At 34.5% G+C, this 288,358-nt stretch overlaps 3 long non-coding RNA genes and 1 pseudogene across 4 annotated transcripts in view; 1 reads left to right on the top strand and 3 right to left on the bottom strand.

The window, feature by feature from the left end:
• The window catches only part of LOC116152084 (uncharacterized), a 213,892-nt gene extending 187,269 nt beyond the window's left edge, over nucleotides 1-26,623 (bottom strand). The window contains exon 1 of the long non-coding RNA XR_004135658.2: nucleotides 26,027-26,623. This is a non-coding gene — a long non-coding RNA (uncharacterized LOC116152084). The remainder of the gene's footprint in view (nucleotides 1-26,026) is intronic.
• A 51,527-nt stretch (nucleotides 26,624-78,150) lies between these two features.
• On the bottom strand, nucleotides 78,151-141,591 carry LOC116152082 (uncharacterized). 2 transcript variants are annotated; one of them, XR_010380484.1, is made up of 8 exons: nucleotides 141,437-141,591; nucleotides 140,248-140,289; nucleotides 139,755-139,780; nucleotides 133,140-133,297; nucleotides 116,424-116,499; nucleotides 100,302-100,368; nucleotides 79,290-79,349; nucleotides 78,151-78,294 (listed from the first exon to the last, which is right to left on the bottom strand). It is a non-coding gene; the product is annotated as an uncharacterized LOC116152082 (long non-coding RNA). The 2 variants fall into 2 exon arrangements; XR_010380485.1 differs by lacking the exons at nucleotides 78,151-78,294; nucleotides 79,290-79,349; nucleotides 100,302-100,368; nucleotides 139,755-139,780 and adding an exon at nucleotides 106,052-106,518.
• Nucleotides 141,592-143,430: 1,839 nt separating this feature from the next.
• Nucleotides 143,431-245,238, bottom strand: LOC116152081 (uncharacterized). Its single transcript, XR_004135655.2, has 6 exons — nucleotides 245,081-245,238; nucleotides 208,485-208,687; nucleotides 201,712-201,954; nucleotides 200,096-200,151; nucleotides 193,678-193,734; nucleotides 143,431-143,611 (listed from the first exon to the last, which is right to left on the bottom strand). It is a non-coding gene; the product is annotated as an uncharacterized LOC116152081 (long non-coding RNA).
• Nucleotides 245,239-279,157: 33,919 nt separating this feature from the next.
• On the top strand, nucleotides 279,158-279,308 carry LOC116152399 (U1 spliceosomal RNA; annotated as a pseudogene).
• Nucleotides 279,309-288,358: the final 9,050 nt, after the last annotated feature.

Here is a 288,358-nt window from a genome sequence, read left to right as displayed (position 1 = left end):
GGTCAAAAATCAGTTAAGACAAGGGTAAGGGAAATGCAAAAACACTCAGGGCAAAATGATCTACTCCATGTAATTGTTGTTTATCAAAATCCACATAATAAGAGATGGAGCTGGCAACCCTTTTATACAGTAACTCAACCTGCATTGTGATTATAGAAACAGGTAATTCATGAGATTAAGGTGTCCTTTATATATCATCAGGAAGCAGTCAACCTAGAATGTAATCAATGTAAAATAAGCCATAAATTTAGAAAAGTTATGAAAGTATATTGAAAGAAGAACGAACGAGGCTGTAAAGGTGAGTACAAATGGACAATGGTCAGCAAGGAGCCTGTCCGGAGGTGTGCTGGGGGGGAAAGATGTGTCAGAGTGTCTCCCTCACTGTGCAGACGCGTTGCCAACCTGTCCCCAGAGCAGGATGTCAATTCAGCTGGTTCATCTTTCACAAACTTTCTGATTATAGTAAAAAGAGATGAAATGAACTATTGGTCCACAATCCAGGCTTCACTGAACCCCTTTTGTCCAGCACAAAGGCTCCTGAAAAATGGAAATTTTGTGTTTTATCTAAAAATACCTACTTGCATATTGCATTATTCTGCATACTCTATCACATGCCTGTTTGTTTTGAAACAAATATTTTTAAATGGCTTAACTGTTTCTGGTTTAAAAAAATGAAATCTTATAGTAAAATCAGTACTCTAAGGCAATGCAACATGTACCCACACATACTCTCAAAGTACTGTCACTTGGAAATCATAATTTCAGCTGCCAGCTGGAATAAAAATATATATTCTCCTGAAGATACGTTCACCATGTAGATTTTTCAGTATTAATTAAGTTTTTCAATTGCCTTGATTTTTGGAACAGGATCCCCTGACCACTGGACACCAATGTTTTGCGATGATAGCAGACTGACTCCCAATACAAATTAGTAAATTGGCATTTCCATTTACAAACCCATCTGAGAATGTTGGTTATATGACTTGCACATTTGTCTCCACTAATTATCATAATGTCAGGCTTTCACAGGGCTATAGTACCAGATGCTCTACCCCATGGTTCTGACTTAAGAGCATGATCTCATGCAATTCATCTTTAAACAGGCTACCAGTTTGTGTCTATGTCTTGATTGGCTTCTTTGTGTGGAAGAAGAAACTTTGAGATGAGCGTCACAGAGGGAACTAATGTATCCTTCTCTCCCTGCCAACCCTTACTTTAAAACTTTAATTCCTAGACTACTTTTTCACTCCCTCATCCAAATAAAATTGTACCCATCTAACCAATACCTTACTGTTAATGTTGAAACAGAGGGAGAGTATAGTGTTACAAAGAGATCTTAACAAAAGATCGATCCTACATGTGAAGACCCTCAAAATACACAAAATACATGCAACTGTCGATCTGCATCATGATTTGCAAGCTGTACAGTTCCGTTCAGTGAAGGTCTAGGAACAGTGTCTCAGTTGAACCCCGTGGGATCTCAGTTGTTGATTCATGCCTGTCCCATGAGAGCCTTTGCCCGGCTCCTTCACTCCTCTGCTCTCCTTTCCTCTCTTACTTCTCTCCGGACCAGTCAGTCTCCTTATCTCCTTTAGCTCTCTAATGTCTTCTCCTCTCACCCTGAAAGGTGGTTTTGTTTCATTTTGCACTTGGTCTTTAGAAAAGGTAAATGTCATTCAAAGGCTTCTGTTTGTCATTAGAGGGGAGAACTGGAGCTGTGGATTCTGTGGGTAGAGAAAGGCTGACGAGAACCAAGGCCTCTTTCTATCATTCTTAGTCTTAACATGTGATAGGAAAATGTGGGAGTAGAGTGAGAATGAATGGCAATAAACATACAAATATATATCTACATAAGGCAGGCTTCTAAAAATATATTCATTTGACTTATAAACTTAAAAAAAAAATCCTGAGGTACCAGGAGCACTAGAATGAGCCTATATGAATGCAGAAAAAAAAATATTAACAGGAAAGGTCCATCAGAGTCCTGTTGATATGTTTTCTTACATTCTCACTCCATCACTCTATGACACATTTTAACACACATAACCAGCAGCCATTTCAAGATGCAATTCTTCTACTGCTGAAGTAAAGAAACCTGGAACCAGAACTGATGGTTCTCTATCAAGTTACCTAGTAGAAAGGTAATTGATTAATAGCCTGTTTGCCAGCTACAAGAGGGGGCATGGCAATTTAGATGTGTATGATTTCCTGACATGTCTTCTGGAACCTCACTGTGATACCCAAGTGTGTTACCTCACTACCACTTGACTCCTTATACTTACATTTTATTGTAGGATTAAAAGCTAGAATGATGGTTTGGAAAGGGAGAGTGCCATGGAGACTTCTCTAACAGAATACAGTATTGCTACAGAGAGAAGACATGTTAAATATGTTTGACTTTGTTGGAGCAGCCAAGATTTAAGTACGATGTTCCATGTAAGTTCACCATGACCCAACTATGAATAGACATTTTTCAGTACACTGCCAAGATTTCTACATATTTTGCCAATTTGACTTAAGATTTATAATTACATGGTGACTTAAAATGTTGGATAAATATCAAAAACATTTGGTAATTTTTTGTAACTGAAACTACAACACATAAAAAGGAAAGACTTGGACCTATTATGTATGTCATATCAGATGGCCAAATTACTACTGACGGTAAAGATAATTTGAGGAAATCATCTGACTATATAGCTGAAGAGTATTAGAGTCTTATGTCCAGAAAGTAGACCATTTCTTTTTGATTCATGAATGGGTGACCAGATGGCACTGTATCGCAGAAAGAAGGCCCATGCTTTCACTCTGCTGATCATTTGTGGATACTTTTCTTAATTACTTGAATCTAGGAGATATTGGACTATTAATAGCATGGACTTCAATTAATTGCTTTGTTTTCTCTTCAACTATTTTTCATTTCTTTGGCACAAAATCTGCAAGCACTTTTGACATGAAAATACTTAATCAACTTTCAAGGGGAAATGTCTGAGAAAGTAGAGACTACCCTGTATTCCCACCACTGAGCAGACAGCAAGAGACGGTTGATTAGGGGAATGAAATTCAAAGCCTCAAGTTTCTTCAGAACTGCTGAGGCAGGCCTTTAAAACAAAGCCTTCTAGAACTATGGAATGTAAGAACTAGTTATTCTTTAATTTAAAATGAATCCAAGGACATGTGTGGCACAAATAAATTTTCTATTAATATTAATGGATAGATTACATTTAAAGATAAAGCACAAAGCAAATTTTGGTAGTAAGGGTGTTAATGTTTTTATTACTCTACCCTTGCTTGTCTCCATCACTGCATGATAACACTTATTTCCCTTTTAAAAAGTCTCTTGCTCCCTACCTCATGCCTTCCTTCTGTGTGTATGTGTGTGGGTCTGTGTGTCTGTATTTTCACCTGTATTTCTTCCTAGGATCACATTTTTCTTAAGAGCTTTTGAAAACATTTCAAGTCATTTAGTAACATGATGCCTCTTTATGTACTAAAATGTTAATTAAAACATAGTAAGTATGCTGCATAATGGAAAATTATTCTTCTAACTGTATCAAAGCTTCAGAAAATGAGATGATACCTAAGAATTAAAACACTATTCTTCAGAGTTCTCCATAGTCACTTTTAAAGTAAGTATATAATTTACTATGTTACCTATAGGTATTATCAAAGAAAGGAAGTTTTATCATAACAAAGATGTATTGGTTAAATACAACAACTTCAGATTTCTGAAAAAAAATTGAGGTAGAATTTTAAACAATTAAGATAGAAATTTAAAATAGAATTATCTATTGGCATTTTCTTAAATTCGATATTCTGAGAAACTGAGCATTATCACATATATTCTTCAGGGAGCCCCAAATTTCAAAAATTAGAAAAGAAAACAAATCACTAACACTCCAATGAATACTCTTTCTTTAGTTATTACTGAGGTACTTTAGGATGAGTGCTAATAATAAACATAAGAAAAATGCTAATTGATATGCTAATGTTTGCTGATTCTTCTTTAATTTTGGTTGTCTTTACTTTTTTAATATTAACCACACTTAAAAAAAAGAGAGGCTTCATTAACAAAGCTACAGGAGAACAAGAAAGGAATGGAAAAATGATTTTTCTTATTTAACAAATGAGAGAAATGTCATACTGGTTCAAACTGTCATTTTTAAAAAAGACATTGCACTTCTGTATATCATTTTTGGAAAATTCTAAAATGTCTTTCTTTTCTAAGATATTCTGGCTGGCGTTCAGCATTTTTTATTTTTATGTTATCTCACGTGACTTTTTGTTAAGAGATACTTCAGGATATTTTTCATAAAATGTGCTCAGTTTAGAGCCTCGGGTTTATTTTATTTTTTACACTCATGCGGCATTATCTGCACTCTCCTTACATGAACAAAAATATCTCGAAAGAGTAAAGCTTCCCAAGGTCATTGGCCCGTGTCTTTCCGACTCCTCAACCAGGTATTCATTCTTCTTAGCTTCTTGTCAGTGCGCCGTGATATCCTTCACATCTGTCTGTGCCTTCGCTTTTATTAGCAGAAAATACAGCTATAGCTTTAGTATCATGTGTACTATAAAGACAGGATTTTCAAGAGATTTGACAACTCTCATATTTCCTGAAGTATTCTCAATGTAACACAGAAACAGTTTATTACTGTTAAGTACTGACTGTCTCTCCAGCTTGAATAATGAAGTTCTCCAGGTCAGTATTTTATACAATGATACATTTAAGGAAGCATTCCACTTCAACTCGGCACTAAAACAATGGCTGTCATAACACAGGTCTAGGTATTATCCATCTCACGTGCCACCGTAATCAATCTAATTCGCAGGGCAGGGGAAGTCTAATACGTTACTGAGTTAAGCCAGGAATTTGCTTCTACCAAAATGTTTGTAAAGGGGCATAATAAAATTATTTACAGAGATGAACTCCTAGTCTATAGCGTGGAATAAATTTAACCTTCGGTGAAGAGTGCCCACAGCTGCAGGTGATTTACCTGTGTTGCTGGCAAAGGCCTTTCAGGTATGAAAGCCTCAAGCCTGAGCTGCAAAAATCCACTCAGGGTAGTGAGATGGGAGAGGGGCAGATATGCATTTAAAAAGCCTAATTCTTGAGTCACACTCACACTCACACTCACACTCACACACACACACACACACACACACACACACACACGGTGCGCTTTATGGAATTATTAAAAATCAAAACCTTGCCCGTCTTTTGTTTCCATATTTCATGACAAGAGACGATTTCTAAGGGAGAAATACTTCCTTGCTGGTCAGATAACAACAGTGAGTTTTAGCATGGAATAAATTCACAAACTTTTCATTCCAGCCTAAAGAAGCCAAAAGCGTACATCTGCATCGTTCCTCTTGGCAGCAAAAAGCAAGTCCCTTTGAAGCTTTAAGTTTGTACCAACACCTGTTAAGTCTCTGCCTGCCCTCAATTCCATTTTATGTCTGGCAGCAGTGCAAGTGTACTCCAATTGAAGATGATTCCATAGCATAAAGAAAATGTACCTTGGCCAGCGATGTGCATCTATTTTTTTTCTTCTTTCTCCTGTTTTCCTTCTCCTCATATACCCTGCTCCTGCTGCTTTGAGCGAGGAAAAACTCACTGGGGTAGGTCTTCTCTTCTCCATGGGTTGGTGAGTAGTTCATTTCAATGGGAAAACCATTTTGATGTAGGCTTTGACCTGCATGTTCCACCGAAGCTGGCTCCTATAAATAGCTGACTCCTGTATATATTTTTCAATTGGCTCAGAACCAATAGGAGAAGAGGTATGATTGGCATCGCAGAACAAAGCACGATAGTGCGCTCATCACTTTCCATCACTTTTGACTTCTATCCTGTGGCAGACTGCATCGTGCCGAGATGGATGCACCTATACATATTCTAGCCCACGTGTTTTTTCTTAATGTGACAGTAATCCATCTCCATCAAGAGATGTAATCCCTATTTTTCTTCTCGAACTTGGGTGCATCCTTGTAACCATCTTAAGTAGAACTTTGTGGGAGGAAGTCTAATTTTTGTGGCTATATTATAAAAGGTGAAATGACTTCTACCTGTTTCTCTTTCTCTGTCTGAGCTTGTCCAACATGTTGTGAGGAAGACCACGCTTATGGAGACATTAAAGTGTTCCGGCAACAGTTCCAGCTATGTCGCCAGCTGATAGCCAGCATCAACCACCAGACATGTGACTGACATGCCATCAGGTTATTCTAACACTCAGCTCTCAACTTTTCCAGTTCAAACCCAAAAAATCATGATAGAGATAAGCCATCTCCACTCTGCCCTACTCACATTTCTGACACACAGAAACCATGGGAGGTAATAAATTTTGTTTGAAACCACTAAATTTTGAGGTGGTTTGTTATGCGGCAATAAATAATACAGTCCCCCGTATCTTTTAATCTCTTATCTTTCCTTCAAAATTATATTTGCAAACTGTTACAGCAGGCTCTATATGCTGTCTTTCTCTTAATCATGGAACTACCCTGCCAAAACCCATCGTAAGAGTGACCATCTCAGTGTCAAAGGAAATTGCCTCTTATTCCTGCATGTTCCCACTACAATGTCTGTAGGAACCTTAATGAAGTAGTTATGTGCTTCAAGATATACTGGTTTGGGACCTGAGAAAATAAATGTGTGCCTCAGATTCCCTCCAGAATGATGTTGTCTGTAAAAACACCTCAGGCCAAGTGACCTTGCCCAAAGCATGATGTGTAACTCACCAGAGCAGAGGCCTGGAGGATTCAGTGAGTCCGTGAGGACCTCTTTCTGCCTCACTTGCTCTGAGCACTGGAAGCCTGAATACAATTGTCACTGCCTACCATCAAGCCCACATTCTATTCAAATCAATATCCAAAGGGGTTCTTTGACTCAAGATGTTGTGTAGAGAACTTAGTAACTGCACTGATGCTAGGAAATGAGAAGTAAATTGCTATACAGTGTAATTCTTGAATACAATTCTATTAGAATGAAAATACCATAAAGGTATAATTTCCAGTTCTTTTCATCAAAATTTTCTTCAAGTAGAATCTTAAAGTGGCAAGCCCCACACACCAAAGAGATGAGTGGCCCGTGGTGGAGGTGGCCATTGGAAATCCAAATCCCCGGCAATACTCTGCCCGCTCTAGTCCCCACTTCCGAAGTCCCAAGGGATTGTTGCAGAAACCCTACTGTAATCCCGGGAGCCAGGTTTATAAACCTATGTGGACATTTTAAAACTCCTCTTGAATATGAAACAAGTTTTGAAACTAGTGAAAAAAAAAAAAAAAACTAATCCTCAGTTTGTTATTGTCCACAAGGTCTAGGTGGGATTTCTCTTAGGTTCTTCAGATTCTACCATTTCTGTATTTTTCACAGAGGTATAAACTGAAGAACTCACATGCTTACACAAAGGACCTTGTCGTTTATTTTATATAACTCTGTTTCTATATTTGCTCAAAGTATAAAATTTAAAATCAGACTTACCTGTGTATCTAAGAATATTTTGCTTTTTTTCCTTCAGCAAAAAAAATAAGAAATGCCTGCCGATCATTAATTATTACTGGGGAAGGTATTCCATCCCCTGTCTATTTGACTGCTTCTACTTCTTTGTCTCCATTTTCCATTACTTTTCCAAATTCTGTCAATTCAACCTCCTCCAGCTTACCACATCTGCCTTACTCCTCCACAGACTGCTGCAGTCTCGTCAATCATTCCCTCAGATCTAGTCTTCTACCTCCTAACTGACCTCCATGCTCTCAATTCCCTGCTCTTTCTATTTCTTACATATTGATGACAGAATAATTTCCAAAAATCATATGACCCTCTCTTGTTCAGGTATTTTCACTCACCCCTTCCTTGTGTGAAGATCTTTGCTTGATTGGCAAATTTTTTCAGTCTCTGATATCCAAGTGCAGTTTTTGTTATGACTCCTTACAAACCCTATACACCAACCAACACCATCATCTTATTCACCTAAAAGGATTTGATGATGCTCAAAGAAACTCATTGTCTAAAAGAAGCTAAAAGTAATTAAAGGCGGCAGGGTGAAAAACATGTAAGAATTATAAAATAAGATTAGGAATTTTATTAAATACAGACACATCATAGCAAGTCCAGTGTTGATATTCACAGCATCCCTAGCATCCATGTATTAAAATTAGATCTGAGTTCAGGGGATTATATATACCCGTTTTTGTTTCGCTGCCTTCAAGAAAAATGGCCATTATTTCACGGTAGTAATAAAAATAGTTTTTTTGCAGCTGCAGCAAATGTTATTTATTATATACACAACAGTGTGTTCATGTTACAGCTTAGGTTGCTGTGATTAGTAAGTAAGTCCAACTTCTACAATCTTTATTTAATAGACAGGGAAACTAAGGTCAAGGTAATTTAATTAACCTGCTCCAAGGACCCACTGCTGCTTAGTGGTGTCAAGGTACCAAGCTAAGCAGTCTGGCTTCAGAGCCCAAATTCGTAACCAGTATTCCAGACTGCATTCAGAAGCTCTCATGGCTATCTGCTGAAATAGTGGACGAGTGAACCACGTGTTCATGTCCTTCCAGCTCTCCTGCAGACAATGTGGTGGGAAATAATAAAGGATGCTATAGGGAGTGGTGCATGTCTCAGGTTAAGTGTCCACTTGACATTCTCATTTGCCGCTAAATCCTTTCGTTCCCTGTTCTTGGCCTGTTACTGCAACTCCTGTGTCCATCTCTCAATGTGTCTGCAAAACCTGGAGAACTATGTTAACTGTTAATGGGATGGTTTGTGCTAACCTGCTGATCTCATCCTACCTCCATGATCTACTCTGCTAACTATCTTGGTGCCCTGAGCTCTGATAAGAGGTCCTACCATGGGCATCCTCAGCCATACTCAACAATCCTGTCCTGGCCCTACACTCTGCCTCTTGTTCCATCTTTTCCCCAAGCCTGGAGAGCATTTATACCCTGCCACTACAAGCCACCTAATTAGAGACCTCATATGTCCAAACACCAGGACATCTGAGGAGACAGGAGGTGGGTTGTTTCCCCAACTCTCAATACCCACCCCACACTCTCTTGCAGAAAAAGAAAAGTGCTCTAATAAACCTAAACACTTTCCTGTCTTGAGTTTGGTAAACATGCTAAGAAGAAAGCCAAATTTTGATCAACTTTCTACTCAGAAGAAAAAGAATAAATTTTATGATTTATTTATTGATTTTATGTCAAACTTCCAAATGTGTGAAATTTTACCAATGTTCTATCTTCCATTTCGATGCTGTTATGTTCAAAGTCCCCGAGGACACAAAAAATACTGAGATATTTCTTCTCCATTCTACTTTTCAAATTCACACAAGTTTCGATTTGCTCAGGTTCTGACTTCCTACAAGAATTCTACAAGTCCAAAACATCTGTGATTGAGCCCTGACACTACAGGTGAACAGGCTGCATGTCTTAACATAATTTTGTAGTTTCTTTCTATGTAGACTTAATATTATTAAGAGGCATGCAAGATGTGGGTACTTAAGCCATCCAGAAAGAAATCACTATAAAGTGTGTGTTTATATTAAATAATAGTGTGTAACTTCATACCTAAGGATGACCTTGGTGAGAATTTACTATGATGCTCAATGTCTGGGTTTAGTGTCAAAAACTCAACAGTGAGGCTCTGGGGAAGGTTTCATCACTGAAATGTAATGAGGGTAAGGTAATACAAATATACTGGGAGGAAAATAAATACTAAATATTACAAAATGTGAGTGAAAATAATCTCTAAACATTATTTGAATATAAATTAATTTCATATAAAGTATGTAAAATATATAAAATAATTATACTTTAATTCAGGGACCTCATTAAGAACATAGTATTATTGTATTAACAGACATGGTTAAATGTCTATCAGAAAGTTTCAGGCATATCAGTAGGAATAGTCTAGTGTATGCTGTAGTCAAACAATCCCCCAATCTCAGTGGCAACTCATAGTGACTATTTCTCATTCACATAAATTCCACTGCAGGTCCAGGTAGCTCTTCAGGGATGCATCTAGTATTCTGGGCTGCTCTAAATTTACGGCATCTCCTATACCAATGGATACTTTTGCAATTACCTTAAGCCAAGAAAGAAAAAAACGTGAGGAATGACACAAATTATATATCACTCCAAATTAAATTTTATTGGTCAAAACAAGCCCCGTGACCACACATGACTCCAGTGATGCATAGAAGAACAATTTGTTTTCTGTGTCTAAAAAGATATTTGGGTGAGGAGGCATAACACTGACCACAAAAATCAACTGGATTTTCATAATTGCTGACAAATGCACTTTGTCTATCAGTAAAAACAAATTGTAATCAGGTTACTTTGTGAATATAAGATGAGAACAAGGATGGTTAGATAACTTTCTTCTCTTATGCCATCAAGTAATGATGTTTATACTAGTATACGTGCAATGTAGACCAAATATTAATATAAATAATATCTGAGTTTATAAAGAGCCTCTAAGAATGTTAAATAAATTGGATCAGTCAGTCAAAAGAAATTACCTGAGACTCCATAAGGAAGTTAGCAGTGTTTAACATGCTTGGAACCTGGACAAGACCAGAAAATAGGCTCTTATCAGACAACTAAAAAGCCAGGCATATATTATACAGTAAGTTAGAAATGCGTTGACCACAAAAATGTAGAGATCTGTCCAACTCCATCATTTGAAAAAAATGTTATGTAATTAATATAATTAAAGGGAAACTCCATGATGAGTTAAAAGAAGTACAAAAAGTTCAATTGAATACGTAATACATGGAGTTGCTTTATTGCAAATTTACTGAGATGAGTTGGCACAAGGAATAGCCAGCAGTCTATAGGGTAAACCTGAGTCTTCCATATCTGTCCTGGTCCAGATACACCTTTCTGCTACCTGGCAGCTTTTTAAATTCAAGAATATCTAGGGATGAATCAAGTCCTGTGGTTCTGTGATTTCTAGCACAGAAGTGCTTAGTGAGTAGATATGCATTTTCTAAAGTCATGGAGTTTGGCTCAGGAGAATGCTAGGGTCAAGGGAACTATCATTCTCTTTATCCTTCCCCCAAAGTGGCCTCCTGCTGCTTCTCCATCTGGCCTCACTTTCCATGAACTCCCTTCCCATGTCCAACAGCGTAAGTATTTACCCTGCTCTAATTTGAAAACGGGGCTGCACAGGTAATGGAAGCCTGTAGAAATTCACATCATATGTATCTAAATTTCCAGTGTTGCTGTATTTATTTTTTTAATTCAAGCAATTCTGAAAGTTATCAAGTAAAAGAGTAAAAGCCTCTCTCTTAACTCCACCCTTATCCCATTCTTCAGACAAAAATCCTTTTTTCTAGAAATCCAAAAATGGTGGCATACAGGGTCTGAGTGTGTCATTCAAAGATTTAACAGTATTTAATAGAAGTATTAAGAGAACAATATAGGATCTGTCACTTTTGTATAATACAGTGCTAAAGAGGGTGAGTATTTTGCTTTCATTTTGCAACTATGATATAAAAACTAGGATATGAACATAAAAGTTTAGAAAATTTGGTATTAACAAAATTAGTAATCATCACCATTAATTTAGAATAAAAGTATCTTAAAAATACATTTGGAGACCTGGATTTCCACTTTATGTTCTTAAAAAAATTGTCAATTTGTCATTATACTTTGATCTTTAATATTTTTTAAGCTGATGAAGCATTTTCTACTACAGATCTCACATTCTAGAATGCTATTAACTTACCAACTCAATGGGGCTTAATGGTTAATAATTTTTAATATTATTAAAGCTGTACACCACCCACAGGAGTTTCCAGTGAATTAGTCCCAGTAGCTCAACCAGTGATTTTATAAGTATAACTAGCTTTAGGCAATTATTGCAATTTTAGAAACCCCAGGCATTTTGATTTTTCTCCCGATGAATTAATTTAGTTCTAGTAATTGGTCGTGGCCTTTGTTCAAAAGGTCCAATTCAGTAGCCTAGAATTAAAACTTGATTCCTCTTCTCTTGTCTACTCAGCATTATTGATTCTGTATTAGATAAAGATTAATCCTCCACCCCAAACACAGTCGTGTCATTCTACCACTAAAATCATTCCACAGGCTACCCTCCATGTATGTTTAAATCCATTTTCCTCATTATTGTCTATAAGGTGCTGTTAGCCTCTTCATCAGCTTCATTTAGTCCATTCTCTCCCCTGTTAAGGTCTAGCCACACTGGTTAAGTTTGAGAAGAAAAAATATATGGGAAACATCAATATACTGTACTGCACTGAACAGATCTTTTCTAAATAGCACTCCAGTGACTAAACATAGCTCTTGGTGCTTCAAAAGCTACACATCTCATTCTTCACTGTTTACTACTTGGAGAATCAGCAGCAACCTAAAATTCAGCATTACAGCATCATATATTTCAGTCATTTTTATGGTATTTCTAGAGGCATCTGACATAATGTTTAAGTGGAAATGGATTCAGTTTCTGCCCTACAGGTTACACTATAAGTGTATGTAGGCATCCATTTAATGTCAAGAAGGAATTTAAAATTCCCATTTCTGAGATTATATGCTCTTAAAATGTAGGGTCCACAGATGTGAGGCTCTACAGACAGAATTAGAGCTAGACGAAACCAGAAGTCTCTACCATAATTTTGTAATTAATTATTCATACATGTTCACCTTAATTACTTAAACCGACTCATCTGTTAGCTCTACACCCTTTTAACTATGCTCTTTATACCAGAGAGAGCTGTAACCCAGGAAGATTCTTCGTTCTTACCCTAGCTTCTCCTCGGGGCCTCAAGAGATTTAACGTGTCAGTCTAGCTCTTGTAAACGCCCTCGCTACACTCCTTTTATTATGCTCCCATATAGTCTTCTCATGTCAAGGGTCTTCACTCCCTTGGAGCATGCTTTTGGGCTTAGACAGAGCCTCCCTCCACAGACTCAGCATATTTCTGTATTGCGTCTTTGAGACCTATTACTGGGAGAGACTTGAATAACTGACACAAAACAGCCATTAGATGACACACAAAGGATTTGATGAACTGGCTTGATATCCTCCCAAGCAAATTTTAAAAATCAGAAGTCAAACTCTACATGTAAGTAACTAGATTAGAAAAACACGTTTTCTTCTTGTTCTCCTTTTTAATACTTGTGCTATTGTGTATCTTTAATTTCATGAGGTCCTGCTAAAACCTGATTTGTCATATTTTCTAACATGATTCAAATCTATTTGTTCATGGCATAATTGTATAAATGGAAAATCCACAAGAATTATTAAAAAGCAAAATAAAACCAAAACACTACTGGATCTAATAAGTGAATTCAGCCAAGTCTCAGTATAAAGGGTCAATGTAAAAAAAAAATGTACGTGTCTATGTAACATACAGTAGCAACATACAAGTAGAAGATAAAACTTCCACATTAATACTGGAGTTTACCAAAACTAAAGCCAATCATGAAGGGAAACTTTTAAAACAAAAAGCAAGCCACTGACTGGGAGAAAATATTCCACATTACATACATCAGACAAAAAGATGTGTATCTAGACTTTTACTGTCTCTTCTGCCACTTGTTAGATATAGCTATTTAAATTGAAATTAAAAATTCAGTTCCTTAGTTATACTACCCTAATCTTATGTGCTCAGTGGTCATATGTGGCTACTGGCTGTCATGTTAGACAACATATAAAGTTCTATTGGACAGAGTTAATCTATATAATATAAAGAACTTTTAAAAAGCAGTTAATGAAAATACCACATCCACAAACTGAGAATTCAAATTTATAATCAGAGGGAGAATTAATTTAAAAATGTTAATTTTATATAATAAAATACTACTCACCAATGAAAGGCACCACATTTCTCATAAAACATGGAAGAATTGCAAAGGCTCTATGTTGAGCCAAAGAAGCTAGACTTATGTATTGTGTGATTCTATTCAGATGAAAGTTAAGAACTTACAAAATTAACCTCTGGAGACTGAAATCATTGTAGTTGTTACCTCTAAGAGGGGTGGAGAGGGTATAAGTCACCATCACCACAAATATACACACGCACACAGCCAGTAACTTTAAGAAGGTGACCTTCACTGTGTACCAAAGAACTGCAAATTAATCACACAAAGCAATACTAGTGTACACCAACTCAAACATCTACAATAAAAATTGCAGTTAGCAATGCAGCTACTAACGTAGAAGAGTTAAGGACAACTGGAACCTGCATACACTGCTGGTGGGATTGTAAATTGGTGCAACTACTTTGGAAAACAGTTTAGCGATATCTAATAAAGTGAAATATGTGCATACGTTATGAACTGGCAGTTCCACACCTAGATATTTATCCCAGAAAATTCACACCTCTGTTTGCTAAGAGATACACAGAATGTTCATATCAGGACTATCTGTAACTACTGTAGACTAGAAACAACCTAAATGTTTTATTTAAACATTATTTGGGGGCCAATAATACTGGCATGATGGATTTCTATGCAGCAATAACAAAGAACAAATTACAACTATATGCATCAACATGTTTGAATTACACAAATACAATGTCAAGTAAAAGGACCCAGGAACAAAAAAATAGGACATACTCTATCATACCATTTACGTAAAGTTTAAGAATAGATGAAACTGTGGTATGGAGTCGGCATACTGATTATCTTTTGAGGGCAGGAAGGACAGGAAGTGGGATGAGGGAGCCTCTGAGGTTTTCACAATATCCTGGTTTTAGATCTAAATGCTGCTTACATGGTGGGTTCATTTTAACAAAACTCACCACTTCCGTACAGTTCTGATATGTGCTATCTTCTCTATTTTATACTTCAAATGTTTATTAAAGACCTTTTGTTTATCAAAAAAGACAATGAAGAAAGTGAAAAGAAACAACGGGAGAATATATTTGCAGTGCATATAACAGATTACTTGTATCTGGGAAAATGTATTGATAGTTCCTATGAGTTACTAAATGGTTGCCTTAACATTTATCATCTCGGATAATTTTCACAGCAACCGCATGATTAACCCCATTTTACTGAGGAAACTGAGACTTAGAGGGTTTCAGTGATTTCCCTCAGCTCACAAACATGGGCTGACTTCAAGCCCATGCTCTCACGCTCGTCAGTCATACGGTAAACTGCTGTAGGGACTTGCCAAGTCATTCCTCAAGCCATAATTATATTTTTCCTTTAAATTATGTAACAGAGAATTAAAATAGATCTTTAAATGTACATTTGTACATTCAGGTAATATCCTCCTGAACTACAAGGAAAGGCAATATGGTACACCAGAGCACAAGATCCAGAGTCAGAAGGAATCCGGGGTCCACCATACACTGTCTGGTTTTGGAAAGTAAATTCTCTGAATCTTGGTCTCCTCCTTGGTAAAATGGTCACACTTTCATATGTATCTAGGATGGTGCTTGGCACTGTGGAATGAATGAGTACTCTTAACATGACAAAGTGGTAAATACTTATTACGAATATATTTTCTTTTAAATATGTTTGAAAGTCTGAAATATCACATGCACTCTAGTCTTGGTGCAGAAGCTGATTTGAAGCTAATAGTTTTTGTGTTTCAATATATTCTATAATGCACAGAAAAGGTCTATTGTGTAATAATAAAAGAATGCATCATGTATGAGTAAAAATAATGAGTAGAAATATAATAAAATCTATTTTTATAAAAGGATTATATAATGCATAGCATAAGAAATTGTCTTAGACATATTTTAATTTCAAAATAAATATGAAACATGAATAAATAAAAACTTAAGAGCAATTTGTTACTCATTTCATTTAGTACCAGAAGGTAAATTGAGAACTGTCTGTCCATTTTCATAACATTTGAAATTTTAAAATCCATATATATGTACTCACTCTTCGAAACTCCAATTTTTGGAAAGTAATTCAGGCCATCACTTATTTCATTTCTGGAATCTGATTTCAGTGTAGAAAATTTGGACCTGTTATTCCTTTCCAAATGAATTAAAGCACATTTTTGTACAACTACTTTTGAACTCATTTGCAGAGAATTATTCAAAGTGTTTATTCTGATGAATTACATGCCAATTTTTAGAAAAGCCAAGTCTTTGATCCAATCTTTTCTACTGAGCTGACACAGGCATTTTCTCTCACATGCTATTAACAAGTTGGTATCTTTCATCTGTAAAAAGCATCTCTCAGAATATTATGCCAACACTGTCATCTGAACTCCCTGAGTACACCACACCACTACATTCACCAAGCAGCATTGAACTTACTGTGACTTAAAAACCAAGAAGATTACTTAAGTCATGATGATCATGACCATGTCTGTGACTTGTTCCACTGTTAATATTTTACCCATCCTCCCCACTTTCCCCCAAAAAAGAATGACTTCTGGAGAATAATATAATGACGAGAACTATATTCAAAACAATGTCACTTTGAATTTAACTTTTATAACTCGACCAGCCTCAATAGCAACCAATGAAAAGAAATAATTTTTGTAGTCATGCTTAATATTTTTGGCTTATTTACATTAACTTCAAGACATTTCTTAACATTTTAAAATAAGTAACTCCATATTCACTTAATGTATAAAGACTAGTTCCTCAGAGTGTGGCCTTATTTGGGAAAAGGGTCATTGAAGATGTAAATAGTTCAGACAAGGTCATACTAGAGCAGGGTGGGCCCCTCTTCCAACATAGCTGGGATCCAAATAAAAACTTTGGACACAGAGGCACATACACAGGGAGAATACCATGTAATGATTCAAGATACACTGCCACAAGTCAAGGAAACACCAAAGGCTAAGAGAAAGAACTAAAACAGATTCTTCTCCAGCAACTTCAAAAGGGAGCATGGCCACACTGACATCTAGATCTCAGATTTTTTGGCCTCCAGAACTTTATGATACATTAACTCTCTGTTGTTTATGCCACTTAGGTTGAGATACTTCACGACAACAGCCCTGGCAAATGAATATACACATTTATTAAATTAGTGCTTATTAGTAATTACTAAAATTAGGTGATAAGAATTAACTGAAACAGAAGGCATCACCAATTATTTCTCTTTTCCACTCCTCTTCTAAGTTCAGCTAGATATGCAAGACTAAATGAACCAATACTACTAGCTGGGCTGTCTTTAGAAATGCTTCTCTCTGTCGGGGACACGTAATTCTTACATTTCTAAATAGACAGTATTTTTTAAACTTTTTCCAACTGAAAATTATGGTGTCAAGTTTGTATTTTTAGTTATGAAATGATTTCATAATATTGTCATTATTTCCTTTGCATTCCCAAATTAATACTGTTGAAATCCTGACTATTGGTCCAGTTTCACTGACGTTTTTGTTGTATAGCTTTTCTGAGTATAGAGTCATCGCTATAGATTTTTTTCACAATGACCTTTTCAATAAAGTTACACACCACACATTAAACAGATAGCAATAATCTGTACTTTCATCAAGAAAATGTTTACTCCAGTTTTCCTTGAATCATATAGCCCACTTGGACTATCTATTATATGCCAACTTAGAAAAAAAACTCCATGTTTTAAGTTTTTCTTAGAAAGAACTCAACATAACAAGTGACATCCAGTCCCAGTGTTGGGAGACAGCAGTTATAATGGAGTTTTCTGAGATCACATCCGGTACGCAGGGTGTGTCAGCGATTCAACTCCAATGACTTCCTCCTACCACGTCGCCAGATCTGCCAACTTTAAATGATTGTAAATTCTGAACGACAGCACATCATGGAGATTAAAAAAGGAATCACATCTTTGGTTCATTTATGGCTTCTGGGATTCCTGGATAGACACTTTGGTCTGTTAGTGCCACTATGTATTCCCAGAAGCTTAGACTCAAAATAGCCAAGTTTGTTTGTTTTTTGAGCCTATGGCCTCTATTCATGGCCTCCATCGGACAGAGACAAGACCCCTGCTCAAAGCAGAAAAACTAGAGGCCTGAAGTCCAGGTACATTCCCCAATTCCCCCATGCCAGATGCTCTCTTATGACCCACATGTGTAGAAAGTGATGGCCCATAATGGTCCTCTGGGAAAGGCCAAAAGGTGCAAAACCCCAGCCCTGGAGGAAGGCAGCAGAAGGAAGGAAGCTCAAGTCCAGCAGGATACAGACCTAGGCTCCCAGAAGACTGAGGAGGAGGGAGAGCCTACCGTCACCACCGCGGGGCCTAGAGAAACTCCGTGCAGTCCTGGGCTAGAGGGAACTGAGAAAGGAAAGCTTCAGCCCGGAGTTCTCAGAGGGTGGGACTAGGAGGGATGGGTCATTCCTGCACCCCTGTGAAGGAGGGCATGAGGGAGGCCGCTCTAGTACTTAAAATTCTTGCAGACCTAGAAGTCCAAGTGAACGGCCATCTCAGAGAACCCTTCTCCTTGGCCTTGACTGAGCACCAGAGACAGCTAAAGGCACTGATCTAGTCTACCACACCCCAGCCTCCCTCAGACCCAACTGCCTTTGCTACACCTTAGCCAGTCCACCCCTGATATGTCATCCTGCCTTAGGTCCTCCTTCCCCACCAGGATGATAAGCACACTGGGGTATAATTATCCTTTAAACTAGTCATTTTTTGTATTTTTTTCCCTTATTATTATTTCACCTAAGACATCCAAGAGCAGAAATCGTACCATCATAAACTCACACATCCAGACGGTAAGTACTTTTATTTTTACTTTTTCAAAACTTTAAACCTACCCTTCTTCTTGAAATTTCCCTACTTTTTACACATTACCATCATCAACATTATTTTGTGCCATTTTTTAAGCCCTAGTAATACATTTCCTCTCTAACAGCAGAGTTCCCTATCTGCAACAAAAACTACACACACACACACACACACACACACAGATAACTTTAATTAGAAATATTTAAACTCCAAAACGAAAAAGCATAATACAGAAAAATTAAACCAGCCAATAAAAGGATTATAATTGCTTACTTCTCTAATTTGGTATCAAAATTCTGACACTTTTTCATCTGCACTGAATTTGCAATTGCATTTGCATTGCATTCTCAGTGTCAGGGCATATATTTTTCAAGATCTACGGCTTTCCAGACCCCTTTCAAAATGGTGACTGGGATAAATTGGTGAGCAAAACTGTTAAGATTCCACCTTTTAAAAGCTTCTATTTTATTACAGTAAAATTTAGTAATATGAATAAAAATATATGTATATAATAGTAAAATAAATGGCCAGGTATATAAAAATCCAAATTCCTAAGACTTCTTGATCTTACATGGTTTGGTACCTACTGCTCCTTTCCAAATTATTTCATCTCACCCCAGAATTCTACTATGAGCTCCTTGAGGGCTGAGTTTGCATCATTCTCTTTTGTACCCTCATTTTCCTGCAAAAGCCTGTGACATAATCAGTAATTATACATGGTTTTTGATCAGTAATGATTATTCTTTATTATTTTCTTGACTTGTTTATTTAACCTCTATCTATAAATTCCTAAGGGGGAGAACAGGTCTTGTTTAGTCTTATTTATGGATATTTACATATATATCTCATATATATAGTCTTCATTTCTCTAGAATACTGCTGGATTTATAGAGGGATCTCAACAGTAGCTGCTGGATGCCTGATCACTTTCATCATGCTGGACCAGGTTCCCCTGGAAAGAAGTGAATAATGCTTTTCAAAGACACATGCATTCCTTCCATAGTGTTAGCATTCTGTACCCAACAGAGAAATGTCCTAAAGGCTTCTGAAACTCATCACCTTTACCTATATAATTTTAAAAGGTGGATAAAAATGATTTATGATTGTTTCAACAGTTGCATTAATTATACTAAATGATAATCTTTAAAATTATGTATAAAGTACAGATCAAGGGAAATAAAACATCCCCAAATAATCAGTTTTAATGTAGTCCTATACCAAGTAATTCACATGTTGAAAGAATTCTATTTAGTTTTTGACATAAATTATTTATTCTGTCATTCAAATGACCCTGTGTACTGAGTATCATAAGCATGTAGGATACTTTTTTTTTTGACATTTTTTTACTATAAATAATTAACATTCTTAATTTCCAAGTGAGAAATAAATTTATAAAAGTCTAACAGTCTCATTTTATTCTTGAGTAAAAAATTTGAGTGAGATTGAAGAATTATTAGGTCTGTCTCACATCCTTTCTTTCACTATAGTGGCTTATAAATTCCACAAGTATCTTAATTCCTGTAATAAATAAACTAAAATTCAGTATGGCACTTGACTGGATAGTGAGTAGATATACCACCATGCAATGGATTGTAACATAATGCTAAACTTCATCTTTACATTTCATTTAAAGACAGATATATAACATCGGTTTATATAGAGCAAAAGGCCTTTTAGAAATTATAAATTTAGGGTAAGCGTGTAGTCAAACAAAATAATGAGATAAATGACTTTCTATTACTGGTCTTTTTGGCTATAAAGTTTACATATTTTTGTAATTCTAGGCAGTATTTTTGTATTTAAGTTTTCTGTTGATAATGACACTCAATAAATGATCACCAAGTTTTAAGCAATTTTCTATTATTTTCTATGCTATTTCATGTCAGTGTTTAATGAGAAACAGAATTACATGAATTTGATCCCACTTAAAAAGACATTTTTAAAAAGAGATGTAGAATCAATATCAACACATGAAATTACGTGAACTCTGTGGTAAAGACATCATTGTAAGTCACAGGAAGAAAATAGTGTGAGAAAAACAAAGCAACCAGACACATCATTAAAAGTGAGCCATTTTTCAGAAACTACTCTAGAAGTACCACACATCAACAAATTCTAGGAGTTCTAGCGATGCAACCATTCCAACTTATAAATAATGCAAATAATACCATTTCCTAAAAGTTATACATGAAAATCAACATACTGGATCAATGAAAAACCTTGACCATGACCTGACTGAAGTTCCTAATGTGGAAGAAGAGAGCAACAATTACAAGAGGCATTTGATATAAATGGAAAGAAAGACGTACTCTGTTAGCAACCTCATAAACACTTCCAGAAAGAGGATACTCTGAGAACATAAATGAACCTACCACTAAAAAAGTGGGTTCCTCATGATGCCACAGCCTGATGCCATTAAACATCCAAGCTAACTCTCGTTTTGCTGAATACAGCCTATCAAGTAATACCCTGATGGCAATTTGGTCTACGAGGAGAGACTGCAATAGCCAGAAATCGTTTGTAGGCATCTTCACACTGCATGTAAAAAGTTAGAATTTTTAAGGTTTAATAGTCAGTGCCAGAAAGTCTTCCCGAGGCCAATCAACACTGAATGATCAAGAGGACTAATGACTGAATCATAAGATGATTATGATGATGAAGCTAAAACTGACTGAGGGCTTTACCACATACCAGACAACCAAGGAAGAATTTTAAGACTTTAAATTGACTATCTCATTTAATCTACTCACACACCATCCCTGTAAGCTAAGTCCTTACATATTATTGTATTATTATTCTATCTGTTTTTTTCCAGTGGACAAAATAAGTTTCAAAGCTGCTCAGGTCACTTGCTCAGGAGCCCCACCCAGTAAGTAGTAGTTGAGCACAAATGTAATTACAGGTCTGCCTGATTTGGAGCCTGCCCCCTAAGCCTTCACTCCACTCCTCCCAGAGCAACGCTACTATGAGAATGACCTCTTGACCGCACTGACCAAAATTTTTTTTAAGATTTCCATAATTAGTGTATCTGGGGTAAAGAAGATATGGTAGAAATTGTATCTGAGATCTGGTGGGCCAATAAATTTTCAGTTTAAGCAACTATCACGGTATCATGAACATGTTTTAGGGAAGAGACAGGAGCAGCAAAGGCGACAAGGACACTGGCAATCTTTTGCTATGTCTGAGTGTTGAAGGATAGTTAACTCTCAGGAGGACAGCCTCTCCTGAGTTGCAGTTACTTTCTGAAACTGAAGCACTTTAGTCCTCATGGATGTCAAGCTTCACAAGCATTAATGTGGCTTTTATTAAAACAAAAAGCACAGCAGCTCCATCCATCTCATGAGACATTGCATCATGACTTGCTACAGAATTACTTTGCACTTAAAATGTTGAAAATGTTCAGAAACATTATGCCTTGAATGTAAGAGTTAAAAGCTTTCTGAGGCTATCTTAACCAAATAAGGTAATGATCATAGAAATATAGTAGCATTACCATATGTAATGTTGATGGATGGTCTAGTGACTCAAAGTATTTTGTTAATAAATGTATTACATAAAATCCTATTTTGAGAATCTACTAATAAAAACCCAGCAAAGGATAGGAAATAGATAAATGCATGTGATTATGCACCTATGTTTTCAACCTCATAACTCATCTGATGCCATCATTTGTGCCAGCTATAACCCCACCATATCTTTTAACAATATTTTGTCATTTCATTGTTCTCCTACTATCTGAAAAGCATCACTGAAAGAAATACTTTCACATAAAACTGCATCTTCTCATCTAATCACTTATAAGAAATAACATATTTGGAGAGAAGAGACAAAATTCTGAATGAAAAAAATAGTGTTAAATCTACTTTATTCCAGAGTCAAGGCTAGAGGGATATAAGTCAAGAGCCACTTACCTAGGTTCATGACAGAACTTGTTTCCCAATTTCTTGAATGATGTACTTTGAGCTGAGTGAGGAAAACGCCACTATGTAGCAAGCAATATTAATGGCTTGCTATTAATGACGTGTCAGGTTGACACTACATTTAGAATTTCAAGAGCTGCAGTGTTTAATATGATTTAATATAAATGATATTTTTCCCACTAGAAGATTCAAATAGGATGTGTCCATTCACAAAAAATCATTAGTAGCATCAGATATACATACAACAAATGAAGAAACAGGAATGTGCTAGGTCTGGACTTCAAGGAATTCAGAATGCACTTGGAAATAAGCCATATGCATATAACAAAAAATAAATACAATAACCAAGTAATTGAATATTCAAATAGAAGACAGTAAAAGGCTGAGAAGATAATTTGATATAAATGTAAAAATTGGTATTAACTTCACAACCAAAGAAACTGGTCAATTCAGGAAGAGGGTGATGATATAAACAAAACTATAAAGAAGCACACATCTAACATTTTTGAAATGCCAATATGCATCAGGTTCTAAGCTACCACATTATGTTTATATCCTTTCACTGAGACGAAAAACCATCAAGTACACATTGTTATGCTCATGTTATACTTGACTAAACTTAGATTCAAAGTTGCTTAAGTAATGATACAAGTAGCATGTAATAGCTAATAGGCAACAAGTTATATCCATAAAAGTAAAATGATAATTAGGATATGTGCATATTGTATATGCCAAGGGAATAAAGAATTTCAGAAAAAGGAAGTGTAGCAGAGAGGATCAAGTCATGGATCTGTGCTCAGAAACACTTGGTCTCAAACTCTGGCTCCATTAGACACCAGCTGTGTGACTTTGAGATCAGTAGATATATATACTTATAAATAGGTAAAATTACATATAAGTTTATGTAATATGTAATATTAATTTTAATGTAAAGTTTTATAGAGATGAAGAAAATCTGACCATATTTTATTAACATATCTAGACTGAAGATGTTTACTTAATTAAATGTCTCAGAAGAAGCAGATTATCATTGTATAAGGACAACAATAAAAAGACTGGCATTGTACAATTTTTCCTCTGACACTGATGCACAAAAAGATACAGAAATATTCTAAAGCACATAAATACAATTATACTCCAGTAAGAAAATATGCTGAACTATCTCAACTTTTTCAGGATCATGGGTAACAAGATCATCACCTAAACATAAAGGCATATTAGTCAGGTCACCTTTGGCTATTCTGTGGAACAAACATTCCCAACATCTCAGTGCCTTAAAATTATAGTATTTCCTTCCCTGTTCATGAAAATATGATCTGCTGACTCCAAATCAACTGGCCTCCACGATTCCATGATAATTTGAGCTGACAGAAATTCCACTAATTTATCATTTCCTTATTTGGATAAAGTCTCCATGTCAAAAAAAAAAAAAAAAAAAAGGCAGGGGAGGAGACTGCTGGGTGTCCTCTACTAAGAGTAACTCAAAACCCATTTCTACTCAGAGTCCACTGGTCCTACCTAACAGAAAGGAAGTGGAGGAGGAAAAATCATCCTTGTAGGATAGTCTTTCTTATACATTCCCAAAATCAAAATCACTGAGCAAGAAGAGGTGGTGTTTGAAACTTGGGAAGTGTAGATTCCTTCAGAGGAACATTTATCTCCCAATTTTTTTTTTTTGCTCCTTTTTTTCTTTTACAGTCTCTGAAGTTGCTTAAGGAAACTCCTTGAGAACTGTTCACACTGTAATGCCTCTTCAAGAAAAAAAGTATCACTAAGATTCCTCCTATATACATACACAAAAACACACTAATTATAGATCCTGCCGCAGACACACTGGGGATTTGTTTTTAGCATATTATTTCTGACTTATTTGTCTTCTCTTATTTGCATTTATAAGACATCAGAAAATTATAAATAAGAACTAAGTTTAGATTCTATGGACAAAGAGCAAGATCATTTGGGGACTCAATATTTGCACGTTGCTAGATACTGATATTTATTGTGAACACAGCATAATTTATCTTGGCTAAAACCAGAGAATATGTAGTAGTTTTACATGTTAACACATACAATATGCAGACCATTAAGAGTTAACAGCTCTAGGCCAGGTCTAAGTCAGTATTATATTCACACATCTTAGCTTTTCTTTTTCCAAAATCAATATCTGCAAATAATAAATGAGATCCCAGAGGGTTGAGTTAAGCTCCAACCACCACAGAGCAACTCTGCAATTGGTCATTGACTCAATAATGCAGGTGAGTGCCACCCGACAGAACATCTTTAGCACACTATAATAGAAAATTAATAGCTTTCAAATCAGCACTAGGGTTACCCTAAGGATTACATAGTAGCTTGAGTTGGAACAATCACCCAACCCCAAGAAGTATAAAATGCCATAAAACCTGAGAAAGATACAAAAGCCTGAACATTACGCTTAATTTGTTCCACGCGCTGTTTTCTACTCAGACGACAAAAGGCTAATGATACAAAAATGTCGTGCTGAAAATAATGTTCTAACAAGCCGCATTGCAGTGGCATCCATGGTGTCCATATGAAGTTCATGTATCACAGCACAGGGATTTGCATATCAGAATCAGTAACATGTGCACTACGAATGTTATTTCTTATAATTAGTAATAGGTTAAACATTCTACACATCATCCTCATACCATCTTCACACTTAAGTTTCCCCATGACAAGCAAAGGCTTTGTTTATTTCCTCTGTCCTGTGACCCTTTTATCATCCGTGGAGATCAGAATGACAACCTGACTGTAGCCTCAAAAACTAAATTCTAAAAGGAGAATATAAAGAAAAAAATATTAAGGGATAACTTTCTTCTTTATATATAATTTAGTTTACAGAGCTGACTACCAATAATAGCACTAAAGGGCACTCACTCAAGAAACTGGACCCTAACGTCCTCAAGTCATGTCAGAAAACTTGTGAGCTGCACCAAATACCCTTCTGTAAAGAGACAATAGCATGTGATAGAATATCAATTATTCATTTATCCACTTTTCAATGCTAGAGAAATCTACGGACAGAGACGGCCCAAAAAATAAAACTTAGAGGGTTTCATTTCTACCAGGTGCATGTTAAAGACAGGCAGAGAGTAAACAAAGTGTTTCTAAGCTTTGTAAAGTTATTCTTGTTTCCTTCCCTCGCTTGACATTTTCAAAACAGATCAGTTCACATCTTTACAAAAACGCTTCTTATCACTTCAAAGAAAAACCACAAATAAGGCAGATTGTTTTAAAGGAGCACATATATCTCCTAATGTCTCTTGTCAAGTAATTATGTGGCTTAAATGTATATTTCAAATTTTAATAACTATATCTCAAACTCTAAGATTGGCAATTAGCCTTAAGTTAAATGACCAAAACCAAGCAAGACAAAAACCATAATAACAAATATTCTAAACAAAGAATAGATGCCAAAGGATAGTAGATACTCACCCACAGGCTGCCAACATCCCGTCATTTGCTAAAGCTAAGAGCGTATGCCATTTTCCCACAGGCCACTTTGTCTCTTACTTTTCAAAGGAGTTTCATCGCCTAATTTAGCACTAACTGCAAAGATTTGGGAGAACAAAAACATCTTCCTTCCTGGTTTGTGTTTTTCCTCCTAGTTCTCTCTCTTAGTGGCTTGTGCCCTGCACACAAAATGGCACCTTTCTTTCGATGCAGAAGCAGGCTTTATATACCAGGCATGTGTCTGTGAGTATGCCACAAAACCCGTTCCTTATCATGCGCTTGTTAGCGTGTCCAATCTATGGCAATCACTTCAGTCCCAGGGGTTGAAAGACACAAGACGCAGGGAGAAAGGGAAGCAAAAGCTGAAGAAAGATCAATACCACACAGGGAAACAAGAAGTAGAGGCTATTTACTTTTCATTGATCTGATGATGCAGGAGAAACACCTCAAACTGGCATTAAATTGAAGGAATACATCTTCCGTGTTTTTTTTACCTCAAGGTCAGGAACGAGTGGATAAGAAATTAGAATCAACAGAAACTAATCACAAGAGTACAATAAAACTATTAATCCACATTACAAACCCACATAGTAACATAATTAAATTTCAGGTTGAATGAGACTTAAGATAAAACAGATACTGTCGGTTTTTTGTTTCGTTTAAGTTGTCTTAACTTGTACCTAGAATAACTACAAAACGTATACAATTGTATCCAAGGACTGAATGGGATCCAGATTTAATGCCGGGCTACAAACCCAGCATTTCTTTGCAATAATCCCAGAAAATAATTAGGAACGAGCTTTATTCCAGCCACAGAGAAAACTATCGGACATTCATTCTTAGGTTTCAAAGTAAAGATCCCACTAAATAAAGATCACAAATGGCTTTCAAAAGAGTTTATCTTAGAATTCTGTGCCATTTTCCCCTCAGGTTAGAAAACTCTAATGTATTTTGATAAAAGCTACTTCAATATATTCAAACAAGCAAAAGACTAAAACATTTTCAACTCCTATAGTGATATGATGTGACTACACATAAGACAGATTGGTTATACCTCTTTGATATCAATGTTACGTGAAGAAAATCTGAACTTTTATCCATTTATCTGTTCATTCATTCATTCACTTAAGTTTCTGTGGGGTCACCATATGCACACATATATACACAGATACATATTTCTACTATGATTTTTAAGAATATCCTGGTTGTATCTGAGTCAGCATTTCAGAATTAGAGAAACTGAGGCAGTTCAATTAAATTTTAAAATTTATCTTTTGTGTATCTACTACAGATTTTTTGCTTTGTAGTCACCTTGAGGCTTGCATAAAATGTAATTATAATGGTCTAAGCTGATAAATTTACTTTGATCACATACAAAAACACTATTTATATGTTTTTATATTGTGTATCCATTAACAAACTATTAGTTAATTTTAATGATTTTGTCTTTTAACTTTATATTAAAGTGATTTACACACTACTATCACTGTATCAGTACCCTGGGCTTGACTATATGCCTACCATTATCAGTGTAGTTACCTTTTTATGTTTTCATGTTACTAATAAACATCCTTTCATTTCCTTTCAATTTGAAGAACTCTCTTACATTTCTTGTGAGTCAGGTCTGATGATGAACTCCATCAGCTTTTATTTGTCTGGGAAAGTCTATTTCTCTTCCATTGTTGAAGGATAGGTTTGCCAGGTGAAGTATTCTTGGTTGGCAGTTTTTTTTTTTTTTTTTTTTTTGCTCTCAGAACTTTGAATATATTATCCCATTTTCTCCTGGCTTGCAAAGTCTCTGTTTGTGGGAGATAACTTATATGAAATGAAGTATTTTTTCTCTCTTGATGCTTTCAAAATTTTCCCTTTGTCTTTTATTTTTGACAGTTTTAGCATGATGTCGCTCACTGAAATTTTCTTTCAATTACATCTACATAGAGACCTAGGAGTTTCATGTACCTAGATGCCCATCTCTCCCCTCCAGATAGCAGAAGTTCTCCGTGTAGTAAATCCATCTAAATATATAAAGTCTGCAGGTTGTAAACTTAAATATATACAATTTCATTTGTCAATTATGTCTCAACACTGAGGAAAAATAAAACTGAAAAATAAGTTAGGTGATAGAAAAAAATAAAGTTAATCAAGTTCATCCTCAATCATCCAAGACAGGTATTTGGTTCTCTGTATTCTGGGTTCACGTGTTTCAAAATTTAATCACAATTATGATTCATGAAATTTGTATAAAGAGCATCCTGCTTTGAGTTTGGTAAGGCTAACCACGACTGGCAGAAAGAACACAGTGACAGTACAGCATTACAGTGATTGCTTAGCTGGAACATGATGGTGAAGTTGCCGTTCACCATAAATTCTGTATCTTATTATAATCCATTTGGTGGGGTAATAACTGACAAGGTTTGTTACATAATCAAAAATTGTTCAATGTTTGAGTCTCAACAGAGGTAAGAGAGAAATTGTCATTCCATCTATGCAATCTAGATTCCCATCTTTATTCCTGAAACCTTATCCCTACAGATTTGAAGAGTTTTAAAGAATCTGCATCACTTTTGTAAACTCCATTTTCCTATAAAACATTTTAAAGGTTGAAGGTCTTTATTTTGAATTTAAATATATATATATATATTAAATTTCTTTTATTTAAAAAGGATTTAAAATTCACTTATATTGAATGAATCTAAGGATACAAAAATATTTTACAGTATGTTTATTCTCAATTCCCACATGCTTTTAAGGTTTCTTGATTAATGATGACCTGTTTTAAGCATACTAAAATATTAAAATATCTTTAAGAATATAATTATTTCTTTTAACAAAATTACCAGGAAATATGAATTGAAATTAATTATAGATTAACATTTTGGGCTAAGATGAGGATCATTTTTATGTTACATTTCCTAACATGACATAGATCATGATACCAATTCTTGGTCATATTCAATTACCTAAATTCAGTGCTGTGTCTGTCAATTAATTTCATATCCATCATAGGATCTTTATAGACAGTAGGAGTTGTTAGAGATCACTCTGCTGATCTGGTCAGAACCTTTAGGCAGTAAGGAATAAGGAGACTTTAGAGACAAGAGCACTAGGAAATAACATTACTAAATTTAACACTGCACATGGTAGCATATATTCCCTAGGTATCATTCTTGCCCTCATTTTGGACACTAACAAACAATAATATTCTTCAATGGAAAATTTCTGTCTACGTTTCTACTTCTTATTCTTAACCTATGCTTTTTAACTCCCTAAATCTGGTCTATATCTGCCCATAATCGTCATAAACTGCCATCAAAACCAAATGTTCATTAAGTACATACAAGCAAATAGTGTAATTCTAGTTTTTATTTAAAGAAGCAAAAGAGATTCTATGGTCTTAGAGTATGTAATGGTATCAGGAAACAAATAAGCCATGTTTTCATGTTTTTTAAAAAAGGTTTAAGACAAAAATCTCAGATAGCTACAAAACTTCTTTTAATGTTATATAATTACTCATTATTTACTACCTAGTTTTCAAAGTTTTTATAATCTAAAACTGTCCGTATCAGCTCATCCCAATCTGGCAGGCAGGTTGTTGAACCAGGAGAAACAGTCCTAACAATTCAGCACTAGACTGCTCTTCAAAATTTCAGGAAATTGCTCATTATCTTTCCTTGCCTAAAATCTCTATAAAGGAAAGAATAAAGATGCACTTTTTGTAATTTAGCATTTCCATATTTTGTATTTGAACAGTGACATGTATCTCTTTGAAGGATTCATCTTGACATGCCTGTCAAGCTTGCCTTCTCCATTTTTAATAGGGTGAATAATAGGTGATAAAGGTTGATTAGAAATGAACCTGAAGATGTATTTCATTAAAATTTCGCTTCCTTTTATACATAAGCATGCAATCTAATTTTTTGCCATTTGGTCTGATGAAAGGACTATATTACTTCTTTAGAATTCTGAATTGAGTATATTTTAAGATGTGTCACACTGGATCAGACAAGATGATCTTGAAAGTAAGATGGTCTTTTTCAAAATGAAATTGTTATCTGTTAAACATTTCTTCCTTTGTAATTAGGAAATAAGATTGAACCTCTTAATTTGAACAGTTTTGTAATAATAAACTGGGCATTTATAAGCTCCGAAAACTCCATTACATGAATTGAGAATTTATTTATAGTCCTGGGTATTTATAAATAAGTTCCCAAATATTAATAAATATATCTAAATTTTTATAACCAAATTTTTAAGTATCAGTGAAATCTGATTTCTTCTCCTCCTCCAAGTTTTTATCTGGTCTTTCAGCTGAAGGAACACTGTTGCTTCTGGACGCCAGGTCTATATGGTATCTTTCTTAGTATCTAACTGGAAGGCAGTCATCAAGCTGCTGAGTGCTGACTGTCAACCCCAGAAGAAATCTGTCTATCCTGGTATAAATGGAGTGATGGAACTCTCTTGTCACTCCCAGAGAATGGGTATTAATATGGTCCTAAAGTTTGAGTTAGATGCTACACAGGCTATTGAATTGGACAGAAGATAAAATAAGAATGTTCTTCTTCCTGATAGAGAAAGGCAGCAATGAGAAAGGAGGTGATAAATGATGGTACAAGGATAGAGAGCAGGAAAAGGGGCAGATCAAAGAACCGTTCAAAGAGAGCATTTTTAAAAACAGAGATGCCTAATATTACAAACTGAGGTTTGTTCTGTTGCAATATAAGCCCACTTCGTTCCTTAACTTTCAATAAACTCTGCCATTTGTATAGCTGCCGAGACAGAGAAAGAGACAGAGAAAGAAAGAGGTGAGGGGCTGTGTGTATAAGTTATGGAAAGAAGATAGTTTCACATAATTTTCGACAGAGTGCAGAAGGAGGATGACAAAATGAAACCAGAAAATTCATAAAGAAATTCTCCTGCACCAAACGTGGAGCCATTAGGCACAAGATTTCAAGTCTATTTTACATAGAACTTAATAGGCTGCTAATCTAACATCCAAAATAAATAAATGATCTAAATATCTGCAGTCACCTGTTAATAGTATTAGATTTTAATTTCACTCATATGAGGAGATCATGCTCACATGACATCTCTGCCCCTACTAAGAATGATACTGATTTCCTCTTCATAGGGTAAGAGACAGAAATCTGGAAAATAGTGTGGGAGAGCCCATTCACATCCCAGTCTTCTCTCCTTCTGGGTGCAAAAGAGGATTATACTTGCCTTCTCTTTTACAGGTAACCAGAGCCATGTGACAAGTGATCAGCTCTGGCTACTGGGCTGTGAGGCAATAAGTCTACATCATCTATGGGTGGAACCTCTCCAGCGCTGTGTGAGATCTGGTGCTCTTTCCTTCTCATGACAACCATTGAGGCTACATGGTCCATAAGGTGAAACTATATATATAACCTGGGAGGGACTCTGATCATCCTAGATTACTTTAGTTGTTGCATGTAAGACAGTTTCCTTAGAAACTCACCTAGAACTGCAGTGGGTTCTGCAGAAACAAGAAATAAATTTTTATTGTCTTAAGCCACAGAGATGTTAAGGTAGCTTGTTATCGTTACATATTTCAGCTTAGCCTAATACAGAAATTAATCCCAGCAGTTGGAAGCTTCTAAAACAAATAACCAAAAAAAGTGTGGCTTTGCTTTCCTGACAGAGTAGGGAAGACACTGATTCTTGTCAACTGGAAAGATGGTGATCTTTCCACTGCTTGCAGTGACAAAACATGATTTGGAAGCTAGATAATAAACCTAATGAATTTGTTGTCCTAAGAAAAGAGTTTAGGAAACTGAATGTTACTCATCTGAGTTAATTGCTGTTATCTGCTTTTGACAGGGTATTATTTAAACATTAGTAAGCTCAGATAAGAACGGGCTAATTTGCAGGTTAAAATGAAAGAAAATGGAGACACTGAAGAAATTTTGGAATTTGTAATATGTGACAAATCAAGTGCTCTGAGTTAACACTATCAGACAAAATTGAAAGTATTTTCACTGATAATCAAAATTTAGCTTTGCAATAGAGTTAACTAAAGATACTGCTTTCATACCTTCTGTTAAGATTTTTCAAAAATTAAGGAGACTCAAGGCAAAGGTCATATTATAAATGTGGTAAATAGTAATTCTTTTTATATAATACAACAACACAGAGGAAATGTCCTTTTAAGGGCTGATATTTATTTAACAAGAAGCCTACTAAGATTTTGAGAGCTGAATTGCCAAAGAAATCACAGAGTGGACTAAAACTATCTAGGCTTAAAACACATCTTGGTAGGGGGTAAGGTATAGCTCAGTGGTACAGTGCGTGCCTAGCATGCATGAGGTCCTGGGTTCAATCCCTAGTACCGCCACTAAAAAAAAAAAATAAATAAACCTAATCACCTCTCCCCACCCCCGAGAAAAAAAAAAACAAAAAATTAAATAATAAATAAACAAGTAAAACTAGTAAAGTGAAATTAAAATTTAAAACAAAAACCAACCAACAAACAAAAAAACCACATCCTGGTTGCCCAAACTTCTAAGGAAAGGAGCAGTAAGAGAAAGCTGCCCAACCCCAGAAAGGACATGGTTTTGATTTCCCACTTGAAAATGTGACTAAGAAGAAAAATGGAAAAGAAAAGTCTGAGAAGGAAAAGCCAATGGCTATAGAGAAAAATGAAGAGAGTTCCTCCCAGAGGACAAAAAAGGATGTGTATAAGGCTTCAAATCAAGCAAGAAATGTCCACATTTTCAGATGGACAGAGTAAAACAAGGAGGTGTCATACCAGCGTTATTTCAGCTCTCTTTGAATGACACCAATTAGTGCCAAGTGTATAAAATGTCCGTATTATGGAACATACAGAGTTAAAAGTATAGTTAAATATTTGTATGGGGAAATGCTTATTTAATGTAAATAGTCTATCACAAGAAAGTTTTACTAATGACAATTTGTTGAAAACTTCTCAAAGGCCGAGTCAAAATTGGAGAGAAAAGTAGGTAAATAAAGTTACTAGATTTGTGACTTGACAGGTGTTCCTCTCCAGTCTTCTTTGGTTAAAAAAAATCCCAATGATGATTGAATTATCCAATAGAGGGGTTATTTGGCTATAACAAGGGAGACCAAGAGAGGAGAGGCGAGAGAGGAGTGCCCCACAACTCCTTCTTGCTTGTGTGAAGGATGTGACTGTCCAGAGTACGTTCTACCTGTGGGATCTGACTTTTTTCACTTCCTATTCCCCACCCCAACCCCTGAATCTCTGCAGAGTGGAGGCAAAGTTATCTGGATAACTGGTAATGTATATTAAAATTTTGGAGAAAATGTGGGCATCTTGGCAGGTAACCAAAGAGGATATGGGAGATTGAGGAGAAGGAGAGAAAAAGGAGAAAAGTAGTGACTAGTGAAGTCTAAGTGACTTTAGATTCAAAGAAAAAAGGAAGAAAGAAAGGAGCCAAGCAGAGATAAAGTTTGGTTGAGATGAGTGGAATTAATGAAAATGCTCTGGAACCCTAATTCCCCAAGTACTCTATGGGATGGAACATATGACTTGAATAAGTAATAACTGGCCTTTAGCATCTTCTTCTAGGTTTCTTATGGGACCTCAATTGGATGTAATAAGGGTTTTTAATGTTTAAGTAAATTATACAGTTCATTTCCAATTTAAGGCAAAATACCTGATTCCCAAATTTAACGAGGAGGAGACGAGAAGAAAGGCATTCTATGGTATGATTTGGAAACTGAAGGAGGCAGATTAAATAAAAATGGAAGGTTCTGATGTGGAAATAATTAATCTCACTTTTAAGAGCAATTTCAGCATTAAAGTTATAAAGCTTATGGAATGGTGAGGGGGTGCTTTTTAACTTGTTTTCTCTTCTCATACTCTTGGACAAATATACAGCCCCACCCTTTTTCCAGACTCACATAAACTACACATTTCCCCATTTGTTATTCTAGCTTCCCACTCTGCTCTTCAATCTCACCATCTGTTTTGACTGAACTCTTATAAAGATTCTATTTCCTGCACTACGTCCTACCAAGATTCACATTTACTAGCTTTGAGAGGCAAAAATCCTCTAAAAAAGGAATAAAAGTGTATTTAATATAATGTCATTGACTTTACGTACAAAGATTTGGCTGTTGTTTATCTCGTAACTATCAATTTTCAATTTGCTCTGACGTGTTCAAATGGCAAAACCCACAGGGTTTCCGTAACAAAACAGTGCTTATCTAAATAGTGCTTATTAGATGCACCATAATTCTCTGTATTTTTCTCTATGCTTCCCATTAAGTTTAAGACAGGAATTAATTTCTCTCTCTCTCAAAGGTCTAGCTCAGCACCTGGTAAACTATTGTCACTTCATAAGCTTTTATTATTTTTTCAGTAATAACCCATTAAATTCATAGATAGGATCTCTGCAAAATAACTTTGGTTTGCCTCCAGACCACACCTTTGCTCAACTACCCTGTTCACCCACAAGAAAGAAAACTAAATCAATTTAAAATGTTTAAAAACAATTGGCAGTGTATATTCTACTGATAATAGGTTCCTTTGGTATGAAAATCTTGGTAGGCTCAACAGTATCTTACTAACATGGGTTTTGGTCTATTCATTGTAATACTTTCTTCATTCAGTGTTAGACTGGGGATTTTAAATCTAAAATACCACTTCTGGATATGTATTTTCTTCTAGGGAAATTGAGAGCAAAATTTGATTTTAAAATCAAAGCACAAAATGAAGGTTTGACAGAACTAATTGGTAAGAAGTAGTTATGAATGCCCATCAGATCACTTTCCCATTCAATGAGTGATTCTTAGTGTTTTGAGTTAGCGTTAAGTGCTAATTTAGCATATATTTGTAGGAGAAAGTGTTCATGTTTATTTTTTAACAAATAAGTTATTGAGAAGTGAATTAGACTGGATACATATGAAAACTTTCTATTTTCAAAATGACTTATTCAAACATATGACTATCACTAATCAATTAATAAAACCAATAGTTTGCTGGATTATAAGATGCAATTAAAGGATATCAGAATTTCCCTTTTTTGTCTCCAATTTGGTGATTGGGCAGCCATAAAACGAAGAGGGCTGTGATTGTAACTTTGAATTTAAATTTATCATGAAGATGGGATGAATGCGGACAGAATGATAAACAACTCATTTCAAATATGGTTCAGAATAGAATATAATTATCTCGAGCCCTAGAAAGCAGGAATTGACTTAGAAGCTTTGTAGCAGGTAAAATTTATAGAAAAAGCAAAGTTCAAAGCTTAAGAGAATTTTAAGGCAGGCTTAGAGAATACCAAGGGTGACAGAAGTGGATAGTTGGCCACATACATAATACACATCCTAATATGCCTTAAGAATAAAACCACAGTTTTACTTGTGGCAGATCTGCCCAGTTAAGTAATATTTGTTTTTCTAGAATTTATCTAGAATCTCCATGTGATATGTCACTGGATTCCATAACAAGAACTTCTCCTCCCGGTCTCCCCTTTCCATTTAATAACTACTTGGTTTATGGATAAAATGCCTAAATATTAAGCAGTCATTTCGTACCTATATTAATAGAGGCCTCAGCCGACAGACAGTATCAACCACCAGATGTCTGAGTAAAAAAACCCTTAGATGATTTGATCACTCAGTCTAGAAGTCCTCCAGCTAAGGCCCCAGACATTGCTAAGCAAAAGTAGGCTATACCCTCAATACCCTGATTTCCTGACTCGTAGAAGTCATTATCATAATACATTATTAGATTTGGGATAATTTCTTACACAGCCACAGTAACTGGAACAATAAGTTGCTGAGTATGCAAATTACATTGAATATACAAATTAGGTAAGTAGAAATAATAAATGTTCCAAAGAAATGAAATATTTAATGTGTCTTGAAAAAGCTTGCTCATGAGAAAAATTCTTATCCAGGTTAAACAACATTTGAAACTTTGTTATAATGCATTAGAAACATTGCTGTAGGTATACTTAAATTTTCTCAAAGCTACATGGTGTTATCTGGAGTTAAAACCTACAATTTCAAAGGAGAGGGCAGTCTCATGAAATGAAAAGGTGCTTCCAGTTAGTGATCACTCATCTGAACACATCATTTTTGGTACTAAATAGAAAATCTGAAGAACTATGTAGAGAAATTAAACAAATTCATAAAGTATTTTCTCAGTATTTTGGGGAAAAAAGTTGTAGCATAGTAAGTTTTGGAATAAATCTTCATATTAGATTTCACCAATTACGGTTGTAAAGAAAGATGGATCAAGAAGTAGCATTTCAACAAGCTTCACAGAATGCATCGTTTCTATATTGAACGCCACCAGGTACTGAGAATCACACAGACAAGAAGCCTGAGATGGAATGTCATTCTTGTTTGTGTGCCTCTTTTCCCCATGGAGATCACTTCTATCCTTCTGTCCTATCCTTTCCTACGAGAACTTTTTCCTCCTACGTAGCAGACAGGTGCAGCTACCAAAGATGCTTTTGTATCACTTCTACTATCATCACTCAAAAGCTCAGACAAATTAAGCTTGAAAAATCTTCCCATAGCAAGGGGAAAACACATTTCCTAAATAAGGAAAAATGTGAAAGCTTTGTATAATCTTTGCAAATACTCACTTTCAATCAGATTATTTCATTTACTTTTTCATCAGTTACAGACATCTAAACAACAAAGATAACACATTTTAGAAAAAGATGAAGTGTAATAAAGTCATGCTACTTTTAAACAAATTTTCGAATGATATGGATGTATAACAAAAGTAAAATAAGAAAAGTTCAAAACTGTGCGCCTAATTTAATGACCCAGTAGGTTTGGGACTATTTATCAGCAGGGACTGTGTTTTATAATAACAAGAGAGCAAACAAAAAATACAATTTTTACATTGTACTTATGTATAAAACTAATGACATTATGTTAATTTAATTTTACAAAATATTTTAACTTGAAGAAATGTTTTGTGCTTAATCATGCTTTCATTTCCTGAGCAATGAGTATAATAAAGTTTACAAGTCTAAAGAGTTTATCCTTTACTGTGCCTTAACTATTAAAATTGAAATCTGAAAAAAGAAAAAGCAAAAAATAGTCTAACCTTCTGATGATAGGTAAGCACCTGTGTTCTATTTCTCTTATAAATGAACAGTAACAGGGTGTTTCAAAAATCTTATTACTGATGCCAAGAGCCATATTTAAATGGTGAGACACTGAACAACGAAGACAAGTGGGTTGCATTTGGTGAAGCAGCACTATAATTCTAACCTTCAAACACTAGTTAAAATTTCATGAGATTTGGAAATAAAGACAGTTATCCTGCAGTAACTTTCAGCTGCATGTGTAAAAAGGAGAGAAGAACTCACTAACTTTGACTCCTGTAACATTCAATTTCATTAATTTGATTGATTCAGATACAAGTCATAATAGCTGAGAATTTCTTGAAAAATCAATCACTATGTAGGAGAAATGTTTGTTGAAATGATAATCAATGTACAAAATATGATAGTGGTACAAAGCTTCTTTTTTTTTTTTTCTCAGAGAAAAACATGGAAAGTCAGAGCAATAGAAGAACACAGATAAAAATAACTACAGTAAGTTAGACTAAGTGTTACTATTACTTTCTGTACTCCAAATAGCATTCTAAATAAATAAATCTCTTTGAAAGTATAGAAAGAAATAAAGCCAAAAACCTTCACCAACAAGGATTCAGGATAGTTGAATGGCAAGATTAGTTCTAACAAACTATTGAAAATAAGAGAGGTAAAAGTTTCTTTTTTTCCCCACTCTGAAGTGATTCTCACAAATGAGCCAATACTACTTAATCTGCACATAGAACAATGAGGCAAAAATGATTTGCCTGCAGTGAAAATTAATGAGGTAAATATCAGCTGTTTCCATCTATACTTAAAAATTTTTTACTTCAAATCTAACATTCTCTTCCTGATCATTGTACTTGATATGGGTTGATCAACATGAGGGTATATGGAGTAGGAGCAATTTGAAAGTCTATGCCATATGATCTTATAAATCTGAGATTTATTTAGACAAATGAATGAGAAATAAAATTGGAAGTTGTGCATGGTGTGTAATTAGGTGTCTGAAGATACTCTAGTAAGTTTGGTCAAGAGTCCTTGGGGTTCCAATCAGAATGGCTAGCCCAAAAGGATATAGAAGTCTTGTTCAGGTGGAGAATGAAGGAAGAAAGGAACAGAAGAAATACTTGAAACAATGGTAGAGAATTAAACCATAGATCCAGGAATCTCAGAGAGTACCAAGCAGGACAAATCCCAAAAAATTATACTTAGTCATATCATTTTCAAACTTGAGAAAATCAAAGATAAAATTCTAAAAACATCACGTGGAGGGTAGGATGCTTTCCTACTGAGAAGCAAAGAACTGCATTCCACTTGTATTCTGAAACTATGCCAACTAAGAAGAGTAGACTGAAATATTTACAGTACTGAGGGAGAAAAAAAGAGGAACAGAGCACATGGACAACAAGTAGAAAATAGTAAAAAAAAAAAAAAATTTCCAATTATATTAAAAATCACTTTAAACATCAATAGTCTAAATATATCAATTAAAAATAGAGATTGTCATAGAGGATCAAAACATAAGAACCAAATATATGTAGTATATGTAGTCTATAAGAAACCTACTTTAAGACACATACATGTAAATACACAAATAGATTAAAAGTAAAAGAATGGAGAAAGACATATCATGCTAGCACTAATCAAAACAAAGGGTAGGGTAGCTATATCAATTTAAGACAGATCAGACTACACAGCAGGTAAGTTATCAGAGATCAAGATGGCCATTACATAACGATAAAGAGGTCAATGATTCCAGAAGACTTAACAATACTTAATGTGTATGCACCTAACAACAGAGCATCAAGGTACATGAAACAAGAACTGACAGAATGGCAAGGAGAAATAGATGAATCCACACTATCAGAGCTGGAGACTTGAATATCCTTCTATAAGAAATGCACAGATCCTGCAGGCAAAAAATCACTAAGTATATAGTTGAACTGAATAGCACCATCAGTCAACTGTATATAATTGACATCTATAGACTACTTCATCCAACCACAGCAGAATATACATTGTTCTCAAGCTTACATGAAATATTCACCAAGGTAGATCATAATCTGTGTCACAAAACATACCCTAACAAATTTTAAAGAATAGAAATCACATCTGCTTTCAGACCACAGTTGAATTAAACTAGTAAACAGTAACAAAGAGAGTTGGAAAATCCCAAAATACTGGGATATTAAACTCCACACGAAGGTCAAAAAATTCTTGAAAACCTTAAAAATATTTAAAAAAAAAATAAAAACTTACTAAGATGTGTGAAATAAAAGTACCAGCAAGATGGCTAACTAGGAGGCTCCCCATTCATATCCAAATGCAACAATTATTTAGTAGGCATCCACGGACAAAAAAAACGCCTTTGTGGGAGCTTTAAGATCCAGGTAGGAGCTTGTAAAATCCCAGTGGAGCCCAAGGTAGTGGAAGGATATTTTGAGAAGGGAGGCCTGTGCCTTGGTGGCAGAACTGCCAAGTATGATCTTGACTACAAACCTGGAAACAGCCCCAGTCCCTAAAAGATGCAGCTACACACTCATGTGGTCTTGGTCCTGCTATTAGTACCATCTGCCTAGGGATCTGGGAGGAGTCCTGTCTACCCAGGCCTTGGGTAACATCAGTCTTGATTCTGACTGTGTACCTTGTAGAAGCCTGTGAACCATCTCACTATCTCAGCTGCAGTTCAAGAGCAGTCCTGCCCACCCAGTGAACAAAGAAACTGTCTGCCTCCCCCAGAGGCAGCCTCGCAAACCTGAGTTGCAGCTGTGGGCCCTGAAGAAGCCCTGTGACTTCCATCCAGCCCCACTCAGAAACATCCCCAAGCCAGTCTTGGCTGCTTGCTTGCCATCCCACGGCATGACGGGAGCCCCCCAGCAACCAAGGAACTGGCAGGAGCCACACCCATCTATGCACCTGGGGAAAGGCTGGCCATCTAAGGACCCAACAGCAGATGCTTGTCCCAGCAGCAGCCCTATTGACCAAGTGCTGGAGGCAGTTTCACCTGTCTGGAGATCAGACAGAATCCATGCCCACCCAAGCCCCTGGTAACAGACCTAATGATGGTGAACCCTACTCAGGCAGCGCAGCAGCCATGTGACCAGGCTCCAACTCCACATAATTGGGATCCCAGAAATAATCTCATCAGCCTAGGGGCATGATAGGAGAATGTCTTTACCTACCAAAACCAGTCTGTGAAGACTATAAGAGGTGTTTGCCCTTTCAAATGCACGAGCACCAATGCAAGGCTGTAATGATCATGAAGGATCAGGCAAATATGACACCGCCAAAAGAAACTAAGAAAGCTTCAGTAACCACTCCAAAGAAATGGACATCCACAAATGGCCTAACAAAGAAATCAAAATAGTAAACTTTAAAAGAAGTTCGATGAGATACAAGAGAACATAGACAACTAAATGGAATTAGGAAAACAATCCATGAACAAAATGAGAACTTTAATAAAAACATAGAAACTATTAAAAATAACCAAATAGAAATTCTGAAACTGAAGAACACCATGATGGAACAGAGAAATTCAACAGACAGCATCAACAGCAGACTTAATCATGCAGTATCATGTGGGCTATATTCTTTGTCTTTTGCCTCTCCATATTTAATTCAGAATTTTTTAAAATGATATCCACAAAATAACTTACTTGGATTTAGATCGGGATTGGATTGAATCTGTAGATCAAATTGGGAAGAAGTGTTATCTTGACAGTCATAAGTCTTCCTATCCAGGAATATGGAATATTTCTCTACTTAGTTGATTTAGGTCATCAGATTCCTGTAGTTTTTCTCACATAGATCTTGCATATATTTCGCTAGCCTCACACTTAAGTATTTAATTTTGGGGTATGCTAATATAAATGGTAATGTGTTTTTAATTTCAATTTCCACTTGTTTTTTAGCTATTGTATAGGAAAGTGATTCACTTTTGTAATATTAACCTTGCATCTTGGAGCCTTGCTATAGCTGCTTCTTAACTCCAAGAATTGTGTTGTCAGTTCTTTCAAAGTTTTCTACATAGTCAATCATGTCATCTGCAAACAGTTTTATTTCTTCCTTCTCAATCTGTTTACTTTATTTCCTTTTTTGTGTGTAATTGCACTAGCAAGGACCTACAGTTTATAGGAGTGGTGAGTGGTAAACTGAGTTTCTCACCATCACATGTGACATTAGCTTTAGGTATTTTGTAGATGTTTCTTATCAAGTTGAGTAATCTCTCTTCTATTCCTCGGCACAGAGAATTTCTAGCACAGTGAAATGATTATGTGCGATACTACACTGATAGATTCATGTCACTACACAGTTTCCCAAACACACAGAAGGTACAACACTAAGGGTGAGCCCTAAGGTAAACTATGAAATTTATGTGATGTTTTGTCAATGGAGGTTCAGTGTAGGTCAATATAGTGGACTTCTCTGCACGTTCTAGCCGATTTTGCTATGAACCTAAAACTACTGCTAAAAAACACATTTTATTAAAAATGTATTTTTAAAAACTTTGCTGCAGTAACATATAGCTGCTTATTCTTTACAGTCTCTGATTGGCAAAGGTTTTCTCTTCCTTTCTTTAATAGTGTTGCTCTAATCTTCCTTAGCCTTTCGGATTTTCTAGCTTAGAATCCGTGTGTCATACTGGCTATCCATTCTTGTAATTTTTCCAGCTAATGCTAACATTGTCCTACGTGATTAATATGATTGGAGCTATAGATTCTGAAAGTAGTGAGAAGAACTAAGCTTAGGGGTATGAAAAAAAAACACATCAGACTACCTTTGAAAGGTAATCTTCTCAGGTTACGTCATGAGGCAGGGCTAGATTCTCCATCACTGCACCTCTGCTCATCCAGGAGGCTCATCAGAGTGTTGGGTGTTTGGGCTCAGACATTTCTAAGCCTATTTAATTGCCCTTATTCTAATCCTCAGGGGCCCACTCTCTCCCAATAAGTGTTCTGACATTTACACAAGAAATCTGGCAAAGCTGTGTATTGAACTTACATTGAAATTCAACAAACAGCAGATTCTAGCTACACATCTAATTTCCAGCTGAGTAAGGCTTTCAGTTACAAGGAATGAGAGATACTTTTAGGGCCTTCACAAAAACCCCTTGGTCTCTGACCTTAACAAGGCATGAAATTATTGTCTTTCTTTATTCTCTTTGTTGTATTGACAGAGTCAGCCTTGTACAACCCATTCTCCCTTCAGCAGTCTGTAACAGCAAACTCTTGGTCTGCCAAAGACTAGCCTTAATTAGATACTTCATTCCATGTAATTTTAGGTAATAATGTAGTCATTCATCTTACCTCAATATACCACAGAGTTCCCTATTTCTAGCAGTAATGGAAATCAGATTTCAAACCACCAAGCCATATTCCCATCCTTCAGTGGCTCTAAGTATTGTAAGTAGGAAATGATTTAATTCAGGAAATTAAGTGCTTATAAAAAAAATGCCAAAGAGTTGAGGATATGTGTTCTAGATGTAGAATGATTTCCAGAATATTCTGCTGACCCCATAGCTTGATAAGAGCTATTACCTCTGGAGGCATAATGGAATCAAGATGCTACCACAACTGCTGTCAGGAGAACTGCCTCTGGATACCCTGGGAGCTGGACAAAGAACCAACTGTGATCCTGACGTTAACCAGATCAGGAAGACTCTTCTGCTACTCATGCCTTTATAATAGTGTCTGGACGTTCTGTAAGCTGAGGAATGGATGATAGACTGAAGCAGAGAAAGTTCATGTTACCCAACAACTTAATACTACTTGTATTGTTTTATAATCCCTTGCAAGTTTGTACATGTACATATGTAATACATATAATTTTTCATTAACTCTTCAAGACTCCTATATGCATTTTTAATTTTTAGGCTGGTCTAGTTTTATTTTGTCTGTAGTAAGAAATTCTCAATTGCTGATCTTTTTAAGTAATTTTGTTAATTTACCACTGTTTTCAAATTGATTTAGAGACTTAAGCTAGGCAGGTTTTTTTAAGTTTTATTGTTCCTGTTCTCACATCTATGCTTAACTATTTCTGTGCAAAGAATTTCCATTTTCCTCCACAGGTGCTTTTGGTTTCCTCATCCAAAAGTAGGTCTTCTGTTGAATCCTGGTGGCTCCTACCCTCAGGGGATATTGGAAATATCACATGTCTGGTCTCTTTTCCCACAGAGCAGTGGAATACCTCCATGACACTTGTAGCTGTGCTGAGCTCAAGTAGAGTTGCAGCTTCAGCCCCAGTAATCACAGTGGACATTCTCTTTTGATCCACAGCAATTCTTATTTTTGGAAATGACTATCGCTTTTTAATTTTTTTTAACTATTTTACCATTGCTATGAGTTTTACATTGTGGAATGGCCTCAAATGTGAGCTTTATTAGTATCTTTTAGAATGAATGTGTGTGTGTGTATGTATGTGTGCGTGCATACACAGGGTGGCAGGGTAGCAGCATACCAAAGAAATGTGCTGCAGAATTCCAGAGGCGGCCTGAGTGAGACATGAGACAGTTGAACCAGGTCTTAAAGGCATGGCGAAGGTTCTGGAATGAAGGATTCTGGGCCAGTCATGGGGAGCTAACTGGAAGCTGCAGCAGAGATGATGGAATCCAAGGAAACATCCTCACTTTGGTGAAGGGAGATTTCTTCAGTGGACAGCTGGTACCAGCTCTGAGAGCCCTTACTTCCATTTTCTGCCGTGATGTGAGTCACGTATGTATTCTCTATCGTATCATAAGGGACAGTGCTAATGTGTCATTCTTGTAAGCATCCAAACATGTATCTGTATTCCAATTTAAAAAAAAATGACACACCCACACGTACATATATGTGAATTAGAAAAACTGTCATTTAGAAGCAAGGCTGGAACTGAGAAGTGGCTGCCCCTTTACATGATACTTAAAACATTTATGAGTGTAACTTAGAGATACAAATTTTTTCTTGTACCACGTCTGCCAGACAAAAAATCAGATACTGAAAGCAGGCAATTTCAAGTGTGGCAAAGTCACAATGAACAAACGCCTGCTAGAGTCTGACAGCCAGGCAAGGGGCTATGCACATCAACACAATCTTCAAGTGCAGATCTGACCAGCACCCTGCTAGATGGTGTTGGGAGTCAAGGAAAAGTCAGGCACAGTTTTTAAACACATTGTTTGTATTGAATTTTTTTTCATTTAAAAAGAGGAAGTACCAACAAAAGGAAAGAAAAAAACTTCGAAGAAGGTTCCTCTGAACATGATTTACCACTGGAAAAAGAAGAAAACTTTAGAAAATGCTTTGCGGCTTTAGGGTTAAAATGGTAGTACATATACGTGTAATACTGTTCCTGTCAATCACCAATTTAAGCACTCATGATTCAAAGTGAACCAAAGAAAACACTATGGGCCTAAATCTGGGAAAGATTTCTGCTTAATAATTCTTGACATATTTTTGTACTATAGATAGAACAATCCATACTCTGGACCAAAATAAATCCTCCAAATAAGATAAGTACAAAAATGCAAAATACAGTGAACAACCCTATCGCCAACAAGTATTGGCCTCCTTTCCTCTTATACCTAAGTAGAACTATGTTGATTCAATCGTTATATTCAGAAGTACAGAACCGAAAAAAAGCAAGGAGCAGTACCATGGAAGAAGTAAGGATTTAGCATTATTATGTTCAAAGAAAAATTCCAACAGCAAATGAATATTGGAACAGGAGAAGTTTAGCACTGAAGCAGCAGATGATGGAAGCTCAGTTTACAGAACTACTTTACGAATTGCAAATCAAGCTTAGGACGGTGCTTCAGGCTGAGATAGAAGAGGATAAACCACCTACCATCAAGTAAATAGTGACAGGGGCTGTGAGACTGTGGCATCTACCCTGAGGGCAAACACTCTGCCCACCTAAGGTGAATAAAAATACACCTAAATTACTACCTCAGTATAAAGAACAAGGAAATTATACTTAATAGTCAAGGGAAACAATAACTTTGAAAATAACCTTCACAAGAAAAATATATACATAAAAAATAAAAATCAAGCAGCAGCTTGTTGTCCTCAAAATAATGCAAGAGGAAGTGAGTTATAGGAAGCAGAAGTAAGAAGCCTTAAGGATAAAACTGACTGAGTTAAGATGGAAAGGGTGCTGGCAGCATAAAAGAGTGGCATAATAAAAATCCACATTGGAGGTGGTCCCAATTGGATTTGATCACAGAAAATCAAGTCAGTGGTATGAAGGATAAATTTGAGAAACTTATCCAGAATGCAGAGAGAAAGATTAAAAACTAAGATAACGTGTATAAGGAAGGCATAAAAATCCAATCTAGGAATTTAAATTATTAGTTTTCCAGAGGAAAAAAACAAAAGTGTCACAATGCACAGTGACCCAGACAATTACTTCTTGATCTCCGAAACAAACAACAAAAGAAAACCTGAATGTATACAGATAAGCTATGAAATAGGCTCACTGAGAGTATACCACAGCCTCCGTTGGATGGACCTTTAACTGATGCAGACTTTTGCTCTTATAAATAACCTATATGAGAAGCTTTGCATGCGTTTTGCTTTCTGTTTGTGGAGATCTGCCTTGAGGCTGCATTCCAATCAGTGGAATTTCCAGGTCAAAGAGAAAATATGTGTTTTTTTTTTTTTTCTGATAGTGCCCAATATCCTCTAATGGATTTGTATAATTTTTCATGCTTATCAGTCATACATGAGAATGACTGTTCCCCAAAGCTTTGCCAACTGAGTTTATGGTCAAACTTTTGGACTTCTGCCACTCTGCTGGTAAGAAGTGGTATTTCAGTGCAATTTTGATTTACATTTCTCTTTGTGTTAAGTGATGTTGAAGACATACTCATTTTTGTGGGTAATTTGCCTTTTCTTTGAATTGATCCTCATTTATTTCCACTTTACTAATTAAGATTTGGTGTGCTCAATTTTAAGAGCTATTTCTTTGGAGATTATTCCTTTAAGAGAAAAGCTGGTAATTTCTTCTAGTTCTTCATTTCGATTTTGCTTACAGAGCTTCTCTTACACAGACTTTAAAAGTATATTTTTAAATTTATCAATTAGATCTGTTACTGATACTGAATTTTGAATCATACTAGAAAGGTTTTTATATTCCAAGGTTATAAAGGAATTCATCCTCATTTTATACTAGTAAATCTATGGTTTTTATTTTACATACAGATTTCTGACCCATTTATATTTTACCAAATGGCTACCCAGATACCTCAAAATTTTTAAAGTCTTTGTTTCCCCCACCATACACACACTCATTTCTGAAGCTACATATACCACATTTATCTTATATTTTAGCATCTATTTCTGGATTTCCATTCTATTCCATTGGTCTATCTATTCATGTGCCAAATATGCCATTTAAATTTACACTGTTAATAAAGATTTTACACAGTATGTTATAATAATTGGGAGAGCTACCCTTTACTTTTTTCCTACATTCAGACTTTGCCTATTTGTTTTTGATTACTTTTCTATAGGAATGTTTATTGAGATTGCAACTGATTTATATACTAAGTTTAGACCTAAATCCTAATGATGTGGAATTATCTTACCTAAGAACACTAATGTCTATTTATTACTCTTGATTATTGTAATATTCAGATATATTTGAAGTTTCTAAATTTTGTACTTTCCTCATTTATGATCCTAGGTAATTCTCCTTTACCCACTTTGAAATCTCTTTTCACTGTGTCTTCTAATGGTTTACAGTATACTACATGATGGCTAATGGTTTTTATATATTGATTTTTATATACTGTTACCCCAATAAATAATCTTATTGTCATTCTCTTGGGTTGTGATCAGGTACACTATGATATCATACTTTTCCAGTGCTCATGCCTCTTAATTTCTGTTGCCTGATTGCATTTATTAACACCTACAATATCTCCAATAAAATCCTATTGATGATAGTGTGAATACTTTCAATTTTCCTTACTCTATCAGAAAAATGTTTTCTCGTTTTAAAAAGATGCTGACTTTTGAAATGAGGTACATATTCTTTACCTTATTAAGGAACTATTCATTGATTTCTCTTCCATTAACTTTTTTCCTTCATTTTTTAAAATCGAGTAGTTATCGGATTTTATTGAATGCCTTTCTAGCATTAATGGAGGTGATCATAAGATTTCTTTTATGAGTTAATATGTGAATTATATTGATTTCCTAATGTTAAACTATACTCAAATTCCTGCAATAAACTTGGCCATGATTTATTATTTCTTAATATGCTAGAATTCTGTGCGTTTATTTAGGTTTTTCATCAATCTCCAGTTTTCTCTACAATGTACAGACTGTACATATGCGTTAAGGTCTCCTTTTAAAACATATCTGGAGTTTTTTTTTCATACTCTGTAAGATTTTAGCAGCATTGCGATTATCTGGTTTTTGCTTAATTGGTAGAATTCCCTGTAATACCATTTTGCCTTTGTGGTTTTTTTTTTTTTTTTTTTTTTTTGAGGTGTGGGGCTGGGATGAGATGTGGTCATAGGTCTTCGATAACTTTTTCCATTCTAGCGAAGTTAGTCTGGTTTAACTTTCTTTGTCTTCTTTGGACAATTTGAGTATGTCATATTTTCTTAAATTATCTAATTCATTTAAGCTTTTGCTATTTGTAGATCTATATGTAAAGTAGTCTCATATTCTTTTTCTTAATTTCTTGGGTTTCAATATTTGGCCTTCTAAATTCTTATTTTGTATATTTGTGCTCTTTTAATTTTATTGATTAAATTATTTAGCAATTGGTCTACTTCTCTATTCTTTCCCAAGAACTAGCATTTTATTTATTATTTCACTAATTTTTCTCATATCTACTTATTTTCTATCTTTACCTTCATTTCTTTCAGAATACTTTATTATTTAATGACTATTTTCCATCTCTATATTGATTCAGCATTTAGTTATGAATATTGCTCTGGTTAATGTTTTAATTGTATTTTGTAGAGTCTGATCTATAGTATTTTTTTTTATCATTTTTAAAGTATTTCTTTAAAAAACTCACTTATTCTATTTAATAGGCTTTTAAACAAAGTTTTAAATTTCCAGGTGGAAGAGATTTGTGAGTTTTTAAATCTTTATTATTTTTAGCTTTAATTTCTTTACAGTGATGAGATAATATATTTTGTATTATTTTTACCTTATTAAACTTACTGAGTTTTCTTTGTAAACTCATATATGCTCATTTTAAAATTATGTGTACTATCAGTGATACAAAGTAAATATACATTTTTAAGGGTTCCTAAGTCTCTTAGGTTTTTCTACACTCTTACCTTTATTTTGGCCACTTGATCTTTCCATAGCTCAATCTCTGTCATAATCCTATTTTATTGTGCTTCTATTTTTTGCATCTTCTGAAGTTTCCACATCATGGAGATGCTATCATGTTCCTTGATGTATAAATGTTCATAATTGTTTTATCTTCATTTTAAACTGTGAAATATATATATATACACACACATATGTAATTAATCATTGTATTATTCAAAGCTTTATTTTTACTAAAACTTATCTTGACAAATGTCAATTATAAACCCTGCTTTTATTTTTTGTTTTTATTTTCTATATCCATTTGCTCCTGTACTTCTATCCTTCTAAAGTTTATATTCAGGTTACAGTTGGGTTTTACTCCATGATGCAATCAAAATGTATGTGAGCTGAACCCTACTTAATGATTTTAAATGTTTAATATAGTTTTAAGAGTGTTTAAAAAATAAAAGGTAACAATTAATACATTTAACAAAAATAACTTACTAGTTATGGTATATATCCAAAAGGAGTGTAAAAGGAAATTAAAAATCAAACTGAAGATTCTCACCTATTGCTTACTACCCAAGAGTCTGGTCATTTAAATTATATCCTAAAGTCTGTTTCTCTAAATAGAAATAACAATAGTATTTACATCATAGCATTGTTGAAAAGCTTATGAGTTGCTAGTGTAAATAGTACTTGGTACATAGTATGTAGTATTTTTTATTTTCAGTAAATCATGATAAAATTATAAAACAGAAATCCAAATTCAATTATAATTAAAATTAATAAATTAGTCAAACTGGAAAAGTCATATATAATTATATGCTGTTTACAAGAAATTCACATGATGTGACAAAGAAAGCATAATAAAGATTGCCAATAAATATATTAAGCAAAATTTTTTAAACTATAAGGAAATAATCACAATGAACCCCATCAATATGGGAGATTAATAGTCTTTTCTCAGGTTTTGGTGACCAGAGAGACACATGAATATAGAAATAAAGAGTTTGAGACATAAACTTAACAAATGGCAAAATAATAGACTCTTCACTTCACAAGTACTATCTTATGATATGTACTCATCTAAAAAAGTGGGGCATTTACTAAATTGTAAAAGAAATCCCTCGAGAAATTCCCCAAATCAAAAGTTAGGCGAGTAATATTTTTGGATACAATATCTTACTTTAATAATGAAAGTTCAAATAAACAAACACAACAATCTATCAATCACTATAAAATTAATCTGCTATTAATTCTTATGTTCACGGTTAAGTCATTAGAACATACTTCTAAATATAAAAAAAAATGGGAAGGTAGTTAGCCAAACCTGAAGTGTGGAAAAATTCTGAACATTTGTTAATAAATATGGAAAAGTAAAGGTAAATGAATGCCTAATTCTATTCTAGAAGTGAAGGAAAGGGTAGGGGTGCTAAAAAAGAAGAGAAAGTTCATAAAAAAAACAGAATTATTAGAGCAAAGAAAATGATATATTTGATCATCAAATCTTTGATCTTTAAAGAAGCCAATAAAAACAATATAAACCAATGAGTTTTTTTCATCAGAAGCAATTCAAATAAAAAACGACAGAGGGAGAACACAAAAAAGTTGAGACATGACCACACAGTAGGGGTTTATTTATTGTGTTACAATAATGTATTAGCTGTAAATCTATTCTAATAAGCCAGACTATTTCAAAGGAAATGGAAAAATAATTATCAAAATTAAAACAAAAAAATTTAAAGAATAACCATGAAATAAACTTCAAAAATTAACACAGACTTACCTAAAATGGTGTAGGAGAACAGACAAAAACCTGAGGTGTAGTAGCTGAAAACACTTTAGAGAGACTGAAATAAATGGCTGATTTTAGGATGAACTGGTAAAGGACCATTCTGGTTCTTCTGCATTGATCATTTAGGAGGAAAATACATTACCCAAGAGAATTAAAATTCTAACACAGAATGCTTTACCTATGGCAATTAATTGCTAAAAGACCAAAAAGAAAACAAAAACAAAAACAAAAACACTTATCTTATATTACCCATTAAAGTAAACTTCCTTTGATACCTGCCATACACATAGTTCTCACCTAGAAATACATGGCCTTGTAACATTCTCTGTAAGTCCATTTTATTAGCATGCACTCTTTCAGCAAACCTAACTGTTTAATTCTAATAGCTCTTAGGGGGAGCCTGAAACTTTCTTTTGGATTCAGAACAGCCAAAATTAAGCTGTCTTTTCCAGTCATATGAATTGAGAAGCATTAGTCTCAGATGTGTTTGCTATAAATTCCCATGTTGAGAAGTAAGTTTCTTGATAGCAGAAGATGCAGAATGGAGGCCAATTATTTTTAAGCTGGATTAGAGATAGTTTGATAAATTTCTTGTCCAATGAGTAAAAGATACACATCTAGTGGGAATAATGTATAGATTATATTCATATTAAGATCAGTATGTTAATAAGTAGTTTGTAATAGTTATCTTCCTGGACGTGCGTGCTTAAAAAAATATTTTGTCAGCAAGTGCTTACTAAATTTATCTTTAATTTTCAGTTCATAGTTTCATAATACGCCTTTCTTTTAGATTTTATTAACCATTCCATTTACTCAATGTTATCTTAAAAATTAATCAATGCACTTTCACTATTGAGTAAATTTGCAATGTTTTCTATGATTCTAGGGGAAAAGGTGGTTTCTATAAAACTGCTAAAAAATCAGTAAATACAAGTTAAAATACTTTATTAATTTTTCTTTATCAAATTTGGATGTTTAGATTTAACAGAAGGTATTGATAAATTGATGTAGCAAAATGTCTTTGAAAATTGACTCTACCAATATTAGTTATTAATGGTTTACTCTCCCAGGCATTTCTATGCTCACATGTTCTATGTGCTACTAGGTTGGGGTGTTCCTTAAAATTCACCAGATCATATCATCAAGCTTATAACTTTCAAAGTAATTTTGTGAACAGAGCTGGTGTTCAATACAGTCTTAGCCAATTGATTTTTTAAATATTAATTATAGTATAATTAAGGGTCAAAAGAGTCTCAAAGTACAGTGAAACAATCTTCAGATGTAAAATAGAATGTAGGATTTGGATGAAACTCAGACTAAATAGATTTTAAGGGTCTACAATTCTAATATTTAAAGTCACTTAGATATTTGAAGTTTTACATTGACTTGTTAGTACAACAGATGTATCAAAATTAAAAGTAACTCCTATCTTAGTTATACATAGTGTCTCAATGAATGTTACTGTTACTTAGAGTAGCAAAAACTTATTTTGATGTGTACTGAGTGGCATATTGGGATTAACATTGAATATGGCCCCAAATGATTTTTTTTAATAATACCTGTAAATGCATGCATAATTATAGATAGAGGACTGATTAGTATTTATTAGGTTCTGATTATTCACAAGCCATTAGGCTTGGATGATTTATGCATTACATATAGCTACATATTCAAATCAAGATGCTTATTTAGAAAATTCACTAATACTATTAGCAAAACCAAAGGCATATTGCCACTTAATACTCCTATCATGTAATACCATGTTCTTTTTTTCCCATGTTCTTAATATGAGTGCAACAAAGCACTATAAGCAGTGTGTCAGTTTCCATTTTGCATTTATTTACGTGATTAGCATCTCTGTCTCCTGATAGACTGTAAACTCCATGAGGGCAGGTACCATGTATGGTTTTACTTATCATTATAGCCCTAGTGCTCTATTTAGTGATTTAGCAGATAACAGATGCCCAAAAATATTGATTTAATAAATCAGCAAATGAGTAATATAAATAGCTACAGTGCACTCTGAGAATCAAAGCACTGAATTAATTTTAAGTGTAATTTCTCATGTATGTGTTCTTTAAAATTCATCCTATACTTTTATTTAAAACGCAAAAGACAAAAGCAGAAAACCAAATTAAGAATGTATTTGAAAGGAAATTTGATTATTTAAGAACAGCTAAAATTTATTGTGTTAACTGCTGTTCAAAAGATCACTCATTTAAGCTGCACAACCTCCTTGTGAAATAGATATCCTTGTTATTCCAATTTTGCTAATGACTACACTGAGTCTTAGAAAAGTTACTACTTCCCAAAAATTCTCCAGCTACCATGCAAAAAAACTGGGATCCAAACTCATGATCTCTTAAATCTAGTCCTGGATTAACCTCTGTAATATATTTTCTTTCATTTTCTCATGCAGAACTACAAAACATGTAATCATGTTTCATATGCTTACTATTTATTTGATTAAATATTTAAGAAGTTTTATAGTTTCTCTTAATGACAATAAAGTCTCAATGTTTAACAACTGGTATATTTTCTTTATTAAAAAAATTATTATCTATGCTGTGATTGAAGACCTTTTGTGAATTCAATGTAAAATTCCAAACACTCAGTAGGTTCACTGTTAAACTGAGGTTATTAGTGTGTATGTCATTTTTGGATGTGTGTTAAAGAGGTGACTCAATGATAGAAGATACTTCAAAACAAAAGGTTTAGCAGTTCTGGTTTGTTACAAGGAAATCTTCTATAGTATTTTCTGTAGGAAGGTAGTTCATCCCTCTTTGAGGCTCACATACTCCAATCTTTGATAACAGAGTTAGTCAAGTGCCAAAATCTCCCCAGAATATACAAAACAATGCATACCATCTGAGCTCTCATAAAGAAATTAAGGTGTGAGGTCAATTTGTTATTAGCCTTACTTGACAACACAGCATCGCTTTACTTTGACTCTACTGCTGGCATCACACTAACAGGCACATCACAACAAATGAACTTAGCAGCTGCCTGTGAACTTGTATTATTCATATTTCTGGATTTGGAGAATCTAGGTTAAGTGGTGGGTGCATTTTAGTTTGTCTAGTTCCAAGGACCTTTTATGTATGCTTGAATCTTCTAATCAGAGTTGCCACCATTTGACTCCTAGATACTCATCCCAGGCTAAGGTCCCTGGAATCCTGTCACTTTCTTCCACACTTTTTATAGCCATTTTATGAAGTTGGCAAAAGTTACTGGAATTCCTACAAAAACAAAGGGATGAAAATAAAGGTATGGAAGGAATACAGAATGTAACTACTGCTTAACCATTTCTAGGAATTGAGGGTACAACATACCAATTACCTATCATGTGATACCTTACTGTGAATAGAGTCTTGTCTCTAATAGAAAATGTTTTATTTTACCAGTGTCCTTTTAAAAATATTTAGCTCCTTTCCTTGGATACCCAAGCCCTAAGCCATGATAACTGTATTAACTAACCACCTCATCAAATAAAAGCAATTTTACTTCCTTTTTCAAAACCTCAACTGTTTTCTCTGAACATGTTACTGTCATTATGCTCATCCTAGACATATTTTGATCCTATTTTACTGCCTCATATCTAACTAGTACCATAGCTTTTATCTACCTTCCTACCAGCTATTGCATTTTATTCTTTCTATTCCCACTACTGCTAAAACCTTGTTCAAACTGCCGTCTCTCCTTTGTAAGCACAATCATCATCTCACCAGTTCTTGTACCTCAAAGTCTATTCTCTACACTGTTGCAGAATGGTCTTTCTAAAAAGAAAGGTGATCAGGGTTAAAATTATTAATTCCTCCCCTAATTTGAAGGATAAAGTTCAAACCCCAAGTTTAACATATATGGTCCTTGGATGCTGCCTACCTATGTAAGTTTAAATTTCCACCCTTCATATTAGACTGTATTCTAGATGTGATCATCAACCTGGAGTTCACTTGCAAATCTTCTTACAGATTCCTCTACCAGGAATGCTCTTTTCTGCTGCTCCCACATATGCCACTGGCTACTGGTCCTTCTAAACTTTGTTGGATCATCTTTCCTGTTGGAAAGTCTACATAATGCACTCAGTCTATGTTTCCTTCCTTTGCACCCTGTGCACACTTTTATCATGACTCAACATCCTACTCTGACAGTTGGCTATCTGTCTTTCGTTAGACCGTTAGCTTTGCGATAGGCAGCATCTAACTGGGCTCACAATGATCCCCAGCTCCTGGTGTGCATAACCTTGTTAGTCCTCTTTCTGGAGTTTGACTTAATGCCTTCTTTTATTAGAATCCATCAGAAATAATGGGATGACCCTTCGAATACTAGGATATAAAAAGACTGTGGCTTCCATCTTAGGGTAATCACTCTCTCACTTTCTTGGCCTGAGGGAAACTAGCTGCCACACTGTGAGCTGCCTATACAGAGAGGTTCATGTGGCAAGGAACCATGGCTTCCTGTGGTCAAGAGCCACAAGAATGAGGTTAGGAAAGGACAAGCTTCAGGTGAGAGACTCCAGCCCCTCTTGGCAGCTTGACTGAAGCTTCACGAGCCTCCTTGATCCAGAGAAACCCAGCTAAGTTGTCCCCAGATTCCTGACCCACAGAAGGTGAGACAATACAAGTCTGGTATTTTAAACTGCCAAGTTCTAATGTAATTTGTTATGCAGTAATGGATAACTAACAGAAGTATTAGTATTTAAGTTTAGAGAACACGACAATTGACTTTGAATCACATATACATATTATTTGTGTTAAGTGAATTCTCTTCACTTGAACTTTTACTTCTAACCCCTCGATCTAGTTAAGGCATTCACACTTCAAGCATTCCGAAAAAGTTGACAACTTTGTTCATCAGGAGTGAATAATTTTTCTTCAGAACAGCAAATACAGCCTTCCAATCATACAAATACATTATAAATCAACATGTGAATATGCATATCCAGGGGCATATATACAATGTTATAAAGATAAAATGGGAAGAAAAGATTCCAATGTTTTCCTCTAGGATCATACTTTCGATTCAGCCATATAATGTCATAATTTAAGGCATGAGTTTTATTTTAGGTTTTCAAAATCAAATGACTCTCACGTAGGTGGCACCATGTCTACATATAAGAAGGATGCCCTATTTCCCTAGGCATTAATTTGACTTTTTAAGCTAAGAAAACCCATCTTTTTCCTAGAAAGAGAACTCCACCAATTATCCTTTTATTATGTTTTCATAATAACAAATATTGCCTCGTGCAAGATTTCCCCATTAGTGTTTTATATTTAAGTGCACAGTCTGTTTAATCCTTCGACTTTATCATACTTCACTGATTAATCTAGTTTAAATACCATAAAAGTCCATAACCATTCCTATAAAAACTTACGTTTGCTTATTAAACTCGCTACTTTGCCACTGTCAAACGCAGGCAATAAAACTGTGCATAAATATAACGGAAGCAAACATTTTTGCAATTGCTAAATAGATTATATCTGGTTCATATGAATGCTTTCAATTTTATACAAACTTTATGATAAGCTACTAAAATATATTTTATATAAATATATTTAAATATTTAAAGTGTGCCTCTGGCTGTCTCGTATGGTGCCTCTTCGTTGAATAGTCCGGGACATGATATATTTATTTTTACAACACACAGAAGGCTGTTCTTAAAATGTTCAAGACTTTCATAGCGAAAAAGCAACTTCAAGTTCAGAGAAGTTGAGACAAGTAAAATATACCTGATATTTATTGCATATACTTTAATTATCTGTTATCTAACTCTTAAATCATCATGGCTGGTACACTCAAAGCTTTGTGTGGGAAGGCTGAATATGAAGATGGCAAAGAAAAATACTTGAAACTCGGCACGAAGTAATACCACAAGTAAACTAATTTCTAAGTGTTTCCTAGGATGGCTGCCAAAATCTGATAAAAGACAAGTTTTAACAATTTTTTTCCAAAAATTATGCCACGTTGTCAAAAGAGCTTTGAACATCGAGCACTTTAGGAGAAAAAAAGTCACATAACTGAAGGACTGGGTAAATCTCCTCAAAGTCCAGTCAAGTACATGCTCTTATAAATAACAGCAATGGGTTGTATCAGCTCAGACTGGAGCTTGCTCACCACCACAATGACAGATGGCTTTAAAAATTGCTCAGCATTGGATTGAGATGAATAGGCTGTTTGGTTTCTTACTCAGCAGTACTATATATACACATATATGTATTTTTTCCTTTCTTGGTTTATCACTGCATACTTTTCACATCCATAAGGGAGATTAGTGTTCTCTGGGAAATGGAAATTGTTAATACACATCCATCAGCAGAGAACAGAATGAACAGAGATAAACACGGAGAAGAACACATTCCATTTTTCATCAGATTCAGAGAGAAAATGATCTATTTTTCATTCAATCAATGATGGCTAAAAATACCCTGGACTTACTATTCCTACTTGTGTCTAAACACAATTCATAAGTCTTAATTCATTAGACTAATGTGTTTATAAGGCAGTTGAAATGTCAAAGCTCTGCTGGATTTAGTATAAACTTAAATCCCATTACCTGGCAGGCATTAATTGCTTATGGAGCATAGGGATCCTTCCCAAGGGTCTTATATGTTTCCTTTTGTCATTCTGCTAACTATTCTGTCTAGACGAACTTAAAGCCCTTAATCCACCATAGGGATCAATAAACTGCACAATAATTCAGTCCTAATAATTAGCTTTCACTTAAACACAAATGGTCATTTCATTGTGAACTGCAGTACAAAATGATAATGAAATAATTAAAAAGACAGATGAAAGAGTGACTTAATAGGGAAGAGGCCTTACTGTTCAATTAGAGGCATTACCATTCAACCTTTTTATTACTGCCACAACCTTTCAATTTTTTAAAAAAATAACACTTCAAGCTCTGCTCATTTAACCCATGGCAGTATCACTATTATATGCAGTCTTATGATGTGATCCTTATGCTGTGAAGCAGCTGTCTCCCTGAAATTATTAAAATGGTGAAGATTTGATTCAAAGGTCTATAAATTGTATATAAATCATAGTACTGTATTGTCCTGGTTTCTCACATAAGGGATTTTCCTGAGCCTTCCCAATTTCTTTTTCAACAGTATTAGCTCTACAGACTTCTTCTGAAACAGCCTCAAAATTGTGTCGAACAGTTTTAAGATACTGGCTGCTCTGGAATAAATCGTAAAGGCATCTCATTTCCACCCCCTAGAGAATTTCCTAGGATATTCTATAGTACAAAAATTTTTCATATTTGCTGACCAGGCAATTTAGTTCTAAGTCCAAAAAGGTACAAAACTTCATTAACCTTTTAATACGTTCTCACAGATGTAGGGTGATAGATATGTTTGAATCTTTATGATCAAAGCACTAGCCTAATAGCAAAATCTTTCACTTTACCTTGGCCAGGTCCTGCTTTCATTTTAATTTCTACTATATCCTCACATCCTACTCCAGCTTTGCCAGTAGTTGGAGATATTCATGATCAATTTCAGCAAAATCTGCCACTGTTCTTCCTACTGGCTCAGGTGACAGGGCCCTTGGGCTTCCCAAGCCTCTTCGAAACTAAGGTACAAGTCTCCAGGAAAAGTCTCAGCTCATTACTCCTGATCAGACTTGGAAAGATATTCCACCAAATGGACATCCCACATGAGACATATCTGTATGTTCCAAATACTAAGGGGATATGTCTTCAAGTTAAAAAAAAAAAAGTAATTAACAAGATGTCAATATTAAAAAGAAAACTATGACCATAGTCTTCACAACATAGCTTCACAGTACCTGGCACAAAACAGGGATAGGGACTCAAATATCTGACGAAGGAATGAATGAAAGAAGCTTTAAACACATAAAGGCATTTACTCATTTCACTTCTCTTCTGTCTCTCATTCATTACTATTATATAGGTTTACAATCTCTTAACTGTTATTCCAAAGTAAAACAAACACACAAGATTTTTCTCAAGTTTGACACAGAAGACTCACTTGGTAAGAACTTGACCTGAACCAACAATAGGAGGATGCATGCAGGTGCGCACACACGGTTTTCTCCATAGAGCACAGCTTCAACCACACTTGATACATGATGTAATATATATAGCATAGGTTCCATTTTCCTTTTTTAATACATGAATCATTCTGAATTTTGAAATCTATTCAGTGGCAAGGGTTTTGGACAAGCTATTGCAGATTTGCAGTTTACTATTTGTAAACTATAATGAAATAGCCAAAAAAGTAAGATTAATTGTTTGCAAAATTCTCCAGTATATGGTGTAGAAATTTGGTACTACAGAGACTAAGTCTCTATACTATACATCAAGAGTTACGCTTATTTCTCAGGTAAGTCATAGCAACTAAGAAGTGTTCTCAGGAATAAGCTATTAATCCACATAAATTTTAACATTAACCACCTGGAAACAGAAGTCAGAAATCTGCATGGACCATATTTGAAAAGGAGAATTAAAGAGCAAGTGCTGATTCAACATGCCCATGTTTCCAAAACTTGCCTCACGGTAAGAATCACCTGAAACAGTTACAAGATTCCTGGTCCCTTTCCTGGAACTCCTGAGTCACTGTATCTGGAATGGACCTTAGGAATTCAGTCAACATGGGTATATAGATAAAACTGTCTTTATACTACAGAATGGTATCTTGTCCAGTTCTAGTCAGATAGCAGTTTCAAGTCATTTTACTTATTTTACTTTCATGCAAAACACAGAGTGTTCTCTTATGTAAATTTTCTTTCATGGAATTTGAACAAAGATATATATGTAAATAGCTATCTTGTGAATGAATAAATGAACATCATGGTTTATAATTTAGTATTTTATGAATTTGTTGCTCAAAACTAAACCTGAGTCAGACTTTGAGGAATTAATAATTGACTAATTTTTCAAACTGAATTTCTGGAAATGTTAAGCTGAGAATCTCACTTGATTATTTTAAACCCACTAGGACTTTTCTGACCTGCTCCTTTACACCCAAACTAGCCAGCTGGTCTCCTTTTAAAATCTATTATAGCAATATTTTCCTTTACAAAATTTTATTGTCTTGTGTTAACACTATATGAAAACAGTATGTGATATTTACGGTATTAATATTGACTCTGACTCTATCGACGAAATTGAACACAAAATGATCCACATAATCACGAAGACTAACTTAATACAGAGACCCAGCACTAACTACTGATGCCAAGTTCTACATGTGACTATTTCTACATTCCTAAAATAAAATGGGCACTTTTTACACAAAGCAAAACTAAGGTCAATATGTTCAAAAATCAGAAACAGAGGTCTTTTTTTAACAATCCTTTTACAATGTTGTGTCAAATTCTAGTGTAGAGCACAATTTTTCAGTTATACATGAATATATATATATATATATATATTCATTGTCACATTTTTTTTCTCTGTGAGCTACCATAAGATCTTGTATATATTTCCCTGTGCTATACAGTATAATCTTGTTTATCTATTCTACATTTTGAAATACCAATCTGTCCCTTCCCACCCCCTGCCCCCTTGGCAACCACAAGTTTGTATTCTATGTCTATGAGTCTGAGAAACAGAGGTCTTAAACTCATGTAATATTTCTCCTGTCATCTGTCATTTTCAGAACTCATTTTATAAAACTTGATTTCTAGTTGCTCATTCACCTTATGGAGTTCAACCAATTATTAAAGACTTTTTACACCCTGTTCTTTTGATTGCATTCATGTCATTCTGTTTACATACATTCTTAAACTAAGATGGAAAAAAAGAGAAAGAAAATGGACCAGAACACTAAGACAAGTCTATGCGACTATTTCATTATTTTCTTTTTTGATTATAACTACCATTTTTGTGGCCATAATGATCTTACAATTTCTGAACATAGCATGCAGTTTAATGCCATCTACGTTGCCATACACTGTCCCCTGTGCCATGGATCCCCTGCGCTACAGCCACTGGCTTTTCTGTAAAGTCAGCTCAGAAGTCCTATTCTCTGAAGCCTCCCTTCATCTTACATCCTGACCTTGACAGAATAACCCCACTCCTCTTTTCTGCTAACAATGACTGATTTTCCCATAATTCCCAGTTCAATCTCATCACTTAGCCATCCAAGCTGGAACCCTCATAATTGTTTTCTTTCCAAATCCTTCCTCTTCTCTCCCACACCTGTTCTGTCAGCCCTACCTTCTCCAGGCACTCTCCATTTCTCTTGTAAGCTCCTTCCTACAGCCACTATCTCTCAGCCCTTAACCAGCCTCCATGCTCCATTTTCTCCTTGTCCAGGCCTTCTTTGCCTCTTCAGCCAGGGTCATGTTTCTAAAAATGAATTTCTGATCATGGATGAAGTCAAGAAGTTTCAGCAGGATACAAGTTATTTCACACTGTGACAACATTCATCATTCTTGTTCTATCAGTCCCCATTCACTACAGGTAAGTCTGCACTCCAACCAGCTGAATTTCGCAGAATCCCCTAGATGCCTTTGATACAGTTCATTACTGTTCAGTTATTCACCCCTTTTCTTAACCAGGGAGACTGTAGTCCCTGCTCACCGTCACATAACCGCTTGTGCTCTTGAGCAGTATGTAGCGCACTGACCCTGACCTCACTGATTTGGGGCTCAGCCATGGGACTGCTTTTGGCTGTGGAGAACATGGAAGTGTGACAGAGGCCACATCCGAACACAAGTGATAAGTGTGATCTCAGGGTTGGGCTCACCCTCTTGCTCTTCCTTTTGGCCTGAGAGTGGCAGAGTCCCCCACCAGGCTGCTCCTCTCCCCTGCCCCTGAGTGAGAAAGGCTGAGTGCAAAGCTCAAGCAGCAGCCGTCTCACCCATCCTGACTGTTTGCACTAATGAAGATGTATTTTCCTCTGTCTTCACCAGAAATATTTCTATTAGTACTTCAAGCACTACTCAGACTCCTTTGTGAGGCTTTCCTTTAAGTTGAAATTGATAGCTTTTCCAACACTATTTCATAGTGGCAACCACATTGTATTTTAATTATTTATTTCAATGTGTGTTTCAATCTCTTCAACCAAAATGTGACTCTTTGAGGGCAGTAACTCCCTGCCTACAATTTACAGTGGCTAACATTAATCCTGGCCAATACCAAGGGTTCCACCGTGTGTTTGACTAACAATGCAATGTCTAATATCAAATGAAGGAGTAAGTTTACCTCCAGCAACTCCACTGATTGGCAGCCTTCCAAAGGAAGTTTGTTATATGTTTTGAGTGTATTAACATGATGAAACAATTTATTTTGCACTTACATAGCATTTACTGTGTACTATGATTATAATTTCTTTTAAAAGGTACCTTGTCTTCATCATCACAATAATCTTATGAGATAGTCATTATTGGTATCCTTATTTTCAGATGAACTAGCCAAGACACAGAGAGGTTAAATAGCTTGTCTAAATATTTAGTGATAGAGCAGGCATTTGTATCTCAACGTTGGTCAGAGGTCACTGGTTCAATCTAGCAATATTAATACATAATTTAAAACCTCAACTTCCTTAATCTTTTTTAAAGAGAAGGTGTAAAATCAGATACTGCCTATGTGAAAGTCTGTGGTACCTAAAGACCAATAGTGAAATGAATTCCAGAAGCTAAAATTTTAATTCTCTGTACTAAATATTAAATCTGTGATAAGTTTGACTCTGCCATGTTTCATGGGGCCAGGCACCTCTGAAGGGAGTTAGACGGTGACCTCCGCCATCCCACAGATCAGGCCAGCTTGTCTCTTTGGGTTCAAGGGTTTCCAAGAGCTAAGAAATGGCCTCATAGGAAATTGCTTCTTTTTTAGTTGATTGAAAAAACCATGCAACTAGTTAATGAGTGTGAACAATGTTATTCAGTTTTCTGATGGAATAGCAAAGGTTAAATGGAAAGTAATAAATCTAATATATGTGCTCTAAAAATTCACCTATTCACAGATGAATTATTCATTTGTGTGTATCTCTATAGGAATTCTTAAAATGAATATAAGATGTGTTCATTTTCAACATACCTTGAAATAAAGCCTAATTGTGTTTTATATGTACGCAGAAGCCAGAACATTTGAAAAATCCCATGCATTAAAAGAAATGTGAGGTCAAGGAACTGAGACTATTACTGTTGCCTCCTAGGAAATTAAAAATGTACTAGAGGAAAAAGAGGAAATATCAGAGAGCGCTAAAAATGAAACCGTAATCTGATTTACTTAAATGAGTGTAGATACTACTTTTGCACCATGTACAAATGTGGTTTCTAAGCACACAGTTGTGTATTTATTTGAAGGAATAAAGCACTAACTTATTTACTTATTTAGCTGACTAAAATAGTCCAAAATTCCTTAATGAGTCATTTGTTTGTATTCAGTCCATCTTTTCTCCTACCAGTGTGTGAGCCTTCTCTCTTCATTTCACTACCCAGAAATTGTGTAGGTAATTAGAGGAACATGTTGTCTATGGAAGCCAACTATTTGAGTAAGTCCAGTGATCCTTTATTCCCAAGACTCTAACTCATACTCAGAGGGAGTTATTAGGTAAAATTTTTCAATATATATTTTATACATCTTATCTATACTATAAATCTACCTCACAGAATTTGGAATACTCTTGTTATAAAGAGTAACCAATACTGAAAACATCTTTTATACTTTATCTTTTATCCAAAGGGAGACCCAGTAGCAGCAGTCACATCTTTGGCTTCATAACAATTACTGGAAATATGTTTATTTACCATCAAACTGTATATACAAATTCACAAAGCTATGAGTCTACTAGAATACATCTTTTCCTCAATCCTTAGAGAAGATATATCAAATGGAATTAGTTTTTATGTAAATCATCTCTTCTGTGTTACTCCCATAAATGTTCCATAATTAAATATGATGGAGGGAATAATAAATATAATTAAGAATAGGAAGAACGGGCTGTTCTAAAAAAAAAACTTTCCATGAAGGTCAATTGCTATCACTGGAATTTTCTGCCTTTTTTTGCCCAAGGACCATTGGAAGACAGATTTTGTATTTCCCTGTCAGCTCATGTTTGACTTTTGCCATTTATATAAATACAAAGTAAAAAGTCATAGAAGAGGTAATGGGTGCTTCCAGCTTTTCCACTAACATAAGAAAGATGCAAGGGCTCTAATATTCTTAGTCATTGACATTTACAACTATGGGTTTGTTTTTAATACAGGGCAGTGAGCAATGTACTTAAGGCCTCAGAAAATGCTTTATGGCATACACTAAAGGTGAATCACTTTTTTACTAGATTTATTAGCTAGAGGAATTGCAATCTCAAGAGGAAATTTAGCCAGTTTTAACCCAAGTAAGTGCTTTTCATAGTTATTTCCTCTTGAATTCTCAGCAGGACTCAGGCATTCTAAATGTCCTATTCAGGGATCCTGATTTCTTTCCCCCAGCTGGTTTCTGCCACCTTGGGTACTGACAGAGTACTCATTAACAAACTAATTGATTTTTATTAATTATCTGCGGTATAATCTTTCCACTGTTTTCCCCCCTAGTATCTAAGCTTATTAACTCTAAATACACACACACACAACATAATTAGTCCTTAAGAAACTTTGGAATAAGAATAAACTCAAACATACAAATCGCACAGATGAAAGTATTAAGAAAAAGCTAAATTCTCCATTTTTACAATGCCACTTTACAAAAGTTATATAGAATTATAAATACTGAGTGAAAAAGAAACAGAATTAGGGAGAAGTCTAAGGTAGCTTTTAAAAGCAGTTCACATATTAAGACAAAATGTACAGTTGTGTATTTAAATCATAATTAGAAGAAAACTATTCAGATGAAAACATAACCCAGTAAAGAACAAATTTTCAGCAATCCCAGAGAACAGCCACTTTCTTACTGTTTTTCTGAAGGGTTGGTTACAGCAGGCTTTAATAAAGATATAAGTCAACATAAAATGCATTATTAAAATGTTATCATAAAAAGAAATAAAATTGTGGAAATGTCAATCTAATAGCCTCAGAGGGAAGCAATTTAATGGTACTGATGAAAAACATGGAGTTTGGGATACAAGTTCCCATATCCAAGTCACAGCTCTGCATCTTTCTAACTATGTGATTTGGGGCAAGTTCCTTAACCTCCACAAGCCTCAGATTCCTTATGTAAAACTAAGTTAATAATAGTATGCATATTATCAGGTTGTTGTCATGAAATGAAAGGAGATGATGCTTGGTGCCACTGCTAGCATATAATAAAGCCTCAATAAGTGACACATGTGTGATGACTATATCATCCTTTTTATTATTTAGTCCTACACTTACTGATGTACACATATCAATACAAAATAAGGTACAAAATTGATTTTAAAAGAAAGTTACTCTAAATTTCCAATTGTTATTCAGTATTTTATGTTGATTCTTTCACGAGGTCTAATAAAGGTTTCATTATGCTAGTCCCTACCGCCCTCAATCACACACACTTTCTCCATTATTTGTAATATCACAGGTACCACACTGACTTCGGCATCAGTATCATGTTTCGTTTGTCTCTTGATTGGTTCTCACAACAAAACCCATCATTAAATAAATAAACAAGTAAACTTAATTACCTCCTTCCAAAAACAAACAAAAACAAAGTGAAGTGATCTTTATGTCCATATCTAGAGAATGAAAATTTCCTTCTTTCCACTTTGATAAATGTTCTATCTCCTCCGTGCTCTGATTTCTACTTGTCAAGGAAAAAAAAAAAAAACTAAGTGAATTTTTTTACTAACATATTACTGGTTGATAATAATTTAAACACCAGGGGGGTGTTTAGGAAGTGGTTCTTTAGTGATGAAGTTGCAGGTAGTACAGGATAATGAGAGTAGGACCAAAGAAGTTGCTACATTTCCCAAACAGATATTTCTTGTGTATTTATATAGAAAGTTGGACCTGAATGCAGTTACACTTCAATTTAAATCTTTAAATATATCAGGATATTCTTATTAGGTGATAAATACTTATAACTTAATGTGAAAAATACCAAAAAAAGTAACAAGTTGAGAATACCTGTGTAACATGGGTAATAAATTCACAATAGCAAAAATCCAAAAACAAGTCAAATGTCTGGCTATAGGTAAGAAGTTAAAAAATTACTTCATGTGATGAATACTGTGCCTCCATTAAAAAGTCAGGCTCTTTAGTTATTTTCACAAGACTGCCATTTATATGTACTGTAAGATCCTGTGAAATAATACATAGATGACTGAAAAAGAACGTACACTACATACATTCTGTCTTAAGTCACATTAAATGAAAAGTTATCATATCATATCATATCATATTCAGCAGTCTTCCTCAAAGAAGCTGAAGACTGACTATTGGTCAGTCATATTTTTATAAAGGTATAGGGTGAGAACAATGTCTGTTATGTCTCAGTTTTATTCCTTTCCTTAAAAATCTACTCATTCTTTGTAACCCTGTGCAATATACTGGAGAATCTTAGAAATCACACATACTTCTCAGATTTTCCACTAAATTTAAACAAAACGCTATTAACATTCTTTGGCTGTAGTTCTGATGTGGATGTGAATTTTTTCCTTTGCGAAAGGCAGATCACTGAGAGGGTCATGGAAATGGGGCTTTGCGTGCATTTCTCCGCTTCCTCTGGATACGATGAAAACACTGTGTACCACATGTAAGATTATGTCCAATCACAGAAGCCCAAGTAGCCAAGCTGAAATGACTCCAGCCAGGCAAAATCCAAAGCACAACCCATATACGGAACGATTCACACACTGCTCATGGATGACCTTTCATCTGATGCTGAACAACTGGTTTTGAGAGTAAATCCTCAAGATTATAAACTGTAGCAATTTTTTTTTTAAAATACCTGTGGTTTTTCCCTGTTGTTCAGTGAACAAAAGAGCTATAGTCTAAAAAGAATGAAAACTACTAGCATTTTATTTCACTCTTAAGTCATCTAAATTTTGACTCAACTTTGTTACTTCTAGAGGAAAAAGTAAACGCAAATGAAACACAATTTTAAAACCTGAAAAAGTATGAAGAATACAGAATAGTGTATGATGCAACTCTGTAAACCAATCAAAACTGTTAAAGCTAGTCACAGTATATAATTTTTCAATAAAAATCATGGTAGGAAATTAAAACACCACCACCATAGACGATATATAAATAAGAAGCACAGTTCTCAGTATTATGATGTTATGATGAGCTGCACTCAAATATAAATTCAAAAGCAATGATTTTAAAGCAAATACACAAACACTTCTCTATCTAGGCTGTATCAACTTAAAAAAAGTTTTCAATGGCAAGGAAGGAGACAAAAGAATTAGAGAAAAGTCCTATATCTAACACGAAAGTACTATGACCACTTTGTTGGACAGAAACAAGATTACTACAAAAACTGCAAATCATGATTTGTGCTATTTCTGAACCTCCATTTACTTCCTTCTCAGGCATGTTTCCTGTGATAAACTGTGAGATTTAATGAAGTCATGCTAATAGGAATAAGCTCAAATCTTGGTGAGAATCACACAATAACAAAGAGAAAAATCAATGATTCTACTAGTTAGCTCTTTAGAAAAATGTTCACTTAGGCAGGGAACAAGGGAATTAGGTATCTACCTTTGTGCTTTTATCCTTGTAGGTCAGTTAATAGTCCTATCACAGGCCCAGTAGGATCTAATTCTATTTTATGCATGAACGCTAGTCAGGTGATATATTGCTCTTTAAGTTCTAGCATCACATTCTTTTTCTTCACTGTGCTTACTTTGAAAGCAAATTTACTACTCATAAAAATAAGCTGTTGACAGTGATTCAATGTCCACAAAGACTGCTATTTACCTGTTTCTCTATGCACCAACACTCGAAGCACCAAACGAAAGGTTCCAGTATTTGGAAAAGAGAAGCAGAGAAGGAGGATGAGGGGGAGAGAGAGATCATTTGAAAATGAAATAATTATTTACAAACTACTTTCAGTGCAAACACTTCCAATGACACTATTATTCTTTATATATTTTCCCTCATTTCCATTTTATTTAACAAAACGCACAAAAGAGATCTAAAATATTCAGAATTTGGGGGGACTAAGCTAAGCTAATATGACTAAATTATTTCTATATAGGACTTACAAAGAATTAAAAACATTCCGACCCCAAAACTAGAAAGTCAACTTCAGAAAGCCAAAAAAAATTGCCTTAGATCTTGACATCTGCATGACCCCTCTCTGCATCCCAGCTATCCAGCAGTTTGGTGGCTGCAATCCAAACGGTGGAATCATTGTCCTGCACAGCTAATCTTCAGAGTAAAGATTCCCATAATTTTAGGTACCCAGGATGCCTCAGCCAATCCCAACTTTGTGATACATCATAGTTTCAGCAAAATTTTAGGCACACTGCAATTGCTCACTACTTGTTTTGTTTTTCATCTTCTCAAAAATGAAAATTACTTTCTTAGAAATAATTCTAGTGAAGAAAGATAGTTTTGAAATCAACAGCTATTAGATGTATATACATATACAAGACACGTAAGCTGTGTTATATAACATTTTGTACATAAACTTGTGACAAAGTACACTTTTACTCAGAAGAAAATAGTTGTTAAATACCCATTTTATCTTTCTTCTTTACTAGAAGATATTAGCCATGTCCTAAAAGCCATGCCTTAGATGTTCAACTTATGGCAACATATATAAGAATGAGATGGAACAGAATGATGTAAAACGAATAAGTCATGGGAAATGAGCACATGTATTAGAGCAAAATTGTATGTGTATGCAACTGATTCAAAAATTTTGCTCACCACCTATTTATTGATTTTCTAATATTAGCCTGAGTGCTTATATTTTGAAATGTAAAACAGAAGAAATTCAATTTCTGTAACCAAAGAAAATCTATTCTTCCTAGTTTTAGAGAGCAATAGAATTTTTTAAAATATCAGCACGCTCTAGAAAGGGGAACTACTAATAAAAATCCTTAAAATTTCTATATTTACCTAAACGTCAAGAGAATGATGAGTCTGAGTAGAAAGTATAGCTATAGAGGACTAGACAGAGGAATCTCTCCTTTCTCTCTACCTGGGGTAGGAGTGTATTATATACAATGCTGTAAGGGGAAAGGTTCTGGGAGTCAGAAGACTTATCTCTTTTTTTTTATTTTGTTCCAGCTGCACAATCTTGGATAAATCACTCAACTCATTAAAAATCTGAACTATGTGTTTTAGTTTGCTTTTAAGGATTTTGTTACAGATGCATAATCTCATACATGCTAAAACAACATTTTGGAGTAAAGAGCTTACCTCTTCAAGTACTAAATTTTAGGATTTAACTTATAAACCTGTATTCTATTTTACGAACAATAATTAGTTTCCTGATAACATGAAACTACTGTTAATGGCATATTCACCTCATTTAGGGAAAAATCCCACAAAAACAATTTGCCAAGAAGGACTTTTCAAAGATGTAATATTTGTAAAAAAATGTTGACTTCTGCTTATGACTGCTAGAAATGTGCAAAGTGACTTTTTTGTAAGCTCCCTTTCTAAGACTTGGTTTTTATGACTTACTGCTGATAAACCATTTGTATGGTAAAATGCATTTCTGCAGTTCTGTATTTATGATAAGCTAATTTCTAGAAGTGGCTTGGCATTCAGGGTATCCTCGTGGACCAGCTGAAATAAATGCTGACTGGATTCTTCTTTTTAATAGGCTTTATAATCCTGAACTGTTTTAGTCCATGGTACAAGAGAAAGAATAGTGGAACAGCGAGTCTGATGCACTGAATCCCAGGCAAGTGAATGTGACCTTGCTACACACGGCTGTGTAGAGGGGGTAGATGAGGAGATGGAGCTATCTGTGAATACGTTCAGCTAGAGGACAAAAAGCAAGGAATGCTGCTCCAGAGAAGAAAATGCTTTATATGGTAGATTTGTGAAATACCACCTTGATACATTAAACAGAAATATTCCTTTATTTACCAGATTCTAAGATAATGATCTTGATTTTTCACCTGGTAGCAACTCTGTTAAGAATCTGCCTCCAATATCAAAAGTCTGACTAGTTTTGTAAAGGGCTCTGTGTGGACCGGATTGATTCTAGAAGTTTGAGTCACTGTCTCTCTTAGTCTGAGACTCCTGGGACAACCCAGATTTTTTTTAAGTATACGTAAATTTCCAATTAATTTGTTCTTGTCACTTGGGAAATACGTTGACCTGAAACTGAAATCAATCCTCTGAGAACACTGTCAGTAGCCTTTTCAAGAATTATGTAGCTAAACCTCAGTTTAATAATGATTTGGCCCAAAACAAATTTGTTCCTTAACCATGAATCGAATAATCACATAGAGGATTACAACCATGTGATTCTTCGACTTCTAGTAATACCTAAATAATTTGTTTTTATTTCACTTTTTGTTTCTGTACAATTTTTTAATATGCTACAATGTCTACACTCTTCTATAATTGGAATATTTTCTTCCAAACCTAACAGCTCAACAAGTACCAAGATAATAAGATATGTATCTTAAAAATCATTCATCTTCTTAAACTTCGTAATTGAAAGTATTGCGGAACTAGCATCAATTACTTTTATTAAATATTCACATTCAACTTTTCAGAGTAACCTCTTTTCATACCATAGGCAGGTATATTAGCTTTAATTTTTTAAATAGATTTGAGGGATTTATACATTTGATTTCTTAGTCAATTAGAAAATTGCCTTAAGAACCAACTATTTATGTAATTGTCTGCAGTTTAGGAAATCAGTTACCCCAAGTGAAAAAAGTCAAAAAAGAGAAGAAATACAACACCAGTATTTGAAGAACATGGTTTAGACATTTTAAGATGATATTTAAATGTTTTGAAGAATTTCTGGTTTATCCTAGGGCTCATTTAGCCAATAAACTTAGAAATATTAAATATAGGAGCATTAATATTCCTAAAATGAAATAGAAATAGGTGACATAGGAAAGCTGAGAAAGTCCTATTGAATGAAAATGGGTGAGGATAATAATATCTACAGAGAGGGTGACAAGGAAAGAAAATTAAAAGTCTCTTAGGAAATATCCTGGTCAAGGCGATTATATCTATATCTTGTTTTATGGTACAAGCCGGGCTGAAATTTTATAATGAAATGACCCTGACCTGAAGCCTCCTTTGTAAATGACTAGTGCCTTAATTATTTGCATCTGTGAACTCAAATGAACATACTTAAGGATATATCAATATGCTCATAAATCATCTGCAGGCGATAAGTAGTCCAACATAGATAATTAGAGAATTTACGGAAGGCTTACTCCCTCTGTTTATCTGCTTATGACATTTGCGGTACAGCCCTAACAGCAGGATAATTACTAGATTTATTCATCAAACAAAATCACGCCTTCTGGGAATGCACAGTGACTCCGGTTTTAGGACTAATAAAGACATTTTTCACCAAAACTCAAGTACTAATTTGCTCAATAACTAGCTGCAATAAGCTTTTATGGAAGCACTCAAAGAAAAAGCTTGGCACCAGAGGGCAGATAATTAAAGGTGCAGTATCCCCATACAAAAGGATCTGAACAATTCCCTGACCATATTAAAATTTAATTGTTGAATGTTAATTGAAAAAAATATAAGTCGCTTCTGTTCTCTGCATTTCAGTAATTATTCTCCTCAGATCAAAAACACATCTTCATGTCAAAGTTAGCAACAAAAGAAAACCTAAAGTAAAGTGCTCTCAACACCTGTCATAGGACACCCCTATAAAAAAGAAATAAAAATTAAAATGTTTTCCACAGTAGTTATCTTAACTAAAGCTGGAATGCATCTGCTTTGAATCTTCCTCCCTCCCTCAACCACCCCTCCTCACACACACAAATGCAAGAGTTATGGTCGCTTGTTTTTCATTAAAAGTTTCAACAACTTTGTAATGGCTCGGAATATTTTAGTGATTTGAGAACCTAAGTATTGAACTGCATTTCCCCTTCATAATTCTTTGAAAGCCCCATTGTTTTATTCATTAGGAGTCCTTTATGTTCACAAAATGGAGCCACTTCAAATAGGGAAGTATTCTTAACCAAAATCTTTTGAGTATTAATTAGGTAAAGGGATAAGAATCTAGAGTTTACTTTTCCACATAGAAGGTTGTTTCTCAAAGAATTATTGAAGAATCTCAGTTAAATTCTAAATGTTTACACCATCATTCTGCTAACAGAAAAATTATGAAATCCTGCTAACAGAAGAATTATGAAATATCCTTTTCCAAATGTTTCTACGTGGGACCACGAGGGTGTTCCCCAGAAGCTAAGCTTTTACTACACCAAAATCAGAAATGCTCCAGCCCTTGGGTTCACTTTCTGCTGCAAAGGAATGATGAACTACACAAAATGCAGACTTTTAAACTCATATTTAATTGTTTAATGTCATGGCTCTTGGTAGAGCATTGTTGCTTGAAAAATAAATTGGGTAATTCAATTAAATGGCTACAGAAGATACATCATATCAGATGTAGAAAGGCACTAACCCCAGCTTGAACTTGACGTCCCACATCGCTTCACTTATTTGACAAATGGATTCTTGAAAATAATTGAAACACATGGCTGCCAGCATAGGTCAATAATACTTTTTTGCCATTCAGCCTCTTAACAGCTTCCATTTTTTCTTGCACTGTGCCATTCAGGGCAAAGATTGCATTTGCCTGGTAAATCATGCAAGCATTATTACTAAAATGGGACTAAATGCAATGAAAATGGACTACATAAAAGTAATGGCACTTAAGTAAAAGGAAGACCATCTACTAGGGCAAACACTAAATGTCAGAGTTAAATACTATATGACATTACTTCCATTACAAGCTCATATTATGCACATCAGAAAGCAAACTCACTAACTATAGCCGCATGCTACATTTTCATATTGTTAACTTAAACAATGTTTTCAAGACAACTACTGCTAATCCAGATTTAAAGCAGAGCTATGGATCTGCTATTGCAAGCTTTTTCTCCCATCTCTCTTTAACTACAATATTACATTTAAGCAAAAAGCGAATCACTGCCTAAATTTTCAATTGAACATCACTAACAGATTTAAAGACCAACAGTGGTCTATGTGAAAACACTGGGGGGAGAAAAAACTGAATTATAAACAAAGAAATTTAAAAGTTCTATTCAGATAAAAAGCCTCTAAATGGGAGGAAGAAAAAAAAAGGGAAAATATGTGTTTTAACCTAGAGTATACATACTGGGAGGTATATTTTAAAAATCATAATTAATTCTTAACTCTCAACTTTGTGTTGATAAACTTTGAATGATCAAGAGGGAACTAGTAGATAAAGCAGATGTGAAGATCTAAATAACAGACTTCATTTTCCATTCAAAACAAGAGACCACCCGCTTCTTAGTATTTGTGTTTTGGTGTGGTTTTTGATAAGAAAAGGTGTCCCAGTTTCTTAATGTTCAAGCCTTCAAAAATTATTTCACAATCAGACAATACTGCAATCAAAATACCTAGGATTGACTCATGCCCCCAACCCGTGGCCAGGAGCCAATTACTAAACACGTTTATGCCTCAGTTTTCACATCTGTAAAATGAATATATAATTTCACCCTCATGAGTCTCTTAAGAGGATTAAAGTATTCAATAAGTTCCTAGTAAAAAAAAAAAAAAGGCTCAGGAAATGTCTCCAGGCATTGTAGATAGACAAATATGAACCAATCATAAGGTATTCTCCTGACAAGAGATGTTCATAAATGAATGTGTGCATTTTAACATTGGAGTCTCACTGAAATATTCTTAGGTCATGTTCAATTTTTTGACCCTTCCTGAATCATAAAGATCTTAAAACTTTCATTTCATTGATCCTTATCTTTCCTTTTGACATTATAACTTCTTAAATTTATACTGCAACTATCAACATCCACTGATTTTAAACTTCAGATGAACCCAAACCCAGTTGGCTTCCTTTAGGAGCTAACTGGGCCATTGAAGTTCCTAAAGCACATTAGACAACTCCTCTCAAGTCAAGCCTCGTAAGCACTGGGAGAGCAAACTACATGGGCCCCTTAAAGAGTGTGATTATGGTTTAAAAATTTCTTCATGATTCAACAAGCCCCTTGTTTGTTACTCTTTTCCTTTTTAAAGCAGATCCCCTACCCCTGCTCCGACCCCTGCTGCCATTATTCAGCTCCAATGTAACCATTCCTTGAGACTTTCACTGCAGCTAAACATGTGTATATCTGACGGGGATGGTGGTTAGGACTTATGACAGAATCATTAATCAGCATTTCTGTTTTGCAGGTTTATGTTTCACAAGATTTTGGTTATTAAATAAAGTGAGTCTGTCAAAAAAAATTTAATTGATTTGTGGAATTACATTTCTTAACTTTAGGTTTGTCTTGGGCTTTCAGGGAGCTAAAGCTTTGTTAAAAAGTGACACTCAAAACCCCAAAACACTGAGTGGATAGAAAACAGAGGCATCTTTTTTGTCAGAACTATTCTTCAAGCAATACAAAGAAAAAAAAATGTAAAAACAGCTATAACTAAAGAGAAAGGATAAATCACAGATCACAGACACAATCCCATGTTTCAAGCTTCAGGATGATGTTCTTGATGTATTATGGAGACCAATAAAAAAAACTAAGATGCACAGATTCATATTTACCAATCAAGAGTGTGCAATGAAATTAACTTAGTTATGACAATTAATATAATTCTGCTATATTTATCTTCATACATAAAGTGTAGTAATTTAAGGGTTATTATTAGCTTTGGTTTGAAATACTACTATTTCTCTGCTATTCACTGCTTACTATGGGTAATTTTATTTTGTACAATCTTCTTGCAAAATAGTAATTCTTTAAATTTGAAAATCAAAGACCATACAGCAAGACATGTGTATGCACTCACAGGAATAAATGTTTCATTTCATTCTAAAATGGACTTCACACGCAAAAAATACATAATCTATTTTTAAAAGATTCTTTTAAAAAAAATCTAATGAGAAAATTTCTTGGCCCAGAAGCTTGATTTAGGCAGGGTATTTCAAAATTCTCAAGGCTTACTTTTCTCAATTAAGGATTATGGAAACAATCCTGGTAAGCCTAAAGGGTTTTGAATTGTGCTTGCAGAACATTAAGCAAACATGGGTATCTCCAGATTCACAAAGCTCCAATAAAACCATGTGTATATAATTAGATCAATCAACAGGAGCCATTATGAGATATATGTCAGAGTAAGTCTCACAACAAGCAGCCAGCCATGTACGAAGAATTAACTCCATCCACCAAAGCCCGAAAGCGCTCAATAGACAGACATCACTTAAATCTATAGTGGTATTAAATCTATTAATGGTGTGTGGGATAAATATTTTTTCAAAAAACAAGGAAACATTGTTTTTATTTTAATGTACTTTTTACTAATAAATGACAAAAGTAATGGAGTTTTTACAAGATAAACTAGGTGTTTTCCAAAGAAGTCTTACTTTCTTTTCTAAACCAATACCAAATGCTACCACTGCTCCTTGGAAAAACAAAAAGACCTTACACCAAAAGGATAAGGCGGTATGGAAATAAGGTTTTACCTTAAAGTCAGACAAAATAAAAGGAAAGAAATCAAAGGGTAACTCCCTTAACAAGAGCTACTACCTGAGGCCTCCTTCCAGTCCTATGGCTTATACGGCCCAAAATACAATGCAACAACTGCAAGAATGTTTTGTATCACTTCTTCCAAAACATTACAGCATTTTTTAGCTTTCATGAAGAACTGTAAAGTAAACAAAGTACTTTATAACGTAATAGGAAAGAACAAATCTGAATCCATATTAGATCTGTTCCTTTGGCTTTAACCCTGCGCCCTGTTTTCTAGGCTTAGTCTTGCTAGCTCTGCACTCATGTAAAGATAACAAGTTACAGAATAGAGAATGACATTTGTTTTGTTGGAGGTTTTGCAGGAGAACCCTTAGCTGGCCCACTTGGACAGCTGCAAGAATAAAGAATTCCTACACCAGGAAGTTTGCACCAACCAACCACACCCCCTCCCCTTTTTTTTTGTATAAAAGGAGCCTGTTTTCTGACTGGGGGAGGATGGTTCTCCAAGACATTAGTCGGCCATCCTCTCAGCCTGCTGGCTTTCTAAGTAAAGTCGCTATTCCTTGCCCCAACACCTTGTCCCCCGATTTATTGGCTTGTCGTGCAGTGAGCAGAATGAGTTTGGACTCGGTAACAATAATAGCAAAAAAAAAACCTTGAATAGTTTTGACTCTAAACCCAAAAGTTCAGTGATTTAAACACATACCTGTATTGATTTGCCAGGGCTGCCAAAACAAGTATCACGGACTAGGCGGCTTAAACAACAGAAATTCACTGACTTACGGTTTTAGAAGTGAGAAAGTCCAAGATTCAGAGGTCTACGGAGTTAGCGTCTTCTGAAGCCTCTCCTTGCCCGGCGGATGGCTGCCTTCCCTGCCTTCCCTGCAGCGTCCTCTCGTGGTCTTCTCTGTGCGCACGTGCTTCCTAATTGCCGTCCTTATAAGGGCACCAGTCACGTGGGCACAGGCTCACCATGTGATCTCATTTTACCTTAGTTATCCCTTTAGAGGCCTTATTTCCAAATATAGTCACCTTGTGAAAGGTTTATTCAACATATGAACTTTGGTGAGACACAATTCAGCCCATAAGAATGCCTTCAAAATTTCATTATTTACTTTTTTCTAACTTGACTCGTTAAAAATATTTGCACTGATTATTGTGGTCAGTGTTACAAACATCTCAATAGTGGTCACCAAACTGAAGTGATTGTCACAATCACCTGGGAGCTTGTTAAATCACAGATTACGGACCTCAGCCTGAGTTTCTGATTCAAGATATCTGGGAAGGAGCCTGAAAATTGGCAACCCTGATCGGTTCCCAGGTGCTGCTGATACTGTCAGGAGCTACATTTTGAGAACCAGGGATCTAGTACCAAGTTTTCAGAACCATTTTTGTAGCATTAGTATCCCACAAGATGTTAATGGGAACTTTTACAGACAAGTGACCAATAATCAAATCATTTTGGGCTATGCTACACATGCAAGTATCCTCTTAAAGATTTTAACATATTATTAGCTTATTAAACACACATATCTATTGCATTATAATTTCTAAGAATGTCCTCAATAAGAGAAAATAATTTAGCTCTGTTAATTTTCTAAATGAATTTGTCTATGTAACTCAGGTTTTCAAACAAAAACTTCTAACATATCATACATCTTTGGAAACATAGGTTTAACATCTTCAGTTGTCTCACTTCAAGCCGACATTTCCCAAGCTGTGTTCCATGGAAAGCCACCAGGTATTTTAAATTTTTTTTTAAGCTACATGCCTGAATTTTTTAGGGGGAGATAATTAGGGGTATTTTAATTTGTATTTTTTAAATTTTATTTTTATTTATTTTTTGTTTTGTTCTGTTTTTGGTGTGGGAGGTAATCAGGTTTGTTTTTAGAGGTGGTACTGGGATTGAACCCAGGACCCTGCGCACGCTAAGCATGCGCTCTGCCACCTGAGCTGTACCCTCCCTCCACCACTAGGTATTTTATGGAAGTGCTAACAGGTGTTTCAGAGATGAAAGAAAGGTCTTCCCAAGTTTGGAAAATTTCTTCAGTAAAAAAAGCCTTGCCATTTTACTTTATTTGATCTCGAATATTACAAACTCACTTGAACAAAGAATATATTTTATCATTCAAACCTATGTTTCATGAAACACGATCAATACCCTGCAACTGAGCTATATAATCACCTTATTGAACTATAACTAAACAAATTTCCCAACTCAGACATTTCCTTTATGTTCATTTCCATAATTAAATCTGCAAAGACTTTTTTTGGAAAGACTAGGAATATATATACATATATTCAATGGAATTCTATTCCATTATTAATATCTAACACAAACACACGCACGCACACACAACAGCTCCTCTACCATCATCCCCTAATTGTGCTTGTATCCCAGAAATTTGTAATCACTAAATTAAAAAGGTAGATAATCAGTGTGGGTTGGAACAGTTGCAGTGTTGCCACATGGAAAAGAACTAGAAAATGCATTCAGCAATCAACTGCATACCAAATGCAGGCCCTTTTTGTTTAGAAATTTTCACAAATAAAAAGTGTGTTCTTGTGCTCTTTTTTTTCTACACAGATCCTTTTCTTCAGTCCTAAAGTAGAGAGTGTTAAAGGAGGAAGAAATGAATAGAACTAGTTAAGCAACAATTATGTTTTGTAAGAAATATGTTGGTTATTTTACATACGTTATTGCAGTGGATCCTCTTAGTCTTGGATATGGATACTGTCATTTTCATTTTACAGAGGAGAAAACTAAAGCTCGTAAATGCAAATTAGGTGCACTAAAATTAAGGGATGATAAAGATATTGCCCCTGATATCAATGCATTCAAATCTTGTGAACCAAGACTATTCAAGAATTTAAATAATACTGTATTAAAAATTATGTTCTAGATTCAAGCCCATAGATGAGGCAACAAGGAAGGTGGGAAGAAATACTAAACAGTGCCATGCATCTCATTCTAGAAAAAAAATTTTTAAAAGCATTTAAGAGTAAAACCATAAAGCATTTGTAAAGGTAAAATGAGTTAGCACAGATAGCCTGACTGATATTAATTGCCAAATACGTTCTTTATTATAGTTTCTCAGGGATATAAGATGTGAGCAACAATATGATAGCATTATTTTAGATTTTTATATAAATTTATACTTAAAAGTATAAACCAAATGAATTCTGATAAAACCAGATAATTCCACTGAAGTGTGAAACTCATAAAGAGTAAACGGTGAGTCATGATCATAAGTGGATGCATTAGGAAGCATATCTGGGTATTTTTAAGTAATGCTGAGTAGCTATGATTTGAAATCTGTTTTCTCCATTTTTAGACACTTCTCTTGAAGAGTTTCTTTTTTTAAGCGATGTTACTCCAGAGAAGGACTAACGATCATCACCAATGAGGAGAAAAATCCAAAAAATTATTTGAAGATAGCTAATAATTTTTTTAAATACAGCAACCTACAAAGGGAGAAGAGTAGAACCTCATTGTTCACTTACCATTAAAAGCCCCACTATGAGCCATGTGGGTGCAACTGACCAGAAGATGAATCATTCCTTCCATCTCTTAGTTTTCACTCTGTAGTAGGGAAGGTGTGACCTATTCACAAAGAGTTACAATGTTAAGTTTCAAAAGGAATGGAGGTTCATATTTTTCCCTCAAAATCAAGCAAAACATCAGGAAAAGAAAGTGGAATTACAGTTGGGCTTTGACATAGATGAAGATGAAGGAAGAGAGACGTCAGACTGAAGGACCAGCATAGCCAATTGCACAGAGGAGAGTGTTACTTAGACTTCAAAATATAATTGCATAGGAGCGCCAGAGGAACCTGATTTGAACATACTTCAAGTCAACTTGGACAACTCCAAACAAAGCAGCTAAAGCAGAAAACCTGATTAACCTTGTCCCTTAACCTCTGTATTCTAATCTTTTTAAAATCAGTTTGACTTGTATTTAAATGAGGATGGAGTGAAAGTATGAGTTACTAACCTTTAGCATTAACAGTCTAAGGATTGAGGTATATATTGAGTTTGCATAGAATGATTTGTATATTATTATTAATGACAAATATTATTTCATTTGATCTAAGGTATTTATAAATTATAATTATGGTTTGTTGTCTATAATAATGAGAAAAATTTGAATTAATCAGCAGGGAGAACACTAAGAATTCTGTTCCATTATTAATATCTAATCATCTTTTATTGACTACTTTGATTGCAAACACTTGAACTTTTCTTTAAACTAGGCCATTTCTTTTCAGGTAGTGTGTCATTTTGACAGACACTGAGAAGTTTTACATGTTACTGCTCTGATGCTTACACTGTGGAATTAGGGATGATTATGAAGACCAATAGAAAGTTAAAATCAAAGGATTTTCACTTCATTTTGAAAATCTGAAGAGTGTCATGGGTCCTCATTATATTGTAGGAACTTGTTTTGCACTAGTTTTTAAAAAACAAAAATGGAACACATTATTATTATGAATAACACTCTGAACAGAGATTTATTTAAAACGTATAAAATAGCATGAGAATGGAATTTGCATACATAAAATAAAATGACTGCAGACTACATAAAAATGTGACAAGTACCCAAATATCAGAGTACCCAAAAGTGCAGCTGTCTTCTCTGCTTCTTCAGCCTTTGCAAACCTGTGTGCGAGAAACTGAGTGAAATTATCTTAATAGAGTGATTATCATTTATATAATCACATATAAGTAAACCCTTTCAATAAATAAGTTCCAAACCTAGAATCTTACCATATTACAGAATTTTCATAAGGGTAGTTCTCAAGAATCCTTGATGATGATTTTATACACACACACACTCACACACACACATTTACATATACCCTGTGTTCTCATCTATCTTTGTATTTCTCCTCTTCCACAGCCAAGGGTAATACATTAGTTTTCTGTTACTCTTATAATAAAGTACCACAAACTGATGGCTAAACACAGCAAACAAGATAAATTTATTACATTAACATTCTGGAGGTCACAAGTCCAAAGTGGGCTTCAATTTATCTAAAATCCAGGTGTTAGCCCCACATTTCCTTGCTTTTTACAGCTTCCAGAGCCTTCCTGCATTCCTTAACTCTCAGTCCCTTTCCATCATGAAAGCCAACAACTGCATCACTCTGACTTCTGCTCCCATCACTACATCGCCCTCTCTGACTATCCCACCTTCCTCCCTTATAAAGACCCTGGGAGTAGTGTGGACTTATCCAGAGAATTCAGGATAATCGCCCCATCTCAAAATTCTTAATGGAATCACATCTGCAGTGCATAGTAACATACTCCCAGGTGCTGGAGAAGAGGATCATTATTATACCTGCTACAGGTAATGCAGAGAGCTTGACCTTCCCTCCCTCTATTTTCTTAACTCCTAATGTATTCCTTAAATGTCTTCAAATTGGGCTATTACCCCAACCACTGGTCTGATATTGTTCTTCTTCACATCACAAAGAAATCCTGCTGCCGAATGTTCTCAGCAGGTTCTTACCTTCTCTGACTACTCTCTTCCACTTCTATTTGTTGACTCCTCCCCCTTTCCTCAAACTCTTTCCTTGGGACTTTCATGCTACTCTTTTCTTTTCCCCCCAAACTTTCCATTGTTCTTCCACATGTTTTCTTCATGAACTCCTCTTCCTTCTTTCTCTCAATACTGCCTGTTGTCCTTGACCTTGTCCTAAATCTATCCATTTTCATCAGTTCCCAATGATCTTTTCTATGTCTAAGTCTTCTACAGGGATTAGTCCCAAATCTCTGTCCTTCATTTAGACCACTGTCCTGAACCGTAGAAACAAGCTGCTTGTCCTTTTGGATGGCTGAAGAGAGGATAATCATTTACTAGAGTCAAGCCAGACCTCCCTCTCTCTCTCCCCTAAAAGCAATATTCCTTTCCTAGTCACCAATCGAGAAAATGTGGGATCATTCTCAACATATCTCCCTTCTTTTAAACCTCAGGTGTAACCCTACCACATAAGCACCAAGTCCTCTTGTTTTAATTTCTTAATATTTCTTGAATCTAGTCCATCTTCTCAGTCACTGCCTAACTGCTGGTCATAATCAGTTACTGCATTTGTTGATTCCACATCCTCATAACTAGTCCTTTGTCTCCAGCCTTAGCTCCCAGTGACCCCAGCCTCCACACAGCTACCAAAACCATCTAATATGCAACTATGACAAAGTCACAAAACTACTTAAAACCTTCAGTAACTGCAGCATAAAAGCATTAATTCTCTTTCCATCTAATTTTTATGATCTAGTTTCTTGGGCACATGGAGTGTTTGTTCTTCCATGCCTCCTTGCTGCACTGCCTTCAATGCTTTTCCCTAACTACTTTTAACTCCACTTTCTGAAATGTTTTAAAATTTAAATGAGGCAATGTAAGAAAAATGCACAGCATAGTTTCTAGAATATAATAAACATTTAATGAACATTCATCCCATTTTCTTCTTCTCTTATGAGAACTTCCCATATAACTTTCTCGATCACTGAATGTTATTGGTCCAACCAGTTAAATTTTGATCTAGTGGCCATCTATTAGGGCCAATTCAGGACATTTCTCCTTCTTTGGATTTTATGAACAACATATTTCATTCCTAGGGATAGAGTGCCAATGAAACATTTTACCAACTACTTAAGAATAAAGTTCCAAACTGTCAACCTATCACACTCCTTGACTAATCATTTAGCTTCCTCAACTTAAACATTTTTTTCTCTTTTTCTTTTAATTTCACCTAGATGATCTACAGTAGCACCACTGACGTATCATATAGCAATATCATACAAACATGCTTATCATAAATCTATGTGAAAAGGAAATCTCTACTCACAAAAGTTTTCCACCATTTAAAAAAAAAAACGGTATTTTACTCCTTCCTGGCTAACGTGTACTTTGGAATCTCAACAACCCACAGATTAAACTTCTCCTTCATCCCACTTCCCACCATTTCTCATCACCTCCACCATCTCCAGCCTGGTTCATTTGCAGCCTGCCATCTCTTCTCAGCTCAGCAACCAGAATGATCTTCTTATAATATAATTCAAATTCCACTATTCTTCTGCTTCCTAACTCCCTCTGCATGAAAGTGTGGTTTTTATACAAGCCTGCTGGGACTGACAAGATCTAAGCTCTGGTGACTTCTCCTCCTTCTACTGCTGTTCTCACGCTCTTTGCTCCAGCCCCTCACTCTTCCTCAAACACGCCAGGCACCTGGGATGTCTCTTCGTCTGCCACCAGGATCGTTTCCCCTCTTCCTGTAGGTGTTTGTTTGAGTGTCGCTTTTTCAATCATCCCTCCCTGACCACCCTATTAAAAGCTGACACTCCATATTTTTCTTTCCTGCTTCACCTTTCTCCCTAACATTGACATTTTAATTTTATTTTTAAATATGTCTCTGCCTTCTCCTTATTAGACTGAAGGACTATGAGAATAGGGGATTTTCTCATTTTTGTTCACTGTATCACTAGTAAGCACCCCAAAAGTGCCTGATACATAGGTGGTGTTTAGTAAGTATTTGGGAAATAAAATTTCTGTGATAATTCTGTAGAGGCTTAGTTTTCACTTTCACTTGACATCAAGTTTTTCAATTTATTTTGGTATCCTGGTAGGCATGGGAAATTTATCAGGACAGCACTGATAAATCTAATGGGAAAGAAATAAGTTTCGTACTTCATATCTTTGCCCAGAGCTGTTCTTCAGTGACATCGTACTGATAATATAATCTGGGGATTCAGTACTTGAGTTTAAAAATAAAGTTAAAAGGCATCAGATCAGTTTCACGGGTGCATTAACATTTATGGGACAAATGCCCCTAACAGGAAGGGTATTTCATGCTCCTCGTCACACAAGAATGAACAAGGATTTTTCAGAGATCTTGGTAGTATATGAATTACAATATTTTGAGCCATTGTGGTAGTAAAAAATTGCTACAGGGACTTCCCATAAAGGAAGGTAATCATGTTGCAGGTTTTAAGACATTTAACAACTAATGTTACATCTGCACATAAAGGAAAAAAAAAAAGATCTTTTTGGATATTAAATCTCTCTGTGAATATTCATAAGGCAAAATATTTAACAATTTTTGCTTGCATTCTTCTCTCTATAAAACTATTTTTGGGTTATAAGACAGGATTTTTTGTGTATGTACTATGTCAAATACTTGCATACTATCTCTAATATAGCTTCCATATAAGTTTCCCTGCAGTACTCATTCTATATATTTGAAGGTCTCACTGAAATACATTATGTAGGTTAATTGCTGGCCAATCATAATTATTCATGCGTAACTTTTCTTCACAACTTAATGGTATATAATTTCATTTTCTAAAACCAAAGGATTCCAGGTAAACTAAGGTCCAAACAAAAAACAAAATGTAACCTCTACCATTGAAAGTACTGTTAATTGGTAAAATGTAATTCTAGTTAATATCTCAATATTTTTAGTTAGTAAAGAACCATATTCAAATGAATTTGAGACCAAAAAAAAGTAATAATAATGATTAAAGTGGCTTTTATAGGTCACTTAAAAGGATATGAGGAATTTTTAGTTCTCTCATAAGACAAACAGAACATTAATTCTCTCCAGGCTGTCAAGAATCTATACAATTTCCCAAGTACAGCGGGTAAAACAACTCACATTTACTGGCCCTGCCTTGGAAAGCTTTCTTTTCCCCCTAAATCTGTAGTTTAAACTAATTGCATGTAAATAACATTCTTCAGTAAAAGTACAGTAACTATAAGACTATTTCTCTTGGGGACACACCTAAACGACTATAATCAAACATTTACAGAGGATTCTTTTGTCACATTACCTTTATAAAATTAGCCAAATATCACCTAAAAGCCTTATTGAATTCAAGCCCCGAATGCTGAAAAACTTAGGGTTAAATATCTTCATGGAAAAATTACAATAAATATTGTCCTGGTCCTATTTTCTTGACCCCAGAAATATAATTAGAATCAAGGAATAAAGTGTGTTCAGTCAAGTTGGGTACGTTTAGATAAAACGATATATTTTATGTGTTTATAATCCCATCTCCAGCTTTTTTTCCACAGCTGTACCATTAGGGATTAAACAGGTTGAAGGATCATGAAGGGATATTCCTGTTACTTCAGGTCTTCACTCATCCAAATATGCAGTTCTCTGGATGTTGATAAGGGAGACACAGATGTGCCAGAGATTATGTGGAGACACCACCTTGCAATAAGCAATCATTTCAAAATATTTACATTTTTGAAAAAATATAAATTTCATGAAAATCTAAGCAAAAAAATTAGCAAATGATGTTGAATATAATTGCAAATTTGGAAAACACATTCTATTGATTACATAGATTTGTTTTGTTTTGTTTAACTCTTGTTCTAATTGAAGTGAGATATTTTAAAAGCCATTTTACCTATGAAAATGACCATCAAGTTTATATATATATATATATGTATTTTAGAGAAAGAAAGAATATTTTACTAGGTTATAGATAGTAACCTCAATTTCTTTTCATATCCAAAGAACAGACAGTTCTGAAATACCTTAGTAAATCACCAACATTCACCTTTTACTTATATTTTGATGCCATGGTATCCAAGGGGAATCTGAGGGAAGAGGATTAAGCTGAACTCAACAGCAGAGTTATTCATTACCTGACATGCCATGAAACAAGAAAATAAGAAAGTGTTAAAGAGCTCTGCCATCACTCTCTATCCACATTCCTTCTCCAGCTATCACAGTACAGCGGGGAGACAGCGGAAGCCAATGGAATCACATCTCATCAATGAGACCCTGGAAATACCCACAGTTTCTCTCCATATCCTGCTTGTGTGAGCCATGTTTCTCACTTACAACGTGGTATGAGTGAAATGTGCAGAAATTCCTCAGTCATTGCCTGGCACATATTCTTACACCTTACCCAACTCAAACCCTCAATTGTGGCACTCTTATTTAACCTATTTATTACTTCTTCCCTGACAAATGTACAACTTCATGACTATAAAAAGAGGGAAGTTAAAAAGTAATAAATAATCTTTGTTGTGAAAGTAATTATAATTTAAACAGTCACATGAAGATACATTAAAATACAAGTGAGTATTATACGGGATCTAGGTCCTACAGTAAGAAATAAAAGGCAAACTCCAACTGAGTATTTGGAGGGAAATCTAATAGGATCCCGCAGTGTAAAATGTGCAATAAAAATCTAAATGAGATGATGTTTGTCATTGATTTAAAACATTCATAGAGGTGGCATTAGATAAATGTTCAGGGAATCATCTTTGCATTAAATTATACAGAGGATTAGTCTAAATTTTAAATAGTTGTGCCAATTGCTTTTTAAGGATAAAAAGCTGCAGTTCATTAAAATCCTGAAGTAGCTTCATAATAGTAATAGATAGAAGTCATGAATGTTAGTTGACATGACTGAAATCAAGACATCTTCACAGATATCCAGGAAAAGTATAGGAAACCCTTCAGTAAAAGGTCACAAAATTGATGTCCATATGCATGTTTACTAAATGATTAGCCTCAGCTTTGTAAACTACAAATATCACAATTCTCAGATCTCGATATCAGAAGAACAAGAATTTTTCTGAATGCTTGTAATCTGTATTGTGATTAAAGTCTTAAAGTGAATTTTGAAAGGCTTTATTTAGACTATGTGTCACCTTAATATATGTTAATAAAACTGGACAGTTTTTATGTGTTTAAAAAAATAGTAGTGTAGGGAAGTCAGCGGGTTAGTGCAGTAACCAGGGACTACAAAAATATCAAAACACATTTACCACTCCCACCTCAAGGCCAGAAAGAGTGGGGAAGGGCAATTACCAGAACCAGGTGAGACAGAAAGAGGTCTGTGGGGCACAGTGCCCTGGGTGGAGTTGTAATCTGTGATGGAGAGATGTGGACAGCCTCAGAACAACCCTGTGGGGAGGTATTCTGGTGGAATAAACACCTAGCCTCAATTTCTCCCATCCCTCCCATCCCCGCTGAACCCCACATGCCAAATCCAATAGGAAGCCAGAGGGCAAAGAACCCTGTTAATATAATCCACTCAAAACCATCACCCAGGGAACATATCAAAGAGGAAAAAGACAGAGAGGATGAGCAGGAGCAAATGGAAGGTATCCAGCACATGCCTTTAAAAACATATACCACTGCCTTTAATTCTACACATACAAACGTCCAAGAAGTGGGGCTCTTTGGACAAGCTGCATTCTCATTTAATTCCAAAGTTTAAAAAATTCAAAAGAAGTGCTTCAAAAATAATTAGCCATAATAATGTGTCATATGATGATGAACAGTGGTATTTTCTTTGTGTGCTTATTAGTGTTTTGTCTTTCTCAGCTCTGTTATGAGCTACACAAATTCCTGAAAATGTAAAGCATATAGAAAAATTTATTCTGTGGCAAAGAGACTAAGCAATTTAGATTCTCTGAGCAAAATGCAATCAGGAAAACAGTGGTCTGAGAGAACAGACAATCTCCCAAACTAGGAAGGATTTAATCAACGAACACGTTTTTTGGGGGAAAAAAACGCGTTGAATACATTCAATATATTTAGAACATAAGTAAAAATAAACAAGAAGCGAGAAACTCTTTGAATAACAGATAATAAATATGAACTATTGCACAGGCCTAAATCAGACAATAATAATAGCTAATATTTACTGAGGACTTTTCAGGAGCCAGTCATATTCTGTGAGACACATTTAATGTGTGCTCTCACTTAACACAATATTCCTAAGAAGCAGAGGATTATTTGTCCCATTTTACACATAAGGGAACCAGTTTAAAGACTTTAAGTAGTTGTCCAGCCCACACAGCTAGCAAATCGTGCAGGTAGGAATCGAACTTGGCTTTGTCTGAGACTCAAACCCTAACTCACTTCATAACAATATTATTGCATTATTATCCTTTAATTTTAAAAAAGTTATGTCTATCATACTCAGGAAGGACAATATTCTTATGTGAAATGTATCTAAACTATAAATATTTGGCATTTTAGAAACTGTAAGTTTGTCAGATCACATTTTAATTCTGGCAACTTACGGTTTTCCTACCTTATTTAAATCTACAGTTAGCATCATATTAGTTATGCCATTATTCAGATTAAAAGTGCAGACAATTTTTCTGTAAAACTTCTCTTCTTTTTCCACAGGACAGCAAGGATTATTTTGTTGTTTCCTTGGTAGCAACTTCATGCTGACAGTGAAAGCTGAGTAGGATTGCAGGCAAAATATATTGATTCTTTCCAAAAACAAGGGTCATATTTGTAAGAGCAGGGTTGACACAGAAATCAGAGAAAAAACATATAATGTGAAGATTTAGAAAATGTCTTAATTCTTATATCCTTCAAAAGGTGTCATGAGCTATTCAAGCCATATGTTACTAAGTCCTATCTTACTAAGTTTCCTTGCACATATTATATACTTACAGAGCTAACACATTGACACTCAGCTATGCCGAAATACAGAACCCTCTAAAATTTCTTTGGAGAGTGGAAAAAAAGATTTTTTTTAATTTAAAAAGTACCTGAACTAGTTTTGTGCTTTGCTTCTCTAATTACCTTAAAAATTTTACATATCAAAACATGACATGCTATAATCCATCAGCTGCTATAACACAGCATAGTAAATCATGATGTAATAGATCATTTGCCATGGCTCAGTGCTTTCAATAATGATGTGATATAAATTTATATGAAAGCATGTTTAATACACATATTTTCAAAATTTAGTTCTCTTCTTCAGGAATCAGCACACTAAATATTGAGCACTGCTCTTTAAATTTTTTTTGAACAGAAAACACAAGTATAATATTCTAAAGAAGAAAATTCTTAGTATATAATGGTATTTTTATCATTAGATTTTGTACAGATTTCAATCTAATGTCCTTCATACATCTTAATCTTCCATATATAATAATAAAAATCTTTATGATCTATGGATAATTGGACTGGATATGTATAATCAACCCTCAATTATCATTTCAGAGGCAAGAAAGGAATCACACAGACAAATGAAATTCTCAGATAAAACAAGAATCAGACAATCATGGAATTTAGAGCTGAAGGGACCTTAGAGATCAGAGACTCCAACCCCCTTATTTTACAGGTGAATACATTGAGCTCATGAAATGAAGGGGTTTTTAAAAGGTCTCACAAAAGGTTATTTGCCCATCGAGGACGTGGATCTTCTGTCTTAGGATCTTTACACAGTCCGACAGTCTTTGAAGAAGTCCTTCCAGGTGAAGTTCAACCAGTGCCTTAAATATATCCAGCAACACTGAATTACAGTTTTCCAACTCTGTCCTCTATGTTACTTCAAACTCCTACCTAACTGCTTGAAAATACTGCTCAAAAGTAATCACTGTTTGCAAATATTAACTACCATATATAAAATAGATAAACAACAAGTTTCTTCTATATAGCACAGGGAACTATATTCAATGTCTTGTAGTAAGCTATAGTGAAAAAGAATATGAAAACAAATACATGTATATATATGTATGACTGAAACATCATGCTGTATACCAGAAATTGACACACCATAAACTATTATGCTTCAATAAAAAAAAGAAAAGAAAAAGAAAAAAGTAATCTTTTTTTAAGACTTACAGGGATGCTTAGAGTATCATTTGTCAGTTGGCTAATAAAAGCCATTAATTTTCCTGAGTTCAATATCCTTCTGCTCAATGTATTTTGATGAGGATATCAGGGACAGAAAAAGCAAGAAAGCCAAAGAAAAACGTACTTGAGTCAATGTCCTTAAATAAGAAAGTCCAAAAAAATAAAAAGGGACTCATTCACTCATTTATTTGACTCTCTTTCATTAAGTACTTAAATGTTAATGACTTCCAAACTTTCCTTCTAATAAAACTCCACTCTTCAGGATTCTGAGGCAGTAGCCAGGGTGAACCCAGTTATCTGCATCTTTACTCGTGATTCCTATGATTAGACAAATTTGAGAAAATGGTACTATGTGAAAATAATCAGTGGCCCTTTAGGAAAAGAAGGATTAATAAGAAAGAGATACTAGTTTTGTGGAGTTTACAGTCTAGAAGTAGAGATAAAAATACGAATAAATGATAGGTGTGTGCTGAGCCCTCATCTGAGTAGAAAAGGGAAACTTCCTGGGATGAATAATGAGTGAAATTTTTATAGACAGAGATGGAGAACATCACAGGTAGGAGAGATGGTATGTGCGCAGTTAGACAAGAGACATATAGACAGATGGGAGGAAAAGGAGGAAGGAAAGTATAGCGCCCATGTGTGAGTAAGTGAAGAGCTAGGTTTGGCTACATTGGTGACACATGAAGAAGTGCAGGTGGATGCACGCAGGAATGGTGTCTTGGAACCCCATCCTCAAGGGTGAAGGTCCAGACTCAGCAATCTCAGATCTTCCTTCAGCATGGGGGCAACCTGACTGCAAAGGTTGGGATGTTCTGAGAAGTAGTTTATATGATGAATTGGAGTAAGGATAAACCAAAAACTGGGCAAACCATTTGGGAACTGGTTGGCAAGACTAAATTAAACCTTCAGAGTATTTCCAAGAATATGAATCTGTATTTGGTGTTTTGGATATTTGGACGTAGGACATTTACAAAGGCGCCTCAGGACTGCCTAACCAATTGTTACACAATCTCATCTGTTAGGACCTTCCAGAATTAGTAGATACCTATCCAATTTTTAGACACCTCCAGAGCAATTCATTTCAACGTTTAATAATTCTGTCACAAAATATGTACCAATATCTAATAAAAATCCCTCCCCTAATGTTTTGGTTCAAACCTCTCTGTTCATTAGTCATTGGGTAGAAGCAACCTGTTAATTGCTGTTGATCCTATTGCTTTTAAAACGGCCACTAAGACATAGCTTTCTCTCCTCGAAAATTAGCCGTTCAATTCCATTAACTTCTCCCTATATTCCTCATTTTCAGCTATCTTCTTGGCTTGTACTTATAATTTTGGCTTTCCTGTTAGCCCTACGCATGTTTAGCTATAAGGCCTAACTGGGTCTGTGTACTGAATACATGTTAGCTTTTTTTTCCCTTTTTTTAAGCAAGTCAGACACATTTTTCATAAAGGAAGTATATGTGTTAAGTATTTGAAAAAATAGTTCATGTAACACAAAACAGAAATATTTTTGTATATTCTGTTAAATTTTAAAATCCCACTGTTTACATTCCATTAAAATGAATAAAATGTTTCTATGATTTTAGTTAAATCTTACCAAGAAGGAAAGAGAAGGTAGTTGGAATTAGAAAGAACTTTCAATGCGTCACATGAAAACTTAAGACGATTTGCCTATAGACATTTTGTGAGGTAAAATGCTACAGACTAGTTTTAAATTTTAAAACAAATGGAAATACAAATGCAACATATGAATGTAACATACACCACCACATATAACTTCACTACTCCTAACTCTAACAGTTATAGTACACCTAAATGAGACAGAGCCAAGTTTAAGAAAGGAGAGAGTGCAAAGTACAAAAACAAACATTTAAAGAATACAAGATTTTTTTAACACAGAAATTTTTGTTGATATTGCTGAATTGTCTTTAAAGATTTTTCTATTTTACATGATAATTAACTAAATGTATATCTTTCATTTACTGCATCCTCATTAATTCTAAACATTATCACAGTGTGAATGTGTCTGTGTGTGTGTGTCTATTCCAACAAGTAAAAATCCCTAAAGTTATTTTCAATTTTTTGTGTTATTCTAGTGAGAGATGACTGACTAACTAAGCCTATTTAATTTCCAACTTTTTGGATTAAGGATAATAATAATAATTTTATCATTATTATTCCTATATAGCACTGTATATTTTTATTGAAGCATCTCACATACATTGTATCATATGTATCTCACTGTGCTCCTTAATGTATGGCTTGTCACCTAGTTATTATAATTTAATGGTGAAGAGACAGAGATTCAGCGGCATGACGTTCACCGAATCACGCAGTGGTCACATGGCACTCTAACATCTGCTGAGTCCAAGCAGGTTATTACGGGTAGCATAGGCTCACTTTTTTTCAGAATTAAAGGTCTACATGATTATAGGCACATTTTAAGGAAGAAGGTGATAAGACTGATTAAAGTAATACTGATTTAGAAGTGAGTACAGGACTTCCAAGAGTTGGCAGTTGGAGTATTTGGGTTTGTATTCAGCAGGGAGACCAGTGTGGAGGCTGTATTTGTGGGTATAACAAAGACTAGGTGTAGGTAAGATCACTCGGCTTTGCGAAGCCAGAATTGTATTTGAAGAAGGAACAGGGTGAAGAAAAGAGGTCAGAGTGCAGAAGTGAAGGGAAGAGAATATTGATTTCTAGAAGAGAGCTGTGAGCCATAAACTGAGACGTGAACAGATTAGGAGCTATGCCAGTGAGAAAAGGCATATTGTCCAGTAAGTGTACCAGAGGAAGGTGAGAGAAGTTGGTCTCCAGAGGATAACATGGAAAAACTGGAAGAGACTTGAGCATGTTTTTAATGCTGATATGAAAGAGGAAGTGGAGGAGAAAAGGTAAGGCACAGCTAGAATGGGAATAACAAACGAAATGACGTTCTTATGAACAGGGACATCCAGAGCACTGAAAGGGGTATTTCCTTTAGGAATGAGGATCTCACTCTCATTTCTTTAGAGGGCATGTGGGTGGATTTGGTGGCAAGATGTATTTTTATCCAATTTCTAACATTTTCTCTGTAAAGCAGGAATTACAATCATTTTCAGAGTGTAAATACTGATGTGGCTGACCAAAAAAGAAAAGTTTCAAAGTCAGTACCATCGATAGAAAAGAGACCCAGCTGAGAAAGGAGGGCAGCCAGAGAGCCATGAGGATCCAGTTGACATTGGAGGTCACGGATCTGCAGCGTTTATTCAGTGATGGATTTTTCTTCCATCAGAACTCAGCAGCCCTGGATAAGTCTAAGAAAATACCAACAATTGGACCGATTTAGTGTTAGGACTTTGAAGAGCAAAGAGAAATGGGAAGGAAGGTAACTGGCAAGAGAGTGATTGAAGTGATAGGCTGTCTACTACCTTGGACAGTAAAGCAAAAGAAGGCAGAACCGTTTAATTCTCAGGGTAAAAAGAAGAGGGGTCAAGGTACTAGAAAATCTTGACTTTGTTGAAGCACAGTTATAAAAAGAAATTTATCTTTAGTCAGATCACTGACAACTCTGGCTTATAAATAATTTTGATCTCTAAAAGCAACATTTGGTAAAAATACACAGCTTTGCAGAATAATCTTAGGATCTGGCGACATCAGCCCAAGGCACAAACTGCATGAGTCAAAAACGTACTCAATCAGGAGAATGAGAAGACAAGTCACAGATTATGAGGAAATATTTGTGAAAGTCACAACTGATAAAGAACTACTATCCAAAATATACAAAGAACTCTTAAAATTCAACAATAAGAAAACAAACAAGTGAATTAAAAACAGGCCAAAGACCTTAACAGACAATTCACCAAAGATGATAAACAGATTCGCATCATAAGCCATCAGAGAAAAAGTAAATTTAAAAAATAAGATACCACTACACACTTATTAGAATGGCCAAAATCATGAACACTGGAAAAACTAAATGCTGGCAAGGATGTGGAGGAACTCTCACTCATTGCTGATGGGAGTGCAAAATGTTATAGCCACTTTGAAAGACATGTTGGTGGTTCCTTACAGAACTAAAACTCTTACCAAATGATCCAGCAATCTTGCTTCTTGATATTTACCCAAAAGAGTTTAAAACTTATGTCCACACCAAAACTGACACGTGGATGTTTATAGCAGATTTATTCATAATTGTCAAAACTTGTAAGCAACCAAGATGTCCTTTAGTAGTTGAATTGATAAAGTGTGTTACATCCAGCCAATGGAATATTACTCAATGCTGGGCGATAAAAAGAGCTCTCAAGCCTTAAACAGAACCTTAAATGCATATACTAAGTAAAAGACACCAATCTGAAAAGGCTACACACTATATGATTCCAAATATGATATTCTAGAAAGACAAACTATGGAAACAGCAAAAAGATAACCAGTTATCAGTGGTGAGGAGGGATAAATTGGTGGAACAAAGGATTTTTAGAGCAGTAAAACTTCTCTGTACAACAATGTAATGGTAGACACATGTAATTATCCATTAGTCTAAATCTACAGAATGTATAACACCAAGAGTGAACCCTCATGTACACTCTGGAGTTTGGGTGGTTATGATGTGTAATATAGGTTTATCAATGGTAAAACAAATGTACCACTTTGGTAGGGGATGTTGGTAACAGGGGAGGCCATGCATGCGTAGAAGCAGGGAGTATATGGAAATCTCTGTACCTTCCTCTCAACTTTTCTATGAACCTAAAACTGCTCTAGAAACATAAACTCGTGTAAAAAAATCAGAACACATTCCATATGCAGTCTCTATTATGAAATAATGTAGCCCTTGGACACCATTAAATCACATTTTTTTAAAAAGCCCAAATTGATATATCTGCCATATGATAAGGTTCAAAAATCGTAAGGTTTAAAATATCCTCTGGCTTTGAGAATGACAGCAGTGATTCTCAAAATGTTGTCCCCCACCAGCAACATCAGCAAACCTTAGGAACCTATGAAAAATGCACATTCTCTGTCACCCAGCACACTACTTAACTCAGAAACTCTGGGGCGGGGCTGGTGAACTGGTTTGGAACAAGCCCTCTAGATTATTCCAATGCACACGAAAGTGTGAGCACTATGGCAATCCAGTCATCCAGCTGGTGTAAGCTGACTTGTCCAGAAGGTCAGCCTAGATTTCTCTCTAATAATTATGATCTCCACTCATATTCTCTGCCAAAGTTCTTTCAAAAAAAGTCTCAGAATAATTTCTTACTCCAAGGAAAGACTAATCAGGCATGAGATTCAGTGGCTGTACAATTAAAGAAGAAAACAGAAATAAAAAGAAGTACTATAGTGCTCTGAATAAGGTTATTAAAAGACTGAAAAAAAATAACCCTTCAAATTTTGATGGAATATTCTGGGTTTATATACCTACAAATATACATGGCTCTAATTTCTTCAGTTTGGGCTATTGTTAGAAATATTGCCATCCATAAAATAAAGAAACCAAGGACTTTCATAGACAGTAGTAAATGGTTACATAATTTAAACAAAATGCAACAATGTGTCAGGATTGAAGAGAACAGATGCACTCGATGGGAATTCCCTGGGCCCTGCCTCCAAAGCAAAGTCTATAATGAAGTCCTGAGGATGTTGTTCATTACCCTTTAGTAGATCTGGCAGTGACAGGGAAAAAGGAGGAGAAAAGAAAGATAGAGAGAGGGAGGAGGAGAGAAAGGAATACGGGAAAGAGAGGATGTGATGGCTACAAGAGAAAATAACTGAATTGTAAAGTTATTTCATGAGACCTGGGAACAAAGACCAAACTTCGGTCCCAAGGCATTGCTTCTCTATGTAGATAAGTAACAGTTCAAGAAAATTCAGCAATACTGTTGTGGTGTGATAAACACCACTGTGATTTCTTGTTGAATTATATTTTCTGCTTTTTCTTTTTTTCAGCAAATAAAGCTAAGGATGGCAAGACAAAAATGAAGCATCTGACATGAAACCAGTTTCTAGTTTTCCCTGAAATTGGTTCCTTTGAACTGAGGAAGAGTAATGTATAACTAAGCAAGATTCCTTAGTAAGAGTTGATCATCGCAATGAATCCCTCTCAGTTAAATAACTATTACATCACCTTGACTGGGAATTAAATCAAAGTGAATTAACCAGTTCATTGAGAATGGAAAGGGAAACAAAGTAAACAACTGTTCAAAGTCACCATGGCCTAAAAACATTTTGATTAAAACATTTATTTTACAATAAAATTCAGTCAAATTTTCACTAATATTTGCTTTGAACTTTTGGTTATAGTAGTACTTTTGACTGCAATTTTTCAAATTAATTACAATGAGGTTAAAAAATCAAATAATATATTTAATATCAAATTCAGAATGCCACTCATGGAACACGGTGTTCCTCATGAATATATTGTAAATTTATAAACAATACGAGCACAAAATATTCAGAATTTAATTATATAACTGGTGTATAAATTATTACAAATTATGAATTATTACAATGCCCTGTATATTGCAATGAAACTATTCTCACAGTCATCTATACTACATAGTATCTTAGATGCTAAGTCACAGCATTTGCATTTCTGTAACAAAGAATTTCATTTTCTTGAAACATTCTATGGCCTGGCCTCATTAATTCAGAAAAAAGAAAATACAATTAAAAAGAGTCTTCAGAGGTTCTAAAGTCACCTGAATTTTGGAATGGTTAATGACATGAGTGTTATTAGCTTAAATTAATCCTGTTACTCTGGTAGGTTATACAGAAACTATTCACATTTTAATCTAAAAATATTGCTGTAATTCTGTTTGATCTCTGTGAGAGAAATTTAAGACTGAAAATAGTATATGTGTGTGTGTGTGTGTGTGTATATATGTATATGTATATGTATATGTATGTATGTGTATATATATATATAAACTGTATGGAAATCAAATACATATCTCAGTATTGCACTCTATACAGGCTAGAAAACTTCTAAAAACTTATACTTTTTAATGATAAATTTCTATTCTACTAGATAAAAATAAAAAAGCTAGTTATTTAGAATGCATATGTATGTGGTTATTCAATAATATTCCTTCCTCATTTTCTAGGTGTGGAAGCTCTTGCTTAAATTTTGAACTGAAGTTTCCTTTATATTTCACATGACATTTTCAGACTCCACTTTTTTGAAATATGTGCCTGTTTGCATGTTTAACATATACTACCATATAAATATCTCACTTTAAGGAAAATACCATATATCATAGGATCACATAAACCTGCCATTCTTACAAGATCTTCTAACATGTTTTTTAATAGTACACAGATTCCACATGATTTTAGGACTAATAAATATAGAGATTTTTGTTTGCAAAATGTGATGTATTTCAATTTACACACAGTTATTGGGTGATAGCATATCAACACTCGTATGTCATACAAAGTTTTGTCACAGAGACCCTTGAAAGCATTCCTTTAACATGCTTTCTTCTTATTGTTTTCTTGAATGAAAAAGAAGAACAATGCTACTAAACAATAATTTAATATTAATGTGGATAAGTTAAACATAAAAGTGCATTGTCATATTAATGGGTAAAGTTTTTTGAAGTATGGTCAATTTATTGATTTGAGCATGTAAAACTGTTCCTGTTACTCAGGCAGCTTTCTTTTGTTGCATCAAGGATGGTAATTTTATTGAGAAAGGCACAATAGAAGATGATTGATTGTCTGCTTTTGTCATGGAGATGAATTATTGCAGAAGGCATACATGAAAAAATAAAAGCATTGTTCTATAAATTGGCCCTTGATGCTTTGTTCATTTGAGTTCATTGTTCGTAGACCCTAACATGAGCTAATACTAAATAGTATAGAAAATAAAAGCATTTTTTTGCTGAAGCAAAATTAGTTTCTTCACTAATGAAACTCAGCTTTATGAAATAACAGTGTCTGCTAGGGTGCTACATTTAAAATGTATAATTTAATCTATGCCAAAAGCTGAGTAGCAACAGAAAGTTTGCATAGCTATTATCATTTTATTAAATTAGTAATAAGAGTGCATAATGAAAAATGAAAATCTTTTTATTTAAAACTTAATGGGAAAGCAGCTCACAAGCAATGCAAATTAAAAAGTGGTACATTTCATTTTAGACAGTTGAATAAAATCTATTAAGAAAAATATAATTGTCAGTAACTGTTGAATGACTTCAATAACTTTTTAATCACAAAATTAAAATCATGACTATCACATTTTCTAAGACTTTTAAAAGGATAAAATATTAGAATATAAAAAAAGTTTGATCATCAATTATGTCTCTAAAACAGGGCATAAAATACTACTTTTAAACAGATGAATGTCATGCCAACTTATTATTTGCTTCTTAGAGGAATTCTTTCTTCCTTTTTATGTGAGGCATGGATAACATCTAACGTAATTAGTCTGTTGTTTTATGAAGTTTGCTTTTTAGATAGATGTTAACATCAGTGACAATTGGATCTCTTCAGCTATGCTACCTTTCACTTAGTTTCTTTCTGATGCACAGTGATTTGCTGAGAGACAGAACACTTCATTCCAGATACAGCTATCACCTGGTGTTTGCTAAATCACTGTGAAATTCTTGCAACAGCTGTTTGTTCCTGGGGAAACATTCACTTCATATTGCAGCAATAAACTGATCATTGCCAATTAAATGCCCATTAATTGTGTAAGCAAGGATTACTGCCAGATGTTTACATTAGAAAGAAAAATATCCTTTGCTATTTATTTTCCACTTGTAGGCATCCCTTTTCATGTAAATAATTATGACTTTTGTTTTTTATAATATGCCACAAATTTCAATTAAAAAATTAATAAAACAATGTCTCTGTAGGTTTGATTAACAGATAAGCTATAGTTTATCATTCATATAATAGGAACAAATTGGGGCAGAATCACTTTTTCAAAGAAAAAAATGCTGAAATATTACACAGTGATTCAAATTTTCTTGGAAGTTTATTTGCTATGGTGCATATTTTCTAGAAGTTGTATTTATTTCTTCTCTTTATTCCATTTGGAATAATAAGCCTATGGAATTATGTTCTTAAAAGCTGAGATAAAACAAACTCTCTTACATAACCTATAATGGGGAAGAAAACTATAAAAAAAATAAAGGAATCCATAGGAAATAAAGCAGGTGGCATTTTGATATTTTAAGCTAAATCTCACTGCCTTTGTATTTACCTGGGGCTTCATTCTTTCTCAAAATATTAAGTTCTCTCCAAAAGGCAGCAGTGATGAAAATGGAACATGCACTTAATAATACGTTGTTCCAAGTATTCTGTTTCTCAACATCAAAACAAAATGGGAAATAAACATTAACCATACTGAATATATTTATTACCTCTTTCAGTGTCTAAATAAGTGGCAAAAATGAAAGGAAAAGAAGTGCTTCCATGGCCAGACAAACCTATAAATCATGCTTTTTAGATAGGAGGGCTTTCACAGAACACATCATACACGTATCTCCTTGCTGTGGTGCCTTCGTGTTTCTATAAGGAAGGGCAAGTTCATATATATGTCCCCCCGTTAGAGTCACTGCTTCCAACCCCTCACACCCCAGCCAAACAGTGTGTGCAAGCAACAACAACAAAAAGATTAGGGGGTGTTCTGTTCCTCACCAGATTGAACCAAACCTCCTCTTTGGAAGGTGATCACAGGACACACTCAGAGCTGTGGAAGACGTGAAACAGTAGCATCTGGCTCCTTAAATATCTCCACAGGCACTTGTAATGGCATCTTTGAAGTTTTCTCTGCATCTGTCACATGTTTAGACTGCACATTGACTGCCCCAGCTGAGCACGATTTTGATTCTTTGAGACTTTGAATAGTGTAATCTGTTCAAGAATAAGGTTCAGGAAAATCCCTCATAATATCCATACACAAGCTCTTTCATGATTAAAAAAAGGGGGTCCTCATTCCCATAACTGTTATTTTTTTATGCTGAAATGATGCCAGCCTTTGAGTTAATAATACAGCCTACAATTACATTCCAGCTTTGCACATTTTTTGAGAACCTGTACTCAAAACCACATCTTGCCTGTTTTTTTTTTTTAACCAGTATTATAGAAATTACTACTTGAGAAGGCCTCTGTAAATGTGATGTGTGCATAATCGTCTTGGCACCTGATTATAAAAGAAATCTGACCACTGTCAACTCACTTTGAAAATCATTTTTGATTCAATCTATTGAGCATCAAGTGCATCAAGTGCAGAATTTAAGAATAAAGGGTGATTTGACTTAAATGGGAGATTGGGTGCTATTGACTTTGCATCCATTAAATTAATACACTTCTAACAATTAAGTGATAAAGACTCTATGTAACCCACCTCCATATATGGACAGACTATTTCCTACTAACAGTGGGCCCTCAAAATACATCAAACATCTCCATAAATACAAGTTGGGATTATTAAGTATAGCTTCATTCTCTCCAGTTCCATGGTTTAACAATTTTGAATTGTTAAAGTTGACAAAAATCTTCTTGGTGTCTCAAAATTCAATACTTCTAGTCTCCTCAATTGAGGAAGATCACCTAATAAGTTCACCGATACTAGGGTATCAAAGGCTTAATTTTATTTTCCTCTCCCTTAAAGTTTTCTATTTTAAAAGAAGACCACATGAAGAAGGAAAATGATTCTAAAGACAAATTTGAGCATGTGTGCATACACACAAACACACACCAACATAAACAGAAAACAACAGCTGTTTGAAGATAGGAAGTTTTTTGAGCCGCATTAAATGGTATCATTTTGGCCATCGTTTTCTCTGTTTATAAGATTGCCCTGATGGAACAAGTTATTTCATATAATTCATGAAAAGTTTCTTTTTTTTGCTATTTATCATTAAGGACATCACCTTTAACTTTAAGAATGCAAATATAAAAACAAGCCCCAGGAAGACGCTGACAAGGTATACTCCTGCCTTCCCAGTAGGTCATCAAGAGAATAAATTGGACTGTACACAAATGAGTTGCCTTGTGAGTTTCAGTAAGCAGAACCCTGGGGGGAGGCATAGTATGTGATGCAAATGGATATGAAACAGATTGGGAGAAATGGGAATTACTTCTAAAGAAGAAATCCAGATCAATTAATAGTGTTAATTAATCTGGAGACTTAATTGTGCTCAATTTGTTCTTCTGGAGTGTTTCCACACTTCCTTCAGAAGCAGAGTACTACAGAGTGTGTAGCAGCTTCTTTCTTCCCCATTCTACCAACTGGGGAGTAACTCTCTTTAGAGTTTCTAATTACCGAGGGCATTATATCTACCACAAAGCTCACCGTGTATTGATATGGCTTTGTTTGCTTATGTCTTTGACCTTCATTATATGTCTGCTTAATATACAGATGTACAATTCGCTTGCATGTGTGTCTTCATATTCACACAACTGTGTTTCCCAATTCAGATTAGGGGGAATTGTCAGTGTAAAATGTGGGGCTTAGGGATTCTGACCAAATCCATGTCATGGCCCCAGGTATAATACAAAAATATTACAAGTATGCTACAGAGATAAACTGGGAATTTAGGATTAACAGATGCACACTACCATATGTAAAACAGGTAAACAACAAGGACTTGCTGTATAGCACAGGGAACTACATTCAACATCTTGTAATAACCTACAATGGAAAAGAATCTGGAAAAGTTATATATAGAGAGACAGAACTGACTCACTTTGCTGAACACCTGAAACACTGTAAATCAACTATAATTCATTTTAAAAAGAGTATGCTACATGTTCTCAGAAAATACAATAATAAAAGACCAAAATGGGGAACTGCGGATTTACTGGTTCAGAGGCCACTCTTACTTCACAAATTAAAAGTACAGAGAAATGTCTACCATGAACGTAGTGGACAATTACGGTGCACCTGGAAGTCACGAAGCCTACTTTTGGCATTGGCTGGCAGGAAATGACATGAAGCATGAATGAGAACTCTTTTTCAAGGAACAACTTATAAGTCTTACCTTTGTTTTCAAGCATTCATGCCACATGGTTTCTTCCCTCATTTCCTTTATGGATAACTGAAGAATTCTGGAACAAATTATTGATTTTTATGATTGTTACAAAGAAACTTGGATGACAAATTAATTTACTTTGCATCAGAAGAATTCAGGTTTTAGAAAATGATGCTATAAAAGACTCTAGGAGAAAGATTTTATAGATTCTGAAGGGAGAGAGAGAGGAAGCTTTAGAGAAAACATGCAGTTACTTACATTAATTTCACCATGTATTTATTCAAGAAAGACTTCGAGAAAATATAGTGTAATGGGATTTAAAAAATAAAAAAACTAATTTGTTAAGATTTTAATTCTGGTTCTTCCACTAACTGGCTGCTAACCAGGAGTAGACCACTCTACTTTTATGAGCACTGATTCTCTCATTTGTAAAATAAGAGTGAAATACATATCTAAGTAGCTTCTAGTTCTAAAGCTCACTACTGAATTTTTCTTTTTTCAGTCAGATAGTGTGCCATTTTGTACATGCAGCCCATGGGTCTGCAGATGGCTACCCCAGACTCTTCTAACTGAACAGGGTATTTCCCACTCTCAAAATCCAGTTCATATCATGAGATTACCTGATATTAGTCTTCAAATGCAAAAATGTTAGAAAAAGAAAATACCTAATATTTAGAAAGGGAGCACAAGAAAAGAGATTCCTTAGAACACAAACAGAACTTCACGTCTAGAATGAAAGTATGCCTCCAACTTTATCACACGAATTTAACAAAACCCCATGTGTGTTTCATGACACATCTGTCCCACAATACTCTCCAGAAGAAGAGTCTGCTGATCAAATGAGTCTAAGCCATTATCTATGCTAAGAATCTTAAAGGTTCAGGAATGACAGTTCTGAGAAATCATAGTTAAAAAAATGCTGATCTTTTCCAAATTTATCTAGGCATATGACTGTAGAATCCAATTTAGAAAAAATTGCAGTAGGACATTAAACCAATATTTGGCTTGTTTTCCTCAGGAAAAAAAAAACAAACCTAAGGCAGTTAAGGCTAAGACACAAAAGAAGACTCTATACCATAGCCAGCACAGAAAGGTACAAAACCAAGAGTGTTCCTTGTTGTCAAACTTTCTAGCATCCCACAAACTTCAGTACTTTTGATATGAGTCAAAGAGAAGTCAGGTGAATGCCATGTATCTCTTATCTTTCAAGCTATTAGTGCAAAGAACAGAGGCTTTTGAAGTATAGATACACAGAAAGATGAAACTCCCTATAAAGTTCCATGGGAAGGTGATTTTAGACATAATTGGATTGGATCTTGGTTCTTATCTTTTTATCAAGGATACATTCTCAAACAGTTGAAGGGTAAATTTCCAGTTTTCTACTCAGAGAGGCATCTGTACAAGAAGAGCTGGCCGCCTCTTCTTAAGAAGTTAGTAAGAGAAAGTATATATCCCTCCATCTCCAGTATCCCCTCTAGGCAATCTGGATTGAGACAGCAAAACACACATCATGTTTCATTTTATGAATCACTCCCACAGAACCACTAACAGCTTTCATTAATACTCAACACAGAGTAGACAAACACCACCAGGAGAGGCCAAACCATGGCCAGGGCAGATCTGAACCACTCAGAAGCACCCAGGGACCTTCTGACCTATTAGTAGACAAACTTGCCCCAATCGTGTCACTACTCTTGCATAAACATGACCTCACACCCATTTCACCTAACTGAATTTTTTGGACACAAGTTGTCACTTACTGGTAAGGTTTTACCAGAAATAAACTTAAAATTTATGATAATGATCTCAGTTATCATGACCACACTGAACAACTCAGGAAGGAAATTTTGGGGATAGTTGTTTAATGATCACCTCGTGGCCCTTTGAATCATTTCGGAATGCTTCTCCTACAAAGATGTCGAAAAACTGATAAAAGTTGTCTTAAATAAGAGGAGCTAATTTTTCTCACATAGGAAAAACAAACAAACAAACAAACAAACAGCTGCTGCTGACACTGAAAACTCTTTAACTAGCTCAATAATTCAGGTCCAGTATATCTATTTCTTTGGCCTTTTCTTCCCAGAGACAAGACTGGCACTACTGCTCAGGCCTCATTTCTACTTTCAACGATGGATAAGGGTGAAAGATAACATTAGACACAATGGTCACTTTTACCACTGAGAGCAACAGGCCTCCTGGCAGGTTCCCACAGACTTCTACTTTAGCTCAAACTGTCACAAAGTCCAGAGGGAGTCTGGGAACACATGTATCAATAGCGAGGAGAGCAAGGATGGTCAAAGGGTGCAGAGGAGCCACAAAGAATGACATATCCCCTCCAAAAATAATTTCACATTCTGTGGTTATAATTACACAGAGCCTTCCCAACATAGAAAAAAAATATCTGACAACAACTATTTAAACAATAACCCTACGACATTTCTTTCTCCCTGACAAAAAGGAGGGCTTTTAAATTTCAATTTAAAGCAATGCTTTTTTTTCCTACTTAAATGAGCTGTGAATAGCAGTGACTTACATATAGCAGTGTTAATCCTAAACAATGTCAATCTCCATTAATGAAATCATTGCAAAGGAATTGGTGATAATTTAATTCAAATCCAAGCTTTATTTTTTCTTTGCTCATGACTGTATTTCATAATCTTTCTAGGATACTCCCAATTGTTTGTTGTTTCAGTATGATTGTCAATAATACCTCTTTTATTTTCAAAAATGTCCTTGCTTAGATAATAAATTATATGGTTATCCAACCCATTACTCTCTCCACACTAATGATTTTGAGGTTTACATTATTAGAACCAGCCATATACCTGAACAGCCATGTATTAGAATTACTATGTATTAGAACTCCATTAACGGAGGCCTACTTAACATCTCCACTGGAAAACTATGCCAAAAAATCATTCATTCAATGGCTCTTACCCAGTCTTCTTTCCCTTAGTTACTATCAGGAAGGGGCCTAAAAGATCAAACAAGGAACCCAGCACTTTCCTTTATGTGCTTGAACTGCCAACTCAGCTCTGTTCCATGGACTTCCAGATTGTCCCTGTCTATAAATAGTGAAGAATGGGTAACCAAGATTAGCTTCATGCTAGACATTTCAAACTGGGATTGGCTGATACAGAAAAAAGAGGCAGTAAAATAAAACTTTACAAGACTATATGAATGCTCCAACCAGAATCACTGAGGTAATTTGAAGAAGTCAATTCAACATGACTTTCTGAATTGGGTTTATGAGAACCACAGATGCAGAATTAACTGCAGATTCAGAAACAGAAGTGTAGAAATCAAACAAGCACAAGAATAACAAAAAGTTAGAATCCCCCTCCAGGATCCCTTTTCTAGAACATTGATGGCAGCACTTCACTTTTGTGGACCCTCTGCACTCCTAGTCATGACTGCAGTCAGGACAACAGTCCAAGAGTAAGATCAGCTCACAGAACAGAGAAAAACACTTCCATCAAGAAGCATCTACTCAGCAGGAAAAGCAGACATGGAAGATTCTTTTTTGCCCTTGCCTACGACGTCCCACAGGTGAGCCACCACTTTATCCTAACCTTTTACTCTTCTGTGGTCTAAACTCCCAATCTCTCACCAAACAACTATAAAAGCCTCCTCACTGCCCTGCCACTATCCACTTTCATCCCACTCCAACGAAGCCAGAGGGATATTTAAAAATAAAAGTTAATTAATGTGATCTGTCTCTTTAAAGTTGTTCAATGATTTCTCATTACTTTAATTTAAGCATATTTGTTGTTGTTTTAATTGAAGTATAGTTGGTATACAATGTTCTGTTAATTTCCAGTGTACAGCATAGTGTTTCAGTTATATATATATATATTCCTTTTCATATTCTTTTTTTCATTATAGGTTACTGCAAGGTATTGAATATAGTTCCCTATACTATACAATAGGACTTTGTTGTATATCTGCTTCATATACAGTAGTTAGTATCTGCAAATCTCAAAGTCCCAATTTACCCCTCCACCTCCACCTCATCTCCCCTGGTAACCATAAGTTTGTTTTCTATGTCCATCTGTTTCTGTTTTGTAAATAAGTTCATTTGTGTCCTTTTTTTAGATTCCACATATAAGTGACATGGTATTTTTCTTTCTCTTTCTGGTTTACTTCACTTACTATGACAATCACTGGGTCCATCCATGTTGTTGCAAATGGCATTACTTTATTCTTTTTATAGCTGAGTAGTATTCCATTACATATCTATACCACAACTTCTTTAACCAGTCATCTGTGGATGGACATTTAGCTTGCTTCCATGTCTTAGCTATTGTAAATAGTGCTGCTATGAACATTGGGGTGCATTTATCTTTTAGAATTAGAGTTTCCTCCAGATATATGCCCACAAATGGGATTACTGAATCATAGGGTAAGTCTATGTGTAGTTTTTTGAGGAATCTTCATACTGTTTTCCATAATGGCTGTCTCTTTCTTTCAGAATAAAAATCCAAATTTTACTGTGGTCTACAGGATTCTTCATGAACTGGAATATGCTTATTTCAAAATTATAAATTTAAACAACTTTCCCCACATTCACAAATCTTTTACTACTCTGGATTTTGTTCAGTTTTTTGAAAGCACTATTTTCCCTTCCATCCTAATACACTGTTCAATCTGCTTCAAAAAGTCTCTACCATCTTTTTTGACACCTATCATCTTTCAGACCTCAGCTTAAACATCATTTCCCCAGGGAAACTTTCTCTATACTCCAAAACTACCTGCAGTATACTCTTATACCTCCACAAGTTTTCCTTTGCAGCACTCAACCTAAAAGTTTGTAAATTCATAAGTGTATACTTTCGTACAACTATTTGATCATAAATAATCTCTTCCACTAAACTTTCTTTTCATTGAATCTTTAGCATAGTGACTTTTATATCCTATGTTTTCAATAAGCATTTATGAAATGTATGACTGAATTAATGTCAATATAATACATATAGCAGACACTCCAAATGAGTCATCCTTTCAGAAGATAATCTTAATGGGTAAGACTATTATAGTCTCCCATAGAAACATCTGTGATTTTCTTTTTCATTCAAACACTTGTCCAAACTTCACTCATTTTAACTGACTATGATGTACTAGATTAAATAATTCATAATGATTATTCATTGTATGGAATAGCACTTTTAAATTTATCTTAAAACTACTTAAATTTTGAGAAATGGCCCCTCATCCTATTCATTTAGAATATTTTTGAGACATACCTTATATGACATCTCATGACTTTAAAAATATTTATCATATCCCTTTCCAGATGCAGCAGACTCTGTGATGCTCCACACAGATTCCCTTCACCAGACAGATACACCCGTCTATCAGCCACTGTTAGCGTTGGCTGCTAGCAGCTCATAGCTGATCCCTTCACCAGAGAAATTGTCCTTGGCTGATGGGGGGTCCTCTCTCTCCCAGAAAAGACGAAATTATGAGTTCACGACCACCAAGTCACCAAAAAACTAGCACATCGTGACACATGTAAAAGTACTAATAAAAAAATAACATTTCAAAAAGGCATTTTTCTTCCAAATAAAATGTTTGTCATTGCTATTACAAAAGTGCAAGAATCGGTAAATGTCATTTCAAACTGTAGTTATAGGATTGAGATTTACAAAGGTAATTCTTCCTACCTACCCCAGTACAATGTGGATTAAGAAATTAAATCATTCTAATTTTATGATGTGTTTACCAAATAAATTTAAGCAAAGATTAGGTCATTGGTTCATACAGGAACAAAATCAACATGGCGCTACATGTGAAAAACTACATAATGAGAAAAACAACTAGACATTTTTAACTGTTCAACTCTTATTTTAGGAGCCAGGGAGGGAGAAAAAAACCTAACTAAAGGGTTAAAATTTAGCGGCTCAATCTACTATTCTGGACCACGTAGCCTAAGTCACTTATTCTCTAGAGATCCAGTAAGTGTTCATCAATTAAAATAAGAGAAAAAGACAAACAACCCTTGTCAAGATAGCTATTAATTTCAGAAGTATGGCAAGCTGCTTACTTGGTCTCAGCTTGATCCCTGGTGAATAAAACTGGTTGGTATATAACTGACCATAGTTCACATATGTGGCAGCTTCAAATCTCAAAGGTCCAAGATAAAGACTGCAGAGAGTTATAATGTCAGAGATTGCAGTCAAGGGTTTTCTTGGGGGGCAGAGCTGTGAGGTCAATTTCAGTTGTCAAGCTGAAAGAAGTCACAGTGACAAAACACATGTCAAGTATTTTATTCAACACAAGAGGATTCAAGTTCACTATCTAGACATTAGTGTTGTTGTAAAAACTTGACAAGTAAATTAAATTAAAAATTGTTTCAATTATATTTCCTATTTTAGGTTCTTAAATTTTTAGTACGGAAATGAGCAATTCTACTCTGAATGTGCTATCAGTAGCCACAGAAATTCAATATTTAATTAGATTCCATTATACTTTTAAATTATTTTAAGTTTAAGAAAATGAACATTTTTATTAAATAAACATATACAGTTTTATTTATAATTTGGTTTCTCATTCATGCCATATTTGATATTAGCATGTACAGCTATCTGGATCCCACCTTCTTGCTTTTGAATACTGTTTATATTTAGAGGATTCAACTTTAAAATTAAGAAAACTGGATAAAATTTAAAGTAGTAATTTTTCTACCAACAATGTATACAAATAAAACCAAGTACTTCCAGTCTGTTGATTTAACTAAATAATAGAAATTCCTGCAATGAAAACCATTCCATTTGTGTTTCAGCATAAGTTTGTAGTAAAATACAATCAAATTCATGCTTATCCATTTACTCTGTTTAGGTTATAAGAATATGCCCAATTCAGTGGTCATTAAGTTTCACCTTAATTAGCTATTTTTGCACACACGTTCTAATTTTGGAATCTTCTGGAAAGAACAAATGAATCAATAATAATGAATAAAGCAGAGGAAGTATTGTATGTACTCATCAATATTTAAAATAACAGTGAATATTTTACACAATATAAAATTATTATTGTGGCTGTTTCTCTTTGACAAGACTTGCCACTAATGTTTACAGTTCCACTCTCTTCAATAATATTAATAATAACCAAATATATATCAATTGTAGAGTAAAACTCAGTAGACTCCTTGCACAGGGACAGCAGCAGATAAATAGTATCTCAAAACCAAAAACCCAAGTAGTCATTAGTAACGTGAACATTAAGGACTACCATCACTTAAAACCTCATTTCCCATTAAAAATCCTGGAAAGCTGAGGAAAAAGCAAAGAAACTGTGTGTGAAGGATAGAAATGATAGGATAAAAAATTAAGAAAAGACAATTTTTATAAGATAGGTAATGAAGAATTTTTACTCTAAATGCACTCTTCTCCATAGATGGTATTTTGGAATTATCTTTAGCCCCCAAAAATGCCAGATGAATTTAAAAAAGATTTTGCAGTTAATACACCAAGAAGTGATTCTAAATATCTTTACTGCTATAACCCACCTTAAAGGGAATCTTCCCAATAATTGTGTAAATGAGACTTTTCCTAACAGTTGATAGAAAGATAATTACCTAACAGGAAATTTTCAAAGTTATAAAGGCGCATTATAGTTTAGAGTAATCTTATTAAAAATCAAATTCACAACATCAACAGATCCTTCCTGTGTTGTGTAATTACATTACAGACACTTAATTGAAATAAACTGGAAATGAAACCTGACCTAGCACAGGCATGCACGGCTGGTTCAGACTCAGCAGGGTGGTACCAGTTCATTAAACGGAGTTTTCACATATGTCTGCCCATCACGTTTTAAGAAAATATTAAAAGGACACTAGCTCAATTAAACACATTCATATATAAACACTTAAATACAATTTCTCTTATGGATGTAAAGACACACTTGAAAACAATGATATAGATAAAAGGAGTTTATGATTTTATGTGAAAAGAACTAGTTTTCTTTTCTCATGGTTACTTAGAGACAAAAAAGTACATACAGGAGAATTAAGTGTTTCTAATGATAACATACGAATTTATATAAAAATAAGTAACAAAAAGTCCATATTACAAAAATGTTGAAGTCTTAACATTTTGGTTTCTTAAAATCTTGAGAAGCAGCATGTAAGCCTGCTCAAACTCCCAGTAGTATCTTAAATTCATCATCAGTCACTGAAAGGCTGGAGCAAGAAGATCAGAGGCTATATCGCTGTTCAACCAAGCACCATCTACTCTGGATTCTGAGAACTCCTTGTGGAAAGCAAGCCAGCTAGAATTTTCTCAAATTCTTCAACCCAGGAGAATAAATTTAACCAGGCATAAATTGTATAAGTTGTATCTTAAGCCAAATAAACTAATCCAAAAGTAAGTTTCTGCTTGTATGTCTGTGGCATTGGGTACAAGGAATCGGGATTTACAGGTCAACCTAACAAGTGGACATGTATCGGGGGACAGTGCAAACATATTTATTAATAAATAATCGTTTATCAATTCCTTTATATAAATGTTGCACAATCCAAACACAGAAATCCCTGTATAGAAGCTGAGTAGCCCTGGAACACTGGACCAGCCAAGCAGACAAGGTTGGTGCTCTCAAAGCAGGTGGAGGAGAATGGGCAGCCACAGCCACAGTGAAGCTGAGAAGGAAAGACGGAGCCACAGGCCTCCAACGTCAAAGCAGGTCGTGAAAAGGATTCCTTACCTCCTGCAAAATTTCTAGGAATGGATTACTAGGAATTTTATAACATGAAGGGACTAAATTCCAATTATATTGTTTTCATACTTATATAAGGCAAGTTTAAGTTAAGTATTCAGTATGTACTATGTTCAAATCACATTCGTGTATCTATAAACTTTAGAGAAAGAAACAAAAATTTTGGTTGTATATAAAATCAATATATTTATGCTGTATATATAGTAAAAATATATTTTATATATACTAGCACAAAATAACAAGAAATAAATGTCATCTCTCTTTGAAAAACTGTAAAGGTTTTATTTTGTTTTGACATTGGCTAACTTGCACTGAAAAGAGGTAATAATTTATTACAATAATTTAAAAATTGCTATTCTTCTTAATAAAAGGATGGACTTTAAAAATTTTTACAATAGATTTGCTAATGCATTTTTTCATAAATACAAATGTATTTTTCATATAATCCTTATTTTTAAAAACTAACAATAAATCAAAATCCTGGTGTATTATGAGGACTAACAATTAGCAGAAAACCTAAAACAAAGTAGGTCCAACACAAAAGGGGACTGACTGGCTCACCTAACAGTGGGCCTTCATAGTCAGTTGGATTTGACAGCTTAACAATGTCAATGTGGACCCTAATTTATTTTTTTTCTCCCTGCTTGGCCTTCTGTAGAGTCAGAGTCATCCTAAGTTTGATTTCCTTATTGAGACAAAATGGTAGAAGGAGTCATTTTGCATCGAGACATTTTCCAGAAGAGAGAGATTTTTATAATTTAGAAGATGCAACAAAATCTATCTGTCACTTAGTTTTGATCATATCAGCTCTGAAAGCATTCCTGTAGCCAGGGAAATGCCATGTGCCAATTGGCTAAAGCCTAGGCAACTAAACTAATCCCCACAGACAGGTGAATGAGGCACTGGCTTTCACTCATCAAGGACCACTGGAGTAAAGCCAGTTCCATCCAAATTATAGCGTCTGCATTACAATGAAGGGGTGAAATAGCAGACACCATTTCACGTCTATATCAAAGCTATTTCCTTCCTTCTTACTTTCTAAGCAAATCTCAGTGTTGACTGGAGAGCAAACAGGGATCCCTTTATCTCAGGCAAGGAAGTGTGACTTAGATCTGGCCAGTGAGATGTAAGGGTACATTTATTGGAAAGGTATTGCCTGTTTCCTCCCTTTGAACTCAGTCATGTGAGGATGAGAATTGGAGTGACAGTAGTTCTCTTGAGAATATTCAAAGAAAGCCCAGAGAAATCATAGACATTCTCCCCTAGTACTCTGAAACTGCTGTCCCACTAAATATCTGCAGCAACTAAAATGCCACTTTGTTACAGAATTTGTTGACCCTTTCATCACTCCCAAGTTAGCGTGGCCTGGAGAAACACAGACCGTAATATGTCAGCACATTACGGACATAAATGAAGATGACAGATGTATGCTAATAAAACGCAAGCTCCAATCGAGAATAAGCATCAAACAAAAGTGGGGTGACCTTCTTGAAAATTCTGGAATACAGACGTTTATGGGCCATATAACTTTTGGTGAAAAGGCAAGCTCACTGAGGCAGTGAGGCCAGCAGAAAGAAAAGAGACAGTGCAACACTAATGGAAAAACAATAGTATTGGAACATCCACCTTCCCATCCCTGTTCCTTCAGAAAGAACTGGTTCTGTCTACTACCCAGAAGAGGATAGTTCCATATATTACATAACAATAACATTTCTCAAGCCTTAGCTGATTGGACCTGAAATAGGCAAATGAGCTAGAAAAAGCTAGTCCATTGGCCAACTCAAGTGAGTAGTCAATTATTTTTCTCAACTTGGGAATTTGGATTATGAATTTGAGACTATGAGAAAGTTAAGGTTAAACTACATTAATGTTAGATTGGACATGATATTGAAGGTCCAGGAACTCCTGCTATTTACAGCATAGATACATCTTGGTTCTATCTCTGAGCTTTCTCTTAAATCCATATATCCAATAACATTTCATGATATTCTTGACTTAAAATGAGTACACAAAACACTTAGTACCTTCCTTTTATCATTGATAGTTCATTTTAACCACATCTCTACAAAGACTTTGAGTACTACAATTGTGTCATAAGAAACAGGTATGTCTTTGCTTTATCTTTTTTACCTTTTAACATTAGGAAAATGTTAAAACAATACTTACAAAAGTAGAGAAAATAAATAAATGAACTGCCATGTTCCCATCATTCAGCTTCCATAATGATCAACATCTTAGGTAGCGATTTTTGATTAACTTTAAAAATACATTCTGTACAAACTTGAAGTGTTTGGGGGTCAATTCACAATCAATTAGTGGGTTAGCCTTTAAAAATTTGACTTTTTAAACTGAATTTTTCAATATTGCTTTGCTAGCAAAGTTATATTTGCACACATCTAAAAACAAACAAAAAACATGATTCAGCACTTTTAGGCAGCTTGCTATATTGTAAGTAAAATATAATGTGTTTGGTAATGTAAACTGATACACTTTTATTTTATTTCATTCAATTAATAGTTAAAACAAGCTACTGTATACTCAGAGGGTGTTTATTAAATACTATGATCATCACCTTCCACATTTTTAAGAGGTTATTATTTGCAATGTATTTTCTGATTTCAAATGCTTTATAGTAAATTTTATGAAGTTTTTATTTTGTATCATCTACATCTATATGGGGCCCTAAGCACTTTGCAGGGTTGGAGAGGATAAAAGTATATAATGAACAACATTATTATTGCTAAAATATAGAGTGGCTTTTTAATTCCCAAGAACCAGAAGTAAATCTCTCTATTGTTCTACACATTTGCCCAGCAACCCTCTGGAATTAAGTGTACAGTAATTTCGCAATCTTACATTTATGCCCATGCCATTGCATACATTTGGGGAAAGGCACTAAGAAGCCTATCAAGAAATAAAGACATTAAGGATACTAAGAAAGCCTGGGTTCCATTCCAGGATCTACTACAAAATAGCTGGTGACCTTGACAAGTCATTTGGCCTCTCAGGATCAGTTCCCTTACTTTTGAAGTGTGTAATTTAGACTACATGACATTTGATTTTCTTTCCGTTTTCAAATTTGATGTCTAAATACCCTTTCACAATGAACAAATAGACTTTTTTCTTTGTTAAATGCCACATTCAAAGTTAAATGAAATCTTTCCTTTTTGTCAATGATTACCACTCATAGCTTAGAAAACTTAAGCTTCAAAATGATCATTTGTAGTATATGTACTTTAGAAATTGATGCTCTAGTTATTTAAATATTTGGATTTGGGTAAGATTTTCTCTTCACTCTTGAGAAGCTTTGCCTTGCAAAACTATAAGATCTCAGAAAAAAACAGAACACTATTACATAACTATTACCTCTTGCTTTAGAATTTTACTTAAAAAAAGAGACTGAGTGTCTTAGATTACTTCAAAAACAAGGGTCTAGAGTTAAAATAATTATTCCATGCAGGCAATAAGTAAAGAAGAGCTGTAATTTTTTTTAAAAGTTCAGGCAAACTTATTTATCTTAACATTTCCTTAAACTTCATAAATTTAACAAGAAAAGTCTCAGCCTTTATAGAAATTTTATTGTTAAATAAGAAGCCTTAAAAATGTCAAGTCTGATCTCCAGTGAGAAGGAGATGAATGTCTAGATATGTACTGTGCAATGTGGTTAGACTAGCCCCCTGGGATGATCGAGACCTTGAAATGTGGTTAGCGCCACTAAGGAACTCAGTTTTTAAATTTAAATTCAATTTAAATTAAAAATTAAATTAAAAACCTCTTCAAGTATTTGTGAAACAACTTGTAGCTGTGGAACTTACTTTTCCAGTTGTAAATTTTATGAAGTCAAAATATTAATTATTTCTGATTAAAATTTAGTGCCTTAATTGAGATGTAGAAAGTGTAAAATACATGAAAGAAAAAAAAACTGTAAAATAGACCACTTTAAAAAATTGAATACATGTTGTAATTATAATATTTTGGATAGACTGGTTTAAAATAGATTATCAAAATTAATTTTATCTAGTCCTTTCTTGGCTTTAAACATGATTACTAGAAAATTTTAAATTACTTACATGACCCAATCTATATGTCTACTGGACAGTGCTGGTCTGAAGCACTGGTTTATTTGAAGGGAATATTTTCTAAGCAGCAGCAGTTCTTGCTAAATTTACTCATATAACTTCCAATTCTGGGAGTGATTGAACAAAAAATAGAGCAGAACACCTGAGCTTAGATGAAATTATTTCTGTTCATCAGAAAAACTAATTAGAAGTATTTGAGGTTTTTATTTCTATTTCTAGGGAATAAATTTAGAATCACTGGCTGAATTTTTTAAAAATATATCCAGAATTTTAGAATTGGAAAAGACTATCCAAAGTATTAACTTTACACAGAACAAAGTGTACTTCATCTTGTATTTCCAAAGTCATTTAGAAAGTTTATGGTCAAATAGGAAGTAAAATTTCTAATTTTTAACCTATTTTGCCTAAGTTTGACAATGTATAAGAGAATTAAGTATTCAAAGAATAATTTCAATAAAAAAACTATCCAGCAAAGCTCATCAAAAATGTTTGTCTTAAGATTCTCTGAAAGTCCTTTCTGTACATAAATGGTCAAAACAACAGTTTATTTTAAAAAGAAACATCTTTTTTCCAAAGATGGCTTACTTCTTTTGTGATTAATCAGTGTTCATTCCCACTGTTCTCAAGTGTTTTTGAAAGCTGTATCTCTAGACTATAAGAGCCAATATTTAATATGACTATTCATTGGAATATGAGAGGCCTACAAAGGGTTAAGATTAGGAACAAACTTAAGGCCAAACTGAATTTAAAAAGTTGCTGATGTCAAATACCAGGTCTCCTGGGGAAACAACATACAGGCTGCACCATTGACTTGCCAATTAATCCAAGGAGCTGCATGGCCATTAGTTCAGGAAAGAGACGCTTGCTTGTCCGCTTGCCTAGAGGTAAGAGCTAGGTTTGCAGCTGCCAAGCAGCAGGAAGACAGAAATAAATGGGGGGAAAATTAGGACTAAGAATTGAAGTATTTCACTGTCTTGTCTCAGCTTCAAAGGAAGACCTCAATGTCAAAAAAACTGTGGGAATCTGTTTATGAACAAAGTCTTCAAAATATAATCTTCTAAGTATCTTTAAAAGAGCATCTAAGTAGGTTCATTTTATTAATTTTGCAAAATTCTAAAAAAAAAAAAACAAAAAAACAAATTTACCTGAAAGTTAGGCCCCCATCACTTTACAGAACTACAAATAGGTTTTATATAGTAAACATGTCATATCTGAATCAAAGATGCCAAATTCAGCAAAGAAGTTATTTAAACTCTGTGGGTTTATTATTTGTACATTGGTATCTTCTTCATTTTTGTCATACTTGCCTATTTTCTTAATAACACACTGAAGTTCAGTGTTCAGGATTCTTTTAATTGCCACATGATTAACTTTTCCATGGGAATTTTCAAATATGAAACGATGCAGTGAACATCACTGTATTTGATCCTGACACTGGGAAATTGCTAGCAGCACACACCTACTCTGAAATTAATTAAGAGCATGCTGGATATGCTCTTTGAGGAAGTACTTCATGGTAATTCATAGGGAAAAAAAATTCAACTGAAGGCATCAAACTAAATAGTTGAAATCTCAACTCCATTGTTTTCAATCTACCTCAGTAAAATCACAAGAGTGTTGGGTCATGAGATGCAACTAATGAGGCCATTTAAATTATGCTTAGAAATGTATTTGTAGCTTTCTCCCACCAGCAGTTGCAGAAATATCACTGTATAATTAACATCTTATATTTAATACCTAAAACGTTTTCTGTCTGTCAGAGATGTATTGTCTTATTCTACTTTATCTTCTGTTTTAACTGCAGCCTGGTTCGTGGAGAAATACGCAGGAGATGTAACCCAGGCCTCACAGAATCTAGTTGGGTACCACTTTGTCCCATGCCACCCTCTTTGCACTGAATCAGAACAAAAAGAGTCTCGGGCAGTCGACAGCTTCATCACTGCTTCCAAGTTCAGGTTGGCTGGGCTCCCAAGTCTCTTGGGGTGTGTTGGCTGCCAAAGCAAATTAGTCTCACTTTATCTTTGGGGCAGTGACTTTGCTAACTTTATTGGCTGTGTGGGGCCTAGGCATTCCAACATAAGCAGGTGACAAATTTTTTAAAAAAGTATAGTTAAGATATCGATCCCCTTCCTACCCCAAAATGGTGCAACTGAAAGAATAATCAGAAAAGCTATGAGAGAAGAAGAATCCAGTTAGAAAACATGAAAGAAGTCAGGACTTAAATGATCGTTAAAAGTAGCCAAAAGAGTAGGACAGCATCACTGTAAGATGTGTAACACTGACTTCAGGCCTAAATTTACCATCGGGAAAATATTAATGCCACTGACAAAGCGAATGAAACAACAGATTACCTCCAATACATACAATTATTATATATTTTTAAAAGATGGCAGAAGGAGGAGAACAGAATGGAAGAAGCAATCAAATGTGGGAAACACAGAAAAACTGAACAGGCTTGAATAAGTCAAATGAAAAGTTTATGTGATATTAACAGAAACATCCTGCCCAAATAAAAATGTTTTAGATAAGCTTCCAGTCCATGTCTTTGGTCTTCCAAGTTAATGAGAAAATTAGAAGTTTGTGTGTGTGTGTGTGTGTGTGTGTGTGTGTGTGTATACACTTGTAATAAGTAAAGAGAACTCTTTGTTTACTTCAAATATGAAGTTTCTGGGAAATAGATGGTGAAAAAAACATACACTTTTAAAATTGTATCTCAAGTTGTGCTGAACCCTGAAATAATGAACTCTGGACACCTTTTCTCCCTGTTAGCAATGTTCCCTATAAATCTGGGGCAAAAGTTCAGGTAGCCCGAACATCAGATATTCTTATTTGGCAGGTCTGTGATGGGGCTGGGATCATTTCCTTTCTAACAACACACACATCTCTACAAGTAAGAAAAGATACTTTCTCTTGTACCACTGTAGCCCTAGAACATTAAACAGCACTTGGCACATGATAATACCTACCAAAAGAGTTCGTGAATGAATGAGTGAAAACATTAATGACTGACTAAGTGAATGAAGTACACATGATTTTGATGCAAATTGTCCAAGGACCAAGCTTTGAAAAACAGTGATCTGACATCTTCATTCTTTTTCTTTAATTTGGGGGAATAATGAAACATAATATTTATTGCCGTAACAGACTACACAGGACTTGCCATCTGTGGCATCTAGCTGACTGAGGTAACTGGTTTACTACTACAGGTGTCAAAAGTAATTGGATGCTATAGCAATTCTTTTTGTAAAGACTTCCTTCTTCAGTGATGAAATTTTTTTCTTTCACTTGGTAACTTAGACCTTAGTGCTAAAGTTAATTGGATAGAGTATATGCTTACCTAACTCCATAATGACTCCTCACCGTCAATCTTTTCATCTCCATAGTTATCATCGTGGATTCTCTGAACTCCATGCCTATGTTGATGAGCAAAAATAAATAAATATAGTGGAGGAACCCAGCACTGATATGACAAGTTAATAGCATGCTTACTTATATGATATGTTCATGGTCACTGATCTCAAATATCTCTTTTCACTCTCAGTGAAAGGTTAGGAAATGAATAGTTAAGCAACAGCAGGACTCCTGGAAAGGACTCCAGAAGTTTTGAACATGAGGACTTAATATTGTGTCAGGCCCCCTTTATGATTTAAGATACAGAGGAAAGCAAAGATTAAGGGCCATTTCAAACTTCTGGTTAGACTAATTCTCAGTTGAGACAAACTTCAGTAACACTGAACACAAAATGGACTCCCAGTACAAACAATATTGCTCTAGGAAGTATTTTAAGTGCAAAAGCAAGGCTTATGCAAAAGTGACAACAACAAAGAAAAACCAGGTGATTTTCTATCTGTTGTAAATTTTTGACAGAAGGCCGGAAGGTAACATGTCAAAAGCAAACCCAGGCTCATCATTACTTTATGAGTGATGACTCCATTTGTCTTAGTATTCTACTGTCTCAGTGGTTTCCAATGCATACTATTTTAAAAGTACTCTTGTCCATTTTTTTCCTGTTCTTCAGGGCATGCATGTATAGATCGAAATATAAAAAGAGAAAAGTAGAATAGCAACAGAGATTCAGAAATATGTTGGTTTAGAAACAAAATTAGTGGCTAATCTCCACCACTAAAGATTAGATAACTCTCAGAAAGTCTTTTGGCCTTTATTTTATTGCTTTCTGTTGAATGACCATGCTCATTCTTCACTGTGTGTGCATTTACTTCACCTGGTAGAGCAATCCTTGTTCAATATTCATACTGCAAATAACAAAACAGGAGCACTTTCAGTAGAAAATGAGTGTGGTGTGTAAAAAGCCAGTCCTCCAGTCAAAGTATAGTTGTAAGACTAGAAGCATTCTCCTTGATTTAAAATTTGAACAATACCGACAGTGTAAGTAGTGATAGTTGTGCGCTTCGGATGGGAGAGGACTAAAATAGTTTCAACTCAAAACAATTATGAAACACTAAGTGAAGAATATACCAATGTATACTTCCCACTAAAGGACTTAGATCTTTGTAATACTGTACTCATATTCTGTGTTTTCAGGTTCATGCTTAACTGGTCAACATGAGAATGGATTTCGTTGGTTCCTGACAGTTCCGTCTGTTCCTGACAGTTCCTTCTATCTTATCCTTTCACTCTTTTATTCTTAAGACATTGTTTCTTAGACAATGCATAATTAAACTACTTCCCTTATATTTTCAACTGCTTATTTCTACTACCTATAAAAGTAAAATTCATTTAGCATAAATATTTGCATTTCTTTAAAATCTATTTGAGCCTCTGAGTTCTTAGATTTAAGAAAATTAGTCATTTCATAAAAACAATTAAGATCATAGTGGCATTTATTTAAAGGAAATGTGAATTCACTACAAGTTTAGAGACTGATGCTATAATTGAGTAGGAATATTACAGAAGCAACACAGACCAGAAACTGACTAGACTTGTTTATATAATAATACTTTTTAAAGTAAGGGGTGTTCAAATGAAAAAGATTGCCAAAAATTAGATAACAGATATTGAGAGATATTAATACTGAGAGATATTGAACTGACAGTAGCAAGGGTTGGTGACTGAGAGGATCAATGGGGAAACATAATAGAAAAAAACAATAGTAATTATTTAATTTCTGTTTCCTTGGGATAATGGTAGCATCAATAACAAAACTGATGAAATTAAGGGAAAGGAATAATTTGATTTTTTTAATGATTTTGTTTAGAACATGTAAAATTTGAGCTACTTCTGGAGAAATCATACAAAAATATCTTCATCTCAGACCCTTTTACTCAAGGTACCAAGTACCTTTTTGATATTTCTTCTTGAGTGTCCTAGAATTAAAAGGTAACTCAACATGAGCAAAACCTTATGCATATTCTCCTCTTGGTTCTCTTATTGTTTTAATGCAGAGATGGCAAGTCAGAAAGCGGGTTGCCAGATTTAGCAAATAAATTTGGAGTTCAGATAAACAACGAACAATTTCTTTATATATACACATACACACATATATACACATACATACATACATACATATATATGCATTTAGATATACACACATACATATATTCCCAAATATTGCATGGGACATACTTATATATACTAAAAAAAACCTCATTGTTTATCTGAAATTCAAATTTAACTGGACTGTATTTATTCTGGCATCCCTATTCAGAAGTCAGGATTTTATCATTGAACCTTCTTTCAGTTTCTCTCACTGCCCATTCCACATCAATCCATCACCTAGTCCTGATGGTTTTGCCTCCTAAGTACCTTTTGAATCACCCACCAAGTTCCCCCTTTGGTACCACCACACAGCAGGCTAAACCACCATGATCCTTCAGCTAGGTCACATCCGTAAGTTTCTTCATTCTACTCCTCTAACTCTCTGGCCTCCCTCAAGTTTTTTCTCCAAACTGCATCTTGCATCATATTTTCAAAATGAACATCTGTCATACCACACAACTCCCCTGGACTGCTTGAAAACTGGTTCTCAGGAAAAAAATAAAAATGCACTGTCACAGCTTACAAAGGCCGGTAAGATCCAGCCTCTCCTGACTAGCCTCATCTCACATGTGCTTCAACAACACTGGCCTTTTTGAGAGACAAACAAGGACAGTTCTACAAAGGCCTTTAAACCTGATTTCTTCCCATGGTCTGGAACACTCACATGTCTCCTCACTTAGTTAATGTCTACTGTCAGACTTTATGTGTCTTTAAACATCAGTTTAAGCATCACTTCTAACAGCAGCTTTCCCTAGATCAGATCTTATTACATGTTCTCAGAGGAGTCCCATTCATAATCTTCACACAGATTTAATTTTACATTGATTATTTGAGATTATTTGAATTTTCATTTTCTTGCAAGAACTGAGGCACCATGATGGCAATGACCATGTTGGATTTTCCTCACATTTGTATCTTCAGAATAAGCCTGGTGCTGGATATATAGTCACCACCAAATAAATATGGGTTGACTGAACGATATTCAGTAGACATTTGGAGAAAAGGAATTCACATTGGTAAGGTGGGCTGGGGAGAAATTTGAAATGATTTATTCCATAAAAACTTTATAAGATTTGACTAGAGATAGTCATAAAAGGAGGAAAAGTTGATCATTTAATCATGAAGACTATTTCTATTCAGGAATCAGGTGAATGGTTCAGGACTATGAAGGAAAGACAGAAAAGGGAATAATCAGACTAAGTAAGCAAAAGTGTGAAGTAGGGGTGGATCAGCATTTTCAAACACTGCAGAGAGGAAAAAGGAAAAAGAACTGGTACTTAATGTATCAGTTAGGAGGTTAGTGGTGATCTTGAATAAGAATTTTTTTTAATGGTGGAATAAAAAGCCAACTGCAAAACAGTAAAGAATAGAAGACAGCCATATGGACAATGTGGGTAAGCCCTATTTTTGAAGAAAATACCCCAAATTTTTCATGTTGCTGAAATTGATTCCACTTAGAATTTTAAAAGAAAACAAATACATGTCCTATATAAAACCTGCACACATGATTCTCTATAACAATGTTAGGTCTGGAAATGAGAAATTATTTCTAATTACAAGAGTTTCCAAATACTTCGGAAAAGAGGAAAAACTGAACACTTATTCAGTATATTCTGTGTGTACAGGTTAAAACACAGGCAGTTTTCTGTAGGAAAGAAGTATCTGTCAGCAGTCAGTATACAACAAAAGAACAAGCCCACTCACTGTCCACTCAACGAAACCTATTTCTTTTTAATGAAAAAAATGTTCTCCAACTGTTACACAATTATAACAAAGGGTATTGGATAACAGAAAAGTTTCATAAAAATGGGTCCAAAATCCTTGTAAAACAGTGACACACTTTAAGATGAAAGTTTCTCAATCACTTAAAAAGCATAACACATGCAAAACATGCAGAACCATTTTTGTGTACCTGACCTGGAGAGTATGTGTTTTCATAGGTGCTAATATTGAGCTAAATATAGGCCCATTCATGAACTTCATGCTGTTATATGAACTATAATGTTGTTATAACTCATTACAATTTTTGAAGGACGATGGTGTTCTTCAGTTTCTTTCCCAAGTTTTTCATGAACCATTGTTTTCCTTTTGCTGCTTCACTTAATGCAATATATAACATTTAAGCAAGATAGACTAAAATTGGGGGAAAAATTTAAATAAAAATAAAATTCATGAGTGATCATGTGTCAGACACACTTTGCTGTCTTGAGACTGCTTTCCTCTCCCAAATCTTACTAAAATTTCTTTGAGATTAAAAGTCAGAGCCTTTTTGTGCCTTGATAGTTTTCAGCTGCTATTCAATGCAAATGCTGGAATATTTAAGTGAGAGGGCCCTGGACAAAGACAGCGCAGACTCTCTTGTCAAGGGACCGACCCCTCACTAAAGCCAAATGGCTTTAAATGTCGAGGGTGGGAAGGCTGTGGACATTGTAGGAAAAAAATGTTCACTTTGGAATAGAGTGTCAAGTCTCCCTCAAACTGAACTAGAAATGAAAATTCAGCATTGCACCATTTTTACCCCCTTAGATATTGTTATGTGAATGAAGAATTATTGCAGAGAAAAGCATCTTTACTTTTATTGCTGTTGCCAGATGCCTTCCGTGAGTAAATATATCTTTCATTATACCACTGCATGTTGGCGTTTTAAGATGTGCTTTTTTAAAAAACTGTCTTATGCCTTGAAAGTACATAATAACCATGTTAAACAACTTTATTTTTCCAAGAAATGGTGCATTTTCTAAGTGTTATCTACTGTAATCATTTTGCATTTAACATGAATTGAACAGACAATCTCCTTCAGATGAACTTTCTGGTGACAAACTTTGAAATTGACAGATTAAAGCTGATTTGGGGTTGTCAAAATACAGTATAGCTATCTGCACAAAATATGCATAAAATTTTACAGATGGTGGACTGCTGGTTTACACGGCAGCTATGCTAGTATACCCACTGCCAGTTAAATTAATAGTGTCACAATCTATCTTCCATGGCAGGTGTAAATGACTTTTAGCACATCAATAACTAGTTTACAATGATGTCCCTTCAGTACTTATGGTTTACCATTGATTTTGCGCTTTGTTCAAAATAGCACACATATAATCCCAATATCTTGTTGTCGGATGAATTTTAAAATAAACCAAATATTTATAGACTTGAGGAAAATCTATTTAAAAAACAGACCGAGTCAATTATCAAATTATCTGCTAATTACTCCACATAACAATAGGGATTCCAAGTTTATAACTTCTCATCTAACATAGATTAGCATTGAAAGTGAACATTCACGAAGACTATGATATATAAATGAACCCATGTAAAAAATCTTTTTGAAATAGCTGCTATTATAATGTGGACAGTTCAATGATTTGGAAGGTATTCTATGATGAATATTAAATTAACTGAACAACTCCTCATGGCTTAACTAGTCTTTAGTAAAGGCTACTGATTTCATGATCACCATCAACATCACCATTATTATTCATAATAACACCTTAAATTTGTATAGCACTTTACAATCTGAAAAGCACTTTTACATGTAAAGTAATCCCTCTCCAATTTTAGTTCCCATTATGTGACTTTCAAATATATGCAAATTTATTTCTATATTTTTTTTTTTTGCAACTGCTATAATATCAGTTCCTCTCACTTCTACTGAAGATCATTTTGAATAAGGAAACTGGGTGTTGGGAACCTCTGAAGCAAGTTAAAGTGGGTTGTCTAGAAATAGAGATTCTTACAATAGAATCTTTGAGAAGATAAAGAAAGAAAAGGGAAGGAGATTCAAATCAGAAAACCACACTAGATGAGAAAAGGAATGGATGGAAGAGGGCTGATGACAAGCGCTTTGGCAGGAAGCTATTTTGGGGTGACATTTCTAAGAATATGTAACCTAGGATACAAGGAGGCAGTTTGTGAAATACCTACTCGGTGATATTAAGGAGATCATATAAAATGAAATCAACAGTTTTTTGGCTCTAAGCATCCAAGTTACTCTATATCTTATGCTTTCAAAAATAGAAGTTGAGAATCAACAAATCATAATCACAAAAACACATAAATATTACCTATTTGTTGGAAGACACAGAAACAGCAGAGAAAAGAAAAGAGCTCCCCAACGTACTTACTATGTGAAAAATTAAAAACTAAATATGAGCATCTCCTTTAAACTGCAGAGGAAAGAACTTGAGAAGTTTACATTAAGTATAAGGTGATAAATGAAAATGGTATAGTACCCATTATTCCTACTTTAAAATGTATAAGCTGTCATTGATACTCTTATATTGAAATCTTAATCTAATGCTCCAGCTTTATGTTTGTTTCTGTGATATTTGATTAAATCTGTAACACCAAACCTCAGTTCACAATCCTATTTTACATTCCATTTCAAATGTTAATTTAAAACTATTGAGAAAATTTTGTTGAGATTTACATCTATTTTTCAGCATAAAATTTAGTTCCTCATGATTTTCTCTATGGTTTTCAAACTGTAAATCAAAAGAAGCTAAAGTAAAAATAAGAAATGAAACTAGGAAGGCTACATTCAAATTTGATCTTCAATTGGTAGGAATTCTCATATTCTGATCAATAATACTGTGTAAACTCTTGTATGAGTGGCCCCTGATGAAACATACCTCCAGATATTCATACCTTTGTGTGGTATCCTCCTAATGTTGTGACTAGGTATGGTCATGTGACTTGCTTTGGCCAATGCAACATTAGTAAGCATGAAGCAAGCAGGGGCTTATTAAAACACTGGAACATGTATTGTTGGAACATGTATTCTTGGAACCTAGAAATCGCCATTCTGTGTGGTAGCCCAAACTGGACACATGGAGTGGCTATATGAAGGAGAGCCTAGAAACAGAGTCTATATTCACAACCAACAGACTGTACATATTGTCTCATTCAAGCTGTCCCACTATGCCTCAGTTTTCCAAGTGATCCCAGCTGAAGATCCTGACTTCTGTGTGAGCAAATAAAATACTGTTTGTTTTAAATGGTTTTTTTTAAACACTGAGTTTTAGAGCAATTTATCAGGCAGCCATAGAGGCTTTTTTACAGTGCTTGGTGAGTTTTGAAATGTAGATGATAAAAAAAAAAAAATCAGTAATTGTGGAGGCTGACTACTAATAAAAACCATAAAATGGCCTCTGATTACACAACATAACTCTCCAAAAATTGCACTTACTGTTTTTACCAAAATACAGTTTTAGCTTAGTTTAAAAACAATAAAAATATATCTTGGTTACTTTATTTGGCATAAATGCTATGCATTTCTTTGATTTTTTTTTTAATTTACAGGAATAATACATTCTAATAATTCTAATGCTCATATGTCCTAATTCTCATTCAGAACATGCTCTACTCCAAGAAATACAAGAGATTTAAATATCTTAAATGTTAGTGTGAAGAACACCTGAAAAGATAAATGATATTTCAAACAACACCATTATAGTGTTAGGCATAAAAATTTGTTTTCCATTTGTATAATAAACATATTTACTCAACTTTGCTCACAGTTACTGAATTAAGTTTTTGGTGTTCTATGCTGCAAAAGATATACTGACATCATATATGATTCAAGTGCAAATATTCCTGAATGATTATTAAATAAAAGAAACTATATTTGATCACATTTCCATTAATATACAAATTGTAAAATTACTGTTGAATTCTTTGAAAGGGAGAAAATTTGACCCTAAATCATTATAATGTAACTAATATACTTTGACATGTAAATAAAGGAAAAAAAATAAACCAGAGATTGTTCTCACTATTGACATCTATCATACATTTTCTGTGACACAGAGTAAAAATAGGGTCAAATACACTTTCAAAATTTTTTTAAGAAGATCTAAGACTATAAGAAAATCTGTAAGATTCATTGCTGTTTTATAATTTCCTGAATCTATAAGAATGATATAGAATTTAAGTGCGGATAAAATAAAGAGTGCATTTCCGTACATGTCCCTTACCACCTCCCTAAAAACTTGGGAATTTGTCATCCTTATTTCTCATTCGTTTACATTTGTTTTACGTTATTTATAATGCTTTGAGGAAAGCTGTGACTTTTGACAGTTGAAAATGAACCAAGAAAGAGAGGGAAGAGAGTGCTGAATTTAGAAATATGAATTTAATCCAACATAAACAGAAGTAGCATTCAAATTCATATAATTTCACAGTAAAATTTTGCACATTGGAGGTGCTACCTATCAAAGAACATCTATATTCATCAGCACACGTCTCATCACAGGTAAAAGGAGTGCATAATTAGTAATCTCACCATTTGACATTAAAATCAGTTCATAAATAATGCAGATTATTTTCTTAACAAACTGAAGAAGCTGCTACCTTACAGCATAAAACAGGTTTTAGACAACAGTTAACTGTACTGCAACTGAGAATTCAGCGACTTTATACATGACTCATTGACATTCTATAGGCACCATATTGATATGAGAGCAATAGAGGATCAATGTGTCGATGACATCACTTTAGTTTCCTTCAATATCACTACCTACCACCCTGGCAGAATCAGTGATGAGCCACAATTATCATTAAAACTGAAGAACTGATAAGGTGATCTCCGCCAAACCAATGTATATAATTTGAACCACTTTCTATTATCTTAAACATATATACACTTAAAAGACAGTCTGCACTTCATTTGGTTCAATTATTTTTACGTGATGATATATAAATATTTATCTACTGAATTAATGCTCACTGTACATTTGAGTTCTGAATTGTCACATTAATATGTTCAACTGAATATAATTCTTCCTATTTTTTGTTATTTCTTGACTTTAATACTTTACAAGAATATTTGCAGCACCTAGCCTCTTAAAGAAATAAAACTAATCAAAAAGTCTGACAATTTCTTGCTCATGAAATTTGAGAAAACAAGTTAGTGACATATAAGCTTCTTATGTACTAAACTTCGTATCATTAAGGTTTTATTCTGAATCAGAACCCATCCTAATATAAAGGTCCATTTTATTACATTTTTCTTACATGATCCTGGACAAAATTTAATCTATCTCTAAATATGAACACAAATATAAATGTACAAAGCAACTTGGACGTGGGTGTTTTTAGGCTAATCTGTGGAAATACTAAGAATCTCTTACAGTTTACACAATAAGGACAACAATAAAGTGTTAAAAAAATAAAAAAGAAGAAGAAGAAGAAAGAGGAGGGGCCAGAAAGACATAGTCCAGGGGGAAACCAGCAGGGTCTAGAAGCTATGTGTTAATTCAACACTGGAGGAGAGGGTCAGCAAGTAAGGGCGTGGAGATACTGTGAAAGAAGTGAAACATTGCCTCTGGGGTAAGAGAACAGGAGAAACAGCCATAAAAATTTAAAGGGCACTAGAAATTTACTCAGATGCCAAAGGGAATCTGTGGAAGAATTTATTGGATTCTCTGCATGAGAAATTTAAAGTTCAAATACAGCATCTTTGGACTTATTGACTGATACGCTAAATAAATAGATTTTTTGTGTTTCCTCTATAGACAAACAGATGCATCATATATGCAAGAAAAAATACAAACCCATATACTCCCACATACAAAAAAGAATATATTTGTGATGAATCAGAAGCAGAATACTTCTAATTTGAATTTATTATATAAAGTATAATTTCTACAGAAGCATTTGTGGTAGATGATTCATTAATACTACTTAAGAAACAAAATATTTTATGTAGTAGAATAGTTATGTATTTATAAACCTCTTAGTTCATTTGTAGCATAAACTACCATAGAACATAATGCTTGTTAAAGCAAAAATTGTACCAGACTAACTTAAACAGGCAAGGAAGACTATTCAAGACCATTGCAATACAGGAAAATGGTCAGAGCTCAGTTTCAGCTCAATTCTACTGAAATAAAGAGAGTAATTTTTAAGAGCTGAGTCAGGGGGATTCATAGGCTACTCATGTTTTCTAATAAGGCTTACTCAAAGGAAAAGTAAATTTGCACACATCTCTATGATAGGAAGTAGTTTACAAGTTGGAGCAAAGTGTCCCAGAGAAGTTAGTTCTCATAAAGACTTGGAAATAGAAGCACCATCTTCCTTGATCAGACATTTCAAAGGGGTGGTTCCTAGGCCCTTCAGAAAGCCATTCCTGGATTGTAAAACTAGCAAGAAGCTTGTGAAAAGATTATATCTCAAAGGGCAGAGAAAATTTTATAATTACAAATTTCCTAAAGTAAATGATCTAAGAAAACGGAGGTTGGGGTCTAGAGTCAGGAAGAAGTCCATCTAAAGTTTAGTTAAGCTGAGGGGGATGTTAATGCCATTGTTGTCTTGCTACAAAAGCATTGTATTTCATTTTTAAATGATGGTTTTATATGAATATCTCTTACCTTTTACTTTTAGTTCCATATTAAGTCTTTTATTACTTCCTAATAGTTGAATATATCAAGGATTTTTTAAATTAAAAGTGAAAATATAATCTCATCTCAGAGTACAGGTCTATAGTGTCTGGATCTATTCATATCTTCCAAGAATCTACTAAATCTACTATCCTGGATAGATTTTAATGGAACAATCACTTTCCATTCAAGTTGCTCTGAGGAAAAAAAAATTTTAAGTCAATCAATAAACACTGGTTCCTAAATATTTGGAAGAACTGGAAGAAACTTAATTTGTGGTATCTATTTCTCAAGTCCCACCACTGTACTTTGAAAAATAATTTAATTTTGAGTACATTTTGTAAGATAAGCTGACAGTAAAGCTTTTAAGTAAACATAAAGTAAAAAAAAGCAGAAAAAAGATTTTTCTTTCCTTTCCATTTAGTTTCTGTTTAGGCATAATATAATTTAATATTAAAAGAAAAAAGTACCTCATAGGAAAATTTTCAAACTTTTTCAAATACAAGTTTGCATTAAAAGGCAGCTGAAAGTTACAATTATAAAATTATTGTCAATTATAAAGTACATTATGCTATGTTAGCCAAATTCAAATTCCTCAGTAGAATTTGTTCATCTTCTACTGAAATTTAAGAAGGGAAGGTAGAAGTTCAAGAACACTTAGGACATCAGAGAAGAGTGTGGTAATGAGGCCAAGAGCTTCTCAATCTACACAGAGCTCTCTGGTATTCACCATTTCAATGCACCTTTGCTAAGAAAACACTTGTCCCTCAGATCCTTTTAAGAATCACCATATATGATGAGAGATGTTACTAAAGCTGTGTTGTGGATATAAATTTTGCAGAGATGGTGTAAAAAGATGGAGAAGCACTATTCAAAAACAGTGTTTGGTACATAATAGGCCTTCAGAAGTCACTTGCTGAATGAGTGAATAGCCTCAATTGACAAATACTGAAGAAAGTAAATATAAGTAAAAATTGACAGTCTCATCTTATTCAATTCAATAAATATTTAGTGGGGGGAGGGTATAGCTCAGAGGTAGAGCATGTGCTTAGCATGCTCAAGGTCCTAGGTTCGATCCCTAGTACCACTGTTTAAATAAATAAATAAACAAACAAATAAATAAATAAAAATAATTTTGAACATCTACAAAGTTCCTGTCATTCATATACAGAATACAAAATCTTTCAAATTTTCAAAAAGGTTAACTTGAGGAGATCAAGTCAGCCTTCAGACTATTCTTTAAGAAAGTGAGTCCACCATGTACAATGGGATGAACTGAAAGCAATCCATTTTTCTTGGGAGATAAAGTTGGGAGTCAGATCCTATTTGAAGCTGCTGATACCACCTCTTCTGAATGGCTCAAAGTTCTTCTCAGTGTATATGGTAGCCTATTTTAAAAAACTGGCTTAGAAATTCAGTAAAATATCCCACAGTGAAATAATGTTGAGTTATTATCTTCAAGGAATAGGATCAAAGTCACGTTAATGGAAGGATGTGCCTTCTTCACGAGAGACCAGACTATGCTGATTACTATTGTAAATGTTCTTACTTTTAAGTAATTCCTGCAGAAATTTGCCAGGGCTGCTGCTAGACTGTTCAGTCTGTATCTTACTCTTGACAGAATAAGAATTCACAAGAAAGAGGAGAAAAAGCCTGTGACTGAATCCTTTGACAGTGGAGATCACAAGATACACAGGGCATATGTCTGATGCAACGAGGTACTGGCAAAACCAAAAATTAGAGGCCAGAGAGGGTCTTAGAGAACATGTGCCTGCGTGCGTGCGTGCATGTTGCGTGTGTGGGTGTGTGTGCGCCTGCATGTGTGTGTGTGCACGTGTGCATGCATGTGTGTGCCTGCCTGTTGGGGGGTGGGCAAAGTTCAGGGGCACAGAGCTTTGAGAAGCACTGGTGAAGATGTGGAAGGGAGACAATGCATGCAGCAGGCATGAGTCTACAACCTCTACTCCTCTTCTGGACAAGAGAATAAATTAGTTGATGGGACAAATCCTTGCCTCCTGTTTTTTGACAAACTGCTATATATGCCTATCAGGGTCCAGCTAAGTTTGGTTTGAAGGAAATAGATGGTAGCTACTTCTGACCATTTTGAGTAAGCACCTTTCTCCAACGGGCATCCCAGAAAACCCTGATGCTAAATAAATGTAAACAGGAACGTCCATATTTACTACAGATGTCTCCTACACAGCCAGGAACACAGGAAACCCTGTGCCACAACAGAAAAAGAAAGATAAAGGAGGAGGAGGTAGTCAGGAGTCTATAATGAAATCCTGGCAACTCTTCAGCCTTTCCTTTATTTTCCTCTCTTTCTCCATTTTTCCTACATCCCAGATTTTTTTCCCTTTCCTCTCAAACAGTAATACAATCCCTATTAACTGTTGATATGATTTAGACAAAGGATACAAAAACATATGATCTGCAGTGCTGGCCTTCCTGATTTATAGTCCCAAAAGAACTTGTTAACACAAAAGGATTGAGTTGCAAACTGGAGGAAAATTTGAGTAAGAAATGTATCTCTTCTGTCCCCTACCTCTTTTCCCTGTCCCAACAGCCCACCTCTGAACTCACCCAACTGGCCCAGCAGGGGATTAAGATTCAACTCCTAGCTACAGGCCACTCACCAACACTTCCTCATGAGCTGGAGTCTCAGCACAAGGAATATGGAATTTCTACATGGAAACTATACAGACGAGGAAAATTTCTGGCTGAGTTATTCAGAATTGTGTAATATAAAAGAAAATACAAAATTATTTTTAAATGCATACATAAGTGTGCATTTGAAATAAGAAATAAAGATGAAATATCAGAAAATAAATGAATACGTCCTTCCATCAGTTCAAAAGGGCACAAACCCAGGTAGGAACTGAATGATTAGGAAGTTTTTCCCTGTAACATATCAACAGTAATAGTGTCAGTGAAATACTTGGGAAACTAAAACATTATTACCAACCATATTATTAGTTCATATTTTAATCTCATCAAAACTAGCCTTATTCTTTATTTTCACTTTGATCCTATGACCAGCTCTTTTTTGCTCAACTACATCTCTCATTCTGTATCAACTCCTCTTAGTCATCTCTCTCTCAGCTGGGGGATACCCGAAGTGACCTTTAAGAAGCTGCATGCTTGAAGCAATTGTGAAATCAAACATCATTTTAAGAAAATCAGTAAAAACTAGATTTATCTGATCTTCTATCAATCACTCTATGTTTTCTGTATGCTTTTTGTCTAGAATTCTATTTACTACTTTATCATAAAAGTCATTAAACATTTAAAAGTAAAGAGATACACAGAACTTTTATGATTGACTTTGTTTTTTGTAACTCAAAGGCAGCTTTTCTTTCAGAATTTTGGAAATATGTTGAACAATACAAAAATGGAAGAATTTTATTTTAAAAATGTCTTAAGAAGTGGCAGAGAATTCATAAATAGCAAATGTATAAAGAAGTGAGATTGATTAGAATAGAGCATAGATAGCTCTGAAATAATCATGCACAACTTTCTTCAGGCATCATATTTAAGAGTGACCTTTTGTAAACTGACAATACACACTAAGAGTTTATGATGTCCCTTGAACTTTACATGTATTAAATAGTTTAATCCTTACAACCATCCTAAATGGTCAATATTAATCCTCTCATTGTTTTGCATATAAGGGAACAAACACCCAGAAAGATTAATTTAGATTCCCCAAATTCCCACAGCCAGCAAGTAGAGAGGTGGGGTTTCTAATTGAGGCAGTGGCTACAGAATCCATGCTCTTAAGAACTACAATATTCTGCCTCTTATATCTCATTGATAATAGACTATATGGTAGGCGACACATTCCTGCAGGGGAAAAAGTTAAGTGACTTTGCTATATAATGCATTACAATATAGGGGATGGTAGCATAGTAATGGAAGTAAAGAATGTTAAGGAAAGTTGAATCAAAATGATAAATAGATTAGATACAGATATTTCTCTGACAATGTTTTGTATCAGATCCAAAGTATAACTCAAAAGAGGATGATGTAGTCAAGCCTGTATGTTTGCAATGAGCTCAGACTATGCAGGACTATTTAGAAAGGCATGTTACAGAGATTGATGAAACTCTACTAGACTTTGAGTTCATTTCTGGACCATGGAATCTAAGTCTATAACAGAGAGCTGAGCTAGGTAATCTATAAGTTTTTCTTTTTTCAAACCTAACATTCTACGCTCTCATAATAAAGGGGGGAAAAAAGAAAAAAATCATAATAAAGCCATTTAAATAAATTTCTCCTCTTAAAATTGCATGATTTGATAATTTTCTTTCTAAGCAATTAGTTAATGATAATGTAAATGTATAAAATATTTGACTTTTAAATTTAGAAGCAAAGGTGCATGATTCTAATAAAGTTTTAGGAAGAATATAATCAATAAGCAGATATTTACTGAATATATATTATATGTGAAACATTATATCTGATGCTGGGAAATATATAAAATAATTCTAAATTAAAATCCCTATGTTTTCACTATTTTGAATTTCTAACGGAAATGTTTAAGACCAACATGAAATGAAATCATAGCAAACAACTATTTGCAAGTAACAGAAAAGTCAATTCAAAGTAGCTTAAACAATGTAGAAATTTATTATGAACAGTAGAGAAAGTCATGCGTTATGGCAGCTCCAGGACTGGTTAATTCAGCTGCTCAGCAGTGTTAATAGAAGCCTGTGTTCCTTCTGTCAGATCTACTATTCCCATGTGTAGGTCTGTACATACTGAGTACATTTAGCAAAAATTGAAAATAGTCTGTAAGTTAGACAGCCATGATGTCTCGAAGTCTATTTCCTGATTTTGATGGCTGCAGTGTGCTTATGTAGAAAAATGTCTTAGGTTTTATAAATAAATATTAAAGTTGTGAGGCATCAAGTTAACAAGTCAGTCTCAAATAGATTAGGAACAAATTTTCTTCATATACTCTTCTTGAAGATTTCCTGTACAAATGAGATTAGTTCAAGATATAAAAATATTGAATACAAAAAAATATGAATAGAAGTATGAGCTTTGTCAATAAAAGAACAATATGACATAAAGCTTAGAATCATAAGATATATCTGTTACATTTATTTATTTACATAATGTTACTTGAGTACCTAATGGTTACAAGCACTGTGCCTACAACTGAGGACCCAAATGTAAAAAAAGAGACAGAGCCCTTGCCCTCTGGAGCTTAGTCTAGTGAACTGTTGTTAGGAGAACAAGAAAGCATGATATGTTCATGTGATGAAGGAAGTGCAGGATGCTATGAGTACACAGAGGTAGGACCCTAGATAGCCATTTGACAAGGTAGGTATTCTCTAAGAATTGATATTTAAGCTAAAATCTAATGTTTCAGTAAGAGTTACTCAGCAAGGTGTCTGGGAGTGAGGGTGTGCTCAAGATAAGTGATCTACACAGAGATAAGAGTCTGAACTAACGCGTGGAAATACAAGACAAGGCAAGTGTGTCTGACAAACTGAGAATGCTTGATTACCACACTCAGAGCCATTAATTTCCCTCATACCACAAAATCATGGTGGAAATTATTTTGTAGGAGGAGAGACTAGAGATCTGCCTTCTGAGAAGCTTCCCAATGTTTAGAGAAAGTTGGAAGCAAATGGACTTTGTTTCCTCTCTACTCTCAGAGGATGTCTGTTTTCTGATAGAGAAAGGATTTCGTTGTAATAAGAAATTTTAGACAGGAGTCAGAAAACTTTTCTTGCCTATGCCAATGTTGATCTACGTGTAACCTTACAGAAGTCACTTTTGACTCTAAAATTCAGTGTTCCCATTTTTAAAGCACGAATGATACTTTGTACCTCTCACTTAGATACTCTAAGGTTTTATAAAATATTCACAATACTGTACAAACACAGATTACTAAGAAATATGAGCTATATATAAATTACCCTTAATAAGGTTTTTTTTTTTAACCAAAATCTACATTTCCTTATGTACTTAATTTTAAATTAAGCATGACTTCTACAAATTTAAAGGGCATGTTTAATATTTCCTTCACAAAAAAATACTGGAAGAAATGCAAAAGCATCCCACAGATTCTGTATTCAGTTTGGAAGCATATTCTACAAAAGAAAATATATTCTACACTCCCAAAGAGAATGCCAAAAGAACGAGGAAAGCAGTCATGCTGATCCTACCTTTTATATCAACAACAAGAGGAATAAAACTTCACGCTTTCAACCAGTTTTGAATACAGGAAAGCAGCTGGGGCCTCGAATCTTCTTTCATCACCTCAGGGTGTGACGTGATTATTCAGGAAAAATCAAATTGACTTTATAACTTCGGAGAGATACATCTACAAAGAAAAGAAGTGAAATGAAAAACTGTAAATTACAGTTCTCTACTTGAGCAGGCCAAATAATTCACCCTGGTCTCAGGAATAGCTCCTGTGCTTCAGGGACGGAACACAGTTTCTGTGTGGAAAAGGGTAACGTTAAGTGACAGCAGCTAGTGAGGGTTTCATTCGCCTTTATACTTAACTGTTTTTTTTTTTTTTTCATTCATAGGTATACTAAGAAATAACTTAAAGTGTTTTATATATATATATATATATATATATATATATATATATATATATATATCTCAAGATTGACTTCTCTATGTGTGTGCATATGTGTGTGTGTGTTTGTGCACGCACCCTGGGATATATGAGATATCTAGATAGCTATCTATGGATTGATAGAGAGATAGAGACATAGATAGAAAGAGAGAATCCTCAAAGGATAAAAAGTGTATTTCCATCTGATACAATCTCAAAAAGATTATTAAAGTAATCATTAATTTATTTAAATCCTTTTTTTCTTAAATCCATAATTCAAACCACATATGTGAAAATAATGTGATCTGACCAAAACTGTGGTTCTTAGGGAGGCCTGCATGCAAAGAATGTCCACTGGAAGACAAGTGCCCTTATTTTCAGATTCTAAGCTTCGCATATTTGGAGCATGCCAATAATGGTCCACAGACCCTAATAGAGGAAAGGAAACTCTTTCTCTGGAGAGTAGATAAGAGCTCAATTGAAAAAACCCTTCCCTACAACACTTGTTCACTCAAGTTTGAGGGCCTGGCTTTCACAGCTATTTGCATCCAGGAATAAGATTACAAAAAGGATACTACCTTTTTCTACGTGTACTGTCACCTCTTCAAATGTTGAGTGAGTTGCCTAAGAAAATTCTAAGGTATAGCCTCAAATAATTTAATACTGCCCTCTAGAGGCATTATAATAGCATTAAATTTGCTCCTTCTGGTATGGTTTTATTAAACTTTATTTCCCTAAATTTAAAAGCACAACTTTTTAAAAACCCACGAAAGATAATTAACATAAAGGTTTGCTAAAAGTTGGATCCATTTCAAATTTCATTTATCAAATTATGTTTTAAAAATTTAGCAAAGCTCAATAGCTGAATACAGTCTCTAAAATTAATCTTATAAAAATTGCAAACCATTAGCAAGGTGGCAATGTATACACTGGAGTCCCTTAGTTGCTATGAATGGCTTTTCTGTGAAATCCTGAAGCATCTGGAGGGGAGTGGTTGGTATAAACCAATGCCCTTCTCAGAACAATACCTTAATTAAAATCAGAAAACTCAGAAAATAAGAACTATTTTTTTCCTCTAAGAACAAAGTGAAGAAAGCATCAATCCAAGAGCATTTTCTTCAAGATGTGAATAATACGCAATTTGCTAAAATATGAGTCTGTGACAAAGAAAAATAAACTGCTTCTACAAGTGAACTCTTGAAGACTTTTAGGAATAAATAGATTAAACAAACCAAATTTGGATTTACTATAACAACAGTTATGAAATACATTCAAGGAGAAGATACTCAGGTTTTTGGGATTTCCATGAGAAAAAATCCAGGTAGCATGAATTTTAGATACGAGGAGGAAACTAATAGAAGTTTGAAAACTAAGAAACTTTGAAGAGCTTTGTCATAAAACATCTGTGATTGGAGAACTGAAAACTAAGCATAGGATTCCTATTTTAAAAGAAAAGTTCCTTGTCCTCCCCATAGGCCTGAAAGAAGAAATTTTACATTATAATTTTTTGTGTTAGGAAACGTGTATGAAGCCTGCTGTCTTTCTTGCTGGCATAGAGAAAGCTCTTTGGAAATAAAGTGAAGTCTGTTCCCTCCATAAGGACGACTTCCTGAAGTGTTTATATTGAATATGTTGGTTGTTATCAATACAAAGTAATAAATTACTAGATATACTGCGTTCTCTACCAATTTTAAAGAAAAGAAAGTGCTGTAGAAAACAGTTACTCCACAATTATCTGTAAAATAAATTACTTCCACTCATTTTTTCCATCCCATTGTTTGCAATCAATCATCCACTCCCATAACACAGAAACCTGTCATTTTTGTATATCAGCAAATGTCATGCACAAGTTGAAGTATAATTATAAAAACTAATATTCAGAATTTATTCTGTCAAATTTAAGCAACTGGTGCTAAATACAGGTGTGTGTTGAGGAAAATTTATCTACATTTACAAATATGTTCTTAATCCTAAATTGCTACTCTAATGAAATCTACATAACTTATAATTTAAATTACACACACATGTACACTTAATTTAAATGACTTTCAAAAAAGCAAATAAATAGCTTGTTTCCTTGAAAGGATCAAATTACTAGAATGAATTTATGGCAATTTGGGGAAAAAATTTGCATGAAAAAACATTTTAGATTTTGGCTAAAATATTTAATTTACAGGACAATGTCCAGGTAATAAAAATATAAATTTAAAAAGTTTAAAGTTTATGCATTCATGTTTTCCCTCCCCCCTTTCTAGACTGCCTTAACTAACCATTCGACCAGTATGGAAAGGTCTAAGAATGTTGCAGTAAATGTAAAATTAAAATTAGTAGAGGAAGTTAGGCTTAAAAATGCCTATATCATTTATTTATAAAATGAGTACCAAAAGATGGTTTACAAATTCATTTTGTTGTATTTATATATGAGTAGGTTAATATTAAGATATAGTTTAGTAACATTTTTTAAAACTGGAGAACTTATGCTAATTCTCTAAGAGTATAGTGAAATGATGCATACCACAACTAGGTGATTATATGGACAAAATGGACTGGGGTCGGTGGACAGACATTTACATGTTGCTACATATAAACAATTTTGAGGGTGTATAACACAGAGAGGAGAGAGGGAAAATGCAGACCAAAAGATCTGTGTGTTCATCCCTCATACATTCTGAAGATTTTTAAAAGGAATAATGAATAAAATATCCACATCAAGATATTCTATACTTTTCCAAAATTATTCTTCAAACTAAATAAGATTTATGAGGTAAAACTACCTAAAGTAATCATTTTATATAAATGAAACAATAAATTTTAATCAGTCAGCCAGGATAAAATGATTTATTTGAAAGTCAAAATCTATTTCCACCTATAGGAACAAAAGAAAATAAAGACAATAAGATTATCAAGAACTGTGTGTGTTGAAAGGCGGGATGATTGTGCTTGGTGTATTTCCTTGAAATCCTCATTGGTCCAGCTACTAAAAAAAAATGTGATCACATTTCAAAATTAGATAGTATTAAAAGTAAGCATTAAAATAAGTTGGTAGTTCTGGAGTGATACTTCAGATACTACAAATACATTTTTTCCCCTGCTATAAGTAGTGCACAAACAATATTTTTTGTTAAAAATACAGAATTAGAAGTTGTTTTTGGCATCAATTGTTTTGTCCTTTTATATAAAAATTTGTGCACTAAAATCTTTCAATTTATCACTCTATGTTCTGAATATTAATAAGCAAAATAGAATTCATTCACTCAAATAAATGATTTATATAATATTTTAAAAGAGCAACTGATTGGTATATTTTCTATGTTGTTAAGTTTTGGAAATATTTGAACATTTGCTCTAATACTGACCATTATGGAAACCTTCTTCAGTTGGTGTCAGCTATAAACACCTGACTCCTCCAAACTAATACCCTCCCTATGTTTTCTTTACTTATGAACAAGTACAAGTTTTTATCTAAGATTTTCCCTGTTTCCCTCTGTCTCTTCCCCTCTTCTCTTGCTTTCACAGCTCTGGGACTCAGTGTATGACTATGACCCCCTTATAAGGTACTGGACATCCAAGCTCAAATTCTGGGTCTGCCACTTGCCAAGGGAGAAGTTGGCAAGTGTCCTGAAGTCTCTCAGCCTCAGAGTTACTCTGCAGATCAAATCAATACATGGATGCTAAATGAAATTTTCTCTCATTTCATTACAAATATAATTGTATCATGCCTAAAACATAATTTGCTTTTCTGAAATAAATACTGTAATAAATGCTATTTGGCTTTTTATAATCTTAAATTTATAGCTCTGGAAAACTTCTTTCTAAGGTCACTGATTTCCTCCTAAGGTTCAAAGCTATATGGTTCAATAGCATTTGACTCATCCTTTCTTAAAATTCTCTCTTCTTTTGACATCTGTGATAGCACTCTGTTCTGGCTGTTTATTTTCAGCTCCAAAAGATTCTTGTCAGTCTCCTTGTCCTCTTATCCCAGGTGCCTATTCTTGCTTTATGTCTCTGTGCTGTTGCTGTTGTTATTTTCCTGAATGAGTTTTCTTCAACCACTGAAGCCCCCTCCCCTAGAGTGAAATATCTAGCCCAGATTTCTTGCTTGATTTTCAACCTCATAAAAATATCCACTGATCCTCTCCATTTGGATGGGCCCCGAGACACTGCATATTAAGAACCCTTCAATAATAGAGATATATGGTGTTTTCTTCAGAAAGAAAAGAAAAGAAATTCCCTTGTACAAAAAATTTCAGATACATGCCAGATGTCTTAGACTTCAAACAGGACTAGGTGGATTTTCAATATGATTTGACTGAAATCCTTCATAAAATTAAACCAGAATTCATCACATAATTTTGGATGGTTTGACATTATTTTCTGCCACTCATGTATCTATGGTAAATGCAAAGTGCTACTAAGAATACTTCAGGAAATGGCTACTGAGCGAAATGTCACTAAAAATATCTTCGTCTTTTCTCTAAACTTCCTAGGTAATTTGCAGATCACTCTATTCAAAAGCTTATAATGCACATTATTATTTTCTTTCCACCTCATTGCACCACATTTTAACTTAACAGAAATCTTCTTGCCTTCTATAATTTGTCAGTCTTTTTGCACTCTGTCTCCTAAACAAAAGAATCTTTTTAAAAGTTCAAGTCAACCTTGTCCCATACTAATAGCTTAAGAAGACAGGAAGTGATAGGTGAAACATAGCTATCAAATTCTAGAGAGATTTTAATAAAATACTTAGGAATAAATATGACCAACGAGGTGAAAGACATACGCGGAGAACTACAAAACATTGACTAAGTAAATTAAAGATGATTTAAAGAAATGGAAAGATCTCCCATGCTCTTGGATTGGAAGAATTAATATTATTAAAATGGCCATACTTCCCAAAGTAATCTACCGATTTAATGCAATCCTTATTAAATTACCCAGGACATTTTCCACAAAACTAGAACAAACAATCCTAAAATTTACATGGACTCGCAAAAGACCCAGAATTGCTAAAGCAATACTGAAGAAAAAGAATGAAGCTGGGGGAATAACCCTCCTAGACCTCAAACATTACTACTGGGCTACAATAATCAAAATAGCATGGTATTGGTACAAAAAACAGACATAAGGATCAATAGAACAGAACAGGAAGCCCAGAAATAAACCCACAAACTTTTGGTCAATTAATCTTTGACAAAGGAAGTAAGAACATACAGTGGAGTAAAGATAGTCTCTTCAGCAAATGGTGTTGGGAAAACTGGACAGTTGTATATAAATCAATGAAGTTAGAATACTCCCCCACACCATACAACACAAAAATAAACTCAAAATAGCTTAAGGATTTAAACATAAGACAAGACACAATAAACCTTTTAGAAGAAAACATAGGCAAAACATTCTCTGACATAAATCTTAGCAATGTTCTCCTAGGGCAGTCTACCCAGACAACAGAAATAAAAGCAAAAATTAACAAATGGGACAGAATTAAACTTATAAGCTTTTGCACAGCAAAAGAAACTATAAGCAAAACAAAAAGAAAACCCACAGAATGGGAGAAAATATTTGCACAAGATGAGACTGACAAGGACTTAATTTCCAGAATATATAAATAGCTCATATAACTTTATAAGAAAAAACAAAAAAAAAAACAATTCAAAAATGGGCAGAAGACCTAAACAAGTAATTTTCCAATGAAGACATACAAATGGCCAATAGGCACATGCTAATTATCAGAGAAATGCAAATCAAAACTACAGTGAGGTGTCACCTCACACCAGTCAGAATGGCCATCATTAAAAAGTCTACAAATGATAAATGCTGGAGAGGCTGTGGAGAAAAGGGAACCCTCCAACACTGCTGGTGGGAATGCAGTTTGGTGCAGCCATTATGGAAAACAGTATGGAGATTCCTCAAAAGACCAAAAATAGACTTACCATATGATCCAGCAGTCCCACTCCTGGGCATATATCCAGAAGGAATTCTAATTTGAAAAGATACTTGCACCCCAATATTCACAGCAGCACTATATACAATAGCTAAGACATAGAAACCACCTAAATGCCCATCGACAGATGACTGGATAAAGAAGATGTGGTATATTTATACAATGGAATACTATACCGCAATAAAAAATAAAATAATGCCATTTGCAACAACATGGATGGAACTAGAGATCATCATTCTAAGTGAAGTAAGCTAGAAAGAGAAAGAAAAATACCGCATGATATCACTCATATGTGGAACCTAAAAAAAAGAAAAAAAATGAATACACTAATGAGCTCATCTACAAAACAGAAACATACTCACAGACATAGTAAACAATCTTATAGTTACTGAGGGAATGGAAAAGGGGTAAATTTGGGAGTTTGAGATTTACAAATGTTAGCCACTATATATATATATATACCTATCTCTCTCTCTCTCTCTCTCTCTCTCCATATATATATATATTTTTTTTAAGTTTCTTCTGTATAGCACAGGGAACTATATTCAACATCTTGTAATAACCTTAATGATAAAGAAAATAAAAACAAATATATGTATGTATATGCATGACTGAGACATTGCATGCATGACTTACATCAGAAATTGACACATTGTAACCGACTATACTTCAGTTAAAAAAAGTAAATGGGGAAAGAATAGTGTTTTAATAAACAGTGCTGGGACAAATGTATATCTATATGCAAAAAATAAAGTTGGATTCCTACCTCACACCAGACACAAAAATGAACTCCAGCTGGATCACAGACCTAAATAGAAGATTCTGTAAGGCATTTATCCAACTAACAAAATACTGTTAGAAACATGTAATATATTTAATCATATTAATAAAGGTTTATAGCTCTGTTGGATACATTTGAGTAATTTTAGTAATAATGCACTTACAAAGCATTTTAAAATTTTAAAAATAAGTTAGCTGTAAGAAAACGTTTACTGGAAAGGAAATATAGTAATGATATACTTTATGATTTAACTTCTTTTAGAACTATTCATATGAATTACTATGATTTTTAAACTAAATTCAAAAACTAATAATAAATTCAGAATTTAAGGTGAAAAGGTTTTTTGGGACTGTCTTCAACTATTTAGAAAAATTATGAAAATATGGATTTTATTTTCTTAAATAGAATATAGGCATTTATTTATTTTTAAATGAATATGAAGCACAAATGATATTTTGTTTTTCATTTGTCAATTTTTTTGACAAAATTATATGATAACCTAAAATTCTGCATTTCATGCTTCACTTTCTCAGCACACAAAAAGAGTCATTTTGGCAAAATATATTTAATGGCTTCAACATTTTCCCAAGAACCTTATTTAACCCTTTTAATTGATTCATGGATGGACCTGAAGACTGTCATTCAAAGTGAAGTGGGCCAGAAAGAGAAAGAAAAATGCCATATGACATCATTTATATGAAGAGTCTAATAAATAATAACAATAATAATGACACAAATGAACTAATTATTATTTTGATTTCTTGAATATGTGTAAGCACGTTTGACTATCCTTTATGATTGGATTACCACATTCTCTTGATTCTTATTTTGTAGTTGGCTTTATTCCTTTGATAACTATGTAAGTTTAAAAAGTTAAAGATCGAATTTGTTCTTAGAAACAATAATCAGTACATACATGAAAACTAAAAAAATGTGCAGTATACTGTTTACATGTATTTATATGCAATATAATGTGTATGTGCAGTCAAACTATAATAATTCTACATAATAAAACTGGAAAAAATGTATTTTCTTTTTTTTGACTGGTGCTTATTTTACATGTAATAACATTCCTTAATGTTAGGTGAAGAGCTTGATAACTTTTGACAAATGCATGCAGTACTCTAATCATCACTACATTATGACAGAGAAGTCCATGCCCTGATTTACTCACTGAACATCATGCTTGTTGACTTTCTGTTCCTTGTTAACTTTCTGACTCTGTCAACTTTTCACTTGTTAATCAGATCCCAATATCACTTCCATTGACTTCATGAAAATCTTCATCATTTTCATAACTTGCAACTTTTGTTTCTCCAACACCGTAGTATTAAGCTAAACAAGCAGGAGTCATGAAATGAAAACATGAAAGGAAGTTTATCATGTTTTCAGTTTCCTTTTACATCAGGTTGATGTGTGTATCTTTCTTCACCAATTCCCATTCCCAGATGAAAACTCAGGAGGGGCCCCATGAGTTCACTGGTTACTCCTAGTACTAGTCTCAATTCAAAATTTTGACAGTCCAGATTCAAATAATAACTGAAAGGTTGAACTTGATACAAGTTAACCTTTCCAACTTCTGCACTTGTTAGAGGAAAAACCCTGAAGTCTCTTGGAGGCAGGGTGTAAGTTCCTTTCTCCCTCTTTCCTCATATGGTATTCCCATATGCCATTACTAACCTTTCCATTACTAACTAGAGCTTCTATCATTTCCAAAAAGAATAAAGCAAGTAAAGTTCAGAGAAATATGAAAAGAGGCAGGGGGGCCAGAGAAGGCAAAAGTTTCTCAAATAATTCCTCCTATTATAAGATGGTTTCAAGATCTTTCTAGGGATATGCTTAAATCTACCACATTTTCTGTGTTTTGGGGAAGGCTCTGGCTGGATTTCTTCATTCTTAACTCTCGTGACACAATCACTGTTGCCCTTTGGCTCAGTGCTTAGTAAGTCCCCTCAGCTTCTTGCATCATCTTATGGCTAGGTTCCTTCATTCTGTGACAGAAGTTCTGACACTGCCCTCTTCTCTCTCACCTGGGCTGCTTTAGTCAGACTCCTGTCCTTTAGCACTCGGTTCACTGTGTTTTCCTAGAGCAAGGAAAACACTCCAAGCTGCTTTGTGATTCAGTTGAAAATACAAGATGGGGAGCTGGCACATCCCTATTTATACTTACATGCTCAGACAATGAGAATCCCAACCATGCTCTAGCCAAGAGCTTTGTAAATACAAGAGTTTCTATATTAAAAATCCAAGTAAAGAGGATGAATGTCAGAATTATGTATAATTTTTCATTAACTTTTAATTAGTTTATACTCATTTCATATAAAATGCTCTCAAAGCAAAGCACTTCATCTCTTTCTTTCATAGTACATTCTCCCTTTATGCCAAAGTTTCATATAATCAGCTCTATGGATCCTGTAAAGGCAAAGATGTAGTTTTACACGTGGAACCTTTGAAAACTTTCCTAGTTTACTTTCCTAACTCTAGATTCTTCCCTAATAATCCACTGAATGTGTTACTATTGGCCTAATCTTCCTAATCTTCCAACTCTGATCAGATCATTATGCAATAGAAATGCTTCAGTGACTCCCTGTTGACAATAAAATAAAACTCTAACCCCTTGGCCTGGCATCATGGCTCTCCAGGATATGACCATCACTCTCTTTATCAGCCTAATATTTTCCTATAGACCTTGCAAGTCTCACAAACCTTGTTTGTGTGCAAAAGTTGCAGAATCACTTTCAGTTCCAAGTAAGTGTCCAATACTTTCTCATATCTCTGGCTTTACTTATAGGATCCCCTAGGACTGGGATATGTGGGACACACACACCCGCACTCCACGCATTTCTCATCTTTGCATTTCTATATCTTATCCACTTCTCAAGATCCAACTCATAAGCTGACCAGTTGGCATTTCCTGATTCTTCCGAGGTATCCTAGTTCTTTCCTTCTTCTAAATTCCCACTTGACCTGTACCTACCTTATGATATTTATTTCCTACTTAGATGTTCTTTTTCAGCTTATTTTTGTAGCTTCTTTGTGAAAGAAACTAATTTTGTATGTCTTTATCTCACACAGAATTTAAGCCACTGCTTACACTTAAAGCCATACAATAAGATACATTGGAAAAAATAGTAATTTCTATGGACTTGCCCTATATTGCCCTGTAATTGTACTGAATTTAAATACCTTTCAAAGTAAGAGAGAACAAAATTTATAATCCTAAACAACGTTTCACTGGTTTAGTATCTGTAGGCATTAGAATTCTTCCAAGTAACATACTTACTGCTACTGATGACAAGTAAGCAAAAAAGCACCTTAGGTAAGTTACTCTCAATCTCAGCTTCCATATCTGTAAAATGGGAAAATAATACACTATAAGGATTAAACAAAACAGCACATATAATGGCAGACAGATAGATGTGCTTACTCAATTAAACGATGTCAAAATTCTTAACAGAATATAAACTGTCAAGACCGCTATTGACGCAGCATTGTTCCTTAATTCTACTGCCGGTATACTCTTATTCCTTACTTCCTAAACCATTAAAATAAATATTTTTTAATAAAATTAATATGTGCTGATTTAAAAAGACTATTATAAAGACGTGAAAATAAAGAAAATCTTTCATATCGTTACCACCTAGCGATAACTATTATTGACAATTTGGTATCAACCATTTCAGACTAATTTCTTTTCTATGTATTTATAAATGTATAAAATGTTTTATTAAATATACAATACTTAAAACTTGATTTTTTATTTAATAATTTATTATACCTCCTCTAAACACATACACATACATCTCTCTTTCTCTATCTGTCAGTCTATCAACCTATCTCCCTATCCACCTACCTCTGCCTCTGAGAAAACACAGAGAGGAATAATGTACAAGATATATATATACATATCTACTTATAAATTCATGAAATTACCTAAAATTTTTGGTATAGATACACAAGAGTATAATTTCTATGTTAAAATTAAGATTTTATAGATCCTGATACCTATTGCTAAATTGCAACAGTATACAAAATAACCATTTTTTCACACTTAAAAATCTAAGCATTAATATAAAAATTTACTAATTTGCTAAGTGAAAACTAGAATTTTATTGTTTTAATAGGCACTTTTGTTTATTCATGATATTAAACTTTATCCATACATTTATATGTATTTAGTTGTTTTATTGTATAATTCTGTCTCTAATGAGAAGTAAGCTAATTTTAACCTAAAGATACCTACATATTTACCTTTTAAAGATTATTTCTTTCTAAGTAACAGTATGCAGAAAATAAATTGAAAACAAACAGTCAGCAAGGTGCTTTTAGAAGCTGACAGGATAATATATTTTAAAAAGAAGAGAAAATAAAACCAAGAGAACCACCAAGCACACAGTGCCTTAAACTCCCACAACAGTATACTAAAACACATAGAAGCATAACACAAGGTTGAGTCATCACAAACATTTAAAGGTAGTTTAATATTAAAAAAAAATAAAATTGTGTATTAGTTCTTAGAAATATTTCATCTAAATTGTTAATACTAGGTACCCTAAAAGTTGATATTCAGTAGTCTAGAAATTTCACTTATGTGAATACTTTATTCCTATATGATAAAAGTTTAAGCATTAACTTTACCTTGTTATTCTATTGTTATAAGATTCTATTTTTATAAGATTCTTTGTATACATATGGCTTTATGACATCTGAGTATAATTTGGGGTATATGTCAAAGTGACATTTGGACTTCTCAGCTCCTGTGTTATTTCCATACTAGTGTAAACAAGAACATAGTATAAATTGGAGGTCCAAATTATCTCGTCTTAACTCTAAATTTTCACATAATATTTCCTTTTAGCTGAGTGAAGATGCACTAATTTTCTTTAAAAAATTATTTTTATCATCAAGATAAAAACACTGCTTAGAAGAATGCCTAGTGTATAGTAAAAACTCAAGACATTTGTTGAATAAATAGCAATAAACAAAGTGACATGCTTAATTTTATGAACAAGACCATGTTAAAGTCAAATGATTACTCTGTCAACTCAAAAATAATTCAGTCATTATTCAAATATTTGATAAAATACTGTTTATATTCCTTGCATATATAATAAATTAATTTCACCATGGATATGAAAAGCATGCAGTATCATCTAAAGAGAAAGCTCTTACTTACATAAGCTAATATTTACAACCCCTAGATTTTAGTCCTGTGGCTCCTCTAATAATTATGTGGTATTGAACAAACTACTTAACCTTCCTTAGTATTATTTTCACCAGCTGGAAAGTGGTAATAATAGTAACTCCCAATGCAGCACAGATGGTTGTCGTAAAGATAAAGTGAGATAATAGATGTAGAAGTGCTTTCAAATACAAAACTTACATAAATGCAGGATAATATATAGATGTGTTCAGACAAAAGGAAAATCAGAACAAGTCCACAAACGCATAATAGCTAAATCTGACTGCAGTGCTTTCAATTCTGAATAGAGTTAGATAAGGAAAGATAACCTAAATAAATTCCAAAAGAACTAGGTTTCCTTTATAGGAGCAGCAATTTGAAATAGATAACCTCTAAATGTCCATGTTGTATTCTGGATACCGGCCAAAGGCTCACAGTATTTCTAAACACGAATAGGCAGAAGACTGCAAATTTGAAGTTTTCTGTAATCAAATTTTTTCTTACAAGGTAATTTTATTCCCTCATCTCCCAAATAAATGTACATGTAACTGACACAGGAAATCTCAGTTATAGTCACAGTTGGACCACACTAGTACTGTGATCTAAAATAATTATTTTTCTTAATCTCTCAAGGCTTCATTTTTTAACACTAGAAAAATGAAGAGTATGTATACACGATTTCCATAGAGACTTTCAGAACTAAAGATGTACATAAATATAAAGTATGGACATGTATGTGTGTGAAAACTTTGCAAATCCATACATTACAAACATTCAGAGATAAAAAAATCAGAAATTCCCTAAGCTATTGATTCAGTAATACTGTTTAGCACCTAAAAGTTGCCAAGCATTGAACTAGACCCTACTGATACCAAAATAAATAACCAAGGTTCAATGATTCTTAATAGGAGGGAATATTTCAATAAACAAAGAAGACAAAAGTATGTACATGTATGTATGAATTATGCATGGAAAAGACTCCAATTCCTGGCTCTTACCACTTAGCCACAGAATATGAAAACCAAGCACTTTTAAAAAGTTAAAATGTTTTTAGGTTGCTTTTTAATTTCCAGGAAAATAAAGATTTAAGAGATACTTTCAATATTCAGAGGGAAGGCTTATGTACATATGTTCTATTGCCAAAGGATTGTCTAGAATCGATGGCATTGTCTATCCAAAACCTCAAATTAATAGCATATAGCTTTCAATATATTCCCAAATTGCTGTCATATTTTAAAATAGGTATGTACCAATTGAGTTTGATTTCATTTAAACTTTGGAACTAGAGACACTCAAATCAAAATAAAAATAATTCCAATTAAAATTTAAACCTCTTAAAAATAAAGTTAAATTTCATATACAAAATGGTTCTGGTTTAATAAAGCTAATTATTTCTTACCTTGCTGATTCCTTTATTACAATAATATTTACCAATTTTACTGGTTTCTGGAATCAACTCTTCATTTTTTAAAACACTGTTGCCTTTGTTTTATTCCATTTCTAAACAATTTAGCCCCTTAAACAGCTTACAATTTTTAAAAGTGTTACTTTCATCTTCTACCTAGAAAACTCTTTCTGCTTTTGTTTCTTCTATATAGTTATTGATAGTCTGACTGAGAAATAATGGCATTGTATAACTTTCAGATAATATGGTTAACATACTAAACTTAAATTGGAATTAATCTGTGTCCTGATTTTTTTTTTCCATAGAAATAGTTAAGACTGTATCATGGAGACACTGGTGTTTTATACCCATTTTAATAAACTTTCAAATAAATGTAGATTGTTGATAGAAACATAGAGCTACATGGAATGTTTTCTAATTTTGGAAACATAATTATTTAATTTATTTTCTTCAAGGCTCTGGGTAACTTCAAAAAAAGTATCCAGTTCATCAACCTACACAGACATCTCCACTGGTGTTTCAAAAGCCACCTTAAAAGAGCATGGAGATTTCCAGATCTAACAGAATGACAGACAAGAATCTGGAGAATCAACCAGATAAAATTCACTGAAATAAATAATTAAAAAATAAGGAAAAATTAAAATGTAGCAAGGAATTCACCGTGGCTAAAAATTAGTGAAAAGAGAAAACCCAGGCAGCTTAACCTTTCCATGAAGTGTTTTGACAAAACCAGATTTCCTTGATTTTCCATTGATGATTGCATGGGGTCGCATGTCATGGGGAACAGGATATAAAGCTAGAGCCTAGTAAGGCGAGGAACATAAGAAAAAATCCTCTTTATCAAAGTAAGACCTCAGTGGACACACCATCAGTGTACTGGTAAAGTAAAAATGAAGGTGCCACAAAGAAGTGAAGAACAAGAAAAGCCAACTGTCTCAAACTTGGCACTAAGTGAAGGGAACAAACAAACAAAATTTCTCCCCTAAGAATATGCTGTATTCATCTCTGCCCTCTAATGTGTAGTAACTGTTATCTGAAAAGCCTCATGTGGAAAATTTAATTTTAAGTTGCCCTGGTTATTATTTGAGGAACTCAACAGAAGCAAGCATGACTCTTTGAGGAAATCAACAGAAGCAAGCACGAATCTTTTTGGAAGAATATAATTTTAACTGAAGTAAGAATAAATTTCTAGACAAAAATCTCTAAGGTAAATAAGCAGCTTACATTTTTAAAAAATCACAAACACATAGGGAAAAAAGGCACCATGAACGATACCTAAAAGAATCAATTGATAGCAGATTCCTATCCTTTAAGACTTTAGATATTAAAATTACCAGCAATCATACATAAAATAATTATGATTAATATGAAGAAATAAATTAAAAAACAAGTTTAAAAACACAAGCAAGGAATAAAAATCCATAAAGGGTATCCAATCATAATGAAAAAAAGCAAAATATAACTCTTGCAATGTATAATATAATTAAAATGTAAAACTAACTGGACATATTTAAGAGCATAACACTCACTGGTCAAGTGAGAATTATTGAATTGAAACATAGATCCAAAGAATTTACATAAAAGAAATATTCAAACAAACCAACGAATGGAAAGTTTAAAAGATAATTTAAAATGTTTTAATGTACCAGAACTTTGAATTTTAGGAGAAGAATATGATAAAGAGATGAGGCAATTATCAGAGATGATGGTAAAGAATTTTTCAGGCTTATGGGAAAGCACTAAACCTGAGACCAAGAAAGCCAAGTGAACTTCAAGCATTATAAATAAAAATACTCACAAATGTGTCATGGTAAAATTGCAGAACATCAAAGACAAAAAGAAGATATTAAATGTAACCAGAGATAAAAGAAAGATCCAATATAATGGAAAGCAACAGCAATAATGGAAGACAAAACATGGCATATTTTTAATCCTCCCTAATGTCTGTATTAAAGAATATATAGCCCTCTCTATTGTAAGTGGGAGAGCCAACTGGTACAAACACTTTAGAGATAATGTCTTGAAAAGTTAAATGTATACCTATCCTGTGATTCAGCAATTGCACCCCTAGATGTTTATTCAAGAGAAATAAAAATATGCATGCTCCAAAAGACTTGTACACAGATATGCATAACAGTTATACATGAAATCATGGTGCTTCTGGGAGGCTAAAGACAGTGGCAGTGCATAGCTTCCTAACACCCCTATTGACCCAAACAAAGCAAATTAAATTCTACAAACAACGATGCCCTCAACATCAGTTAAAGACAGACAATACTGGAACATCAAAATAACTACAAGCAAAAAAAGAAGAATCACCACATCCCTGCATACCATCTTTCCTGCTCCTACTCAACCCCTGCCCTCTCGCCCCGTTGCAGGACTTTGAGGCAAGCAAAAGCAGAGCCAGAAAAACTCTAGGGAAGAAGAAAGAAAACTAGTGAAGGGATCCGAGGGGAATCCAAACAATTGTCGGAAAGATTAAGTGCATTTTAAATCTAAAGATACTAAAAATGTGTTCAGGCAGAACACAGCAGCAACTATAAGGAAGGAACTTCAAAGTACAAGTGCTTTAAGAGGACAGGTTCAATCTAAATGGGGTACTTTTCAAAATGTATAGCTTCTGGGAAAGAAAATAGAACAAAGAAGAATGGAAAAAAATCACTCCTTGGCAATTGGCTGGTGAAGGGAAAATATATATATATATATATACGTATATATATATACGTATATATATATATATACACACATTTATATAAAGCCTAGAGTAAAAGAATATTGCCTATTTCTCTCATAAAGTAAATGCAGCCAATTGAAGTATCATACAACTCTTTAGGAAGGAGGCCTGTCATTTAGGAAAGCTTCTCTAGGTCTGCCTTTGCTTACCTCAAAGTCCTAGATGTATGTGCGTATATGTGGGTAATCTAGACTATTGTCATAACAAAAGAGAACCATAAATGAGAGGACTTAAAACCTCTATTTCACCACACCAATACAAAAAAAGAAAAGAAAAGATAGATTAAGTACCTGGATTGTGCTCTACTAATAAATAAAGATGACATTAAGCTTGGAATCTTTTAAAACATAACACCATAAAAGTGAACAAGAGGAAGTTCAACAAGTTCATGTGAAGCTATCATAAAATATCAGGAAACAAAATGTCACATAAACTAACTGAATAAAACCTTCCTGCAAAATAACCAGGAAGTAGAAAAAATGAAAAAAATCAACATTCCATATATGATTGACCATGCTTAATCCAGCCTTTGAGGATATGAAAAGACAGCTTGAATCAGAAATTCAAATACAATAAACAGGAACAGACATAAATCGGGAGAAATGACAAAAAGAAATTGAAATCAGGAAAAAAACGGAAAAATAACAAGTAAAATTATTTTAGAAATAAAGAATAAACTACAAGGTGCCCAAGGTAGAATAGATTTAAGTAGAAATTGAATAACGGGCAATGAAAACAGGCAGGAAAGCAGCCAAGAAAATAAAAATTGTATAATGAAAGAAGTAAAAAGGCATAGAAAGGAAGTAGCAGAAATAGAAGACCAGTAAAAAAGGAGTAATAGTCATATTACCTGAGCTCCTGAAGGAGTAAAACAAAATAATGAATAGAGCAAATACTTAAAACTACAATCCAAAATAATTTCCTTTCTGGTTTGCATCATTTCCTAAATGGCAGGCCTCCTTCCCCTACGGTTGTGTGACTCTTCATTGGCTGCCTTCATTTTTATGTTGAAAATAGTCAAAAATTACTATTCTCAATCAAACAAAATGATCTTAGTTCCTTGTGTACTTATAAAATTTTATGGTTTTTAAAGACATACAAACATTTTAAAGTATTGACTACAATTCTGTAAATTAGAGAATGTTCTATTCCCATCAAGCAGATGGAGAAACTTGGCATGAGAGAGAGACCTCGCTGAGGGTCCTCAGCTAGACAATCATGAATCCAATTCGAGCAGTCACATGTTGAATATTGCTCTCCAACATTCTATAAACCACACTCAAATGCAGTCACTGAATTGACCTGGTCAATATATGTCAAGTCAGTACCATGTGTCAGCAACTGAACCAAGTCACAGGCTGTCCAATCTCTCTTCAAACATCCTTTCTATGTTATCATACACCTATATTGATGTTGCTCTTAGTGCCTTTCTTAGATCCTTTTAAAAAAATGAACACTCTAACCAGAAATTTTAGCATCTCATTTTCCAAGCCTTATATCAGATTTGCCTACTATGGCTTCTCTTTGCACAAAAATGTGTTGTTTTTTGCCTCTACCCTCCCTTATTACAACTGATATTGCCAAGTAGAGCAATAGCAACAACACAAGATTCTTTGATTTTTTTCTATCAAAAAAAAATTATTTGATTTACCAGAGTTAATAAAAATAGGTGTTTTTTTCCCCTCATGTAGCTGGATCACAATGATTTTACACACACACACACACACACACACACACACACACACACCAAAACCTTTGTCTCCAATATATTTTTCTTCATTTCTACAGTCTCAAGAAGTTTTATCAAAAGTCACATTCTAATGACATAATAACCAGTCTCTATTTTAAGAGTACAATCTCTATTATCACCTACTTAAGAACAAATTAGCTACTATATAATAAATGGGAATTAAATTTAAGATGTAGGAGTTTCAAATGTCTTTTTCAAATACTGCTAACCAAATGTAAGTTCCTACTGAGACTTATACCACATGTAGAAGAAAAGTGTGGTTGATGTACAAAAAAATTGGTTTTGTATCTAAAAATATAGCTCAAATCAGTCTGAAACTCTCATCTTAAAGGATGGTTCTGAATTTCCAGCAGCATAATAGATATCTTCTGTTGAACACCCCACTGTTATCTTAAATTCAATTTAGTTTCTCTCAAAAATAACTTCATTTCCTGATTGACCTGTTTTCAGTTGATGAGTTCATTCTTTCATTTACTCAGGCTCAAGAGCTCAGAACAACCATCGTCTTGTCGATGTTTTCTTCCCCTGTATTAATCAGTCACCATGTCCATCTATTGTTTTTCAAGCTTCTCTCACTTGAACCCTTCGTTTTCATCATTACTACCATGCTAGTCCTCACTGTTTCACACTTGGACTCCTAATGCATTTCCCTGTTTTTAGTCTTTTTCCTCCAATAGATTCTATGTACTGCAACAAGATCAAGATCAATGTCACCAAGACACTACTTCCCCTTTGTCTACATGATGCAGGTCAATGCCTAAAATTGGAACTGAAGAATCTTATAGTCTAATTCCAACCTGCCTTTCTCACCTTCAACTCTTACATAAATTCTTCTCTGACTAGACCAGGATACTCAAACCAACTCACTACAAGATGTTTTGTTGTAAGCTCTTATGTAGATGGAATGTGTCAGCTAGAATAATTTGAATTGACTGACAGCAACTGAGACTCAATTCAAAATTACTTAAATAGTAAGGGGTTTATTATCTCACATAAAATTCTTCAAATGCTATTTTTTGGCATTTTGTTTTAATAGCTCAATGGCATCAATGACAGAAATTATTTCCAACTTTCTGCTAAACCATGCTTGGTATATTAAAAGAAAAAAACATGGATTAGAATTGTGTCAATCTTCAATCTCTAAACCAATCACTTGGTAAGAAGAATGAGGTCCTTTTTAGTAGTTTGGACAAACCAAGTTCCCCCCACTGTAGCTGGGGAGGTCCCAGCATCATCTGAAAGACAAAGACACTGCAAAGACAAATCAGGGTTCAGATAACGAGAGAGGCTAATACGAATTTGTTAATAAGAGTCTATCCTGCCCTCAGAAATTCCTGGATCAACTACACATTTAAGGATTAATATTTATAAAAGTTAAATTGATTTTAGCTACTATAGCAGTAGACTACCTAGAAGAGAAAGTATACTGGCTAGCTGCACAATAGGAAGGAGTTTAGCCAATTAAAACTTTTATAAGCTATTACCACTAATATAAAGAAATACACACACACAAACACCTACCTAAACAAGAAAACCAACAGAGACTTCCAAAATGTAGCTATGTTTACAAGACATATTCTTCCAGATGAGCTCTAGATGAGCTCAGTTTGAATGAGGAAACTGGATTTATAGATGCAAATGCCAGGCAGGATCCCGTCAGAAGTACTAGAAGAATACATGAGAACAACTTGGCTTCCCTTAGAATTCTATTCACGACATCAGTTTCCTTCAAAAATAAATCCAAAGGCACTTTCTTTCCAGGTAATTTTCCTGTTAAGGCCATCTCTGTCACCTCTCTTACACATTTATTCTTTCATTTTCAGGATTGTGTCTTAAGAAAAATTCAGTACTCTCCAGAAGATTCTTTAACTCAGCAAAACCTGTCAAGATAGGATCTTGTCAACTTATCCAGCTGGAAGTAGTGAGCCATTATTTTGCTAGCTCCTTCTTCACTATTCTTTATGAGAATGTTGTCATATATATGCAATATGAGCTCATGGACAGCACAAAGAAAACAATCTTATAAAACATTTGAGAAGAACTTATGTGGAAAAAGCTTTTACAGTTATTAAAAAGAAAAAGACAAAAAAGACAAAAACATTTCTAATTGGGAAACGTTGCATTGAAATCTCTGTAGGAAATGGTCACATTAGAGCTATAACACCTGAGAGAATGATTTTTCTGTTTTGTTTCTGTCCTTAGATTCCCTGTTTTTCTTTTCTTTCTTTCTTTCTTTTTTTTTTTTTCTCTTTTAATTTCTTTTTCTGGGAAAATAGTACTTGCACCCAAAGCCTCAGATAAAATTCTAGAAAAAAAATTCCACTCCAAATAGTAGCAATAATAAAATGACCTGCTACTTTGGATTCCTTCCTACATGCTAGTCATTGCCATGTGGAAACAAGATGTCTACCTTCCATATCTCTATCTATCTACTGAAGCTGTACTAAAGTATCTGTAGAAGAATGGATTTCAACAAAGACCAAAAACTACGAATCCTACAGTCTCAGGCTTCAGATGATTTTGTGTATCGATAGAGGCAATTTACATAAATATTCCAAATATCTGGAGCATTTGCATTCATTTGACTTGCAGGTGGGCTTCTCTTTTCTGAGTTTTTCCGCTCCAATTTTTCAAATTTCTTTGTCTGCTAACCTGCCTTCACAAATCAAGCTGTTCGTTGGACACTGTTGTCTCCAGTAAGAGAAACTAGAACTGAGGGGTATTTCTCTGGGCCAGATGCCTCAGTGGTAGTTCACAAGCAACTGCTGGAGCCAACTGGATGTTATTTGCACTAGAAATTCATCATCAGTGCCACCTCCCTCTGAGTGAGAAGCAGGACTCTGTCTTTTTCTATTAACATTTCATCAAGGGCTGTCCCACAGCAAAGCAGCCTCGACCCCAAAGATTTGTAGCCCTTCTATTCCACAGACAAAGCCACTTCCTAAGAGCCCTCAAATGTCAAAGAGATGGCTAGGTCATGATGAGCCCTGCTGTCTCCAAGATGCTGTGTAAGAACTCACACTCCCCTTCTGCAATATTGGACTTGACCCTGGGCTCCCTTTGTCTGTCAGACTCCTTTTATGGTGAGCTCTTTCTCAAGGACCACACATCTCCTTTCAGTCCTGCTTTCTTTAAGGTATCCCTTATAGGTAAGACATATTATCTTTTTTGAAATATAATTATAAATAATGATATAGTAAGACCTTATCTTCTCACAAACTTGGTTCAAATTCAATTCAATCTCATTCATGACCCTGGGTAAATCACTTACATTCCCAAAGCCTCATTTTCTGTTTAGAACAATAAAGAGTAATACTTTACTCACAATGTTGTTGTAAAGATCAAACACAATGCTTAGTGCTCCTAACATGCTCTTTAACAAATTCTACATACCAAATTTTACATGTTTTTGTTTTTTAATTTTAGAAGCTTTCCAAATGCAAAGGAAAATCAGTGATGCAAGAGCACAGAAGAAGAAAACAGGGCTGTTTCTGACCCTTTTTATCAAAAGTTTATCGGCTACATATCTGCCCAGACAGTATGTCTCAGGTGTGCTGTCCTAATAATAAATAGCATGAATTACAAATTCGTTTTGATATTTAATTGAGTTTTTAATTCTACTGGCAGATTGGGAAACAGTCACTGTAATATTGGATCTATTTGAAAGTAGGAATTATTTAATGCAACCTAAGAATGTCTAAAACAGTATATGAAAACTTGTTTGTTGACTGTTGTCTTTAAAAATGTATACTGAAATAGCAGATACTCACAGAAATTAAGAAAATATTAACAATAATTAAATATGTGAACCTACCAAAAAATTCTGCATTCCTTCAGAATACACGTGCACACATACACACATACGTGTATTACACTCTGTCACTTACACATGATCTATTCTTTAAGGCAAGTTGATTAGGTTTCTAAGAAAACATAGCAACATATTTTAATAGTGATTTTTAAACTATTGTTAACATTGTTGTAACTGACTGTGACTGAGAAACCTCCTGGAACTTGGTATACACTGACTCTGTTCCACTCTCTTCCTTGTTTGAACACCATAACCTGTGACATATCTGGCTTATTTATCCCCACTTAACAGGGTTATTTGTGTGTATAATTTTTGATTTATCATAAATTCTTAAAGTAATTAAATAAGACCCAAAAAAACCCCTAATAACTCTGGAAATTGACAAAGAGAGCAAGAATAGCCTCCATGACAATCATATATGCCAACACAAAAGAACTTATTTACAAAACAGAAACAGACTCACAGACATAGAAAACAAACTTAAGGTTACTGAAGGAAAAAAGGGGAAAGGAAGAATTAAACTTGGAGTTTGGGATTTGTAGATACTAACTACTATATAAAAAATAGGTAAACAACAAGGTCCTACTATATAGCCCAGAGAACTATGTTCAATATCTTGTAATAATCTATAATGGAAAAGAATATGAAAGTATATATATGTATAACTGAATCACTATGCTGTACACCAGAAATTAACGCAGAATTGTAAGTTGACTATGTTGTAATTAAAAATACATATATAGGCCATATAGTATATATCGACTGAAAAACTCTTGTAAATATGGAACAATTATGTTTTGGAAACATGTAAAGCATCAGGCAAGCGAGGAAGATCCCAGTGGGGACAAGTTTATCTGTCAGCTGCTTTCATCCAAAAGAGGATAGGTATTCTAAAACGTATATATTTAGCAGCCATTTTATGACTGGTCCCCCAAATGAGAAAGTCAATCATCTTTTAACTCGAGTGAAGTCTAATCCCACTGTCTAGAGATCTTTTTCAACAATAAAGTTTTCCAAGTTTTAATATAAAAAGTATTATAAAGCTCATTACCTATTTTCCATTAATTATTAACTGGATGATATTTGAATTCCACTGCCCCGACCCTTCAATACATTCAAAATAAATAACACTTTATCCTCAATAGTGAACAATATTATTTTTGCACAATTTAATCAACTGCTACAAAACACACACTGGTTTCTATCTGTTTGACACTTGCTGTGTAAGATTTATTCCACTTTGTAAACAGAAGTTTTAGAAATGCTCTTAAATGTTAACTTTCTATTTCCTATCAAAGCATTTTTAACAGTGTTCTGATACATCAGCATTTTTCTATCTCAACACCCTAAAAGTAAGCTCTCATAATATTTGCCCAGTTAATAATGCTCAATAGAAATATACATGATTTTTCTCCAATACAATCACAGAAACATACTTCTGCAGCACTGCATTTTAAAATGCTCTCGACTGATTTCTCCACAGAGCTTGCTTGTCACAGTGCTTTGTTAACCCTCCCTCCACAATGCAGTATCTCAGACAACTTTGCCTTGCATTGTCAATTAGAAAGAAAAATAAGAATAACCAAAATAGTTTGCCTTCCAAATTCTTTAGCTGCCCCAATGCTGAAAGCCAATGATGTGTAGAAAAGAAAAACCCTCATAACTCCTTGCCTGATAAATGAGTAGGGAGAATCTGACAGATCAGAACGAGATGAAGCAGCCTAAAACATTTGGCACAATGTGCGTCTGGCATACAGAGACTGCCTGTCAAATGCCTATGACTCCATACAGCAGCTAGGGACCCTATGGAGCAGCAGATGGGCCATTAAGGTAGTATTAATGTAGATGCCATCAGTTTTCAGTTCTGACTGGGACATACTCCTTAGAACTATGAGCAGCTGCTGCCATTTATTGTGACAGCTTCCTGCTAACTTTTGCCAACTGGCACAATCTGACTCTTTGTACCTGAGCTGTTAAATGTGTGCCTTCCACCGTTTTATTCCTCCAGAGAACGCTTTTAATAATCCTCTAAAGAAGGAATGAAGCATTTATCACCAAAGTGAATATCCATACCGTGCGGTTCTATTGTATAAGACTCCCGCCCGGTGTACTTCATAGACCGTATATTAATACATTTTTATTAAAACCAAACATAGATCTTTCCATATATAGGGAAATGTTAAATTGAAAATTATCACTCATATTAAATCTAAATCTTTAATGTAATGTTGGTGGACTTAACTATTAAGTACCTGGGAGCTTTTATCTTTAGAAATAGTTTTTCTCTAATTAGCAAATTTTTTAAAAAACTATGTCACATGAAACAGAATAATAAATTAACAAACCAACAGTAAGTTATTTTGCGGCTTTCTAAATATAGGTAAATATTTTCATCTCAAAAGGTTCAAATCCACCTGGTGGTTTATTTAATATGTATAAAGAAATTTTAGGTGTATGAATGGATTTAAAAGCTCTCTATCTGAGTAATGTCTACTATAGATCATGAACAATGCATTATAAATGATGGTAATTGTGTATTTATCACCTGCAGAATAATTTCAACAGAATATGCAACCCAACTACTGGCAGAAGCAGAACTCTGCTGCCTTCCTTTCACCCAGCTAGACTTCTAGGGATATACTGCATCATTTTTTATTATGTCGAACAAGAAAGCTCACAGTACAGCACAGCATACGGTTTGTCAGACAATAAAAACTGCAGCAAGTCATTATAAAAATGGCTGGCAGACATATTCATTATGCTGAGCTAACATCTTTTCTGCTTCAAATATCCCTACAATCTGACCAATAATCTACGTAGGAGATTTCTAAATAGCTCTCACCCACTCAATATTATACTTCATAGGAAGCTCTGTCCATGTATTTCTACCTGTGCTCCCATACATGTATGCACACACACATACACAGAGACAAACACTAGATCCTAAGGCAGTGAAACTTCTTAAAATCATTTAGAAATGTGCAATAAGGAAAATGCTTCTGTCAGAAAGGCATAGGAAAGTCTCAAAGATGTTTATATTAATAAAACAGCTTTTGAAATGCTCAAGATATATGAAATATAATACTTTAAATACCCCATGTTACATGTCAAGGAAATATGTGAAATAATGATAGCTCATATAGACCAAAGAATAGTGAGAGGAATGACACCTAGATGTCAAGACACTCTCAGTGATTCCTGCGTTTTCTTTCCTGAACAAACCTATGACATTTGACAGCATTTCAGTTTTCTTTACTACCTGGGAGTAGTGTGTGTGTGTATTTCCATATGCATTTATTTGCCTTTGCTTATTATTTCTAAAGGAATTGAAAAGTATTTGCTTCTAGGAGACTCCAAAAAATGAAACATTATATTATGGAAATGGACCTAAAGAATAATATTATTGAAATTGAGTATGATTTACAAGAGTACAAAGTAAACAAAAATTGTTCTAAAATCTAGAGCCTGACTCTAAAACATGTATGTTAAAGTTTTGATTTATTAGATTAATCTTAGTAGTTGATAATGTTGATCTACTTAAAAGTTACATGGTTTATTGTTGTTCTTGTTTTAACATTTCTGTTCCCACTAGTATTTTTTCACTTTACCTAAGAGTACCAAAATCATAAGACAACATGAACTTATTTTGAATACTTGATGAGCAGTGGTCATAAATGATGACATTACTTTGCAGTAGCTAACTTGCATAAGCCTCTCATAGGTTAACAACAAACAAACAAACAAACGAACAAGAAACTTAACTCTGTAAAAAAAACTGGCAAAATCTAAAACAGTTTTTCAAAATTCTCCATTATTTACTTTGACTCAGTATCAAAGAGGCCACTAGATGGTAAAAATTAGGAAAATAATCTAATAAAGCATTTGAAAAAAAAGGAACATCAAAACAGGAGGATTGCTCACATTTCATACCTGTAGCAGTGTTCCCTCAGAGGGGTATTTAACTGGGCTTTTGCAGCATGGGGTACTCTGTCTCTTCATGTGGAAACCAAAGGCCAAGAAATAAAACTACCGTAGTGTCTCTGTTCAACAAAAATGAATAAATCCATGGTGACCATGGAGAATCAGGAGAGCATTCTTTCAAGAGGAATTGAGAGTTTTACAATACAGTGCTGATACAATAAATCTGGAAATGATCCCAAAGAATTAAAGTGTACATGCATTTCCAAGAAAAACTAGATTCAGAAAGAGCTACATGAAGTTTATATTATTGCTCTTAGTTGAATGCTACTGCTTGAGAATGGTAGGTAATTTGGGATTTTAAAAGATGTGCCTTATATATGTTATTTTCAAGGAAAAAGCTGAATAAAATATTTTTCAAAAACCAAAGGACAGAAAGGCTATCTATTCCAATGAATTATTAAATAATTCTTTGTAAAATGTAACTCTAAGTAATAAAATGATGTCTGGATAAGAAATTGTATTTGTTGTGATCAGAGCCAGCAATTACGCTGATGTTTTCTACATGCGTGATTTAAATGTCTATTGAAGAAGTAAGAATAAGCAGCCTTACCTTTCAGATCCTATCTGCAAGGGTAGTTTTGTAAATCACTGCTTCATCGTATGTGGTAATGCTGTGACATCAATGAATATACGTACTCTCAAGGATTTTCATCGATGATGTGTTTCAAGCACAGTAGTGAAAACATTTTACTAAAAATGTAGGCACAGAATCTAGAATCTTTGAAATTCTGAGGCATCTTCCCATAGAGAAATCCCTTGTATTTCTAATCTGGTTCAAACTGCTTTTGTCACTACTATCTGAATAGAAACATTTCACTCAACTATGAAAGGCATGTAAAGAGGTAAAATCTAAAGGCCTTAAAGAGAGAAGATATTTTAAGAGGTATTTTTATTAGAAATAAGTGCATCTGCATTGTGACCTTTTTTAAGTTAGCAGATATGGACTTCATCATCAATAGTCTTAGATAAATTCACCCCTTATGTTTTGGTTTTATAATCTAGGAACAGGAAAACTCCATTGCCCATTTCAGATGTTTATAATAAATTAAGATCATATGGTATTTGAATATAAAATGTGACAGACTAAGGGTCAATAATATTAATAATAAGTACCAAAATCATGGACTACATCTACAGCCTCACTCAATCCATAGTTAGGTATTGTTGATTTAAGAAAATAAGCCAAATGCTCTAATTTTTAAAAATACCTGTTTCTCTTTATCAGTCTGCTTATTTTATGAATTTCAGAAGCATATCAGTATCTTCCGTGATTCAACTAAAGTAAACAGAAATAACTGGAACAGTGAGAGCCAACTTATTAGACATTGACTTGGCTAAAACAGGACACTCTAACGTACAAAAGTTTCCATTAGTTATCTCTCAGAAAATTAACAAGGTTATGATGCCTGTTTCTCCTTTCGCTTTTTAACCATCAAGGGAATAGTTTATCTAGAAAAGTGTTATTGAAAACATACAGAAACTTGAAGTTAAAGCAAAATTCCACCCATTTGCATGTTCTTACTTAGCTCTTCACTTGTAACAAATAAGCATAAAAGTAAGAAACGTCTCATACACATAAAGGAACTGAACTTGATTTCCTTTGAATTTGAAAACTACATTCTTGGCTTTGAGTGATTTTTCTTCTTCACAAACAACCACAGCGCATATCCAAGCACCAAATGCAGATAAGGAGGAATAAAGTTGAGATCCGCCTCAATCATCTTTCACCAAACTTTATCTCTTCCCATTCATACATATTTCTGCTTATAACTTACTTCCTATTGGAACCTTTACAAACCATGTTAACTAGTCTTAATTCAATGTATACCTTGATTTGGTAGAGGAAAAAATATCTTTGCTTAGCCTAGAACCACTCTAGTCTTCCTCCTAACCCCAAAATTGAGGTTATCAGAAAGAAATAAACAAGCAAATGAGCAACAAAAAGACTATTTTTAAAGTCTAAACTAAGTAATGCTATCAGTTGTTTATTTAAGGAGTGTTTTTTGTCTTGAATGATAACTCTCAGTTTCTCAGCCTCTCCGCTCCATGTTTTCCTTTGTGAGATGAAGTCTAGGTGCACCAAAGTGTGTGAGACATGAAGCAGGGAAAGGTCAGGTGCTCAGATAAAGTGTCCATTGTCTCCTCCAGGCTCTGAGGTTATAGAGGTGCTGCTCACCCAGCTGGCCATGGAGGGGGAGCACCTTAATAGCATAGTCTAGTCTGACCTCTTAGTCTCTTTGGGAAGAGGCAGTGTTCCCATATGATTCAGGGCTCATCCAGGCTCATGTTGATGCTACCAGAATTCTTTCATTTAATCTTTTATAATTGAATCTATAATCATCCGGCAGCAAGGTCCTTCTCGTGATCCCCTGTACTGGTCAAGTTTCTCCTGTTACAACATTGTATAAATAAACTTCAACTCTACCTTTTAGTGACTTGCAAATACAAATTTATTTTTCTTGCACAAAGGTTTGTGGTTTGGCTTGAGTGGCTCTGCTTTAGGCTCTAGGTCCTGTTCAGGTCTTTTTCATGTGTTTTTTATTTTGAGAACAGTCACTACCCAGATTAGGATCTTTTTGTGATGAATAGCAAAAGGGCAAGAGGGGCCAACAGAAACATATGATGCCCCTTAAGACCATGGCACAGACTAACATACTGTCACTTCTGCCCAGAGCCTACTCGCCAAAGAAAATCATACGACCAAGCCAAAATCTATGTAGGGGAGGTGTATAACCATATACTCTTGTCAGAAGCAATGGAAATTTAAATATTAGAGAGCGTGAACGTATATTTCTATGACAGGAAATAGTGATGTATTAGGTGCAATAATTCAGTTCACCGCATCTCCTCTGGAAAACTCTAGACTGAGTACCATCTACTTCATGGTCTTGTCTATGTCCCACTAGCTAGGCCCTGGTTTCTTGTTACCTGACCAGAAAGAACTGCTGGGCTTATGTGTCTGTGCTTCCACCCTGCCTCTCCAGAGACCTTACTAAGCCTGCCCTCCTTCCCTTCTCTAAATCTGAGATAAGAGAAACTGTGGCCAATTCTTTTTTCTTCATTTTTGTTCTTCACAGCTTCTAATAATCCCACTCTAGACTAGAAAAGAAGAAATTTCTACCATATCATATCCTCAGTCTTTGGTACCCCAACTTCCTGGGAAACATTAAATGGCAAACAAGGATATTTTCTTTGTGTATTAGAAGAATTCCATGATGCAAATCCTCCAGGATCAAATGCTAGACGACGACGACAACAACAACAACAACAACAACAACAACAACAACAACAACAAAAGAAGGAATTTGGAAAATTTTCCCTCTGGGAAACTGCTTTGTTTGCAAAGCTAGAGACCAAATGCATAATCAATCCCATTTTTGAATATCAGAAGCTGAATACCAACTAAGTCTCTCTGACTTACATTTCCTTGTAACACACACCTACTTCCCTTTAGACTTGATGGTTAGGGAGAAGGTTATGTTTTCTAGAAAGCAAGAGATAAAAGCACATTAAGTTTTTTTATATTGCCATTATATATGTAAGTTTATATTTTCCTTAATTTTCTGAGTTTCCACTCCCTGACAATAGACTATGTTGTATATAGTTTTATTCCCCTTGGAAATAATCAGAATAACTATTAGAGATAAAATAAATATATGACATAAGTAATTCAATAACAATTGTCGCTTTGGGAGTTGATTCCTGGTAAAGAAATATTGATTGAAATAGCACTTGCATCCTCATTTGAAAAGAGGATGTCCAAAGGAAAGAAGGAAAAGGAGGGGGAGAGATGATTCTAGGAGCTCAGCTAAGGCAATATGGAGGGAAGAGCAGAATAGGCGTGCTCAGAAAGGAGACATGTTTTTAAAACTGAATAAATAAAAACAAAATGAAATGTATCTTAACCCACATTTGTAACAGGAAATTCACATATATTAAAAAAAGAGATAGTGTAACGAAAATACACTGTAAGACACTGTAATGGTGGATACAGGTCATTTTTCAGTTGTCCAAATTCATACTTTGTATAACCAAGAGAGAACTCTGTAAACTATGAACTTTAGAAGTATCAATAGAGGTTCATCAATTGTAATAATAATAAATGTATCACTCTGTTCTTAAAAAACAGCCTTGAGAAAGAGACAGAAGAGAGGAGAGAAAGATATTTCATGTCCTTACAACAAAGGCCAAAAAAAAAAAAAAAAAAAGAAAGAAAGAAAGAAAAAAATCAGGCTTACTCATCAGTCCAAGGATCTATAAATGATAGGTTGTGATTTGTATTCAACATTCAAAACTTTGGGCTTGTTTTGAAGGGAGATAATTATGTAGAGATCCTTAGAGAGCACACCCAATCTGGTTATAAAAAGCATAATTCTGGGAAGCGGTACCCAGAAAGAACAGCCTGATCTGGTTTATAATAATATGTATGAGCAAAGTAAAAAAAGTAATTGTGTTAGGGAAGAATATTTTTCAAATACACCTGCTGGAAGAGCCAAGATATTTCCTCGTGTTACCTTTTAATAGGTTGGACTTCATTTTATTCAGAATATTGGTACTTTAACTCAACCTACTTCCATTGACATCTCCATCAAAGGTTAGGATATAAACTGTACAGTATGTATAATTTGTGAAGCTGGTAATAATTTGCTAACGATTAGCCTCAAAAAGTGCCTGTTGATAATTAAGTATCTTTTGATATGAGAAATACAGAAGAAAGTACTCTGAATTAGATATAAATATTATCGATTCCACAACAGAGAACTGTTTCCTTAATGATTTGCCATCCAAGGCTCTCTTTTTAGAGGGGAGGAAACAGCACTGTTTCCAGCAGGCCACAGGCCATCTCATTGTGCCTGTGACAGACTGGCTGGCTAAAGACCTTCCCTCAAATGAGCAACACATTTTGTTTTTAAAATGGAGTTATTCTAAAATACTCAAAAATGCATGTGGTGTTTAACTATGAGTACAATTTAAATCATTTTAATATTTCAAATAAATCCAAGTATTTTTCAAAAGTAATTTTTCATACTTCAAAGTTTTTTTGGCACCTAGGTCATACTGGCAACATTAATAGAGAAAAATAGTTCTATTTAAAAAGAGACCAAAACTTAAGTACAAAGCGGCAGCCCAACTTAAAGACTCTATTTTTTTTGCTTGTTTCCAAATAATACAATTTTTATCATAACCTTTAAGATCTATTTTAGTGATGTATATTCCAGAAAAATTCTCCAGAATCTTATCAGGAAACAAATGGATGCATGTCTCCATATAGCCACATCATTATTGACAGAACTTGTTCTCCCTGAGGAAGAGTTTCCTAAGTGTTAGAATAGTTTTTCTATCCCCCAACTAGAATACCCTTAATACGTATTGTTAAGAAATTTATCATAGACCCTTATAGGTTCTTCTAGGGTTTATCACTGCTCTGCCACTTCATTAACAGTAAAAGACAAAATTCATGCTTTATTGAGCATTTGTTTTGTGCTAAACACTGACAAATGCTTAACATAGCTTATCTACTTTAATCTTCATGAAGACCTTATGGGACAGAAAACCAACAAAGTAGAGAGATTCATTACATGACAGCAGATCCAACTGTTGCACTACTTGAACTTCATTCTCTAAAAATGTCATCATGCTGTTGAAAAGTCCATGTGATAATGGTGAAGGGGTGGAAATGTGGGAGAGGGTGTGGAGGGAGGAAAGAGAGAAGGCACTAAGGAGAGAATGACACTAGCATCAGAACATCTAAACTCACATGGCCTTGGTGGGGAAGCTTCTGCCTTCCCTGCTAACACTCAAGAGGTCACACTGCCAACAGATACAGAGCTCAGCATCATTGTCTACATTTCCTTCCAGAAAGGCATTCGGGACTTTTGTGCAAAAGACTGCTGATCCGTTTTGTGTATGTGGGAGTATGTGTATATGTGTGTGTGTATGTGACAAGAAAGTATAAAACTTTACAATATTTACACTCTCCTAATCAGAAATTCAGAGAGATACAATACTATGACTGATGTAGAAACAGGATCTCTATTGCACTTTAAACCAAAGTCCAGCTAAGGAATTTAGTCTTATATATATGTATCACAACCTCAACAATTCTCATGCCCTATTAGGCAATAATGAAGTTTCTCAAAATCTAAAATAAAAAGAAGATACCCAAATCAGATAGTTTTACATACCAAAAACTATCATATACAGTGAAACACTGGAGAAAGACTAAATGTTCACAACAGTGGAATGTTAAATAAATAAGTATTTATATATAAATGCCATATATGTGGTAATAATATGTATCTGAAAAGCATAAAGATGTTTTAGAGTCTTAAATTCATGTAGTATCATATAATATTAGATGGAAACCACGGGATTCAATATTGCATAAAAATTCAGAAGGTCATCTTCATATAAAGCAAAGAACATAAGATAAGAGACCCATACCAACAACTCTGAGTGGTTATCCGAGTACCAGGATTGTTTATTTTTCCCGTGTTTTTGTTTTTCTTTACTTACTTTTTGTATTTACTACAAAGAGGAGTTACTATGTTTGTTTTTGCAAAAATAATGCATTTAAAATTATAAACAACTTATCTTGCTGTCCCTATGAAACTAGATAAAACTTTATGAAACTAGATAAAATAAGATTTTTGAATAAAAAAAGAGATTTTCCATTCTGATGATCAGATCTTTTAAAATTATTTCACAAATTACTTGCTAATATCCATGATATTTTCATATTTTAGGTTCTACTTTAACATATTTCTAAATTGTTTAATAAAAATTAATTTTGGTAATTGAACTTATTCAAGACATAGGAAATACCTTTTATTTGGAACAATATTAAGGAATAAGTATGATAGAAAAATACTTAAACAGCTATCATAAATCAAAGAATTGGGTTGAAAAGTGTACATAAAATGCATAAGTAATATCTGTACTGAGACTTAGCATTGCTAAGTGTTCTATTATACCACACAGAAAAGTTCGTTGGAAGAATACTTGCTTGGCTCATTTTGAATACTGGATAATTCTTTAAACTTTGTGTCTAGAGAAAGGGGTCTATGAAGAAAGGACTAGATTTTGCAGTTGAATGTTGGAGTTATGTTGCCTTATCTTTTATACAGCGAGTTATGTTTTCAAAGATCTACATTCAATTTATATTAGTCCTACAATGTCACTGCAAGGCATACAGACCAAATACTTAATGAAGTTTGCAGAGTTTTGTGACTTTTTCCATAGCCCACAGGTTCCAAATCTATGAACAGGGACCAAGTCTTATAGTCCTAAGTTTTTTAATATAACACCGTTTTTTATTTCTAAAGACATTTCTTTTTAACCCAAGTGAGAGAGAGAAGTTGGATAGTAGGATCTCATTGCATGAGTCAAATTATGTCAGGTGAGTGAACTTGTCTAAATACAGGACAAAAGATGAAAATTGGAATTTATATGTGCATAAACTTGTCTGTTTTCCTCCAGTTCCTATCTCAGATCACATGCTTCTCATCTACTATTACAGTGCAAGGTACCTAGAGTGTGTTCCACTGCTGCTCCCAGGGTGTGGAGACTAATAGTAACTTCCTTGTCATTATATAGGCACAAGAAAACACTAACATTTTGCCTCAGAACTCTCAATTAACAGTTTATTCAGGCACTTCTAACATGCAGATCCATTAAAACAATTTAAAAGGAGTGGGCACTGTAGTCAAACAGTATGTCACGAAATCTATACTTGGCCTTATGGAAATATGTATGTTGTATTCATAGAGAAGCAAGGATACTAAGGTCAGAGTAGCCAGCTCCTTGCTGCCAAGTAATAGGTTTGAATTTTGTCTTGCTTATGACCATTAAAACATTTCAAAGAAATATCCATCACATGCGCTGTTGAGTAAAATAAACTAAGCTGCAGACAAAGCAGACAAAGACAATGGTGCTTCTGAAGTTGGTTAACAAGTAGATGTCAGTCTTTGCAAATATAGGACTTTATATATCAGTTTAATAAATTTTTAAATGCTTTATGACTTCAGTGATTAGGCATTAGAGCTAATTACTCTAAGTATTTTTTTCTTCAAGGCTTACTTGCTACTTTTACTCATTCAACTGAAACAATTAGATTCGCCAAGAGAAAAGGGTAATGTCTTTTCAAACCATATTTCCCATAACACTTAGTTTCCTGCAGCAAATCATTAAACAATCAACAGATGCATTTAGTTTCCAGTCTATACAACTTTGAGCAATTATTTTGAAGGGCAAAAGTGGCTTTTTTTCTCTCCTTTGCTACCAAATATCTTCTCCTGCCCCAGTTAGACAGGTTATTAAAGAAACTGCTTTGCTTCTGTGTAACTTACACGCTACTTTCTGTTTCAAAATACTGAGTGTTAATATCAAATGGTATGAAAGGTCTTGGCGCAGGGAAAAGACGAGATTTAAAGTTCATTTTGTGGACAAGAAAATGAGTGACAGTTGATACCCACAGTAAAGGAACCATCCTTGTTAGCAAGGATAAGCACCCCACAATATCACCTAGGAAACTATATGCTACAGAACTGACAAATTATTGGGAACCCCTCTCACCAACTGCCTTTTGTTTCATCCCAAAAATAAAAAGCAAGTGTACTTTAGTGACATGATTTTTTTTTTTCTGGCACCTTTCCATAGCCAATTCCATTCATGCAGAAAAAGGATGAAATTCCATCATTCGAGCATGACATCTCAAAATTCAAACTTAATGAGAGCTTTGGCAGCTTCTGTCGAAGGCAGACAGTGATTAACAAAACACTTCAGAGTACAAGGCACAGCAGTGCTCAAAGAAAACAGTGATGATCTCCACTTAATTGTAGAAAAGCCCAAAGCATCTGCCAGCCGAGGAGAGCTGGAGCCATAAGGAGCTATTGCTCAGATAGGCTGTCATCTCCAGAGATCAACAACCATATGCTCAGCTCAAGCACAAACTCCAAAGAAGTTAATTTTCTGACAAAATACAGGGATAAATATGACATTCAAACAAGTGTGCTCACCCATCCTGAACACACATTCATCTGCACGCATCAGATTTATGCATCGTTTAAACACAAGCAAATATAATTTGTTTGGAACACAAACATTGCTGCATGAGTACAGGTATAATTAATCTTTGTCTGCTCCACAGGTTCTTGTGTTCTACTGGTTAACCACGCTTTTCAACAAACTTTTGATGAATGGAGAAGGCACTTGTTGCTTCATACCTAAACGTATATACATCACATGTGTTCAAGCTCTTGAAATCAATGCAACTTTTTAAACTCAAGATGAAAAATGAGCATTATTGGTATGATTTGAAATATGATACACATACACTCCCTCACATACACACACACAGATCTCTCTTCCTGTCTATCATCGGTCTGTTTATCTATCTGCCTATCTATCATTCTATCTATGAAAGTAAAGCTGAGATCTTGGTGAAACATTTCTGGGATACCTCTTTGAAAATACAAGCAAAGTTTTGCACCTGAGAGGTACACATTTCTCAGGATAAAATCACTGGAGAAGTTTTTTATTAGTACTAGTCATGATGTATTCTAGTTGAAAATCACACAAGGTAAAAATAAGAAAATAAGCAATAAATGGGTGTCGAGAATAAGGGCTACAAAAAATTTAAAAATAAAACAATAGGAGATTGCATTCCAAGTTCGCTCATTATTGAGAGATTGGAGATTATTCTTGAGGTAATACTTCCTGAACAAATGCAACACGTAGCACCAGATGAACCAGCCTTAGCAGACTCTCAACTGTGCATGTCTTGAAAACAAGGTGTTTAAGCATTTGCACACTAGCCAAATGGTAGTTAATTTTTCAGAGGTGAATAATTACAGTCCTTATAAAAATTAAAGAAACTATCTGGTGGTAAACAAAGTGCTTCAGTAGCAAACCTAACTTCTGCTTTAAAAAGAAACTGAATGCCCTTCACAAAAAAGAACTCGATTTCCCCTTTGTTTGTATCATCAGCATCCTCCAAGGTTGCACACTGAAGCTTAAGCATTGGCTTATTTTCTAATCATAGTCACTCTCCCTGTGTGGAGGTTACAGTAGAAAATGTTACATTGTCATGTCCATTTATAAACTTTGTTAGAGTTTTGAGTTAACCTGCTATCTTGTAATTTTGTAATTTTGATGCTATTTTGTGTTCAGCATTTTAAAATGTTTTTTAAGATTTCTCTGATCATAGAACCAATTTATGCTTATAATAGGGAATTTATCAAATGCACGCAGGTGCAAAAAGAAAGTTTAAATCACCTTAAAGCCATAATTGGCAAAAAAGAAAACTGGTTAATTTTGATAAATTTTTCTCAAATTTATATATACATATATATAAAATGCTCATACCATTTAACTCATTAAATATGTTTAATTTTCCCCCTTACACTATACTCTGAACTTTAAGCATTATTTGCATAATTACAGATTTGAAAACATTTTTAAACTGCTAACATTCCATTGCATATTTTGACTTATTTTACCATGATTTATTTAACCATTTCTCTATTTGGAGTTTCTCTAATTTTTTACCATTATAAATGATACAATAATGAAATTCACTACAAAAGTAGTTTTAAGTTATTTCAGCTGGAGTTTCTAGATCAATTGGTATGATTACTCTTAAGATTCTTGATACTTGTTAGTAAATTTTCCTCAAGAATATTAATGACAGTTAATTCTTACTGGATATGCATGAAGATTATTATCATTTAATGGCATCTTTATTGATAGATATTTCCTTCAGTTAAACCATGTTCTAGATTACTATCAGAAAAAAGGGTTTGTGGTCTGAGAAACAAAAATGAGTATGACAAAATTGACTAAAATGCCTCCAAATTAAGATGATTTGGGTAGAAGGAATATTTACAAATAAATTTCAAATGGAAAACTATGAGAATATTCATAATTTCAATTAGAATTGAAACGTTACGGGTTTTGGGTTAAAATACACTTTTTACTTTAAGAATAGAGGAAATAAATAAAAGTCTATAAATAAGCCACAATAGAAAAGGTAACGAAAAATAGTTCAGAGACAAAGTAGTAAAAGAAATATTTTTGACCCATAAGTATAGTTTATCCTCAGGTCAATAGTATATATTGATTTAACACTTTTGTATACTTTTCAAGTCTGTCTTCAAGCATACACACAGGTTTCTTGAATAAGTTTCTTTGAACATTCTTAACTCTTAAACTGCTATAGTACCTTTTCCATCAAAAGTCATAAAATAAATGGTCTGCACCCCACTGCTTCCATTTCCTCACTACCCTCATCCTGTTTATCCAATCTGACTTCCAATCCCATTATTCCACTACAAACAGTTTTTGAAGCACATAATTATTCTAAGTGTCCCTGGTTTATTTCTAACTTTCTTTCCCTTGATTTTGTATTTCCTTCTTCTTGAAACCATTTCTAATGCTCTTCCCCTTCATCTGCCCCTATTCTTTCTTCCTTTGAGAACGACCTCACTTCCTCTTCACTATCTACATTCAAACAGCTTCTTTTTTTTTTTTTAAGAAATAGCAAAATCAACACTTGCTTCAGAAAGCCTTCTCCTATAGCTGCAACTCGAAAGAATTCATGGCATACATTTGTCATTGATAACATATCACCTACTAGTACTGTTTTATGAACATGTCTTAACTCTCACAATAAATTTTAAATTGCTTGGAGAAGGCCTGAGGATCTTATATTTACACATTGATTTGCCTATTATTTCATTCTTGTCAGAGAAGCTGTACTAATGGCAGAGTCCAACATCTTAGAAGGACCAGATGACTCGTCTCTCTAATAGCCTATAATTAAAACTGTCTCCTCCACAGTCATTCCTACTGCTCCCTGTGTCATATGATGCTTATTCTACCACTCTGACAAAACCATGAGCATTCTCCCATGAAATAATGAATTTTAAAATATCTAATATAGTGTGTATAGAATATAATGAATACTCAATACATCGATACTGCATTGTCTTTCTTACTTCAATTCCCAGTCCTTATTACTTCATTTTCTGTAGAAAATTGCCATTTCTTGGCCTTCAAATATCTGACTTATCTCCCTGTTTGCAGGAGTCTCTGTCCCACATTGTGTGGTATAGTCAGTTCCACTCTAACGTGGCATATATGTTCCTAAAAACTGCCATGCAATGCAAAATTATACAACAAAATTATTTGGCTTAGGGAAAATGGGGCTAGGGGAACAACTTCATCAGTGACCCAGTAAAATTTTTTAAAACCTAACAAAAAAAAATAGCATGGTTTTACACATGTTAAGTGGTTAAGAAATTCGTATATACTACAATAAATATGGCACTTTATCATGAGAAAATCTGAAGTTTGCTTATGAGTGAGTGATGGTAGGGACAGAGCATGTGAGTTAGTGCGAAGTGGTGGAGGAGGGTTATCTGAAGTCGGAGAACACTGTAACACCAGTGGTGTGACTCATACTACACACAGTGAACTCAGCTATCTGGTAGATGTCTGAAGTTTGTTTCTGGGTCGGTAGGTGGTTGTGTTTTGTGTATTCCTAAGTGGCTTAGGTCAGCTGAAAAGTTTTCTGCACTCACTTAGTCATTCTCACAATCATAATTAAAGAAACATGAAATTTGCATTATGCTCAAACTGTCCCCCCAACATATCAATGGAAATTTGTGTTTTCGAAGTAAACATGACGTCAGAAGTGCATGCACATACCACATTTAGATGTGCTTTTCTATCCCAATTACAGAAGGTCCCAAACATCACCAGCTTTGTGTAAAATTCAGAACAGGAACAGACTTCAAATGCTCCAGGTTCAATACAAATGCTTCTGTATTTGGTCCTTATGAACCATTGGGTCCATTTGTACCCCATTTGTACTGTGCTGGGTGGAGCTGCAGTCCAGAGCTTATTATATACAAAAGGTAAAATCATATTAATATCTTTCAGAGTTTATAGCAAAATCATGCCTTCTATAAATAGCTGTTTTCTTTCTGAGAAATAACTTGACTTTTTCTACCCTCCACTGTTAAACAACAGATAACCATGTGCCCTGATCGGCTTAGTGTTATTTAAATTCATGAACTCAGATGTCCCCAACATCCACTGATTGTCAAGTGATGGTTTTACTCATTGTAAAAGTCAGAAGGGCCTGAATGTGCAAGTTGCAGGAAAACTTGACTTACACGCTCAACATGACAATAGTTGCCACTTGTCTATCAATTTCTTATTCCACACGTACGGACTCATAACTACGATTAGTTACCTGAAGAGGAAAAAACTGAATTTGGTTTATAGCTGGCTTTATATCATATGCTAGCCCAGAGTATACCCTCAGGACAGGGCAGGAAGGATAGAAAAGAAAATCTCTTATGGGGTATAACTCTGTGTGACACATTTCATTATCCTCTTTGTCTGGAAGGAAAAATAGCCTGATTTTATACAATACGTGCATATACCATACATGGATAGTGGCTAAGATATGGTCAGAGATTCAAAAATATTTGAAAATTAATAACTAGCTTAAAGAAATGTATTTGGGTAGATCTATTGAAACAGTTTCAGCATGGAAGGATATTTGTGTCCTTGAATGTTCACCTCCACTGTCAAAAAGTTTCTCAATAATCAAGCAGACAAGCAACTACTCTCTGTGAATGCCATTTAGCCTCTGTTTCCTAGCAACCCACTCAAACTAGTGCTTTCACAATGGGCTTACAAACAAAGTGCCACCGTGGCAAAGACAGGGGCTATGTATGGGCCCAACTAAATGGACTCCCCTTCACCCAAGTGGATCTGGCTACGACTACTGCTAGATGTCATGATGCCAACATGACAGATCAGTCTAAAACCTAAAAATCCCTAGAATCAACCATCCACTTGTTGGCTTGCCCATTACACACCAGCCTATTTCCATTACAGAGAGAACAGAAATTTGACTCACTGGGGGGAAAAAAAAACACTTTATGGATTTGAATTTTTCTTAACTACCTACCATGGTTTTGCCAGCAAAATCATCTGGTTACTTGCTGCTATTCCATTCATCATCTTCAGGGAATTTGCATTATAATTAAGAAAGTAGGTAAAGATCTGATATCTAGAAGTTTCATTGTTCTTATCATATCAATTACAGAAATAGATGAACCTACAGAACTGGAAGATGGTATAGCAAATGCAGTAGTGTCAGGAGGTAGACAATGCCTTGAGCCATTGAACTGCTGTCCTATGTGATGAAGTGTTTGTTCTGAACCAGCAACAATGTATGAAAAGCTGGAGTTGCTACTCACTGAGATGGGACAGACTGCAGAAGGAGTAAGTATAACAGAGTTTCAGGATTTCTGTTTTGACACTTTGAATTTGAAGTGCCCTTTAGATATCAGTGTGGAGCCTTAGAGAAAAGGGGTCTGGGAAAGATGTACTTATATGAGAGTCATCAACAAGTAGATGGTATTTAAAGATAAAAGACTAGATGAGTTCACTCAGGCAGTGAAAGTTGAATAAATAAGAAGAGGTCCTGTGATTTTATGCTCTCTGAAACCCACCAGGGAGACTACAGGAAGCAGCCCCTAGGCAGGACGACCAAGAGGATGGTGTCTTAGAATCTAACTGGAGAAACTGTTTCAAAAAAGGAGCGAGTGATCAATTATTTCAAAAATGTTACTGCAAAGTCAAGTTGAAAAGCAATCATTACATTTCACAACATGGGCGTCACTATTGCCTATGACAACAGCTGTTGCAACGGATTGATAGGAGCAAAAGCCTGACTGAAATGGGTTCGATAGGGTTTGGAAGGAGAATTCTTGATAATAAATACGTAAACAATTTGGGGGAAATGTACTCTAAAGGAAAGGGGTCGGTCACAGAAATAAGGATAAACTGTTATTGCATGACAAGCAAGGGAAGGTAGAACACAGACACATACGCAAATGCATTAACAGACATGGGAACCTTTAGAAGTTCTCTTCTGATTCCTCCCTGCGTCTGTTTTCACAGTGAAACATGCAGTAAGGTCATCCAGAGTGTGAAAATATGGAGCTGGGACAAGAAGTTTAAGGAAAAAAAAAAGAAAATGTGGGATAGTAGTCTAGGACAAAGGAAGAGTATGGGGAATGGAGTAGCACTAAGCAACGGAGACCAGTTCCCTTGCATCTATTTTCCTCTAGTCTCTTTCAGCTCTTCATGCATACTCCTGGGGTGCGTAGAGAGTTATTTATAAAAAGAGCTGAGGATTTGCTAAGCCAAGAAAGATAAGCAATAGAGAAGATGCAAGGGTGTGATTACAAAAATGGTCCACGTGATCTGAACCAGCAGAAGGAGAGGTGAAAATCATATGTATCTCATCCTACTGAAAGCACTTAAATTCCTTCATTTCTGCTTCATTCATTTGTGCTTATAACAAACACAGTTCCTTTACTGCCATTTAAATACTGTACTGTGTGTCCTGAGGAGAAAGTTCTTTCAAAACACAAATAGCATGATCCCGATAGCAGCTCAGTCATAAATAAGTGATCACTGACTAGTTACTACTTTTGTAAATAGTCAGTTGTTCTATCTGTTGTTTCTGATCCACAGAGAAGAACAAAAATTAGGTTGAGGGCTTACCTGTGCAGCAAAACATTTTCAGGAGATAAGAGAGAAGAGGACAAATCATGAGCTTTGAAATCATGCGGACCTGGGTGTGAATTCTGGCCCCATTGCTCATATGGTTTCTGTCACCAAAGAAGGTAACTAGACTTCTCTGTACCTGAGTTTCCTCATCTTTCAAATGAAGATAACACCTACCAGGCAGCTTTGCAGTGAATATTAAACAAGACAATATACATTAGGTAATACCTTGTAGGCCAGTTTATTTTTTAAATGTAGATAGTTTTCTCCACTGACAGTTGATATGCCTAAATTGTATTATCTGAAATGCTTGTTTCCCTGAAAATTGTGTCATAACGTGATTCTATGGTCAAATACATTTTAAAATGCTGTGTCAAACAAGAGTAAACAGTATTCTTGATTACAGAACTTCTGAGAGGGTTTGATATGTTAATAAGCCTTTGAAATTTGAGAGACGGTTATAACATGCAAAGTATATGTATTTGACAAGACATTCCTTTTTTCCCAAATATTTAAATGGCCTACTATTTTACAAGATGTACTGTTGGGAGAAACTGTCTTAGATGTTTCTCTCCCTGTATTTCCACCCTAAAAAGTCATTCAAGGAAAGCCAAGCTCTATATACTCTATTTGGCAGAGCTAATGGCATTTTCAAAGGCCATGCCACACTTTTGAAGATTTGGCATCGTTATTTTTCAGGGAAAAAAATTCTACAGCCTCTTGACTAATGAAATAAAAAAAAAATCTACTTTTAAGGATAGCCTTCTTACCTACCCCACCAGTCGTCTGTATTTTAAGTTCAGTCAGCTTCTTCTTACTCAATATAACTTTGTTACAGTATGTGTTTTGTCACACCCATAAAATCTGAAAGTTGGAATAGCAATCATTTCATGTCTTAATTTTTTGTAACTTTTTCAATGAGTTTTCACATAATATAATCTATTAAACTATTTTTGTTTGATAATAAATCTTGCTAAATTTTTATAATCAAATTATTCCATGTCTTACACAGAGAAAACAAGTTAGCTTAGCAACTACCTGGATGTACAGTTGTTGGAGGAGATTTAAAAAAACAAAAACCCCAAGCAGGGAATAGTTATAGAACTATACAGGAAAAAGAATATAAGGAACTGCTTTTTTTTTAATCAAAATAATGTCATTCATTAAGCAAGCGCATGACAAACTTTTATTTTTAAAAATTGAAATCCATTTTTCTTTTTCCTTTATTTCCTTCTAGAAATTACCTTATGATGTTAGTAAAGACCAGAAAGTTACTCTTCCTGTCTCTCCCTGATCTTTTATACAGTTAACCAAGAAGTGAACAAATAGCAAATAAAAGATCATCACTTTTTTACATAATCACTTTTTCCTAGAATTGCACACACATCTCTGGTCTGCCTTAACCACGGAAAACTGACATTTCCCATATCCTCGGATTAGTGTGACATTAACTGAAGCATCACATTCTGCTAGTATCTCTTTCTCTTATTATTTTTATGCATTTTATGCTATTTTTAAAGTCATGCTGTTGAACATATCATGACTGAATAGGAATGAATCCAAATATCAGATCTTTTAATATGAATACAAATGTCAGAAGGCAGGCAGGTCCTTGCTGGTTGAATTTCCTAACAGAGAACAAGTCCCATGTCCAACTAGAATGCCATCTCAACCAGGTGTCCTTATAAAAGTACAAGCATAATGGTCCAAGCATAATTTTAAATGAATTCAGAAAAATGTGTGTTTCAGGTTAACTTTGGGAAGAAAGTAAAACTTCAAACCTCTAAATCTAGCATCAACCTAAATATAATATGAAAAAATTCTAAATTGTGTCTTTCTAGGTAATTTAACTATCAGTTTCAGGTTGTTAGTGACTAGTTTCAATGAGATAACTTAAAGGTAAAATAACATTCATTCCTTCTTTTTTTGTTGTTGGTTTATTCTTCTTACTGGGTAGTGTGTATAGCCAGGTCATTTAGATTTCCAGTAATCCATTTCAAAAAGTGACCACAGGTGACAGCGAGCCTTTTGACAGTCATCTTTTTAAAATCTTGATCTGAACAGTTGTTAAAGGAAATCACTGAAAGCTAGGTGACCCCAGAGTCTGGGGCCCTTTGACACAACATATTTAGAGCATCAAACGCAGGTGCATGCCAACCTGATCCTAATTATCTTGGCTGCTAGAAAGAAAGATTGTTTTACTTCATTTTGGACTAACCTCCATTTTGCCATTCAACCCAAAATAATAATACTTAATGTGAGCTATGTAGAGACATTCTGCCTTTGCAGCATCCTGCGCTCTGAGCAATGTCAATCTATACTTCTTTTATTTGGGTGAATCACTTTCTCTTCAAGACTGTGGAAGAACACCAGCAGCAGGAAGGATACTTAGCAGAGTCGCAGTACATAAATAGCTCTGCTGAGAGCATTACAAAGGCTCTGTTGTGCTATCACACAGCAGAGCCAATAATACACAATATGAAAAATCCCTGCCAAGTGCACAGAGAATACAGACAATGTTTGCCATTTCTCTGGTCGGCTGTTTGTTATGTGTTACAAGAGTTTATAGCCATAGAGTCAGAAAAGCCTACCACACCCCAAAGTCTTTCTATTACAACAGTAACAACAACAACAACATAACAATAAACACCCCCCCCATAAAGACATCAGAACAGCATCGACAACAACAAAAAGATAGTGGGGAGTGGAATTGAAACACAAACATTTCTATAGAAACAGAAATGGCACTTTTTTTTTTCACAAAGCGCCAAAGCCTTGTATAACCACTTCCTTGAAGATGTCTTCTGTTTTCTGAAAGCACATCAATTCACACATTTGTAAGATTTAGAATATCAGAAGTCTTAGGGAAAAATCACACCTTAAAAAAGCATGTGTGAACTGAGTACCTTCTTTAAATGCTGAAACAAAGCCATTTATCCTCCATGAAAAGATATAATTTTATTTTCAGAGGACAGACTCTAAAATCAGCATCATTGATTTTTGTTTTCAAAATATGGCTCAGACACATAGCAAGAAAATAAGATACTTGAAAGCTACCCCTTAAGATTCTCTTTGACTTTATCTGCTACATTTGAAGATTGCGGTTGTCAGATACACGTTCTGGGCATTCTTGATTTTTGGTACTTTCGACAAGCGTTTTCAATTTTTTAAGAGAAAAATGTTCATGAAAATTGTATTATCATATTTTTATTATAATGGCTTAAAATAACACTGCAGTCAGAGGTGGTAAATCTTCTCTTACCTTCTCGCCCAAATCTCTCCTTCGTCTCGTTTACTGTGACTCTTCCCTCTTATTTCACCTTCAGTCCTCTGATCCCCTCTGTCCTCTTCCATTTCTGTCTTCCTTTTTTCCAGTTACTTCTAAAATCATTCATAACCCTTCTTTGGCTTTTATCTTTATTTTCCATATACTTACTTCTGAATTTCCCTCTCCTTTCTTGATTTCTGGCCCTACCAAACCTCTCTCTCTCAAAAGCATGAGGCCACAGTAAAATTTTTGGAAATAATACTTTATAAATTTTCTCAAGTTGTGGAGAACAAAATGTTCAAGGTGAACCATTCCAGTAGATGTAAATTTCCTTTAGTGGAATCCAATCATACTTCATATTCCAGTTCAAAATTCACCTCTACTGTGAAATCTTTCTGTTCTTCCTTAGGAAAAAGAAATGTTTGCTAACCCATCTGCCTCCAAAGAACTGTATACACAATTTTATTTTAGAACTTGTCAGGTTCTATTATAGAAGGTGGTTCACATACTCACCTGGACTATAAAGTGTGAACCACTTGACTGGAAGATATATGACTTATATATCTTTTTCTTTCCTGTACCCCAAATGAAATCCTAAATCCAGCAGGTTCTCAGTAAACAGTTGGAAGAAACACATATACCTCAACTGTTCTGAGTTTAAAGCCCTGCTTTCTGCACATTGGGGAAGCCACTTAACCTCCACAAACTCAGATTCCTATTTTGAAAATTACTTCCCTGGGTGGTGAAATAATGCATTTAAAGCATTTGGCACATAGTAATTGCTCAATTTGTGTTAGCTGTTTGTTCCCTAGGAAGGGAGACCTGGCCTCACAAAAAATTGTTTTGGTGTGGTTGTAATTTCTCTTAAAATAAAACTGCAAGAATTTTCCCACTTTTTACGGCCAACATCAGCCTGCAAATGTGCTGCGGGATGTCTCATTAAATGATATCTAGATCCCTTAAAGGTGACATTGAGGACTTGAAACTTTGCTGTAATGTGCATCACTAGGGAGTAGGAACTCCAGATGGTTCACGGCAGAGCCAGCTGTCCAGGGAGCACTGTTTGATGAGAGCTACGGCCCAGAGAGAACAGTGAAAAGGTAAGAGTCCGTCTGAAAGTCTGGCGCAGAGGCCCAGAGTAAGCCTGCAGGCACATCAGATATGAGATCCATCATTCGATCTACTCATGAGTCATTTATTATTAACCCATTCAGTGTCTTACAGCATTGTAAATCCTGCTACATTAAAGAACAAACTAGCTAACACTCCTTGATATATAATCACTTTTCTTCTGGAGATATCTTATTTTCTTTTCAGTACTCTCAAAGGAAAAAAAAGTCACAATCTAAACTATACCAAGAACGTGATAGAGATTCCTGGTATTTCACTTGAAATAAATATATCTATACAACAAATGGCACATTGTTCCCGAACCCTGCTGTGCGTACTATGGGTAGAGATGAGAGAAAACTTCAGTCTTTCGTGTCTCTGGCAATCCAAAAATTTCACTTTCACTTCTTGCCTCACACATCCAAATGCCTTTTCCAAACTCCTCAAATTTCCCTAAATTCTCAATTTCTGAAACTACCCAAAAGAAAAGAATCTAGGTTGTTTCCTCCCTTCACTTGCCTTAAATATATGGATATTGGTTTAGATATGACCCAAATCTATTCTTTTCTATTCAGCTTCATCTATTTCTCTACTCTGTATTTGTATCATTATGTTTTTGCCCCCAAAGATACTGCTTTGCACATATATCAATAGAAACTCATCCTGATTTGTTTTGTGAAATCATTTTCCTATTTCCTCAAGGTCATTTTTATTTTCACTGTTACTTCTCTCAACCAATCAGCCCTTACGATAGCTCTGATGTATGTAGTTACCAATACATTTGGAAAAAAAAAAAGCTTGACTCCCTTCCCTCTTTCTGTGATGCACCTACACTTCCAGGAGTATCAGGTGTTACCCTTCTTTTCCTTCCAGGTCTCTACATGGGTTTGTTTTTTTTCCTGGCTTTACCTTCCTCCTTATCCAGTCTAGAATTCTTTGTCAATGACTCAAGCCTACCTCTTGCTAGCATCTCAAGACCTCTGGACTCATATTTCCTCTGTTCCCACCTTACAAATATTTAGCCCTGGATTAGCCCAGTCATCCACTCTCTTCATTTCTACATCAGTACTGAGCAGTGCCGGAGAAAAATCACAAAAGTATGTCTTTTGGTACTTTTACAAATATACGGCTTCTGACTTTCACAATGCTCTCTAGGTTGATAAGTAATTTTAAATACCTTTTATTAGTACTCTTTTCCATTTCTAGAGTATTTGTCCAAAGTTTCATTATTCTTTTGAAACTAGTATTAAAACTTTTCCCCATTTACTTCCAGACTATATTTGCCTCTTATTTTGAAAACCAAGAACATCTGAAATTTATTTCCTCAACTTCCTGCCACTTAGCCTTTTTTTTAAAAAAAAGATTTACTCCACAAACATTACAACTTCACCTCATGCTGCTTCTAGGGGGATAAAATAGCCCTATTCCTATTCAAGAATAGACCTTTGTCTCTTATCTGTAACAATGATGTTACTCAATGATCAAGTTTTTATTGGTTGACATCATAATAGAAAAGAAATAAGGAGTTTTTCACTCAATGTTTAATACAAAGGATCACCTTTATTCTAAGAGATACATTTCTACTGTTATTGGCATTAAATATTTTATTTTACAAATTAAAGAAATACTACATACAATTGATTTCTTTAATATTTTTCCTTTCAAGGAGGTTTCTCACTCATCTTCCATTGAAAAAGAAAGAAAAAAGTAACATTAAAATGTTATTTATATATATATATATATATATATTTCTTGCTTGTGCAGTCTTTACATCACACCTTTTTCTTTTTTATTTCTTGTTTCTTTTAGAGTCAATCTTCTAAAGGAATAATATACATCCACTGTTCAATTTCCATAATTCCCAGTCACCTCTTAACCACCACCATTTGATTCCTAGTCACTAAATTTGCCTTTGTTAGGAGCAGTAATCACCTCCATAGTCATTAAAGCCAAAGGTCACATTTAAGTCCTCATTTTTTTTTTTATCTCAACGATGCCTTTGGCACTATTGACAATTTCCATACGTTTGAAAGTGTTTCCTCCCTTTGATATTGCAACATTCTTTTGTTTCTCTTACTTTCTGACAACACTACTTTTGGAGCTCTGCTTTATCTGTAAGTCTCCTGAATTTTGACATTCCTCCTGTGTTCCCTTCTCAGTTCATTCTAGTCTCACATGACCATTCTATGTGTAATCTGATTCCTATTCCCAACAATTTCAAATAATCTGCATCTCATGACAGATCCCTTTATAGAGCTACAAATATGTTATTCACTTCCCATTATGCATTTTTATCCATACATCCTGTTAACCTTCAGTTAAAGGTGCTCAAGTTACAAAGCCTCTTTTACATTTTCTCTCTCCATACATTCTATCAAAATGGTACTCCCCTTAAACTAGTTGTCCGAATCAGAAACCTGCTTCTCCCTTCCTTTCATTCTCCAGTCAATTAGTTACCTAAACCAACTTGTAAATTCCTTCTGTGTTCTCAATTCTGACAAGAACCACCTCAACCATTTTCATTTGATTTCTTGCTTTCATTAAAGCCATACCATTCTGACTCCAATCTCTTTCAAAATGCACCTAGAATGATCTTTCTAGAACCTCTATGGTTCCTACGATCTACAGGATGAAGCCCATACTCTTAACCATGCTTTTCAAAATCCCTGCCTTTCTGATCATATTTCCCTGTACCTGTCTGCATCTTTCTCATCTTGCCTTCCTAGACATCTCAGTGCACTCATCATGCCTTCTGCTGGGCACCTGCTTCCCTCCTGCTGGAATGTCCTTCTTTTCCTCCCAAATTCTTGAACAACACTCAAGATACAGCTGAAATTTTTCCCTCAGATACTACGTGTTAGAGGATTGCTGACTTGCTTTGTTCAGCACAAGATTACGAGCTTCTTGACTAGGAGGAGTTTGCCTGTTTCATTTGGTATGGAACTTGGTTTGCTGTAGCTTAACAGATGCGCACCAGTAAATAATATTCTCTTCTCTCAGCATAATCTAATTTCTCTCCTTGGTTTAAGCAGACTATTAAAATCTCCAGCTCACCTCTAGGAGTTTCTTAATTCTTTCAGTCATGAGCATTATGACTAGCTTGCTACTGGCAATGTTAAGCTTTTTCCTTTAAAAACAATCGTGAAGGTTAATTCACAAAATCTTCTGAGTCAAGCTGAAGCCTATCAGTGCAAAAATAAATTAACAATGACAGTAGAGGTATATCTTGGGCTAATGCTATTGAAAACATATACCATTCTTTAGAACAGCTCACTTATAATCTGATATTGGCAACATCCTAAATGTTCACATCATGAATAATGTGCTCAGTAGAAAGTTGGTAACTGACTTGCAAACTTAATTAGAAATACTTTTTGAAATTAAGGGCTTTTATGTCAAAGGAAGAACTTAGTGAGACTATATCTTTTCAAATATTTTCTCCTCCCATTAAGAAAGGTGCCAGTGACAATGAAAACCCAATTAATTAAAAAAAACCCTCTTTTTATCCTTAACTTTTAGTATTATAACCACATTTTATTAGACTACTCACAGATCTAAAACTTTTTTTTTCTCATGGAATTTACAGGAAAAAGTGTAAAATACATGACTTGATCTCTGGCATTCTCCTAAGCCCCTATTTCACTGTCTCTCCCCCCCTCCCCTCTCTCACAATGCCCCCTCCCTATGCACCAAGACAGGATCCCCCACCTTTCCAGGCACCCAGATCGTTTTCTGAAGTTAGTAGAGTGATAGAATAATAAAGGATTGAGGTTACACTCCTTCATGATAACTTTTGTTTGAATATAGCACTCTGGAGGAGGGTGTAGCTCAGTGGTAGAGTGTGTGCTTAGCACGCATGAGGTCCTGGGTTCAATCCCCACTCCATTAAAAAATAAATGAATAAATAAACCTAATTACCTCCCCCACCACCACCACCACACACACACACACACACACACACACACACACACACACACACACACGAAGAAAATGAAAACAGCACTATGAAAGATGAAAAAATTTTCAGGAGCCAAAGGAATTATACTCAAATGTGCATTTTAGACTCAGACTAGTAATTGGTGGAAATGTTTTTGTTTGGGGGAATGGGGTGAGAAGAGAAAACTATTCAATGCTGCCTAAATTATAACAAGTATTCATAAGACCAGATGTATTGTTAATTTCCTGGAAAACATATCAGAACTGGTTTGAAGATAGGCCTTAAGCTTGCTTTTTAAAAACTAGTTTGATTTTTTTTCAACATCAAGGAAATTAGGCTTAAATGGTACGCAGTTGAGCACAGAAAGTATCATTCAGGAAACAACTAACAGACAAATACAACTTATGGGGTGAAAAACAAAGCATACAGCAACATAACACAGTAATTTTAAAGAACTTTAGAAAGAAAACCAGAAAAGGAAGGTACTTAAGAAAGAGAAAGAAAAATAGCATATGATATCACTTACATGTGGAATCTTAAAAAAAAAAAAAAAGGAGAAGGAGGATACAAACGAACTTATTTACAAAACAGAGACAGACTCACAGACATAAAAAACAAACTTACGGTTATGGGGAGTTTGGGATTTGCAGATACTAACTACTGTATATAAAATACATAAACAACAAGGTCCTACTGTATAGCACAGGGAACTATATTCAGTACCTTGTAATTGTCTGTACTGAAAAAGAATATGAAAAGAAATATATATAAAAATGAATCACCAGAAATTAACACAACATTGTAAGTAGATTATATTGCAAAAAAAATAATTTAAAAAAAATCAGGAAAAAAAAAAGAATACTTGGTCTCCAAGAAGTGTTAACTGGTGTTTGCATGAGCACATGCTTGGTGTGAGGGGTAGGGGCTGGAGGAACTGAGTAGCTTTTGGAAACTTTTATACAACTTATTTTAAGCCATAAACCACATTTACTCACTGCTTCTTCAATTCACAAGGAAAAAAAAATTAAAAGATGAATAACATTTAAAGCAAGATAAATGATAAAGGGGAAATATCTTGAATCTATCAACAACTAGTTCCTATGCTTGTAAACCAGATTTTGGAGTAGAAGTATAATTATTAGAAGATTTTTATGTTTGTCTTTATTGAGCTGAGGATCAATAGCATATGAGCTGAAGGGAGATTTTTCCCAGAGTTAGAGAGTTTTAGTGAATATCAATTTGCTAAGCCCTAGTGGAAATTTGAATTGCTATTTACAGACATGGAATATAAAAAGAAAAAAAAAATGCTTCTCTTCAAAAGTGTATTTCAGTGTTGGACACGATAATAAATTTCAGATTGATTCAAAAGTATTTAAATAATAAATATATCTTTAAACTCTGGCCTCATGAAATAGTTTTTAAGGTATATCTGTATCCCATTAATCACTGAAACTCCAATCTCCAGAAAAATATCTAACCCCAATCTCCAGGTACTCAGTAAATATTTCCTAAATAAATGGTGGAATTCATAAATTGCATTGATTTGGGCTGCTAATCATAATAAGGTTTAAGTGCTTATTGAGTGCTTTCTATGTACCAGGCATTGGAACTAGCACACAGAACAAGGGTTTTCTATGTAATATCTTTTCTAATCCTCCTGGCAACACTCTAAAGTAAGTGGAATTGTGATCCTCAGTTTAAATATAAGGCAAATGAAGTACTGAGAGATGAAGTAGTTTCCCAAATAGTGAATGATAGTGTCACCCAGGCAGAGGGATGTCAGAATCTTTGCATCTTCTACTATATTTGTTGATGCTCATTCATTTAATAAGCATTTATTGAGTGGCTTTTGAGTGCTAAGCACTGTTAGAGCACCAGGTATTCATGTTGTCATTAACCTTACTATACGGGGGAGAGGAAGGGGGAAGAGACAGAAACTAAACTGATAAAGAAGAGATAAAAAGAAAATTAAAGCAGAACAAAGGGGACAAAGTATGACAGTTCACACTTTGCTACTTCAGATAGGAGTCAAGTAAAGCCATTCTCTTAAGGTGATACTTGAGCTGAGACACAAAGAAAGGAGGAAGCCAGCTATGCAAGTATGTGGGCCCAGGGCACTCACGGCAGGGGCAGGGCCTCTTCAGAGAATCCTGAGGTGGCCAGTGTGGGCAGAGCAGATGAGAAAGTGCAAAGAGAGAAGGCAGTGAGGACACAAGCATGATGGGAAGAAGCAGAGGACCGTATAGGCCATGAAATAGGCTTTCGGTTTTGTTCTGAGTGTTTTAGGAGGCCACTTGAGGGCTATGAGAAGAGAAGTGATTTTAAAAATAATAAACACACAGACATATATCTTGTTATTATGCAGACAACAGATTGTCCAGGATTGATTATCTAGAAATGTGAGAAATACGAGTTTAGAAATGTTACAAAAATTAAATATTTTACTTCTGTAACTTAGTGCCTCTTAGGTCTAATGTGTTGAGCTGAGAAAACCTGCCTATAAGGAGCAAAGGAATGAATTACACCACGTCACTGCCATTTGCATCTGTATATGGTCGTCTTTTTCAGGCAATACACACTCTCTGAACCATTTCTTTTCTTATTATTTTATTCATCTCCATATGCTCATAACTTACAGATCAATAATTCCAACCCACACTGTTCTCCTCAGTTTCAGATCCACATGTCAAAGCATGCTACCGCCCTTATTCTTGACTATCCCAGTCAAGAGAACTTTGAACATCACATATTCAAAATTAAACTCTTCATCTTCTACTATCAACTCTATTCTCTCTTAAATTTCCTTTATTACTAAATGATATCACCATTCACTTATGCAAAGTCACAGGCCTGAGTCTGCTTATTCTTTTGTTCAGGAATATTTATTAAGATCCTACCATATATCAGAAATAATATTGACCCAGGGGATGCAGGTGTGAACAAACAACTGTGGAGTCAACATATGAATCTCTGAGTCTAGTGGAGATGTGGTCAAGAAACAAGTAACACAAATGACTAGATATACAAAAGCACAGAGTGCAAAAAGATTATATAATTTGGACTGAGAAGTTGGGAAGATCTCCCAAGGTGATTGCCACTGAATCTGAAACATGAAGTGATAAATAAGTGTTAAGGTCAGTGAGGACTGGGTGAGAGTGGAGGAGAGAAAGAGATAGGGGTTGAGGGAACAGAGAGAGAGAGGTAGAGTCAGAGAGGGGAAGGAAAAGAGAAAGAGAAAGAAAGAGATAAAGGCAAAGTTAGTTTACAGAGGGGAGGGCAGAGAATGTATTTCAGATTTTAGGCAGAAGGAGCAATTTACACAAAAGTCCTAGCAAGATAGTGGATAATGAAAAGAGAAGAAAGTTCAAGATGGTGCTCTGAAGAACACTAGCTATTAGAGACTGGTTTGAAAAAATAAAGCACAGAAAAGAAGCAGGCAGAGATTGAGGAAAAGGAAAGGAAATGTAGAGTAGGAAAGCTAGTGTAGAAAAAAATCAGAAGAGTATGATGTCCAGCAAAAAAAAAAAAAAAAAAGGAGTTTTTAAATTCAACTGAGAAATCAAAAATCAACTGAAATGAAAACTGAAAATTGCCCACTGATTTGTCAACATGGAGAACAGTAAAGACCTTAATAAGAGCAATTTTATGGGATGAAGTTAGAAGCAACTATAATTGGATGTTTCGGACAGAGACCAGAACTCCTAGCATTCTAAATAATAAGAATAAAAACCTAAACAGAAATTAACAAATATCTTTATGTAGCAATTCACAATGTAGAAAACTTCATGGGCCAACAAAATATAGGAAAAGCTGCTCAGCATTCTTGGTAATTAAAAAAATTCTGTTATTTTTTTCACATACCAGCACACAAAATTAAAAATATTCCATGTTAATAACATCAAGTATTGATAGTCCTCGATGAATATATAATATGCAATCAAATGAAAGCACAGGAATCGTGTGTAAGTGTTACAGTGCACACCTTGGAAACAACTTGTCTTTATCCAGAAAAGTCAAAGTTATCCCTGTTCTGTGACCCAAAAATGCCCTGGAGCAATTACACGATGTGTAAATACACCAGCATGTGCATATACATAGCATTATTTTTCCTAGCACAAAACCTAGAAGTAAATGTCCTACCATCAATAAAATAGATAAATATACTGTGGTATAAGAATATGATGGAGTATAATAGAATGCATTTGTGAAAAATAAATGAACTGTAGCTACAGATATCAACATAGATGAATCTCAAAAGCCCAACCCAGTGCAAAAAGCATAACGCAGAAGAATACTATACAATGATTCAGTGCATAAAATGTTATCAAGCACGTAAAAGTGAACAATAGTGTTTAGTAATATATACATAGTGGTAAATCAATAAAGAATAACATAGAAAAAATAAAAAATTCAATATAGTGTTTATATTATTGCATTATATACAATATAACATATGAAAGATATGATTAAAGAGAGATACATTAAAAATGTTACATTACTTGTAATATTCTAATTATTCATAGATAATTGACACATGGGTATTCATTTCATCATCATTTGCTTCTTTGAATCCATGGTATATTTTTTCATTAATTTTTAAAAAGAATGACTGATAGGATAAGAAAGGAATAGATAAAGTGTAGACGATTCTTTGAAGAATCTTAGAGAGAGAGAATGATGAGAAGAAGATGTGATGTCCGAGATATTTTTTATAAGAGGAAAGAGACTCTTTTAATATCACTGAATAGGATCTTGAAGAGAACATGATCACAGCTCCAGGAGAGGCAGAGTAAGCTCTGAAGCAGGTGGGAGGGGGCATAAATGAAGAGAGGTTTGCATAGTTTCCTTTTTCTTATTCATTATTGAGGAAATAACACTCTTTCACAGAGATGTATCTGATAAAGTACCTATGGACATAAATCACAATGTTTCTTGGAAATAAAATGTAAAGTCAAGTGCCCAGGTACTCTGTGACTTATTTCTTCATCTTCCCTTTTAAAAACACTTTATTGCAGAACATTTTCAACGGACACAAGAGTGAACAGAACAAGTATAATAAACCCCCCATGTATCCATTGACCAGACCCAAAAATGACTGACATATGATGATTTTATTTCATCTGTACCCCTATTCATTTCTCCCATTCCCACATTATTTTAAAGCAAATCCTGGTTATCATATCATATCATATCATATCATATCATATCATATCATTTAATCTGTAAACATTTTCATATGCATCTCTAAAAGTGACCCTTAAAAAACCATATCTACAATGCTATCACTATACCATAATACATAATTCTTAATATAACAGTTGATTTCCTTCTGACACATCCTCAAACTCATCCCTTCCACCTTACTAGCAGTTTCCTCTGATTAGTACCATTTAAACATAATTTAAAATAGATCCACTATATCCTTGACTGGCATGAGACATCATCAATTTCCAGCCACTAAACCTGCAGATCTTCTCAAATTTACACCACTCTCTCCAACTTGACTTTTTTTAAATGGAAGAATATGTTTTCTCCATTCTCCTACTTGTATTCTAAGTCACAAGTTATTCAAACTAACTCATATTCCAAGATATCAGTCCTGGATCTACTTATGAATTAGAATTTTATTTTAATAATAATTAGAGTAGTGTTTCATAGGAAGGGTTAAAAGAAAGTTGTAAAGAAAATGAAGATCAAGAAAAATTCAAGTCTAAAAAATTCAAAGTGGTGATCAAATTTTGAGTTTTCTGTACTTAGTGCAGAAAAAGAACTCAGTGCATGCACAAAGAAGCATGTCAAAATGGTTTGGTTTGTTCCCCGAGCTCTGACACCAGCTGACTTCGATTAAATAGCAGTGAGCTGGAAAAGCATTCTGGGTATTGGTATGCAAATGAATTCACCAAGCATTTCTTCCTGTGGTTTTGGAATTCCCACAGCCACAACTACAATGACACATGTACTTCAAAGTTGTATTTTAAGCGAGTAAATATAAGGCTAAAACTGTCTTTCCATGAGCCAAATATAATCCTAACAGAGCTAACAATTTTCTCTAAGAGGAACAAAAGTATTTTTAATATAAGATTATTATTAAGTATTTCCAAAGACACTTGGGAACATATGAACATGGCATAGCCTTTAATCCATAATTTCAGCCTCAAGATGCTGTGATGGCTTTTATTGAATTAAGACATTTCTATCTGGGAGTTTCAAAGGAAGGTCATAACTGACATGTGTACAAAACAATTAAAGATCAATGATTGGATAGTAAGAGAATGTTTGGATAGCCTCTAGAGCATCAGTTTTTTTAGTAGAAACTAATTGCACTCTGAAGCATTAACTAATTTGCAAAAAAGGGGAAAGAAAAAAAAATCATTCTCTCTCCAGTACAGAAATTCACATAGAGAATTTTAAAATATATTTATATTTGACACCTTGCCTGTCAATTCCCTTATTCTAAAGAGAATGAATTATAATAAAGGCATCTCTGGCTCAGAGAAAATATTCTGGTGGCAGTGCTTTAGTAATGTGACATAGCATCTTGATTTTTCTCAGTGTGTAACTCCACCCTCTTCCCACTCTGCGCACCACCTCGCCCCCCCCCGAACCCCCCACCTTAAATAAAGTAGATTCAGTTCTAAAATTATAAACTGAAATACAAAGTGCATCATGCAAACCATCCTTTTTCTGTGTAAGCCAAGATCACTTTGCAGCATACCCCTGCAGGGGACCTAACAGGGAATTTCCAAAAACATTAATGCATTCAGAAGAAATGTCAAAATAAAGAAAGCCTGTAAACATTGTCTGTGGGAAGCATTTTTGTGCCCTTCCCGAGTGCAAAACAAATTCTCATTTTCCCACAGAAGTAGGATCTGTTTCTGCCATCTAGTGACAATAAGGCCATTGGGTACTTAGAAAAGAAAAACATCTAAATAGTCTGAACAAATTCATCCGAAGCAAACAGGATTTTATACACATACACAGGCACATACACACAAACACACACATACACAAAGATTCTTTAGAAAGGAGTGTTTAGCAGGGTACCCAGAGAGTAAGTGGTGTCCAATGTTCCTGGCTATCTCTGAAGTAAGATTTTTAAAAAGATAGCGGTACCTATATGTGCAGAGTCAAATCACTTTCACATATGTTATTTTCACAAGGGTCCAAGACAGCGTTCAAGCATTGGTGGGGTTCTGGGCTCTAGAGTCAGCCTGTCTGTATCTGCTCCTATTATTTGAAATCTTGTTCATGACCCACCTAAGCACAGGATTCAGCTCTCCTGATTATTAGGCTTTTGTTCACTGCCTCTGTCTCCTATCTTCTGTACATTAAGTGAAGTTATATGGCTGCATTATGGTGAAAGTAGTACAGTAAAAAAAACTCACCTTTATTTAAAACATTCTGATTAAGAAATTTTACAGGAATATTAATGTCTACAAAAAATAAAAAAGCCAACTCTAATTTCTTAAATTAAAAAAGTCGCCATCTTATATAATAAGTCTCTAGCAAGACAGTTCCATACAGATTGGCATAATCGGAGTTTTAACCTCATCATCAGAGATGTCAGTGTGTCACATCTGTCCTCAAAATGATACCCTTGTGGTCATTAAGTAATTGCAGTAACTTCAAACATCATGTCCAAACATGACATTTAGAGGAAGAAAGACACTCTTTCTTTCTTGAGTTCTTCTTTAAGACTGAGGGAGTGACAAAATCCTTACCAGAAGTGCCTCCTAGACTCTCATGTATCAGCAGCCAGAATTGGCCATTCCTGAACAAATCCCTGGTAAGGGAGACTGAAAACACTGTTTTGGAATTGTCATTCAAAGGAGACTAAGTATTAACCACCGTATCACAACCCAGTAAGTCTGAGTCATCCCGATCTGTCTAAATAGGTCACAGTAAAATACCTTTTCAAAACATATAACTGGAAGTTAAATTACTGAGCACACCCATACCAATTCTCAGGGCTGGCACGGATATACTTAAATAAGCAGCTCTATTTATCAAGGTGGCAGCTCTCCTATCCCTTGTTCTATTGTCTGGTATGTGAATTAATGATGTACATGAACTATGCTAATTTCCAGAAAGTGTAACTACTAGTATCTTTCTAGCCTGGGTTTCTGCCCATAAAATTTCATGTGTGGGGCTTTCATGCCAGAGTGCACATGCCAATTCCCCTGCTATTTGCTTATATCTCTCCTGGTAGTTGCTGTGTTGGAATAGAAGTAGAGTTGGGAATAAGGGAACAATATTTTGGCTTATCCAAGAGGCTAACACGTGGGAAGTAACAGATTTTTGGAAAGGGGCTCCAACTTGGAAAGAGTTAAATTTCAATAAATTTAAAATAAAATAGAAAATTAAATAGGACTCAGCCAACATGTATAGATTAGAGCTAGGTAAGAGAAATCTTTAGCTTTTCTCTCATGATGGAATAAATATCAAAAACTTAATTAAACATCTGAGAGTCCAAAGGATGCATACTCTCAACATTACTCCAGAATCTCAAAGGACAGAGCTAATCAAATTCGGGAAGTGGGAGTTCCTGGTACCAATAACAGCTTTCTTCCTTTTATCTTAATGCTCACATGCACACTCTCTCGCTCGCTCATGTTCTCTCTCTCTCTCTCTCTCTCCTCTCTCCTTTCTCAAGCTTGCTTAGAATATTTTCACAAGGATCTACTAAACAGGTGGCTAACAGTTACTGAACATATACTACAAATAAAACACTGGGTCACACACATTACTTCATTTAACTCACAGAACCATGGGATACAAGAATGCATACTTTCCTCTTATTGATGTAAACTGAGGCCCAGAGAAGTAGAGTAGTTCATACAAAGTAAGTGACTGAGTTATTATATGACCTAGATCAGTCTGATAGCAAAGCCACTGGGTAAGAGATTAAATTTTATTGAATCAAAAAATTCTTTTATCTCACAGATAATTCTAAAGGATGATGTCTCCTACCTACAGAAATTCTGACAACCCCTAGTGCATAAAATCAGAGTATTACGCAGACAACTGAAGTTTGTTCAGTAACTGTTATCAGTCAGGTACCACAGTTTATGTTGTGCTAATAAACAATGACAACAACAAAAAGTTTACTGCTACCTGTCACTGGAAATAATGCACACTATTTTGGCTCAAATGTCATTGCCCAGAGTAAGTCTCATGACCATGCCTAACGTTAAAGGAATGGGAACTTGTAGTCTTCTTGCATGTCCAGAAGCAGCAGAGATCCAGAGGTGCTGGTGAGTGTTAGTGATGTCTGTGACACCTCTGCCTGGACATCTGTGCTCTCTGTTTCTTTGAAGGTGGATTCATAGAGGAGGAGAGCAACCTGTGCCTAGTGACATGGCACAACGGGAATTTCTCTGGCCATCTTTGCATAGTGAGTTCTACCTTCCTACATCACATGTTACATTTGTGGGTACTGAATACAAATAAGGTCTGAAATGAGTCTTTCTACATATATACCCCAAAAGAAACCTGGTATCAAAAGCCAAAAGTAGAAATTCTTAGGGAAAAATAGAAACACCTAGCCTAAAAGACAATAATTTTAATTATGAAAAAAGTTTCCCAAATAACAGAGGCAGATACATTTATATCCCTCAATTTTTCTTTAAAAAATATTATATACCTTATCATTTTCAAAATTACCAAAGAAATATGTACTTGCTGCATCACACTGAATAATACAGAGGCATTAAAATGTTATTAGCTAGTATTCTTTCCCCAGGTATGTTGCCCCGAGTTAAATGTTAAATTTTTAGTGTATTTTCTTTGAGGCATGACTCAATACTCGTACCAAAATAGACAGTCTTTTTCCTTTTAAGAGAAATTGGTTCATACAAAACCTGTTTTTCTACAACTGCCCTTTTACAAATCAAGAGTGTCTATTCACATCAGGATGTATTAGTTTAACTCATTTATATGAATAGCTGCAGAATATTCCCTATTATAATTGCACCTTAATTTATATTTAGACATTCAGATTAATTCCAGGTTTTTGCAATTATAAACAAGAATAAAATAAACTCTGTTTTATATGTGTTTTATGTACTATCATTTTTATTTTTGTACAACAGATTCCTAAAAATGAATAAGCTAAGTCAAAAAACATGTGTACATCTTAAAATTTAATAGATAGTGGCATATTATTCTCCAAATGTTTGCTGTGACCTAATACATCATTTATCAACTACCTATGACTCTATCTCAGAGGCATAGAGTAAAGATGGATTGATTTCACCTGCATCTCTGTAAAATTTATGACACCTAAAGATTTACTTGTAACTTGGTTTTACTCACCAAATGTAAACGACAATATCTCAAGAAATGATGTAAGGAGGGAACAATACAATAGCTGATAAAGAGATAAAGAGCAATTAAATGTATAGGCATTTGATTCATCAACTAGACTATATATGAGTTCTCCATGGCTTCTTCCTCCATTGACCAACAAAATAAAGTTTAAAGATCCCTACCTCATGACAAGAGACATTTCTCAAGAAAGGAAAGGATACTTCTTTAGAGGCTCATATACATCCAAACAAACGATACTAAGGTGCTCTGTTTGTAGTTCATTTGTCTACATGAATCCTGTTAACTTAGAAGATGAAGTAAAGCATCCTCACCATTTCAGTAGTTCACTTTGGATGATTTGCTTTCCAGCTGGGTTTTCCTCATGGGACCTAAAAGTATGTAAGAATGCTTTAACACAAATCCCACGTTCATAAATTGCTAAAGCATTCTATCTTTTAAGCAAACACATTTTTTAACTATCAATATCATTTTGGAAGTTCGGTAAAGCAAAGAGAAAATCACTCAGAATTGCATATCAAAGTGGATAATGTGCAAAATATCTTGACCAAAAGAATAAATCTTATTAATAACATTTAACAGTTCAAATCAAAAAGAAGAAAGAAGTGGGTTTCTTCCTCTTACTTTTATATGCTATCAACATCAATGGCCACAAGGCCATTACAACAGTCCACGAAGGCACTATAGTAATGAGAATATGTTGATAAACTTCACATAGGGGTGGCCAGTTAAGTGATCACAAGCTTTACCCCAACCATAAGTGTATCGTATAATGTGACCTGGGCTCTGAAGAGGTTTGAGGACTATAAACAGACAGAATGATTACACGTCGACACCCAAAGTGAAGAAATAACATGATGATGATATAAAAATCATGTTTTACTAACAAAAATGAAGCTGTAATATGGCTTCAATCTGATAAAGAACAGCACCTTAAGCAAGACGAAATTCCTGGTTTAAATGGTTTAATGATAAAAAAGAACATTCTAAGCTTTAAACTTTTCTTATATGCCATGATAAGATAAAATTTAGCCAAACATATTTCCTTAGGCATTACTATGATACTTATTACATATTCCATTCCCAATCTTACTCAGGGTTTCACAGAAACAGATTCTAACATGAGGCACAAGGGACATTACGGAAGAATTCCCTGGAGAAACTTGTAAGGGAGTAAAGAAAGCAGGGCATAGAAAGGGAAAGCAGTTTAAGCAAGGGTGAGATTTCAGGACAAGGTCCTGAAGAGGGTAACTTCAGACCGATCCTGATGGGGAATTCTGGAGTGTACGTTTATTTCAAAGTTGTCCTCTTTGTAGGTAAGGAAGCTGGGATTTCATGAACCAGTCAATCACTAGTTTGTCTGCTCCCAAGAGTAAATGGCTCCAGTAACTTGGGGACAGACCTCTGAAGAGAATTTCAAGTACATGCAATTAGATGCAAAAGCACACAGAAAGTGGGAAAACAGTGTAGACTGTAAATGGGATCTGCAGGGTTCTGGGAGGAGTGCTGTAATTTCTAATTTTATTAGCACCCTCCAGAAAATGTCAAAACCAAACACAACCTGTCCCAGTCAATCTAAATTAGGCTATGCTGTAGTTTCAAATGTTTCCCAAATCTCAGCAGCTGAAAATAAGAAAAGTTTGTTTTTGCTCATGATAAATGTCCACTGTAGGCCAGCAGAGGGCTCTGATCATTGAACTAACTCAAGGACCTAGGTTCTGACTGGATAGTCAACATCTTGTATTGTCAACCACTGCACCTGGGATTAACATGATTCTAGAAGATTCTGTACTGATAAGGAAATATTTTGATCCAGAACAGGCATACATTACTTTTGCTCAGAATTCAATGGACAGCACAGTCCCATGGCCCACTCCTCATGACCAAAACAGGGCCTGAATGTTATGTACTGTCAAACGGTTAAAAGGTGAAAACTGGAAATATTTGGCAAGTTAATAATCACCAAAATGCTCAATGAATTCAATGTCTAAACCACCACTTCTAAAAAAGGAAAAGCTGTAAAGAAGTAAAATTCTACAATTTGAAATCATTAAGAAACACACAGATGGCTCAAAAAGAGCAAATAATTTCTCTACTATAATAAACTGAGTTAAATTCTGTTAGCTCAAATCAGATTGGAAAGTAACAGATTAGAAATCACATGTAAGTGTATTATAGAATTTTGGCTAGTGAAATTAAAAATGCAAATGTCTGAAAAACCCTCTATTAATGGAGAAGAGAACAGAGAAGCTGGAAGAAAATCTATATATTTTTCAAGGATAAAACCAAAATTTCCAAAAATCCTGCAGGAAAGGTGGATCAAGGAGAAGGACAACAGCAGAAAAAACTTGATCTTTTGCATGAATGAAAGTTTACCCAAATATACAATGTGATGTTATTAACATGCACAAGTGCATCTCCTGAAAGATGGAAATATGAGACTAAAATTATTTCCAAATGGCATCATTTTTTCCTTTCTTCAATTCTCAAAGAGTTTTTTGTCCAAATAGACAAAACAGTGGCGTAAAGGAAGTGCTCCTAGCCAAGGGTAATTTTCAGAACATCTGTGATTATTCCTCTTAATGTTCAAGAAAGGGCTGCCAATAAACAGGCCCTTGAAGGAAAACGTTATTTTATTTTATTTTATTTTGTTTTATTTTATTTATTTATTTATTTTGGAAAATGTTATTTTAAACTGAGCTGTGGCAAGTTTGGAAATCTATAACTCAACATTACATTACATAGAATAAGAGAATCTAATACAAATATTGGAGATTGGATTTCCAAAGTGATATCAAAGAAAGTTGTATCATTTGAATAGAGAAAAATGTATTATTCTATAGAAGGATCACACATGGAGAATAAATTATTTACTAATAAAGATTAGGCTAGAAAATTTCAGTATATTTAGAAACCAAGGGTTTGTCCATCAATCAACTGATTTTCAGTTAATTTATAACTTTGCTCAGAATCTAGTAAATTAGGTCATATAATCTTATCACATAATGCCAGTCAAAATATCAATACAGAGAAAAGTCAATATTTGGGGAGGATTATCAAGAATATGCAGCTCATTCATTCTAGAATCTGGGTCAATGGTTAACAATTTTTTTTTGAAAGCTAATATAATAGTGAAAAAAATATAAAAAACAAAAAACCTCTCCAAACTGTTTTTTATCTCCATTCAAAATAAAATATACCTACATGGAGGGGGGAAAAACATATTCTTATAACTTACATTATTTACTAAAGTTATGTCAGTCAGAACATTAGGACCGACGTTCTGGCCATGAAAATATTTATCGTGGAAGTGTTGAGATAATTTACTAACTTCTCATCTCTTACACTGGATAGTGTTTTAGAGTTTATTTGTTGATTCAGCAAATATTTATTAAGTACTTTTTATTGGTTAGTGTGCCCCTGTGTATTAATTTATCTTGCTCTGGAAATATCCCATTGAGGTTAGTATCATGATCCTTCCTTACAAAGGCAAAGTTATGTTCCTATATTAAAATGGTGAGTTAATTTTAGAGCTTGGGTCAGAAATAACTTCTCTACAAAGCAGAGCATACCTGGCTCCTATTGTGTGCCAGGCATCCCGCTAGCAGGCCCTGGGATTATGGAGAATAAAAGAAATGTTCTCTGGCCCTCCCTTACCTGACCCTTTCTTACTCCTGGCTGTAGGACTTCCCTGCTAAAGCTGGTGAGGTAACAAGGAACGTTTTACTTGGAAGCAACAAATGTCATCAGTTTCCAAGAAGGATCAGGGGGATGCAAGCTGAACTGATGTTTTATTATAAAGTGGCTTAAGTTGAGGCTTGGGAGCCACTTATAGATTTGATGTTGCTCCTCACTTGCATTTTATTTTATTTTATTTTTTACTGACGTGCAACTGATTTACAATGTTAATTTCAGGTGTACAGTAGGTCCTTGTTGTTTATCTACTTTATATATAGTAATGTGTATCAGTTAATCCCAAGCTCCTAATTTATCCCTCCCCCACGGTCCCCTTTGGCAACCACAGTTTATTACCTGTGTCCATGACTTTTCACTTGTACTGATATTCTGGTATCTCTCCTTACATCAGCTGGATCATCGAGTAGTATGACAACATCATATAAAATAACCACCATCTCCCATAAAAGTACTTTTTAGTGCATCATACCACGGCCAGAGAGCATCTTCCAATATTTAGGGATTTTACACAAAACAGACCCATGGTACTCCTCACCCTGTGATATATATGTTTTCAATTTTTCTTTCTTACCATATACAAATATATAAAATTTTGTTACCCAATCTTGGTTTCATGAATAGTTAATACGCTTCTTCAAAGCAACTCATTTCCTTTTACCCTTAGAGATAGGGATCACATTTCTGTTTCCTGATTGGTTTCTACAAAGCTTAGAGTCAAATTCGTAATTCACCTCTAGCAAGTGTATAGAACTCCAGGGCAAATATTTTATATACCAACCCACTCCTCGCTTAATTTTACCTTTTTATTCTTATTTTCCCTTACCCTTGGCTTTTTTACACATTTAAAATTCATTTCATCTTGCTTGCATGTTTATAAGTTCTGATAAATCATTTTTGTTACAACTCAGAGTATTAGTAAATAACTAAAAACTAAACACTCTGGAATTTATTTGCAAGGTAACATATTCCAGAGCTCATAGCATTTATTTGTTGAAAAGGTAAGAAAAAGGCAGTAGCAATATACAGTCCTTCAGTAAGTTCTTGAAAATAAAGATCATTCTGAGTAACATTGTTGGTAAAATTATATCGATGCAAGTCAGAGTTACAAGCAGAGATACAAATTACAGGTATAGACTAAAAAACAGCACACTTAAGGTCCCTGGGTTCAGAAAGAGACACAAGAGGATTTGCTAGGAGAACCAGTTTTCAGTTTCCTTGTTCCCACGCTGAGGAACATGACTATTAGTAGTATAATAAACAAGCACACGAGAAAATTTGAATGAGAAAGCATTATTCATATTTATGTATGGTATCAGTGGAAGATACAAATACTGGTGGTCTAATGACTATATATTTATTTATAAGGTGAGGCTTAACTTGAAAGCTCCTCTGAGCACATTTATTCCAAATCTTATGAAACAAAACTAAGAGTCCAATAACAACAGCAATACATAAAGCTCATGGTTTTGAACTTAACTCTAAATTCATGAATAATCACACTCATCATGCATGTACATTCAAGAAGACTGTCAAGAGTTAAGCCCACTCAGTAACTGATGAATGGGTTTCTGCAATCAGCTACTAGATGGGTTACAGAAACCTCTGTGTTGGGAGCATCAGGAAAATAAAGACATCACCAGGGCAGGAGGGGACTAAGGTGTACACATCTTTCCCTGCTCACTCCCACTTTAGGATCTAGAGGGCTCAATTACAAATAAACTTTCTCCATATTTTAAATTTTCACTTGGAAATGAGAGAAATTATCATTAACACATCAGAAATAATACTGTACAACGGAGCACGAGGAGAAATGACCTGTTTCGTGATCTACTGCATTGTCATATTTAACCAGTGTAAAACATGAGGGAAACAGACATTTCCCTGGGGAACAGACATGTCCAAAAAAAGCATTTTCCTTTTACAATTTCTCAATTCATATTTGTAATAATCCAGTTTTGATAAAGAACTACATCTGGGAATTACCATAGCATCTAACTCAGGTGCTGGGGTTCCAGGAATGAAGCCAGCAGAGCTGCCCTTATAAACCTCCCAGAGTATAGCAGGACAAGCAGGGGCCTTGGGCTCCTGTTCAGATCACTGAGGAACTTGAATGGCCAACTGCCTGGTCTGGAATCCTTATTAAATGTGGTCACAAGTTATATAACTCCTGGGCTTCAATGTAATTGCCAATAAAATGTAGATAATAAGAACACTGAGGAACAGGATTATTGAAAGGATTAAATGAGATGATGTGTGCAATGAAAATAGCAACTGAATAAACATTTGATGATTTCTAAATAAAAATACTTTGTATGTTGTTTCTAAGTGAGAAATTTTAACCTAAATAATGTGTTTACCTCTTACCCATGAAGCTTTATTTATATTAACCAACATAAAGTATACCTTAAGTTAGCACAGTTTATAAAGGCTGTTATAGTTAGCTTAGATTTAAAATAATAGAATTAAGATCATGTATTCATCAAATATTTTTAAGCATGCAGAATTATGTTCACAGTTCAATTTTGAAATTAAAGAGAACACAAAAAAGATTGATAGTGAATAAATGTCTGACATCTTTTATAACTATTCTTTATTGAAAACTGTATCACTCAATCTATAAAAAGGGCTTTAGAAAACCACTTTCTCAAGTTAAACCTGATCAGATGGGAGGTTTTACTTGCATTAATAAATCGAATGAACAGTTTTAATTAAAAACTCATGCTATTTTCAAAATAATGCTGAAGAGTAGATTTCTGATCAATTGTAACTGCCAGATGGGAGATTTTCATAAGCTGTTTTTAATATTTCACTTTCATGAGCACATCACTTAAATATGCTGCCTACCAATCTCAAATACAAATGCTATTCAATCACAGTATTAAAATAATGCAATAACTTAAGTACTTTTCTGTAATTTTTGTTTATAGACTTTAAATATAAGGCATGAAATTCAATAATTGAATTAACAAAGCTTTTCATCAAATTACTTTAAGTAAATTTCCATAGCAAGCACATCGATGAGGAATTATGACGTACCTGGTCGATAAGTTAACATTGTGCCAGGATGATAATTCGACAAGTGTTGGTGATGACTGCAATGAAAAAAAATAATGTCTATGTGTGTTTTCCATAAGATTTTTATTTATATTAAGTTTCAGGAAATTAAGTTATATTGATATGTATAATTGAATGTGTTAGGGTTAGTATAAAAGAGAAGGGGGAAGCATTGCTCATACGGGGCATTATACATTTGTCAGAAACATGACATTTTGCTTTTGCAAAGGACTTTGACATTCATTATTTTATCTGATTCTCAAAATATCCCCTTGATGTAAGGAAGCCATTACTTACCTGTTTAAATAGTAAGAAAACTGAGAAACATAGAGCTTTAAGGTTTTGCTAAACACACAGCACTGATTACAGAGCCCAGGTCTGGAGTCTCCCATGATGGTGTTCTCTTTCAGTATATATCCTACATTTAGGTAGAGGTAAAAGGGATGAATCTAACTCATATTCCTCAGCTAAGTGTGAAAATAATTAGAATCAAGTAAGGAAAGAATAACAAGAATTCACTTTTTACTTTCTCTTAAAGTTCCTCAAGAAACCATAGCATATAACAATTTTTTGTTTTTTTCCTAATCAGGAGAAGAAAAGATAAGCCACAAAAAGCACTAGCTGCAAAGTGATCAAAAAAAAAAAATCAGTCTTCATAGACCAACAATATCAGATGAACCACCAACAAACTAGATGAGTAGTCAGTCACCTTGTTCATCTCTAGCTCAGGACTGGGCTACGTCCTTTTTCATTTTGGCTTCATTATTACTCACACTCTCACTTTTTTGAAGTGAATTGTTCTCAAATCCCCTTGCCAGACTGAGAAAATGGTTTAAAGGATTTTCATAACGAGCCATGCTAGAAATTTTAGAATTTAGCAATCACGATGAAGCCAAAGGTCAAATGGGGATCAGGGTATAATATACAGTCACAATTAGGAGGGAAGGCATTTAGAGGAAACATCTTCAAAGACATGGGCATGTGTCCAGAAGAAGGTGAATTTGTAAGATCAGATCAAGAGGAAAAATACAGAGTACAGTGGCCTTTTTGTATATTAATGCCAAGGATAGACAAAATATCCTTAAAAGCAACCCTCAGGGAAAGCCAGATAAAACAAACACAGAGATTTAAACAATGTCAGCAAGAGTTTCAATCAGAATCAATGAGCTTAAACCCCAAATGACAATTTAATTTTTAAGGCAAAATATCTATGCTATACACTATACTGGTCACTTTCATATATGTTATTTGATTTTTGTAATATCCTTATGAAGTATGCAATGATATTCCCATTTTACAGATGAAGAAATTAAGACCCAAATATTTGATAGAAGGCATAAGCAGGATAAACCCAAGATTTCTGGAAAGCAATGCATTTGCATTGAATTCCTGGATGTACACCCACAATAGGACAGATCTGAATATGAAACACATCAGCACAGTTTGCAAATACCACTAAGTCTCTTTCTGAGAACAGGGGTATAAGCAGTGTCAAGCACTACAGTGCCACAGAGCATCAAGGAGGATCTCGGTGGTTCTCTCTGAGGTGAAAGCTAGGGTTCCTCTTTCCCATTTCATTCATGTCATAAAGAACCCACCTTGAATTCACCTTCATCCTGATTCAAAGACAACTTGATTACTGTTTGCTGACTCATGCTCCAGGGCTATTATGAAACTAAATAGTTTTTCAGTCAACTCTTTGCAAAGTATTCTTCCAGTAAATATGTTTGCCATTTTCATATTTTTTTATGGCAAAAACACCTCTAGTTGTGACTATTTCAACTGGTCACTTGATTCCAGTCTTGGCAATTGCTTTGTACGCCAGTTGTGGTATCAGGATTCTGTTAAGAGACAAATTAAAGAGAATATTATTAATCAAATCAATATTTTTTTCCAGCTGTTCTTTACAGGCAATGATGGAAGGATAAGGAAGTTAATTCCCTTGATGAATGCTAGCATCTTGCCTTTTTATTGAGAGAAAAGTTAAGGATAAAATAATCAGAGTGCATTGATTAAAAAGTCTTAGACTAAGGCACAGCTTATATAAAGTTTGCTATATTGCTTGCAAGGGTTATGAGTCCAATCAAGGAAAAGCAGTAGTCTTCTTTGGGAAGCCCAACATCTGTGAGTCTGGAAGGCTGACTCAGTAATGTGCATATGACATCAGAAGATTGTCATATAACCATTCTAGCCAAGGCTAAGATTTGCTTTGGTGTCTAGGGTAGAATTGATTCCCCAGTTAATTACTCTTTCCCGAGAATATAAGCTGATGATGATGTTGCAGGAACATATATTTTCTAAAATATGTAAAATTTGCTGTTATAAATAGTGCTGCTATGAACATTGTGGGGCAGATATCTTTTCAAATTAGAGTTTCCTCCAGAAGCAACCTAAATGTCCATCAGCAGATGACTGGATAAAGAAGTTGTGATATATATATAAATAATGGAATATGACTCAGCCATAAAAAATAATGTCATTTGCAGCAACACGAGTGGACCTAGAGACTATCATACTAAGTGAAGCCAGAAAGAGAAATAAAAATACCATATAACTTATATGTGGAATCTGAAAAAATGACACAAATGAACTTATTCACAAAACAGAAACAGACTCATATAGAAAACAAACATGTGGTTGCCAGAGTTGCAGGGTGCTGTGGAGGGATGGGCTGGGAGTTCAGGATTTCCAGTGCTGACTGCTGTATATGGAATAGATAAGCAACAGGGTCCTACTGTATAGCACAGGGAACCTTGTAACAGCCTATGATGAGAAGGAATATGAAAAGGAATATATATATACATGTGTGTATGCATGTGTAATTGAATCACTATGCTGCATACCAGAAATTGGCACAACGTGTGCAAACCAACTATACTTCAATAAAAATTAACTAAATATAAATAAATAAATTGATAAATAAAAATATGAAAAACCTGATGCAGAGGGCTAAAGAGTAGCAGTCAATCAAAATGGGTCATGATTTCATTATCTGAATAAATTAGAGGTCAAATAACACCTAGTACAGAATATTCACATACAGTAAAAACTTGACATAACATGGTCAGGATATGCGATAATGATGGCTAAGTATTCACAAAACTCCCTTTTTCCCTTCTGGGCATACCAGTCAATTACATTTCCTAGTCTCCCTTACAGTTAAGTGGGGCCATGTGAGGTTTTACAAATAAGGTGCAGACAAATGCCCCATGCCCTCCATGCTTTCATTCTCTCCCCTCACCTGATAGCCAAGTGCAGTTTCCAGTGGAGGGATCCTAGGGATGGCAGAGCCACTGAGTGAAAGGAACCTGGATCCCCTCAATCCATATAGAATAGAAACACAAGCAAGAAATAAAGTTCTCAGTGATTTAAACCACTGTGATGTGCACTTGGTTTTGCATATAGCAATTCCTAGCCTGTCCAGCACAGCCTCATCTTTATCACCCAACAACTGTTAAGTCTTCAAGACTCCTAACCTCCCTGATTTCTCTCTCGCTCTTAATTTTGAGGAAACACCTTGTGTGCCTTCTCAGATTCTCTTGACTACCTTTTTCTTTCTCTCCTTTGGTCAGGTATGCATCCATATCAGGTCACTCCTCCCTTTTTGGACTTGTATGAAATAACACTCTTTAGAATAAGCAATCTCTCTTCCTGAGGGTCACCAAGGGGTCAGATGATGTAACCCAGTCATATAAAGGTAAAAACTCTCCATGGCATTTAACCAATAGGTAATTGGCGGAGACAGACTTCTCCTTTCTTTCTCCTAGGTGTGATTTATTCTTACCACGCTTCCCAAGAAGGTCTATGTGCTGAGTGAACACATCCACTAAGTCATCTGCATATCTCTTAGCGACTCATCATGCAATGAAGACCAGTGTTGTAAGATAATGCATTAAGTTGCTTTGTAACTTTTCTTGCATCACTAGCATTTTCCTTCTTACTTCAGATGCCTTGCATCTTTCAAAAAAAAAATAGCATCTCACTCCTTACCTCTCTCTATTTACTTTTACTCAGCATAAGTCCTCATCTGAGTAGACAAACCCTTTGAAGTCCAAGCACTTACCATCATTTCTGCCCCAGGGAAGTTTCAAAATGAGTTAACCTTCTTAGCATACAGCTGAATACCAGAAAAAATTAATAGAACCTAAAATCAGGTATTATTGGTATAATTTCATTATGTTATTATGATTTCCTCAAGATCAGAAATAACTATATTCAAAATTTAAATGAAACACATTTCAAAGTCAAATACTGGCCATGTGAGTTTTATAAGGAACATTTGTTCTCTTCCACCAATTCAGATGGTCAATAGCTTGTGCCATATAAAAAGAAAATAATGAATCCATTTCTTCTTTATTAGGCCAACTCCAGGGCGTTTCCTCACATAATTTTTACCATTGTCCCATAAGGTAGGTGTTACTATCCTCATTTTCTGCAGAGAAAACAGAGGCTCAGATGTTTGAAAAATTTGCATAAAATCACTTAAACCATCAGTTACTGAGATATAATCCACACTCAGAGTTGACATCCAAGTCCACGAAGATTTAAAAGATACGTTTACATTTATCAAGTACTTTTGAAAAAAAAGCAGAAGTATCTACATTATTTTGCTAAGGTGAACTCTTGTAATATATAGGATACCATAAAGAATACCAAAACAGTAAGTTACCCACCTCTGAATTGAAAGAATTAATTCAACTTTTGGAAAGCAACTTTAAACTAAAGCATAGTTTCCTCAGTAAAAAAATTCTGGCATACTTAATCAAGTAACAGATGCCATCTCAACGAACACAAAATATAAGAGCATTCTTCTTTCACTGGGCATTTGGCAACTTGTGAGAGAAATCAGGCAGCTGGGTCATAGCACAGTAAATTATTTAAAAGTCAAATATGCTCACCTCACACCATATGTCGAAACAAATTCCAGATGTAGTACTGAAAAGTTTAATATTTTGAAAATCAAGCCAAAGAAAATGAAAATAATATTGAATACTTATCAAACCAAAAGACAAAGAAATCATTTCCTGTGCTATGAATTTACAAAGAATACACAAAGGAAAGTAACAAATGTTACCATAACATTTGAAATGTTAATACTAAAACAAAAACAAAAACTGACTGCGAAATTTTTCAGCAAACATGGCATGGAATTAAAAGCTTGATTATATTTTTATGTGTATACAACATGGAACATTCAAACTCCTGATAGAAAAGTCACTAGGAATATAACAGATAGACTGGCAAGAGCTTAAACAGATAATTAACATTAAAAAGAAAAACAGTATCAGATGTAAATTTGAAAATATTTAAACTTTCTAGTAGCCAGAAAATATAAGTTAAAACAAATACTATTTGACATGCAAAACAACAAAAATAGGTAAGTAAATAAATGCCAAAAATGCTGGTACAAGTGCAGTGAATTGACCATCCCATTCATTCCTGATGACAACTTAAATAGGTACAATTCTTCTAGAGAGCAATTTGGCAAACACCTTGTCAACGTTATTCCCATTATTCATAGTCCAAGAAATCTAGCCTAAGGAAATCAGCAAAAAATATGGACAAAGTTAAATATAGGAAGGCCCAGTATTACACTAAGGACAAACAGAAGCAATTCGCTGTCTAACAGTAAGGGAATGCTTTAGGATATCTTCATAGATCTACTGGATACAATATCTGGCTGTTTTTAGAATGTTAACTGTAAAGACTGTTGAAGAAATGGAAATTAAGTATTTCCTGAAACAAAATTATGTGGCTCTATGCTTTTTAATTATTTATTATTATTATATTATTATTCTAAGTATCTTTTTAAATGCTTTCTTTAAAACTAAGTAGAATACATTAAAATTCTAATAGTAGTTGGATTCATGGATGTACTTTTTACATTTGTCCTGATTTTCAGATTTTCCCTAAGATCAGTTCTCTACATCTACATTTTTGTAAGATTTATATACCAAAACTGTTAGGAAAAAACATGCCTGAACACTGGGATAAGAAATAGCAGGATTAAGATAAACAGGGACAGACAATAAATGTCAATAGCAAATGGTTTCTAAGTATTGCCTCTTAACCAGCTGGATTCACATACACCTGCTGATTCCAGTAGGACACATGTATCTGCTGAGTGAAGGAATCATCTAAGTTAGAGAACATAATTAGGTCTAACCCTAAAACTCAGAAAATATCACTATCATGGTAAAATATGACTAAACAGAGCATTGTGATGCAAGCAGCAAAATTAAGTAATACAGCAAGTGATTTATGTTGAATTTATCTACATCACCTGGTGTTTTGTACACTTTTTTTTTAATGGAGGTGCTAGGGATTGAACCCAGGATCTCATGTATGTTAAGCATGCACTCTACCACTGAGCTACACCTTCCCCTTTTCTAAAAAAAAAAAAAATTTATTTTATTTCATTATTTTTTAGTGGAAAGACTGGGGATCAAACCTGGGACCTCATGCATGCTAAGCACATGCTCTACTACTGAGCTATACCCATCCCCCCTCACCTAATGTCTTGAAGAGTAGTGGCCCCAACTTGGCAAAATAGGTGCTTTTCAATAAAGAAATTGAAAAGTTAATTGAGCTGGCAGGTAGAGAGAGAGAGGGGATACATATAGATAAGCAGGCAGACAGAAGGACAGAAAAAGAAGTATCTCTTCTTTGTCTAAGTGTTTGTATATAGCCCCACCCCTCCAGGTGTTTACAACAATGTTTCTTGGCACTAAATTACTAGAAACAGCTCTCATTCAACCACAAGCCTGCACATCGCCTGGGCCTCAAGAATCAGTATGTGAAAGTCAAACTGAATTGAACCTGTTGATAAAGCTTGACAAATCTCATAAACAAAAGACAGTAAAAATGACTGATACCAGGCTTGGAACATGTTTATCTCCCTTTACATACAAGCCAAATGTTTTTTAGGACTTAAATGATATCTTGGAAACCAGGGAGTCCTCTGAGTCATCAGTATAGTGGTCTGCTTTCTCCACCCACTCTCCTCCCTACCCCTGCTGCCCTCAAGAGAACACCAGTAATAGCTACCATTTATTGAGCCACGTGTCTCCCACGTGCCAGGGACTTTGCATCTGTTACCTCATTTATTTCCAACCACAGCCTTGTAAGGCTGGGACAATGGCTCTCGGAGGGCTATCCACAGCTCTTGAAACACACTAGTAGCAACCCTTTCCTCCATGTGCTCATAAGACTAATTGGACCAGCTCTCAGAAATGCTGTGTGGAAACAATGTGTCAGGATTTATGATCTGCACAGTGATCTTCTCACACATCCTCTAACAGGTGATCAAAGAAAAGACGCAAACACAGAAATGAGGAGTAGATCGTGTTAGCAGAAAGAGAACAAGCCTCAACGTCATGAGCACAATTAAATGTGTTCTCGGTTCATGGTTCTGCTGTTCACTAGTTGAGCAATCTTAGTTACGTCACTGCAACTCTCCAACTCTCCAAGCCTTGGTGATCTCATATTCGCAAATCAGAATGACCACCATTTTAGTAAAGGCTTTTTTAAAATTTGAACAGAAATCGTATCAGACATGCTTAGGCAACCCCAGTTATACAGGGATGTTGTTGGAAATGTAGCTAAATTTCCTCAGAATTTTGGACCAGAAACTAGAAAGTTTTCAGGAACATCAATAGCCCCTTTCTGAGGCAGACACTCCAGAAAACACCAGAAGGTCTACATTTAAACCCTCATTTCACCAATTAGTTGTCTCATCACTTAAACTGATTTGGTAATAGTGCTTAACACAGTATGTGGCCCAAGGTAGTCATTCAATAAATAGGAGCTATTTTATCATTATTTTACCATCAGGATTAATTCAGTAATAATCCAGTAAATATTGGTGATATATTTACTTCACAGAGGTGTGAGAATATATTTCATAAATATACAAAAGCAGTCTAGAGAAATTATTGAATTTCAGCTCTTAGGGAAGTCTGCTTGAGTTCCAATTCCAACCCTACCACCTATTAACTGTTTGACTTTAAGAAAGTAACCATAGATTATGATAACACATTTGCTTAATGGTGAAGATTAAATGAGATAATATGTATACAAAGTTTACATTGATACCTGGCCAATTTAAATTAAATGTTCAATAAGTATCTGTTACAAAATTGTTGTTTTAAAAAGTTTGTGTTTAGGAATAAAAAATTCTAGGTAAACTAAAGGGATAGAAAACCTGAAAGAAATCCAAATTAGTGGGACAACTACAACAAAGCAGCATTTAATGGGAAAACTCGACCTAACTTTGCCCCTAGTCTGTCCTTGTTGTATTTCACTTTCCCTTTTCTTCTTTCCAGTCATCAGGAATAAAGAAATGACTAGTGACATCACTGAAATAGCTTACCAAACATTCTCGTGCAGCACCAGCACCACTTGGGAACTTGTTAGAAATGTACATTCTCAGGCACTTCCCAGACTCACTGGATTGAAAGCTCGTTGATGTGCACAGGACATGGGACGGCGGCGACAGGCTGCATTTCAACAAGCCCTCCACATGACCCTGAGTTATACTCAGGTCAGGGAACATTGCCTGCATATTAGAATCACCTGTGGAAATTAAAAAAAATATATATATATATATATATATATATTGATGTCAGGGCTCTATCCTAAAACAGTTGAATAAAAATCAATGAGGAGGGGGTCAGGACAGCAATAGAGATATTTTTTAAATATAACAAAAACTTTCCCCTATAGTCAGAAAGAGAATCACTGCAATAATCCATTCCACGCAATCATAGTGCAGTGGCTCCAAGGCCATCACCTTGGATGTCTCTGAAAAGCATGAGGCTGGAGGTGGAGCTGGTTTTAAGTATCTCCAAACCTCATATTATAGATACTTGAACACTAAGATCTCCCCTGTTCTCATTTCAGGGTTAACACTTCCTCATGTGCATCTGATCCCATAAGGGAACCAGTTCTTAGATCTTTCATTCCTACTGACAGAAATCTCAGCAACCCAGAAGATTTTTAAGCAAAATTTTATACATTAGACAAATGCAATTTCAGACATTGGCCAAATGAAGTGGATAACAGGACAAGGAGGAGGGGATGCTTACCACTGTTTCATTTTAATTACCCAGCCTATTTTCTCAGCTACAGTGAATTACAAAGCATTGATCATTTATTATATTGAGTGGCATACCTTAATGAATACTAACTCATTTCAAACCTTTTTGGCAAACCCCAGAATGAACTGAACTAACTCTGTATCATTATGAGAACAGCCACTCAGCAGCAGCAAAGGTGCTAATTGGTACAGTTAAGAGCAGTGAAAACACACCCTGCAAAGATATTTGGAGGCAGAAAAATGGAAGCACATTGTAACATGGCCTAGAATGATAAAATTTCTATTATGTCATGCAACAAAAATAAAGCCATTTTAATAGACTCATGTCAAAGGACCCATGTCTCCTGCTTTGAAAACAAATGTGCTGGCTTCCAGTCAACATTTCCAGGGCTTACCAGCAGGAGGTCATTACCCTTTGACAATGTTCAGTTACACAGACATTATCTCCAATTAACAGGTTTTAACTACAAGGATTTCTCTCTTATTGAAAATAGTATTTTTTAAAATAAATAACTACAGAAATTATTCAGTAATCTTGTCTCATTGGCTGGGACTGGAATGATTACATTTACTGCTATAAACACACACACACACAAACACACATCTGAGTCAACAGAGTACTTTTGGTGTCCCTGAACTCTTTCAAAAGCATGGTAAACAAATATTCTAAATATCCTAATCTGTACATAAATAGTTCATAAAGACATCTTTATTCATCTCAGAAAAACCTCCAAAACAAACAACAACAACAGAATACAAAAAAAAAAAAAAAAAAAAAAATCCTTCCCTATGTTGATGTAACCAAAACATTCTGGGTGTTTCAAATTTTCAAAATAAAGTAAATACAAAGGACACATTTATCAATTGTAATACATTGTGTTTCTCATCTCACTGCAGAAGGTATTATGGAGTTCTGGATGAGGGCCAGAAGCTCAGAGGAGAATTTTTAACACCCTCTCAATAGACACATTTATGGCTTTTAACTACACAGAGTACTGGTCTTATCAGTGCATAGCAGGGAAATGATTAAAATATTTCAGGCGAACTTAAACTTGGTTGTCCTTAGGTAGAAATGAAGCATCATTCTGGGCTGAAACTCCAATTATATAAGATAGGAAGTCACAGAAAGACATCAGATTCGTACACTGTCAGTCTACACGGCAGATGGTAGTGTCTGGCAATGCCTTTTTATAACAGAAAATATTATTATAAAAATATCCACAGAAGACATTTTTAGTTCTTTGACTTAATATGTGGAAAAATTAGAGATTTCTATAGAAATTAAAGGTTTAATGCCCAACAGTATGAAACAGTAATTTTCTTTGAAATCTATGCATTAACTATTCTGTCATTTCTTAGAGAACTTTTTCCAGTTGGAAGTCATCTGGTATTTTCATACCTCACTCTCTCTCTCCCTTTCTTGCTCTCTCTCCCTCTCAACCACTTATTTAAATTCAACCTAAATCTATATGTTTTTATACAACAGCTAAATCACTCCATAGTGTGTTGTGGTGGGCAGTAAATCACATTTTAGTCTTCCCCGATGTTATTACAAAAGAATTGCCTTTATCTCAAAGGGGATATTTCCTTATAGATGAGGTTTCTTGCAGGTAGAATTCTCCTGAGAGCTACACTTTTGAGTGGCATGTTCTTAAGCATATTGCATTATGTGTCAGTACAATTAGCATATTCTTCCGGATTGTAAAAAGTAACAATAGCTGACAGCTTAATTTGTAGGGAAATGGTCTGTAAAACTATCTAAGAACTAGGAAACCCAGTCCTTTTGCAGAACAAGCGGGAATAGCAGTTTTTGCGATCCTGGTTTGAAAACGGAGGAGGCTTAGGCTCCCAGGTGGATAGACTACTCCTGTCTTATACTGAGATACCGCGGTCAGTGTGGATATTGCTTGGGGAGCAGAGGAAGCCCCAGGGGTGGCTGAAAGAGAGGGAAGAGAAATGGAAATATCCCAGCCTGATTTGGGTAAAGTACACAAGTTGTATCACTATAGCGATAGAAATGTCCCCAAAGATTTTCAAAGAATCTTACTAGCTGGAAAAAGATCTGTGTTCTCAGAAACGTTCTATTGCAGCAGCATGCGTTCTCCAACTAACAAAGCACTGAGTCTGGTTCTTCCCACCAGAATGAGCCTGGCAAGGTGGGCAGTGAGCTCCACTGCATAACTGGACACAGATTCAGAATGTGCAAAACCCACTGTCAGGTAGAAAACCACAACACAGGCAAAAGAGCCACAGCCAAAAACCACTATTTTGGAGAATTTTATGAAACACCATCTGTTTCCTTTGTGTCATTTACATTGCTAAAGTATGACGGACAGTATGATTTTTCTAACTTTGATACTTATGAAAAGGGTAACTGCATAAAAATGAAATTAAATATACAATCATAGATATATGACTCCTTTTCTTCGAGATATTCAAGAAGCACCAGAAGGACTTGGTTCTTCCAAATGCTTTAGTTTAGTAAGGATGTCCAGATAGGCTCTCAGAGCCTGGTCTCATAGTGGACTGGACTCATTCCACAGCAGTCAATCAATTGTTTGCTGAGACCCACAGGCTGAAAGTACTTTGTGATTGAGGTACAAAGAGACATGAAACTCATTCCCTGTTTGAAATATAGGTGACAAGCAGAGAGGTGTGCACATAGTTAACTGAATGTAACATAAGTTCTTGAGTTATTATTTGATAAATATCAAGATAGTGTAGGCAACAGAAACTAAAATACTCGGGAGCATATGTTCTATTTCCAAATGCTATGAACCTCTCTGCTAGAGTCCACGTGAACTCCCATTCATTTTTATATCAAACTTGTAACACTTAGCTAACATGTTAAAAGTCAGAAGCTGTGGTTGGTTCATTAAGGCAAGTGCTATTCATGCATCTCTGTATAATCAGAATGTAGCACAATATATTGAATCACAAAACATGAGAAAATAAATGCTCTTTTAAAAAGTCCTTGATTTAAAAACACGGAGGACATGTAATAATCTCTTAGTAATGCTGAGTAATATAACTGTTTTAGTTATTTAGTTGTAGAAATATGAGTGAACTAAAACAAATTTCATTCACTAACACCGCCAACATACAAGAAAGTGGAAGGTGTAAGTCACATTCTAATTTGTTCAGGAAATAGTGAAGAAAAAAATATAAATACCATTCTCTAATTATTCATTAAATTCATGTTAATGTAATTCTGTTCATAGAACTATTGAAGGGACAATGAAATGTAAACTTTATCTTACTAATTAACTATCCTGGAACTCAATCTTGTACACATAATATTGATGAATTAGAGTCAGAAGAATTTTTGGACATTTGGTGGATGAATAAATGTTGAGCCCGTATAGTCTTTCAAAATACAAACATAAGCCTATGGTTGTATATTTAATTTCATTTTTACACAGCTATTCTTTTCATAAGTACCAAACTTAAAAAATTAACCTGTCCATAACACTTTAGCAATGTAATTGACCCAAAGTAATGACAGGTATATAGATATATAGATAATGTAGTTATAGTTATATATACATATATATGTACATGTGCATGTAAGGGACAGAAACAGAGACAGGGAGAGAGAGGTATGACTATAAATGCACTATAATTTCAAATGGAAAAAGAAATGGGAAATTCCAAAATGCAATATTCCCTTTCTACATCCAAACATTCAAACTGCCAAATTCTACCACTTTTTCTTTACAAAATTTCTAAAATCCATCTGTTCCATGATGAAATATACATTTTATCCTACCCATTTCAAACATATCAACTACCTCATTTCTTACATCACAGGCTCCCTGAATGCAGGGATATGCTAAACATGTGTCTGGTCAAGCCAAAATTATGAAATGGGTAGAACAGGCCCTTCTCCTTCCCCCTCCTTATCTTTGCCCGACTGTCACTTCCACCCTGTCCCCTGATTGTCGATGCTTTCAGGCTTCCGTCTGGCTTCCTAGAAAGCCCATGTGTTCCCCTTCAAGGCCAACGCCCTCTAGTTCTGTTTGTAGTTTTCTCTCTCTCTCTACATAGTCTCCTCATTAAACCCACAAATCGGATCTCAATTTAGAACATACTTCAGTTTATTACATAAATTACAATGAAATGTTAATAACTGTAAGGATGTAATCAGCTCCTAGAGGTTTTTCTATTTTAAATGTTGACTATTTCTCAATAAACAAAGTATTCATTTAGCACTGACTTGGCACTGGCTATGTAGCATTGGCTGAGTGAGACACAAAAGATATATAACAGATTGTCTCTATTCTTAAGGACTTTAACACTGTTTGCATGTGTGGAGATATTGCTAATATGAAACACTTTGAGCTAAGCTGTCAATCTCTCATTCCAATATAATTGGAATTTTCAGTTGGAAGCATTCAGGGTGGGATGGAGGAGGTAGAAAATCTTCAGGAAGGCCATGAGTCATTAACAGAACTCTGGGAAATATCCTGGATTTGACAAGGCAGAGCCAATGATTAAGGTCATTTTCAAAGCTGGAAAGAGTATGAGAAAAGGGACAGAGATAGGAAAACAAAATAACCTGTGCAAGGGACTCTCTAGAGGCTAGGCTTCACCCCTAGGGACAAAGTGGATGAGAGCCACATCTATCAGGAAAGTGCACCACCAGGCAGTGAAAAATAAACTCAGGTAGGCTGGATGGAATGTTCATTTTCTACCGTCGCTTTCCTTTCTGGAGATTGTAGGGAATAACCCTTTGCTTTACCTTTTCCAGCATTGAGAGGCTGCTCAAATTCTTTAGCCCCACCCCCACCCCAAGATGGCCAAAACGTCATCTCTGGAACCTGGGAACAGATTACCTACATGGCAGGTGAGACTTTATAACCATGATTAAGTTAGGAACTTTGCTATAAAAAGATTATTTTGGATTAGCCAGCTCAATCTTATCACATAGGTCCTTAAAAATCAGTGAAACTTTCCCAGTCAGGATCAAAAGGAGATATGACCACAGAAGAATGATCAGATAAATGAACTATTTCTGGCTTTCAAGTCAGAGGAAAGGGGCCAAGAGCCAAGGGATGTGGGCAGTTTACAGAACCTGGAAAGGCAAGGAAATATGCTGCCCCCTAGAGCATTCCAAAAGGGACAACAGCCCAGTCCAATAGCTCAATTATAGCCTAGCATCAGAATTCTGACCTACATAACTGCAAGATAAAAAATCTGTGTTGTTTTAAGCCATAGAAAAGAATAAGCTTACCTAAGTGCTGAAATAAGTGGATACTGTCTGCAAATAAAAAGCATCATACTCTATTCAAATTCCTGTTCTCCTGTTTAACAACATTTGCTACCTCCGTGTTGGGAGATAAGAAAGAGCCCAATAAACTACTGTAAATTTATTTTTCTTGATTCCAAACTGTAATTTTTCTGAAGCCTTTCATAGATTTGTAGTGAAGTTGTCATAAATGTAGTACGTCACACTCTCATAAAAATATAACAATCAATCTTGCAAAAATAACATTTCTAGAACGAGAAAATCTTTCAACAAATCACTCTTCAAATAAACAATATTTGTTACTGTTTTTGCTTTTTTTATGAAGAAAATGAGACACAGTGAAATTAAGTTATTTGAGATCTTTAAGTTAGTGAGTGACAAAACCAGCATCTGACCTTGGGTCCCTCCAGCTCTTCATTACTGCACCAGCAGAAGCATTTGTTTTCTTAGAATGTGATAGTGTTCTTCCGCCACAGGGGAACTGTCCCCTGACTGTCTAGTACATTTTATTTTCAAGTCACGCAGAAAAGAAAGGAGAGGTAAGTGAAGAGAATCCAACACAGAGGGTTTTGCAAGTTTGGAGGGTTTATACGGCCGTAAACTCAAAAGACAATCCACATAGGCCAAGTCATCTCTGCCCTTTGTTACAAACGAAAGTATAGAAGTCATTCCAAATTAGGAGTCTACTCCTGTGCTATCTTTAGAAAGCCCACTATACCAGCCATAGAGCTGGCCTCAGATCTCCTTTCAAGGAGGACTTGCTGCAGGAGTGCTGTCAGCCAACAACCTTGTGATGCAGCACCTTTGGAGTCCACCCAGGTGTTCACTGGAAGAACACACTTTTCATAGGCAGTTCCAGCCAGTGATGGCTGGAATGAGAAGTTTGAGGAGCTGGCCATCTTTGCCCATCACAGACCCCTCTCATGGTCACTCTCTCCTCTCCAGCTCTTCGTGAGCCTGCTGCCACTTTGTCAGGGCAGCACTGTTTTCTGAGACTCTTTCCATCCAGTCCTCCATCCCACCTCCCTCATTTCGTAGAGGTCAGACATGCATCACAATCTGAAGTTTCCCTTCTCTTTCTCCCTCTCTCCTTCTCTTCAATGCTTATTACCTCCAGGACATCTTTTGCACTTGTACCTCACCTGCACATATGATTACAAAGCAATCCTATCATTATAAGGAGTTCAGGAGTCAACTTCCCTCCAAAAATAAAACACACTTTAAAGTAACAAGGCTACTATGTCTCCTATGCAGCTCAGCTGCTGGTGTCCAGGATTTTCTGCTCAGCAGGTGGCCACCTGGATGCTTAGTCAATGTTGTTCCATGGGAGCATCGTAGGAGAGCAACACTGGTGGCAACAAGACTGAAAACTATCTATAAATACTTTCAATCTCCTTGCCAGAAAAGCTGGTGTGTTCTGTTGTTTCCTCCATACCTGCAAAGAACAACCTGTGCCTTTATTTCCATCTGCTGCTTGTGAGAAAATCAAACCTGTGTTTCCTCACTAAGTGTATTTCCAGCCTTCACTGATATTAATACAGCCTGTCCCCCTTTCATTTTATTAACCCAGGATGAATTACAAGCTGCCAGAAGAGGCATCACATCTACCGCACATCTGAGATCACTTCGAGATTATGATCTCTTCCCCCAAAATAATTCTAATGCTACTTATAAAAATAATTATGCACATATGCAAGTGATTGGATTTTACCTGAACCATTTCCTAGTTCTATTATAAACCTTTGTTTTTCCTTGGCTTGCAACATGGCATATGTGCTTTTTTTAATACTCTGGTAAAGCAACTTGACAGTTGGTAGCTGTCTGGCTGTTTATTCAACATATGTACCACTTAATGCACAGGTCTCAGTGAGACGGTCCCCGAAGTCGATCCAACTGGGATAAAAGTCAACAAATGGAGCTTTGCAGGGAGTGCATTTACTTGGGGAGAGTTAAATATTTGAAAGGTGTTTAGCAGTTAAGCTTTAAGCCTAATGCCATAAGAATTTACAGGGTCAGGATCTCCCCCAGCACAGCACAGACTCCATTTCACATAGGAGCTCCATATGTTAGGAAATCACCTTTTTAATTAGATCTCTGTAGCCTTGTTCTAAGTTACCACTGTCACAAGTCTTGGATAAAATCCAATTCTCAGGAAACCTTTCAGTAAACAGTTAGCTGTAGGTTCTCACAAGAAGATATTGAGACAGACTCCCAGATTGCAAGTGATTTTAAATTAGCTGCTCTGGAAAGTGGGTGGGTGTGGTGTTATTTCAACATCCTCATCTGTTACCTGAGCCTGTTCCCCAAAGAAAACAAAATGCGCTCAGTAGTTCGCATTTCTGAAAGTGGAATTGGCTAGGGAGTTCTGTGGCCTATTCTGGCCTGTCTGGACTAGCAGATGGGATACAACAGAAATCCCCAGCCCGTTTTGGCCATTAGGACTGCCGGAGTGTGAATTCATCAGAGAAGTAAAGGTTCTTGAAATTTTAGAAACGATCAAGGGAGAAGGAAGTGAATGGAAAGTTATATATGAGGAGCTATTTTGCACCGTCTGTTAAACAGATTTTCAGGTACCATCCTTCCAAAAACCCTCAAGGGAAAGCACTACTAATATTTTCACTTTTTAGATGAAAAAATAATTGAGGCTTAGTGGCCAAAGACTTTCCCAAGGACAAACAACAGTACCAGTCAGGTTCTAGTCCATTCGTGGATGAAACCAAAGTCCTGTTCTTCACCAGCATGGTACACTGCCTATCAGGAGTATAGTCTATAATGAAGATGTCTCAAAACTTTTGTAGAAATTGCAGGGATACTCAAAATGAGGCTCTTTTGGCCCTGGAGTTAGCCTAGGCTCCAGAGATAAATTAACTTCTAAAGTCATCAATTCTCAAATTTACTCTATCGGTATGATAGTGTGGTATATAATAAAAATATGTAGGGGGGGAGGGTAATAGCTCAGTGGTAGAGTGTGTACTTAGCATGCACAAGATCCTGGGTTCAATCTCCAGTAACTCTATTAAAAACATAAATAAATAAGTGAAAAATAATTAATAAGTAAATACTTAAGAAGAAATACATATGTGGTCTTAGTCCTTGGTTCCTGGATCACAGCTCCCAAAATCCTTAGAATTGCCTAAGTGTTAAGAGTGATAAGGTTGTCTCCTGTTATACTAATAAATGGCTTTTGGAAACTGCTGAAGGATGGAGGCTGGTTGCCAGTGAAGCCAATTCTGTGACTGGAGGGTTAGAACTTTTGGCTCCACGTCCCACCTCTGGGAAAGGGAGAGGAGCTGGAGATGGAGTTCAATCTCCAGTGCTCAATAATTTGATTAATTATGCCTGTGTAATGAAGCCTCCATTAAAAACCCAAAAGACGGGCTGGGGAACATGCAGAGGTGCTGGGGGAGTGCTGCTCCCGCAGAGGCCATGGAAGCTCTGTACTCTTTTCCTGTGTCTTGGTCTCTGCATCTCTTCCAGCTGGCCATTTCTGGGTTATACTGTTTTGTTAGTGATCTAACAAGTAAAATGTTTCTCTGAGTTCTATGAGCCTCTCCATCAAATTAGTTGAACCCAAGGAGGAAGTCATGGCAACCTCTCATTTATAGCCAGTCAGTCAGAAGTACAGGTAAAACCCTGGACTTTCAGTTAGCATCCTAAGTTGGAGGGGTTTTTTGGGACCTCCAATTTGTAGCCAGTCAGTCAGAAGTACCAGTAACAACCTGTGTTATGGGGGTTTGGTGTGGAGCAGTCTCCTAGGACTGAGCCCTTAATCTGTGGAATTGGACACTACCTTCAGGTAGAGAGCATCAGAATTGATTTGAATTGTAGGATATGCAGTTGGTGTCCTGGAAAGTTGCTTATCTGGTGTGTGAGGGAACCATTCCTCTACCACCACCACCAACTTGGAATTTCGGGGAGCAGAATACAAAAGAATCAGACAAAAAATGTTTTCTTCTCCAAATTCCCATGGTCCTCCCATATCCGGGATCACATAGCTGACACTGGGGCACAACCAATCATGTTTGGCTACTCAGTGAGTGTCAAGCTCCCCCCCTCTTGGCAGCTGCCACACAACCAGGCAGACCAGGTAGACCTAGAGTTTTGACCCTTTCTCTCTATTGTTAGATTTGAATAAAGTCCCTTAGCTAAGGACATGGGATCTGGTACACCATGTTTTGCATCCAAAGTGGTTAGCATGCAAAGAAACTGGATGATACAACTTGGAAATGCTGGAGAGTTAACTCACTATAAGGAAAACATTGACCAATGGAAAAAAGAAGACACGAAGGAGCCCAGAAGACAAATTTCTTCTTTCCTGCATCAACTCACATGGATTATTCTATGCAGGATGCCCAGGAATATACTGTGTGCCAAGTAGTTTCCCCTGCCTGGCACCATCACGGCTCAATGTACAGCAAGAGTCAGACATAGAAACACAGCATTTCATTTATCTTCCACATCCTTTCCTCATCTCATTGCCCTTATTCTATACTCTCCTTGTCTTAGGTTTGCACAAATGAAATAAAACACTGGCACTTAATCCTCACCTCAGGCTCCATATTCTAGGGAAATTGGCAAGCAAAGCCACTTCGTGAATTTAAGAATTACTACATGGGATTGTTAAACATGCAGATTCCCTAGTGTTGACCTTCTCTGTGTTAAACATGGAAACTTCTGGATCATTATTTAATTACAGATGTTATCTTTCTTTCATATTAATCTATGCATTTAGATGGTATTCTGTGGAATAACTCAATTTGCCCGAGTAGTAAGTTTTTGTTTTCCTCCTCCATGCTAAGAAAACTACCAATTGTGTTAGAGTCAGATACATGTTTTGAAACAAGCAATGAAATCTGATTGGTCTAACTCAGTTATAACAGCACTGTTTCCAAATTTCGAAGTCTCTCTTGAAGTGGGGTGCCACCTGTCCCAGTGGACAGGATGGTTCTGAAAAAATTTTGCCTTAATAATAAAGAAGGATAGATGAGGCTGGCTTGGAGTCTGACCTTTTCCCAACCCTTCTTTCCTAAATGTCAACATGATGCCTGGAGATGCAATACCGTTTACATTTACCCACCAGCTTCAACAGGATATGTGACCATATGTGACAGGAAGAGGAGGAGTCAACATGGTGAGGACAGTGGAGTAGAAAGATAGAATTGTGGGTCTGGACTTCTTACAATGTGGAAAAACAATCAAAAACTCTGTTTGCTTAAGCTATTTTACTTAGGCTTCCTGAGACTTAGAGCCAAATGCATTAGTAACTGATACAGATTCTTAGTTTTGTGCATTAGGTGAACAGCCTCTTAAAATCCATGATTTCACATGTGGAATTTATCTAACAATGACACTGACTTCAATCCCATAAAAACTGGAAAATTTTTAAAAAAGAAAACTCAACTAAGATAGCAGAGAAGTGGAATGTGCAGTGAGTTGATATATCACATAACCCACTTATTATCAACACAAGTGCAGGATAAATTGTATTTTCCCTACTTTGCAAATAAGAATTGCCATCTAAGGAAGAGCCAAATATTTTTTCTTTAGTATTATAATTAAATGGTTGAACTAGTATTTAAGCACAGGATTATGAGGTTTTAATATGTGTATTTTTGCCAGTATAAAGCTTTCCTTCCTAAATGTATATTTGAAACAGTGATGAAATTTTTAATAATAGTTTTACATTAATTGTTATAATGAGATCAAACAGGTTTTAGAAGCACTAGCTCTAATTCTACATTATTTCCAAGAGTTATAAATCTTCAAAATTAAAAAAATAAATAAATTTACATTTATTTCAACAGGGAGCCGCTTCCCAAAGAAGACCTATCAGTGTGTTGGGAAACATCAGTATTACAAAGAACAAAGTTTGGGAAAGTGGTATCAGCACAGTTACATGGGTTTATTCATTATTTATGTAAAGTACTAGAGTCCATCACTTACCATGATTTATATACACTACACACACATAAGTATCTCTATCTATCTATCTAGATATCTATCTATCCATACATATATTACATACATCCAAAAATCTTTAGGTTTCATTCTAAGAAGGGGCCAAATGTCTTTTTTTGTATAACACCCTATGTACCTCAATGTATTAATACACATTTAACTCCAGTTCCTTACTGTACTTAATAGAAGTTCACAAGAAAAAAAGAAAAAAAACAAGTATAGGAAGGATTTACTAACTTGTTCAAGGTGACAAATGAAATTTCTGCTTTCAGTTTATTCTTCCAGTCACTGGACAATCCTTCTGTAGTTTACTTAAACTAATTTTTGAGTTGTGGAAGGTGAGAAGGGAGGAAAAAAAGTAGATAAAATTTAATTTCAAAGGATAATTCTACTTTTCTCTTTTGGGTAAAAGAGGAAATAACAAAAATATGGTAGTATGAAACTATCACTTGAAAGAAATCATCTACGTTTAAGACTAATTAATTGTCAGCATTTCAATTAGCATGGATGTTGCTTGTTTTCAGCTTTGCAAGTTTACTACAACAGTCATATGGTCAGAATGGTGATGGAGCTCTTATTTTAATTATGAGTTTTGCTTCTGCAGAAAGAAAAATGTAGATTTATCATGCTCTAATAGATAATCAAAGGAGAAGAGTTCAAACTCTCAATAGTACAATGAAATCTCCCCCAAACAGACCTTTTCCTTTTAAGCACCAGATCAATAAATGACCCCTTTGATCAGAGAACAAACTAAAACCTCCTCTATATTTTGCTTGTTACTTTCATTTCTCCTTCAAGAAAAGATGAAGCCACTTAAGCAGCAGACCACAAAAGCACTGTGGCACTTTCATCCTAGTAAAGAGTTCAAAAAGTAAATAAAACTTTTTGGAACTTATCTTGAAGAACAAAGCTAGCACCCAGTGGCTCAATATGCCTTTGGGTTAGGGGTTTATTCAGAGCATCAAGAATCAGTATTTCCATCTAGACATACAGGTGATCTAAATAGCATTCATAGGACTTTAAAAGCCTTTTTGAAATAAAAAGTAGAGAGAACTACAAAAGTATAAATTCTAAGTTTTCCTACATTATTCCTACTTTGTAGAGCATTTGGTCAGAATTGGGGTGCCAGGACATCATATAGCAATCACCTATGAAAGGATACACTGGTCCCCATGGCCGTGGCACAGGAATAGACTAATGAGAACCCAGCAGCATGCCTCTCCTTTTCAATTAGCTTTCTGTCCATTTTCACAGGAAGCCATTGGGTGGGGAAACTTTGTGGGTATTTGCCACCCCCCCCCAGCAGAGCCTCATCTTCTCTTAATCTACTGAAATACAAACTAATTAAAGGAAGTGTAAATGCTGAAAAATAAAAAGAAAGGATACATGGGTATATCTGGCAAGGACTGATGCACACATTGGCAGCAAAACTGGATATTTTGGTGGAAAATAAATGGTTAGGGAAGAATAAAATATCTAACTCTCTGTAAGGCTGACATTTCTATTTTTTATGAAGTGATTTGGGGCATTCTGGGCATAATGGGATAAGGAGATTAAATTGTGAATAATATTAAGAAATATTACTCTTGAATGTATTTTAAATGTGAGGACAAAGTACAAAATCTCTCCCTTCCTCCACCCTCTGGCACATTGCCAAATTAAGGAAGTATTCACTGGGTGGGTGGTTTATTTGGTTCATATCCGTATCACTGAATAGGCAAAGCTACCGAGAATACAGTTGAGCTTAAGTTCCACATTTTGATCACCTGCTATTTATTTCCTTTTGGCCCTAAGATGATTCAATACCTGTTTTGCTCTCACAGTCACAGTTAAATTCACCCACACAATTGAAATCTAGTTGGAAAGAAAAAAGAAAAAAAAAACTTAGCTATTTCTATGGAAAATGTGCCCTAAGGAAAAAAAACCACTCTAATGTCAGAACAAAAAAATGACAATTTTGTATTTGAGCATTTCTTACTGGAAATGTTAATTGCAAAATGTGCCAGCTAAGATTTGCTCTGTAGTTATCAGCACATGTGTATCTCATTTGCTCCTTTGTCTTGCTGCAGTCGGAGTGAGTGATGTTCTTGAATTATTGCTCTTTCCAAATTCTTTTTCCTTCTACTTCCCTTGCTTTACTAGTTCTCAGGTTTCAGTCTCCATTGTTCCCTTCCTCTGGTACTCCTCCTGGAATTCTAGCTTTGTAAAACACTGTCGTGAAAGGTTGCAGGATTTTTTCCCCTCCACTTGTATACTGCCAAGGGACTCTTTTTGAAGGCCTTACTTTCACCATCAGGAACTAGGGAGGCAGACCCAGTGGCCTTAAGGGATTTAATTAGAGTTCACCAAGTTAGAATCTCCAAGCTCTCAAAGACCTAATTTAAATACAAGTTCGCTCATTTTTTCAACTATTTCTTAGACTGTTATTAAAATTTCAGGTTATTAAAGGGAACATCCTGCGTTCTGCAATACCCAGAAAATAAACCTGGGTTATGCAGAATCTCAAACATCCTCCAGGTGCAAATGCAAAATTCTGCCAATTGCTAGGAAAGTAATAAGGAATAAGCATATAAATTATGGAAACTATTGTGGAATTGTGTTGATCATTATCAGTTACATTTATATGGGTAACATCAGTTTTATAGGAAATAATCATTGGCAGCAGATCAGTGAGAGAAAATATGTAATTTAATGTATTTGTGGTCAGTTGTCCTATTAGTACCTTGTATAAAAATGATTATTATTATGACTCTTTAATTTAGGTGGTGGTGTATTCCTTTTCTTAAGCTGTCAGCCAGAACCCTTGTTAAAAGCTGATGACAAATCACATCAATTTATAAAAACTTTCTGGTCAATCAAATCTCTGGAGCACACAGTTATGATAGGAGAGCCATGTATAATGTAATTTCTGATTGACAACATTGCAACTTAATGAGAAAAAAAAAATGCTGGTCTTTTTTTGCCCTTTCCTTTCTACACTAAGAAATGTGTCTTAATTAGACCTTCTAACCAGACACTGACTTAAAACATGAATTGACTACACTTTGACGTCAAAAATTAAACAACTAACTACATTAAAATCCACGTAGCTTGGCATGAAGAAGAACAGGGCGACACTGGTAGGTACCGCTAAGCCAGGGGTCACATAAATCAGACAAATGGGCAAAAAGAAAAGCTAATAGGTCTTCCAGAGCATTTAATGATTTAAAGATCACTCAAACAAAATGGAAGAAATTCATAGAGGGCAGAGACATGGAAAGAAAATGAATGCTTTGCCACCTCAATTTGATTCGGGGTGTAATTTATAAAACACTTCAACATTGTTTTGTTGCTTTTTTTTTTTTTTCCCTAATCTCCACCAGAAAACTCCTTAGTGAAATAATTGTGAGAACTCTGTAACAGCCATTGTTTTCAGGTATTTCTCAGCTTACATCCCTTAGTGTTATCATATAATTAGTATATTAGCTTGCTCAAAGTTAACTTCCACTACAGCTTCAATAAATGGATTAAAGATCTCGGTCTTTCAGAGAGCTAACTGGTGAGACACAAAGAATTTAGGTCATCTCTACACTTTGGATTTTTTATTATTTATATGCTTTTAGATGGCATAAAATCTTAGGTACTTCTCCATCTAGTATTTCAATCATTTCATTCTTAAAAAAATAGCAGTAAAGTTACAAATATGAAATATTTTATGCCAATTTATACTATAAGTCAAGTCATATTTTAAACCTGATTAGTTTTTGGCATTACTGAACAGAAAAATAGTAAAATTATCATCTTATAAAAGCACACTAATTCTCACTTACAACATTACAAGACTAGTTTATTGGTATGAATTCACACGAACTTCCCAAGATGAGATATTTTTCATAATTTAAAATTTTAAAGTTACGGTTTATAATGATCACCCTGGAGCAGTAAAGGAAAATCTGTTTCTTTAGTAGATGTGTTAAAAATTCTTTCCATTTGCTTTCCACCAAAAGATCATGCTTAAGTACTTCCATTAAATATAAAATAGAAAATATTTTTCAGGTTTGCCTTATTATTTAATGAAATTCAAAATCAGTTTGCAAAGGCAATCGCCCCATTCCCCCAACCCTCCAAAAAATCTTGTCATTTCATGACAAACATAGATTTCCTGAGAGATGGAAAACATTCACTGTGAAAATTGCTATATTTATCCTTGAGACATATTTGGTAAAATTCACTAATTTGCCCAGTGCATAATTTCAGTATGTTCATGGAAAACAAACTGTCTTCCCAATGACTTTGAAACAGAATCCCTCTGCTCTTAGAATTCGATGGAAGCAAGTGCTATGTAAATACTAATGATGAGTATGATCTTCCCAGGCAGTGGGAAGGAAAATTCTCATTCTGGTCACATACACACACACACACACACACACACACATGTGTATGTGATCTTTTTAGGAAAGGCCTTTATAATACAGTCATAAAAATAATTAAAACGGTGCTTTGCAAATAAACATTTAAGTCAGAGACCAAGATTGAGACAACAAAGCAGGATGACTACTTTTCTTAATCACATAGGTGAGATGCTATCTGCCTTTCCAGTGGTCTCTGAAGATTCTAGCTGAAGTTAATTTGTTTTAATTGGATGCTGCAAAATTTTCTCACATAATATGCTAAAAACTGAGCCAAGTCTACCTTCAGTTCCATCTGATAAAATTTTTTGGTTGTGTATATGCTAGTTGATAAAAAGGAATTGAATTTCTCAAATTTAAAGGTGAATGCGGACTCACCTCGGAGTGGTGCTCCCAGTCTCCTGTCCAAGGAGAGTTCACACAGCCTCAAATCATGACCAGATTGCTTTTTGTGCATTATTAAGTAAAAGCCATTAGACATTTATTTAATTTTACATAAACATAGAATCAGATTTGATTTTGACTACTCACATGTAGGTTGGTACTGTATATTTATCTAAATTACTATGTAATAGATTTCACAAAGAACTTTCAACAAAACATAAGCACATAAAATATTCATAATTTAACCATTTCTTCTGCTTACAATTCTAGCATCGAAAGAGGCAGGGAAGTGTAGCCAAAGTGAGTGACTTCATGACCATAATAGACCATAAAAGGCTATAATGCATAGTTTAATGCCTTGCACACCAAAATGTTGTGAGCAAATTAAGGGTAGCTTCTATAAATTGAATGTGTAACCCCCCCAGCTAATTTATATGTTGAAATCCCAACAATCAATGTGATAATGTTGGGAGGTGGGCCTTTGGGAGGTAATTAGGTTATTAGGGTGGAGCCTTCTCAAATGGGATTAGTTCCCTGATTAAGAACCCAGAGAGCTCCCTTGTCTCTTCAGTGACACGACAGCCACCTATGAACCAGAAAGCAGCTATCATCAGACACCAAACCTGCCCTTGCCTTGATCTTGGACTTCCCAGCCTCCAGAACTGCGGGATATTGTTATAGCAGCCTGAGTGGGCTACGACCACAGCTATAACTTAACTCGTGTACATTTCTGGAAAAACACTTTCCTTCATAAAGAAAATTCCATCCTACATATCTGCCTCTCTGACTAGGGTATGTAAATTTATATAATTTTTACTATATCTTGACTAACTAAAAATAATTACAAAAAATCAATATAAAAAGTAGACGATGTGAGATTGCAAAATCATAAAACATCATAAAACCGAGGGTGAGTGTTATGAGGTAGAGAAAGGACTAAAGATTTCCTGCATTTTTTAAAGATTCTGTGAAAATACTCTATGAAATCAAAAGGCCAAAGGAGAACCCAGAGAAAGTCCAGAGCCCAAGATTAAAACCACAGAAGAGTTTCAGAAATTCACTAACTTGAAGGAAAAAGTTTAAAACAATATATTCACAGCCTAAGAAACTGCTAGTTACAGTAGGTGAAACATTTTGATCATTATCATGAAGAAATGATACTCAAAATATATCTAAGATCTACCAGTTTTTCATGCCTATTCTAATCCTTGCTCTCTTCACTTTAATTCTGGGTTCTTGTACCACCTGTTGACACAAATGCACTTGATTGTAGAAAAAAACTAGAAGTTACAAAAACAGCTGCTCAGCTAGTCCTCAGGCCTCTTGCATCTGTCCTTCCTCAAAGACATTCTGTCTATCACTGACCACCAATATGTGAGACATACAACTAAAAATGCTCATTTTTAAGGTCTGGATTAAATGCTTACTGATAGGGTCACATCGATTATACCAAGACCATCATTGTTTTCACCTGATAACATAACCAAAAACTTGAACTAAGTGTAAAAGAACTGACAGCTCAGCAATTTTCTTAAAGTTTACTTGTGCTAATACTATGAGTATTGCTTTCACTGTGAACTTTCTGTATAGTTTTTTTTTCAATTCACTAGAAATCTTTGAAGACTTAAGTTAGATAAAACCACAAAACATAATATATGAATCATCTTAACTGAATACTCATCAACTGCAAAATGTATCAAGACATGGATACAAATGAACAAGGCAGTACCATAAGACAGCGTGGAGCATCCTCCCTGCCTTGAGAATATCTCACACACAGTATGTAATTTGTGACTCTTTGACATTTTGTACAAGACTGGGTGCCAGTGTTGATCCTTATGTTACTAAGGAATTATGTTTGAGTTTTTATACAAATCACATGGTATAAAAGTTACATCTTCCTCTAGAATTCCACCATCATGTACCTAGTACTTCTCTGTAGTTAGTGCACAACCCCTCCCACACAGGATGGAGGGAATAACTGTATATTACCATCAGACCAATATTCATAAAACTATCAAATATGTATCAGTCCTCTCAAGTATTTACATCATGATTTATCAGGGATTTCCTGTACAAATCTGTTTTATTCTAACATTGAAAGTTTTAATATCGTCTACCCTCATTTTATCTTTTTCCCTCAGTTCCCATGACTGCTCAACACTGATGCCCTGTTTTCTCTGGCTCAATCTCTACCACACAATGGAGGTTTTTCTAAAACTGTCTTCTTTTTTTCCTATATTCCTGTCTAAGTTCCACTTCTTGAAACTTTCTGCAATTAAGTAAGTCCACACTGTTTACTCCTTTTATACAACTGCATTGTTCATTGTCCCATATAAATCATTCATTCATCTGAAAAACTCTGTCTTTGGTCTTCTTCTGCCTCCTCCTCAACCCATTTTCCAGTTTTCAGTCATTGTCTTTTATTTGTATAAAACACTTAAACACCTGCCCATAAGGTGAAAAATCTTTAATACGTTGTTTTACTGGATTTATAGCTACACTGTGAATAACAAAACACAACATGTGAATGATTTTAAACTGGGAACTAATTGCTGACTACTATAACACTATGGGGAAGGCATTTAAGGATTTCATGACAGCATTACTTCCAGTATCATCAAGGGACCTAGGGCCCTTCAACATTGCTGCTTTGCTGTTTGTTAGATTATACCCTTGCTCCCATGATCCAAGATGGTTCAACACCCCAAACACATTCCAAAAAGTAGGGTAGGAGAGAAGAGAGAGATGGAAAAACAGTCACTCACTCGTAAGACAGATTCTACAAATAATAACACCCCATCTTCTCACACCACTTTGCCCTCAACTTAGTCAAAAGTCACACCTCACTAGCAAAGAGACTGGAAAATACAGTATTTATCTCAGGTATTTGTAAACCGAGCTAAAAACTGGGTATTTTTGTTATGAAAAGAGAAGTGAATAGATATAAGTAGACAAGGATTTCAGGGCTCTCTACCATTAACTCTATGTCTCTCTAGTATTCTCATTCTTTTTACTCCCTCTACTTTAGCAGTAATAAAATTCTTTCATTTCCTCAATCTCTACCTTTAGCCTGAGCCACACTATCTATCTTGGGGTGGTTAACATCTAGTCATTCTTCACCCCTCACATTAAGATCACTCCCTCAGGGAGTCCTCCATCCAGTTGAGCCTTATTATAAAGTCCAATAGCACTCTAACCCCTTTGATACATGCATTATACTTCTGTTTGAATGTTTAATGCTTGTGATTTTTCATTGTGCAATCCAATCCATAAAAATAGGTCAATGTGACAAAAGCTCAAAGTACCTTGAGAAAAGATTTATCATAAAAAGTCAGCAAAGCCTTCAGTTTGGAAGTTGGAAGTTCATTTTGGAAACTGAATTTTAATCTGTGCAGGCATAGGTAATGGGAAAAGAACTACAAGGAATGCAACTCATTAATTGGATGGACCAGACTTCACTGAAAGAAGCAAGTTTATTTTTTCTCACTATAGGAATCCAGTTTTCACTGTTTCTGGGATGAAATCTCAGACAGGTCCCACAGATTTTTCTAGTCACTTGTAGATTAATTGAAATGCCCAGTTCATCCTAATCATCCCATAACTGCAGGCCAGTCCAGTATACTTTATAACTCCAAACTACTATTCAATTTAGACTACTTCCAAGGCCTTGGAAGCCTAGAATTAGGAAGAGAAATTAGAAACGGAAAACTCTGTCTTGTAAAGGTGGCAGCATTATAATACAGCATTGGCAAACTCTGGGTGGCTATTGATGCATCGCTCTTTTGTCTTTCATTGGGGAATTTTGTGGATTCAACAGAGATGCTTCTACCTGAGCTCTCCAATTGTAGCTCCCATAGTGCTGGCCCTGACTGGCCACTTACAACTCCCTTAGCAACCCCGTGCCTCTGCTGAAATAGTTGAACACTTCTTTACAGTCCCCTTGAGTGGAATTTCTCACAAGGAAACATAAGAATGAATACTTTTCATGGGTTTCATACCTAGTCACCAAAAGACACCCTTTTTCCCTTCAAACTCTGAAGCTCATGCAAACACTATTACTTCCCTTTGTTAAATCAGCAGGAAAAGGCAGCTTCCACCAGATCCTCTGTCCTTTTTAGGTATGAGAGAGAAATTAGTCACAAGATCCCCACAAAGCGAAAGAAAGCATGTTAAACTCTCTGAGCTGTCCTTTTGAAGGTCCCTTCATTTAATCTGATGCGAGAAATACCCATTTTCATGTCCTCCATGAAAGGGATGGAGATCAAAACAATTTTAAAAATCTCTTCAAAGAAAAACATAGGCAAAACATTCTCTGACATAAATCTTAGCGATGTCCTCCTTAAGGCAGTCTACCCAGGCAATAGAAATAAAAGCAGAAATTAACAAATGGGGCCTAATTAAACTTATAAGCTTTCACATAGCAAAGGAAACCATAAGCAAAACAAAATGACAACCTATGGAATTGGAGAAAATATTTGCAAATGATATGACTCACAAAGGTTTGATTTCCAGAATATATAAACAGCTCATACAACTTAAGGACAAAAAAAACAAACAACCCAATCTAAAAATGGGCAGAAGATCTAAACAAGCAATTCTCCAATGAAGACATGCAAATGCCCAATAGGCACATGAAAAAAATGCTCAATATTGCTAATTATCAGAGAAATGGAAATCAAAACTACAATGAGGTATCACCTCACACAGGTCAGAATGGCCATCATTCAAAAGTTCACAAGCGATAAATGCTGGAGAGGCTGTGGAGAAAAAGGAACCCTCCTACACTGTTGGTGGGAATGTAGTTTGGTGCAGCCATTATGGAAAACAGTATGGAGATTCTTCAAAAGACTAAATATAGACTTACCATATGATCCAGCAATCCCACCCCTGGGCATATAACCAGAGGGAACTCTAATTTAAAAAGATACATGCACTCCAATATTCATAGCATCACTATATACAATAGCCAACATATGGAAACAACCTAAATGCCCATCGACAGATGACTGGATAAAGAATATGTGGTATATTTACACAATGGAATACTATTTGGCCATAAAAAAGAATAAAATAATGCCATTTGGATGGACCTAGAGATCATAATTCTAAGTGAAGTAATCCAGAAAGAGCAAAAAAAAAAAATACCATGTGATATCACTCATATGTGGAATCTAAAAAAAGAAAAAATGAGTACACTAATGAATTCATCTACAAAACAGAAACAGGCTTACAGACATAATAAACAATCTTATGGTTACTGAGGGAAAGGGGGTGGGAAGGGATAAATTTGGAAGTTTGAGATTTGCAAATGTTAGCCACTATATATAAAAATAGATAAAAAAATATTCTGTATAGCACAGGGAATTATATTCAGTACCCTGTAGTAACTTTTAATGAAAAAGAATATGAAAACAAATATATGTATACTGTATATGTATGACTGGGACATTGTGCTATAAACCAGATATTGGCACATTGTAAATGACTATACATTCATAAAAAAAAAAAAAAAAAAAAAAAAACCTCTTCAAAGAAATTTCTCCTTACGTCAATCTTCTAGTAAAGTTTAGCTATAGGTGATTGAACAGTATTAGAACTGACTTTACTGTGTCTTAGTATGTGCTACAGAGATAAGGAAACACCTCACATGAGGATGAAGAGATATATGATTCTCTTGTACATACAGCCTTTATGGCCTCAAATAAAACTAAAAGAGAGGCATTCATTTAACATCACATTTTAGGGGGAAAAATAAGGTTAATGTATAATTTAGAATCAGGCAACCTCTGGTTCTCCTGTATTTGGAGATAATCTAATAACCACCTTGACAGATGCAAAAGACTCATGCACCATACAAACAAACAAACCAACAAAAAAATTGAGAGAGAAAGCTGACAAGGGAGGTTGGAGACTTGAAGATCATTCTTAAGAGTTGAAATTTGTCCTACACACTAAATAGAACCACCACAGAATTTTACTGAGATTATTTTCAAAAACACATTATATTTCCCTTCACACATCTGTAATCACTTCAAACCTTGAGAATGATAAAATTTGCTATAGGGACATTTCTATTAGTGACTCTATTATAATGTGATAGAATTGGATGGTCCCACTGGATTTACATATCTCTCCATTTGGTTCAAAAATTATAGAATTTCAGAGTAAAGAAATCATAATATTCAACTTCAATTAATAATACAATGGAAAAAAACCTTTGTGAAATTCCTAGGCCACACAAAGACAAGAATACTGCCAATGAGGGCAGCATAGTAGCCTCTAATATAATTCTTCAGTTGAAGTCATGCAATCTAGCTGAAGAAAAGTTCAAAGTAGGAAAAAAAATCTATAAAATAACTTAGATAAGTCAGTAGGAATGCTTCCTTATGAACATTTTTTCTGAAGGAACTGTCCTTATCATTCAATTCTAAGTCTTAATAAAGAAGAAAGGGAGTTGGAAAGTCATACGACTTGATTCTACAAGAACCAGTTAGTGAATCTGAATAATAGTGCCAGAGATACGATAATCAAATCCATATCTATTAATGACACTGCCATGAAAAGTATGTAAATATAAAAATAAAAGGACAAGAAGAGCCCCGAGGGACCATACATTTCACAAGAACAGTTTCTGATGAGCTGCTATCCAATACAGTATGCTGTGTGTGCTGACAGAGATAATTACATTTCAAACTAACTTAATTTTGTCTCAGAATTCCAACTCACGTTTCTGGAATATTTAACAATACATCACTGTCCTCTGTGTCAAAGGTGAGTGATAGATCGAACTTTGAGAGTAGGCATCCACTCTTTCCCAGAAACTCTCACATATCACTGAAAATAAACAGGTAGTTCCTGATAACTTAATTGGCTCCCCAAAATTCATGTTAGAATTTTATCAAATATTAATCATAGATAATTGTGTCTTCAGGCAAAATATCAAACAAGTTCCCATTCTTTTCTTTTTCCCTAGAAGAGACAAAAACTAGAAAATCTTTATCAAAGTCTAGCAGGAACATAGTTGATAATCCTTAAATGTCTGTTGAATGAACATATGCACACAATTTTACTCAACAGTCAATGAACTAGAGAAGAAAAGGCATGTAAAACAGTATGCTAATAGGTTATAATATTTTCATTTCTATTTAAAGTATATTCTGAATATAATTCCTCAATTATATGTGTCAGCAGAGCCAAATAAGTCCTTAAAATAAAACATAAAAAGCAAGATAATAAAACTAACTGCAACAAAGTTTCCCAAAACATGAAGAGATGTCTTATGTATTTTTCCAAGACTTGTTTTGAATAATATTTTTAAGAATAAAAAGGAGGAAGAAAATTTTATATCTATAGTGGGTATAAATCAAAGGCCATAAGCTAAGGTATGTGAATAAAAATCACCTTCATTATTTTCTTTCAGTCAATAAATTATATTCCCCCCTCCCAGTAAAATGGGGGGAAGTCAGCTCCATTCATTCTATTGTGCTTCCCTCCAAGATGGTGGGAATGCCCATAGTCATCAGTCAACACCAACTACCACAACAACATTCTCTGTCTCAGCCTTTATTGTTCCTTCACTAGTCCCATTTCTGCTGTTTCAATGCCCTTCTCATCACCTAGTGTCTTGCCTGCAGCGATCTGCCACAAAAATGTGCTAATTTTAGAGTTAGATACCAATTATTTCTCTCCCCAAGTCTCTGTGAATACTTTCAACTTAAGAGATATCTCCCTCTTTTTCTCTTGTCAAACTTTCCAGGACATCTAGCATACTCTTATTGGGACTGAGTTTTATCAAGATAAGCCAGGAAAAAAATTGCATTATTTAAGAATAAGTTGAGCTGTTATCACAGAATATTTAATAAGACTGAAACAACAAATTTACTTCTCTTTCACATAACATCCACAGAGGAGAGACCCTCTAATAATAGGAGAGTTTTACCATCTTCAATCTAGGGGTCCTTGTTTTTGAATCAAGGTACTTGCTCAGGTTTTCCTCACCTCCTAGCCAATGGAAAGGAGAAAGAGACTTCCATATTAAATTCTTTTTTAAAAAATTTCAATACTTTTATCTTTGACTTTGTATGTTGTAAGAAAAGTACAATGGAGCCTGTGCTAGGGGCATGGAGCCTTGATTCACTCTTGGTCCTACCTCCCTGAGATGTCCCCTCCTTCCTGAGACAAGTCTTGGCCACTTCCTGCCCTGTCTCACCCAGTGACTGCTACTGTCCCCCACCCCCAGCATAAAGTCATATCAACATTTGTGTATAGGCTTTTATGTGAATGTCAGTTTTCCTTGCTCTATGGAAAATACCTGAGACGGATATTACTGACTCATGGTAGGTGTATGTTTCACTTCATTAGAAACTGCCTATCTGTTTTCCAGAGCAGTTGTACCATCTTGCATTCTCACCAGCAATGTATGAGAGTTAGTTGCTCTGCATTATCACCACACTTGATACTGTCATTGTTTTTTAACTTTTAGCTACTTTAGTAGGTGCGTAGTGGCATCCCATTGTGATTTTAATTTGAATTTTCCTATTACACAATAATGTTGAAGGTATTTTATGTATTTATTTTCCATACTTACATCCTCTTTGGCAAAGTGTTTGTTCAAGTTTTTGCCTGTTTTTAATTGGGTTGTTTGTTTTCTTATTGTTGAGTTCCAGAATTCTTTATATTTTCTGGATATAAATTATTTGTCAGATGCATAACTTACAAATATTTTCTCCCAGACTGTAGCTTGTCTTTTCCTTCTCTTGACAGTTTGGCAAAGAAAAGTTTTTAATTCAGATACAGTCCAATTTTTCAGTTGTTTTTCTCTTATGGATTATGCTTTTGGAGCCATATCTAAAATCTCTTGGCCTGACCCCAGGTAATAAAGACTGTCTTCTATGTTTTTTTATTAAAAGCTTATAGATTTATATCTTACATTTAAATATATGATTCATTTTGTATTAATTTCTGTGTAAGGAATGTGTCTGTATGTCTGCAAATGGATGACCAATTTTTCCAACAGTATTTACTAACAAGACCAATCTTTATGTTTAATTTCTTTACACCTTTGTCAATAATTAAATGGCCATATTCATGTAGGTCTATTTCTTTACTCCTTATGTGGTTCCATTGATTAATAGGTCTATCTCTTCACCAATACTACCCCATCTTCATTACTGTTTATAATGCTTATTGAGCATTTTTTTTTATTCAAATAGGTTTGTTTAGAAGCATTTTTCCCCCCTGTGGGCAGTCGGTGTTGTCAGAGCCCTTAGAGAAAAGGAGGTTTGATTTCATTGGGATGGGGACATAGCTTGAGATGACAATGGTTTTTAGCATGTATAGAGTATGCTTGGGGACCTGGCCTCCAAGATTGGGGCAAATGGTACATGGAGAAGTGGGTGGGTACTAAAGACTAATATTGTTTACTTGAAAATGAACATTAGTCATTTTTTGTGTAGCCTTATGGACTTTTGCTCTCTTCATTTGTAGCCTAATCCTTATTAAATACTGAAGAACACAGATGGAGCTTTTTCTATACAATTTCCTCTATCTCAGAACTATTTGCTGAAATTTCTAGTTGTCTCAGCTTCCCTGGACTCAAATTTCCAGCTTCTCAATTCAGCATGGCCAGCAGAGCCTGTCTGGGTTTTCTGGCCATGCCTGTAGTCTGAAAACTGCCACTGGGCAGAAATCCTAGGTCCTATTAGGGCTCACTAACTTTGTTTTATTTTTCTCAGGGATAGTAGTCTTTTACTGTCATTTTCCAATGTCTGAGTATAGTTGCTTCACATATTATTCCCATTTTCTAGTTGCTTACAGGGAAAGGTTAAGGCCAATACTTACTACTCCAACATGATTGAATGCAGAAGTCTATTCTTTCATGTTTAACCCTTTAGAATAATGTTGGATTAGGTATGTGTGCATGCTCATGTGGATAAGAAATAGAATTTTATACATATTTACATATAGATATTTGTGTGAACATATGTTTTCACCATATGATTGGTAGGATGTGATAAGGGTACAGGAATTTTCAATGATATACTTTTGTAAAGTGGTTGTACCATTTGTATTCTCACCACCAATGGAAGCAGTTACCATTTGCTCCACATCCTTGTGCTTGGTATCATCCCTTTTTATTTTTTATTTATTTTTCCATTCTATGAGGTGTGAGTTTAACTTGCATTTTGCTGATTAATGATGTTAAGTATTTTTCACATGCTTATATTCCATCTGTTTATTTTCTTTGGTGATATGTCTGTTCAAATTGTTTAAACATATTTTAACTGGAGTGGATTTTTCTTACTGAGTTTTGAGAGTTCTTCATATATTCTGGATACAAATCCTACACCAGATGAAAATATTTGCAAATATTTTCACATTGTCTATAACTCATCTTTTCATTGTTTTAACAGTTATTTTTTTAAAAGCTTATGTTTTTCATTTTGATAAAGTTTAACTTAGCAATTTTTTAATGGATCATGGAGTTTTTTTGTTTGTTTTATCTAAGAAGTCTTTACCTTAGGCAAGATCTTTCCTATGTTTTCTTCTTGAAGTTTTCTAGTTGTGTATATTATATTTACATCTATGATCCATTTTGAATTAATTTTTGGTATGTATAAATGTTCTTTTCAGGTTTTTTGTATGTAGAGGTCCAACTTTTCCAACATCATTTGTTGAAATCACAATCCTTTCTACATTGATTTGGCTTTACATCTTAGTCAAAAATCAATTAACTATACTTATGTAGATTTATTTCTGGATTCTATATTCTGTTTCATTGATCTACATGTCTATCATTTTATTACTACTGCACTGACTAGATTAGTACAGTTTCATAGTAAGTTTTAAATTAGTTAGTATAAGTTCTACAACTCATTTTTGTTTTTGTTTTTACTTTACTAATTACTTTGTCTTTCTAAACAAATTTTAGAATCAACATGGCAATGTCTACAAAATCTTACTTGTATTTTTTTGGAACTACTTTGAATCTATACATTATTTTGGAGAGAGGTGATATCTAAACAACATTGAGACTTCCAATCCATAAACACATATCTCTTCATTTATTTGTGTATTCCTTGATTTCTTTCATTTCTGTTTTGTAGTTTTCAGTAGACAGGTCTTACACATATTTTATTAGGTTTATATATGAGCATATAAGTTGGTGCAATTATAAATAGTGCATTTAATTTAAATTTCCAATTGTTTATTACTAGCATACAGAAATAGAATTGATTCTTTTTATCTTGACTTAGTAACAAGCAACTTTGTTAAATTCACTAAAAAGCTTTAATAATTTTTTGTAGGTTTTTAAAAAATTTCTATGTAGGCAACCTGTTGTCTGTGGATTAAAACAGTTTTATTGCTTCTATCCAGCTTGTAGGTTTTTGTATAGGTTTAACCCTATTGCACTGGCTAGAATGTATCCTAGTATGTTGAATAGGGATTGTGAGAGCAATACCACTGCTTTACTGCCAATGTTAAGTGGAAAGACTTAATCTTTTATCAATAAGCACAATGTTATCTGAAAGTTTTTATGTAAATGTCTTTTATCAAGATAAAGACTCTCCCTTCTATTCTTAGTTTGCTAAGAATTTTTAACCATGAATCAATGTTGAGTTTGGTCAAATGCTGTACTGCATCTGTTGAGAACAGGGGTATGTTGGTAAATGTTTAAAAACTAAAATTCTGGAGGAAGGTATAAAGAGTGCTACTGTGAACATTCACATTCAAATATTTATTTACATATTTGTCTTCAATTCACCCCAGTTTGCTTTTTGATTAGTGTTAGTATGGTATCACTTTTTAATACTTTTTATTTAAACTATTTCTGTTTTTGTATGATTATAGGCAGCATATAGTTGGGTGTTGCTTTTTTTAACTCATCTGAATATTTTTTAATTTTAACTAAGGTACTTATACTACTTATATTTAATGTATTAGTTATAATCTTTATTTTAAATCTACCAAATAGCTAATTGTATTCATATTATCACCTTTTCCTTGAACTCTCTTCTCCTCCTGTCCCATATCCTTTTAAAATTACTTTTGTATTTTTTATGATTCCATTTTTTTGGCTTATCAGCTATACCTCTTTTTTAGGAGTTCCATTATGATTAATGAAATACATCTTCAACTATCAAATTTGCCTTTAAGTAGTATTACACCACTTCGCATAGAGTATAAAATCTTTAAAGCATATGCTTCAATCATCTCCTATTTGGCCTTTGCGTTATTGTCATATATTTGTTTCTATCTATGTTATAAACCTCACAATACATCATTATTAGTTTTGCTTTAAGCTATCAATTATCTTCCAAAGTGATTTTTAAAATAAGAAATCAATTTTTAAGGGCACATGGAATGTTCTCCAGGATAAACCACATACTAGGTCACAAACCAAGTCTTAGTAAGTTTAAGAGGATAGAAATTATATCAAGCATATTTTCCTACCATCAAAGTATAAAACCACAAAACAACTACAGAAATAAAAATGGGAAAAGATCAAACATGTGGAGATTAAACAACACACTACTAAAAAACCAAGGGGTTAAAAATGAAATGAAAGAAGAATCAGAAAATACCTTGAGACAAATGAAAATGAAAATATAACTTTCCAAAATCTATGGGATGCAGCAAGAGCAATTCTAAGTGGAAGTTCATAGCCATACAGGCCTTCTTCAAGAAACAAGAAAAATCTCAGATAAACAACCTAACCTACCACCTAAAAGAATTTGGAAAAAAAAAAGAACAAACAAAACACAAAGTCAGCAGAAGGAAAGGAATAACAAAGATCAGAGAGGAAATAAATAAAATAAAGATCATAACAGACAATAAAAAAGATTGATGAAACCAAGAACTGGTTTTTTGAAAAGATAAAGTTCATAAACCTTTAGCCAGGCTCACAAAGAAGAAAAAAAGAGAGGACTGAAATAAACAAAATAAGAAATGAAAGAGGGGAAATTACAACCAATACTGCAGAAAAACAAAAAGTCGTAAGAGAATAGCATGGACAGGTATATGCCAACAAATTGGAAAATCTAGAAAACTGTAGACAAATCTTTAGAAACAAACTGCTTAACAAGACTGAGTCAAGGGGGAAAAAAACAATCTGAATAGACCAATCATTAGAAGTGAAACTGAATTTGTAATAAAAAATAACTCCCTGCAAACAAAAGTCCAGGACCAGATGGCATTGCTGGGGAATTCTACCAAACATATAAAGAAGAACTAATACCTATAATACTCAAACTATTCCAAAAAAAAAAAAAAAGTGAAGAAGTTGAAACACTCCCAAATTCATTCTATGAGGCTACCATTACTGGGATACCAAAACTAGACAAAGATACTACAAAAAAAGAAAATTACATGTCAATCTCTTTGATGAATATAGATGCAAAAATCCTCAACAAAATATTAGCAAACCAAATCCAACAATACATAAAAAGGATTATACACCATGACCAAGCTGGTTTTATTCCAGTATCACAAGCATGATTCAACATACACAAATCAATAAATGTGATACACCATATCAACAAAAGGAAAGACAAAAACCATATGATTATCTCAACAGATGCAGAAAAAGCATTTGACAAAATTCAACATCCATTCATAATAAAAACTCCTATTAAAGTATATGTAGGGGAACATGTCTCAACATAATAAGTCATTTACTATAAATCCACAGTCAATACAATATTCAGTGGGGAAAAGCTTTAAACCTTCTCACTAAGTTCAGAAACTCACAAGGATGCCCACCCTTGCAGGTTCTATTTAAAATAATATTGGAAGCTCTAGCCACAACAATCAGGCAAGGAAAAGAAATAAAAAGTATCCAAGTAGGAAGTGAAGAGGTAAAACTGTCACTATTTACAGATGACATATTATATATAGAGAACCCTAAAGACTCCATCCAAACACTATTAGAAATAACAAATGAATTCAGCAAGATTTCAGGCTACAACGTTAATATACAGAAACCTGTTGCATTTCTACACACAAATGAACTATCAGAAAGACAAAGTAAAAAAAAAATCCCATTTAAAAATCACATCAAAAAGAATAAAATACCTAAGAATAAGTTTAACCAATGAGTTAAAAAATATTCTGAAAACTATAAAACACTGATGAAGGAAATTGAAAATAATTCAAAGACATGGAAAGATATCATTTGCTCTTGGATTGGAAGAATTAATATAGTTTAAAAGGCTACAACACCCAAAGCAATCTACAGATTTAATGCAATGTCTATCAAAATACCCAGGACATTTTTCACAGAACTAGAATAAATAATTCTAAAATCTATATGAAACCACAAAAGAACCTGAACTGTGAAAGAAATCCTGAGATAAAAGAATAAAGCTAAATCTGGGGTATAACCCTCCCAGATGTCAGACCGTACTACAAAGCTACAGTAAACAAAACAGTATGGTACTGGCACACAACAGACACACACATCAGTAGAGCAGGTTAGAGAGCCCAGAAATAAACCCAAGCACCTACAGTCAAACTACAACAGAAGAGGCAAGAATATACAATGGAGAAAAGACAGTCTCTTCAAAAGTGATGGTGGGAAAACTAGACAGCCACAAGTAAAACAAGGAAATTAGAATACTTTCTCATATCCTACACAAAAATAAACTCAAACTGGTTTAAAGACCTAAATATAAGACATGAAACTATAAAACTCCTAGAAGAGAACATAGACAGAATACTCTTTGACATAAATTGTAACAATATTTTCTTGGATCAGTCTCCCAAGGCAAAAGAAGTAAAAGCAAAAATAAACAAATGGGATCTAATTAAACTTAAAAGCTTTTGCATAGCAAAGGAAACCATCAACAATATAATGGAATATAATCTGCAAAATACTGAATCGTTATGCTGTATACCTGAAACAAAGACAATATTGTAAAGCAACTATACTTCAATAAAAAAGAAAAAATATTGTCGTTAATCAACCATAATAGGCGATTAAAAGATTCTTAACTAAACCTCTCTCAGATTACATTATGATGTGATACCTAAAAGATACATTTCCCTCAAACCAAAAAAAAAAAAAGATTTTTGAGGGAAATGTTCTACAGGAGATGTTGAGCAGCAAAATATCAAGCTTGAAGTCTCATATACTGGCTGCTGTCAAAGGCACAGAGAAAAAAATTGCTGAGACCACCTAACAAATCTTTAATCAAGGGTTCCTCAACCTTGTCACTATCAACATTTGGGGCTGGAAAATTGTTGTGGGGGCTGTCATGTGCATTGTAGGATACTTAGTAGCATTCCTGGCTTTTACCCACTAGATGCCAGTAGCACTCATCTAATAGTAACACTCAAACATTGTCAAATGTCCCCTGGGTGTGAAGTGGAAATACACTCCCAACTAAGAACCAGAACTAACCATCTACTGTCCTCAACTTCAGTTAAACCTGAAGCATAAATCCAAAGGTAAATAGTCTCATAATCTGAAAACTGAGGCTCTCAGAGTGCCAAAAGAGCTATATAATTGTATAGATAGAGATACAGATATAGATATACAGATTTTATATTGATCTTGATACAGATATAGATATTTTAGAAAAGTCTATAGGATGTTCCCCAAGAAGGAATTAAAATGATGCGACCATCACTTAGATTTTCTCAGGATACTTCTATAAACTTGAATAGAAGTAGTAACACAAAACTTAGGCATTTAAACTCCATCAGCACAAATTTATTTCATATAACAATGCTCAGCTTTGTACATTGTTCTGCTGCTTACCAGATATACCTTTGTTAATCTAAATTAGCCAGTGAATGCAAGCCTACTCCTTAACTTGTGGGTCAGAGGAGGACACTAATGACATTTAAACTTTAATATCTGTCAAGTGCCCTCTGCTTTTATTTGAACTTCCACTCTGCTGAAACAATGGTATACTTAAATTTGTAACATTTTATGAGTTCATTTTCACTAAACCTCTTAATACCAAAGTGATTGCATATTATAATTTTTTAAATCAGGTTACATTTACAGCTGTGCTGTAGGTTGGAATCTTAAAGTTAATTATGCTGAATGGCAAATCATTATCATCCAAGACCAGAAAGGTAGAAAAATAAACAAGAAATAGCAACGTGGTAGGAAGGACAATGCTGCAGTATCTTGTGAAAATGTAATTTTTCCAACATTAGTAAAAGAACCACCCATTAAGAGCAAAGCTAGTATCTCAGCCCATCAAGGTGTTCAGATGGTTAATCATCTGTTAGCTTCTTAAGGTAAAATCCTATGCCAAGTGGTGTTATAGTCAGAGTAAGCAGACAGAGAGTCAAAAGTTGTCTCTGATGTTACGGCTGTGAAAAAGGCAAGTGTATATTTGCTAATATGAGTTAGGCATGGTTAGGTAGCTGTGAAAAATAAAATCCACATCCAAAATACTTCTTTCCCTGGCCTTTTGTGAGCTTTGGGGCATACTCTTGCTTTTAGTTCAAACTATAGTTTTCAATTATTTGGCTCCAAATGAATTTTTCTCTAACATACTTCACATCTCTAAAACTACCACCTTTCCTAAGCAGAAAATTGTTAAAGAAACATCATTTTCACACTTTGACACTATCTTATCACATTTATTTCATATGTTTGGCAGTTTGGGCTTTTCGCCATTCAGAATTTGGCTAGTGAATTCTTTCTTTTTCTCTCCCCCCCTTTTTTTTTTTGAAACAGTAGTTATTCGGTTTTTTGTTTATTTTCACTGCTTTTTTGTTGTTTCTGCTGTTTTTGTTTATTAAAAGGCTTTATCATTCCTCTAAACATGAGACTCTTAATTACAGAGATCAAAACCAATAGGATAACTGATGCTTTCATTTAGAAAGGACTGTTAAAGAAATCATCTCTCATTATATTCAATATATTTTTCACAAAACAACATATGTTATAAACATGTTTCTAAACATTTAACAAATATTGTTTACTTTTATTTTATTGTTACTTTTACTTTTATTGTTTACACTTAACATCCACTTATAACTGAGATGAATTTTGTGCATATACGTGAAATCTCTCCTGAGTCCCCAGCTCCCTGGACTGTGTTTTCAAAAGGCATTTCAATACTGCCTAGGATCTTGTGCCCACAAAAGCCAAAATTCAACCAAATGTCTCTTTGATATTCCCCCTCCAGGTTTCTGCCTCAGGACTCAATGAATTAATAATAACTTATATGTCATTTAAAACAATGGAAAGGTGTCTTAATCCAGAGGTTTTCAACTGGAGCAGAATTTGCTAGAATTATCTGGGGAGATTTTTTTTAAACTTCATGGATCTATCTCCTTCTGCCTATCCAAAACCTGAAATATCTAATAGAACTGATACCTGTAAAAAATAAAATAAAAAATAAAATTCTTCTTCAGAACTGTATATAAAAATGATTTTAATGTTGCTAGCAGCAGAAATCACCTCTGAAATATTTAACCAGAGAAGACATTTACTGATAGTATACTGAGTTGCTCAAAGACGTGCTAGAGAGTCTGATTAGCCTATTCAGAATTGGGCAAACCCAAAAAGCCAGGCAAGAGCCATGGCAGTAATCAAAGTCACACCCCAAATCTCAACCCAAGAGAGCCCTGCTGGTCACTGAGTACCAGACGCTGTCTCCTGTGACCGACTCTGGGCACTGAACATGAGCACAGCCCTTATTCTTTTATTACACCTGGAACATGAGTGGTACTGGCCCTACGCCACCTACCATGAAAATGGCTTCTCACCCCTGCTCCTTGGTTTACTAGTTTCTAGTTCAGAAGCTGGGTAAGGAATCTAATTTGCTTAGATAAGCCAGAAGCAGTGCTGGGAAACTGAGTATCTGGCAGTTTCAGCTTCAACATTTAGAAGCTTAGAGGATATAGACACACTCCAGATTTTGGAAAAAAAGTGTACATATCTGACTCAGTCTCAACTAATAAAAAGCTACTTTGAAATCCTTCTCTTTATTGGTAAAATATGTACCTTTAAATATACATAATGGTTAAGTTTACTAGCAGGATTTTTGATCTAGAAATGAATAATCTAAAGCACTGGTTCATAATTTACAAGCAGATCTAAGCTTCATTAAAACAAAGAACAGAAAACAAATCCAATAATACTGAATGAGAAAAATATATATCACTCCAGAAGAGTGAGCATTTTTATTCTGCATTTGTTTTACCAGTCCACCTATACTATAAATCTGAATTTGTCCTTTATTTCTTGGATAACAAAAATGGTGTTAGCCTGAGAATGAGGAGGCCTGAGTTTAGTCTTGGCTATGCTACTAATATACTGCACTCCCTTGTATAATTATTTATTTTCTCTCTGTCTCACTTTCCTATTCTATAAAATAGGTACATTAACAAAGGGTCAAAATACTTTTCAGAGTTATTAAAAGAAACGAATACTAACCTTCTCAGGGCTGCTTCTCACACTAGACCCCCTGTATCACAGTGGTCCTCCAGGATCACTCTATCTAAATTGGCCCCTCCTAGAAACTCATTCTCTTTATCAATCTAACTTGAGTTCTTTTATCACTCTTCAGCAACATCTTGTTCATTTAATTGTTCATTGTTTATCTTTCCACCATGAGAATATGTCTCCAGGGGGCAAGGGCAAGGTCTGTCTCACTAACTAATGCATCTCAGCCTCTAGAACAGAGTCCAGCACACAGCAGACACTTAACAAACACTCATAAACAAACAGATGAAGGAGCTAAAAGACGCGAAAGCACTGGGAAAATTAAAATATCTATAGAAATTAACCTGTCTATAGGAATATTTATTTTTCAAGAGTTAAGACAAAAGTAATCTTTTTCTATTAAATCAGGTATCTCTGTTGTCAACTCTGCTAACAAAAATTTAAATATTTTAGCAAATGCCAAAAATATTGTTCCCCTTCCGATTAGGGCAGCAGAGATCTATTTTTCCATATACGTAAAGAATTGCACACAAAAATACTTTTTGTGTCTCTCTACAAATATTTTTCTTTCCCTACAAGAAGAAACTTTCTATGTTATGTGATCAAGTACCTGCAATGAATAATACAAGACCAGAATAGGACAGCAGACACTGGCATCTCTTTCCTTGGTGCGATGGTTCACCTAATACACTCTCATTCGGTCTCTTTTACAATGATATACCACTGCCACTGGCCTTCTAAATGCTCCTTAATTTCTTCCTCCTGCTGTACTGCATGATTTTTAGGAGAATGAACAAAGAATTACTAGTCCATTTTGATCAGCAGTAATTCTCCCTTTTGACGTTCTTGCTTCTTAACTGTACTTTCAGTCTTACCTTCTGAAAATGATTAATTTAAGTAGAAAGGTACTATACTGAAGCATCCTTGGATTCTACTTCTTTCTGACTAACTACTGTGTGGGTGAAACTCAAATGCATTGAACTTGGTCAGGTCTTTGACACTTTCCTTGTAAGATTAGATCAAATCAGGAGTATAGAGCCCATGAAACTGACAGATTCTATATTACCCTTCCTTATTAACTTGCATAAATTATTTTCCTCTTTGACCGGTTTCATTACTTGTAGTATAAAATTAAGAAGTCTACAGTGCTCTGTGAAATTCAATCTAGAGTCTAATGTACAATGTGGCTTGGAAAATTCCTTAAAGACTAAAATAATCTATCTTTGAAGTACAGATAAAACTAATTACAGTATTCCTTACAGATGCAAAAACAAAACTCAAGAATTATGTTCTCATTTTATATATGAAAAAAATAGGTATTGGTAAGAGATTAATTAACTAAGAGAACATTTGGTCAATTGAGGTTGAAAAAGCAGTGTAATATACTGAAGGCAAAAGTACCAATCAAAGAAATATTTCAAGTGTCATTTCTAACTTTGTCAAACAATTGCTTTATGACCTGAGAGCAATAACTTACAGATCTTGAGTCTTGTTTTCTTATCTGTAATTTGGGATGCCTTCTGTATTTAGAAGTACCATTGTCACTAGTAGATTCTCCATTCAAGATCTCTCTTTGACACAATTATGGCCAAGAACACGTGGAACCCACAGCAACTGATCTATCACATTGATGCCTGTTACAAAAGAAAAGGAAAGAACTAATTATTTGTAAGACATTCACAAAGTACAGATGTTGTCACGCACATGAGGGCATCCTAGCGTTTCCTTGTGATAAGGTAACCAATTGAAACTCAGCTACCTTAATAAGTAATAAAGATGGATGCAGAAATGTGCAGAATGAAAACAGCACTCTTCATATACTGATATTTATATACGAGGAGAGAGGAGATCTTTTTTCTTTGATGTAATGATGAAGGAAAGGACAAAGCTAGTCATAGGCCAAATTTTGAGGAACATACATTTTTAATGCTTTTGACATTTTTACTTTTCTTCATTCACTAAATCCTCTAGTCTCAAGAAGATCATCCCTCTTATTTACTCCAAACGACACCCCAATCACAACTGTCTATATGGCAACTTCCATAGAAATCATTAATGTCCTAGTATATGACTTACAACAATTGTTCTAATGGATTAATTGACCAGTACAAATAAAGAGCTTTCTAGTGGGGAGCAATACATCTCAAACCATCCTACAAGGGTGAATGATACTGTACTGGAGGGAAGGCATTAGGATGTATCTTTAAAAGTGATGAGGATTGTTTGTGGCCTTTTACCTGTGACCTGTGACATATGTGTTCTTGGATCACTCTTCTTAAGAAAGTAGCCAGGCACTTTGAGTTCCTTTCTTGTGCACTTTCCTAAGAAAGGGTGCCTTTAATTTAGCTTAGCTTCTATTATAGTCTCATGAATATGCTTCACTTCAATCTATATGCACAGTGATAATACACAACTTCTTGTGGCTCTCAGGCCAAAGTTAGCTGGAAAGCTTCTTATGATGTTTGCTCCCACACTTTGAATTCTTTACTCTCAGCACTAGTTTTTAAGTAGAAAAATCTTTCCTTTGTTGTTTCAAAGATAGGGGCACGGTGATGTTAATTTCAGGGTAACAGAAATGTTAATAGACAGTAATACTACTAGGCAAAGTAGTAGGAACAAACATGAAAAAAAGACATAATAGCAAGAAAAGTATGTACACCAGAAATTGACACAACATTGTAAATTGTACTTTATTGTAAACTATACTTCAAAAAAAAAAAAAAAAGAAAGAGAGAGAGAAAGAAAAGTAATAATAACAGTGGAAATGGCTAAAGACAAACTGCATAAAAGAAGATGTAGCAGGGGTATTTGCTTTTTTTTTTTCTTTGTTTCCTGCTAGGATTCTTTCTATGTGTGGCTCCAGGATTAGTGGGCCCAGAGCGAGCCCATCTTTCCTAAGTTATAGAATTTCTCTAATAGCCCAAGTTTACTGCTGTAGGCCATGCTGCATAAACTGTGAGAATCATGGATGAGATGAAATGAAAAGCTAAGTAAACCAGTAGAAATAAAGGTTCTGGAATGTCTCTCTCACAACCTCTGCCAATCAGAGGATTTAGGAAGTCAAACACATTAATTAATATAGTACTTCTTTCTCTTAATATCTCTGATTGCCTAAAATAAAATTAAATGGTGAACTCTAATGCATTTCTAGTGCAGAGAAGATTAGACTATGGTTTACACAAAAGAGCAGCAGATGAATGCATATCTGATGCTTAAATGCATTAATCTCTCAAAACAGACAAGTGCTATAACGAATGGGCCATAGAGTGAAACAGGACAGCAGCCTTAATCCAGTGAGCTATGAGAAAAATCTCTGGGTAGCAGGATTAATTAGCAGCTCGACTGCTGGAGGATAGCTGTGGAAAGGGACAATAGGTAAGAATATGTCAATTTAGAAGAAGAGAACAAAAATCCATTGCAAAGCTATAGAACCCAGAAACAGCACATTTTAGAGACAAGATAGATCAAGCATTTCTAAATCAAGATCTATTACGGTTTTTTTAAAGAAGAAATAAAATCAGTACAGTATATAGTACATAACGGATGTTCTTCCCAGATAGTAAACTATTAACATTTAAATTTTAATTCTACCTGAAGGTCTAAATTATTTTTTCCATTGAGCAAGGTGAAAAAAATCTGATTAAAACAGGAGCAAAAAAGAAAGAAAAATTGTCCATAAAGAAAAATATCCTGCTCTTCATTACAACTTGTCTTTAGTTGATAAAATTCCAACAGCTCTATTCCATTTGGAGGGGTAGAGGGAGGAGGCAGCATCTTTCCAATTCATATAAACTAGAAGGAGAAGTCTAACAAACAAAATATTGACTATCCTTTCAAATAGCTCAATTGGGAAATAATGATTAGTGTCAGACATAATATCACAGGGTCAGTAACCTTTCATCCCACAGTGCAATATTTCACTGCGTTTGCCCCAGAAATCAGTTACAATAGACTCTACCATTTGTCATGTACATCATTTGGATTTTCTGAATGTAAGACTAGTTGACCTTAACCATTCTACAACTACTAGAAGTTGAAGGTCATGCCTTAAGTCATTGAAAAGAGAATTTCCTCTGAATTGGTAATAAACTCTTGACTCTGACCTGTGACATTAATGCCATGAAGTAAAATGTTTTCCATCTTTGAAATTTACATAGAAAACACATTTACTTTATTCTACCAGATCATTCTCCTACATCTTTACAAGAATCTTGCCCCTTTAAAAGCAGTTATTCAAGCAGTAAGATTTACTTACTGCCAAAATTAACTTGCTTCCAGAGAATTTGAATAATTTCTCTTATTTTCTCTACTGTATGTTTGATAGCTAGAGAAACAGAGAGGTAGATATCAAAAATCTGAATAATCTGAGAAGCCATAAATATGATGTAGTTGAAAACTGAAAAAAAAAACCTGCTTTTTAAAAAATTCTGTAAATATTTAAGACCTATATTTCAAAATCTCTGTCAATTGTTAACTTTTCCCTGCATATCATTTGTTTAAGTAAAAAAAAAGAGGAAGGACCCTGGTTAAATACTATACTGTATTTAATATGCTTAATATCTCATATAACATTGTTACAATTATATACACCTGGATTTTATCTGAAAAATGCTCTACGAGAAAATGCAATGTACTCAGATACCAACCCCCTCCAAAAAAACAAAACAGAACAGAACAAAAACCCTAAGGTTACATTGTTTAGTTTGAAACCTATCTTTCAGACTTTTCATTTCATTTTATTTCCTATCATACCATGTAAATGTGGTTTTGTGTTTCTTAGTGAAAAAAGAGAACAGAAAGGTTCTAAAGGCTGAGCATACTGAGTAATCAAGGCACCATGAAAATTCTCTATTTTTCATCAGCTTAGATTTAGAAGTGTCCTAGGGAGAAATGTAAACGTAAAGGTAAGAATAGAATATACTCTTCCTTACATGAATATATGAATAGCATGACTATCTCTGTTTTACAAACAGTGATTTGTGTATCACAAGTATCTACTGCAATCTCTCTCACTCTCTCTCTCATCTCCATATGTTTCATATATTTAATTATAACAATATGTTTATGTATATACCTTTCATTTATTTTCTCCTTTCCAACATGATTTTGATTTTCCTGTGCACCAGAAGCACACCGTACACATCTTTCTGCATTAATGCCTGGTACATATTGGGTACTAACAAAATTCCTGTTGGATATTGGTAAGGAATGAAAAACAAAATTTTATATGTTTAGTATTGATTCATTATGTAATACTTCATTTAATTTTCTTAAAGCTAGGAAATAGCTCCTGTCAGCTGGAAGGAGCTTACTGTATTTGTGTGCTATGTTTGAGTTTAAAACTTGGCTCCTACACTTATTAATTATGAGATACTTAAGGATAAGTATATTTACAAGATAGTTAGGCAAGATACTTAGCCATTTGTGCCTCAATTTCCCACATGTGAAATGGATATAGTAATTGTACATACCACATAGGGTTATTAGGAGTTCTATTTGGGTCACAATAAGTAAAAAAGCTCAAAGGGTGCCTGGCAGAGTAAGTGCTATGTAAGTGTTTGCTAAGATAATTATTAATATGCCCTATTTATCTGAAAATAGGATAATAATACCTACTTCATAGGTTTATTGGTACTAAGACAATAAATGTAAAGCAACTAATAATTCTCTGGTAAATTGGATGTGAGATATGAAAGAAAGAGGAGTCCAAGATGACTCTTAAGGCTTTTCTCCTGAGCAACTAGAAGAAAGGAGATGCTGTTCACTGAGATAGGAAAACTGGGAGGAACACTTTCAGTGGGAGTAATTCAAAAGCTCAATATTGGAAATGTTAAGTTGGAAATTCTATTAAATATTTGAACCTGTATTTTGGGCAAGCAACTGGATATCCAACAGAAAACAAAGAATACAAATCAGTAATCCCAAAATGAAAGTACTAACCTATGGGGCCTATACTGAGTTAACTGAACCATTTAGATACATCAGTTGTTTTTAATTTATTAGATATTTGGGATCTTTGAAGAAGATAATGGTAGACACATGAACACATACACACAAAATGTGCATACATTTAATTTTATGCTTGGAAATTTGATTTCATTCACATAAGCCATAAAGACACTGTTGACAAAGCTACAATCTTCTCATTCTAATTTTTCATGCAAAACAACACTCCCTGAAAAATAATTTTAGCAAATTACACAAATAAAATCAAATATAAACTTTATTTCTACATAAAAGTTAATTTCAATAGACAGCTGTTATTCTATGGCTTGAAAAGCTAAAAATATGTATGATACATTCAATTTATGTAGATACTAAATGATTTTAGACTTTGTATTTCAATGGTAACAAGGTTTTAAAACCAAAATCCACATAAATACACTTTAGCAAATAATATCAGAGTTCTCATGATTCACTTTACAACATCCTTATAGAATTCTGTAAATGAGTAACTGCATTTTCTAAGAATGTGAGTTGAATATCTATCAATATCTTTGTCCTCAAACCCATGAGATCATCTGGTAAAATGTGTATAATCCTCATAAAAATGTATTCCAGTATTAAAACATTGGCATAGATATCTATCTAGTATCATGTCTTCCAAAATGGCGGCATGGCCAGAATATTTCTAAATTTAAGATCATTATTCGTGGTAAAAACGAGAACTCAGATCAACTTATTTTCCCCATTAATAAAGTCAAACTTAGGATCTAAGATACCTAAACATTGCATAAATTTATTACTGTAAAACTATTTTGAATCAGTTGTAGGAATGAACAATAGAAAAGAAAATTAAGAGCACAAGTAATTTACTATAGCAGAAAAATATTTAAGTACTTAGGAATAAATATAACAAAAGAGGTATAAAACTTGTACTCTACAAAAACTACAAAAAAGTAAATACCTAAATAAATGAAAAGATAGCTCATGTTTCCTCATAAGAACACTTATCATTAAAATGGGAATACTTTCCAAATTGATTTATAGATTTAAAGTAATTTGTATCAAAATCCAGTTAGCTTTTCTGCAGAACTGACAAACTAATACTAAAGTTCATATGGAAATTTCAGGGACTCAGACTATCCATTTAAAATTATACTCTATGAAGTTGTCTTTTAAATCAATTAGAGGAAGAAAACAGCTATACAGTACGTCTATACTACCTTTTGGATTTATCTATCTAGTTATCTTTCCTGGTGCTCTTTATTTTTTTATGTGCATTCAAGTAAGTGCCTAATTTTTTTTCACTTCAGCTTAAAGAAATCCCTTAGTATTTCTTGTAGGGCAGGTCTTCTAATGCTAACTATTCTTAGTTTTTATTTATCTAGGAATGTTTTAATTCCTGTCATTTTCTGAAAGACTGTTTTGAAGGATACAGAATTCTTGGCTGACAGTCTTACTTTCAACACTTTAAAAAGGTAATTCCACTGCCTTTTGGCCCCCAAAGATTTCTGAAGAAAAACCAAATGTGAATTTTATTGAGGATAACTTCAAATGATGAATTATTTTTCTCCTACTGCTTTCAAGATCCTCTCTTTGTCTTTAGTTTCAAGTTATTCTACTTGTAGCTCTTTAAACTTCTTGGATATGTTGATTAAAGCTTTTAATCAAATTTGGGTAATTGTTTATCCTTATCTCTTCAAATATTCTTTCTGATCCTTTCACTCTCTCCTTTGATATTGGAACTCCCATTACATATATATTTTTATTCTTGACATTGTCCTACCTGTCTCTGAGTTTCTGGTCACTTTTTTTTTCATTCTTTTTTGTCCTGTTTCTGACTGGATAGACTCAGTTGACCTATCATCAAGTTCACTGATTCTTTTCTCTGCCAAAACAAATGTACCTTTGAGCCTTTACTGTAGATTATATGCTGATATATAACCCTTATATCTTCTTTTAGTATTCTAGAAATTGTTTCCTTTACTTCTTTAAACATATATATAATAGATGTTTTAACATCATTCTAAAATACAATATCTAGGTTACTCAAGAAGTTTCTATTGATAAATTTTTTTTCATGTACATGGGCCAGACTTGTCCATTTCTTTGCACATCTTGTACTTTTTTGTTGAAAACTAGACATTTAAATAATATAATGTTTATATTATTGATATTATTTTTATATGTTATTTATACATTTAAATTATTACACTATCATTTGTATTTATTTTTATTTATTTACTTATTATATAAAATACTCAAAGTATCAGATACCTACTTCCCAAGGTTTGTTGTTTTACTGTTTATTTAGTGACTATTCTGGACTAATTCTGCAAATTCTGGATACTTTATCACATGTGGCCACTGAAATCTCTGTTTGGTTACTTCAGTGGTCAGCTAATTACTAGACAGAGAGGTTCCCTTAAATCTCTTGAACCAATAAGTTTTCCAAAACTTGCCAAGTGACTGTGCATTTGGGGGCACACTTTTAACTCTCTGGCAGGAAAATTATAACTCTACTTTAGCCTTCACTTCCTGCTGGCATAGAGCCTCTAGATCAGCCAAAGGTGAGAGACTAGCACCTTCTCAGGTCTTTCCTAGGCAAATGTACAGCAATGTGCATATTAGTGGCCTTCTAAATTCCTACAAATATGTTAGACCTTTATAAAGCTCTTTATGAACATCTCATTTTCCCATATACTTTCTAGGTTTTTTGGATCATTTGTTAACCCCAACTGATACTGCTGCCTTAAACAGCCGTTACATTAAAAAAAAAAAAAAACTGCCACTGATTTTTTTTTTCAAATAAGTGCCTTGTACACACAAAGGGAATTCTAAATCAGATAAAATAAAGGTAAGTCCTGAATACAGAGCTTTTTATGGAACTGTAAGACAAGTAAGGTAGTGAAAATTCTCTGGGGATAGGATCTGGGGAAGCTCCAAATCATTTTTGCATCCTTAAGTGACCAACAGGCTGCTGGCCCACAGATACAGTAGTTGTAAGGCTGTTGGTTTTTCAAAGCTGCAATAGACTGAGGACAGGGGCATGGATTAGGACATCAGTAAAGCTAAATGTTATTACTGTGAATCAGCTGGTTAGTTTTCTGTTTTGTTTTATTTTGATTAAATATGTCTCAAATTTTTACAAGTATTTAGCTAATTTACAGAATTCTGAAAGTGAATTTTAACCATTTTTGCCAATATTTTCCTTGCTTTTTTGGAGGAGCAGATTTTTGGATGCCTTTATCTCACCATTGTGGAAAAGGTTCTCATGACCCTCTGTGAGCAAACAATCAATATGACTAATTCAAAGATCCCATGGATTATATAACATGCTCATGTAAGTCATTACTAAAAAATCAAAGCATTAAAATCAAACCATTCCAGTGTTATATTTCTCAATTTCACCATATTAATCCCTTACTTATTTTACCTTCATTTTTGATCTTAGCTCTTGTGATTTTTACAAAAATTTTTAATCTCTATTGGAGGTGAACAAAAAGAAAGATGGAAGGAGAAGAAGTAATAATGGACAATGATATAACACAAAATACAAAGAAATGATAAATTTCAAAAGTTAAAACATTAAATATTTTTAAATATTTTAAAGAAAATTTTTCTTGTAAATTCTTTACAAGCTAAATAGCCCAGTGTCTAATAAATGTAAGAATTAATTGTTTTAAAGGCAAAAAATATAAAGCAAAGCCAGTACAAAACTGCTGTCTATGGGGAAATAAAGTGAATTTAGTATTTTTTAAATATTTGAAGGTTTAAATTGAACTGTAATCGGGAAGGAGATCAAGATGGCAGAGTAGGAGGACATTGAGCTCACCTCCCCCCATGAACATATCAAAAGTACAACTATTTGTGGAGTAACTCTCACTGAAAACAAACAAGGCTGGCAAAAAGACTTTTATACAACTATGGCTGTAAGAAAGATTCACAAGAAATCAGAAAGGATGGAAAGAGAAGCAATCAGGTTGGGAACTGCATCTCTGGGAGGGGACACAGAAGATGAAAGGGACCCAGAGCTCCTCCCTGGGTACTGAGCAATTTAAATAACACATTGGGCACCACAGCCATGGAGTCCAACTCAGGCAGGACAATTCCCCTAGCTGATTTGAAAACCGGTGGGACTAACAGCAGGGCTGTAAGAAATCTAGACTCCACTCATGAAGAGCACACGTACTTGCTTACTTCTGAAACAAAGTAAAGGAAGCAAATTGAAACTGCCCAGGACTCTAGCCAGTTTCCCTCAACCATCCCGGCAAGCACATCAGCCTGAGCTGAGTGACTGCCCCAGCCTGGTTTGCTCCTTGGCACAGCTCCTCATTAGGGTAAGCGCTGCAAAGACCAAAGAGATTGCACAGTTGTGAGGGACAGAGCCAGCTTAGACCTAGCACGGCATCTGAACAGGGAGAAGGTGGTCATTGCTGGTGATTACAGAGGCAGCAGGTGGGAAGCAGTCCAGAAATCTGACTGTTTCTGGGATCACCATGGCATATGTCCCAACTCACACCAAGTGCCTGCTCCAGCCCTTCTTACTCTAGCCCTAATCTCCTCCAGGTCAAGGCTGTCTGTGCTGGTAATGGAGAGAGAAGGAATGATGTCAGCTCAGGCCCAACTCTCAGGGCTTCTCCTTCAGCACCTAGGAACCTGACACCACACCCAATAGAATGGTATAGCCACTGAATAGGGGTAAAGCCCCAGCTCACACCTGGCTCTGGCTCTACCTACTCATTTTCAGTTCCACCCCGTGCCAAGTTGACAGATGCCAGCACACTCTGGGAAAATGTGACTCATCCAGCAGATCCAACTCTCCCACCAAAGTGACTGGGCAAACACAAACCTATAGGGATGCTCCCATGTAAGTTTACCCCTTCAAGACTGGGACACAAAGCTGTCCCAAACATTTCATAGAGATAGAGAAAGTTAAGCAAAATAAGACAGAAGAATTTATTTCAAATTACAGAACAAGAGAAAATCCCTGAAAAAACAACTAATAAAGCAGAAACAAATAATTTACCAGATAGAGCTCAAAGCATTAGTAATGAATATACTGAGTTATGGAAAGGAATAGATTAACACAGTGAGAATTTTTAACAAAGTAACTAGAAAATAGAAAAAAAGACCCAATCAGAAATGAAGACTACAATAACTGAAGTAAAAACACACTAGAAGGAATTAACAGCAGACAAAGTGATACCAGTAAAACTGCATAAGTGATCTGAATGACAGAATAATGGAAATCACCTAATCAGAACAGCAAAGATAAAAACAAATTTTAAAAAATGAGATCAGCTTAAGGGACCTCTGAGACAATATCAAGCACACCTATATTAGCATGTTAGGGGTCCCAAGAGAGACAAAGCGGTCAGAAATGTATTTGATAAAATTATGGCTGAAAACTTCTCAAACACAAAGAAGGAAACAGATACGCAGGTACAGCAAGCACAGAAGATCAGAAACAAGATGGAGCTAAACAGATCCACAGAAAGACATCTTGTAATTAAAATAATGAAAGTTAAAGATAAAGAGAGAATTCTAAAGGCAACAAAAGAAAAACAAAGAGTCATATACAAGAGAACCCCCATAAACTATCAGGTAATCTTTCTGAAAAACTTTTCAGGCCAGAAGGCAGTAGCAGGTTATAAAGTGAGGAAAGGAAAAAACCTACAACCTTGGTTACTCTACCCACAGAGATTATTATTTATAATGGAAGAAGAACTTCTCAGACAAGCAAAAACTAAAAGATTCATCAAAATTAAACACACTATAAAAGAAATGTTAAAGGGTCATTTCTAAGCAGAAAAGAAAAGGTTAAAACAAGAAGTTTACAGTAAGAATCAGGGAAGGCAAATTACCACTAGTAAAGGCAAGTATATAATAAAGGCTGTGAATCAGCCACTTACATATGCTAGTAAAAGTTTAAAAGACAAAAAATTGTAAATCAACTATACTTCCAATAAACAGTGAAGAGATAAACATAAAAATGTAAAATATGACATCAAAAACAAAAAATGTGAGGAGTTTAAAACGTATATCTTTTAGAATTTGTTTGAACTTAAATGACTGCCAGTTTAAAACAAGTAGATATAGTTAAAGGTCAACATATAGGAACCTCAAGACAATCACAAGTCAAAAACCTGTAATAAATACACCAAAACGAGAGAGAAAGGAACATAAGCTTACCATCAAGGAAAATAATCAAACCACAAGGGAAGAAACAAAATGAAAAAGAAACAGAAAAAATACAGAAACAACTGGAAAACAAGTAAAAAACAAACAAACAATAACCACACACCTATCAATAATCAGTTTAAATGTCAATGGACTAAATGCTCCAATCAATAGACACAGAGTGGCTAATTAGATTTAAAAAGAATAATATGATCCATCTATATACCTCTTAACAAGAGACTCACTTCAGAACTAAAGACACACTCTGAATGAAAGTGAGAGAATAGAAAAAGGTATTTCATATAAATGGAAATGACATGAAGGCAGGTGTAACAATATTCCTATCAGACAAAATTGACTTTAAGATAGTCTATAATATAAGACAAAGAAGGGCATTATATAATGATAAAGGGATTGATACAAAAAGAGGGTATTGTATTTGTTAACATACATGCACCTAATATAGGAACACCTAAATATAAAGCAAATATTAACAGACATAAGGGAGAAACTGACAATAATACAGTAACAGTAGGGGAATTTAACACCTCACTGACATCAATAAACAGATCATCCAGACAGAAAATCAGTAAGGCAACACTGATCTTAAATGACAAATCTGATCTATTAATTTGGACTTAATAGATATCTATGAGATACCCAATCCAAATACAAAAGAATACACTCTCTCATCAGGTGCACATGGAACATTCTCTGGGGATAGATCACAGGCTAGACCACAAAACAAGTCTCAAAAAATTTAAGAGGACAGAAATTATATCAAGCACTTTTTCCAACCACAAAAATATAAAACCTGAAACAATTTACAGGAAGAAAAATAGGAAAAAAACAGACATGTGGAGACTAAACAACATGCTACTAAACCAATGGATTAATGAAGAAATCAAAGAGGAAATTAGAAAAATCTTGAGACAAATGAAAATAAAAACAAAACTTTCCAAAATCTGTGGAACATGGCAAAAGCAATTCTAAGAGTGAAGCCACTACCAATTCAGGCCTTTCTCAAGAAATAAGAAAAATAACAAATAAACAACATACCATCTAAAAGAAGCAGAAAAAGAAGAAAGATAAATTCCAAAATCAGAAGGAAGGAAATAATTATCAGAGTGGAAATAAATAAAATGAGATCAAAAAACAGTAGAAAAGATCAAGAAAACCAAGAGTTGTTTTTTGAAAGGATAATCAAAAGTGATGAACACTTTATTCAAAAATGGACAATCATCTAGAAATATACAAACTTCCAAGACTGAATAAGGGAGAAATAACAATCTGAACAGATGGGTCACTAGTAGTGAACTGATTTGCAAGAAAACAAAAACAAACCAACCAGCAAAGTGCAGGACTGGATGTCTTCACAGGGGAACTCAACCAAACATATGAAGAAGAACTAACCCTTATCCCTCTCAGACTATTTCCAAACAACTGAAGAGGCTGAAATACCCCCAAATTCATTCTCTGAGGGTGTTATTAGCCTGATGTCAAAAAAAATACAATACAAAAAAATGAAAGTCACAGGCCAAATCTTTGATTATATATGTGCAAAAATCCTCAACAAAATACTACCAAACCAAATTTAACAATGTAGAAAAAGGATCATACACCATGAGCAAGTAAGATTTATACCAAGGATGCAAGGATGGTTAAATATTGGCAAATCAATCAATATCCTACACCACACTAAAAAGAAGAATAAAAAACATGTGGAAATCTAATTGGACATAACGAAAGCATCTGACAAAATAAAACATCCATTCATGATAAAAACTTTCACTGAAGTTGGTATCAATGGAACATATCTCAACATAATAAATGCCATTTATGACAAAAGCACAGCTAACACCATGCCCAATGGTGAAAAGCTGAAAGCCTCTCCTAATAAATTCAGGAACATGACAAGGATTCCCACTCTCATCTGTTTAACATATATTGGAAGTTCTCTGTAACATAGTCCGAGTCCTACCCATAGCAATCATATAAGAAAAAGAAATAAAAGCCATCCAAATTGGAAAGAAAATAGTAAAACTACCATTATTTGTGGATGACATGATATTTTATATAGGAAACCCTAAAATCTCCACCAAAAACTATTGGAAGAAATTAATTCAGTAAAGTTGCAGGATACACAATTAATATACAGAAATCTGTTGCTTTTCTATGCACTAATAATGAAATATCAGAAAGACAAAGTAAAAAAAAATCTTGTTTAAAATCACATCAAAAGAAATAAAATATCTAGGAATAAACTTAACCAAGAAGGTGAAAGGCCTATATTCTGAAAACTATAAAACACTGATAAAGGAAACTGAAGATGATATAAAGAAACAGAACAATACCTTATGCCCTTAAATCGGAAGAATTCCTATTGTTGAAATGACTATAATATCCAAAGCAATCCACAGATTTAATGCAATTTCTATCAAAATACTCAATACTTTTTTCACACAACTAGAATAAATAATCCTAAAATTTATATGAAACCATAAAAGACCCTAAATTGCCTAATCAATCCTGAGGAAGGACAAAGCTAGAGGTATCATATCCTGCTGGCTTAAGACAATACTATATAGTAATCAAAATAGTAGTACTGGCAAAAAAGCAGGCACATTGATCAGTGCAACAGAATAGAGAGCCCAGAAATTAACCCACACACTTATGGTCAACTAATCTATGACAAAGGCAGCAAGAATATATAATGGAGAAAAGAGAACTTTGCAATATACAGTGCTGGGAACACTGTACAGCTACGTGTAAAACAATGAGATTAGAACACTTTCTCACACACACAAAAATAAACTCAGAATGGATTAAAGACCTAAATGTAAGACCTGAAACCATAAAATTCCTCAAAGAAAACACAGGCAGAACACTTTTTGACATAAATCATAGCGCTATTTTTTTACAACTATGATTAACAAAAAATAAAGGTTGATAATATAAAGTGTTGATGAGGATGTGAAAGAAGTAGTACTCTTATCCTTGTAGGGAGAGATACAAACTGGTACAAACTTCTTAAGAGATAATTTTATAATATCTAGGAAAACCAGTCAATCACTTAGAAATAAATCACACAGACATAGAGATTCCTTTACATTGTTTGCAAACAAAACTTTAAAATAATCCGAATGTCTATCAGTAGAGAAATGGTTTAAAATACTTATTCCCATCCACGCTCAAAAATAGCATGAAAAAGTAAGAAAAACAAGACATATAAATCAAAGTATTGATCCATTTTATTTCAAGTGAAAAATTTTAAAAATTGTATGTGGACTATATAGATATATATGTGTGTATATATATATGTATATAAACATAGATAATGTGTAATTCCTTTATGTAAGTGTGCATAAACACACGTCCAATACATAGATATAGATGATAATATAATTATGTGAACATATAGGAAAAGGCCTTAAAGCTGCCTTTCAAATTGTTTATACTAGTTACCTACAGTAGGACAGTGAAATCTTACTGCAGGAGGCTAGCAGGTAACATCAAGATTTTATTATTGCCTGTGTTGTTTTTTACTTAATACTATTATTCTTAAATATTTTCCCTTCTTTAAAATGAGCAAACATTCTTGCATTGTTTTTATAATTTAAGTTTTATTTATCATTTAGCATTCAAAAATTTCACCCAATTTAAAATGTCACAATTTTTAATGTTGTTTATACTTAGTCTAGTTTTTTTTCCTATCATTGTACCCATTGCCTATTTGATAGAAACTTGCCTGGTTACATTTCAATGGAAATGAATTGGTTTCCTTTTCTCTATAAAGAAAACAATATAAAGATTATGTAAAATACAGTACCCTTCAACCTGTCCAAAATTTTCTAAACAGACGTAATAGAATTTATTTGTCTCTTATAAAAAGATGGAGGATCTTTGTTCATTTGTTTAGAAATATTTAGGTATTTGGCAACTCTGTTCAAATTTAAGCAAAATTTACACAACTGATATTATTTAATCAGAGGATCTAAATCACACCATTAGAAACAGTACTGGTTTCATTTTTCCCTATGAAACATCATGTCATACATGGCAACAGATAATATGCAGTTTTGCAAGACCCAAAGTAACTGTTACATGTGTCTAAAAGAGCATTTAATTTATTCTTAACAATTTGAATATTTTCTCAAAGTCAAAGACATCTTTTATATCAAGTTGCTTTTACATACATTATTGTTTTGCAGGAAACAGTAAAAGTCAAGTTGCTTGGGAGTACATTAAATTATACCAGTTAAAAGTGTTAGAGAGATGGCTTAAAAATAAATTGCCCATAATACCTTTTAATAAAGGTGCTAAATGCACTTTTTTATTCTTTGTTAAAAACAGATGCCTATTTGGCACTGCTCAGAATCCCATTTGCCATGTATATTTTGATTAATATTATACTGGGTAATCTGCTCTACGTGGTCTAGGTTCAGTAACCTCACTGTAAAATAATGAGCCTTCAAGAATAAAAAATATGCTCACTATAAAGTTGCATATTCTGAGAAGCCAGTGAACGTATTCAAATGAAATGAAAAAATGAGGTTTTCACCCAGTAAATTTGCTTGAAGTGAAACTTACATTTCTCAATTTGTATTTAGCTGTCAGTCTGCACACTAAAAACTGGACGAGCCATCAACCTTTTGCGTATGTTTTCTATAAATACCTTTTCTTCTCTGATTCAACTGCCACAGGACTCTGCAGAGGTAGTGAGTGGTCTTAAGGGAGCTTACAGCAATCGGGAGGCAGCCAATGGCAGTGAGTTCACACACTAAGTGGCATCTTCAGAAAAAGACCAGCACTCATATTTTATGAAATGTGTAACATGATTTACCCAGGGTTGTCAAAAGAGATGAATTTCAGCCAATGCAAGGTAATAAATAGTAATATGTGCTGCATATATTTGACTTATAACCCTTGGCATTTTGAAACAAAATTCTTTTGAAGAATTCATTTTATACATCATAAACTTTTCTATTGTTTTTCCTGTTTGGGCTGTCTTTGTCAACAGACTTCTTGTGAAAATATTATTCAAAATTGTAAATGAAGCAATATTTTTGAGAATACTCACCTAGGACTTTCTTTCCAGGGAACACTTGAAATAGGAAAGTTAGTAGTGTAGAAAATGGTTGGTTTCATTAAATCAGAACCCAGGCAGGAAAATAAAAAAGAAAACCCAGTGAGTTGTTTGTCCATGATTATGGGAAATTTGTTATTAAAGTTTAGTGCTATTTTATCTTGTGAAACATTTACTGTCTTTTAGAAACACAGAAAAACCATTTTGTTATATTTTTTACACATTTGGAGTGAAATTTGAAGGCTCAGATAATGCACAGATGCAAATTTTTGATTCAAGGCAGAACACTTTCCATTAAATATAAATTTAGCTTCTTTCCAGATTCCAAGAACCTAATGAATGTCTTACTTTGCTGTGGTCCAGCAGATAATTGCCACAAGATCATTCAGATAGTCACACATAGCTTTGCATTTCAGCTTACAGTTTCTTCTTTGTTTTCCTCCCGACACATAAACACACAAATATATTTTAGAGATTCTCATATGTCCATTACAACTATCTAGTTCATGTTTAGCACCATATTATAGCTATACATAAAACACACGAATTTGTTTAAAAGCAAATTTTAAAATCTGCCATCCACATTTCTGTGTGTAAGAGTATATATTTCCAAATAATATCCATAGAGAGATTTCAATATCTGGTTATGTTCACAAAATACAAAATCACCCCCCACACACACTCATATTCTTGCTAAACACACATACACTTCCCATGTAATATGGACACTGCCCTTGAAACTGTGCCTGCTTTTTCCAGTCATGATTCCATTCTGAAGTTTCTCCTGCCATAGTCTCTTGAGTTCACAAAGGAAACTTGAAGCTGGTCCTTGTAACAAGGCCCCAGAGGCTCTGCACGTGCAGTAGCTCCTTACATCTCAATAACAGAAAATCACACTTGGGAACAGACATGTCTTCTCAACCTTAGGGGGATTGTGAAGACCACTATTTGAATTATTCATTCAGCAGAGAACAGGAAGATTATGTGACCACAGCCCACCTTCACAACTGAACATTTTAACATCATTGTAAAAAAACATGTATTACGTATCTGTTATGGTGCTGAGCCAGCCACTGTGTAAAGTGAATTTATGAGAATTATATCCTCTATAAATTTCCAGTTAAGATACAACTGAATTTCCGTAAGACAGATAATGAACATCTATGTAAATTCTATAAATATGTCTATAGATAAGTTAGCCAAAGGTGAAAATGTGCACACCATATTTAACTGAACAAGGTTTCGGGGTTGTTTGCTTTTTATATCAGCTTTTCTAGACCAAGAAGTAATAGAATGCAGTTTTAGTAATTGAGAGAGGAGTCAGAGCAAACAATAAACTTCAGTATCCTCCAATTTGAATGAGTTCCCAAGCTTTCAAATTTTATATATAATGAATATAAATTATTCCTAATTTCACCACTGTCACCAAAAAGGCTTTGACATAGGTCAGCAAGTTAACTTTGTGTAAGCTCCTCTAACTGAAGGTAAATTGAGAAGGGAAATTAAGATTGTACCTGTGTTGACACTCAGATTGGCTAATCTAATAAACAGAGAATAGAAAAGAGAATCAGTAAAATAAATAGATAATTATAGTCAAGTACCCTGCATGGTGTGTTAAGAGAATTTAGAGAACATCTATCTAGCTCCGACTGAAGATGTGCAGACTGTATTCCACAGGACAATCACACGTTACGGAGACCAAGGACAAACTTGGAGGGACTACAGGAGTAAAGGCAAGGAATGCGAGTGATAAGAGGAGCGTGACACACACTGAGAACCTTGCGCAAAGTACAAGAGGCACAGGAAAATGTTGTCTCTTCTAAGAAGTACGTGTGGAGGAAGAGTAAGGGAGGAGCAAAAAATTGGCATTAATCATTGTAACTAGCACAACTGGCACAACCTTGGAAAGAATGAGCCTTTGTAACCAAGAAGACCGCCCTGTTTCTCACTTCAAATAAAAATATTAGCAAAATGTTACAGCCAAAGATAAAGAATAAGAATGTATTGTTATTCTATATCCTCCATTTATTTAGATGAATTGATGTTCTCAACACCTGAATATTTTCCATCTCCAATGGACAGACAGGCAAGTTTGCAATAATGATAGCAGTCAACTTTACGCATCCCCTATTGCCCAAATTCCATCACTTATTCCTAGTTTACTAATAATTGCTAATAATTAGAAGAGCAACTAAATCACCTTCTAGATTGAAGGATGAGTTATGTGTAGGGGCCATCAGTGACAGCATGTCAGCTCTGGTGAAATGATTAAATCACAATCTTGTAGTAACCTATAATGAAAAAGAATATGAAACCAAATATATGTATGTCACACATATGACTGAAACATTATGCTGCACACCAGAAATTGACACACTGTAAACTGACTATACTTCAGTTTTTAAAAAAACATGAGAAAAAAAGGACCCAAAAAGGATATTCCCAGGGTCAGACTGTAGGCAAACATTAGCACCCAATTACCTTCCTTCACTGTTCTCTAGAATCTAAAAGCCTGCCTGAAGATGGTTACACCAGATAAATATTTTTTTAAAGGGCACTAGCAAAAAAACTCAGATAAAACACTACCTTTGGCCACCCTGCATTGTGTTCTTAAATTATTTGTACTTTGGATAATGATTCTTCTCTTGTTTTTTTGAAAGTTTATTAGGTGAATAAGCTTTATTTTCAGTAAAACCAGAAAAAGGGGGGGTAACATTGAGAATGGGAATATAATATTTAAACAAAAAGATTTAAAACCTAATGTTTTAGCAGAAAACAGCTCAGAACGAGAATCCTCTGTAGATACATGACTCTATTACTTCAGGATTAGAACTTTAGGTCTGTTAACCCCAAGTGAAGTTGAAAAGTCAAAACCACTCCTCTCTCCTTTCTGCTCTTGTTTTCTTTCTTTCATTAGATGATAGATAGATAGATAGATAGATAGATAGATAGATAGATAGATAGAAAGAAAGAAAGAAAGAAAGAAAGAAAGAAAGAAAGAAAGAAAGAAAGAAAGAAAGAAAGAAAGAAAGAAAGAAAGAAAGAAAGAAAGAAAGAAAGAAAGAAAGAAAGAAAGAAAGAAAGAAAGAAAGAAAGAAAGAAAGAAAGAAAGAAAGAAAGAAAGAAAGAAAGAAAGAAAGAAAGAAAGAAAGAAAGAAAGAAAGAAAGAAAGAAAGAAAGAAAGAAAGTAAGTTAAGAGTCCATCAAATTAAGGTCAACTGGGAATTAGTCAACTAAGATAGATCTGAAGAAATTACAGAACATACAGTATGGAAAAAATTTAATTGAGAGCAAAGTTATGAGACATAGAGTAAAGAGAGATTCAAAACTTATCAAAGAATTCTAAGAAAAGAGGAACTCTAGAAAAAGAGAATATACAGAATCTTGGAAAGGCAATAAGAATTTTCCAGAAAGACAAACTCCAGAGAAATGAAGGACAATAATCCTCAAGCAGGGAAAAGAAAAAATAAACCAATATCTAGACACCTCAGTCAAATGTATAATGCTAAAGAAAAGACAATATTTTAAAAGCCAACAAACAATGCAACCATAATTTTGAAGGTAAAGTGAAATCTAACAGCAATAGTGAAAGCCATAAATCATTGAAATGTACATTTAAGTGATAAATCAGAATAGGATTATGTATCATGAGAAATTATCTTTCAACAAGTGAAAAGAGCACTTTGGGGTAAATAACAATTGAGAGGCTTTGCTAGCACCAGACCTTCACTAAAGGAAAAAATCATAGATGGATTTAGGAAGAAAGAAAATCAATGTAGAAAAAATGGTGAGCATATGGATAAGTCTAACATGATGCTGGTGAAGTAAATAATATAACTGTCTGACTTAGGAGGTTAAGAAGTAAAAAGAAAAAATCCTACCAAAATAGTGTGAAAATCCTGGGCAATAATACCATGTAACTTGAGAGGGAGGATGATTGGATTTAAAGCATTCCGAACTCTCTTTTAAGAGCTAGATTGGATAAAAAAAAAAAAAAAAAAATCCCATTATATGCTATTTACAATAAACACTAGTAACCATGGCATTGAAAGATAGAAAATAAAAGGGTAGGGGAAATAATATACAAAAAAAAAAAAAAAACAAACAGTAACCAGAGAAAACCAACACAACCTCTTCATTTTAGATAATATAAATTTTAGGGCAAAACAATTAGTAGAGAGAAAGAGAAATGGCATATATTGACAATATGTTTAATTCACCAAGATACAATAATTCTAAAATGTTTCATGGCCTCTATATATATAACTGAAGTTAATATAAGCATCCAACATAAGGAATTTGTAAAAGAATGACATAACAACCTAATAAACCCAAGGAAAGCAGATAACGAATCAACAAATTACTATAGTATAAAATAAAGACCCATAGAGAAAATCAAACAACAAAGTCAAAAAAAGCAGGTCCTAAAAAAGACTTCACTAACAATACTGAGACTCTTCTAGCAAGACTGATTAGGAATAAAATAAAAAGTAACAATTAAATAATATTAGAAATTAATAAAAGGATAATCTAAACACAGATGTAGTAGAAATTTCTAATAACAGTAAATGAATGAGTAACTTATGCTAATATGTTTGAAAACATACAAAAAAATTGACAAATTTCTAAATAATGTTACTAATTTGAACAGAAAAGAATCTGAAGAGTTCTATAACCAAAAGGAAAAACAACTGGTAATTCAAATTTTTCCTACAAAGAAAGCCACACATAGTTTTATAGGGAAGCTCTGCCAAACATTCAAAGAGCAGACAATTTCAATCCTACAGAAATTCTTTCACAGAATAGGAAAAGCATGAAGACTCTCAAATTCATTCTGAGGATATATCCCCTTCATACGAATTTTAAATTTTTTTTTTTACAAAACTAAAGACCATTCTCACACATAAAAATTTATTCAAAAATTATAAAATTGTGAACTGAATACACACAGAAACATTGTTCAAATTAGTGAAACATTTAAACAACCTAAATATCTACAGACAAGAGAATGGATAATTTGTAGCTCCAGCATGATGGAGCACAGGGATATATGTATAAGATAAACCCACAATAGAAAAGAGAGGAACTATTAATAACCACAAATTTCAAGATAACAATAATTTCATTGGAGAAAGGCACATTATCAGAGATAAGAACTCACGAAGTTCCAAAGGTACTATTTTATTTCTTAATCTGAGTGGTGGGTACCCAGATATGAGTTTTGTGTGTCACATTTGAAGATACTAAATACCACATGGGAAAATTTAAATTTACAGGGTGTCTCATTCTCTAACTATCCATGCTATGAAACTAGATACACTATTATTTGTAACAATATTATGTGCTTATTATTAGAGCTTTGGGCATGGAGTTTCTCAATGTATAAGCATCACTTGATTTACTCATCAGAAATTGATATGTAATAATGTTAAGAACAGGTTACCAGGGGAGAAACGGGGTGGGAAGGTATAAATTGGGAGTTCGAGATTGGCAGATACTAACTACTATATATAAAATAGATAAACAACAAGTTCATACTATATAGCACAGGGAACTATATTCAATGTCTTGTAGTAACCTAGAATGGAAAAGAATATGAAAATGAATGTATGTATGTATATGTATGACTGAACATTATGCTGTACACCAGAAACTGACACAACATTGTAAACTGACTATACTTCAATAGAAAAGAATAACATTAAATTTTAAAATGTTATGGTGGCTTTGCATTTTATGAATAAACTCCACTTTTTTATGAAAAAAAAGAACAGTTTTCCAAGCTAAATAGCTACAGCATTTAATCTAACTTTACATTCTGAAGTTTTTAAGTTGTTAATTAACTAACAGTATTTCTATTTTACATATTACTCAGTAGTTTTTCGCCTAGATTCTGACTTCAGTATACCTTGTCATATAAACAACTTCCATCTTCAAAATGTGTGTGTCCCGCATAAAACCACATAAGCCCTAAATAATTAATTTACTGTCAGGCTACATATAATATCGAGTTAGCCTATTCCCTTCAAAGAGTCATGGACCCAAGAGTTCTTCAGGTTTACAATTTGTTAACAAGTAACAGAGCTCTTAGCTGAGATTTTTTTTAAAGGAAATAAAAAAAAAAAGTAGTTTTACTAAATAATTGCATACTTAACCCCTACTACAGTTCCACTTCCAACAGCATTTAAACCACTATGACTAAATATTTTTCCTTTTCCTATTTTCCCTTGTAAATGTTTGAAAATGCTTTCTATAATTTTTCAAATGCTTTTAATAACAATGATATAAATTCCATCTACTGTTAAATCCAAAAGAAAATGACAATCTTTATAAATAATTTTTAAAATTCTGCCATATAATAGAATTTTTTCTCTTTTATATTAGGGAATTCAGAAGTCTAAAATGAAGCTTGACCTAAGATACTGAAGATATAAACATAATGACAAAACTGTTAACATTAAAATATAACTCTTCCCAAAGGACTTGACAAACATCATATTTGGATGTTTCATTTATTGTCCTAGAATTTGGGGAATGTTTTATTTATTTTTTCAAAAGTTACAGATTTTACTGGTTTAAATAAATGCCTAAATATGAGAACCTAAATATATTGTGATCTTCACAATGGCCACAGAGTCCCTGTGGTATCCATAGCAAGCTCTTCGATCCCTTTATGTTTTTTTCTTTATGGACATAAAGAGAATTTTTAAAAGTATGACTTTTAATTGATAAATATTATTGTATACCCTAAAATAGAATTATTTCAAATATAATCATGCTAGGCATGTTTGATAAATTCGCTTTGTCTTACAAACATTGAGATAATCTGTCCTACAAACAACTGAAAACAGGACTTGTTGTCTTTTACTATTATTTGCCTTTTGTTGGTTGTATTTTAATGTGTTTCGGGCATGATAATAAACATTTCAAAACTGTATATAATGTGCTTTCAAGTGTCTGGTGCACTATAGCAATTAAAAGCAGTAGGATTGTTTACTTTCTTATTTGATGTCATCATAACTTGGATGCAAGGAGTTTTTTTCTTTAAAGTTGTACTCCCTCTCTTTAAGACCTCAGTGTTTGGTGCATTTTACACTAACTATTAGTGTCTTATATAGGACATATATGATATAAATGAGAATTAATAGCCTATTTCTCTAAATCACAAGTTTAAATTCCAAAGTTTAATTTAAGAAAAGCATTATTTCAAAAAAAAAAAGCATTATTTCTATGACATGCAGCAGAAGAATAGCTCTAGAGGTTCATGTCAGTCATGCTAAACATAGTATCATTTTGGCCACCATCCAAATTCTGCTAGCAGTTTCACTGACAAAATAAGGATGATAATTATGAAACACGCGCATGGGGAGAATTACACGTATGTATGTACACACATACAGGTTGAAGGACACGCCCAGTGGTAAAGTCTCATGGATGTTTTCTAAGGTCGCTCCTAATGTGCAGAGATGGGTATTGTGCCTGAGTAACCCGTTGCTCGTGTGACGGTTTCATTCCCATTAGTGACCAGTATTTAGAGTTTGAAGCTAATGAGAAAAAGAATTTAGACCTAAATTTAAAAGTTTAAATTTAGATTTAATTTATCTCCTCAAAGAAGATACCCCTGACCATCAACTCAAGGATAAAAACCCCACACTGTGTACCTAGAGGTTTCAAGTCTTCACTTTTCATAGCATGCAAAATACAGAATTGTAATTATTTGTTGAATCATTGTCTTAGGTTGGATTCTCTATAAGCAGAGCCTGAAACAGGATTCATGAGGCAAGTAACTTATTAAAAGAGGGCTCTCAGAAGAAACCTCTACGGGAGGAAGGAAAACAAGGCAGCTAAGAAGAGAAAGTTTAGCAAAGATATAGTTGAAGTTTAGCTTTGGCATGAGCCACAGGGGAGCTTTGGAACATAAACTGTGCCACAGAATATATCCTGCCTTGTAGTAAGGTAAGGTTATCAGACTTTCACATACAGCATCAGTCATTCAATCAACAACTGCCTCAAGGCAGTGGAGAGGCAAGGGCTTAATTCCTAGACATCTCCAAGCAAGATGACTTAAGTATCCTCAGAACAAAACTCCAAAAAAGGTTACACATGTGAGTCATAACTGCAAAATTCTACCATAGCAGTTGGGGTGGAGGCACAGCAACCAATAAAAAGGTCCTCAGGAGATCCAGGTAGGGCACCAATGAGGCTGTGGCAGTAGCCCTTCTTCCCCAAAAACTAAAAGCTCAGTAATGGCAGAGGTGGTTAGGTGGCTTCAGTCTCGTTCAGGGGTCGAATGATATCAGCACATACTAGAGACTCAAGAAATTTTTAAATAAATGAATCAATGGAATCATCAGGCATTTGGCAAATTATGTTTCTACTTACTTTAAATTCACTATCATCTTAATGAGAGTTAGCCCTGTGTATGGATTGCATGCATTGATACTCAGATATAATATTTGAGTATACAGTAAAGCCCAGTAGATTAAGATATACATCACCTAATCCAGAATTGTTACTATGATTTTCAACTTAATCATTATTTTTCAAAATCTATTCATTCAGATTTAGGTCAATACATTACTTTTGTATGTAGTCAGGGCATGAATAATAGCTATTTATCTAGTAGGGTTTAGGTAAACAGTAAGGCAAAAAGATCTAAAATTCAAAGATTTCTATTATTTTGTTATGCTAACACATTTGCAAGCCAATGAATTCATGTTGGTTAATTTATGATTTGTGGCACATATAGTTATATGATTGTAATATTAATGTAATGCATTTTATACTGTTATTCACCTATATTATGTCATAAAAATTTTAGTTTATCTACATGCCCTTCATATTTACAGTAATGAATATACAAATACATACATACATAAACAAATATATATATGCACATTTTGTTGGATTGTATGGAATATTAGTGAAATATTTTACTACTAGATACTTTCATTTTGTTTATGACTTGCTGTCATTATTAAAGTCATAGTGAACATATCTGGGGATATTTTTATTCTGTTTATTGTTTACTTGGGATAAATTAGGAATAAAAACATAATATTCAAGCCTAAAGTAATTTAATTTCTCTGCCATATTGTTTGACAGGCTATATTAAATTATCAGGTAAGTAGTAATGAATGAATAGGGCAATTTCTTTGCAGTGTCCCCAGAAATGGATGTTCTGGATTTTGTTTGTTTGATTCTACTCTGTAAAACAATATTTTTAAATTGCTTTATTTTAATTTCTTTGATAATTAGACAAACCGACATTTACCTCTGTCTTTTTACCAACTTATTTTCCTATTTATAAACTATCACATTGGCGATTAATTTATGTGGAAACTTGAATCTTCCTTACAAATTTGAATATACATTATCATTATCATTTTGAAGAAAATATCTATAAATTATATATAACTTAAATAGTAGACAATATAAACATTTTATTTAGGTTTTATTCCTTATTTCCCAGCAGATTAATATATATTTATACTTCATCATAATCTCTCTTGAATTTTCTGTTAATTCAAAACAAGAAAAATGTTATACCACCAAAGAGTTGTTAATTATTCTATTCTATTATTTGATAATTTTTCTTTTGTTTAATTTTTATTTATTGATTTTAACATTTATTTTAAATTCACTATTTTACGCACATACCATTTATTTTAAATTAGGACAGCAAGAGATGGAAATAACATTTTCCCACAATTGTTCCAAACATACTTATATAATAATTCTGTTTTAATTTTGTTTAACTTAGAAAGTTTGTTATCACATAACAAGAGTTGGTGTATAATTAAACGATATCTCAAATCTTTACCTTATATTTCACTCAACATTCGAAATGTTGAACAAATTACGTAGTATTTTATATATTGATGCTAAAATATATGTTTTACTGTCTGATGGAGAAGGTTGCTTTTATTATTATTTCATAATCCCACATATTTTCCCTAAATGAACATCTTCAAGTTTACATTTTATGCAAAATCACATTGCCAAGTTCAAATCAAATTTTGATGTATTTAAATTGGAATGTTTTATATGTACTTGCCAGAATTGTTTTTTTTTGTTAATATAAAAGAGTCCTTTCCAGGAATATGTCTATATCTCCAATTATTCAAATTTTCATTTAAATCTTTTAGGATATTTCCATCTAAAATTTCCATCTCAAGTTTCTCCACATATTAAAATTCAATTTTACCCTTAAATATTTCATATGTTTGTTATTCTGACCAGTTTCTCCTTATTGAAAATTATATTTTATAGCTGTGAATTACTAGGATATAAAAATAGAAGAAAATTTCTACCTTTTATTAGGAGTAAATATTTATTAGTCTATGATGGATTTACATGTGTATATTAAGTATATAATTTCATATATATACACACATATATAATATATATATATATACACATTCCTAGCCAACATTTCTCATTTATTTTTTCCTTTGTTTGCATTTCAAGAAATCTAAATGCTTCACTAAAAATAAAGAAGTATTCTACTTGATTTTAAAATTAGTCCATTCCCTTTAAGACTCTGAAAACAGTTATATGACTATTTTCTTAAAAATGCACACACGTACAGTCAGACATACACATACACAGAGAGATTTGTGCATAAATGTTGCTATTGATTGTAATACTGTTTTTCTATTTAGTAAGAAAGAATTTTTTCTTTTTATATTGTATGATGCATTTATTAGAATTCGGTTTTAAATTTTAGCTAGTACTTTTTAGGCAACTATTAAATTATTACATGTTATTTTCTTATCTTACTTGTTGATGTGGTATTATGTTAAAATTTTTGATATTGATATTGATCCTTGGATTTCTAAGGAAGAAAAAACTTTTACTTGTTCACTGTGTAGTTTTCTTTAAGTATAGCAATTAAGTTTGAATCCTTAGTACTTTATATAATAGTCAATCTCTTTATCAGTGAGATGAGTGAGATGTTGGTTTTGTCATTAGAAAAGACAAAGTGCTGATATACAGTGAGAAACTAGACAATTCAAGAAGCTATTTTAAAGGAAGACAGGAAAATATCAAAATATCAATGGAAAAAATCAGGAAAATATCAAAGGCAGGAAAACAAATGATCCCAAAAGGCAAATATCACTTATAAGAACTTTTTCCTAGGGAAAGCACAGTGAAAAATAATTAAAGAATATTTTGTGTTAAATTATAATCGAGGATAAATATAACCATCAAAAATATTTTCAAGTAACTATCTCTGCAGTTGCCAACAATGAACAACAGACAGTGAGTCCTTTGAAGTCAGAGTACCCCTCCCCTTGTTGTTGCTGTAAATAAAAGAATACTTTTGGAATCTGGTATTTCATTTCTGATTTTATTTTAATTATTTTCTTAGTTATCAAATTACTGGAAGCAGCTCATTTTTTATATAGTAAAATATCTGGTTCTTATTTGTATAATAATTCAATTATGGATACATTCTCTAAATAAGAAAAATATTCTGGATAACTCTAAAATGTGAGCGCATGCTTCCGAATGCTTGCAAGTAAAGTGCTCTTCATCTTGTCAGTGTTTTAAACTCCTATTCAATCTCTGAAACATTTTTAATATAAAATCTGTCTTGATTCTACCTACAACCTTGCAGGAAGGGTTTTTTTCTCCTTCCCACTCTCAATTGTGTCTTTGTTTATGTTAAATACAGTGGAAATACATAGACTTAAGAGCTGAAAAAAAAAAAAAACCTCAGATATTCAAATACTGTATTGGCTGTTTAGTAGCAGTGTGAGACTGAATGAATTACTGAAGAATTTTGTTTTCTTTTTTGCTAACTAGAATAATTTCACTTCCCTCACAGGGTAAGTTTGAGACTTTTCTGAAAGAATGTGTGTGTTAAATCTCAACAAAAATAGCTCTTTTTCACTCTTTTCTAATATTTTTAATGTTTATATTTATATTCATCATAGAATTTTCCTCCTATTATAATGTTTTTTCAGTCCACCTGAGGTCAAGGATATTATTTATTCATCTTTGTACCTCATGTTCAACTCAGTGAGTCTGGGAAATCAATTACTGCACTCCAACCCTTGGGAATCAAAAAAGACCAGAAAGTTCTTGCCTGATTAATTCCTTAAACTCCTTTATGTATTTGCCTACAGTGCCTCCTGTGGTGCTTGTATCTACTGTGTATTACTCTGGACACATGAGCAATAGTCCCTCACTAAGTGCTTGTTGAGAATGTTTGGAAAAAAATAAACTGGAGCTCAGATCAAGATGGTGGAGTAAGAGATATGGAGCTTACATCCCTCCGTGAACGTATCAAAATATACATATATGTAGAATAATTCTCACTAAAAACTAACTGAAAACTGGCAGGACTCCTTTACAACCAAGGTTATAAGAAAGATATACATGTAAGCCAAAAGGAAGAGGAAAAAAGTGATCAGGTTGGGATTTGTGCCCAGGTAGGGGACTCAGAGAAAAAGGGGGATTACACAGGTGGGCACCCACCCTGGGGAGTGAGTGGTTCAGGCCACAGACTGGGTGCCCCAGGCCTGGGGTTCTACGCAGGGGATAAAGCCCCCTTGGCTGTTTGGAGAACCTCTAGGACTAACAAAATGGCTGTAGAAAACTGAACTTCCTCTGTGAGGAGCATGCATACACTGGCTTGCCCCCAAGGCAGGGCAAAGAGAGGTCTGCTCTAGGGGCTGTAGGGTTTCCTGCAATTGCCTCACCACACTCCCCAGCCTAAGGTGAGTGAAAGTTCAGGCCACACTCGCTCCATATCACAGCATAGCACTGGATGTGGGACAGCCACAACGAAGGGAAAGACTTAACCAGGAGATGTAGAAGTGAGCTGGTCTCAGGGCAGAGCCTGGATGCAGAAGCAGCAACCACTTTTGGAACTCACTCAAGCAGTATCTCAGAAGCAGCCCAAATCTCTGATGGCAGCTGCTCCACCACAGCACACCCCTAGATACATGTCAAGAGTCCACAGGTGCCCTTGCAGAGCAGTTCCACAACAGGGTGGGGGAGGTAGAAGCTGGGGGCAGTGATTCACTGTGAGGGACAAAAGGGACTTGCACCTGAGGCTGCATCTTAGCTGAGCCATGAGTGGCTGCACAGGCAACACACTGGATCTCTGTCTACAACTAACACAAGCCAAGAGTCCACGTAGGCCCCACTTGTTCCAGCACTGCCCCTCTCTGGGACAAGGGATCCAGTGAAGGGAAAGGGAAAGATGAACACTTAAGGGGAACAGAGCCAACTTGGACCAGATCCTCAGTGCTTCTGCTCCAGTAACTTGGGATCATATCCCACCTCCAACAGGGCAGTGAAAGCCACTGAATAAAATGGAAGTCCCCCTTCACTCCTGGTGTCAGCTCTAGCCCCTCCATCACCAGCCCCACCCCATACCAAGATGATAGTTGCTAGCACAGCCTGAAGAAAGATGTGACTTATATCTAAGTCAAATCCAGCACCACCACCAAAGGCATTCAGCACACACAGTCTGTATAGGGATGCTCCCACATAAGAACACGCTTTCAAGACTGCAACAGCTAACAGTTTCACCTAAATTTCTAGAAGCAGAGAAAGTTAAGGAAAACAGAAAAATAGAGGAACCATTCTCCATTGAAAGAAAAAGAGAAGAAGACTGAAAAAAAAAAATACTGAAACAGAAATTATCAATTTACCAGATAAAGAATCCAAAGCATTGGTAATAAAACTGTTTTCTGAATTAAGGAAAAGAATTGATGTACACAGTGGAAATTTTAACAAAATAGAAATCATAAAATGACCAAATCAGAAATGAAAATTTTAACATCTGAAATAAAAAACACACTAGAAGGAATGAATAGCAGACTAAATGATACCAAAATACACAAGTGATCCGGAAGATAGAATAATGAAAATCACCCTATCAGAAAAATAAGAAGAAAAACAAATTTAAAAAAATGAAAGCAGCCTATGAGATCTCTGAAATAACATTAAGCATACCAACATTCACATTACAGGAGTCCCAGAAGGAGAGGCAAAGAGAAGAGGATTGAAAAAGTATCTGAATAAATTATGGCTGTAAGCTTTCCAAACATAAAGAAGGAAACAGATATCCAGTTACAAGAAGCAAGAAAGTCTCAAACAAGATGAACCCAAACAGACCCACACCAAAACATATCATAATTTAAATGGCAAAAGTTAAAGAGAAATTTTAAAGGCAGCAAGAGAAAACAAAAAGTGTCATATACAAAGGAATCTCCATTGTGAAATCAGTTGATATCTCAGCAGAAACTTTGCATGTCAGAAGGAGTGGCATGATATATTTAGTGCTGTAAAGGAAAAACCTGCAACCTAGGATACTCTATTCAGAAAGATTATCATTCAGAATCAAAGAAGAGATAAAGAACTCAGAGAAGCAAAAAATAAAAGAGTTCATCAGTACTAAACCAACCTTAGAAGAAATGTGAAATGATCTTCTCAAAGTGGAAAAGTAGAATCAACAGGAAAGGGAAAATCCCACTAGGAAAGCAAGTATGTAGTAAGGACTAAGGATCAACCACTTAAATAAGTTAGTACAAAGACAAAAAAATTGTAAAAGCAACTATAACTACAATAACAGTTGTGGGATAAACTTGAATATATAAAATATGATATCAAAAACAACAAATTTGGGGGAGGGATGTAAAAAATGTACATCTTTTAGAATGTATTTGAACTTAAATGACTATCAGTTTAAAACAAGAAGACATAAGTCAACATATAGAAACGCTATGGTAACCACAAATCAATAATCTACAATAGATACACAAAAACTAAAAGGAAGGGAAACAAGCACACTACTATAAAAAATCATCAAACCTCAAGGGAAGACAAAAAAGAACAGAATAGATAATAACTACAAAAACAACCAGAAAGCATGTAATAAAATGACAATAAGTAAATAAAATGACAATAAGTACACATCCATTAATAATTACATGTCAGTGAATTAAATGCTCCAATCAAAAGACACAGAGTGGCTAACTGGATTTAAAAACAAGACCCTTCTATATGCTGCCTGTAAGAGTCTCACTTCAGGGCAAAAGATGCATATAAACTAAAAGTGAGGGAATGAAAAAAGGTATTTCATGCAAACAGAAATGACAAGAAAGGGGGTAAAGCAACATTTGCATCAGACAAGACAGAATTTAAAACAAAGGCTATAACAAAGACAAAGAAGTGGATTAAACAATGACAAAGGAATCAGTACAAAAAGAGGATATTACTCTTATTAACATATATACACCCAATACAGAAGCACCTAAATATATAAGGCAAATATAGATAGAAAAGGGGAGACTGACAATAATACAATAATAGTAGGAGACTTTAACACCCCACTGACACCAATGGACAGATCATCCAGACAGAAAATCAATAAGAAACATTGGTTTTTAAATGACACAAGAGACCATTTGGATTTAACAGATATCTATAAAACATTCCATCTCAAAACAGCAGAATGCACATTTTCTTCAAGTGCATATGGAACATTCTCCAAGATAGACCAATGCTAGGACACAAAACAAGTCTCAACAAATTTAAGAGGACAGAACTTACATTAAATATTTTTTCTCACTACAGTATGAAACTAGAAGTCAATTAAAGGAGAAAAAATGGGATAAGAACAAACATGTGGAGATTAATGAAAATGCTACTGAAAAACTGTTGAGTCAGTGAAGAATTCAAAAGGGAAATCAGAAAATACCTGTAGACAAATGGAAATGAAAACACAATACACTAAAATCTATAGGATGAGCAAAAGCAGTCCTAAGAGGGAAGCTTATCATGATATAGGTTTTCCTCAAGAAACAAGAAAAATCTGAAATAAATAACCTAATCTATCATATAAAGGAATTAGAAAAAACAAACAAACAAACAAACAAAGCCCCAAATCAGCAGATGGGAAAAATAGTAAAGATCAGAAAGGAAATAAGTAAAATAAAGATCAAAAACAATAGAAAAGATCAATGAAAACAAGAACTGTTTTTTTTTTAATGATAAACAAAATTGATAAATATTTAGACAGGATCAACAAAAAGAAAAGAGAGCATACCCAAATGAACAAATAAGAAATGAAAGATGAGAAATAGGCAATACCACAGAGATATAAGAAAATCATAAAAGAATACCATAAACAGTTATATGCCAACAAACTGAACAACTTAGAAGAAACAGACATGTTTCTAGAAACTTGAAACTTGCAAAGAATAAATCCAGAAGAAACATAATTTAAACAGATTGATCACTAGTATTGAAATTGAATTGTAATTAAAAAAACATCCAGCAAACAAAAGTCCATGACCAAAGGGCTTCACAGGAGATTTTTATCAAACATATGTAGAACTAATACTTCAAACTATTCTAAGAATTGAAGAGAATGGACCCCTCCCAAATTCGTTCTAAAGGCCACCATTACCCTTCACCAAAACCAGACAAAGATAGTTACAAAAAGAGAAAATTGCAGGCCAATATCTTTGAGGAATATAGATGCAATAATTTACAACAAACTATCAGCAAACCAATCCAACAATGTAAAAAAAGAATCATATACCACAATGAAGTTGGGTTTATTTCAAGGACTCAAGGACAGTTCAATATTTGCAATCAATGTGATACAGCACATTAACAAAATGAGGGATAAAAATCACATAATTAACACAGAAAAAAACATTTGACAAAATTCAACATCTATTCATGATAAAAATTCTCATCAAAGTGTATATAAAGGGAATATATCTCAACATAATAAAGACCATTTATGACAAACCCACAGCTAACATCATACTCAGTGGTGAAAAGCAAAAAGTCTTTCTTCTAAATTCAGGAACAAGACAAGGATGCCCACTCTCACCACTTCTATTTAAGACAGTATTGGAAGTCCTAGCCACAGCAGTCAGACAAGAAAAAGAAATAAAAAGCATCCAAATTAGCAGGGAAGAAGTAAAACTGTCACTATTTACAGGTTACCCATATATAGAAAACCTTAAACTCTCCACCACAAAACTATTGGAACTAATAAATGAATTCAGTAAAGCTGCAGGATACAAGATTAATATACAGAAATCTGTTGCTTCTCTATACACCAATAATAAACTATCAGAAAGAGAAAAATTTTTTAAACCATTTGAAACATATCAAAAAGAATAAAATACCTAGGAATAAACTTTACCAAGAAAGTGAAACACCTTTACTCTGAAAAATTATAACACACCAATGAAGTAAACTGAAGATGATACAAAGAAATGGAAAGATATCTCTTATTCTTGTATTAGAAGAATTAATATTGCTAAAATGATCATACTATCCAAAGCAATTTACAGATTATATGTAATCCCTATCAAAATACCCATGAAATTTATCACAGAACTAGAATAATCCTAAAATTGATACTAGACCACAAAGACTCCAAATAGCCAAAGCTATCTTGAGAACAAAGAACAAAGCTGGAGGTATCATGCCCCCTGACTTCAGACTACCCTACAAAGCTACAGTAATCAAAACTGCACAGTACTGGCACCAAAAAAAAAAAAAAAAAAAAAAGACACAAGACACATAGGTCAACAAAACAGAATAGACAGCCCAGAAATAAACCCACATACTTATGGTCAATTTATCTATGATAAAAGAGGCAAGAATAAACAATGGAGAAAGGACAGTCTCTCCATAATCAGGGCTGGGAAAACTGGAGAGTTATATTTAAAACAATGAAATTAGAACATTTCCTCACACCATGTAGAAAAATAAACTCAAAGTGGATTAAAGACCTAAACCTAAGACCTGAAACGACAAAGCTCCTGGAAGAGAGTATGGTAGAACACTCTTTGACATAAATCATAGCACTATTTTTAATCTGTCTCCTAAGACAAAAGAAATAAAAGCAAAACTAAACAATGAGACCTCATTATGCTTAAAAGCTTATGCACAGAAAAAAGCCATTAACAAAACAGAAAGACAATCTACAGAATAGGAGAAAAAATTTGCAAATGATATGATCAAGGGGTTAATATCCAAAACATGTAAATAATTCATACAACTCAATATCAAAAACAAACAAACAAACAAAAAAACTCAATCAAAAAAAAAAAAGAAACAGAAGATGTGATATTTTTCCAAAAAGACATCTGGGTGACAGGCACATGAAAAGACACAACATTGCTAACTATTAGAGAAATGTACATCAGAACTACAAGATATCACCTCAAACCTGTAAGAATGGCTATTATCACAAAGTCTACAAAAACAAATGTTGGCAAGGATATGGAATAAGGGAAGCCTTGCACACTGGCTGGTGGGAATGTAAGCTGGTATAGCCACCCACCTGAATACTTACTTACCTGGCAGGGGAGATACCATAATCACCAAGGTAATTTTCCCAGGGCAAGGCTCGACCATTACACCCCAGATGTGATCCCCCAGATGTGGGGAACCCGACTGCATCATTTGTCACAGTGGAGAGGTGTGTTCACACTTTCCCCTGAATGGGGAGGGGAGCATTTCCTTAAGGCAAGTACAGACAAACATTACGTGGGATTTATTTCAAAGTTTGAAAGATTGAATTTTAAAAAAACAATAAATCAGTATTGTAGGTTTATATTTGTAGAAATCATCTGGAGAAATAAACAATTTCCACACAGCAAACAATCCCTCTCTGGATCAAGATGATAATACTAGGGAGGAAAGGAAGGGTAAAAAGTGACTCAGGTAATACTGATAGTATTTTGACTTATTACAGTTGTTACTACGATTGCTTCTAATGGATAATCAAAGTATCAAGATATTAAAACACATAACTTTATAGAAAAATGGAGCCTCTATCCCTTTAATTTTCTGCCTGCATTAGGCCTAATCTGTTGTTACTAATAGCATCAATTAAATTATTTCTGTTTGTTTTGTCCATAACTTCTAACAACCATATCATGTTCTTCTCCCACAAATAACAATCCTTCTAAATGTCCAAAAAATATATCGCAGGTAGGCCACACAAGTCCACTATAAAACAGGTCAATATATTTTCACACACACACACACACACACACACACACACACACACACACACTTTCTCTCACACATATCCATTAATGTTTTTCTTTTTTCCTTCTTGGAAAAATGATAGCTATTAAACAAAGATTAAGTTATATTTTTAAACAGGACATTGGAAATCTATTTGCAAGTCTAAAATGCATTTTGATTACACCTAGATTGTTTGCAGTATTCCCAGGAAGATACTGTCCCAAGAGCACATAGACACTTTATTATTCTTTTTAAAATAGTATATCAAATAATTTTCTATCAATTATATGTTTTATTTATAAATATTACTTTTAACATAATTTTTAGTATGTACATCATTTAGTATTGCACTTATCAAGTAAAGGAAATCATGATTTAATTAATTAATGCTAACCAAATTAATTATGTAGTCTTTAATTATCCTTTAAAAATATTAGAATCAATCCCTGGTAGAAAGCACAAAGACATTTTATGCTTTTGATAAATTGATCAAATAACATTATATAATTATCAGTAATACATTTCTTTCGATCTCAAATAAGCATCCACCTACTCAGTGTGTTAACTGGGGGAAAATCAGTTAAAAGATAACCCTATGAGGTACAGCATAAAATTGTACAAATCAATTTATACCATCTTAAAATGGAAAATGTGAATTATCTGTTACAAAGCCGGAGCTCACAAATTGGCAAGAATGTCTATTATAGGAAGTAATCTATTAGAATGTAATCTGGACCAACCAGAGCTATCTCTAATAGAACTGAATAATCAGAAGAATTTAATCATTTTCTAATGAACAATTATACAATTAATTGACCTTACGGTTAAGTTTAGAATTTCACTGATGAAATCTTCATAAAGCAACGCCAATAAGAACCATATTTACACAGGATCTCTGGAAGAACTCCCAATAGCAAAAGCCAAAATCATTTGATCAATAGTAAATAAATTACCACAGTATTGAGTTTTAACAATGAATAAAATAATTATCCTTGAGTCTGTATTGATTTTATTTTTTATTTTTCATATTTAGAATTTTCACGCAGCAATACTGACTTTTTTCTTTGGAAGTGCATTTCAATAAATTTTAACATCTGTATGGACTTGTGTAACTACCACTACAATCAAGATACAGAACAGTTCCACCACAACACAGAACTCATTATGTTGTCTTTTTATAGTTACCTCCTCACCCAGCACTACATCTGGCAATGACTGATCTGTTCTCTAAAACTGTAGTTTTTCTTTTTTAGGAACGTCATACAAATTGAATCATACAGTATGTAACCTTATGAAACTGGCTTTTTTCACTCAGCCTAATACCTTTGAGATTCACCCAAGTTGTTGGCTATAACTGCAGTTTGTTCTCTTTTGTTGCTGAGTAGCATCCCATTGTGTGCATAAATACAGTTTATCCATTCACGCACTGAAGGACATTTGGGTTCTTTCCAAGTTACGTTTGGTTTGGTTTTAGCAAATATGAATTGAGCTGCTATAAACACTTTAATACAGATATTTGTGTAAATACTGGCTTTCAATTCTCTAGGCTAAAAACCCAGGAGCGGGATGGCTGGGTCTTATGGTAAGTGTATGTTTAAATTTATAAGAAACTGCCAGAATGTTTCCAGAGTGTCTATTACCATTTTGCCACCAGTAATGTATGATCTCCACTTCATCTGCGTGCTTGCTAGTGGTTTTTCCCCTTAGCCATTCTAATAGATGTGCAGTGGTATCTCACCATGACTTTAATTTGCATTTCCCTAAAGAAATTAGGTGAATGCATTTGCACATGCCCTTTTTTGCCATCGTTGTATCTCTTTTGGCAAATGTTTATTCAAGTCCTATGACCTGTTTTTAAATGTACTGTTTGTTTTCTGATGGTTGAATCTGAAAAGTTTTTAAAATATCCTGAATACATATTATTTGTTGGATATGTAACTTACAAATAGTTTTACCTAGTCTGTAGCTGTTTACATTTTCTTAAACTGTCTTTCACAGAGCAAAAGTTTCTTTTTTAATTTTGATAAAGTCTAATTTATCTTTTTCTTGTATGAATCATGCTTTCAGTGTCACATTTAAGACTTCTTCATCTACCAGCAGATCACATAGACATTCTTTCTATCTTCTAAAAGTTTTACAGTTTTACATTTTGCATTTAGATCTATGATTCATTTTGAGTGAATTTTTGTTTAAGGGATAAGGTTTAGGTTGAGGTTCATTTTTTTCTCTCTTTCATCTTGGTGTATGTCCCTTTAGCAGTGTCACACTCTCTTGATTACAGGAGCTTTGTAGTAAGTCTTAAAATCAATGAATGTGATTTCTCAAAATCTATATATTATTTATCAAATATTTTCATTGTCATATAAATAAATGTCTGAATAAATCAATAAATACATGGAGAAGAAGGAGTAGAACTTTCTTACCAAAGAACTGAAAATAATCTGGAAGGAATGAGGGAAATATAAAATTACCATTAGGCCATCACATTAATAATTGCTCCAGGCAATATACACTAATGAATGCTAAAATTTTTAGTGGCCAAAACATTAAGGAGAAACAGGATAGTTGCATGGCCTCTAGGTAGCTCCCAAAAATATTTTTAAGTTACTATGGGGGTTTTAATGTATATTTTCAAATTATTTGATACTCCTCCCTGAAGGAGGTGGAGCTTAATTCTCCTCCCCTCAAGGGTAAGCTGGACTTAGTGATTCACCTCTAATAAATAGAATATGGAAAATGAAGAATCATAATTTTACAGTGGGAGAACCTGGCAGACAGCACTTTAACCAAATGATTATGGTTAGAATCACCAGTAATAAATCATGTTGATACTAGGTTCTCAGACATAATGCAGTGAAAAGGGCACATCACCTCTGTGGAATCCTTTCCAGTGGTGCATAACCTCAATCTAATCAGGAACGATACAGAAGACAAACCCAAATGGCTATAAAATACTGACCAGTACTCTTTAAAAATGTCAAGGTCATGAAAGATGAGGGAAAACTGAGGGACTAATTGCAGATTAAACAGGACTATAGAGACATGATGACTAAATGCACAGGGTATCCTGCATTAAAAACATGGAACAACAACAAACCAGTGAAAAACTGGTAAAAATCTGATAAAGTCTAGGGTTAATATCATTGTACCATGTTAATTTCTTAGTTTTGATAAATAAACCACGGCTATGTGAGTTAACATATGAGGAAGATTTGTGAAGTATATGGTGAACTCTCCATAATGTCTTTGCAACTCTTCTGTAAGTCTAAATAAAAAGTCTAAAGAAACATGTTTCCCTTTGTTCAGTGATAAATACCCAAGCATTAACAGTGAAAAAAGCAACATTCTTTGTTTACATCCTCTTTTAAAGGAATTAATCATAGTCATAAAACAATCCTTTCACTTACAAAAAACTTAAATTTTCTCATTTTTTATCAAGTAACATCTAGCAGTGAATAAGACCACACTGAATATTTATTCTGCTGTTAGAAACTGTAGTGTAGACTTTTGGAATGTATATCTATTGATTTTGCCAGTGTTTTCTCAACTTTCCTTTTATTTGATAAAATCACCATAATTTTCCCTGATGAACCCCTCTCCTGCACTCTCACTTCATTTGGTTTTGGACGGGGCTGTTTTAGGGGAGGCATAAAGTTCAAGACCTGGCCTTCAAAGTGTTCCAGATGCCCGGTACTATCAATGAATTTTAGAATGAGTGCAATTCTTTTGGTGATGCAATCAAGACCAATCCTGGAACAATTTTTTAAGTGCCTGGAAAACAACTTTCTCACATTGCAATGAACTGTTAGGACTGGTGTAATCTTAATCATGAAGCTATAGGGACCCACGAGGTGGAGCCTGGAGATAAGATCAACACAATAGAAAGCAGACCCAAGAGATGAGGAAACTGAGAAAGAGAAATATCTGATCTCGATGACATTGTTTAATCCACTTTGTTTAGCTATGTCTGAAGATTATTCTGGAAAACTGACCCCAGAAAGTTCTGGGTCAATAAATTCCTTAACTTCTGTTTTGTAATTTAGGGGGTATTGGAATTAGGGCATGTGCAATTTGCCTCAGGAAAAAGTCCTTCAAAATTACCAATGTACATGTTGGATAAAATAAACCTGAGGTACTTATTTGTGCCATTTTTAGACAAGAAATGAAACAATAGTGATTTATTTTGAATCCTACTGATTTATTCCATATCCATTCTATTTAAAGCTGAAGAATGACAACCCATCTTTCCTTTCGGTTGCATACAACACAGAAGATATTACAAGAGAGTTCATGACACATATCCTGGTAATGTAAATGCAATCAATCAACACTATAAAATTAATAGATAACTACATGTGCATTATTTTAAAACTTGAGAGAATATATTGGAGAGCATCTAGAATAGACCCCTAAAAGAGTTGGAGAGTTCAAAGTCAAGAATCTTTATATTCTCACATAGGATATATATAAACTTTACTTATATTTCTGGAACCAAATTAAAGAAACCATATAAATAGAGGGTTTCACAAAAGCAAGACTTCAAGCAAGTTAAACTCTGCCATGGCACTTGTACTTCTACTCATCTCCTCAGCAGAAACTTCAAGGATTAAGTAGAGTGTGTATATGCCATCTGTGTTCTTGCACAATCCATGTCTTCAGTTCCATACAATTTCCTCAATTAAAATAACACACTGAGTATATAATTCCTAATTTAAAGCATAAAAAGATAAGTGTTGAGTTATTTCACTACATACTCAAAAGGAAAGCCACCCTTTTGGAAGAAGATCTCCAAATGGAGGCTGGAGTAGTAGCAGAATGCTTCCTTTGAAAATCGTATCAGGTGTTATAAGATTCCATCCCTAGCACGCAAATGACAAGATTTTAAAATTAAGAGCCATTGGATTCTCTTTGAAACAGCCCATTTTAGCATTCTTTAAACTTCCTACTCTTGACAAGCCCCTTACACCCTCCCACCCTTATCCACCCAAAAGGTTCCCAAACTAAGTTGTATAAAACTCTACATGGAAGATTTACAAGCGTACAATGTGAGGACAGGCAGATGTTCTTTGATTTGCTCTTTGAGCGGGAAGGGCATGTAGAGAATGGCACTAGTTTGAATGACATTTGGAGTAATGGCCTGCCATTCTGCTGGCACTTCTAGTGTTAAGCAAGTGATCTGCAAAGTAAAGTGGATTCACAGTGAGAGTCAGCACCAGTGCACAGGTCGCCCGTAAAAATAGAAGATTCCATTATTCTTCGGGCTCCCTAGAGGGAGCAAGGTCTCTAGCATCATTACCAGGACTAAATCTGACTTTTCTACCTCCCCTAATTTCCTGCTAGTAATTATAGGTCAAGCACTCTTTTGTAAATTATAAAACCTTTGTTCTTATCAAAAATGAATAGCTGAGGAAAAAATTATAGACAGAGTCCAAGGAAAAAAATTTCAATTAGAAAACCAAGCTAATTTGGTATGACCAAAGACTGTCAGGCATACTGACAGTGCTCTATTATGCAGTCATTTGGGCTCTTTCAAATTAGTTATGTTAATGTCCTGTGAGTGAATGTAACACTTGGATGGGACAAGATTTCTGCAATTAATTTCTGCAGTCAGTGGAGAGACAAGCAAATTTATTTTCCCCCCTCTCTGGGAATTGGTAGTGGAGGGTGTGAGGTAGCGAAAGTGCATTTAGGAACAGAGTACAAGCTAAACACAAGCCCTAAATAAAGCAGAAACAATGGGAGCCAATGCCTCCTCATTCATTCAATTGACAATGTTTTGCAGCTTAAACCTGTTTTATTAATTATGTTTGACATTTCCTTAATTAGTTTCATTTACACCAAATCAATCCCTACTGCTGTATGGCATCATTTATCATTTTGAAAAATTTGCATACTGAGTGCTGACTTTTCCTACTTAATTATACATTAAAAGTGTCAAGAGCGCTTGCTGCCTGGCATTATCTGCGGCAGAAAGGTTTGTGGCTGGACGGTGATGGTATTAATCATTAAGAGCCCCCAAGTGCTGCTGGGTAATATCTGGGGAGTAGAGTGGCTCTCATTTTAACACTAGAGAGCAGAAGTGCTTTTGTAAAATGACCCAGAGCAAAAACAAAATAAATGACCTAAAACATTCCGGTGTATTGTAATGCTTTGCTCTTTCAGTAAAAATATGCTTTGGCGGATAGGTTTACTATTAACTATTCATTTTCTGTAAATTAAAACACTATGAATCCACTAGTAGCAAATTGGTGGTCTCTGCCTAGACTCGAAAACAACATATTGTGGTTGAATACATAATGGTGACTCGGTAGCAGACATTCCAATATACGCCAACTCAAATGTGTTACTTTACAAGTGAAAGCTAGGAAATTTAGTATACCATTAATACCGTGATTGATGTTGCTCATTGCTTTTCTACTTAAATCTTTCATGAATAAGCATCTATGTTTCACTGAACAACATGGAGTGCAACTAAACACAGAATACGGTTAAAAATAATGGAACTTCATTGGTACACTCTAATGGTTAGATTTCAATATTATGGAATTTTCAGTGATGAAAAAATTATGATGGTAAAATTTTTAAGGACAAAGCATGATTGGGAGTCACAGCAATGAAAGAGTTAACAAGAACCTGTTTGTAAATTGTGTATCAACTATGCCTTCTTTCATGTCAGAACCCAAACTTAGTGCATTTAATATTCAAATTCATTTTCAAATGCTTGTCCATTAACATAATATATGCCACTTTGCAAGCCTGGTCAGAGAAATCTGTAACTAAATAATTTTCAAGTTTCCTTCATATCAGATGCATTATATGCAGTGTGAAATTATTTCCCCATTCAATTCCTTTGCTGAACAGCAGAAAAGCAACACACAATATTGTAGATATCACTGCAAGTGCATACATTCTTTAGGAGCTACTATATATGCAGGAAAATTTATAATTGCTAATTTTTAAGTGAGCATTTAATTGTATAGCTTGTGTATAATTATAAGGTTAATATGCAATTGCAATACAGTATTACTTTAAACTTAAAAAAGAGGAATGTATATAAATATGTATATACATGTATATATAAATATATATGCCATATACATGGCATAATATATTTATGTAAATGTTATAAATAACTCATTTATGTTTTCAGTTAAATATGCTGTGCTTTTAATGATGCCATCATTAAATGGACTTGTTTGTTGTCACATGAAAATAACTTAATAGTGGAAAACAAGTATCTAATTTAAATACTTAATGTTGGAAAACACCAAAATAATCCACATATTTGGTGACAATTGAGTTAAAATTTTTAAATGTTGAAACCAATATTATACGTTTATATATCTTGTGTTTCTCAAATATTATATCTTTAAATCTACATTTACATTCTCTCTGGCCCTTTATAGCCATGGTCCTTCATTCTAGTTACAAATTTTAAATGGGCAAATAGCTTTTCTCACCAGGAAAGAATAAAAAAATGTTGTAAATAATGATGATCATGATACAAAGACACAGCCTATTTTAACACTATGTCCTAGTCACTATGCTAAATGGTTTATATGTATTGATTTTATCCTTACAGTAATCTGATGAGACAAATATATGATGACTTCACTAAAGCTAACAATTTTAAGTAACCAATCTAAGGTCACAGATCTAAGGGCAGAGTTCAGCATCACAAAAAGATCTCCCCTCTGAAGTGATGTTCCCAGTGATTTCGCTGAATTACATAAGTTTATAATATTCCACAGACTTCTAGAGGTACATATGCTGTGGTGAAAGGAAACAGCATTTTGAATCTGACTGATAAGGTGAAATCCGAGTCTATCACCTACTGATTCTGTGACTTTGGGCAATTTACTTAAATTGGGCTCTTTTCTCATTTGTTTCATGTGGTTTCTGGAAGAAGTAAGAACTGGTCACATCACACTATCTAAGTAATAAACATGACTTGTCCTGTCCCTATTAGATATAAAACACTTGTTAACATGTGACCCTTCAATGAGGATTAAGCCCTCCTTCATCAGCTTTGTTCACTATGGTTCACCAAACACCGACAACAAAACTGGGCAATTTGTAGGAACTCACAATTACCCATGAGTCTGTGTGAAAGTAATGTCTTATAATGTTGAGTCCTGCAACTTCCTCTCCCTAGTATTCACAGTCCAACTAGAATCTGTGCTTCTTTTAGAAAAACATTACCTGTCTTTTCTCCTCTACTGCTCCTCCAATGCATTCCTACTCTATGTCCAGGATCGGGGCACTTCTGATGCCCCTTTCTCAACCTGATTAGTGGAAACTGAAGTAACAGCCAAGGCGAATATATGTTCATAATCTAATCAAAGCTAACAGAGTTAAACCCAGAGAGAAAACCCGGACTTGACTATGATTTTTCACTAACAGTACATTCTCTAATATGTAGGTATATAACAGTTTTAACGTAACAGTTGATAACCTTATCCAAAGACAAAAACCAAAATTTCCCCAGAGTACTTAATATTTGCTTGCAACATTTTG

This window comes from Camelus dromedarius, chromosome 3, assembly GCF_036321535.1.
Source record: "Camelus dromedarius isolate mCamDro1 chromosome 3, mCamDro1.pat, whole genome shotgun sequence".
NCBI lineage: Eukaryota > Metazoa > Chordata > Mammalia > Artiodactyla > Camelidae > Camelus > Camelus dromedarius.
Note: the sequence above shows the minus strand (reverse complement) of the source record. Positions and strands in the feature narration are given on the sequence as shown.